Here is a 287337-nt window from a genome sequence, read left to right as displayed (position 1 = left end):
GGAATTTCTGACTGGAACCATTTGATGGAGAGTGGTCCCATTTACTGTGATACTGAGATAAAAAAATTTTTGTTGTTGTTTAGGGGTGGACAGAGTTATGTTCTAGCTAGAGCCATGGCAGTCACTTCTCTCAGTAATAATCACGTGTTTGACAATTATAAATAATGATATTCTCTGATGAGATGGAGCCCTTCCCTTTATTTCTCTTGGATCAAATTGCTGATAGAGGGAGAGGAGACTTATTTGATGCAGTACCAGAGCAAGTGCCTATGGCAAGAATGGTCCACAAGTGCACTGGGACCAGCACAAATGACTGCAGCTATGGGTCATGAGGAATGGCAATGCAGCTCAGTAGTCAAGAACCCAGCTCCAAAGGAACAGCGAAGTCTATTCTGGGTGGGAAAGGGGTAGGTGGGCTCCTCTGCTCTGCCCCTTGACAAGAACTGCATAGGTGAGAGTTGCCAGATTCACTGGTATGTGATGATGGGCTCACTGTCTGTAGGAACCTTCATGTAGTGTGGAGAATGACATGCATAAAGCCAGAGGAGGAATAACTGTCCTCAGCTCAGAAGGAGACTGAGGGTTGCTCCTCTGGCCCAGGATTTAATGAATACCCCAAAAGGGGACAATGCACTATCTGCACTGAGTTTCCAGGCTGAACCAGATACCAAACCCACATGAAGCAGAAACGGGGAGAATTTTCTCACAATTCTGTGCCATCACAATAGTAATGTCTTTTCACCACTCTGTCATTATACACTATAATTATGGCATTGTATTAAACATTTGAGTTTTATTTTTATTTTTTATTGTTTGAGACAGAGATGCCACGGCACCCTGTCGCCCAGGCTAGAGTGAGTGCCGTGGCGTCAGCCTAGCTCACAGCAACCTCAAACTCCTGAGCTTAAGCAATCCTCCTGTCTCAGCCTCCCGAGTAGCTGGGACTACAGGCATGCGCCACCATGCCCGGCTAATTTTTTATATATATATATTTTAGTTGGCCAGATGATTTCTTTCTATTTTTTTAGTAGAGACGGGGTCTCACTCTTGCTCAGGCTGGTCTCGAACTCCTGTGCTCAAGCAATCCACCCACCTCGGCCTCCCGGAGTGCTAGGATTACAGGCATGAGCCACCACGCCTAGCCAACATTTGAGTTTTTGCAGTGAAAAAATTTTACTAAATCAAGATTTACACAATAATTTTAAAGGTAGAAACTAGAAAAGATTTCCATTCACATTTCTAAATGCAATTAATTAGAGAGATATAAGCAAGATAGAGCGAACAGAATGTTTGCTGTTACTCAACTGTCAACAGGCAACCAGAATAAAACTGATGTGTGAAAAACATGACCCAGTCATCAGATGGAGGACGTGGCTGCAATGGCCAGCAGCCAATGTAATCAGTGAAACAGTTGCAAGTTCAATTTTACAATGCTACTTTCACATAATACGCACTGTTTTTTTAAACAAAATCCATGGTTGTTTCATAAGAAATGAAACATGAGCCTAGGAAACTGCCTCATGAAATCCAAAGGTTGATCTCAATCAGTTCTTAGAGTGGGTTATATTGCATCAGCTGGTTAGATAGACACCTTCTCTGGCAGCCAGAGGGACTCTTGCCCTTGTCCACTTACAAGCAGGAGCAGGGGAAGAGAGGGGATGGACCGAGTGCTGGCACATCAGCCCAAACACCTTTGGAGGAATGTGCATTATCTAGCCCAGTGTTTTTGCAAGTGTATGTGGAATGTGGAATGATTTTAGGAGTTGCAAGGGCAAGGCATGAAATTACACTGAATAAGAGACAGAAAAATATTCCATTTTAAAATCACTTTTAATCCTCCTAATTACTGAGAGAAAGCTGTAGTTTACCAATAGCTTATAGTTGATGTTTGCAGATTTCCTTTTTAACCAAAACTGATTTTTGGCTGAGAGGGTCAAGAAACCATATCTAGCTTGAATTTTAGAATACTATTTTCTTTTCATTTTATTTACGTCCACAGTGACATTTTACTTATAGCAAAGATCTTTGTAGCTCACAAGATGGAAGGAACTTAGGAACAGCCAGGCCTCACAAAGGGCAAGGGCCAGCATGTCTCTGGTTATCTCAGAAGTCCTCTCGCAGGGAGCTACCCTTAGATAATATTTGGCTTCAACCTCCTTCTACTTCAAGATTCTAATTCCCAGGAGAGAGAACTTGATCAGCTTAGCCTGATTCTTGAACCTTTCCCCATGGCAAAGGGAGTAGCCTGCGATTGTCAGTCCCACTCAGAAAAACCAAAATGAAAGTGGGAAGAACAGTCCTTGGAAGTAAGGAGAGAGAGTCTCTCTTAACCAAAGGAGCTGAAGTTTACCGTGCAGATAGCAACAGATGTCCATTATAGCCGTTAGCACCTAGGGTATCAGGGGAACTGAATTCTCAAACCTGGTCCAATTCAACAAGACATTTTATAATGCCTTACACTGGTGTGCCATAGCTGGCTCTTACCAGCTTACAAGAGCTAATTGTGAACATTTCTTGCCAACTCTGTATTCTGTGATATCAAGTTGAAATCAGGATTATTTACAACATGGGTATTGGCCAATGCTACAAATCAGTGATTCTCCCCAGCCCCTGCCTTCAAGAGTCAGTTGTTAAATATTTAGCAGTTCACCACTGCTACTAATATATTTTGCCAAGGCAAGGACTCAGTTGCAGGGCAGCAGATGCTATCTGCACCTGAGAGGAGCAGTAGGGTGAGGGCAGTGGTGGAATCAAGTATGTCTCTCTGAGTCTAGTAAGGGGTGTTCATTTACCTTTGCAAGGTCTATCAGCTTGTCAAGGGGAAAACACTGACCTTGTTCCAGGAGAATGCATGATGGCTTCCTATGAATGATCTTTAGGGTTATAAGCTGTTCCGTGTGGTACTGCAGTTGTGTCTATATTTGATTTGATTAGGTAGAGTTCCTACCATGAGTCCAAGTCTGTAGGTAACCTTTTTCTTACCCTTGCCCCCTCCCAGCTGTTCAAATCAACCATTCAGCTATTGGCAGATTGTCCACTCATCCTTTGGGATTATAGGCTGGCAAGAGAGGGCAGTAGGGTGACTCTTATCCTGGGAGTCAGTAGGATTGGATACAGTCTTGGGTTGCTCTTTCTTAACTGCTATAGGGCAGAATCTTCAACACTCCCACCTAGAAGAAAGTCCTGCTGCCTCCCAGACCTCCTGCTGAAAGGTTTCTTAGGAACCATTGGTCACTCTGTCCCTACTTCCCTTTCCTCAACCAATGATGCCAAGGTGGAGAACAGTCTCGCTCCTCAGTAGCTTACTGGAACCTGCTTGGATGCTTTCCCTAGCCAGGCCCATTTTCTGGGGGCTATCTTGCCTGGGGACCTTTTCTTGCCTGTCTGGTTTACAGATGGCTTTCCACAATGACCCTGCTCTGGGCGATACTGCTACCGTCCCTATCCATAAAATGTCCTAAACATCTTACCACAGGGTAGGATTGTCCTTGTAGGTCAGAATTCAGGCTGGCTCAGGGTCTTCTGTGGCAAGGGCACAGGCTTCCCTTAAAATCTCTAGCTACTGTCTTCTTCAGCTCAGAGAATTTCCCAGGCCCCTCCTCCTACATTTTGTGTTACATTGTCATTTTTTTTTTTTTTACATTGTCATGCTTGTATTTGATTTCTCTTCTTCTGCCTGTTGTCTTTAATATTCTCTCTCTCTCTATCTCTCTCTCTCTCTCCATTTTTCCTTTAGATATACTTACATGATGGTGATCTACCTAGCTGTTAACTTGTTACTGTTAAAAATGTTTACTATGGAAAATTTTAAATGTGTATAAATGTTGAAAGAATTATATATGTAGGTTGTATATTAATGTACTCATGATCCAATTTCAAACTTCTTTTTTTTTTCTTTTTTTTTTTAGAGATTGCGGTCTCACTCTGTCACCAAGGCTGGAGTACAGTGAGTGGCACAATCATAGTTCACTGTAACCTCAAATTCCTGGGCTCAAGCAATCCTTCTGCCTCAACCTCCTGAGCAGCTCAAACTACAGGAGCATGCCCAGCTAATTTTTAAAAATTTTTTGTAGAGATGGGTCTTTCTATATTGCCCAGGCTAGCATCAAACTCTTGGCCTCAAGAGATCCTTCAGTCTTGGCCTCCCAAAGTGCTGGGATTACAGCCATGAGCCACCAAGCCTGGCTTCAAACTTATTTTTTCTGTACCCCTATATACATCCCAACAGATCTGATTTTACACAGACAAGAGAGGTCTGAACTAAACTTCTTTTTTCTGGCTTGAGGACAGTGTCATGATATGCAAAGCCATCTCTCCAAACCTCTGCAAACCCCTTGTGTACCACTCCTTAGTAACCAGCCCCACTCTCACCAGGTTGACTCTTCTTCTTAATCCCCCACTATCCAATTGATCATCAGGTCCATCTGGTCTTGCCTCACATACACCACTCCTCTCTATTTCTTCTGCCACCGTCCTAGTCTAGGCCTCAGCATCACCCTCCTGTACCAGCCTCCCTGCACTCCTGAAGACTGGCACTTGAGATATGGACACTTTTGAGATAACCAGGACTAGGAATTTAGTGGGCATATTAGTTACCTATTGCTATGTAACAAATTACCCCAAAAACCTACTGGTTTCAAAGAGCACATAATTATCATCATCTTACAGTTCTTGTGGGTCAAGAAACTAGTCACAGCTGAGCTGGGTCTTCTGTTTCACAGCCTCTCGCAAGGCTGTAATAACAGTGTTGGCCCAAGGTCTGTGGTCTCATCTGAAGGCTCAACTGGGGAATGATCAGCTTCCAAGCTCACTCAGTGGTTGTTGGCAACATTTATTTCATCCTGGGCTATTGGTCTGAGAGCTTCAGTTCCTTGTTGGCTGTTAGCCAAAAACTGACCTCAGTTCCTTGCTATGTGGGCTAATCCTTCATGGCTGCTTACTCTATGAAAACATTCAAGCCCAGAAGGCAATAGAGAGAGTTCTAGGAAGACCAAAGTTATGACCTTTTATAACTTAATCATAGATGTGACATCCCATCATCTAAGCCATAAAATCAAATCACTAGGTCTAGCCCACACCCAAGGGGAGGGAATTATGCCAGAGTGTAAATACCAGAAGTTGGTGACTATTGGGGGCCATCTTAGAAGTCTGCATATCACAGGGAGAGGCAGAAGGGACACTTCTGAGTCGACCAGGACTAGGGATTTGGTGGGCATACTAGTTACCTATTGCTGTGTAACAAATTACCTCAGACAGAAGGGAGGATTTTACAATGGCCAGAGAGCAGAACTGGGAAAAAAAAAAAAAGAGAGAGAGAGAGCTGAGCTATGAGGAAAGCTTTGCAGTTTCCACATGTCTACACAGACTAAAGGCCCAAAGTCTAGCAACATACAAATTCAGAGTAGGACACTAATGAACAAGGGCAAACAGCAGAAAGTTCTGCAGTAAAATACAGTACAAAATATAGTTATGTTTGATATAAGTTTTCTTGTCAGTAGAAATATTGCCTGCCAGCTATATGTATATTGTATTATCATGGGGAAGTAAAGTTGATATATCACTAAAACATAGAAGCAATTCTCAATTTTCTCTTACCTCAATGACCATTGCTTTTGTCTCCTTCAAGGGCCTCATTTTCCTTGGCTACCTCCTAAATGTGGGTGTTGCTTAGGGTTAAGAGCTGTGCTTTTTTTTCCTACTTCTCATTTCTCTTTCTCACATTTCCTCTACACCACTAGCAATGCAGAAAAATGTTCAGATCTACCTCGTTAGTTCTTAATTTTCCAACTGCCTATTCAAAATATCTTGCTGTTTCTTGGAACATTGCCACCAAGGTATATCATCATCATTCTCAGCTTAATGTGTTTCAAGCCAGCGTGGCCATCTTTCCCTTGAAACCGATCCTGTAACACAGAGGAAATCATTAACTAGGATTACTGATTAACTTTGGGGTAAATGATTAGGGCTTTGGAGTGAGGGACAGTCTTACTTTCTGTGTTAATCTTGTCTACACTATTTTTATTTTTGTTACGAGGAGCATGTTTACTATAAACATAAAGTAAATGAAAAGGAAGTCATATTTAAAACTCTGCCATCAAACCATCTCATTCAAAGCTGTAAAAAAAACAAAAACAAAACAAAACAAAAAAAACCACTGCCAGCTCTTTCTCCTGACTTAAGCTTTTACATTTGTTGTCATGGTTCCCCATCTTTGGTCACCCAGACTCTGCCTCCTCTATGATTCTCCCTCTATCAGGGTCTATTCAAGCATCTGAGTTGATGAACAAAGGTGTTACTTCTGATTGCAAGGATAATGAGTATGATCAGAATGCAAACTAGAAAGACTCAAAAGGAAGACTGTAATAAACCTAATCAGGAGGCAACTATGGGCAGGGACATAAGGCAGAAATTCTTCAAGTATTCATTAACAAAAAAAAAAGGAAATAAAATGTATACAAGGTATACAGATTGGCAAGGAAAAAAATCCAATTGTTCCTGTTCCCAGATGACATGATTATCTACATATTAATAGAAAATCCAAAGGAATTGACAAAACAAAAACAAACCTCCTGGAACTAATAAGCAATTATAGCAAGGTTGCAGGGTACAAGGTTAATATACGAAAGTCAATTGCTTTCTTATATGCCAGCAATGAACAAATGGAATTTGAAATTAAAAACACAATATCATTTACATTAACACCAAAAAGAGAGAAATACTTAGGTATCAGTACAACAAAATATGTACAAAATCTATATGAGGAAAACTATAAAACTCTGAGGAAATAAAGAAGAACTAAATAAATGAAAAGCCATTTCATGTTTAGGAAGACTCAACATGTTAGTTCTTCCTAACATGATCTACACAATCCCAATCAAAATTCCCAGCAATTTATTTTGTGGATATTGACAAACTGATTCTATAGTTTATAGGAAGAGAAATATCCAGAATAGCCAACACAATATTGAAAGAGTAGAACAAAGTCAGAGAACTGAGGTTACCGAACTTCAAAACTTCCTATAAATCTACAGTAATCAAGACAGTGTGGTACTGGTGAAAGAATAGACAAATAGGTCAGTGGAACAGAATAGAAAGCCCAGAAAAACATCCACATAAATACAGTCAACTTATCTTCAACAAAGGAGCAAAGGCAATAATGAATCTAGACATAGACTTTATACCCTTTAAAAATTAACTCAAAATGGATGATAGACTTAAATGTAAAACACAAAACTATAAAATTCCTAGATGATAACATGGTAGATGACCTAGGGTATGATGGACATTTTAGATACAACGCCAAAGCTATGATCCATAAAAGAAAGAATTGAACAGCTGGACTTCATTAAAATTAAAAACTTCTGCTCTGGGAAAGATATTGTCAAGAAAATGAGGACGAGCCACAGACTGGGAGAAAATATTTGCAAAGACATATTTAATAAGGGACTGCTATCCAAAATATACAAATAACATTTAAAACTCAACAATAAGAGAACAAACAACCCAATTACAAAATGGGCCAAAAACCTTGAGTGACACCTCACCAAAGAAGATATACATTTGGTAAATACGCATATGAAAAGATGCTCAACAGTTTATGTCATTAGGGAATTACAAATTTAAAAAACATTGAGGTACCACTACATACCTATTAGAATGGCCAAAATCCAAAACACTAACACCACCAAATGCTGTCAAGATCGTGGAGCAAAAAGAACTCTCATTCATTGCTGGTAGGAATGCAGTGGACTACAATTTGGAGTTTCTTATAAAACTAAAGATAGGGCTGGGCATGATAGCTCATGCCTGTAATCCCACACTTCGGGAGGCTGAGGCAGGAGGATCGCTTGAGGCCAGCAGTTGAAGACCAGCCTGGGCAACATAGCAAGACTCCACCTCCACATAAAATAAAAATTAAAAAATTAGGCCGGGCGTGGTGGCTCACACCTGTAATCCTAGCACTCTGGGAGGCTGAGGTGGGCAGATCGTTTGAGCTCAGGAGTTCGAGACCAGCCTGAGCAAGAGTGAGACCCCATCTCTACTAAAAAAATATAGAAAGAAATTAGCTGGACAACTAAAAAAATATATATGGAATAAATTAGCCCGGCATGGTGGTGCATGCCCATAGCCCCAGCTACTCGGGAGGCTGAGGCAGGAGGATTGCTTGAGCCCAGGAGTTTGAGGTTGCTGTGAGCTAGGCTGACGCCACAGCACTCACTCTAGCCTAGGCAACAGAGTGAGACTCTGTCTCAGAAAAAAAATTAAAAAAAAAAATTAGCTGAATGTGGTGGCACACATATATAGTCCTAGCTACTCAGGAGGTTGAGGCAGCAGGATTGCCTCAGCCCAGAAGTTCAAAGCTGCAGTGAGCTATGACCATGACACTGCACTCTAGCCTGGGCAACATAGTAAGACACTGTCTCTAAAAATAAAAAATAAAAATATGATTACCATACAATCCAGCAATTGCACTCCTTGGAACTTACCCAAATGAGTTAAAAAACTCATGTCTACACTAAAACGTGGACACAGATATATATAGCATTTATAGCAGCTTTATCATAATCGCCCAAACTTGGAAGCAACCAAGATATCCTTCAGTGGGTAGATGGTTAAATAAATTGTGGTACATCCAGACAATGGACTGTTATTCAGCATTAAAAATAAATGAGCTATCAAACCATGAAAAGACACGTAGGAACCTTAAATGCATATGTGGAAGATGTCAATCTGAAAAGGCTACGTACTGTATGATTCCAGCTATGTGACATTCTGGAAAAGGCAAAACTATACGGACAGTAAAAGGATCTGTGGTTGCTGGGATTTGGAGACTGGGGGGAGGGATGAATAGGCAGAGCACAGAGAATTTTTAGGGCAGTGAAACTACTCTGTATTTGTCAAAAACCATAGTACATACAACAAACACCAAGAGAGAACCCTAATGTAAACTATGGACTTTAAGTGATAATGACTGTCAATGTAGGTTCATCAATTGCAACAAATGTACCACTCTGGTGCAGAATTTTGATAGAGAGGGAGTCTGTGGCTATGTGGAGGCGGGGTATATATGGGAAATCTCTGTACCTTCTGCTTAATTTTGCTGTGAACCTAAAACTGCTCTAAAAAACAAAGTCTATTTAAATTCTTTTAATGGAAATTGTTTATATCGCAGATTATATTCTCCAGGAAGCAGACTCTGACGTGGAGTTTAGTGTTCAGGATGTTTATTGGGAAGTGCCCTTGGGATAACTCCTGCTGTAGGAAGAGGAAGGAAGCAGGAATCGACAGAGGGAGAAATCGAATTGTGATGCAGGCCCAACAGCAGCCTTGGCTCCCTAAAAGGAAGTTCTGGAGTGAAAATGGCCCTTCAGAGTTTTCCCAGGTTGAGCTGAGGGGCCAAATCTTTATTTCTTACATTTTAGTCATTGGATATGGCCAGCCCCAAAAACTGTGACTTTGAAAGAAGCTAATCTCTACAGATGAGACAGTCCCTGAAGGGGGCTGATGGCTGAGGGCTATTCGCCAATAGCACTTGCAGCAGCTGAGGCAATAATCCTGCATTGAAGGGGATTTGAGTGGCATATCACCATATCCATGACATTCATAAAGGAGAAACTCACCTGAGCTGGATGGCCTAGCTGTCTAGATGCAAGGAGATAGCCTTTGGCATTGCATTTAAGAAAAATAAATCACAGCCGAAGAAACAGTCACGAGAGTAAACAGACAACCTACAGAATGGGAAAAAATTTTCGCATACTACACATCAGATAAAGGACTGATAACGAGAATCTATTTAGAACTCAGGAAAATCAGTAAGAAAAAATCGAACAACCCTATCAAAAAGTGGGCAAATGACATGAATAGAAATTTTTCAAAAGAAGATATAAAAATGGCTAACAAACATATGAAAAAATGTTAACATCTCTAATTATCAGGAAATGCAAATCAAAACTACAATGAGATATCACTTAACTCCAATGAGAATGGCCTTTATCAAAAAGTCCCAAAACAATACATGTTGGCGTGGATGCGGAGAGACAGGAACACTCATACACTGCTGGTGGGACTGTAAACTAGTGCAACCCCTGTGGAAAACAATGTGGAGATACCTTAAACAGATTCAAGTAGACCTACCATTCAATCCAGCAATCCCATCATTGGGCATCTACCCAGAAGAACAAAAGTCATTCTACAAAAAGGACACCTGCACCCGAATGTTTATAGCAGCACAATTCACAATTGCAAAGATGTGGAAACAACCCAAATGCCCATCAATTCATGAATGGATTAGCAAAATGTGGTATATGTATACCATGGAATATTACTCAGCTATTAGAAATAATGGCAATATGGCATCTCTTTGGTTCTCCTGGAGAGAGTTGGAACCCATTCTATTAAGTGAAGTATCCCAAGAATGGAAAAATAAGCACCACATGTACTCACCAGCAAACTGGTTTCCCTGATCATCACCTAAGTGCACATTTGGGAATAACACCAATTGGGTATCGGACAGAGGTCGGGGCTGGGGGGGAAGGGATGGGTGTATACCTACTTGATGAGTGCGATGCACACTGCCTGGGGAATGGACATGCTTGAAGTTCTGACTGGGGGGGGGGATGGGGGTGGGGGAGGGGATGGGTGCATACCTACATGATAAGTGCGATGTGCACTGTCTAGGGAATGGACACGCTTGAAGCTCAGACTGGGGGGGGGATGGGGGGACATGGGCAATATATATAACCTGAACTTTTGTACCCCCATAATGAGCTGAAATTTAAAAAAAAAAAAGAGAGAGACTTAAGATATGAAGCAAAAAAATAAAAAATAAATGTTTGTCGAATACAAAAGAAAAATAAAAATTCAGTTGGAAATCCTAACCTGAAAATTTTTAAGTTCTATTCTAATTTCTAATATATCACTAACTAGTCCCACAAAAATACTGCTAATATTTGGAGAATGTGTCTCAGAAATAACATTTTCAAACTTTAGGTTATGGAGAAGGGAGAGAGAGTCACTCAAAAGTAGCCAGCTGACCAATAGCTTGAAACTTTATCATGTCTTCAAATTTGGATTTTGTAATTTTTTTTTAATTTGTGGTTTCTCTTGCACTCTTGATTCTGGCACTAGCCCTGTCCACTTCCAGGAATTCAATGATTTTTTTTGGTTTTCTTGATAGCAACAAAAGAGTAATGGGCATATGTTTCATATCCTTAATGAGATCTTCTTCTGGCCCCTAGCCTGCTGGCTTCTTAAAATGGAAGAAATACAGAGCCAACAAGGGCCCTGAGCGAGTACAGCGCAGCCTACATTCACAGAATGCAGTTGTACCCTCTGGAGAGGGCTGCTCTCAGCTTGCATGTGGCCAGCAAGCAGAGCTGATGGGTTAACACAGAAGCTGGCTCTCATCCTGTTCCAATTGTGTTTTGAGTAGAACATGTGATCATTCTGAAACTCCGAGGAGAAGTGGCAGAGGGCACAGGACTTGGTGCCTTCCAAAGCTTATGGGAGTCTTGAGGGATATCCCAGATGTGAAAAAAATTTTTTCCCAAGAAAATTGGTGTGTGTGTACGTGTGTTTGTGTGTGTGTGTGTGTATGACTGTTACCAGAAGAAAGAGGATTGAGTGTAGGAATGTGAAATGATAACTGTGCACTACAATGATAAACAAACAAGCAGAATTGGACTTAAAAACCCAAACTTCTTTCCCTCTGCTAAAGGCCAAATTTCTGTCAATGACCAGATGTGTCACGCATTGTGATCCTAAGTGGTGCTTTCACTTAGGTATTTAAAAAACATTCTAGGAAATGTTTTTGTGCTTATTTGTCATCTGGTAAGGAATGGAATTACTTCAAGTAGATAATGAAAATCTGATTTTTTATTTCACATAGGAATTGCAGACAGCAGTAACTAAAATCCTGGAAACAGGTTTTTTGCTGAATCATTCACCCTTGCTCAAGACAAGCTTTCATTCTGTGTTGAATTTTAATGTGAAGTTTCTTCATCTTCCCCCACCTTCTCTTCCATAATCAGCTAGTCAGTAATTTCTCTTTGGCTGGAGTGACACTGCCCTCCCAGAGTGGTCAAACTCTGCTGAGATACTTCCAGAGAACCCCACACCTTTTTACTTCCAAGGATCCATTCATGATCTTTCTCCCAAGGGCTCACAGGTGAGAGACCTCATTGCAACACAAACTATGCATCTAGAAAATAATCCACTTGTTTGCTCAAAATTTATTAATAGTACTAAGCAAGCTGGTACAAACTCAGCCCAAATGAAAGCAGTTTTTTAATAACTTTAGAAAGCACTGCCATGAGTGAAAATGGGATTTCCATCAAGCTTTCTGAAATAATGAAAATGTTGGAAGCCACTGAATAATCTTATTCCAGGAGATATATGTTTACAAAGATGATTCTGGGTTGGATGGGAGCAAAAGCCAAGTCAAGGAGCTCCACCAGAAGGCTGTTTTGGTAATCCAAAGAGAGAGATTTGTTAATAAAGAAAAGCATCAGAAATGCCCTTTGGAGTAAAATTGACCACCTCTGAGTGTCTGGCTTCACTGTGCCAAATAAGGTGGAAACTTGCCTACAGAGACCAAAACCAGCGGGTCTCTCAGAACCGTTGTACTCAGCATCTTGCCCAAACAGTCTCTGTAGCTGTCACCAGATGGCAGGTGGTAAGAATCTGAGTCATAGTGTGTAAACTTCCTGTTTAGGCCTCATAGCCATGAACAAGTGAGAGAAGTGCAGTCCATATGATCTGTAAATATAAAACTTATTGATATTATTGATATGAATTAATCAACTACTCAGGACTAGCAGAGCCAAATTATGATTTTCATGGGCTCTGAGCAATTTTGTTGGCCACTTCCTCCATAAAAAAAATTAAAAATTATATTTTATGGCTGCATTGGTATAAGGATGAATAGAATCCAGGCTGGATTTATTTATTTTTATTGTGGTGAAATATATATAACATAAAACTTACCATTTTAATCACTTTTAAGTATATGGTTCAGTGGCATTAAGTACATTGGATTCATTTTTATATATTTGTTATTATATTTATTTATTTTTATTCTGTTTTTGAAAAAAATTAAAATTAAAACATTTTTGTGGGCCCTTAAAAGTCTCACGGACCCTAGATACTGTGCTTGATGTGCCTAATGGATAAGTTGGCCCTGACTATTAAATGGCAAAAAGGGGCAAGAGAAAACAAAATTGAAATGCACTCAAACTCATTTTACATTTCACATGCACAAAATGACATTTAAACTTGCCTTTCCTTTCTGTAGGAGGATATTAATCCTGGGAAGCAGTGTATCTGACCAGATGGAACACAGGACTCAGAAAGACTTAGATGAAGCCCCATTTTTGCCCCTACCAGGCTATGTGTCACACCCAGGACATCATGGGGTTCAGAAAGGCTCATCTGAGGAGCCTGTGGGGTCAGTGCCAGCAGTCTCAGAAATAGCACCAGCTCCGGGCCAAGAGGGTGGGGCAGACACTCCAGATGAAGCCCAGGAAAGTCCCCAGGGGTCCAATAGGAAGAATCCAGAGTTCAGTAGAGGACACATGTCCCAGTCATAGCCAAGAACTAGAGAATGGAAACAATAAGCAACCGAGGGAACTGAGGTGAGAGGAGCGAATGCTGCTTTGCAAAAGGCAAGCTTGAGTCTCTTGCTCTTGCTGCAAGTGCTACCCATTGCCTGGAACTGTGTGCCCTGGGCACTCCTTCTCGCCAAGCTTCAGTTTCCCCGTCTATGCAATCAGGAGTTGGACTAATGACCCCCAGGTCTGATGAACCTATTTGCCTGTTACCAGCTTCCTAGTAGCTCTACCCTTTTCTCTGCTCTAGCTCTAGATGATTGAGAGCTTAATGATGCTCTGATGATTCAGAGCTTAATGTTCAAGCTTTAGAACAGAGGTTGAAAATTGGTAGCTGAGAGGCCAAATCTGGCCCACAGGCAAACTTTGTTTGGCCTGCTCAATGATTTTAAACTTTGAATTAATTGCCAACATCCAAATATCAGGAGATGGCTCATAAAAATCTGAATTTCTGCCTTCTCTTGAAAAGTTGTCCCCTATCCCTTCCTTGGCTCTGTTTTCCTACTTGACCTTGCCTGGAACTGAGGAGTTGCCCCTTCTAGATGAGGCATGAATGCTGCAGGGTGCCATAGTCTCCCCTAGTCCATTTTACTCTTGCCTTGCCCCTGTAGGCGTTGGATTTGCTACCTGCACAGTGAAAGGTCAAAGCTTTTTCTTACCTGCTGAACCTCATCTCTCCAGTGCCCAGGCACTGTCCATCATGAGGCTGCTCAAAGCTGACTTTCAGGCCTCCGAAACCATCGCCTGGTGGCTCAGTCTGAACAAAGCGTCTGAGCACCGAGTCATCCACAGTACATCTCCCCAGGGTGACCTTGATCCAATGAGCAGTTTTCCCTGTCACTCATCTGCTCCTGACAAATATACTGCAACTGGAGATATGGGGTCTCCTTGACAAGATGTTCTTCTGCCCTTTGGGGGCACTGACTGGATAGTCTACAGGTGCCTGCCTCTAAGGATCTGGTCAACTAGAGGCTGAAATGCTGAAGAGGGGAAGCACCAGCTGGAAGCTCTTGCCAAGAGAGAGAAACCAAGAGAGCATGGGAAGTGGGAACCACAGAGGTAGTACAGGCTAAAGTGCCCACCTGCCACCGCCACAGGAAACTACCTATGAAATCCACCTCCCACGTTTCCTCAAATGAGTTTTCTGTTTCCTCTTCTAGACATCTCAATTACAATTAGGCTAGAACAGAATGAGCTTTTATTTATTTATTTATTCTGAGACAGAGTCTCACTCTGTTGTCCTGGCTAGAGTGCAGTGGGATCATCACAGCTCACTGCCTCCAACTCCTGGGCTCAAGTGATCCTCCTGCTTCAGCCTCCCAAGTAGCTGGGACTACAGGCATGCACCACCACACGTGGCTAATTTTTCTATTTTTTGTAGAGATGGGGTCTCGTTGCTCAGGGTGGTCTCGAACTCCCGGCCTCAATCGATCCGCACACCTTGGCCTTCCAAAGTGCTAGGATTACAGGTGTGAATCACCATGCCCGGTCAGAATGAGCTTTTAAAACAATTCTACAGGGTTTTGCTCGCAGTAGGTTGACACAATTCAGTCAAAATAACATAGAATCATGGCCGGGCGCGGTGGCTCACGCCTGTAATCCTAGCACTCTGGGAGGCCGAGGCGGGTGGATCGCTCGAGGTCAGGAGTTCGAGACCAGCCTGAGCAAGAGCGAGACCCCCGTCTCTACTAAAAATAGAAAGAAATTATATGGACAACTAAAAAAATATATATATATAGAAAAATTAGCCGGGCATGGTGGCACATGCCTGTAGTCCCAGCTACTCGGGAGGCTGAGGCAGGAGGATCGCTTGAGCCCAGGAGTTTGAGGTTGCTGTGAGCTAGGCTGACGCCACGGCACTCACTCTAGCCTGGGCAACAAAGTGAGACTCTGTCTCAAAAAAAAAAAAATAAAAAATAACATAGAATCGGAACAAAGAAATTAAGAGCAGTACCATTTTCTGGATTATTTTTCTGAAGCAGTTCTAACATTATCTACTCTGCAATATCCTCACTCCTTTTGTCATTTCTACCACCTAAACCTCCCTGGGACCCCTGCACTCTATTCCCAGAGCCTCTGCTTTGGCTCAAGCAGCTTGGCCTTCCCTGAGCTCCCTATTGGCTTTGATTAGCTCCTTGTGCCTGTCCAAGTGAAGGTTCTAAACACAACTCAGAGCATCTTTCTTTCCAACTTAAAATCTCCAAGGGCCCCTCACTACCTCCGGGGTAAAAGCTGTTTCTTCTGATACCAGAGCTCTGCTGTCACCTGGCCCTGCTCCCTCTGCAGCCTCATCTTGTGTTACTCTCCAGTCACATAAAATTACCCACAGATCCTCAAAATGTCCCTTATGTTTTCTGCCTCTCAGCTTTGGCTCTTGCTATTTCTCTGTATCTGGAATCCACTTTTCCCTCCTATCAGACTCCCCCCAGAAAACTCCTATTCATCCTTTAAGACCTTATCCAAGTGATTCCAGATCAATGATGCCTCCTTTTCTACTCTGCAAGGGAATAGCATGGGGTAGAATGACTAGATGCCAGTTCCCTGGAGGCTGAGCACCAAAAAGAGACGGGGCTCTGGCCGTGGGTGGGCATGAAAGGAATAGATCAGGAGTTGCAAACTGACAGCTTCCCCAGTCCACATTCTTTCTCCAGAAGTGGGTTTTTGTGGGTTTTTTTCCAATCAGGCAAGAGTTTTTTTTTTTTTTTTAAGCAGCTGTTCCTCAGGTTTCTCTGCTACATTCTTGGTCCCTGAAGGCCTCTGGGTAAATGGGTAAAGGGGTTGTGAGAAGGGACCCATTAAGAGTGCAAGAAGTTTCTCTTCTGTCTACCAGGAGTTGGTCACATGGGGTGGCCTGAGAGTCAGAAACCCTGGCTCCACCTGACCCCATACCTGTGGGAATGGCTGGACATTGAAGTTAAACAGAAGCCTTCCTACCCTTTACCTCTTCTCCCCGCTCCCCACTGTCTATGGGTGGGAATGTACCACCAAAGCCAAAGTAAAGGGATCTTGGCACATGTTCCTAGACTTTCCGAGTGTGCTTATCTAACTAACGGTAAGGCTAAGAGGCAGCCGAGAGTTGATAACATAGACTCTAAAGTCTGGATCAGGTTAAAATATCAGCTTTTTATTGAGTGTAAGTCTTTGAGCAGGTTATATTTTACCTCTCTGTGCCTTAATTTCCTTTTTGATAAAATGTGAATAATAATAGTACCTACCTATAAAGTTATACAGATTAGGTAACTATGTAAGGCTGTTAGAATAGTTTAAGTTTATACATAGGGCTATATAAGTGTTGCTATTCTTTGTTTTTGGACAGTACTATCCTTCCAACCCACAAGAAAGAGTGTAGTGCTGTTGCTGCATGGTGTATGCATAGCCCCAGCCATAGGGCTCCTTACTAGTTCAGCTGGGGGAACCCCAGAGAGAGCCAGTACACACAGAGCTTCCTCAACCAGGTCTGCCCCTTGCTGCCTGGGCATGTAGCTGGAAGGGCCAGGGCTGAGTGCTTACAAGCTGGCCATCAATGGGCACAAGCCTGGCCACCACCATGTCCTGTTCTACCTGTCCTTGTCATCCGTGTGCCAGAAGGTGAAGTTGTTGGGCCATGTTCACGAGGGAGAGAGAGAGAGAGAGAGAGAGAGAAGGCAATTTGATTTGCATCCTGCTGGTAGAGTCCTGCATGTTTTTCTGTATCCAAATAATTCAGAAGCATGGCAGAAGCTTACAAAGAGCTTCCCAGTTTAAACACTCTCATGCTGCTTCCCCCTCCCCCAATTGCTTGGCCCCTCTGTCCTTTGTATGTGCTTCTGTCACAGCACATGGCACACTAGTGTACCAAATTTCTTTAATTCCAGAAAGTTATTTTAAGACATCTTTTAATATATTAATTTAATAATAGATATCTGGGTCAGGGGAACCCGTAACATCAAATCAACTTATCGATTAATGCATTTGATTTTAGAAGCTTTTAAAATGTAAAAAAAAAAAAAGGCATCTTTACATTGAGGAAATAAGTAAGTCAATGATTTTTTACATTCTCTCTTCCACAGACTGTGAACTTGGTGGAGTCAGGGACAGTACGTTTTTGTCCTTCTCCTCCCCAACCCCCCATCCCAGGCCATGCTTGTTGATGTCCTGAATGAATGTTTCATTTGGAAATTTTTCTAGAAGCTCCCTTGGTTACTATGGTAACCCAAAATTGGTTTCACAGCCCTATGTACCAAGGGGAGTCCTGCTGAGGAAGGCTGCCTGCTGACCTGGACTCTGAACCATGCTGCGTATGCTGACCTTCCTTCCTGGGCAAGCACGATGATGGACATAAAACACTTGAGATAAAAACTATAGGATGACATCTTTGCTAATATAAAACAATTTATTTAAAATAATTCTGTTGTCTATTGTTGAACTTTCTTATCAATGTAAAAAAAAAATCTGACCTCTCAAAATCTTTTTTCAGTGAGGGCTAGACAATCTTAACAAAGGACTCTCAGTGGAGAGTTAGGAAATCTATTCTCAAGGTTTAGTAATTTGTTGAGTTTCAGTTGAATCCAGCTATTCTCTGGGAGTTTAGAGATTCCAGCTAAGAAAGAATGACTGTGAATACAATAATAATTTCCATTTCCTCAGCACTTATTCATGCCCCAGGTACTTCACAAGGACTTATTCAACAAGCATTGATGTATCACTTACTACAATATGTGCTAAACTCTTTTCTAAGCACTTCACTTATATTAATTCATTTGACCCTCATAACAAGCCTATGAGGTATCTTCTATCGTTATCCACATTTCACAGATGAGAAAATCGAGGCACAGAGAGGTTGACTGATTTGCCCAAGGTCACATAGCCAGTAAGCTATAGAGACAAAATTCAAACCCAGGCTGCCTGGCTCCAGAATCTGTGCTCCTAACCAAGTTGCTACACTGCTTCTTTTAATCCTTTCGATAACTCAATAACATAGTAACACCTATATGATTGAATTATACAGATTGGCTACTGAGGCTCAATCAGGTAACCATGTCTCTATAGCCATAGTCTCTGCTCTTGACCTGGGAAAATTCTGGAAACTCTCCTAAGGTTTATTAGAATCAATCTTCCATCTCCCACTTCCCCAAACACACATGCATACATTCACAGGAAATTTATAATGTTTCTCTCAAAGTTATTTTTAGGAGACTAGGAGCCCTGAATCCTCATAGACAAATTATTTTGAAGTGATGCTCTAAGGCATACACTGGCAAGAATTGAATATGCAAGCATAATGAGTTCAATTAATTAGGAGAGAGTATTTCTTTTAAGATCACAAAATAACTGCTGTTTGACGTGTGAGCTGGTAATCAGGAATACTGTAACTTAAATGCTTAAAGCATTTGAACTGTATTATCCTAAGAAAGTGCTCTTGGAATATGGAAGAGTATCATCTTCCACAGATCTGTCAGTAGGGAGAAGATATGAATTAATACCCTAAACTGGGGCCACTTCCCCAGGCCAAATTGTGAGTCTCTTGAACATACAATAGTAGGGTGACCAACCATCCTGATTGGCCTGAAACTGTCCTGGTTTTAGCACTGAAAGTTCCTCATACCAAGGAAACCTCTCAGTCCTGGAAAAACTGGGATGCTTGGTCACCTCAAAATAAGAACCAGTTACAAGTGACAATTTCTGGGAGAAATTCCTTGTTGGATGGAGAAGGGGAACTGAGGGTAGTGAGAGGTGAAGGTCATCACAGGCAGAGGGAGCAGCTTGAGCAAAGGCCCAGAGGTATGAAATGTTGCAGCTGTCTGGGGGAGTTGCAAGGCTCCTGCGTGGCTTTAATTTAGAGTTGAGACGAGAGGCAGAGTGAGAAGGGAGGGGAGGGGAGGTGGCTGGCCAGATAGTAAACTGATAGAATGTGAAATGGACAGGTAGAGCTTTATGACCCTGGTTCAATGCTAAAGAGCAGTTACCAGGACCAGGAACTCTTTTTAGGTGATGGTGGTCTTTTGGGGTCTTGGTTAACTTTAAAAAAAGAAAAGAAAACAAAGATGGGCCAGAATCTTAACTCAGTGGTCTTTAAACATTTTCACTCACATATTACCTAAAGTAATTTATTAATATAAATTATGTATCTCCTTGCATATTTTTAAATTGATGTTTAAAATTTTTATCATAAGTTTAGTCATTACAGAGGGTATAGTTTCTGGCACTTTATAAATACTGGCATTTAAAAATAAACAGTTATATCACTCTTTAAATGAACCCATTGGAATATAAATACCAAAGCAATTCAATATCCTCCTCAACCAGCATCCATTTAAAACATACATGAACAACCTATTTTTCTTTTCTTTCTGTCAAGACCCTGGAGCGTAGAGCCGGACATGCAAATGGGCAGAGGACTCTCAACAACCTGTTTTTCAACCAAAAATTTTACATTGGTCGTTTTTGTCCTTGAACTTATATTTCCATTCCACTTCCACAGAATTTTTTTGTGCTTAAAAGTCTTTTATTAATCACAGTATCACACTTCTTTGCAACAGAAATTATGTAAATAAATTGAAATGGAAGTAAAATTTTTTGGAAATAAGTTTATGAATGAGATGGAAGGCTGCTTTTTAAAAATTGGTGCATGAATGTATGGATGAAGATTTTTTATTGCTGAAATGAGATAGCATTCAGAATCAATCATATTTCTTTTTTGTTTGTTTATATATATATGTAAGCCCTGAGAAATCTTTATATAGATAAGATGATGGGAATAGAAGAATGGAAGACATTTTGTTATAAACAAATGTCACTCAAGCTTCAAATTTCTCTTGAGTTATATGCCAAAAAACATATAATGATATATTATAAAAATTATTTTTGTTGAGCTATCAGCTGACAATTTGATTAGATCCTCCTTCAGTTTTGTTGAAATTAAAGAATAGGATACACCTGACTTACAAAAGTTTTGTTATCTGATGATTCACTTTTTCAACACCAACACCAAAATACCAAATCCCCTCCTGATGCAGCACACATGCATGCGCACACACGAGTGCACACACACACACACACACCCCCTTTTTTTGTACAACAGAGTGAGATTCAGGATGGGTGAGGTGTGTTCCTTTCTTTTGTAAAGAGGGAGATGGATAACTATAAAATGGTAGATAGGAAAGGAGAACATGCAGAATACAAACCTGTACCAATCATTTAGAAAAAAGAAATAAGAAAGTTGAGGATCTGAAAATTGATTCTCTTAGAGCCACCTTGGACTGTAACCCCTTGGAAAGTCTTCATGTGCCTCTAGGGCTACACATACCTCAGACTGAAGACACTGTCTTAGAAGATGTTACTGGTGTCCCATGTGGAAGCAAGAATGAGACTGTTTCCCTCCCAAGTCCAGAACAAACTTCCTTAACAAGAATTTTCTAAGAAAAGGAAATCTTCTTCTTGTATCTTGCCATGTTGGCCTTGCCTTAACTTTGAAATGCTTGTCCCACATGTGCTCCTTCCGCACCTTGAGGTTTCTTTCTCTGTGTCATGATCCCCATTCAGTTCTACTTCTTAACTTTGGGGCCTCCCCTGCTGGCTTTCATCACAGAAGGAAAATACTAGGGGCTGTCTTTCCTACCTTTACCCTGAGTCACAGGGCTGACCCCAGAAAAAGATTCCAATGCACTCATTATCTTTGTTGGTAAGTGGTGGGGGAAGAGGTAGACTCTTGTTTTGAACCTACCAAAAAGGATTTGGGGATGGATCCAGAATCTGATATTCTTCAAGCTATGTGCTTGACACAATCTTCCCCAATTCTGACTATCCACATCCCTCTAACCGGTGCCCCCCTCCACTCTCCCAGAAGCCTGGAAATGTTTTAAGCAACAAAGAATCTATTTGGTCTGGGTGCGGAGGATGTATTGAAAGAGTCAAGAAGACTAAAAGCAGTGAGATCACTTAGGAGACCTTTGTAGCCACTTAGAAGAGCTTTATGGTCTGTGCTCAAGATGATGATGGCCTAACCTGAGGCAGGATCAGTGGGGCTGGAAGGAATAGGTGAACTTGGGAGATGTTAAAGAAAAGGGAAGACTTATTCAATTTAGGTCAAAGGAAATTTGTAAACAATGATTGTAAAAGACTGAGCACAGTCTAAAAGTCTAAAACTTCCTCCCTTCCCTACGCCTCCTTCAGGAGCCAGTGAGAAGGATGGAGCCAGAGCCAAGGACCTACCTGCCCAGCCATCCGTTTTTCTTCCCTTAGACTCCAATTCCACCAGCCCACCTTTCCCTACTTACTACCACAATCATCTCACCCTCACCTTTCACTCACACACACACACACACTCTCACATACAGGCTTGAGTTGAGGGCACACATCATGCTGCTTTTCTTGAGAAAAAACATTGTTAATTATGGCTCTGCCCAGGAAATAGGCAAAAATCCCAAGAGCTCACGTTTTGACAGTAGAGAGCTGCACTTCTTTTTGGACAAAGAGTCAGACTAGATTTAGTGACAAATTCTAAATCGGTATGAGACTTTCCCATTTCCTTGAAGCATAATGCTCCATTGATTGCAAGCTGAGTCATACATTGAGTCTGCTTCTCACACTGTCAGCGGGAAGTGTAATTCCTGAATGACTCCCAGCAGACATTTATAGATTTTTCAGTCTGTTGAGTTATAAAAGATAACCAAACTCTTTTTTTTTCCTGAAGACCTTTAAATAAATCTTGATCTCAACAGCTAAGTCATTGAATATAATTATATACAACACACTGGGAGTAATCTGTGTAAAAGCAAGAGTTGAGGTAGTGAGGATGGAAAAAAATCAAGTGAATCTATAAAGAAAAAAAGAACACAGGATCTGAGGACTGGAATTCCACTTTCTAGTTTGCTCCTGTTTAAGAGGCAAAAGAAAGAAAAATAGCTATTCAAGGAGATAGAGTAAAGATGGGAATAAGAACCAGGTTAGGGTACAAGGACAAGAATCAAAGAAAGGGAATATGTCAAGAAAGGGTGGTGGGCAGCAGAAAATATGTTGGGAAGACCAAGAAGGAAGGAGGTGGCATACCCATTTAGTGCCCTTGTCCATATACTCTCAGGTCTTACAGTTTTAGGGCCAGACTCCTAACTCCTACTGTCTTGGGGCTTGTGGCTGCTGGATCCCACTCTGCCCCAACAGAGCCAAGCTGGGGAATTCATGCTTCCACATCCTCACTCCAATGTAGCAATACTTAACCAAGGACTGACTAGAGTTGGTGTATAAATACCCCAGATCCCTCACCCCTTAGGTTAACTTTGAGCCCCTGCACTACATTGACTCCCAGAGCTCCCCAGCAGAATTAAGCTCGAGTTACCCACAATTGTGACTGACTTGATAGGGCACCATTTGCTGGCTTCCTTCCCTTTTCTTTCTCACTTCCATATATTCCTACGGTGCTCCCTTGCGTCACCTCCAAAAGACAGATGAGAAAAAGCCATTGATAAGATAGCCTGAAGATCCCTGAGAGAGCCATAGGGGAGAAAAGGCAGAAGTCACATTACAGGATTCTAAGGGGAGAGTGGAAGATGAGGAATTGGAGACAGAAATGGAAAACAACTCTTTCAAGTTTAGTACGTAGAGGAAGACAAAAATGGAGGAGTCATTAATGGGGCAATGGGATTGGGAAAAGTTTTTTTTTTTTTCTTTCATCTGTCTGGGAGATATCCATGCATATTTTTAGACATTTGATTCTAGAACCATTCATGTCTTCCTGGAAGCTCTCCTCCCTCTCTAGTTTCACCTCCTACCTCTCTTATGTTTTAACCATATCTTTGGTTTCTCTTCCTCACCCAGACTTAAATGTTTGTTTTTCTGAGGATTATGCACTTGAAACTCCTCTCATCTCTTTCTACACCTTCTTTCTGGATACTTTAATCCTCTCCCATGGCTGAGATTTTCCATCTATACAACACTGATTCCTAAATTTGTATCTTTAACCCAGACCTCTTTCCTGAGCTCCAGATCCGTGTATTGAACTGCCTACTTTAAAATTATTACTGTCTGTCCAGTAGTTCTCTCAATTAACCATGCAAAAATTGAACTTGCCATCTTCTCCTCAAATTCATTTTTTTGTATCTGATTGGAGAATGGTATTACCATTTATCTAGTTACTCATATCAGAAAAATAGAACTCATCCTGAACCACACTCTCTCTCATCACCTTCATCCAATCAGTCATTAAGTTGAATAAGTCTTCCCTATAACCTCAAAATCCTGGGCTCAAGTGATCCTCCTGCCTCAGCCTCCTACATGGATACGACTATAGGTGTTTGCCACCATGCCAAGCTAATTTACTCTTTGGAGAGATGTGCTCTCACTATGCTGCCCAGGCTGGTCTCAAACCCAAGTGATCCTCCTGCCTCAGCCTCCCAATATTCAGGGATTACAGGAGTGAGCCACCATGTCTTGCCTACAAACACACCATTTTTTCTCTCTCACTGATTTAATATCCTTCTCTCTGAGGATTTTGGTGATTTAAAAAAGCATTTTCTTCCTGCTGGATAGTCTCTGTTTCCTCAAAGTTATCTTTGTCTGTTTGTTTGATTTGGTCTGAGGTGTCCCTCAGATGTGTGGTGATCTTTGGCTTTTGCTCATATTTAAGAATCAGGCATAGAAAGCTGATTGGAAGCTCTGCTGGGAGCATGAACTGAGGCTTGTCAACTGTGGATTTCTCTGTACAGTGATCTAGCAGAACCAATTGGTTGGAAAATCCTTGTGTCGGAATTATAAAGTCTTTCTCTTGGGCTTGTCAGAATGCTCACAAGAAGGATCCCCTAGTCTCCTGGACAACACAGTCCTGGCTGCCAGTTTTCTGGGAGCTGAGGGGAGAAGAGGGCTGGTGGTTTCAACATTCGGTATATAAACATTCACATAATCCTGCTGTCTACGTGCATTCTCCTGTTCTCTTTTGTGCCTGATGTTCCTCAGTGCAGAGACCCCCAGATTTTTCTTCTCCAGAGAACATTCTTCTTCACTCTGGGAAAAAGAGCCTCCAGTCTCCTACTAGGGTGGGAGAGAGAAGCAAGGAGAGAGAATTCCTTGCTTTGTGGATTGGGGAAGGGCAACTGGGGATCTGACAGCTTCTTTTTGTTTTGTTTTTGGTTTTTGTTTACTTGTGGGTTTTTTTGGGTTTTTTTTTTTTTTTTTTGAGACAGGATCTCACTCTGTCACCTGGGTTAGAGTGCAGTGGCATCATCATAGCTCACTGCAACCTCAGACTCCTGGGACCAAGCCATCCTCCTGCCTCAGACTTCCAAGTAGCTGGGACTACAGGTGTGCACTACCATGCCCAGCTAAGGATTTTTAATTTTTTGTAGAGACGGGTTCTCACTCTTGCCCAGGCTGTCCTGTGAACTTCTGGGTTCAAGTGATGCTCCCGCTTTGGCCTCCCAAAGTGCTTGGATTACAGGTGTGAGCCACTGCCCCTGGCCTCCTGACAGCTTCTTAAAATAACTTTCAGTTGATCCCTTTTATCTCAACCCCTCCCTTTAGCCCCACTTCCAGAGGTGCCAATTCCTGGAGCTATTTGAGTTTTTCAGTGTACATCAGGTTGCTTCTCATCTTTCACCCTCACTGGCTTAGGATTCAGTTTACTAGAGTCTGCTAAGCCAGTTCAGGCATTTTCTAACTTCTAGAATTTAATTGTTACGTCCTCTCCTTTTCTCTTTTTTTCCTGTGGATTTGTCTTAAAACACATTTCTTCCTGATTGTTTTAGTGAGATTTGGAGACAGAGTGAAGATTAATTCATGCTTTCTATTTGTCATCTTTATTTAGGTGTCCTGGGATAAAACCTTGGATGTCCCACCCTGGTTAGGGCCCTCCTCTAGGAAACATAGGAGGGAAGAGGTCTGGGTCCCTGGAGGAACCTTTGAAGAAGGGAATCCTGTGAAACTAGAAAATTCAGCGTTTCCTCAGCCCAAAGAGCATGGGGATTCCTGCATTTCAGTCCACATTGCCTCCTGAGGCTCACTAAAGACTGTAGAGGAGGGTCAGTCCTGCCAAAGATTCTTTGCAATCTCCTGAACCTTCTCTTAGCCCTATTTGTATACTCCCTTGTAAAATCCAATTTTAGCAAAGAACCCCGCTAAATCAGTTTAGCAAGAGCCCCCTACACTTCATATCTGATGACCCTTACTTAATATCTGACCAGGTTCCTCATTCTCTGCCATTCCCCAGGTGATGCCTTAACCCCCTGGCAATCTTTAACAAGAATCCTGTTAGATTGTTTTAGCCAAAATTCCCCTTGCCCCTACTATTTCCTCTTAGTAGTTTTCCATCCACTGACCCCCACCTTGCTCCTTGGTATTAATTCTCACTTGTCCATACTGTATTTGGAATTGAGCCCAGTCTTTCTGCCCCCCTGCAAAATCCCGTTGCAGTGGTCCCTACACCTATTGCGATAGTCCTGAATAAAATCTTCCCTACTCAGCTTTTATTGAGTATCACTGCATCATTTTTCTCTTTAAGAGGTCCCTCCTTAGCATCTTGTCCTTCATGATCCTGATCACTCTGAAGCCCCTTGCCTACATTGCACCTCCTCCTTAACCCCATTCAGCCTGAATGCGTCTCCTGGCCATCTTTCTTGCTCTAGAAAAATAAAAACTCCTTACTGATAACTTCTCATTTATGAACTTTTAAAAACAAAATCAATTTCTTAGAAAATCTTAGAATGCTGGAGATGAAAAGAGCTTAGAGAACATCAAGTTTAATTCTGATATTTTAGATGTGAGTAACTGGTAGGTTCAGAGGGGTTAATTTGTTTGCTCAAGGTCACACAGCTGCAGAGCAGCAGCGGAGCTAACAATAGAACTGAAGGCTTCCATCCCTAGTCAGGAGCCTGTGCCTGACACCACCTGCTGTGTGGGCAGGCTGCCAGTCTGCATGTCTGCATCTCTTAAGGATCAGTAAAGTGGTTCATAAACCACCTTACAGCTAAAGCAGAGTTCACTCTAATTTTTATCACATTGGTTATTATTACATATAATGTTAAATACCCAGCATGAGCAATCACATCTTGAGTTTTAAAATGAAAAACTCTTTGCAGATTAATGGAGAGAGAAGGTACTTTGCACTTAGGAAATTTGGTGGCACCCTGGCTGTTCTTTGTGTTTAGAGAGGCCTGCAGAAGGGTGATAAAGTGAAGGGGCAGAAGGGCAAAGCCAGGAAGCCACAGTGGGCCACCTATTCTCCCAACACCTCTCTTGGGCCTAGCCTGGTAACTCCCTCTTCACAGTAGATGCCCTTCTTCCCCTCCTGCCTTATGTTTGTATTTTCACAGTCAGATCTGAGCAAGAGACCCCCAGGTAGATGGATTTTGGTGTATCAAGTGCGAACTAGGATATTACTTTAAAAAAAAAACTCCTAGAGCAAGGATCAGGAGTCAAAAAGGATCCTGACAGGGAAGATTAAATTGTTTCTGTTTTGCATTTAAAATTTTTTTTTAGTATTTTGTTCAATAAATGCTTGATGAACAGTAAGTCAAATCAGATCTGATAGATATCAGAGGTGGTGGACACATGTTGTTTTTGGCCACCCAACACATATTCCTTCTTTTCTTGGTAATAGTATCTAATATTTATCCCCATATGTTTCAGGGAAACCTGACATTACCCCTCTTCTGCTTTAGAAATGGGAAATTTGACACTTTGAATACATTATCCAAGAAAGCATGCTGGAATTCAACAGAAGTGACAGGGAACAACAAAAGCAGAGGAGGAAAAGAAAGAGAGGCAGCCCAGTTGGCTGGGATCAGCTGGGAGCCAGGGGTGACTTCCCAATGTAGGGAAAGAGTAAGAGACTTTCAGCAGCCCACATCCCCACCATGGAATCATGCAATCCTGGCCATGGGTGAATCCTTCAACCAAACCCTGAAAATAACATAAGAGACCTGCGAGGATACCACGGAATAAAACTGCTCCAGGAAGCTCGTGTGTGGGATCCCACACCCTTTCTGAGACCTAAGTGGCTATATCATGGTGCCATTTTCAAACCTACCCTTTGGCAGACTGCATGCTGTCCTGGGGCCCAGTGGCATCAGGACTGAGGCATTAAGAAAACTCAGCTGTCATTGCTGGGCCTGGGGCACAAGCTGGGAGTACTCATGCAGCCTGGGCTAAGAAGTAAGTGAGACCTGGACTGCAGCTGCCAGTGCCACTGGGAATCTATTGCTGCTGGGACAGAGACTGGGACCAGAGCAGAGTGTAGTTGCCAGTGGGACTTAGTCACTAGCTGGGTGGGGTCTCCTGTAGCCAGGACTGGGGTGCAAGCTAGGCATGGGCTACAACTGCCAGGGATGGGGAACGAATCCCACCAGGATTGGGGCACGAGAGGGACACGCATTCCCCAACCAATGGCCCAGGTTATGGTCACCGAGGCCAGTCCCACCCTCTCTAGTGGCAGGGCTTCAGCACGGCTGCTACCGTCCCTCCCCTGAGTACTCGGTCTACGGCCTAGCATTGTCCTACTCCTACACACTATATCTGATGCCTGCTCTCACCATTGGTGTGGGCGACCTGAGGACAAGCCCACCCAGCCCAGCTTTGCCCTCCTGCGAAGACAGATCACGTAGCCCAGAATCCTGGGTCTCTCCCAATCCAATCTATGACCTTGGGCACTTGAGCACTCCTCTTTGAGCCTGAAGTTGGGCCTAAACTCTTGGCCACTACCACATCAGCTGGCACCTACCTGCAAGAAGTACCTGAGGGCCTAGAGACTGGCCTGCCCAGCCCATCACAGCCACCCCTAACATCAACACACAACACTTGGGAGCCAGAGAATCATCCTGCCTTTGTTACTGTCATCGCCAACATCATGCTGGCTGCCCAGGGGCCCAAGAACCCACCCAGCCACCTGATCCACTGCTGCCACTTCTGGCACCTGAGCAAGTCACCTGGAAGGCCAAGAACTGGCCTGCTGGTAACCACCTACACAGGTGCCAGTGTAGATAGCCCTGGGGCACAAAGTTAAGCATGCTCAGCCCACCGCTGCCACCACTGGGGCCTGAAGACTGGCCCACATGGCATTGTAGTCTCCAGCACAACTTCTCCACAGCCTTCACTAATAACTGCACCCTAAGCCACTGAGGAAATCACAGCTACCATGAACATGGTTTACAGCTAAAGAAATCATATAGAGACTACACTGTTAAATGTACCCAGATTCAAAATCAAAGTGCTCTATGCAACCAACACCATAAATACATCTTGAGGAAAAGACCCTCCCCCATGAAAGGAAATTCAAAAATAAGAAGCAGCAATTGTTACATCAGATGTGCATATATTAACTCAAGGACACAGGAAACATGAGAAAGGAAGAAAATATGACACCTCCAAAGGAACACAATAATTCTCCAGCAATAGATCTAAACCAAGAAGAAACTTTTGAAATCCTAGATAAAGAATTCAAAATATTTATTTTATTTTTCATTTTTGAGACAGGGTCTTGCTCTGTTAACGTGGCTAGAGTACAGTGCCATCATCATAGCTCACTGCACCCTCAAACTCCTGGGCTCAAGGAATCTTCCTGCCTCAGCCTCTCAAGTAACAGGGACTACAGGCATGTGCCACCATACCTGGCTAATTTTTCTATTTTCTTTTCTTTTTTTTTTTTTTTTTGTAGAGATGGAATCTCACTCTTGCTCAGGCTGGTCTTGAACTCCTGACCTCAAGCAATCCTCCCACCTCAGCCTCCCAAAGTGCTAGGATTACAGACTTGAGCCACTGCACCTGCCCAAAATATTGATGTTAAACAAGCTCAGTGAGATACAAGACAAATTCTTAAAAACAACACAAAGAAATCAGAAAAAGAATTTAGGATATGACTGAGAAATTTACCAAAGAGATAGATATTTTGAAAAAGAACCAAGTAGAAATTCTGGACCTGAATAATTCATTGAAGTAAATACAAGGTACATTTGAAAGCTTCAACAATAGACTAGATCAGGCAAAAGAAAGAATCTCAATACTTGAAGACAAGTCTTTTTTAATACTCCAATCATACAAAAACAAAGGAAAAAGAAGAATGAGCAAAGCCTTCGTGACATTTGAGACAGCATAAAGTGACTAAATATTTGAATTATTGATATCCCTGAGGGCAAAGAGATAGATAAAAGATGAGAAAACCTATTAATGAAATAATAGATGAAAACTTCCCAAGTCTGGCAAGGGGTTTAGACATTCAGATACAGAAGGCTCAGTGATCCCCAGGCAGGTATAATGAAAAAAGTTTTTTTCCATGGTACTTCATAATCAGGCTGCCTAAAATCAAAGAAAAAGAATGAATTCTAAATACAGCAAGAGAAAAGCATCTAGTCACCTATAAAGGAAACCGTATCAGACTAACAGTGGATTTCTCAGCAAACAACTTACAGGCAAAAAGAGAATGGGATGATATAGTTAAGGTGCTGAAAGAAAAAAAAAAAAAAACCTGTCAGCCAAGAATATTGCATCCAGTAATATTATTCTTCATAAATGGAGGAGAACTAAAGTCTTTCCCAGACAAGCAAATGCTGAGGGAATTCATTATCACTAGACTGGCCCTGCAAGAAATACTCAAGGGAGTCCTAAACCTGAAAGTGAAAGGAAGATATTGACCATCATAAAAATACACAAAAGTAGAAAACTAACTGATAAAGCAATCACATAAAGGAAGAAGAGAAAGGACTCAAGTGTTACAACTACAGAAATCCACCAAACCACAAGGAGAAACAATGAGAGAAAAAGAAAGAAACAAAGGATACCTAAAACAACCAGAAAACAATTAACAATCTGCCAGGGACAAAGCCTCACATATTAATAATAACCTTGAGTGTAAATGGAGTAAATTTTCCACTTAAAAGATATAAAACTGCTGAATAAAATTTTAAAAACATGATTCAATTATGTGCTGCTTACAAGAAACTAACTTTATTAGTAAAGACACATATAGACTGCAAGTAAAGGGATGGAAAAAGATATTCCATGCAAATGGAAGCCAAAAGTGAGCTAGATAAGATAAAATAGACTTTAAGTTCAGAACAGTAAAAAAAAAAAAAAAAAAAAAAAAAAAAAAAAAAAAAAACCAAACAAAAAGAAAGTCATTATATAATGATAAAGGGATCAACCCAGCAAGAGAATATAATAATTCTAAATACATATGCACCCAACACTGGAGCACCCAGATTCATAAAGCAAATATTACTAGATCTAAAGCAAGAGATATAGATTGCAATACAGTAATAGTGGGGCAACTTCGACACCCCACTCTCAGCATTAGACGGATCATGTAGACAGAAAATTAACAAAGAAACATTGGATTTAAACTGGACTTTAGATCGAATTGACCTAATAGACTTTTACAGAACATTCTATCCAACAACTGCAGAATATATATGCTTTTCATCAGCACATGGAATATTCTCCAGGATAGACATATGGTAGGCCGCAAAACAAGTCTCAACAAATTTTTAAAAATGAATTCAGGCCAGACATGGTGACTCATGCCTGTGATCTCAGCACTTTGGGAGGCCAAGGTAGGAGGATCACTTGAGGCCAGGAGTTCGATACCAGCCTAAACAACATAGCAAGCCCCTGCCTCTGCAAGAAAAAAAAAAAGAAAGAAAGAAAGAAAAAAAATTAGCCAGGCACGGAGGCACAAGTTTGTGGTCCCAGCTACTGAGGAGGCTGAGGCAGAAGGATTGCTTGGGCCCATGGGTTTAAGGTTGCAGTGAGCTATGATGCTGCCACTGCATTCTAGCCTCAACAACAGGGCAAGATCTTATCTCAAAAAAGAAAATTGAAATCATATCAAATATTTTCTCAGATCACAATGGACTAAAACTAGAAATAAATACCAAGAGGAACTTTGGATAATATACAAATACTTGGAAACTAACCAACATGCTCCTGAATGACCATTGAGTCAACAAAGAAGATGGAAATTTAAAAATTTCTTGAAACAAATGAAAATGAAAATACAACATACCAAAACCTGTGAGATATAACAAAAGCAGTGCTAAGAGGGAAGTTTATAGCAATAAATGCCTATATCAGAAAAGTAAAAAGATCACAAATTAACAATCTAACAATGCAGCTAGGTGAACTAGAGAAGTAGGAACAAACCAAACCCCAAATTAGCAAAAGAAAAGAAATAGTAAGGATGCCAACTTTCACCACATCTATCCAACATAGTACTGGAAGTCCTAGCCAGAGCAATCAGCAAGAGAAAGAAATAAAAGGCATCCACATTGGAAAAGAGAAAGTCCCATTGTCCCTCTTTGCTGATGATATGATCTTATATCTAGACAAACTTAAAGTCTATACCAAAAAACTCCTTAGATTTAATAAACGAATTCAGTAAAATTACAGGATACAAAATCAGCATACAAAAGTCAATAGCATTTCTATGCACCAATAATGATCTAGCCAAGAAAGAAATTAAGAAGGCTATCCCGTTTACAATTGTTACCAAAAAAAAAAAAAAAATCTAGGTATAAATTTAACTAAGGAGGTGAAATATCTCTGCAAGGAAAACTATAGAACACTGATGAAAGAAATTGAAGATGACACAAACAAGTGGAAAAACATCCCATGTTCATGGATCAGAAGAGTCAATATTGTTAAAATGATCATATTGGGCTGGGCACAGTGGCTCACACTTGTTGGGAAGCTGAGGTTGGAGCATTGCTTGAGGCCAGGAGTTTGAGACCAGCCTGGGCAATAAAGCAAGGCCTCATCTCTACAGAAAAAAAAAAAAAAAATTAGCAGGGCATGGTGACATGCACCTGTCATCGTAGCTATTCAGGAGGCTGAGGCAGGAGGATTGCTTGAGCTCAGTTCAATGCTGCCGTGAGCTATGATCATGCCATTGCAGTCCAGCCTGGGTAACAGAGTGATACCCTGTCTCAATAAAATTTTTAAAAATGATCCTATTACCCAAAATAATCTACAGATTCAATACAATCCCTATCAAAATACCAACATCATTCTTCACAAAATTAGAAAAAAATCCTAAAATGCATATTTAAAAAAGAGCCCTAATAGCCAAAGTTATCCTGAGCAAAAAGAACAAAGCTGGTGGCATCACATTACCTGACTTCGAAATATATTACAAGGCTACAATAACCCAAACAGCATGATAGTGGTATAAAAAGACACATAGACCAATGGAACAGAATAGAGAATCCAGAAATAAAGCCACATATTTATAGCCAACTGATCTTTGTCAAAGCCAACTAGAACTTACATTGTAGAAAGGACACCCTGTTCAATAAATGGTTCTGGGAAAATTGGATAACCACATGCAGAAGAATGACACTGGGCCCTATCTTACCCTATACAAAAATCAACTCACAAGGGATTAAAGACTTGAAGATAAGACCTGAAACGTGAAAATACTAGAAGAAAACCTAGAGAAAACTCTCCTGGACATTATCCTAGGCAAAGAATTTATGACTAAGACCTCAGAAGCACAGGTAGCAAAATCAAAAAAAGACAAATGGGACTTAATTAAATTAAAAAGCTTCTGCACAGTGAAAGAAATAATCAACAGAATGAAGAGACAATCTTTTAAATGGGAGAAAAGATTTGCAAACTATTCGTCTAATAGGGAACTGATATACAGAATATATAAGGAACTCAAGCAACTCAACAGGAAAAAAAAAAGAAATAATTCCATTAAAAAGAAGGTAAAGGACATGAATAGACATTTCTCAAAATAAGACATTCAAATGGCCAACAGGTATATGAACAAATATTCAACATCAGTAATCATTAGAGAAATATAAATTAAAACCACAATGAGATATCATCTATCCCAGTCAGAATGGCTATTACTAAAAAGACAAAAAATAATAGATGTTGGTGAGGACACAGAGAAAAGGGAACTCTTATTCACTGTTGGTGGCAAAGTAAATGAATACAGCCACTATGGAAAACAGTATAGAGCTATCTCAAAAAACTAAAAATAGAACTACAATTCCATCCAACAATTCTATTACTGAGTATCTACCCAAAGAAAAATAAATCAATATATCAAAGGGATACCTGCACTTGCATGTTTACTGTAGCACTGTTCACAGTAGCAAAGATATGGAATCAAAATAAATGTTCATCAACCAATGAATGGATAAAGAAAATGTGGGGTACATACACACACACGGAATACTACCCACTTATAAAAAAGAATGAAATCATGTCTTTTGCAGCAACATGGCTGGAATTGGAGGCCATTATCTTAAGTGAAATAACTCAGAAACAGCAAATTAAATACAGTATAGGTTTTTCCTATGTATACTTTGAAATTCTTTGATTATTCTATTACAAACTACTAATCAAAGTAAATAAGGAAACACCAGTACAGAATTTTCTTTCACTAAATGTTTGAGGGATTATAATCTTATAATTTAGGTGCTAGCTAAAGGAGTTGGAGAAAGAGCAGGTATTGCTTAGATTTCTGATTGAAACTGCAGTGTAGATGCTTTCATTTTCTTTTTATTAATATAATCAAATTTCTCATACTGGACTACAGTGAACTGATTCTTCTAGTCTCCTTTAAATACCCTTGCTCATGAAAGGAGACACAGAATATTCCATCTCATCATTTGCACTAAAGTTCTGCTTCATCACATCAAAGGAGCTGTGATAGAATATTTTACTCACAATTTCTTCTGGTATCTCTAGAAGATACCAGAAGAAACTTTAACAGTTTCTGAATTCCACACTTTGGGTCCTCTTTCATGTCTTCATATCCTTCGTAAAGGATAAGACAATCTTTCTTCTCCCACCAGCCCTTCATGTGGTCATACCAGGAACCCAAACACACCTTTCCAACCATGAACTTATCCAGGAACACCTCCCAGGTTCCAGGCTCTGGGTGCATTTTTGTCATCTGGTGGAAATAATAATAAGACACAGACACAACTTTGGCATTCTCTGCCATGTAGGTCATAATGCAGTCATTCTTTCAAAATGAAGAGGGGAAAAAATGAACCGGTAGGTATGTTTTCATTAATTGAGGATTCTGCATGTTTTTCAACTGCTTAACACCACTGGTGAGTCCAGGAATTATAAATTTCATGAAAGCCACTCAGTTGTATATTGCATCCAGTTTACATTTCTCTGCATCCCATTGTCATAGATCAAATCCAATATTTCACTGATCCAGGTTGTTCGAGATTTGGGATAGGTGGAGATCAGATGGTATTATAAGTGGAATTGTTTTCTTCATTTACTTTTTGGATTTTTCATTGTTAGTGTATAGAAATGCAACTCATTTTTTTTGTGTGTTGGTTTTGTTTTTGATTTAGACCTGATGTTTATTTTCTGTCAACCCTATTCCATCTTGTTTACGGGTCTGTGGAAGAACAGCTTGAGACTACTCAGTGGTTGTTCCTACCCATTCAGTGGCTTGAGCAGTGGGAGCTATAGACCAGTCTTCCATGGCAGGCTGAGTGCTCCAGTCTTCAGTGGAGAAATGCTGAAGAGGCACAAAGGGCACCTTTACGCCTTCAGACCAGTCTGTAACTTCAGGTTGAGCAGCAGGAGCTGCAGGCGCTGAAGCGGTCCATTCTCCCTGAAATTCCTTCTTGGTCACAGCTTTCTCAGCATCAGCCTCCTCTTCCTTTTCAATCTCTTCCGGACCTCTGTAGATGTAGAGGTCAGGTATGACCTCCCACGGGTGTTTATGGGAGATGGTTCCATGCCTGCGGAGAACTTCCCAGGCCAGCATCCACCACATCAGTCCCACTAAGTGAGCTCCCTTGTTGTTCATGGGATGGTGATGTCCACATAAGGCAGAAGAGAATCTGTGTTGCACAGAGCAATTGTAGACAGGTTCACATAAGACACCTCTGTGAGAGGCTGGTGGTCAGCCCTGGGATCAGTAACCACCAGAAGGCGCAGCTCCCGGAATGCTGCCTGGATCTGGTTAGTAAATGTTCCGTGAGTGAAGCGGCCAGCACTAGGAGTGCCTCCAGCGACAGCAGCAAACTTCAGCACAGCTCGCTGGCCAGTGTTCCTAGAGGTTGTGACACTGGCATCAGCAGGATTTTCAATGGCAACAATGGTACGAACTGCCAACAGAAGCTTCTCCCAGGTCCTCTTCAGATTTATGATGTAGATGCCATCACTTTTCCTTTTGTAGATGGACTGTTCCATTTGGAAGTCGAGGTTGGTGCCACCTAAGTGGGTTCCCGCTGCAAGGAATTTGAGGACATCCTCCCCCTTCATTTGCAGGACATCAAGGGCTCCGGACATTGTGACAGTTTCTCTTTAAGTTACCACAGGTATCCAGACCCTTCTCTGGGTAGTGTAGAAAAAAAAGTGTGAGTTGGTTTTGTATCCTGCAACATTTCTGAGTTCATTCATTAGTTCTAACAGTTTGTGTGTGTGTGTGCATGTGGAGTATTTAGGGTTTTATACATATAAGATCATATTGTCTGTAAACTTAGATAATTTTACTGTTCCTTTCCGATTTGGAGGTTTTAAATTTCTTTTTCTTGCCTAATTTGCTCTGCATAGGGCTTATAGTACAGGTTGAGTAGTTGCTATCTGAAATGCTTGGGACCAGAAGTATTTCAAATTTCACATTTTTTTGGGGGGGGGGATTTTGGAATATTTGCATTATACTTACCAGTTCAGCATCCCTAGTCCAAAAATCTGAAATCCAAAATGCTCCAATGAACATTTCCTTTGAGCGTCATGTCACTACTCAAAAAGTTTCCAATTTTGGAGTATTTTGGTGGATTTTCAGAATAGGGATGCTCAACCTGTACTATGTTGAATAGAAACAGCAAAAGTGGGCATTGTTCTCTTGTTCCTAAGGCAAGGCTGTCAGTCTTTCACCACTGAGTGTGGTGTTAGCTGTGGATTTTTCTTTTTTTTTTTTTTTTTTTTGAGACAGAGTCTCACTCTGTTGCCCAGGCTAGAGTGAGTGCCGTGGCGTCAGCCTAGCTCACAGCAACCTCAAACTCCTGAGCTCAAGCGATCCTCCTGTCTCAGCCTCCTGAGTAGCTGGGACTACAGGCATGCGCCACCATGCCCGGCTAATTTTTTCTATATATATTTTTAGCTGTCCATATAATTTCTTTCTATTTTTAGTAGAGGTGGGGTCTCGCTCTTGCTCAGGCTGGTCTCGAACTCCTGAGCTCAAACGATCCGCCCACCTCGGCCTCCCAGAGTGCTAGGATTACAGGCGTGAGCCACCGCGCCCGGCCTGGATTTTTCATATATGGACTTTATTTTGTTGGGGTAGTTTGCTTCTGTTCCTAGTTTGTTGAGTGGCTTTTTAAATTATGAATACATTTGCCTTTTTAATAATCATAAGTTTTCACATAAAATCCAAGATTTCCATCTCTATTTTAAAAAAGTAAAAGATCTATCAATAGTGTATTCACATTTCCTTGTGGTTTCTGAAGCTGCATTAATAGCTGCTTTCTTTAAAGACAGTACGGTCTTCAGATATGGTCTCCACCTAGACTTTTTCACTCCTTTTACTTATCTAGCCCGTAGAAAGATTTACTTTTTGGCCCCTGAAATCATAAGAGCCTACATCAATTGAGTGCTTTCCAGGTGCCTGGCATTGTCCTAAACCCTTTATATCTATTAATTCATTTAGACCTTATAACAGCCTGTCTAGTAGGTTATTATTAATGTTATCCCCTTTTCAGAGAAGGGATCATTAGTACAGAGCTAGTAAGTGGTGAAACAAGTAAATGTAGCAATAGAATAGTAAGTGGTAATGGAAAAAGAATGGATTGGCAGAAAACAGTTGTGCTTACTGTTGGTGCCTCAGTTTTATACATGAGTTGAAGACTATGGAAAGTGCTTGAATTGAACTTTGTAACAGCAAGTTTCCTCCTTATTTCATGGTTTGTGGTTGTGCACTAGGTATTTGAGGCTAATAAAATCTGAACACTCCTGAAATGAGGTGTTAGTGTGTGCCTTCCCATGTGAGTATACAAACCAATTCTTAGTTGGTTAGCCCAGAGTGCTACCCGTACAGTGGACCCTTGAGCAACATGGGGGTTAGGGCCACTGACGCTTGAACAGGCGAGAATCCACATGTAACTTTTGACTCTCCCAAACTACTTAACTACTAATAGTCTACTGTTGACCAGAAGCCTTACTAATAACAGAAACAGTCGATCAACACATATTTTGTACGTTGTATGTGTTATATACGTATTCTTACAAAAAAGTAAGCTACAGAAAAAAATGTTATTAGGAAAATCAGAAAGAGGAAATACATTTACAGTACTGTACTGTACTTATCAATATCATAAATTTCCATTGTCTGTTTACGAGATGAATTGTCTGTCTGAAAGGGCAGGCAACTATAGCTGCAGACCTCAACCTATGGTACGTAGCAAGCAATTCAACTTTTTCTTGCAATGTTGTGACTGTTCTCTGCTTCTTGGGAGCACTTCCACAGTCACCAGTGACACTTTTTATGGATCCCCTGGTGCTATTTGAGGTTTATGGTATTGCACTAAACAGGAGGAAAATTACTCAAGAACTTCAAGAGATCACTTTTTACTGCCATACGAAATTTACTGGAGAGAGGAACTTACACGGAGATGGCATTTTAAGTGGCTATTCGCAACACATGAGCTCACCACAATAGCATCAGAGGTGGCTATGATATTATTACAGTAGTACAGTATGTAGCACAGTTAATTTTATGCAGTTATGACTTAATACTGCATGATTATGTTTACTTACATTTCTCTTGACTACGAATGTTGCCATGTATGGTCTGTAAGTGTTTGCGTGCATAAGTTTTGATAACTTTTATTTGTTTATTTATTTTTGAGACAGGGTCTTGCTCTCTTGCCCAGGGTAGAGGTCAGTGGCATGATCTTAGTTCATGCCTTGAACTAAGATCTTAGTTCAGCCTTGAACTACGAGGCTCAAGCAATCCTCCCACTTCAGCCTCTCAAGTAGCTGGGACTACATGCATGTGCCACCATACCCAGCTAATTTTTCTTATTTTTTGTTGTAGAGATGGGGATTTTAACTTTTTATAATAGATGTGTGTATATTTTATGGTTGTAAATGATAAAAGAGACTAGTACCTACATATATTTTATGCATTTGTGACATATTTAACTTTTTCTTATTTTTTTCAATATTTCTAGGCTATGTGGTTCATCTGCAATTTTTTTCAAATTGTCATAAATCTCCAAAAATTTTTCCAATATATTTATTGGAAAAAAAAACACATGTATAAGTGAACCCACACAGTACAAACCCATGTTGTTTAAGGGTCAACTGTACTCAGCTTTGTATTTGATCGTGAGAGTGAAGTTGTGGTGCTGATGGAGGAAACAAATATGTCCACAGTGGTAACCAGGAACCCTGGTAACTTACTCAGGGCTTTAAGGATTCTAAGTTGTTTGTTGGGATTAGAAAACGGTCCTTTTAGGCCGGGCGCGGTGGCTCACGCCTGTAATCCTAGCACTCTGGGAGGCCGAGGCGGGTGGATTGCTCAAGGTCAGGAGTTCGAGACCAGCCTGAGCGAGACCCCGTCTCTACTAAAAATGGAAAGACATTATATGGACAACTAAAAATCTATATAGAAAAAATTAGCCGGGCATAGTGGCGCATGCCTGTAGTCCCAGCTACTCGGGAGGCTGAGGCAGTAGGATCGCTTAAGCCTAGGAGTCTGAGGTTGCTGTGAGCTAAGCTGACGCCACGGCACTCACTCTAGCCTGGGTAACAAAGTGAGACTCTGTCTCAACAAAAAAAAAAAAAAAAAAAAAAAAAAGAAAACGGTCCTTTTTACTTGAATAAAGGATATGAGCATATGCAAACTCAGACCAAAATACATTTCTAAAATGTTTTCTGGTTTCTCTTTGTTTAGGAACAGCAAGACATTTCACTCTATTTTTTGAGTTAAAGGAACATTTCAGCTGCCTTGCTGCTAATGTCAACATGATGTCATTTTCACAAGAAACACTAGTCTGGTGTTTTTGTTTTTTTCTTTTCAAAAAAAAATTGAAAAGCAATATAAATCTTAACTGAAGTTCTTTGAGAGGTACCTATAATGAGCATTTCCTTTTTTCACTTACCCATCACTATATGGTTTATTCTGGTAATAGAACCTTGATTTTCTTTTGGAGAATTAGGTCTCCCTATTCTTTTTGTTTGTTTGTTTGTTTTTTAGACAGAGTCTTGCCTGTAGCCCTGGCTAGAGCGCAGTGGCATCATCATAGCTCAATGCAACCTCAAACTCCTGGGCTCCAGTGATCCTCCTGCCTCAGCTTCCCAAGTATTTGGGATCACAGGTGCGCACCACCACACCCGGCTAATTTTTTCTGTTTTTAGTAGAGACAGGGTCTAGCTTTTGCTCAGGCTGGTCTCAAACTCCTGATCCCAAATCATCCTCTTACCTTGGCCTCCTAGAGTGCTAGGATTACAGGCATGAGCTGCCACGCCCCACCTCCCCCATTCTTTGTCTCCAGATTAAGGTATATGATTGGGTATATAATTCGGAATTTGCCAATGAGACATAATTCCAAGATTTCATTGGTACTACTGGGAAATAAATGCTCTGTTTCTCCTGGAATGCTTAGCTATAAGGGTGCTATTGAAACTGCCCTTTATAAAATTAATAAAGGGCTGCAAAGTGGGAACTGTGGTAGGTGCCTGACCTCTGCAAGGGTATAGGCATGGTTTAAAAAAAAAAAAAATATATATATATATATATACACATATAAAACCAACCATTGTTCTCTAGCTTGCTTTCCTATGGTTGCTTACTACTCAGGAATCATATAGCTGATGGTCACAAAGATTCTTAGCTTTCTTCAATGTTCCAATAGATAACATCACTGTTGTGAAACCTAAGGCTGATCTTTGAGGTGTCTTCCAGACTCTGCATTCCCATGGACCAATTGACCCAACCAGACCAGTGGCCCAAGGAACCAACTCCACTGGTCTTGCAACCTGGGAACTAACTCAGCAAAAGAAGACAATTTCTGCTTACTGAGCCTATGAGTTCATCCCCAACCAATCAGCAGACTCAATTCCCTAGGCCTTTGCAAACAAAACTATCTTTAAAGGCCCTTTCTCTCAAATTCTTGGAGAGATGGATTTGGGATTTTCCTCCTGCCTCCTTGCAAGACACCTGCAATATTAAACTCTTTCTTCCCTGTAACCCCTGCTGTCTCAGTGTATTGGTTTCTTCTTGAGCAGCAGGCAATGAACCTGGTTAGGCTGTAACAATATCAGTTGAATGCTGGGGAAAGGTGGGGAGGTGGGAAGAAATCAGTATGTGAGAATAGATTCTCTAAAGTCAACAGAGAGGAAAAGAGAGACCACATCCTGGTCCTGATGACATTGTTTGCACCCCTGAATCCAACCATATCGGGAATTATCTATCAATGGATTTTTCAGTTATTAAGCCAAATACATTCCTTTTCTTAAATCAGTTTTAGTTTGAGTTTTTGACACTTGCAAGGAAAAGCCTTCAATGTTACAGCACAAAATAATTCCACTTATTACACAACAATACGTCTAAAAACCCTCTTTCCTTCCTCTCTGTATCTCAGTATCACTCAGAATGACAGCTATGTTAAATCCCTAGTCTCATGTTTTCAAAACCCCCAGAAACTTTCTCTCCTAAAGTCAGCTCATTCTAGGCTTTTTTTTTTTTTTTAACTCTCACTCCCATCCGCAAAACATTTTGCCTCTGTTGCTCACCCCCACCCCACCCCACTTCCTTCTAGGGAAACATAAAATCTAGCTGCACCTCCGTATGTCACCCTAGCCTTCTGAGGCTCCTTTTGCTTCTGTTCCTCTATTCCTTACCTAGATCAGCAACATGAATGCCTGTCTGAACAGCAAATGATCCTTTCTCTTAGAAAGGGTGAAAGTCGGGAAATACATGTTAAGTGTTCTGTTCTGTCTCATTTGTATTCAGTACACATAATCTGTTTGCTTGGACATTAATTCTGTTTGCAAACAGCTACCAGCTATGCCTGGGGATCCCTTTGGGTAAGTTTTGCCAAGATATTGCCGCCTTGGGTTGTTGGTGTTTGAAGGGGGTGAGGGAGGAATCAAACTAGTCAAACCAGTTTGGTGGTTTTTACAAGACTGAGAACCCGTCAAGTCCTGGATTCAGATCAAGCTGATATGGAGTGCTAGGGGCAATTTAATGATTATTATTCACTCTATGGCCCGTTTTTTCCCCCTCTTTGGGTTTTCTACAGGAACAGCAAGAGGCCCTCAATCTTGACAATTGCCTCATTCAGCAGTTTCTTCTTACGCACATTTGTCAGACTCTGTGCCCAGGACTCTTAAGTGTCCTAAGAATATTGACTCATTCAAAAGCAGCCCAGCTGCAGTTGGCAGGGCACCAGCCCTTGCTCCATAAAAATCTAGACTGTCTCTCTACATCAAGAGGTATCCAAAACTCTATTATGCTGGGCACTCAGATGATCCCCAGCCCTTTTGTGACCACATTGGTTATAAGCAGTTTGAATTCCATTCTTGAGTATACTCAAACTGTTTTTGTGTCACTGTCCTGTCCATGGCTGGACTTTGAAGAGTTTCCCCAGTTCTTGGGCTCCTAGCTTGGAGGAATCACAAGCCTTGGCCTTCGCCAGGGAAAGAGATGATAGACACTCAGCAAGTATGTGTGAAGAATTCATTGTAAGGAAAGTTTAAGGGTGCAAAGCAAAAGTACATTTCCTAAGGGGAAATGGGTCTGTTTACACGAGTGGAAAAGACATTGTCTTCTTCTGTTTTTCCTTTTATATTCTAGTAGTATATATTGATGTAAAAGGTCAGTTATAATTACTTACGACTATATGTTATGGGTTTTGGGGTTTGGATTTTTCCAGGTATGGATATAACTTAAAGGTTATGTTCCAGACTTTCCTTTCTCCTGTATGTGTGATGGGGAAAGTCACTGTTTATGGTGTTTTTCTATTTTCTGATTGGTCCCACTGTTCTACGGTCTAAGTACCCCATTCTTTAAGACTGAAATAACTGTTTTCCCCGGTTATTTTTCTGTAACTATTTCCTTCTCATTGTTTTTCTTTAACTGTTTCCTCCTTCTTGTTTTTCTGCCTCTATCATTTCATTATCTCTTGCTTTTCTGTCCCTAACATTTGGCATCCTTGGGCTAGGGGACTGAGTAGGGAGACCACCTAGCAAGACAGCTGCCTGGAACCCAGGGAACTGTCAAGATGGCTCTAGGAGACATCTCTCCTTTTAAAAGCCCCATATTTCTTTTTCTCATGAATCCTGCCAACCACGATGGACTAAAATCTATTATAGTGTCCTGGAAAGGTAGGAAAAAGATGGGATAGTTGAGGAGAGTTTAATGAAGGAATTATTTAAAAAGGTGTGGACAGGGTTAAAGGAAACCTCTGAAAGCCATTATCAGCCCCAGCCCCGAAGGGTTAAGGGCAGCTAATGGTAAGGAACCAGAAAAAACTGTAGAAGAGGGTCAGAGGACTGGAGTAATGCCTTTCAGATGAAGAACATAGCCACTGTTAACAGGGGGCCTTACTGCGGGTGGAGGGGAAAGCCCCTAATAACATCCTGCCTTCTAATCTCCTGCAGGTGCCTCAGACTTGCCAAACTGAAAGCCAGATTACAATTGATGTAGTCTGTAAAGGTCAGCCGTGAGTCAAAGAGCACAGTGGAGAGTGGATTTGAAGGAACAGAAGAAAAACCAGCAGACACCTCCTGTCTTTTCTCACAGCTAGTACCTTGGTTCAGGCCTCACCCTTTCTTGCCCGGCCTAGGGGCATGGCCTTCCTGCCTGTGCCATTGACCCATCTAATGCATTGCTTTGATGACCAGGTCTATTTCCAAGAGATGACATTCATTCGGCCTGGTATTGGGGTATGTAGACCCAAGTAGAGGAACCAGTTCTGCAGTGTCCAGACCTTTCCCTAAGAGGCCTTAAGAGTAAAATGTCGGGTGGACTCAGGGATATCCGAAGATCTTTCCAGACCACGATTTACGGATGCTGGGAACATTTTTAAATATCAAAGAATCGGCTAACGACTTTTAAACGCAAGCAGTTGGGTGGAAATGGACCCAGACTGCCTCCCTGCTCCCTTCCAGAGGACTACGTTGCCCAGGCTGACAGGCGATTGCTTCCAACCGGCTCCTCCTTGGGCGTGTAGGCTAAAGGGGCCCGGGGCGGGCAGTTTCCCGTGACTAAGACCCTCCCATCGCGCAGGGAGAGGAAGTCCCTCAGCCCAGGCACGAACCCTGGGCGCTCCCCGCGGTCTTCTACTCCCACACCCGCTGGGTTGGCACGGTGGGGCGGGGTGGGAAGCGGGGAGTGGGGAGCGCAGGCGCAGTGTGCGCGCCGGCGGCCCCCTCTCCCTCCCCGCCCCTCTCAGTAACCCGGGTCGCGGTTTTCCAGGCCGTGCGCTCAGCGGCCTCAGCTGGCTCCGAGGCTGCATACCGCAGCCCCAGCTGGAGCACCGGGCGCACCTTCCTCGCCGCGACACGCAGGTAAACGGGCCCCGGGAGTCGGTCGGCGGCGGCGGACTGGGACCTTGATGCTGCCTGCCCGGTCGCCCCACAGGGAAGGAGTGGGAGCGGACCCCGAACCCCACCACCTGTTTTTAGCCATGACACCTAAGGGGCAGAGCCTCTCTTTTCGGGTGGGGGCTGGGCTGGGGGCGAAGCGCCTCGACCCCTTTGCAAACCTTCGGTGGGGCACTGCACGACGCCTGAAAGGCCGCGAAGCCCCGGGTTCTCTGCGCTGCTCTCCTGGAGAACCTGGACGCCAAGATGCTAGGGTCAGCATCAGCTATGGTCCCCGCTTCCCACAGCCTGCCACCGTCGCAGGTATGGGCCCTCCCCCAGCGTCCATGATACAAGCCAGTGGCTATTGCTTTCCTGTCGCCCAGGAGCCACTCAGGCAAGGGTGGGTGAGTTCTTGTGGCGTCATGGGATCAGTTTCAAATACAACTTTTTAAAATGCTGTTTAGTTTTAGACATATGGCCAAGAATTTATATTTCTCATTACTCTCTTAGTCCATGACTCTTGAACGCCAGTCTATGTGGGTTGAGATTTTCGCGGCAAATCGACGGTTTGTAGCTATCTTGGCGCAAGGAGAGACGAGGGCAAGGATTAGTGGAGGAAGGGCTCTGCTGCCCGCGAGTGTGGCGGCGGAGGCTCAGGGCAGGTCCTCTCAGCCTCCGCCAGCCCCGGGGAGGAAAACACGACTCCTTCCTTACAGTGCTCTGGGCGCTGTAGAATTTCCACACCACGTGCGCCCATTTGGCCTCATTTGGGAGGAGAGGAGAGGGAGGAAGGGCTGCGCCGGCTGGCAGGAAGGAGACTCGTGCTGGGGCGGGTGAGAGCGCGGCGCGGACCCGCATCTCGGTCGAGGCTTTCACCGGCTTGGCGGGGAGCGAGACGCAAAGCGCGCATCCGAGGGACAATTGAGGGCTCCGAGAGAGAGTAACGCGGTGAGCGCAGTGGGCTGGGGGCGATCTCCGTGGGCTATTCCTCCTGAAAGGACTTTGATCAGGGTTGCCCGTGTCCGTGGTGCTGAAGTGCGCCCTCGTCGACTGATTCCTGGGCCATGGCCTGCCCTGCCCTGCCCTTCTGTTCTGCACTTTCGCCGGAAATAGGCCATCTCCAAGGCAGGTAGCCAGAGTGGAGCCCTGTGAATACTGAATCCCTTTGCACACGGGTTGATGCTGGCTTCTTGAAGATAACATGAAGGCAAATGTGGCTCGCCTTGGAGGTGCAGATAAAGCATATGGATAACAGGTTTACCTACGTGAAAGTATGCACCTTCAGTATAAACACGAAATCTCATGTATGCTATGTAAAATACAGGTATGTGTATATGTACATAAACATAATGCACATGTAAATACTCTCATCCTGTTTCAAAACTATCATGAACTACGAGTCACACATTTTCCAGAGCTTTTTGTAATCCATCTTTATTTTTTGACACCTCTAGTGTTTCTGAACTCTGTGGAACCATTAATTTTCATAATCATCTGTTCCAAAGGCACAGAGCCTGTGGATTGAAGTGTTCGGTATTTGGCTGAGCAATTAAGCATAATATTTACACTCATTTAAATTACAGAACAAAGCTAATTTAGAAAGGTATAAAATTGATATTCATACAAAAAAGTTCTTAAAGGAAGGTGAAGCAAAAAGCATTAATGTAAATTTTAATACAGAACAATATCTAGATAATTTATAGAAATTTATAATCTGAAGAAAATATGACTAAGTTTTATCATAATGCTGGCAATTTCAAATATATTGGTATATGGTTTGTGAAGTTCTTAAAGATTATATTTGTATTTTTCAGAACATCGATATGCTTTTTTTCCTCAGGAAATGTATGCTCATTGTTAGAAATTTAGATAGTAGAGAAATGCATAAAACCATAGAAAGCTATTGTAACGTCTTTTTAAAAACTATTTTATTGTGGTAAGAACACTTAACATGAGATCTACTCTCTTAAATGTTTAAGTATATAATACATTATTATTGACTATAGGTGCAATGTTGTACAACAGATCTCTAGATCTTATTCATCTTGCCTAACTGAAATTTTATGCCTGTTGATTAGTAACTCCTTATTTCCCCCTGTCCTCCAGCCCTGGTAACCACCATTCCACTCTTTGATTCTATAACTTTGATTATTTTAGATACCTTATATAAGTGGAATCATGCAATGTTTGTCTTTCTATAACTGGCTTACGTCACTTAGCATGTCAAAAGATTCATCCATGTTGTCGCATATTACAGAATTTCCTTCTTTTTAAAGGCTGAATTGTATTTAATTGTATATATATACCACATTTTCTTTATCCATTCATCTGTCAAGAACATTTAGATGTTTCCAATGGAAATAACATTTTTTTTTGAACAAACATTTGTGCACTTATTGATTATATTCTTACAACAAATTCCTAGAAGTAAAATTGATGGTTCAAGAGTGCAAAAGCAAACTGTGCTACTATCATATTATATCACCCCTGGTATCCCATGGCTCAGGATTTTGTGCTTGGGACAAACTGTATATGATGGAAAGTTTCAACACAAAAATAGGTAAAAGCCAGATACAACTACTGGACTTATATATACGTGTGTGTGTGTGTGTGTGTGTGTGTCCATGTTTTGTAAATAAAAAATGATCAGTCTAAATTTCTTAGGTTTAGACTTGTTTTTTTAACATTAGAGTATCACATACTCAAATGGTAGAAAATGACTCCAACTAAATATTCCTGATGTTATAGCGCTTTATCAAGAGGATGAACATAAAAAAAAATCAGTACTTACTAACACTGCTGCATGAATATAATGCTCTGGAATTAACAGAAAGCATGATACAGAAATATAAATTAGTGGAACTTAATCATAATCATGTGCCATATAAGCTTACCTAATAATTATTTTTCTGTTTCTTAACTGATATCTTTCAATAAATAAGACTATAATTTTTTTAAGAAAAAGAAGTTGATGGTTCAAAGGGTAGGTACTTTTTATTTTTCAATACATTAATTTGTTCAGTGGTTTATTTCCTTTCTCCTCCCTTTCTGTCTTATTCTTCATTGTGTTCTCAGCATCTATGACAGTGCCACATATATGGGTATTCAATAAATATTTATTGGAAGAACACTATTTCCATATTGTGCTAAAGAAAATGTGTACTGCATATAGTACTATACACACTGAATTAAACTGTCAGTATGCCTCACACTCTCAGATTAGACTTCATTAATCTTTTAAAAGTATTTTCCTATTGAACAAGCATGACAACATTTTGTCATATATTGGCCATATTTATTTCTCATGTTGTGAATTGCTAGCTTATATCCTTATTTTTCCATTGATGTGCTTATATTCTTTTATTTATTTGTAATAGCTCTTTGTATACTAAGGGTAATGTTACATAAATTGCAATTTTTTCTTGATATTTTTTATTTTTTAACTTTATGGTATTTTATATTGTATAGAAATTTTCAAATTTTATGTAGTCAAATATATCTTTTTTCCTTTATAATTTCTGGCATCTACATTAGTCTTATACCCCTCTATAATAAAAGATAATTTGGCCAGGTACAGTAGCTCATACCTATAATCCTAGCACGTTGGGAGGCCCGAGATGGGAGGATCATTTTGAGACCCTGTCTCAAAAAAAAAAAAAAAAAAAAGAAAAGCTACTATGTTTCATGATTTTATAAAAAAGATTACATTTTAAATTCTAGGTTTATTATATTCCTGTTTTCCTTTTTAGTTACATTTAATTCATTATTAGACATAAAATGCTATTGGAGATTATTTCAGAAGAAATAATTATTTATTTTCAACCCACATATACAGAGGCATATATTCTATGAGGAGTAACATGTTACTCAGTTTGAACCCTTTAGTGTGATGTGTTTAATTTCTAACTCCTTAATGGAAATATTTTACATAAAATGCTAGTATTTTAATATTTATTAGCCTGTAGTATTTTTAAACTATTAGTATGCAATCTTTTTTAAAAGGAGCTATTCTTTAGAGTATTTTTTTTGTAGCTGAAAGAATATATGACAAATGCACTATTCAGCCAAATTAGGAATTTATGTCATTGAGGCTCTGAAAAAGGAGCCACTCACCAATAAGAATGTGTACACATGAAGTTGGTCAAATGCCTTAAAAAAAAAAAAAAACACTATTTTTTGGCATCCGTTATGCATCCAAATATCTTTCTGCCAAACAAAATGGTTATTGGGGTATTGATGAATCATTCTGTATATTATTTTCTTCCAGGGGTTTAAAAACATTTTAGAGTAACCCAATGGGAATGATTTTATTGTTTTTATGGAATATTTTTAAAAATATAGCTGATTAGAAAAAGTAAAAACAACCTCAGAGTAGAAAATAAAAGTCCCCTAGTACACCATTCTCCACCACAGATATTAATTTGGAATAAAAACTTCTAGATTATTAAATGCATCAATAATTATACATTGCATTGAATCTAAGATGCTATCAATTGTAAGATACACTTTAACTTTAGAAATGTGAAAAAATGTTCATCTTAAATTGGATGTATCATAAGCAGGATCATGTTATATATTTTTTCTGTTATTTTTCGCATGGGATGTGAATATCTTCCCATCTGAACTTTATTGTAAATATTGAATTAACCAGTATCCTATTTAAGTACATTAAGATTATTTACAACGTTTGGATAATGAAAACAATGTATTAAACATTCTTTTAACATGTCTCTGTGTAATAGTGTTATTTCCTTAGGATAAATTCTTAAATGAAATTAATGAGTTAGGGCGAATGTATATTTTACATTTTGATGCATATTGACTGCCCTACAAAAATCTTGCAACAATTTGCTCTGCAACCAATATATAGTGCATGATGTTCTACATTCTTTGCTTACTTATGCTAGAGATAATCAGCCTTTTGCATTTTTCTCACCTAAAAGGCAAAACAGATATCTCACTGTTCTTTTAATTCTTGTTTCTGTGACTTTTATAGAAGTTGTATTATACATCTTGCCTTAGGCTTATTGATCATTTGTATTATATTTCTTCTTTTGTGAATTACCTATTTTTAGCCTTAGCTCAATTTTCTTGAGTTTTAAAGAGTCCATTTTGGATGAAAGATGCTGACCCTTTGTTGTTTAGTTTGTCATTAAAAAGTTTTAATAGTTTCTTCTTTTGCACAGAAGAGTTAAGTTTTCATGGAGACAAATCTTCTTTGTGATGTTTGGCCTTGGTGTTGCACTTTGATCTCCCCACCCCAAAATTATAAACTAGTCCCCAGGGAGAAAATGAGCAGAATGAAATTTACTAAAGACTAGAATTTAGGCCGGGCGCGGTGGCTCACGCCTGTAATCCTAGCACTCTGGGAGGCCGAGGTGGGCGGATCGTTTGAGCTCAGCAGTTCGAGACCAGCCTGAGCAAGAGCGAGACCCCATCTCTACTAAAAATAGAAAGAAATTATATGGACAGCTAAAACTATATATAGAGAAAATTAGCCGGGCATGGTGGTGCATGCCTGTAGTCCCAGCTACTCGGGAGGCTGAGACAGGAGGATCGCTTGAGCTCAGGAGTTTGAGGTTGCTGTGAGCTAGGCTGACGCCACGGCACTCACTCTAGCCTGGGCAACAGAGTGAGACTCTGTCTCAAAAAAAAAAAAAAAAAAAAAAAGACTAGAATTTAGAATCATATTGTGTTTAGGTAGTCACCATTTCTGTTTATAAACAGAATCTAATAGGTTTGTCCATTTGTATTGGTAAACCTGTCAATCGGATCTAGTCAGGGAGAGGGTAATTGCAAGCAGAGGGCCCAAACTGAAGAGGCACAGCAATCACACTGGTTTTGTTTAATTAATGTGGCTGACACTTCTGTCTTAGAAGTGGGAGTTAGTGAATTCAGTCACATGAGAAAATAGTATTTGGGGAGTGTCTCAGTCCGTTCAGGTTGCTATAACAGAATGGGTGGCTTATAAACAATAGAAGTTTATTTCTCATAGTTCTGGAGGCTGGGAAGTCCAAGATCAAGGTGCCAGCAGATTAGTTATCTGGTGAACTAGGTTCATAAATGATGGTGTTTTTGCTGTGTCCTCATATGACAGAAGGTGTGAAGGCTCCACCCTCATGACCTAATCATCTCCCAAAGGCCCTAGCTCCAAATACCCTCATGTTGGGGATTTGGCTTCAACATATGTATGAGTTTTGGGGGGACACAAACATGCAGGGAGATTGGCAGATTAATAAATCATAAATTTTTAAATGCTTTTGCATAATTTAGAGTCTTTTCAAAGACAGACTTAATGGAATCAAGAAAATATGTATAGATATAAATGTATCCAATAATCAAATATAATTGCAATTGGAGCTTATACAGTTAATTTTTACAATATTTTAATTCAAACGGATGGCTGAATCTGCCCATACCTTTTAACTTGGATAGCATTGTGATCCACCCGTCAGATCTCCCAGCTGATCTCTGCAGTTGTTGGTGTATCTGGCAATCTAACAGTTTGTGGCTATCATAATGACGATTAGACACTTCCCAGTTACTAGGTACTGGAAGCGTCTTTGTTTCCTGGTGACCTGAATAGAAATGTAATTTTCAGTTTGAGATTGGAATCTGTTGGTGAAGAAAAAAGTGATATTAATCATATTCTAACTGGGCCCTCTTTTTTTTCTCACACTTTTAAACATTTCATTGGTGATTGGAGTCCTGTTTCATTTTCTTTCCTGAGACAGACTTGTACTATGGATGGTATTCTTAAACACTGTGATAAATCGCTATTCCTGGATGTTATAGGGAACTGCTATATCCTCCTTCTAATTTCATGTTCCTCCTACATATTTTGATTATAAAATCAGGCAGTCTTCTCTCCTATCACCACACATGTTTTTTTCTGCCATTAAGCCCTTAGCAACTGATTCCCCCTACAGCCAAAGTGTTATATTAACAGCCGCTATCTGCTGGCTACTGGCTTGGATTTGGGAAGGAGAATGATAATCACTCCAGTGCCTCTCCTTTCTCAGTTTTCATTCATCATCTACCTTCTGGTCTGGACTCAGGAAATACCCTGTACTTGGTAGGGCAATGTCAGAGATAAGCTGAGATCACAAAGCTTTTTTCTTCCTCTGTACCAAAACTTTATTTTGCCCTATCAATGTTAATATACATATATAATTTTTAAATTTTGACACTTACATAATGTTACACATGTTAGATTGTTTCTACTCTAGGTTCTCTTATAATCATTGCTGTAGCAGAATTATATGTGCTCAACAGCCATACATAATTTATGTGCATTTAAAACTATTTCATAGTTATAACTATATATGAACTCAATCCACATACCTGCCTTCTTTCCTAAAGTTTGTTTAATCATTTCCTGACTCTGTAAAATCACTTGCTTTGTATCTCTCTTTCCTTTAAGGCCCCAAAGTATCAGCAATTTCACTGAACCCTTTTATTTTAAGAACTTAATGAAGGAAAGGAGAAATATTAGGTGATCTAATTTCCCATTTATTTTGCCTCTGGTTTCTATGTAACTGTGGCTGAGCCATTGTCCAAATGGGGGTGAAGATCCCAAAGGTGAGTGAAGCTGCTGAGGATGGTGGTAGACAACAGCCAGTTACATTACTTCTTGAATTCCCTTAATTTAAAGTTGGGAGATACAAGATAGGTTGCAGAATTTGGACAACCAAATCTCTGTACCACAATTAAGTAGATCCCGAATTAGAGGTCTCCACTTAAGAGGGTGATTTTTCCAAAGCATGCCAGCTAAGCCAGAGAACTGGTTCATTCTCCCCGCATTTCTTGAATCTGGTACTGAGCTGCTAGGACCTAGGGATACTAAGAAAAAAGGTAAAGACATAATCCCTGTTCTTGGAGCAGTAACACTTTATCAGGGGCTACTGCTACATGCATAACTCACAGTGATACCATATGCCAAGGACTATATCAGAGCTCTTTAGAAAGTGTCCTGGAACCCAAAGGAGGAATACATTGTTCAGTGAGAGGCTTTTCCAGGTAGGTCACCAGGAAGATTGTGGGGATTGTGGGTAGGACTTTGCCAGAGATTGCTTTGTTAGGTAGTAAGTAGTTGATAATCTCAAGTGGTAAATGAATGGCCTGGAAGGTGACAGCCTGAGTTTGAAGCCTGGTTGTACCATTTAGCACTTTTGTAAGCTTGGGCAAGTCACCAAACCTTGCTGAGCTTCACTTAATTTTTTTGAAAAAAGAGGAAATAGTATTAGTACTTGCCTTTTTGGACTTTTTGTGGGATTAAGTGAGACAATACATGTAAAGTGCTTGGGACAAGCCTGGTGAATAGTAGTCTAGTCTATTTTTTGCACCTCTGAAGAGTTGCATGTAAATCACTCTGGACAAATAATTATTGATACCATTGTCAGAGCTCTCAAGAGTGAAAAAACTACATAAATTCTTTTGGTTTTCTGAATCTGTGCGATAATTCTTCTAATCTGGAAATTTCTTTTTTAATGTAGTTTAAATCTCAATCTGCTGCTTTTTACCAATTCTCATGCTACCCCAAAACAAATTAGGTCTAGTCTGACATTGTCATTACTTTTCTTTTGTTCTCCAGTACTCTGATATTAAAGCAAATCTATATTTAATTGTATAATTTCCTTCCTTTAATGTGCATAGCACTTGTGTATGTTTTGTGGCACTTGTTACCATTTATCTTTTCTCCCCCATTAACATGTCAAGTTTCTTAAGAGAAACTTTGTATCTTCTTAGTCTTATCTTTCATAACTTCTTAGCCTGGTGCCTTCCACATCAAAGGAATTCAGTAAATACTGACTGAATGAAGGAATAATCCTGAATGCATGCAGTTGCCAAATAACTGAAATGATCTCAGATTGCCCTCATAGAAATCATCCCCCCAACAGGACAAAGTGCGGAAACTGAGGAGAGTGGTTAAAGTGGTGAGAAGACTGAAAACCATGATTATACATGGACTAATTGAAAACAGAGGGGATGTTCAGTTTGGAGAAGAGACAGCTTACGCTAGGAGAACTGGGATGGGGAGGGTAGAAAACAGTAGTTTCTGTTAAGGAAATGTCACGTGGAAGAGAGAATCAGTTTGTGACCCCAGAAGACACATAGTAACAGCTTCTGGAAATTACATGGAGAAAGATTTTGACTCATTGTCAAAATAACTTTCTAACAATCAGACTGACTTCCAATTGGCTGTCTTGAGAAGAAGTGAGTTTCCTGTCATTTTAAGGTGTTTAATCAGAAACTATACTATTTGTTGGGAAGGCTGTAGGGGACATACTTACTCTCAAAGGAATTGGAGTAGATGACCCCCAGAGTCTTTTTCAGCTCTCATGGTCTTAATTCTGTGTATTTTGTTATATAGTATTGTATATATTTACACTGTATTAAATGTATATATATTTATGTATTATGTATTTTTATTATTACCATATTGCCTAAATTAATGAAGGGTGAAGATGGCTTTTTAAAAACTTTATCTTGGATTATTTAAGAAATATTACTATCATTTCTTGCTTGGGGATACCAGTTTACAGAATGTTATTCTGCATGAACACTGTGCATTTAAACTGCAATAAGTAAGTTTAAATTGTTGTTAGCATCTCAAATGCAAATAAACACTATTTGAGTTTCTTAGTTAAATCTAAAAAGAGGAAAAAAGTAAGTGAGCCAGAGTCAATATGTCCTGATTCAGATGAATTGTGTATTTAAAATTCAGGACTTTATCACCACTACCACCATTGTGTCACCATCACCATCACTGCAAACATTTATTTAGCATTTACTTCTGTGTCTCGCTCTGTTTTAAACACATCACATGTATTAGCTCATGCGCTTCTCTTTAAAACCCAATGAGGAACATGCTGTTATTCCGAATTTTTTTAAAATTTATTTTGAAGTAATCTGAAGCATATAGAAAAGTTGCAAGTATAGTACAATGAACTTCTGGCTAAAGGATAACGCTCTTATATTCTTCACCTAAGTTCTCCAATTGTAAACATTTTACAACAATTGCTTTGTAATTCATCCCCTTTTTACCTAAGTAAGTTGCAGAGGTGGTATCCAGTTACCCCCAAGTACTTGAGTGTTTTCCTCAAAGATAAGGACATTCTCCTGCATAACCACAGTATTATCACCAAAATCATTAATTTAACACTGATATAATTCTACTATCTAATCCACAGACCTCATTAAAAATTTATCATTTGTCCTAACAATTTCCTCTTTGGAAAAATATTTTTTATTTCTGGTCTAGAATCCAATCCAGGACTATGAGTTGTATTTAGTTGTCGTTTCTCTTTAATCTTTAATTTGTGACAGTTCCTCAGTCCTGTTTTATCTTTAGTGACCTTGACATTTTTTAGTTAAGGCCTCTGTGTGTGTGTGTGTGTGTGTGTGTGTATGTGTAGAATGTCCCTCATTTTGAGTTTGTCTGATGTTTCTTTGTAATTACATTCAGGTTACTCATTTTTGGCAGGAATTTCTCCACTGTCAAGTTATTCTCTTTCCCTTTGAATTAACAAGTATTTTGTGGGGAGATACACTGAGACTATGTTAAAAACCTGTACTTCATCAAACTTTCGCTCACTTATTTTATGATGATTTTTTTTTTCAAGAGATGGGGTCTTACTCTGTCACCCAGGCTGGAGTGCAATGGCCCAGTCATAGCTCACTGCAACCTCAAATGGCAAGGCTCAAGTGATCCTTCCACCCCAGCCTCCCCAGTAGCTGGGAGTACAGATGAGTGCCAACCTGCCCAACTAATTTTTTACTATTTTGTAGAGATGGGGTCTTGCTGTGTTGTGAGGCTGGTCTCAAACTCCTGGCCTCAAGCAATGCTCCTATCTCAGCCTCCCAAAGTGCTAGGATTACAGGCAAGAGCCACCACGCCCTGCCAATGATTCTTGCTTGAAAAAAATTATTATTGTGATGATTGCCAAGTGGCAATTTTTCTAATTCCAACATTTTCCATTTACTACTTGGTATTCTGTCGTAAGGAAGTTTTTTCTTCTCCTTTTTCTTTAATTCATTTCTTTTCTCTCCTTTTTTTTTTTTTTTTTTTTTGAGACAGAGTCTCGCTTTGTTGCCAGGGCTAGAGTGAGTGCCGTGGCGTCAGCCTAACTCACAGCAACCTCAAACTCCTGGGCTTAAGCGATCCTACTGCCTCAGCCTCCCGAGTAGCTGGGACTACAGGCATGTGCCACCATGCCCGGCTAGTTTTTTTTTTTTTTTTTTTTTTTGTGTATATATATATATATATTTTAGTTGGCCAGATAATTTCTTTCTATTTTTAGTAGAGATGGGAGTCTCACTCTTGCTCAGGCTGGTCTCGAACTCCTGACCTCGAGAGATCCACCCGCCTCGGCCTCCCAAAGTGCTAGGATTACAGGTGTGAGCCACTGTACCCAGCCTCTCCTTTTTTTATTCATTTATTTTCATCAGTATGGATTTGTGGATTTCTATTTTACTCAATAGATTATAATTCATTACTATCATTATTAATTATGAGGCTGAAATTGTCCCAGTTTTGGCCACTGGGACACCCTTCAAGCTGGTTCCTGTGTCCTATTGACATCTCTATATTATTCTGGGAGTACTTCCTTACATTGTACTGGAAGATGTTTCAGGCTCATCTTGTACTTTTCCTGACCCAACGATTTCAGTCATTTCATCAGCTATTTATCCCAGGATCTCTGGTTCCTTTTATTTGAGAATGCATTTTTAGAACCAAGATCTGGGTGCTAGGCACGGTCATTGTTACTAGGGTTTTACTGTTTTTAAGCCATTTTAGGAGACAGAGCTAGGAAATTCAGCTACATACACACACACATACATCTATATCTCTTTCTGTATTTTTCCATCTATTTATACTAAAACCCATGAGTTTACTCCAATATCTCCAACTCTACTCCGATACCATAGAGCTCATTCTAGTCGTCACCCTTTTTCTGTTTGTAACCTCCTTCCCTGATGGTGAAAGTTCTGGTTCCCATTATCCTCGAGATTGGTTATGTTATCTTTTATATAACCAAACTCCTGACCTCACAGACCACCCCCTTAGCCCCAATTCCTCCTTGGACCCAGTCTTGCTGGCCCCACCAGCCTCCTCTTGGCTTTAAATTAAACAACTAAAAAGTTGTGTAGCAGGAATTCAAACCTCAGAGCTGCTAGTTACTTGACATTGGGGCTCTTTATTGGATCTTCAACCCTAACAAAACCTGTTTGCTCCTGTGAAGATAGATGTTCATGGAAAGGAGGCCCTCAGGCTAATGAGATGAAGATTTAACCAGGCTGAGTGTCAGCCCCCAGGGATTTACCTTCCCTAAGGAACATAAGAGGATCAAGCGAAATGCTGCCACCTGCCACGAACCACAGTGAAAGTATTCTCCAAAACTGATGAGGTTCAGGAACTAGTCAACCAGTACCCCTAATGCCACAAATATCCCGCTATGTTTTCTTATATCAATAACACATTCCATTAAGACATAAACATATTATTGTGCTCTATTTATAAAGATGGAAATCTTGCTTTTATTAGCAGCTTCCTAAATTGAAGTTCTAGGATATGGATGATGGTGTCTTCTGTTTTAGTGCTAACTTCATTTCCTAGTCCAGAAGATCAGAAATATGTTCAGGTTTTAGAGAACAGCATGAGGTCCATCTGTTCAGGTCAGATTTTTCCACATTACCATAAAGATTTGTGGGGTGGTAACTTATATAAGAAAAGCCAATGGTAATTATGTTATATTCTTTGCTGCCAATTGGAATCTACATTATATTTTTGGGTAGTCATGAAAATATAGTAATATACACACACACACACATTGAATTAATTCTTTCAAACACAATGATAAAACATCTTCCTCAGTTTGTGTAGTATTTCACCTCTGTTTTGGTTTACTAGACATCATCCATTCAAATTTTCTCTGTAATGTGATCTGTTTATCCACAGTTTTCCTTCCAACAGAAGGCACAGAAATACAAGAGCTATAGTTGGCTTCCTGGGTGGCTATTCTTGTCTGACTGAAATACAGAGTAATGATTTGTTTTTTCCTCTGATGAAAATAGCTTGATTTCCCCCACAGATTTTAAAGTAAATACATACTTATACAAAAAAATTTAAAAAGTAAAAACAAAATACTGAATAATTGAAATTTCACCATCTGCAAGTATAAACATAAAATGTTTTATATAAATGCAATCACAGTGAATATTCTTTTATACCTTTCTTTTTACTCAGCCATAAGACAGGAAGGTTTTCTTATGTCAATGTATATACATATAAATTATCCTGTTAGATGGCTGCTTAATATGCATTGATGTTTTTATTTAACCAGTACTACATTAATGAGCAGTTAGGTTATTTCCAATTTTTCATTATGTAAAGAAAGCCATGGTGAATATTCTTGCATGCACATCTTTATGTATTTTCCTAGGGATCTCCTTAGGATCTATTCCTGGAAATGGCATTGCCATTTTAAATTTTGATACATGTTGCAGGTAATATTAACTCTTGATGAGATGGATTACACTCTTTGTTCTTCATATACAAGGTCGCCGTCAATGACAGGACTTGGTAAAATCTCTTTTCAACTTTGCAGTAACTATATATACATACAGACACACACACATGTGTGTGTGTGTTCTCCTACAGACATTATAGAAGTGAGTGATTTTTAATAAATCTAGATGTGCTACTTAACCAACCAGGTGTTATCAGATTTCATTCAAAATTTGACTTATATTTTGGTCTGAAACAAGATGGCATCTGGTAACTGTTTCTTAATTGCCTTGTATTACATGATTTTAGTGAAATGTAGTAAATGGGAAGAGGTGACTGAGTTGTAATTTTAGTGGCATCTATAGTGTGAAAATCAGTTATGATTAAACCAAACTTGTAAAATTTTCAACTAATTCATTTGGCATTTTGATAAGTCTTGACCCTAAGAGGGATTTCAGGCTTGGCTTTTTTGTAGATAAACATCAGGAAGAACAGGGTAAATGTGAGCAGGTTGTGTATGTAGTTTTTGAGGGATTTGAGAGTAGATTCTCTTGATCCTGGGTTGTTCCTTTTTGGTTCAGGGACCTATGCATGTCCTGGGGAGTTGGAAGGCTTTGAACTCTGCTGGGCTGCTTGATGCTGTCTCATGAGCGTTAGGTAAATAAATGACAAACAATCAAGAAGTACAACTTTAACAACCATATTGGAACAGCCCAGTAATTTACGTTTAATTAGCATCTAACCTAATTGGCAATTTAACTATTTAGATATGTACAAAAAAGATCACGGAAATAGAAAAGGCTCCTTTTATTCCTGCTCCTCCCCCTGCTAGTGATGCCTCCCTCTCACCCTTCAGAGATTTGCCCAGCACAGCTGAATGAAAGGTGCTGATTCATAGCAAAGTGAGTCTGCTTTTTTTTTTTTTTAAGATATTAGGAAAGTAAGAGGTAGATGATGAATATGTGTTCATCGAGAATCGCATATTTTATGCAAATTGATAAGTCTACTGCTGCAGAGATTAGAAAGGCTCTTTCCTGGAAGGGGAAGTAAGTGTCGATTATAAATGGTGAAAGACTTGCATTCCAGCAAGTTCTTAGCTGCCAGCCGACACATTCATCACAGTGTGCCAGGATGGATTTTAAAACGTCACAACATAAATTGCTCTGTTCCAAATCAGGCACGATCGCCTTCACACAAGCCAAATCAACCTGCTTGTTTGAAAACTGCCACGTAGGCGTTTTTTCAACCTCAGTTAACCTTTTCCTTTCCTGGTATGCACGGTTCATTACAGTCTACTAAGGTCATTCACCACCACTGAGTAGAGAGGGGCCAGGCTTCAACTTTGCTTACACAGCAACTAACAGGCCCAGGAGCTTTCAAGCTGATGACAGGACTAAATGTTTAGCCCAGCTCTAACCAGACTGATAACTCTCATCTCTACCTCTCTCCTTTTCCATACCTTCTGCTCTTATTTAATTCTTTCTTTTTTCTTAGTCTTTTCTCTCCCAGAACCCACTGTGAACTCCTAGCAGCTAATGCATAGTTGATAAGCCCCTAGTTATAGTTTTCCCTTCTCTAAGTCTCTGCTTTAGAACTGTCAGCAGAGTCTCCAGCTCAAACTTGGGCTAGCCCTCCTGTTTGATGCATTCCTTCCCACTTCTCCTTCGAGCTTCCACCTCAATCCCATCAGATCCCTCTCTTTACCTCCCCTCATCTAGAAGCTCCTTAGCTATAAAATTTTCCCCTCATATAACCCAGACTCACACAGCCCAGCAAAATCCTGAGGCCTCTCTCATTCTTCCATAGCCCAGTGTGTTAGTCTGTTTTGCATGACTATAAAGGAATGCCTGAACCTGGGTAATTTATAAAGAAAAGAGGTTTATTTGACTCACAGTTCTGCAGGCTGTACAAGAAACATTGTGCTTCTGGTGAGGGCTTCAGGGAGCTTCTAATCAAGGCAGAAGGTGAAGGGGGAGCAGGTGTGTCACATGGTGAGAGAAGGAGCAAAAAAGGGAGAAGGTGGTGCCAGGCTCTTTTAAACAACCAGCTCTCCAGTGATCTGATAAAGAACTCATTCTCAAGGGGAGGTTACCGAGCCATTCATGAGGGATCTGCCCTCATGACCCAAACACCTCCCACCAGGCCCCACATTCAACACTGGGGATCAAATTTCAACATGAGATTTGGAGTGGCCAAACATCCAAACCATATCATCGCGTTCAGCCCAACACTTCTTAGACCGTTAGACCACATTCCACCTTGCTGCTCCCAGCGTGGCCCACTCTGGAATCCAGTATCCATTACATTTCCCAGTCCAATTAAATAGCCTTCATCTCCAACCCAGCCTGCCACACCCCCAGGTTCGGCTGAACTCAACCTCATTAAAGCAGTCTTGACCCACACCCTCCTGGGAAGCTTCACCTTTTCAGTCCACAGTAAGGATTCACTTGCGCCAGGTAACCCTCTTTTAAGTTGATTTTAGCTAACATACTGAGGAGCTTATCATTCAGCCTGGTGTGCCCTGAATTTTTTCTAGACAGAATGAATAAGCTATCATCCAGGCCTGGCACTCTTGTACATCTGTTAGCACTGCAGGGAATCACCACTGACCTGTCACCAGCAAGGTATGGTGATGAAGATGGATTTGGACAGATTCATCCACATTCCTCCCCTAGTTCTTTTAAGTGAGAAGATGTACTTGCAAGGTGGTTGGCAGGGTCAGGGGTGCAGTCAGTGGCTCTAGAAACAAAAGTTAGCTATTGCTACAGTGATACAGAGCTGCACCCTATCTAAATGATGGACTGTTAAGGTTAGAACACCAAAACCAGATTCCAGAATGCAACAAGCTTGTCATTCCTCAAACTCTGAAAGTAAATTTTTTATCAAGAACAAGGAGGTCAAAGATAGAATGAAAGACTTCACATCCCATTAATTTTTGAGTCAGATATCAGTTTCCTGCTGGCCAATTATGTGAATATAAATACCAGAATTCATCCCCAGAATCTCCTAAATAACATATTTAGCATAATTGTCTAAGAACAACCATCATATAGTTGTGTTCACAAATTGTGTGGGAAAAACCCCAGTTTACAAGCAATTTAAAGTCCAGTCTAAAATTTTATTTTTTTTACTCTGAAAAATCTAAAATGTGGAAGAGAATCACTTCTGACTAGTATAAATAAAAATTACTAAGTAAAATTAAGCAATTAAAAATAATATAGGATTTAATAAATGATCATAATATTTTAGTAAATATTGAGATGACTACTTTTTTTTTGAGACAGGGTCTCACTCTGTTGCCCAGGCTAGAGTGCAGCAGGTCATCATAGCTCACTGCAACCTTGAATTCCTAGGCTTAAGCAATCCTCCTGCCTTAGCCTCCTGAGTAGCTGGAACAACAGGTAGCTGGAACATAGCTACCACATCTGGCTAATTTTTCTATTTTTTTGTAGGGACAAGGTCTCACTATGTTGCTTAGGTTGGTCTCAAACTCCTGGCCTTATGTGATCCTCCTACCTTGGCCTTCCAAAGGCAGGATTACAGGTGTGAGCCACCTCACCTGGCCTCAGAGGACTATTTTGGAGTATTTTGAAATAAAGATACTTTTCTTATTTCATAAAGCTACTTTTAATATATTAACATTTATTGCTCTTAAGTGAGTTCAAAGTATATGTTATTCTAGCCACCAAAACATTTAGAAAATGGAAAAGAATAATAAATAAAATAATGATAAAAACTAAATTTTTTGTCTTCTAGATTCCAAATACTTAATGCTAAAAAACTTAATACCCTTACTCCATCCATTGAATCCAATTTCATTGCCATCTCATTTCTTTCTTTTCAGGATCTGTTTCAAATGACAAAGAGTTGTGAGTATTGGGGCTCAAAGCCTTTCCTATTTTCATATAGAAAGTTCTTCAGTGATGTAGCTCAAAATATAGATGTTCTTTCAGTCCAACAACTTTGCAGAAATGCTGATCCCTCTCCCAGCTGAATCCTGGCCAGGCATTTCTGACAATCCTGGGGTAGCATGGGGCCAGGATAGAGTCTAGGGCAGGCCAAACTGGGCGATGGGTTCCTCTGGGATCTGGAACCAGTGTTCCCAGCGCACAGAGTCAGAACTGCTACTGAGTGACAAAATAACTGTGAGGACAATCTCAAAGGTGGGGCCAGGACAGAAATGGAACAATGAATAGCAGAGTCCGTGATAGCTGATGTAGGATGGCACAAAGCTCAAGAAGCAGTTGAAGAATGCAGTTCAGGACTGACTCTTTATTTTTATTCAATCAACTTTTATTAAATGTGCTCTGTGTGCCAGGAACATAATTATGAATAAGGACTCTCTGGCCTTCATGCAACTCATAGGTCACAAAGGAAATTTTGACTTGGCATGCTCCCTTTATTTATTTTTTAATATTTGTGTAATTTTAAGCGGTATAAGCACAGTTTTGTTACATGGATAGATTGCACAGTGGTTATATCTGGGCCTTTAACGTAGCCATCACCTGAATAATACACATTGTACCCATTAAGTAATTTCCCATCCCTCACTCCCCTTCCACCCTCCCCCCCCCTGAGTCTCCAATGTCTATTATTCGATTCTCCATGTGTACATATTATTTAGCTCCCACTTATAAGTGAGAACATGAGGTATTTGACCTTATGAGTTATTTCACTTAAGATAATGGCCTCCAATTCCATCCATGTTGCTGCAAAAGACATGATTTCATTCTTTTTTATGACTGAGTAGTATTCCATGATATGTATGTGTGTGTGTGTGTGTGTGTGTGTATTTATATATATTTTCTTTATCCAATTGATGGACATTTAGGTGATTCCATACCTTTGCTACTGTGAATGCAGCTGTGATAAACATACAAGTGCAATCTAATGATTTATTTTCCTTTGGGTAGATATCTAGTAGTGGGATTGCTAGATTGAATGGTAGTTCTATTTTTAGTTCTTTGAGAAATCTCCATCCTGTTTTCCACAGAGGTTGTAATAATTTGCATTCCTAGCAACAGTGTATGGTGCTCCCTTTCCTCCACATCCTTTCCAACGTCTGTTATTTTTTTACTTTTTAATAGTAGCCATTCTGACTGGTGTAAGATGGTATCTTATTGTGGTCTTAATTTGCATTTTTCTGATGATTAGTGATATTGAACATTTTTTCATATGCTTATTGGCCATTTGTCCTATTTTTAAAAATGTTCATGTTCTTTGCCCACTTTTAAAAAAAATTTCAGAATATTATGGGAGGTACATATGTTTTGGTACATGGATTGCTTTTGTACAGTTTAAGTCAAAGTTATCAGTGTGACCATCACCCAGATAGTGTGCATTGTACCCATCAGGTGTGAATTTACACATCCCCCCTCTCCCATCCCACCTGCTTGATTTCTGTTGAATTTTACTAACATATGTACAAATGAGTGTTGGTCATTTAGTTCCAATTTAATAGTGAGTACATGTGGTATTTGTTTTTCCATTCTTGTGATACTTCACTTAAGAGGATGGTTTCCAGTTCCATGCAGGTTGTTACAAAAGATATTAGTTCACCATTTTTTTTATGGCTGAGTAAAACTGCATGGTATACATATACCACATTTTATTAATCTACTCATGTATTGATGGGCACTTGGGTTGTTTTCACATCTTTTTGATTGTAAATTGTGCTGCTATAAACATTTGAGTACAAGTGTCGTTTTTAGAAAATGTCTTTTTCTTCCTTTGGGTAAATACCTGGTAGTGGGATTGCTGGATCAAATGGTAGGTCTACTTTTAGTTCTTTGAGGTATCTCCATACTACTTTCCATACTAGTTCCATACTAGTCCCATACTACTCCATACTAGTTCCACAGAGGTGGAACTAGTTTGCAGTCCCACCAACAGTGTATTAGTATTCCTTTTTCACCACATTCACACCAGCATCTGTTGTTTTGGGACTTTTTGATAAAAGCCATTCTCACTTGAGTTAGGTGATATCTCATTGTGGTTTTGATTTGCATTTCCCTGATGATTAGAAACATTGAGCATTTTTTCCTATGTTTATTGGCTATTAGTCTATCTTCATCAAACAACCCCATTAAAAAGGGGGCAAAAGAGATGAACAGAAGCTTTTCAAAACAAGATAGACTAATGGCTTTGGCCCACTTTAAACAGGATTATTTGTTTGTTGTTGTTGTTGCTGTTGTTAAGTTGTTTTAGTTCCTTATAAATTCTGGATATTAGTCCTTTGTCCAGTGCATAGTTTACATATATTTTCTCCCATTCTGCAGGTTGTCCATTCTCTCTGTTGATTATTTCTTTTGCTGTTCAGAAGCTTTTTGGTTTAAGTCCCATTTCTGTAATTTTTTTTGGTTGCATTTGCTTTTGAGGTGTTGGTTATGATTTTTTTTTGCCTAGACCAATGTCCAGAATACTTTTTCTTAGATTTTTTCTAGCATTTTTGTAGTTTTGGGCCTTACATTTAAGTCTTTAATCCATCTTGAGTTGATTTTTGTATATGAGAGATAGGGATCCAGTTTCATTCTTCTGCATATGGCAATCCAGTGTTCCAAGCATAATTTATTGAATTTCCCCAGTGTAGGCTGTTGTCGACTTTGTTGAAGATCAATTGGCTGTAGTTATGTGGCTTTATTTCTGGGTTCTTTATTCTGTTCCATTGACCTATGTGTCTATTTTTATACCAATACCATGTTGTTTTGGTTATTATAGCCTTGTATTCAGGTAATGTGATGCCTCCAGCTTTGTTCTTTTTGCTTAGGTTTGCTTTGGCTATTCAGTTTCTTTTTTGGTTCCACATGAATTTTAGGATTGTTTTTCTAATTCTGTGGAATATTATGTTGGTATTTTGATAGGAATTGCATTGAATCTGTAGATTGCTTTGGCCAGTATGGTTATTTTGATGATATTGATTGATATGGATTCTTCTGATCCATGAACATTGGATGTTTTTCCCTTAGTGTCATCTACAATTTCTTTCATTAGTGTTTTGTAGTTTTCCTTGTAGAGATCCTTTACTACCTTGGTTAAATATATTCCTAGGCATTTTCTTTGATAGCTGTTATAAACAGGATTGACTTCTTGATTTGGTTCTCATCTTGATCATTATTGGTGTATAAAAATGATACTGATTTTTATATATTGATTTTATATCCTGAAACTTTACTGACTTCATTCATCAAATCCAAGAGTTGGTTGGAGGAGTCTGTAGGATTTTGTGAGTATAAGATTATCATCAGTGAAGAGAGATAATTTGACTTTTTCTTTTCCAATTTGGATGCTTTTATTTCTTTCTCTTGCCTGATTGCTCTGGCTAGGACTTCCAGTGCTATGTTGAATAGAAGTGGTGACAGTGGGCATCTTTGTCTTCTTCCAGTTCTTAGGGGGAATGCTTTCAACTTTCTCCCATTCAGTATGATGTTGCCTATTGGTTTGTCATATATGGCTTTTATTATTTTGAGGTATGTTCCTTCTATTCCTAGTTTGCTGAGGCATAGAAGCAACATCCCTTTTTACCATAAAGGGATGCTAAATTTTATCAAATGCTTTTTCTGCATCTATTGAGATGACCATATTGTTTTTATTTTTAATTCAGTTTATGTGGTGAATCACATTTATTGATTTGCTTATGTTGAACCATCTTTGTATCCCTGGAATGAAATCCACTTTATCGTGGTCTATTATCTTTTCCATGTGCTATTGGATTTAGTATGCTAGTATTTTATTTAGGATTTTTACATTTAGAATATGTTCATGAGGGATATGGGTCTGTAGTTTTCTTTTTCTGTTGTGTCCTTGTCTGACTTAAGTATGAGGGTGATACTGGCTTCGTAAATTTTTTAGGAAGAATTCCTTCCTCCTTGATTTTTTGGGAACAGTTTCAGTAGTATGGGTACTAGTTCTTTGTACATTTGGTAGAATTCAGCTGTGAATCCATCTAGTCCTGGGCTTTTTTTATAGAGAGATTTTTTTTATAACTGATTCAATCTCACTACTTGTTATTGGTCTGTTCAAGTTTTCTATTCCTGGTTCAGTTTTGGGAGGTTGTATGTTTCCAGGAATTTATCCATGTCCTCTAGGTTTTCTAGTTTGTGAGCATACAGTTGTTTATGGTAGTCTCTGATGATCTTTTATATTTCTGTGGTGTCACTTGTAATGTCTCCTTTTTCATTTCTGATTGTTTTCATTCGAATCTTCTCTATTATTTTCTTGGCTTGTCTAGCTACAGGTCTATCAACTTTGTTTATCTTTTTAAAGAACCAACTTTTCATTTTGTTGATCCTTTGTTGGTTTTTTTTTTGTCTCAATATCATTTAGTTCTGCTCTGATTTTTATTATTTCTTTTCCTCTGCTAGTGTTGGGTTTGGTTTGTTCTTATTTTCCTAGTTTCATGAGATGTGACACTAGGTTGCGAATTTATGATCTTTCTATTTTTTTGATGTAGATATTTAATGCTCTAAAATTCCTTCTTAGCGCTGGCATGCTCCTGGCATCTAAATGGTGCCTGGATCTGTTGGAGGAGTGAACCTAGCAGATTAGGGAGTCACTCTGTGCTAAGCACAACCCAGAAATCTCTAGATCTGCTGATAAGTCCTGCCTAGCATCATTGTGGGAGGAGATAGAGTCATAGTATGATTGTTTCTGACTTCTCTGTGGTTCTCAGTCTTCTCAGAAGCAGCACTTTAAAAATCAGAATTCTGAGTGAATTTTAATATGTGTCCCTTGGCTCTTACCCTTTGCCCCTAGGCTAGCTTGGCCTAAATAGAGATTTAAGTAGAAGCAGTTGAGAGGTGGACAGGATATGCAAGGGATTAATGAGAAACCAAATTTGTCTTGAGACAGATTTCCAGAGAACAAAGTAATCACATAAAATTGAAAAGGTCCCTAGTGAAAGATTGCTTGAAGGAATTATTCAGAGTCTATCCTAGTTGGTGGTCCTAAATCCTTATTTACCACAGTTGATAAGTGTTCCTTCAGTATGAGCTTGAAGTGTCATCTACACATCTTTAATGAAATCCTGTGTTATTACCTCAGACTATCAATCAACCCTCGTTGATTCTTTCAAAAATCTATTCTAGCTCTCTTGATAAATTGTAGGCTATTTTTCCAAAATAATAACTACACGAGGAACAAAATGTAGGCAAATTGTTTTCTATAATTTACTGTTATACACTATCCCATCTCATTAAGAAAACAGCTTGTAGTAACCTAAGGTTATTAGAAGGGATCAACAGTATTATTTTCTCAGTCTTTGATTCATTGGACCAGCAATAGGTGAGAAAGAATATTCTTTTATAAATTTAAAAATATTAATGCTTTATTGACATCTGTATTAAATTAATATTGTTTAAAGAAGAGTAGGCTTGGTGTAGTGGCTCATACCTGTAATCCCAGCACTTTGGAATGCTAAGGCAGGATGTTTGCTTGAGGCTAAGAGATCAAGACCAGCCTGGGCAACATAATAGGACCCTGTCTCTAAAATTTTTTTTTAAAAAATTAACAAGCAATGTATTCACAAGTTTGGGGAATTAGGATGTAGATATCTTGGTGGGTAGTGGGTATTATTCTGCCTACCATGGGTGGCTACTTTGCAGTGTGGTATAGAAGAGCTTGGGCTTTGAAATAAGATATATGTGGATCTGAGTCTTGGCTCTACCATTAACTGGTTGTGTCACTCATTAACTGGCAAGGAACCAACCTCTCAGAACCTATTTCCTCACCTGTAAAATGGGTATTATAATACCTACTTCATAGAGTTGTTTTGACGTTCAAATGAGAAAATCGAGTTCTTAGTATGTGCCGAGCACAGAGAAGGTGCTAAATAAACATACCTATTATTATAATTAGAGAATCTAGAGCCATATTCAGAGCCAAACTATCTAAAAGAGTATATACATCCCAGGTACCTGGAAGCATTTGCGATTGATATCTCCTGTGGTTTCATTTTTCCTTTAACTGAATGGTTACCTCAAATCATTCTAGGACCAAACAGTCTATTGACCCTAAATAAACACATAAAACATTAATGAAGACACACTATAGTTCATTTTTAGTCTCAGCCAGTTGTTCCTCCACAGATGATGTCTGAATGGAGAACAAAGAAGCAAACATGAATACTCCTAATTTTTCTCTTACTTTTTCACAATCTTCTCTTGGCCATCAAAAACCATGTCTTTGTTTACGAAAAAATTTAAAAATACCACCTGGTTGAGTTTATAAAAATAAAAATAAATATTAAAAAATGCCCTTATTTGCATTCAGTGGGAAAACTTCAAAATTGTTATCTGTTCATTTTCACATATGTGGCTTTTCCTGTGATGGTTATGGATCTAACCTTGCATAAGAGATTGGTGGTAGTTGGTCATCCCATTTGCCTTTCAGCTCTCAGAAGGCTGACATTAATGAGTGATCTACGCCTGTAATCCTAGCACTCTGGGAGGCCGAGGCGGGAGGATTGCTTGAGGTCAGGAGTTCGAGACCAGCCTGAGCAAGAGCGAGACCCCATCTCTACTAAAAATAGAAAGAAATGATCTGGACAGCTAAAAATATACAGAAAAAATTAGCTGGGCATGGTGGCGCATGCCTGTAGTCCCAGCTACTTGGGAGGCTGAGGCAGAAGGATTGCTTGAGCCTAGGAGTTTGAGGTTGCTGTGAGCTAGGCTGACACCACGGTACTCTAGCCTGGGCAATAGAGCGAGACTCTGTCTCAAAAAAAAAAAAAAAATGAGTGATCTATTGTGTTCAAAACCCATTGTTGGATCCATATTAACCATCCATTAAAAAGGGTATTATGGAATATTTAATGACACGGAAAAATGTTTACAATGTATTGTAAAATGGGAAAGTTATAAAATAAGATACAATGTTTGATACAATTTTTGAAAAAAAAAATTTGGAATCGTCGGTATGGTATCTCTGGGTGGTAAGGTTCTAAGTGATTTTTATTTTCTTTGCTTTCCCACATTTCTGAGTTTTCTACAATAAACATATATTGCTTTCATAACAGGAATAAACAAAATGCTGTTTTCTTATTTATAGATTTGATGGTGGTAAATAGCTCCTGAGTCAAAAGCTTGTTCTAGCAAGCCCAAATGTCGAGCCACTGGGAAGTTCCCAATGTGGAACCACTGTGGGTTTGTTGGTGCTCAGACTGACTTAACTGAGCCAAATTGTGGGGTGCGCATGCACTGGGAGGCAGGAAACCAGCAAATGAAATTCAGCCTGGAGATGCTGAAAGACTGTATTTTCAAAACCTTTCATAATTGATTGAGAATGGTTTAATATAGAAAAGCAGATACAAAATACCTGAGGAACAGCTCCAGGAATTTAATATTAAAGGAAATCTGGGAGACCTAGCCGCAGAAATAGTGCCAGAGGTACAGAAGCTATTAATAAATACACAAATTCTCTTAATAGCCAAACTGCACACCCTGATATTTTATTCTTGAAGTATTAAGGACATTAAAGTGTTTTAATGGATAAGGCTCCCTATTTGAGTTGCTAGCCTTATGGAGTTACTGGCCATTTAAATCCATTTATTTATATTACTTATATTTTGTTCTTAACTAAATTTGCTTCATTTAAAAAAAGGGTCATTTGTTAATTCAACAAACACTTACTGACCACCCATCTCATGCTAAGAAATATGGTAGATGTGGTCTCTGTAGTTGACACCTTCACAGGTCTAGTGGAAGAGAAAGCCAAAAACACAGTTGTAACTCAATATGATAAATTATATGACAGAAGATATAATGAAAGCACCATGCTGGGAGCATCTAACTCAGATTGGGGTGGGAGGTAGGCCTAAGGAGGTTTTCTAGAGGTGGTGATATTTAATCTGGGCTTTGAATAATGAGCAGGAATTAACCACGTGAAAAAGCAGGAAAAGAGCATTCCATAAAGAGGGAACAGTGCATGTAAAAACCCAGAGACATGAAAGAGGATGACATGTTCAAAGAATTCCCAGTAGTTTAGAATAGCCAAAACCTTTTTGTGTGTGGGAAACATGCAGGGGATGAGGCTGTGATGGTTACTTTTATGTGTCAGCTTGGCTGGTAAAACATTATTCTGGAAGTTTCTGTGAGAGTATTTTCAGATGAGATTTACATTTCAAAGGGTAGACTTTGAGTAAAGCAGATTGCCCTCCATACTGTGGGTGGGCATCATCCAGTCAGTTAAAGGCCTGAACAGAATAAAAGACTGTTCTCCCCCACGCAAGAGGGAATTATGCAACACAGAGTCTTTGGACCTGAACTCTTCACTGGCTCCTCTCTGGGTCTCTAGCCTGTTACCCATTCTGAAAATTTTAGACTTGCCAGCCTCCATGATTGTCTGAGCCAATTCCTTAGGATAAATCAGTCTCTCTCCCCACCCCCCAATCCCTCCTCACACATGTCCTATTGATTCTGTTTCTCTGGAGAACCCTAACACAGAGGTGAAAGGCAGAGGATAAGGGAGAGTTCTGAACATTTCTGTGGTTTGGATTATCAAGGGAAACTATGTGTTTCTAGTTACCTAGAGACATATGGCTATTCATTGAGCAGTGTTATTAAGAGAGCAGACATGGAGGATGTTGGTACTTTGAGATGGGAGTCTGACAAGCTCCTCATTTGCTGGCAAATTAATAAACTCCTCTTTCCTTCTCAAACTACTTGTCCTCATTCTTCTGATGCAGCTTTGGGGACAAGTGCCAAACTTTTGGTAACAGAATTTGGTATCCCTGGGTGGGCCCATTGGTGACCCAGTAGAACAGCACCCAGCAACTGCTGGAAGAGGCAGGGAGCAGCCCCAGGTCAAAGCTGTGGGTCTGTGTGGGTAGCAACTTCTTTTCAAGGTCAGAGAGCAAAGGATGGCCCCAGAAGCTGCTAGAGCCTGTTTTAGCTCCAAGGAACTCCCATTTCTGTCTCCCCAAAGTACATGCGGCTCCCTACAACCTGAACGTAGTTGAGGAGAAGGAAATGGATTTGGAAACATTCGGACAGCCTTGGCCATTTGTTTGTTGAGTAAGTTCCCTGGGGTGCACCCGGAGACTCTGATTCTACCTGTTGGGGGTGTTTTCAGACCTTCCTGTTGGTTTTATTTGTTTTGAGGTGCCCTTTGTGGTAGAAGTCATGAGGTGGAGTGGAAGTAGGGAATCTGGTTTGAATTTGGAGCTCATTTGTCTTTCCCAGGGAACAGGGGGACTAGGCTACCATTTGGGGAAGGGTTCCCAGGGAATGGGGGGATTAGGCCACCCATTTTGGGAGTATTTTGAACCTTCCAGGTCTGTGGGGTGGTGTTTATCCCCTTTAGATTCCCATTTGTGAACCTTCCAGCCCTATGGCAGGGCACTTGAGGCACTGTCTGAGGTGCCGTTGTGGGTGGCGTTTATCCCCTTTGGATTCCTATTTGTTAGACCCTGGTATTTTGGGTTGAGGGTCCCCTGTATTGTCTATTTGTTATTTGTGAGTTTTGTTGCAACATAAGGAAGCACTTGTAGCTACGAACCTATGTGTAAAGAGAATGGTGTTATTGTAATCCAATGTACGTGCTGGAGTGTGAATAGAAGCGGCCATTAAATGAAAATTCCCACTTGATTGATAGGCCTTGGCATTTTAGATTGTTTGTGTTGGGAATTCCCTATATTGTTTGTGTTTGATTGTTTGTGAGTTTTTGTCTGGTGAGCTTTTGTACCTGTGTCTAAAGATTATTGTGATACCACTTGTCTGGAGTGTGAGGAAAAGTGGTGGTTGATAGCTCATGGTTTATTCTGAGCTGTTGGTTCTTTTAAAAGTCAGAGCTCAAATGGTCGACCTGCCACTATAGAGTTAAAATGTTGAGTCTCAAGCTCTCTGCTTGAGATAAACTCATTGTTCATGGTATACAAAATGATCTGTGTTTGTATGATTTTTGATAAATGAGGTCCTCCCACCCCTCTGGAACCCCCATTAGCCAGCCAGGGTGAGGTGCCAGGTGGGGCCACAGCCTGGGGGTGGGCCCAGCAGGAGGGAGGACCACCTGCTGCCACTGCCATCTTGGCACCATGGGAGAGCGCTGCCTGAACTAACTCTTCAGTCCCAAGCACAGTAAATTATGACTCGGGGTTCAGAATGGTCTCTCCTGGCAGCAAACTCAATTTGGGCCAGAGGGAACCCATAGCCATAGCAGGGCAATTTATGGCAATATCAGATAGAGGGCTTGAATGTGCAAGAACAGCCAGCAGGGTCCTTTTCAACAGTCAAAAGGAAAGGGTGAAAAAGTGGCCCCAGACTGACTTTTGTAAAGAAGAAGGACCTTGAAAGGAACATTGCCCAAATTTGTAAAGAACTCTGGGTAGCAGGAAGCATCCAGGAAAGCAAATAGTATTTTCTTAAGTTCAGAACCCAGATGGCGAAGGAGGGGGCCCAGATCCCCCTGCCTCCAAATATCCCTACAGGAGCCCTGGGCAAAAATGACAGTGAGGATTCGATTGGCACTGGCCACGTGGACAGAAGCAGTCCAGAGGGCTCCTTCCCCCAGCTGCCATCCTGATCCCCGGCACCAGATACCTTATATAAGTGAAATCCTACAATGTTTGTCTTTTTGTGTCTGCCTTATTTCACCTAGCATAACGTCTTCAAGATTCATCCCTGTTGTAGTATGTATCTGAACTTTATTCCTTTTTATGGATGAATAATATTCCATTGCATGTATATACCACATTTTCTTATTCATTCATCTGCTAGGACACTTGGGTCGTTCCTCCAAACCCCCAAATATGCACTAGGGAACTACTACTTTTTAAAACTTAATAAGGTCATACACTTAAAGAGAGTGAAATGACAAAAGGCGTAGAGGTAGGTACCAAGTGGCGCACAGAATAGGCCCAGAGGTGTGAAAATGCTACAGTCTAATTTGGAGTGGCAAGAGGCCCGGTTTTAGGGAGGAAGTCTCAGTGGAAGGGATGGTCAGGTAGCTGAGGTTTTCTCCTACTTTCTGTACAGATATTTTGTCATCACCTGTTTCTTGTCAATGAGCTTATGATTTCAGGAAAATGAAAATAATTTCTTCTACTGTGAAAGCAGAATGTGATTCTGACGTTGATAATACTCTATTGTTTAAGGAAATGAAATAAATATCATTTTTCCTGAGATCATTTATATGAACAGTGGTGGCTACCTCTGGGCTAGAGTGTCAGGGCTGTGTCTGTGGGGTACAGGACTAAAGTTGAGAAGGTCAGGTAGGGAAAGAGGGAAGGGACTGGGAAGAGAAAAGAGTGAGAGAAGAGCAGGGAAGAGACTAATTTTGGGTAGTTTGTGACTAAGTTCTTGACAAAACCTTAAAACAAATTCTCTTCAACAATAGAACCTACTGACCTGTTCCACAGGGCCTACCTAATGCCCTTCACATAGGAATGTTCAATAATATTTGCCAAATTAGTCTCCAAAAGCAAATACCTTCCTCTATCCCCTTTAAGCTCTTTTTGTTTGAAATGAAGTAAGGCCATTAACTTTCCCCATATTTTTAGTTGACCATCTCTCCCCAGTATTCCTCCACCCCAAACCTCCTAAAGTTTCACTTCCTCTCAAAGTTGAATTAACCCATATTTAGTGCTTAGCACAATGTCTGTACAAATGTAAATATCAATATATCTGGCTGTTGATGGTATTATCAACTTCTCCCATCTTTCCTTCTGTTTTCACTGGATTTTAGAGCCATTAGTTTTGCGTTTCTTTATTCTATTTGTTTTGCCATTCTTGCTTTTATCCTAATTCTGGTTGTTTCTATTAGAGTACTAAAAATGTTGTCATGATCTCTGGCTAAATCAAAGTCTTCCTCATCTCCTTGGTCCTTTTCTGATAGCCCATTGCAAGAATGCTTTAATCTTTACAAAGGGAGAAATGATTAATGTGCCTTATTTTTTGTATTTTTTAAGAGAGATATAGATGGACTGTTGTTTGTTAAGCAATAATCTGATGCACTATGAGTGATGTTTTTATTGCAAATTTTGGTATGTCTGTCCTAAGTAATACATTAGAAAGATTCTGGATTCTGGTCAGGCTTTTCTAAAATTTCTTTTTATACTTTTATAGAGATAATATTCAGTTGGTTTCCCATAGCAGGCTACTAGGCTGCATATCTCCTTTTCTTTTTCTCATTCTGTTGAATTTGCCCATGGTGGGTTCCTGTATATCTGAGTATTTGATTTAAGTCTCATACAATTAACTTCTCCTGCATCTCCACTTTTACATCTTCATGAAACTGTTCCTTTTTGTGATTTAGTGATAAACTTAGTTCATTCTGATCATTTGCCACTTATATTCAACATGAGTATTATCACATTGTTTAAGAGGGGCAAATATTTAATTCCTCATGATAAATTCCTTATTTCCTAAGTATATCTCATACAAGAAAGGGCATGTCTTTTACCTTTAACACTATTATTTCTCACTTATTATTATTCTTGTCTCTCAGACCCTACTTTATTAGTTTATCTAAGAACTAATTTTCTAGTTCCAGAGATAGGAGCTTAGGAGCAGATTCTTTTTCCTCTAAAGTAGTGGGCCTTTACACAAAGATACAAATTCAGAAAGTATTAATAGGCCAGACACAGTGCCTTATGCCTGTAATCCTTGCACTTTGGGAGGCCGAGGTAGGAGGATCACTTGAGGCTAGAAGTTGGCAAGAGCAAGACCTCATCTTTACAAAAAAATAGAAAAATTAGCTGGGCATGGTGGTGTATACCTATAGTCCCAGCTGCTAGGAGACTGAGGCAGAAGGATCGCTGTAGCCCAGGAGCTTGAGGCTGTGGTGAGCTATGATGACGCCACTGCACTCTAGCCTGGGTGAGAGAGCAAGACCCTGTCTCCAAAAAAAAAAAAAAAAAAAAAAAGTATTAACAGAGCCAGGCATGGTGGCTCATGTCTGTAATACCAGCAACTTGTGAGGCTGAGGCCTGAGGTTGGAGGATCCTCGCTTGATACCAGGAGTATGAGATTAGCCTGGGCAACACAGCACGAATCCATTTCTAAAAAAGAAAAAAAAAGGATCATACTATTAAAAAAAAGTATCAGTAGGCCAGGCGCGGTGGCTCACGCCTATAATCCTAGCACTCTGGGAGGCTGAGGCAGGTGGATTGTTTGAGCTCAGGATTGTTTGAGCTCAGAGACCAGCCTGAGCAAGAGTGAGACCCCTTCTCTACTAAAAATAGAAAGAAATTATATGGACAACTAAAAATATATATAGAAAAAATTAGCTGGGCATGGTGGCGCATGCCTGTAGTCCCAGCTACTCGAGAGGCTGAGGCAGGAGGATTGCTTGAGCCCAGGAGTTTGAGGTTGCTGTGAGCTAGGCTGATGCCACGGCACTCTAGCCTGGGCAACAGAGTGAGACTATGTCTCAAAAAAAAAAAAAAAGTATTAGTAAAGTATACTGCCTCCAGTCCTCATGAGTTACAATGGAGAAAAAAGAATCCCTATTCAAAGAGGAGTGTTAAGGGCTATGCCTTATCATCATTCTAGACAAGATTTAGCATGAGCATAATAAACATTATGCTGACAGCAAAGGCTCAGAACATGGGGCCTGTTTCATCAGTTTGGAGGGAGGAATGGTTTCTCTCAGCAGGTCTGAGGAAGTCCAACATTTAACAGCATATATCCTATACATGTCTTGAAGTCTTATGATATCCTGGAAAGATGATTGAGTCTTCTCTTTTAGGTGACTAGTTGGGTGTAGTCTTGACTCTTAGAATGGTCCATTTCATTCAGGGGGCAAGGCTGTCTAGGCACATTGAAGGTAACAAAGTATCCCAGGGATGGGCTGCTGAGGTACAAGGTGGTAACCTGTCAGTTCTTTACAAATATTTAGTTAAAGGCCAATCTCATTCACAAGTGTCAAATATCACATTAGTGCCTACATTTAAGCCACTATATTATAATCAAGTTGCACTAGCCAGCTTTATATCTATGGCTTTTTACTGCTTTAGGGGGCAATCTGGTGACTACTAGATTTATTACCAAGTTATTGTTGAAGTTACCAGACTTATTACCAAATGGCATTTGCCTCAGGCACTATATGAGCATTGTCCTAAGGATTCCTACCAAGACAATGGTGATGTCACTGTTAATTTTCTCAACTTTAGGAGTAAGGTGGTCTTGGGCCTCATTTTCTGGGATGTAGCTTAGGAAACAATGCCTTTTTTAAACCGAAATATTGGTTTCAGGCTTGCCACACTTAGTTGTGTTCATTGTTCAAGCAGACACCAAACTATGCATTCTTCTCATCCATTTGTGTCCAGTATTTCAGGTTAATACATTTGTAGCTAGGCAGGTTCAATCTCTAGTCCTATTTTATATTACCTCTACTCAGCTGAGTTGCTTTATACATCTGAAGTGGACATCTGTGCCTTGGAGGGCATTTCTCAATGTGAACCCTTGTCAGAGGAACTGGAGCCATGAGATTGGTTCAGACTGCTTGTCCCTACGAGGAAGGAGAAGAAGAAGTTGAGTTGGCACATTGATTAAAACAACTTTGAGCAGATGGTAGAAAGTTATGGTCACTGAACTGCACAGTGGTCTTGCATGGGAGAGGTATCAAAACACCCAAAGTATGAAATCATTAAAAAGACAAACTGTGAAGATAGTTGAGTCAAAAGATCCCAACAATTACCATCTAAAACTTGTTCTCTTAAAATAGACATAATTATTACTCTAGTTGCTAGAAGAGCCAGAACTTAAAACCAGCATTTCTGACTCATAAATTTCTTATCTCTAAAATAAAATTTCCTAGTTCCTGGGACTAAGTGAATACTGTTGGTACCTGCCTAAGAGAGCTGCCTACCAGGCAAGAGGACCAGACAGCAAAAATCTATGGACTATAAGCCCCAGGGTACAAGGCTCTCCCACATCAGGGATCTGTGCACTGAGGAGGCCCTCCAGAAGTTACCTGAGGTAACCTGCATTTGGATACTTTTAACCTAGAGGATATGAGTGGCCTATCAGAGGTAACAGAGAAACAAAGACAACAAGCAAAGAAAGAATTCCAACATGTATCAGAGTTAGGAGTCAATATGAGACATAGAACCAGTCGGAGATTTATTACAAGGAATTGGCTGATGTTCTTTTGGGGGCTGGATAAGCAAGGCTGAAGTATGCAGTCAGGCAGGCAGGAAGGGAAGATTAAAAGCAGGTTGGAACCCCATGAGCCCAGGCTGAAGCTCATTGTCCACAATCAGTAAGGAAATGAAGATCACAAGCAGGCTGGAACCCCAGGGGCATGAACTGTTTGCTATCTCTGAACTTAAAAAAGGCCTAAACCCCACTTTGAAGGGCTCATCTGATTAAGTTAGGCCCACTCAGAATAGTCTTTCTTTTGATTAACTTGAAGTCAACTAATTAGGGTTTTTTGTCACATCTGAAAAATCTCTTTACAACATCATTTAGATTAGCGTTTGATTAACCGGGAAGTGTTGTTCAGGTTTACACAGCAAATAGTCAACACACAACAGCAGCTAATATATGAGACATGGGTCCCTTTCCTTTTCCTTCCTCCCTGTGCCAATGCACTGGGAGAGCTAGAGCCTGGATGAGGGAGATGCAGGTGTCTGAGAGGCAGACCATATCCCCTTCCATAGTTTCCAAAGGGAGAGAATGGGAGGAGGAGTGAAATAGCATACTATACCCACTCCCTATTCCTGCCCCTGGAGCTACAAATCTGGCCTACAGGCTGGGCGCGGTGGCTCACGCCTGTAATCCTAGCACTCTGGGAGGCCGAGGTGGGCGGATCATTTGAGCTCAGGAGTTCGAGACCAGCCTGAGCAAGAGCGAGACCCCATCTCTACTAAAAATAGAAAGAAATTATATGAACAGCTAAAAATATATATAGAAAAAATTAGCCGGGCATGGTGGCACATGCCTGTAGTCCCAGCTACTCGGGAGGCTGAGACAGGAGGATCGCTTGAGCTCAGAAGTTTGAGGTTGCTGTGAGCTAGGCTGACGCCACGGCACTCACTCTAGCCTGGGCAACAGAGTGAGACTCTGTCTCAAAAAAAAAAAAAAAAACAAAAAAAAAACAAATCTGGCCTACAGAGGGAAGGGGAAATTTTTGAATGGACTTAAGACAAAATTTTAACAATGGACAGCATGGAGGAAGTTAGGAGATCTAATTGAGATGTCATTGAGATAATTGCTGGCCAGCAAGGAAAAGAGATTTGACATAGCAAATTTGGATACAGTGACTGGGAACAAATAACACTCTACTGAGTTGAGACAACTAGATAAAAAAAAGATTCACTCATAAAAATTAGAAGAACTACTGTAGATGTTTGAACAAGGAAGTAAGAAAAAAACCCAAACAAAACAAGTGCTAGAGAGATGAGGGAAGACTTGCTTTTTTTTAAAAGGTAGAATTTGAGCAGTGTTTAGAAAGTTGGAGCAAAGGGGAAACTATTGAGAATAAAGGCTTAGGAAAATGGTAGGGACACATGGGGAGTGAGGACAGGGAGGATGCTGGACTGACTGCTTTGAGCAAACTGTGTGTGTAAAGGCCTAAGTAGTGATAGGGGCTAGATTAGGGAGCGTCTTGAGAGGCAGGCAGAGGAGTTGAAATTTGGTAGAGAGTAAGAAATCACTATAGGTTCTTGAGTGGGAAAAGCTTGAGGGAAGTTTCTGCTTTGGTTTGTTTTTAATCTTTTAAAGATAGATTAATATGACAGTGAGATAATATGGATAAATTTTAGAGGAGAAGGACTGGAATTCAAGAGAATTCATCCTAGTTTGGATACTGTTGCACTATTCTAGGTTATTTGCAATAACCTAAAATGCAATCATAAGGTAAATTGGAAATGGAGGAGAAAGGGAAAATCTGAGAAATATTTCAAAGACAAAAGCAATGAGATTGATGACCAACTGGAAGTATGATGGTAGAAAGAATAATTCAGAGTATTCTTTGGTTTCTAGCTTGGGGAACTGGAAAAATGGTGGTATCACAAACATAAGTGAGGAAGTTAGGAAAGGAAAATGTATTTGGGAGATCAAGACTATTAATTCAGTTTGGGATTAATGAAGCTGAAGCCATGATTTGGAGTGGAAATGTCCCGGTAGAAGTTGGAAATAAAGTACAGTCAGATTAGCCTGATAGTGGTATGCAGAAAGGACTGCAAGTAGGATATCCAGGCTAGGAAACTGAAGGGTTTGGAGACACTGGTGATATTTTTTCATAACTTCTTCCCGCTGAAGGTGGTGCCTTTTAGAAGAGAAGGGAGTAAATAGGAATAGAACAGTTGGCTACCCAGATGGTGTCAAAGAACAAAATGGGATTTGATTTCTGGGCCATGGTTTAAGATACTGAACTGATGAGTTTTTGGCAAGGAACCAGGGAGTAATGAGGACAAAAAAAAAAAGTTTTTTTCTAATTTCAGTATATCTTTATATCTCAAAATGTATGGGAAGCCCAAAATAAATGCTAAAAAATTACTATAATTTGTAATATAAGGTAGATTCTGGTATTATACAAATTTGATTGTACAAAAGACTTTGGACTTATCCATTTATGATTTATAATATAGACAAAGTGACATAATGAGAAGGAAAGCTTTGATCTAAGTTTATTTTTCTGCATTTTTCATGTTGGATGGGTGGAGAGACGGGTAGGAATGAAAAGATGGAAAAATACTAGTTTGTGATGTAAAGATGGGAAATAGAGCCGAATGAGAAAGAAAAAGCAGAATGAGAATTAGGGACAGACTTAAGATGGGAGTGCAAAAAGGGTGAACAATTCCAGTGAGTTCCATACATCTGATAAGACATACTGCCAGATCATCTTTTGCTATTACATTTTTTCTTTTTCTTTGTTTCTTTCTTTTTTTCCTCTGGAGACGGAGGACTCACTACTTTGCTCAGGCTGGCCTCGAACTCGCAGTCTATTTGCATCAGCCTCCCAAGTAGCTGGGATCAGGCATGTACCACTGGCTTACATTTTTTTCTAGAGTTCTGTTATGGCCTCTACTTCTATCATTGAATTGGTGCATATGATTATAATAGAAATTAAAATTTCAATGAAATGAATACATAAACATTTGTCTTTTTTTTAATAGAATTGCTTATCTGAAGAAATGGATACTTCTCCCTCCAAAAAATATCCAGTTAAAAAACGGGTGAAAATACATCCCAACACAGTGATGGTGAAATATACTTCTCATTATCCCCAGCCTGGGGATGATGGATATGAAGAAATCAATGAAGACTATGGAAATTTTATAGAAGAAAATCCAAAGAAAAGTCTGCTGAGTGAAATGAAAAGAAAAGGAAGAACTTTCTTTGGAACTGTGGATACCAGACCTCCACCAACAGAAGATCCAATGACCAATGAGATTAGACAATTCCAGAGCTTTGCAGAAAAAAATATTTTTCAGTCCCGAAAAATGTGGATAGTGTTGTTTGGATCTGCTTTGGCACATGGATGTGTAGCTCTTATTACTAGGCTCATTTCTGATCGTTCTAAAGTTCCGTCTCTAGAACTGATTTTTATCCGTTCTGTTTTACAGGTCTTATCTGTGTTAGTTGTGTGTTACTATCAGGAGGCCCCCTTTGGACCCAGTGGATACAGATTACGACTATTTTTTTATGGTGTATGCAATGTCATTTCTATCACCTGTGCTTATACATCATTTTCAATAGTTCCTCCCAGCAATGGGACAACTATGTGGAGAGCCACAACCACAGTCTTCAGTGCTATTTTGGCTTTTTTACTTGTTGATGAGAAAATGGCTTATGTTGACATGGCTACAGTTGTTTGCAGCATTTTAGGTGTTTGTCTTGTCATGATCCCCAATATTGTTGATGAAGACAATTCTTTGTTAAATGCCTGGAAAGAAGCCTTCGGGTACACCATGACTGTGATGGCTGGACTGACCACGGCTCTTTCTATGATAGTGTATAGATCCATCAAGGAGAAGATCAGCATGTGGACTGCACTGTTTACCTTTGGTTGGACTGGGACAGTCTGGGGAGTATCCACCATGTTTGTTCTTCAAGAACCCATAATCCCATTAGATGGAGAAACCTGGAGTTATCTCATTGCTATATGCGTCTGTTCTACTGTAGCATTCTTAGGAGTTTATTATGCCTTGGACAAATTCCATCCAGCTTTGGTTAGCACAGTACAACATCTGGAGATTGTGGTAGCTATGGTCTTGCAGCTTTTAGTGTTGCACATATTTCCTAGTGTCTATGATGTCTTTGGAGGGGTAATCATCATGATTAGTGTTTTTGTCCTTGCTGGCTATAAACTATACTGGATGAATTTAAAAAGGCAGGATTATCAGGAAATACTAGACTCTCCCATTAAATGAATGAGTGATTATTATTATCTTGTTAATGTTTAGTTATTAATATGTATGCTGCCATTTTAATGTTTATAAATGTATTTTGTGTTGTATAATTGACAGAGTGTTATATAGTTAATATATACAGATGCAGAAAAACTTATTCTATTCTAATATATTCAAATACAAATATTAAATATGTGAAATATGTCATGAACCTGGTGTCTTTACTGGTATTTACTGGAGTTTTTACAGGTTATTTTGGTAGAGGGAGAATGTTAACTTCCATTACTAAAGAACACAATACTCCAAGAAATGACCCCTTTCAGATGGATCTTCTGTGGTCTTAAACTTCAAAAATTAGAAAAATGTTCATGTTCAATGTTCTACAAATGTTCAACAAAAATCTTTCAATATTCAAAAATCTTCATTTGTGAAAAGTACACTATAAGGGGAAATGTTGAACATCAAGCCCTGTTTTGTCATCTAATCACATTAAAACACTACAGGTGATAGGGCTGGGTAAGGGATCTTGAGCTGGGGCAAGGCAGAGCACAAAGGAAAGTAGATTTTTCAATGACAGTGGGTTGTCCACAGTTAGAACAGAAAGTTGGTCTTCTCTTTGCTATGACGACATTAGGAAATACACAGTAAAGGAAGGTAGGGAGAAGACTGGATTCTTGCCAGCCTTACCTAGTCCATGCCATTTTGTACCTTATGGTGGGAGACCTAATGTTGGAGCAGGGTCTATTTATTCTCAGTTATGCAGCTCTCTTCTAAGGCTGCCCTTGTTTATGATTTTGTGGCAAGGTCTATGAGCTGTAGCAAAGGTACTTTTTACTCCTGAAAAAGACACTAGCAGCATCATAGTATAGCAGAAAATTAACATGGTATCCTGAGATGTTTTTCAAAGGGGCCTAAAAGTCTGTAAAAGCATATAAGATGGCATTAACTTGTGTATAATTTGGGCAATTCTTACCAATTTGGCACAAACAAATGTTGATATGATACTGACTATTAAGCTATTTATGATCTCTTAGCTCCAAATTCGCCCTTCTATATTTTATTCTGTGATGCTATGGCTCAAACCCAGCAAATTATATTTTTCCTATGCCAGCTGGTGTCTCACTAGGTTCCACCAATAAGGGGCATTAGAGGGAGACTAGAAGGCAGAAGGGCAGAAGGGATTTCCTCCTTTCTGTTTACTTGCAGTTTCTGTCACTGTTAATTCCAGCAATAAGCAAAAGCTTTTTGCTCCAGCAGCAACAATTGATTTCAGTCTTGAGCTCCTTTTGGCATCCTCCCCAACCCCAACCAGCCTCATCATATCCCTCTCAAAAGTAGAAGGACCAGCTGGAGAGCACCCTTTCAGGGGTCTGAGCTATAACTCAGCTGGGTCATTTGTCTAAGTTTCTGAGACCTGATAGTCCAAACTTGATTCCCCTTTTTCACTAACCCTAGGCAGTTATTCTTGCAGTTATCACCTCTGAGGGCTCCCTTCGTGTTCCCTTTTTGCTTTTTCACCCAATACAAATTCCTGTCTATTGTAATATCTTGTGATTTCTGTTTTCCTATTATGTATCCCAACCTTACTCAAACGAATCCACAGCCATTAGTACGTTACCTGTGCTTTGGGAAAATGGCAACATGTAGATTTTTCAGTGATTACTAGACACTGGCTCTCAATAGAAATTATTCAAATTGAAGCACAGAAAGAAAAAGATTTGAACAAAAACAATGAACAGAGCCTGAACGACCTGTACTCAGTACTAAGAAGTCTAGCAAGAGTTTAACTGTAGTTCCAGAAAAAAAAGAGAGACAGAGAGTGGGGCCATAAAAAATATTTGAAGAAACATTGACCAAAAGTCCTCCAAATTTGATAAAAGGAAAAAAAAAAACCTAGCGGGCCACAGATCAGGAAACTAAGTAAACCCCAAGCAGGATAAATACAAAGAAAACCACACCTAGAAACATCACAGTGTAACTGCTGATAAACAAAGGTAAAGTCTTAAAAGCAGCAAGAGAAAAAGACATGAGACATACAGGAAAACCATGAGAATAACAACAAACTGGGTTCTCAGCAGAAACAACGGAGGCCAGAAAACAAGAGAATGACATCTTTAAAGTGCTGAAAGAAAACCCTTTGATGACTTCTCCTTGCCTACAGGATAAACTCTAAGGTCGTTGACTTCCATAACCTGGCTATCACTTACATTTCTAGCCATCTTCTGCTGCAGCAATATTCTACTGTTGTTTAATGCCTTTTTATTATGCAGGCCCCGCTATGTTGAAAGCCCTTCTCTTCTTTGGCTAGTTAATTGCCTCACTAGCCTGGCCACACAACTCCCCTCCCCTGTGGCTTAATGTCCCCTTTGTGCGTATTTATTTTTGTATTTACTATATTAATAAAAAGTATCTGTTTAAATCTTATTCTCTGACTCTAGATTGAACTCCTTTAAGGTAGGGACTGATTTTTATATCTCCAGTACCTATTGCAATACCTACCACAGAGTAGACTCAATTAATTTTTGCTGAATGATTTCCCATAAAAGCATAACAATACTCAACTCAGAAATGAAATTGATTTTACTAGGGCCCACTATTTTCTATACCTCACAGGTGAGCCTGTGATTAGTTATTTCTTGCTGGTTGGTAGGTAGGACTTTTTTTGTCCTGAACACTCCTGCCTGACAGTGATGCTAAACTAGATCATTTTCTCTAACCATTTTTAACTATGAGCTATCAATAGGTTTCTGGGAAAGGGCTTGAGACATGGAAGGTCATTTTTCCCTTTGTCTTCCCAGATCCTTTCCTTTAGGATGAATAAAGTGAGTCCTCTATATGTTTTTATCCTAGAAAGATTAGCTGCCCATATTCAAAGATCCACCTTTAGTTCATAGGTCATAAGTATTTTTTTTTTATTTTATTTTTCACTTTTTTTTTTTTGGAAACAGGGTCTCACTTTGTTGCCTAGGTTGGAGTCCAGCGGTGCAAGAATAGCTTACTGCAACCTCAAACTCCTGGACTCAAGTGATCCTCCCACTTCAGCCTCCCAAGTAGCTAGGACTACAGGCATGTGCCACCATGTCTGACCAATTTTAAAAATCTTTTGTAGAGACAAGGTCTCACTATGTTGCCCAGGTTGGTCTGGAAGTCCTGGCTTCAAGTTATCCTCTTACCTTGGCCTCCCAAAGTGCTGGGATTATAGGCATGAGCCACCATACCCAGCCCATAGGTCAAAAATTTTCCTTTTTTTAAGTTCCCAAGTCTAGCAAAGAGGTCATAAGTTTTGACCTACATTTTGTCACCTGATTCTGGTTAGTCCCTAGTTCATTCAGCACTAATTAGCAAGGATGATTCCTGTTTTTGGTTTGAGTTCCTCTGAAAGAGAGGAAGCAGCTGCCACATGCAGGAAGTTGGGGAGACAGTGTGTGAAAGGGAGTTTCAGGGACAGCTCCTACCCCATAAGAACATGTACTCCATTCCTTCTGGTGCAATTTCATACATGACTTTCTGCCTGTCTACCCTCCCACTCTATGCTTTCCTTTTTCATTTTTCTTCCTTCGCTCTTTTTCATATATTTTTGGAGGGTTTTTTTTTTTTAGAGTTTCTGGTAAGAATAGGTGATGAGGAAGCTTAAAGAAGGAAATTGAGAGGATAAATCATGTTTATAGGAAACTAAAATCCTTTTATGAAAAAGCAGATTTAAGCCCTCTCCCTTTCTTACAATTGCTTCTTTTATTTCTTAACTAGGTGACAAACAGCAGTCATGAGATCTGGATCAAAATCTTGTGAAGATCACTGGCCCATTCAAAATACAGATTCCCTTACAAAACAAAATCTAAACTTATTACTTAAGCATATCTTTTCTGGGTTAATTTTCCCCACTTAAGGTAGAGGTATTTGCTATGTGAAGGCTAGGATTGTATGTTACATGTTGTATTTGTATTTATACCCTCTGCTCCCATCACATGTTAAACATATAACTGGAATTGAGATTGAGTCAGGTTCTGCTAACAGTTTGCTGTGTGATTTTGGAGAAATAGTTTTAACCTCTAGGCAATGGTTTCTTTAAAAATATAATATCTCAATTCATGAACTTTATAAAATGTATCAACAAATAAGAAAACCATTGTAGTATTAGCTTGGACTCCCATAACCAAATGCCACAGATTGGGAGGCTTAAACAACAGATATTTATTTTATCATAGTTTTGAAGTCTGGGAAGTCCAAGATGTAAGATGCCAGCATGGTCAGCTTTGGGTAATGGCTCTCTTTCTGGCTTATAGATGGCTGTCTTCTTGCTGTGTCCTCACATGGTAGAGAAAGGAAGCTCTCTGGTGCCTATTTTTATACAGACATGAATCCTATCTGATTAGGGCCCCACCCTCATGAGCTCATGTAACCTTAATTACCTCCTAAAGGCCTATCTCCAAATACACATGGTCCCCAACTTAAGATTTTTTGAATTTATGATGGTGTGCAACATAAACTACATATACTTCGAGGGCCAATACAACCATTGTTTTTCACTTTCAGTATTCAAAAAACTACATGAGATATTCAACACTTTATTATAAATAGGCTTTGTGTTGGATGATTTTGCCCAACTGTAGGCTAATGTAAGTGTTCTGAGCACATTTTAGGTAGGCCAGAATAAGCTCTGATGCTCTGTAGGTTGTGTATTGAATATATTTTTGACTTACGAATCATTTTCAACTTACGATGGGTTTATTGAGACATAACACTATTGTAAGTTAAGGAGTATCTAAACTGTCACATTGGGGGTTATGGCTTCAGCATATGAATTTTGGAGGGGGGGTACAATTCAGTCCATAGCAACTATGATATAATATGCAAAGCTATTTAAACCTGTAGAATAAATTCAAAATTCACTTGCATTATTTACTCTGAATGCCAATAATGTAATGTAGACATAGAGTAGCTATTGCCTAGTTTCATGGTCTACTTTTCCCTGCCAACTTGAGGCTAATAAGGGTACAGATAGGTAATTTGTGCTCGACCTTGTGATCCTACCTACATATGGCAGGTCAACCACATGCATCCATTAGCACTCAGGTGAATAATTTTGAACTTAAATGCAGGAAACCATGAACTCTTGAGACTTATAATCAGGACTAAGGTTAAAGGAGAAGGGAAGAGAAAATGTATTAATGGCTTAAACAATATTTACTGACCATATATCATATGCTAGGCACTGGGGAAAAACTGAACATGGTTCATGATTTAATGGAGTTCACAATGCAGGTAGGGATACGAACAAACCATTTCGACAGCTCAGATGGAGAAAATACCTGTGCTCCTAACCCAGCAGGCTTCCCTGAAAAGTGACACCTAAGCTTAGCCACAAAGATGATTAGGAAGGAATGAGGCAGGTTATGGGGGGCAGCAGCCCCAGCATGGGGGTGAACCAACTTACTGATGCCTCAGCAGATGGCCGGGGTTGGGCCCCTAAGAATGGACACTACCTGACTCTCTGGACACTACCGCAGCCAAGACTGGCAGCTGCCCACACACCACGGCAGTCAGAGGGCCCTCAGACTCAGGAGAAAACCGAAAAACTATTTCGGTTTGTGCCTCAAATTAAGCATAAGTCTTACATTTTTCTCCCAGGTCCCCATTTCCAGGTCTTTTTGTTTTTCTTTGTCGGTCCCCGTCCCTCAGAACCTTCATCTGGGAAGACCCTCCTCAAGTGCAGAAACCAGCAGGAGACTCCCAAAGCCGTTGGGGCTGAACTCGGGACGCAGTAAGTTTTGCGGTAGAGTCTTTCCTGCAGCACTGAGGAGGAAGGCTCAAAGTAACCCGCTGGAGAACCAGGGGAGGCAAAAACCAAGACAGTCGCCGGCAGGCCCAGTGCTTCTCACCCTCTGTCTCCTTCCACCGCGCAGCCTCAGCTCACTCCACACCTAGCACAGCGCTTGATCGACATGTGTCCCCGCCCAATCCCGGCGCGGCGCAGACCGCTGTCGCTTCAGGGACTGGGGAGGGGGGCGACTAAGCCTATCAGATTGGGCCGGCAGCGGGTTTCCTGCCCGGGCAGATCCGCCCGTCGCGCGCGCGCGCGCGCGCCCCGCCCCTCTCCCGAGAGCTACGCGGCGGCGGAGCGCAGGCCTCGTGCCGTAACGGCCATCGGTGCGGCCGCGGCGGCGTCCCGGTGCCTTCTTCAGGTGAGCTGCAGTAGCCGGGCTCGGCAAAGGGAAGGTGAGACGGCCTTGCCGGCAGGCAGACACACACAAACAGCGTTTCCGTCCCCCGTCCGTGCACACCGTCCGTTACTCCTTGCTTCGCTTCCTCTTCCCCGGCAAAGTTAGCCCCGGGGGCGCCGTCTGCCTGCTCGGAGCTGAGCCGGAGTGGGCGCGGATGCTGCTCGACCGGGCCTGGGCGTCTGCACCGCGGCTCCACGCGACCTTCGGACCGCTGCCCCGGGGAGCGCGACCTCGCGGCCTCCCTGTCCGCGCGGCCCGGGGGCGTCGGGTCTCGGGGAGAGCCCCGGCGGCAGCCCCTGGGCTGGGAGAGCGAGTGTGTGGCGCGCGCACTTCCCTGGCAGTCTTCCTGAGAAAGTCCTGTTGCCAGTTGTGGCGTAATCCGAGGGTGGGAAGGTAGGGACGGGGCAGAGAAGGAAGGGCTCTCCCGGAGAGGAGGGAAGAGCGTCGTGCCCTGTGCAGCGTGTGGACATCTTCAGACGCGCCCTGTGCCCCTCCCCCCACCCCGCCCCCAGCCGTTTTCCTCGTTCTTGGCTGTTACCTCGGTCGTTTGGACCTGCTTTAGATTCGCACGCGAGTTGCTTGGCTTTGAGCTTTTGACTTGAGTTGTAATGGATCCCGTAAAACAATGATCTGGATAGGTTGGCTTTGTAATCTTTCTTGTATGTTCTCATAGAAGTTAAATTCGCTGTTAGAAACTCGGGAAGCTGGGTTTTGTTCAGGGCTGACTGAGAACCGTAACATAGGCTCTCAGTGTCGACCTGATGGACTGAAGTCACCTGAAAATAATTCTACCCATTAGATTTGGTAAGAAGCATTAGAAGTTAGCAAAGAGTGAGGTTACGGAGAATTTTCTAACCTCATCTTGGGTGGGGAGCAAAGAAGCCCAGTGTTAAATGGCCAGAACCGGTAAGTTCTGCAAGAGGTATTCATTTTTAAAATCTTACTTTGATAGATTTTTGACAAACCAATCATAACGATTTCTTCAGCACTTGGAAATCACTGTGCCTCAAGTCTCAACCTTCAGTGAGATGACAAAGTTAATGGAGAAAGAACTCAAGAAGAAAGTTTTGTTTGTTTGGTAATTGTCGATGATGTTCCGTTCTTAAATAGGCACCCATTCACAACTTGATAGTGACTTGAAAAACATGCATTGGTTGATCAGTGATACTTTCTTTTCATTTTGACTTGGGGATTGTATTTTAAAATGTCTTATTTTTCTAGGCCTTATCTTTTTATCCATATTTTCCCTGTGCTTTCAGGTCCATCTAAATAAAAGTTGAAACCTGCACGTAATGTTTTGTTAGACGTTGAGTGACACTTAATGCCTCTGGGTTTATTTTTCTTTTGGACCTCTGAGAACTTTCCTTCCAAAGCTCAGGGTAGATTTGATGTGGTTATTGTTATAAATCATTTGTCAGGAAGACTTGGCTTAATACAGATGCAGTATGTTTTTTAAAACATAGTTTAATAATTTTATAATTTACTCACCTTTATAATAAGGGAAAATACCACATGTTCTCTACAGACATCAGAAAATTAAATGATTATTTAGTTGATAAGTAAAATTGAAGGGAACTCTTGAAATCACTAAACATTTAACAAGTTCTTCATAAATACTTTGCTGTGCTGTTTTAAGAAGACAACTGACAGGGCCAAATATGACATTTAAAGTTTTCAGGTAACAGTTATGTCTGGATGATCCACACTTTAAACTGTTTCAAAGATAGAACTTACAGTCTTCCCTTCAAAACTGATTCCGTATGCTAAATTTGTTTTGGTGTCATTACCATGCTTTCTATTACTCAGACACAAACCTTGGTTTTATTTCTATGCATGGCCAATTGTTGCCAGTGATTTTTATCTCTAAGTTGCTGGCCAGCCTTTTTGCTGGGTTTTCTGCCTGTTTTTGTTTTCTCCCTACTTAGTATGTTCTGCTTGCGGCCTAAATCTTAATATAATGCTCCAAACACCCCTCACTGTTCAGAAACCAGCCATAGCTCTCTGTTACTACAGAGTATAGATCAGAATTCATAGGCTTCTAACAGTTTGCTCAAAACCTATTTTTTTGATGCCAGTATTATTTCTCTATAGGAGCTGTCCACTCTAGCCTATGCATAGGCTGCCTATTTAAATCAATTTTCCTTCCTTCCTTTTCTTCCTTTCTTTTCTTTATTATAACTTTTTTTGAGACAGAGTCTCTCTCTGTTGCCTGGGCTAGAGTGCCATGGCATCAGCCTAGTTCACAGCAACCTCAAATGCCTGGGCTCAAGCACTCCTCCTACCTTAGCCTCCCATTAGCTGGGACTATTGGCGTACACCGCCATGTCTGGTTAATTTTTTCTGTTTTTAGTAGCAATCGGGTCTCACTCTTGCTGAGGCTGGTCTTGAACTCCTGACCTCAAGCAATCCTCCTGCCTTGGCCGCCCAGAGTGCTAGGATTATAGGCCTGAGCCACCTCCCCTGGTCTGTTTGAAATTCCCCCCCCCCCCCCCCCAAATTACGTAAGTAGCAAATAAGGTAAAATTTTGTTTCGTTTTTGGTCCTTCAGTTCCTTGTGGTGTTGCTTTTCTTTGAACCCATACTCCTTATTGTTTTGCCATTCCCTGGATTGTAATCTTATGTAGACTCATAGTATCGTTGAACATCATTGCAGGAATGTTGGAATCCAACCTTCTGTTTTATAGATAGGAAAACTGAAATACGTACAGAATACCTGCACTAAAATTCACACATTAAGGGGGCAGAGCTGAGACTCAAACCTTGACCTCCTAACTCAAATTCTGTGTATTCTTTATGAAACCATATAACTTCTCATCTCTTAGGTCATTTTGCATGATTTGCTTTACATTATTTTTTGTTTTGTGTGTTTATGCCTTCTCATACAGATTGAAAACTTCTTGAGGACAGGGATACCTTGGTGACTTGCATCATAAGTTATTTTAACAATTAATTAAGATCTATATGGAGTCTTCCTATGCATTTTAAATGTATTACCAGCAGTAACAATAATGTCATCTCTGCAGTTGAGTCCTATGACCTACTAGAAAGTGAACTGGATCCCTTACAGGTTTTACTGCTGGAATTGAGTTTGTCTGTTTCAATCTCTTGATAAAGAGAATGAATTTTTGGGGCCCTTAAACATAGATGAAAAATAGTGTAGTGATTTGGAGGAAATCTCTGGAGGGCTTATCACAGTAACTAAATGTAATGATCTAGCAAAATGTTCTCTTTCTTTTTTTGAGTGTTAGAAGAGTAACACTTCACATCTTGCTACTGTTATCTTATTCATGTGTTAAGAATCAGCAGTGTATCTGCCTGTTGAACAAAATACTTGAAAAATCATTTGTTCTGTTTTGGTGAGTTAGAGAGCTTTAATATATTCTCCATTTTTTCCCCCTTCTTAACTCTAAGGTTTCTGTTAATAGAAGCAGCATAGGGTTGCCTTGCTATTTTTCTTACGTATTTGTAGTATTTTTCTTACATTTTAGTTTAATGCTGTGAGATAGCATGGAAAACTATCAGGGTGAAATCCTTCTGGAGGGAATGAATGCTTACTCTTTTGGTCTGTTTTTCATCTATTTTTTGGTTGTTAATAGTTGCTTGTTTTTATTTGTTTAAACTATCAGCTAAAGTAAACTGTTGAAACACTGAGTCTCTTCTTCCTTGTTCCTGAAATTGTACTTAAGTTTTGCTGAATTGGACATAAATATAGTATGAATGATTTTTGCTTTTGTTTAGGTGATCAACTGAATAAACAAAGCAATGAGAGTATGTGGAAGTTCTGTAGGGAATAGGATGCTTCTCCAAAGGATTTTTTTTTTTTTTTTTAACAATTGGTCTTCCAGAATTTTCAGCATATATTTTCAAATCATGTTGCTGTGTGGATCAACTCAAATAATAGATGTAACCAAAAATTTAATATGCCATGGACTTTTTAAGTATTCCAGCTATATTGTAGAAACATTTTATTAATTTTATAAAGAATTGGAAAATTTTCCTTGGAGATGCTTGATCACTTCTAGGTGCTACATGTTCTTGAATAATATTTTTTTTTTTTTTTTTTGATTGAGACAGAGTCTCACTTTGTTGCCCAGGCTAGAGTGAGTGCCATGGCGTCAGCTTAGCTCACAGCAACCTCAGACTCCTCGGCTTAAGCGATCCTACTGCCTCAGCCTCCCGAGTAGCTGGGACTACAGGCATGTGCCACTATGCCCGGCTAATTTTTTCTATATAGATTTTTAGTTGTCCATATAATGTCTTTCTATTTTTAGTAGAGACGGGGTCTCGCTCAGGCTGGTCTCGAACTCCTGACCTTGAGCGATCCACCCGCCTCGGCCTCCCAGAGTGCTAGGATTACAGGCGTGAGCCACCGCGCCCGGCCTTGAATAATATTTTTTATTTTTAGAAACATTCAGAATATTTAGTGTACAACTCCTCTGCATCTCATCGGTGCCCTGGGAAATCCAGTTACTTTTATTTTTGTTTCTTTTAATTTCTTATCCATGTTCTTAAAAGAGGCCTATAAGGCCTTGTATGATTTGGCTTTTGCCTCTCCTGCTGTTATCCTTTTCCTCTTTAGGCCTTAAATAGCCAACCTCTTTTTTTTTTTTTTTTTGCCTTAGAGCCTGTGAACATATTCTTCCTTCTGGAGTAGATGGCTTCTTTAGGTTGGTTAGTATTAAGTGTGGCTACTAGTAACAGACACCAGATAACAATTTTTCTCTTACACTGGAGAAATAGATCCAGGGTTGGCATGGCATTCATTTATTAAATTTATTTCCAGGGGAGGATGTGTGTGTGTGTGTGTGTGTGTGTGTGCGTGCGCGCGTGTGCAGTTGTAAGTAACTCTGAAATAAAAATCTTTGTGTATAAGGCTTTAAAATTTTTTCCTTTTGATTGAATTCCTGTTGTGGGATCCAGTTGAAAATCTCATTAATTTCTTTTTAAAAAACTTGTTTAGAGAAAGTGTCTTTAAATTGTTTTTATTGCAAAGTGCACAAATTTAAATGTGTTGCCCAGTGGATTTTTGTAATTGTAGACATCTGTATAGTTAGTTGTCACCCAGATCAAGGTATAGAACGTTTCCAGTGCTCTAGAAGTCTCTTGTGTGTCCCCTCACAATCAGTATTCCCTCCTCTCCCCAAAGTAATCACTATTTTAACCTTTATCACCATAAATTATTTTTGCCTGTTCTTAGACTTGATATATAGATGGAGTCATACGCTCCTGCAGATGGCTACTTTTGCTTAACATCGTGTTTGTGAAATTCATCGTGATGTTGGGTGCAACAGTACTTTTTCATTGATGGTAGTATTCCAATTAAAAAATTTTTTATCATTGATGTAAATTTTTATATTTGGTTTGTTTCCACTTTTAAACTATTGTGAATAAAGCTGCTGTGAACATTCATTTGCAAATCTTTTAGTGGACGTGGACACTTACTCCTTGGTTACATATACCTGGGCGTAAAATTATGCTGTCCTTAGCAGTTTTTCAACCTACTTGAACTAGTCCTCTATAGCTGGTACATAGTTTTATGGGATTTGTCCTCTTACCATGAAACTAGTGACTGCCTTTGTCTTTCTCCTGTGTTAAATCTTTTATTTTCTGTGAAAATCGTGTAGTGTTTTTGTTATTATTATTATTATTTTTTTGGTTTAACCTCTCCATTTGATGGAGTATATCTAACACAGGAGAATCTTGTGAAAGGTTGAGATCTTACATTAATGAAAACCTTTTTTTTTTTTTTTTTTTTGGTTTTTCTTCTGGATTTGCTTGGGTACCAGTTCTAGGTTGAAAATAATTTGCCTTCAGAATTCCATTGTTTTCTAGCTTATCCTTTTGAGAAGTCTGAAGACATTCGGATTCTTTATTATAAAAATGCTTTTTGCCTTTGTTGAATTTTGTAGTTCCTATATTCTGAAATTTCTTGAGAATGTGACTTACTGTACATCTGTTTTTAGTTTGTTTTCCTGAATATTCATTATACTTTCTAAATCTGCAAAATTATGTTCATTAGTTATGGGAAATTTTCTTGAATTATTATATTGATGGTTTATATTAGACTGCTAGGGCTGTCATAACAAAATACCACAGAGTGGGTTTCTTAAACAACAGAAATCTATTTTCTCACAGTTCTGGAGCCTAGAGTTCAAGAATAAGGTGCCATTAGGTTAGTTTCTGATGAGTCTTCTCTTCCTCGCTTATAGACAGCTGTCTTTTTGCTGTGTCTTCACATGGGTTTTCCATGGAGAGAGATCTGTCGTCTTTTTGATTAGGGCCCCATCTTTATGGCCTCATTTAATCTTAGTTACCTCCTTAAAGGCCTTATTTCCAAACACAGTTATATTGGGGGTTAAGGCTTCAGCAAAAGAATTGGAAAGGGGGGAGACAGTTCGTAACAGTGGTTTTCTCCTGTTTCTTTTATTTTTCCTTAAACTTCTGTCATTTGTTTGGATCTCTCAGATTAGTTTTCTAATTTTCTTTTTTTTCTCCGTTGTTCATTTCCTAGTCTGTTTGCTTTATTTTATTTGGGAGGTATCTTTTATTTCCTAAGCCTTCTATTGTGTTTTTTATTTTTGCTGTCAAGATTCTGATTTCCCAAGAGCTCTTTTTTGTTTTGTTAAAAATTTCTCTTTGGCCAGACATGGTGGCTCAAACCTGTAATCCTAGCACTTTGGAAGGCTGAGGTGGGAGGATTGCTTGAGCTCAGGAGTTCAAGACCGGCCTGAGCAGCATGACAAAACCTTGTCTCTACAAAAAAACAGAAAAATTAGCCAGGCATAGTGGTGTGCTCCTGTTGTTCCAGCTACTCAGGAGGCTGAAGCAGGAGGATCAATTGAGCCCAGGAGTTTGAGGTTGCAATGAGCTTGCTCGCCTGGGTGACAGAGTGAGACCCTGTCTCAAAAAAGAAAAGAAAGAAAACAAATTTCTTTTATATAGCATTCTGTGCTTTTTTATGGATGCAATAGGTTCTCTAATTTCTGAGGCTATAAAGGACTTTTTAGAAAACCTTTCACCTTTCAGACTGTTTCTTCTAAATTGGTTTTTCTCCATTTGTTTTGGTCTCTTTTATGTCAGAAGCTTACTTAAGCTGTCAAATCCTCGGGTGATCGATAGCTAAATTGATTGGGATTTATAGACTTTGAACATCATTGCATGGTGGTCCAAGTGAGCCATTTTTTGAGAAAACCCTGATGTCTAGGAGGTGCTTCCTCTTGGGTTAGGTTCTTGAGGGAAAACTCAATTTGCCTGAGGGCTGAAGGGTAGCCACTAGTTTTTTGTTTTGGTAAAAGGAAGTGGTCTGCTCATTCCCCCACTTTTGGTAGTGTACATAGATCTTTAATTATCTCTGGTGGACCCCTAGTTGAGGCACTCTTTAAAGCATACAGAGTACTGAAAAAGTAAAAAAATAAAAAAATAAATAAATAAAAATAAAACAACTGTGGGCTGTGGGGAAAAACAAGTAAAAAGAACATGATAAAAAAAATTTAAAAAGCAACCCTTTCAAGAGAATAAACTAACAGACTTCTGTTAAAGTGGAATAAATAGCCAACCACTGGCCAGGTAGATTTGGGAAACTCCCAGGAGTTTAACTACTTCTCAGACAGCATTCGTCCAAGTCTTCTTATTAAATTCCTCTTCTTCCAGTTCTGATAGTACCTGGTGCTGCCAGATCCTGAATCTTTCAAGGATTCCAAGGTATAAATTGGGTTTTTCAATTTCTGGCATAGGCTTCACCTTTTTGGAATTCATTAAATGAGTTAGTTACCAGTTGTCCACCTTGTCTTTTAGCATCTGAAATTTTGTTACTGTTGTTTGCTTTTTTGGATATTTTGCCCTTGTGGGTTAATTTCTTAAAAAAAAAAAAGCTTTATATATTAAATCCACTATTTTAATGAGAAACACTCAGAAACTCTATTTGTATTGCCCCAAGGTAAGAATGGTTTTTACATTTTTAAAGGGTTGGGGGAAAAAAAGACTATATATGAGAGACTCTGTGGCCACAAAGCCTAAAATATTTACTATCTGGTTCTTTACAAAAAAAAAAAAGTTTGCCTATTTTGTCCTTTTTATAAAGCTCCTTTAATAAAGCTGTTTCTAGACTAATTCTACCTTTATTCCTACAAAGAAGCTTCAGTTTACAATCCTGGAACTTCCTGAAGCTATTTAATTTAGTCTAGTGCATATATGGAAGTTATAAGTAATAATTTGTAGGATATACTCCATCATCAGAGATGAGATACTTCTTTAATGTAAAATCTTACAAAGAGTAGGAAAAGTGAAATGTTGAGGAAGAAATAAATCATACAACACCAAATATGTATATGTATGCACCGTTCTTTGTCTTGCCATCTAAGTGCAGAACATAGGAGGCTCATATATTTTGAAGAGCTGGAAAAGAGGCAGTAGTTGGCTTAAAAGAACAGGCTGAAATCATATTTTAAATGAGCCATTTTTATCAGCCCTCTTTATAGTTGGCAAATGATAGCTGGAGGAATAAATTGGCTCTACATAAGAAGCTGTTCAAGACAGTAATGTACATGTATATACACATATATGTATGTATGTGTGTCTGTATTTTTCCCCCTGATATCAATCAGAAATGAGAGGGAGAATTAATGCAGTCCACATGTTATAGTAGAAGAAACAGGGATTACAGTGTTATAGGAAGTAAATTTACTTAAAAGTCCTGGCTTCTGGAAAGCTCAGTTATGTTTAGTTTTTTTTTTTTTTTTTTTTTTTTGAGACAGAGCCTTGCTTTGTTGCCTGGGCTAGAGTGGGTGCCGTGGGGTCAGCCTAGCTCACAGCAACCTCAAACTCCTGGGCTCAAGCGATCCTACTGCCTCAGCCTCCCGAGTAGCTGGGACTACAGGCATGTGCCACCATGCCCGGCTAATTTTTTTTTTTCTATATATATTTTAGTTGGCCAGATAATTTCTTTCTATTTTTAGTAGAGACGGGGTCTCGCTCTTGCTCAGGCTGGTCTCGAACTCCTGACCTCAAGTGATCCACCCGCCTCGGCCTCCCAGAGTGCTAGGATTACAGGCGTGAGCCACCGCGCCCGGCCTGTGTTTAGTTTTAATTGTATGAGCAGTCTCATCCAGGTTTCTTATGTAATCATTTCTTTCTTTCCCCTAAATGATACATCTTTATTATTTATGATTGTTATTTTCTAGACTTGTCTCTATGAATACACAAACTCATGAACAGTTTTTTTTTTTTTTTTTGAGACAGAGTCTCGCCTTGTTGCCTGGGCTAGAGTGAGTGCCGTGGCGTCAGCCTAACTCACAGCAACCTCAAACTCCTGGGTTTAAGCGATCCTACTGCCTCAGCCTCCCGAGTAGCTGGGACTACAGGCATGCGCCACCATGCCCGGCTAATTTTTTCTATATATAGTTTAGTTGGCCAGATAATTTTTTTCTATTTTTAGTAGAGACAGTGGTCTCGCTCTTGCTTAGGCTGGTCTCGAACTCCTGAGCTTGAGCGATCCACCCGCCTCGGCCTCTCAGAGTGCTAGGATTACAGGCGTGAGCCACCGCGCCCGGCCTGAACACTTTAAACATAGGATCAAAGCTACATCTTGTTTTTCAACTTGGCTTCCAGGAACATCTTTCCATGTCTATGTATGTATAAATATAAACATTTAGAGTCAGACAATTTAGGTTCTAGCATAGGGTCCATCACTTACTATTTGTTTGGGCTTAGGTCTCTATAAGCCTCATTTTTTCTCATTTTTAATATGGGGTTAATACCCAATAAAAGGATTATTGTAAGGCTTCAGTGAGAATTCATGAATCAGTGTAAATGCTGAGCAGTATTTGGTGTACATGAAGAGCTTATTTGGATCTCCTCTCTCTCTCTAAGTTCAATTTCTAAATGTTAAATAACTGGGTTCAAAGATATAGATGCTTAAAATGTTGCTAACTGTTGTCTAACTGGTACCCAGAAAAAAAAAATCAGTTTACACTTTTACCATGCTGTTCCTTAACTGTGCGTTATTATTCTTCCTAATCTTTGCCAACCTAGTAGGCAAAAAATTGACAACTAAAAGAATTACACAAATCCATAAGCATACTATGGGATATTTAACTATACCCCGAGTAATTAGTGGAACAATAAGATAAAGTCAAAAGAATATAAACGATTTGAACAACATGATTAACATATGAATCTAATTGACACGCATTGAACATGTCACCCAATACCTGCAGAAAATGCAGATTTTTTTCAAGTGCCTATGGAAATTTTTCCCAGATGGACCCATGCTGGACACTAAAAAAGACTGAAATAATCAATTCTAGAGTATGCTTTCTGACATGTTGGAATTAAGCCAGAAATGAATTACCCCCCACCCCCAAAAAAGAGAGAAAAAATTGTCAGCTGTTTGAAAATTAGACAATATACTCCTGAGTAACTCAAGGATTAGAGAAACAATAACATTAAATAAACTATTTGGAACTAAACAATGAAAATATGGTATAACTTAAGGGATACAGGTAAAACCATGCTTAGAGGAAAGTTTATAGCCTTAAAATCCATGTATTAAAAAGAATAAAGGCTAGAAGTGGCATATTCACTTCAACCCATATTCCGTTGGTCAGAAATCAGTCCTGTGATTCTACCTAACTGCAGGGATGGCTGGGAAATGTATATAGCACTGCGCAAATTATGCAGATATTAGTGAGTACTAGCAGTCTCTGTTATTTATTTATTTATGTATGTATTTGTTTTTTGAGACAAGGGTCTTACCCTGTTGCCCAGGCTGGTCTCTAACTCTTGGGCTCAAGCAATCTTCCCTTCTCACCTTCTCAGTAGCTGGGACTGCAGGTGTGTTTTACTACGTCTGGCTCTCAACCTTTAGTGAGGACTTATTATGTGTAGAATTAAATTGGCTTATGTCTCTTGTTCCAACTTTACATTGTACTATTTTCTCCCTTGTTCCCTGGCCACATTGTGAGGCTTTTTCCCTCCTAGTACCTGTGTGCTTTGCAGTTTCCTTTGCTTGGAGCACTCTACTTAAAATATTTATACGACTGCCTCCTCTTCATCCTTAAAGTGTCAGCTTAAATTCCATTTCTAACTAAAAGCTCTAACTAAAGTAGCATTCCTATTCTCTGTCCTTTATGATAGCACTGTGTTTCTCTCTGTCAGTATCACAATTTATAATTATTTGAAAAAATTTTGTTTCTTCTGCTAGAAAGAGATGTCTATCTTGCTCACTATTGCATCCCTGTAGCATCCATCCGGTGCTTAGGATACAGTAGTCATTCAGTAAATATGTTGTAGTAATGAATGAATATTATATAGAACAGACTGAAATTGAGAGAGTGAATTACAACCAAGGGCGCTTATGATATTAATAATTTCAGTGAGTTGGTGAAGGCTTGGGTTTTAGTGGTGTCAGTGTCAATGGAAGAGAAATGGATGGATGAGAGGTATTTCAAAGGAAAACTAACACAAATTGACATGTGACTTAAGGAAAGGCTGGGTGAATGGGAAGGTAGTGTTTTGTAATGAACAGATTGGTAAAGAGGATAGAAAAGCTGGGTTTTTGGAGATAATGATGAGTTGGGATTGATGCATGTTAAGTTTGAGGTGATAGCAAGACATTCAAGTAGAAATATTGAGGAACAATAACTTGGATTAGAGAACATAATTGGAATTACAGATTTGGGAGTCAGTTAGCCAGAGCTGATAAGATGAAAACATAAAAATGGATGAACTATCTAGAGGGCATATACTGAGAAGAGCAGATGGCTAAAGGGGAGGAAAAAGAGGAGCCAGAAATGGAAACCAGAAGTAGGTAGAGAGCTGGGGAGGAGAACCAATTTAATATAGGATTAAGAAAACCAGTAAAGAGTTTCAGGAAAGAGGAAAGGTTAGCTTGGCTACCTGTAATCTAACTATTTCTTGTGATTATATTTGACAGTTCTGAAATGTTACCTTCCATGAAGTAGTTAGAGGTCAGAGGGTACCTTGGGCTTTCTTCTTTGTATGAGAAAATGTAGCTTAATGAGAATGATAAGAGTATAGCTTTGAGTTCTTTTTTTTGAGACAGTCTCACTCTGTTGCCTGGGCTAGAGTGCTGTGTTGTCAGCCTAGCTCACAGCAACCTCAAACTCCTGGGTTCAAGCAATCCTCCTGCCTCAGCCCCCTGAGTAGCTGGGACTACAGGCATGTGCCACCACGCCCAGCTAATTTTTTTTTTTTTTGGTCCAGCTAATTTCTTTCTATTTTTAGTAGAGACAGGGTCTCACTCTTGCTGAGGCTGGTCTCGAACTCCTGACCTCAAGCTATCCTCCTGCTTTGACCTCCCAGAGTGCTAGGATTATAGCCATGAGCCACCATGCCCGGCCAGCTTTGAGTTCTTGTCTTTTAGAGATATGTACTTAAATGTTTATAGATGAAAATATTTATTTTTTTAGAGATATATAATGAAATATTTACAAACAAGAAGGTTTTGTTTCAAAATAACGCAGTGGGGATGAGTAGGTGAGAGAATATGGGTAGAACAAGTGGCCATGAGTTGATGATTGTAGCAGGGTGTTGGATTTAGGGGGTTTGCTCTCTTCTATAATGTGTGTTTGAAATTTTACATAATAGAAATTATAAAAGGAGGGATTTGGCTTTTTTTTTTTTTGAGACAGAATCTTGCTTTGTCACCTGGGCCAGAGTGCAGTGGCGTCATCATAGCTCACTGCAACCCTCAAACTCCTGTGCTCAAGTGATCCTCCTGCCTGGGCTTCCCAAGTAGCTGGTACTACAGGTGCACACCATGATGCCCAGCTGATTTTTCTATTTTTTTGTAAAGATGAGGTCTCACTACATTGTCTAGGCTGGTCTTGAAATCCTGGCCTCAGGCATTCTTCTCACCTGAGCCTCCCAAAGTGCTGGGATTACAGGCTTGAGCCACTGTGCCCGGCCGAACTTTTGAAGCCTTAGTTTCTTCAGATATAAAATGGTGATATTATTATTTACTTCATAAGGTTGCTGTGGTGATTAATAACATTGTATTATAAGTCCTTAGTATACTTGTTCTGTGTATTAAATGTCCACTAAACATTTCTAAAGTGAAATACGGCAAGACATACATTTAGGCATCAAGGTTGAGAATTTTGTAGAGGAAGAAAAGGCTTCTGGGCTTGTTTTAGTAACTTTTCTTAAGACTTACGTTCTTTTTAGAATGTTACAGTGGGTTAGAATTGATAACTTAAAAAGCTTTCATAGAGCTAACATTAGTTTATTTTGACATATTTTTAGTAGGAATTTTCTGATCTGAAAGTGTACAAAGTCATACCAATACAATGATAGTTCATCTGTTTGTGCTTCTTAACCACATCCTTTTACTGAATCTTATTCCGGAAGCATTTGTAATACAGATGTCCTTTAGAAAGGCATTGCCCTTTAAAGTAGTTTGAGAGTAAATTTTTAATTAACATTAAAATGAAATAAAGGAATATTTAAAATGGAAGCATAGCTTAATCAAATTGTATTACCACCAACTTCTTAGAGCACCTGACAATTTTTTTGGTAGTAAAACTTGGGTGTGGATGGTATACAGTTGTCCCTCGATATCTAGATTACTTATAGTACCTAATAACATTGTAAATGGTATGTAAATAGTTGTTTACAATATAGTTTAGGCTCCGAGAATAATGACAAGAGAAAAAGTCTGTGCATGTTCAGTACAGACACTTTTTTTTTCCTGAATATTTTTGATCCTTGGTTGGTTGGATCCATGAATGTGGAACCCATGGATACAGTGGGCTGACTGTACTGAGATATTCCAGTCATAGATGTCATACGATTTTGTCTCCAGGTAAACAAGAGAGCCAGTAACACAAGGGAAGGAGCTTTCTTGCATATCTTTTCATTTTCGTCTTTCTAAAGTTTGTTCATCTTTTTGTTTAGGGAACTTTGAGTTAGCTGGGCAGAGTTTGGAACTGGCCTGTAGCTTCGCAATCAGTCATTTTTTTCCCTCTATTTTATTTTACATTTTTGGAGATGAGGTCTGACTATGTTGCCTAAGCTGGAGTGCAGGGCGGACAGGCACGATCACAGCTCTCTACAGCCTGGCCTCAAGCAATCCTCCCACCTCAGCCTCCTGGGACTGTGGGGGGCGGGTGCCACTGTGCCTGGCATTTTTGTTTTCTGTCTTAACATAAGATGGAAACAAGTAAGTTATTGTTGCTTTTCTCCTGATCAATAGCAGTCTAAGTAAGAATAGTAGTTTAGAATAGAGGGTAAGATAAAGAAGGCAGGAAGGTGAGGAAGGAAGTGTTTCAAAATGAAGGAAGGGAGGAGACAAGGAAGTTAAGAGATAATTGGTGAGAAGAGCTGTCTAAAGTTTATCTTTCCCTTTGCCTCAGGTATCAACTTGCAATGAGTAATTGAAAATTGCTTTGCCAGTAGCATATAATTGGTGACTTTTAGATTATTTGTTACCTGGAACAGATGTAAATTCTTTAACATAAAATTCTGATACTACTGTCATTGAATTTATATTTCCATACGGTTAGTGGCAGAATTTTTAACATTAGGTGGGAGGATAGGACAGGGAAGGACAACTGTGTAGCAGGCATTGTACTAATAATATGTTTTACATATTATTTATCCTCACAGCAACCCTGTAGGTAGATGTTACCAAAGCACAGAGAGGTTATATAACTTGTTCAATGTCACACAGATAGTAAATGACAGAGCAAGAATTCAAATGGTAGTGTTTCTGTTCTCCTCTAGTTATCTTTTTTTCATCCCTGTGTTTCATTTTATGATTCCATTTGGTCATTAGTCTTGTTTGCTTAAAAAAAAAAAAAACTTTATTGAGATATACTTTACATACCATAGTTTATCTGTTTATATAATTCAGTGGCTTTTAGTATATTAACAGGGTTGTGCAACCTTCACCACAATATTAGAATGTTTTATCACCCCAGAAAGAGACCCCATACTCATTAGTTGTCATCCTCATCCTCCCTCCCCTCAGTCCTAGTCTACCACTAATCTACTTTTTGTCTCTATAGATTTGCTTATTCTGGGCATTTCATATAAAGGGAATCATACAGCATGTGGTCTTTTGTGACCGCTGTCTTACACTTACTTTGCTGTCTTTGAAGGTTCATTTGCGTTATGGCAAATATCAGTACTTCATTCCTTTTTATTGCTGAGTAATATTCAATTGTATGAATATACTACATTTTATCTATCCATTCTTCAATTTATGGGCATTTGGACTGTTTCTCTCTTTGGGCTATTATGAATACTGCTGCTGTTAATATTCATGTATATGGTCTTTTTAAATTATTGTGGTGAGATATATATATAACATAAAACTTACCATTTTAACCTTTTTTTTTGGAGACAGGGTCTTGCTCTGTCACCTAGGCTGGAGTGCAGTGGTGTGATCATAGCTTACTGTAACCTAGAACTCCTGGGCTCAAGCAATTCTCCTGCCTCAGCCTTTCTAGTAGCTGGGACTACAGGCACATGCCAACATGCCCAGCCAATCAAAAAAAATTTTTTTGTAGAGACAGGGTTTTTGCTATGTTGCCCAGGCTTGTCTTGAACTCCTGGCCTCAAAGGATCCTCCCGCCTTGGCCTCCCAGAGTGCTGAGATTACAGCCCATTTTAATTACGTTTAAGTGTACAGTTCAGTATTGGTAAGTACATTTACATTGTTGTGCAACCATTACCATCACCTAGAACTTTTTCATTTTTGCCACTTGAAACTCTGTACCCGTTAAACACCAATTCCCAAGTTTCCCATCTTTCCTGGCCCTGACAGCCACCATTCAACTTTTATCTCTATGAATTTGGCTACTCTAGCAACCTCATATAACTTAAATCATACAGTATTTTGTTCTTTTGTGACTGGCTTGTTTCATTTAGCATGTCTTCAAGGTTTATCCATGTTGTAACATGAAACATGTTTTTTCTTTAAGGCTGATAATATTCCATTGAATCTGTATACCACATTTTGTTTAGCCATTTAACTGATGATGGACACTTCGGTTACTTACACCTTTTGCCTGTTGTGAATAATCCTGTTATCAACATGGGTGTACAAATATCTGTTTGAGGCTCCACTTTTACTTCTTTTGGCTATATACCCAGAAGTGAAATTGCTGGATCATATGGTAGTCGTTTTTAATTTTGTGAGGAACTGCTGTATGTTTTCTACAGTGACTATACCATCTTATGTTCCCACCAGCAAAGCACAAGGTTCTGATTTCTCTACCAACACTTGTTATTTTCTGTTTTTTGTTGATGATGGCCTTCCTACTAGGTGTGAAGTAGTAGTGGTTCATTGTGGTTTTGATTTGCATTTCCCTGAGGGCTAGTGATATTGGAGCATCTTTTCATGTGCTTATTGGCCATTTGTGTTTGTTCTTTGAAGAAATGTCTGTTTAAGTCCTTTGCCCATTTTTTATTGGATTGTTTGGCTTTTGTTGTTGAGTTCTAAGACTTCTTTATATATTTTGAATATCAATCCCTTATCAGATATGAATTCCAAATATTTTCTCCCTTTCTGTGAGTTGCCCTTTCACTCTGTTAATATAGTATCCTTTGAGACACAAAAGATTTTTAAAAGATTTTAATTTTAATTAAGTCCAACTTACCTATTTTTTTGTTGTTGCTTTTGGTAGCTTGGATTATCTGGGTGGGACCAGTCTAATTACAAGTGTCCTTATAAGGAGTAAGGAATGTCAGTCTAAGAAAGAGATTTGATGATGAAAGCAGAAGTCTTGATGTGGCCAGGAGCTAGGTAAGGAATACAAGCAGCTTCTAAGATCTGGAAAAGTCAAGGAAACAGATTCTTCCCTGCAGTCTCCTAAAGGAATGCAGGCTTCGATTGTAGCTCTGTAAGACCTTTTCAGATTGTAAGATCACAGATTTGTGGGTTGTTTTTAAAAATTATTGTAGGTACACAGTACTGGTATGTATAGGATATAGGTGATGTTTTGATACAGGCATACAATGTGAATAATCAAATCAGAGTAATTGGGGTATCCATCGCCTCAGGCATTTAACTTCTCTTTCTGTTAGGAACATTTCAATTCCACTCTTTTAGTTATTTTAAACTATACCCTAACTTACTGTTGATTATAGTCACTTTGTTGTGCTATCAGATATTGCTAATTCTAACTATATTTTTGCACCCATTAACCATCCCTACTTTATCCCCCTTTCCCTGCTACCTTTCCCATCCTTCCCTCCCTCTAGAATGTAACCATCATTCTTCTGTCTCTGTGAGATCAATTGTTTTTAATATTTAGCCCCCACATATGAGTGAGAACACACAAGATTTGTCTTTCTGTGCTTGGCTTACTTAACATAATGTTCTCCAGTTCCACCCATGTTGTTGGAAATGGCAGGATTTCATTCTTTTTTTGTGGCTATACTATATCCCGTTGTGTATATGTACCACAGTTTCTTTATCCATTCATCCATCGATGGACACTTAGGTTGATTTCATATCTTTGCTATTGTGAATAGTGCTGCAGTAAACATGGGAGTGCAGTTATCTTTTTGATATACTGATTTCCTTTCTTTTGTATATATACCTAGCAGTGGAATTGCTGGAACATATAGTAGTTCTATTTTTAGTTTTTTGAGGAAACTCCATACTCTTCTCCATAGTGGTTGCATGAATTTGCAGTCTTACCAACAGTTCTTCTTTCTCCATATCCCCTGCTGGCATTTGTCATTGCCTATGTGTTTTATAAAAGCTATTTTAACTGAGGTGAGATGATATCTCATTGTAGTTTCAATTTGCACTTGTCTGATGACTAGTGATGTTGAGCATTTTTTCATATACCTGTTGACTATTTGTGTGTCTTTTGAGAAATGTCTATTCAGATCCTTTGCTCATTTTTTAATCAGGTTATGTGATTTTTTTTTTCCTATCGAGTTGGAGCTCCTTATATATTCTAGTTATTAATCCCTTCTCAGGTGAGTAGTTTGCAGATATTTTCTCCCATTCTGTGGGTTGTCTCTTCCCTTTTGATTGTTTCCTTTGCTTTGCAGAAGCTTTTTAGCTTTCTGTGATCCCATTTGTCCAATTTTGCTTTAGTTGCCTGTGTTTTGGGAGTATTACGCAAGAAGTCCTTGCCCAGACCAATGTCCTGGAGTGTTTCCCCAATGTTTTCTTTTAGTAGTTTCATAGTTTCTAGTCTTAGATTTAAGTTTTTAATCCATTTGATTTGATTTTTGTGTATGGTGAGAGAGAGGGTCTGGTTTCATATGGATATGGATATCCAGTTTTCCCAGCACTATTTATTGAAGAGACTGTCCTTTCGCCACTGTATGTTCTTGGCATCTTTGTTGAAAATAAGTTCACTAGAGATGTGTGGATTTATTTTTGGGTTCTTTATTCTGTTCTGTTGGTCTGTGTGTCTGTTTTTATGCCAGTACCATGCTATTTTAGTTACTGCAACTCTAGTATAATTTGAAGTCAGGTAATGTGATTCCTCCAATTTTGTTCCTTTTGCTCAGGATGACTTTGGCTATTCTGGGTCTTTTGTGGTTCCATATAAATTTTAGGATTATTTTTTCTATTTCTGTGAAGAATGTCATGGTATTTTGATGGGGATTGCATTGAATTGTAGATTGGTAGTATGGACATTTTATTATAAAAATTTTGATTCTTCCCATGAGCATGGAATATCTTTCTACTTTTTTGTCTCCTTCAACTTCTTTATCAATGTTTTATAGTTTGTATATCTTTTGTAGGTTTTTTGATTTGAGGTTACCATGAAGCTTGCTGAAAACATTTTATAACTAATTATTTGAAACATATGACAACTCTGCTTACAAACGCTGACAAATGAACAAATAAGCAAAGAGAAATCTAACAGAAATTCTACCCTTTAATCCCATCCCCTCTACTTTTTAACTTTGTTGTTTCAATCAATATTTTTTTATAATATCTGTCAAAAAGTTGTTATTTTTGATAGGTTTGTTTTTTAGTTTTCCTACTCAAAATATAAGTGGTTTATACACTGCAAGTACAGCAATAGAATATTCTGTATTTGTGTCCTTACTGTTAACCAATGAGTTGTATACCTTCAGAAGATTTCTTAATTGTTCATTAATTTTGTTTCAGATTAAAGAACTTGTTCTTTTAGCATTTTTTTAGGACAGGTCTGGTGTTGATGAAATTGCTCAGCTTTTGTTTGTCCGGGAAAGTCTTTATTTTTCCTTTATGTTTGAAGGATATTTTTGCAGGATATAATATTCTAGGGTTAAGTTTTTTTCCTTCAGCACTTTGAATATATCATGCCATTCTGTCTTGTCCTGTAAGGTTTCCACTGAGAAGTCTACTGCTAGATGTATCAGAGCTCCTTTATATGTTATGTTTTTTTTTCTTGTTCCCCTTAGGACCTTTTCTTTATCTGTGACCTTTGGGAGCTTGATTATTAAATACCTTGAGGTAGCCTTGTTTGGATTAAGTCTGCTTGGTGTTCTAGAAATAGCCTTCTTGTACCTGAATATTAATATTTTTTCTAGGTGTAGAACGTTCTCTTTTATTATTTTTTTGGATAAACTTTCTACCCCAGTCTCTCTTTCCCTTTTCTTTAAGGCCAATAACTCTTAGATTTGCTCTTCTGAGGCTATTTAAGTCTTATTCTTTCTTATATTTTGGCTGTGTATTTTCAAATAGCCTGTCTTCAAGCTTACTAATTCTCTCTTTGGCTTGGTTAATTCTGCTGTTGAGAAACTCTTAATGCATTTCTCAATTTGTCAGTTGAATACTTAAGCTCTAGAATTTCTGCTTGATTTTTTTAAAAAATTATTTCAATCTCTTTGTTATCTTTCTTTGATAGGCTTCTGAATTCCTTCTCTGTGTTGTTCTGAAGTTCATTAAGCTTCTTCAGGACAGCTATTTTGAATTCTTTGTTTGAAAGGTCACCTATTACTATCACTCTGGGATTGGTCACTGGTACCTTATTTAGTTTGGTGAGGTCATGTCTTCCTGGATGTTCTTCTTACTTGTGGATGTTTGTCGATGTCTGAGCATTGAAGAGTTAGGTGTTTATTTTAATCTTCATGGTCTGGGCTTGTTTGAATCCGTCATTCTTGAGAAGGCTTTCCAGATACTCAAATGGAATTGAGTGTTGTGGTCCAAATCTCTGATCACTGCAGCTATATCAGCACTTGGGGGTGCCCCAAGCCCAGTAACACTATGACTCTTGCAGGCTCATGGTGGTATTTACTTGGTGAGCTTGAGTAAGATACAAGAGAATTCTCTGGATTACTAGGCAAAGCCTCTCACTCTCTTCCCTCACTCTCTGTGCTGGGCTGCTGGAATTCGGGGAGGAGTGACGTGGGCACTCCCTCGTGGGCATCAGTGCCAGGATACCTGAAGCCAGCCCAGTCTCAGCCAAAGCCCGTGTTGACTGTTGCCTGATTACCTCTGATGTTTGTTTATTCAGAGCCCAAGGGCCCTTTACTCGCAGGTGGAGAATCCTGCCAGGACTAGGTCTTTCCCTTCAAGGCAGCATGTTTCCTTCTGGCCCAGGGTGGATCCATAAATGCGGTTCATGAACTAAGGCCTGGACTCAGGGGCCTCAGGAGTCTGCTTGGTGCTTTATTTTACTGTGGGTGAACTGGTACCCAAATTGCAAATTCACTGTCCCTCTCTGGGACGCACAGATTCTCTCTCCTTTTGGTGTGCTGGCGCTGCACAGCCTGGGGGGAATGGGGGAGGGGTGGCATAGCCAGTGCCAGACTGTCTTTTCTGCCCTCTTCAGTGCCTCTTTCCTTGATATGATGTACTGTATCCTGAAAGACCAGCAGGATGATTTCTTATTTGAGTTTTTAATGTGCCACTTTATCATTTTGTTAGTCTGGCCGTTTCTGAGTGATATTATATGTGATAGGACCAGTGGGTGCCATGGCCACATGCTTAATGTTATATCTCCTTCACCATTAAATAAATCTGTTCTTTGGTTTGTTGTGATGGTAAGGTAAATCTCTTATTGGTAAAGCAGAATTTTGAAGCCATTGAGTGTTGAGAGGTACTCTGGGCAAGCAGGGGAAACCCATTTCTAGAATAAGTGTAAATTTTGCTTTCCCCAGAATGCAAAGGTCCATCCCCATCAAGCCACTTGCTCAGCTCTATGTTTAACAAGCTGTGCTTTGCATTCTGCAGTGATACTAATCTTGTTAAAATTTTGTCCCTTATTAGGGTACTTTATTATATTTTTCAAAAATAAGTTGATGTTTCTGATAACGGGGTATCTGATCAACAAAAGTTTTAAATTTTAACATAGTCAACTATATGATTCCATTTACATGGAATTCAAGAAAAGGCAAACTATAGTGATAGAAAGTCCATCAGTACTTGTTAAGGGGGAAGAGGATTGACTGTAAAGGCGCACAAAGGAACTTTTACGGGTGATGAAAGTATTTTAGATCGTGATTGTGGTGTGGGTTACACAATTGTATACATTTGTCAAAACTCAGTAAATTAGTTTTGTATGTGAATTATATCTCAAAGCTGATTTTAAAAAAGGAGTTAATGTACTCATTTATCCGTCTTTTCCATGTTATTTTTTCCTTTGTGTTTTATGCTTTTTGATTTTTAAGTTTGAAAAATTCTTCCCTACCTTAGGATTTTTTTTCCTAATTTTCCATTTCATTAATTTCTGCTCTTTGTTTCCCTTATTGTCTTGAAATAAAGTATAATAAGACACACAGATACTGAAGAGACAGTCATGAAGGAAAACTTTTGAGTCATTGTTACTTAGAAAAAGGAGGCAGGTTATATCATGTCATGCAGGGCCACATGGGGAAGTGGTGTCATCATAGCTCACTGCAACCTCAAACCCCTGGGCTCAAGCAGTCCTCCTGCCTCAGCCTCCCAAGTAGCTGGGACACTGGGTGCATGCCACCAAGCTGAGGTTAATTTTTCTATTTTCTGTAGACATGGCGGTCTCACTGTTGCTCAGGCTGGTCTCGAACTCCTGACCTGAAGTGATCCTCTTCCGTCAGCTTCCCAAAGTGCTAGGATTACAGGTGTGAGCAACCACGCCTGCCCCATTTACATCTATTTTGATTATGATATATATAGATTTATTTTTGTTTTCTTATTTACCTTTACCATACTTTTTCTTTGCTTTTCTTCTCTGTTTTTTTCTCTAATTTTTGATACATATTATTTTACACATTTGTGATATTTTGTTACATGCATAGAATGTATAACGATCAAGTCAGGGTATTTGGAGTATCCATTACCTTGAGTATTTATCATTTCTATGTGTTGGGAAGATTCCAAGTCCTCTCTTCTAGCTACTTTGAAATACGTAGTGCATTGCTGCTAGCTATAGTTACCCTACTTTGCTATTGAACATTAGAACTTAAACTTTCTGTCTAATTATATGTCTGTACCTATTGGCTAAACCCTCTTCACACCCTTCCCAGCCTCTGGTAACTATCATTCTTCTCTCTACCTCCATGAGATCAACTTTTTTGGCTGCCACATACGAGTGAGAGCATGTGATATTTGTCTTTATGTGCCCAGCTTATTTCATTTAACATGATGTTAACCTCTAGTTCCATCCACGTTGCTGCAAATGACATGATTTCATTCTTTTTTAATGGCTGAGTAGTTTCCACGTTTATATAAGCCTTTAATCCATCTTGGGTTGATTTTTGTATATAGTGAGAAGGGTCCAGTTGCATTCTTCTGCATGTGGATATCCAATCTTCCCAACGCCATTTATTAAACAGAATGTCCTTTCCCCAATGTATTTTCTTGGCACCATTGTCAAAAATTAGTTTGTAGTAAATATTAGGTTATTAAATATGAAGTGTCTGATTTCCTTAAGTACTAAGTTTGACAGTTGACATCTCTGACATTTTATTTTACTTTGACATTTCTTATTATGTTTTTATTGTGAAAGCACATCCTCAGTCTTGCAGATGCACATTTTGGCTTGTGATTATCTTTCAAATATTTTTTTTTTTTGGAGCAGTTTTTGTGAAACCATGGATAAGTAAAAAATTTGTGTTATTTTCAAATGTGAGTTCCATTGTGGAACCAGTGCAGTGCAGGCAACTCAAAATACCAGTGAAGTGTGTGGGAGGATGTGGCTAATGAACGCACAGTTCCTTGATGGTTTTAGAAGTTCTGTTCTGGCAGTTGTAATCTTGCAAGTGAGCCATATGGGTGACCTGAGACCAAGACCAAGGTGGATAATGATGAACTGAAAGCTACAGTGGAAGCTTAAGTTTGTTTTTTTTTTTGATGTTACTATTCCAACAGTATTGGTCAATTGGAAACAAATCAGCAAGGTAAAAAGGTAAAGAAGAAATCATCTCGAAGCTTGCCTTTCTTTGCTGTCATGACATAAAGGTGAACCATTTCTACATTGTATTGTTACACTGATGAAAAATGGATTCTTTTTGAGAGTCGCAAGTGTTCGGCACAATGGTTGGATAAAGATGAAGGGCCGAAACACAGTCCAGAACTGAATATTGATCAGAAAAAGCTAATGGTGTCTGTTTGGTGATCCAGCGCTGGTATTATCCACTAAAGTTTCATGAAACCTGGTCAGTCGGTTACAGCGAATGTCTGTTGCAGCCATTTGGATGAAATGATGAGGATGCTTGCGATGAAGCAGCTGAGATTGGTCAATAGAGACAGGCCAATCCTCTTGCCAAGACGACATGTCGCAAAAAACAATGCAGCTCAAACTACAGAAGGTGGATTTGGAAACTCTGTGTCATCCACTGTATTCACCAGACCTTGCACCAACTGACTACCATTTCTTCCAGGCTTTGGACCACTTCTTGTAAGGAAAAATGTTCAATTTTCCACAAGCTGTGGAAAATGCCTGTCGTGATTTCATTGCCATTCGCTCTTCAGGCTTCTTTGCTGTTGGCATAAACAAGCTACTGTTAAGATGACAAAACTGTTGTTGATAGTTCAGGCACATACTTTGATTAATTGTATTGCTTCTTATTTGAGATATAATGAGCTGCACTTTTGATTCAAAATTGGACGTTTCGTATTTGATGATGTAATTTGATTTTGTATCCTGCAACTTTACTGAATTTATCAGATCTAAGAGTTTTGGGTGGAGTCTTTAGGTTTTTATAGATATTAAAGATCATATCATGAGTAAAGAGGGAAAGTTGAAACTTCTCTTTTCCAATTTGGGTGCCTTGCATTTCTTTTTCTTGATTGATTGCACTGGCCAGGACTTCCAGTGCTGTATTGAATAGGAGTGCTGAAAGTGGACATCTTTGTCTTTTTCCGGTTCCTAGAAGAAAGGCTTTCAAATTTTCCCCATTCCATATGATGTTATTTGTGGGTTTGTCCTTTATGGCCTTTACTCTGTTGAGGTATGTTCCTTCTGTGCCTAGTTTGTTGAGAATTTTTATCATGAAGTGATGTTGAATTTTATCAAATGCTTTTTCTACACCTATTGAGATGGTTGTATGGTTTTTGTCCTTCATTCTGTTGATGTGATGTATCATGTTTGTTGATTTGCGTGTATTGAATTATCCTTGCATCCCTGGAATAAGGTCCCCCTTGATTATGGTGTATTATTTTTCTGATGTGCTGTTGGATTTGGTTTGCTAGTATTTTGTTGAGGATTTTTGTGTCTGTATTCATCAGAGATATTGGCCTGTAGTTTTCTTTTTTTGTTGTGCCCTTGTTGGGTTTTGGTATCAGATAATGTGGGCCTCATAGAATGAATTATGGAGAATTCTCTCCTATTCAATTTTTTGGAGTGGTTTGAGGAGAATAGGTGTTAGTTCTTCTTCGAATGTTTGGTATACTTTGGCAGTGAAGTCATCTGGTCCTGGACTTTTCTTTGTTGGGTGACTTTTTATTACTGATTCAGTCTCATTACTCCTTATTGATCTGTTCAGGTTTTCTATTTCTTCATGATTCAATCTTGGTAGGTTGTATGTATCAAGGAATTTATCCATTTCTTCTAGGTTTTCCAGTTTTTGTTACCGTGTAGTTGTTCATAATAGTCTCCGATGCACATTTCAGGTCCTGGCACCTGTAAAAAAAAAAAAAAAGTCTCTCATGATCTTTTTTTTTTTTTTTTTTTTTTTGTTGAGATAGCGTCTCACTTTGTTGCCAAGGCTAGAGTGAGTGCCGTGGCGTCAGCTTAGCTCACAGCAACCTCAGACTCCTCGGCTTAAGCGATCCTACTGCCTCAGCCTCCCGAGTAGCTGGGACTACAGGCATGCGCCACTATGCCCGGCTAATTTTTTCTATATAGATTTTTAGTTGTCCATATAATGTCTTTCTATTTTTAGTAGAGACGGGGTCTCGCTCAGGCTGGTTACGAACTCCTGACCTTGAGCAATCCACCCGCCTCGGCCTCCCAGAGTGCTAGGATTACAGGCGTGAGCCACCACGCCCGGCCAGATCTTTTGAATTCTATGGTATCAGTCGTAGTATTTCCTTTTTCATTTCTAATTTTGTCTATTGGGGTCTTTTCTCTTTTTTTCTTGGTTAGTCTCACAAGTAGTTTGTTGATTTTGTTTGTCTTTTCAAGGAATCATCCTGTTTTGTTGCTCTTGTGTAACTTTTTTGTTTTTTAAGAGATAGGGTCTTTTCTCTTACTCTGACTGGTGTGCACTGGCACCATCATAGCTTACTGCAGCTTCAAACTCCTGAGCTGAAGCAATTCTTCCATCTTAGGCTCCAGAATAGCTAGGACTACAGGTGCACCATCATGGCTAGCTAAGTTTTTAGAAAATTTTTTGCAGAGATGGGGTCTTGCTATGGCCTCAAGTGATCTTCCCACCTCAGCCTCCCAAAGTGCTGAGATTACAGGTGTGAACCAGTGTGCCCAACCCATAATTTATTAAAGTCTATTTCATTTAGTTCTACTCTGATCTTGATTTCTTTTCTTCTGCTAATTTTTGATTTGTATAGCCCTTATTGCTTTCTTTCTTTCACTGTTTATCATGGTGATTTGGTGGTTTTCTGTAGTGGTAACGTTTGATTGTTTGCTCTTGTGTGTATTCTTGCTCTATCAGTGCTCTATTTTTATATTTCTGTCTTTTTACAATGGTATATGTCGTTCTTTTCCTTCTGGTATAGGACTCCCTTAAGCATTTCTTGTAGGGCTGGTCTAGTGGTGGTGATTTTTCTCAGCTTTTGCTTGTCTAGGAAAGACTATTTCTCCTTCATTTATGAAGAATAACTTTAGTGGCTATAGTGTCCTTGGCTACCAGGTTTTTTCTGCCCCCAGCTCTTTGAACGTATCGTCCTATTCTCTTTTGGCGTATAAGGTTTCTGCTGAGAAGTCTGCTGTTAAGTCTGATGGGTGTTCCTTTAAATGACTGGACGATTTTCTCTTGCTGATTTTAGAAATCTCTCTTTGTCTTTTTACGGTTTGACTATAATGTGTTTTGAAGAAGACCTTTTTGAATTGTATTTATCTAGGTATCTCTGAGCCTTCTGTATCTCTATGTCTAAATCTCTTCCTAGACTTGGGAGGTTTTCATCTCTTATTTCCTTCAATAGGTTTTTGAACCCTGTCTCTGGAGCAATGCCTTTGTGTGGTCTCCAGGCAGCCCCATATGGTAATGTCAGGTTCTGTGAGCATCAAGGGGCTCTCCCGTGGCTAGGATTATAGGAGTCTATGGTAGGATTGTGAACTGCTTGTGCTGGGTGTCTGTTTCTTATCCTTCCTCTCATTGGGGAGCCTCTCTAGACCTCCAGCTGTCCTGGCTGAGCAGGCTGCTTTGCTTTCCTCTCCTTTTTTTTTTTTTTTTTTGCTTTTAGTGCTTCCCATCACTTCTCTGTTGAATTCTAGTGTTCTCTCTTATGTCTATTTGAAGTGTGATTATCTCCTTGTTATTTTGGTTCCTCTCCATAGAAGAGGTGAGTACCAGATGCATCTAGCCAGCCATCTTGAAGCCCCACCCTTTCCTTTTTTTTTAATGAATCTATAATTGAATACTGTCTATACCTCAATGTATAACAAAGTAGGAACATGGAATCTTCCCTATTGTACTTATTCCTGCAGGTATTATATCCTTTGTTATGTGGCATCATTCTCACTCCCCAAATCTTTGTGTGCTTAATATGCTGGAAACTGATAATACTGTAATAAATGTGAGAGAGAGAATCCTTAACCAAACATTTTATAATTTATTGTCTTCTGGAATATTGTTTCTATCTCAGTTGTAATGGTGTCCCTGAAAGTCTAGTACTTAAGAGTAGCATTGAAAATGTTTACCATTCAAAAGTACTCCAAATGAAAATATAGTAAAAAAAATTATAGTAGTAATGATAAACGAGTTTCAGAATAGAAAAGCATGTGGCTCTTTATATTAGCAAAACAGTCTGTTTACAAAGGGCACGGATGTCCTACAAAACGTTATGACTTTGTCATATTAACATTCCTTCACCAATATCTGCAGGGATCCACATAGTTTTAATAATTGATTGAATCACCATATATTTTTAAGACTAGTTTTTTAAAAAATGTTAGGATGGATATTGCATGCCTTCTCTAAATGTAACATAGAGTTTTAAAAGATAATGCTTTGCTCATAAATGAACTAAATTTATCTATAGAAATAGTGGACTAGAAGTATAGCTTAGGAGGTGGTGCTCAATAAGAGGTATTTGGGTTGTGGAGGCATTGCCCTTCTGAATGGATTAATGCCATTATTGCACGAGTGGTTTCGTCCCTCCCTAAGTGATGCCTGCTGTCTTGTTATATTGCAGCAAGAAGGCCCTCACCAGATGCTCGTGCCTTGAACTTGGACTTCTCAGCCTCCAGAACTGTGTGGAAGTAAATTTCTTTCCTGTATAAATTACCCTGTCTAAGGTATTGTGTTATAGCACGACACAAAGGACTGACAGAGACAGGCAAAAGTTAGGTAGAATTATAGAGAAAGGAGTGACTAACTTTGCTCAGAGATGTCCAGACGGTGCAGAGAAAACAAATGTTGACTGAGTCTTAAGAAATACGTAGGAGTTTGCTGAGGGAGAGAGGGCATACCAGACTGAGGACTGAAACACTATGAAGAGAGCTGAAAGTCCTACTGTTAATTCTGTAAATGTTAATTACCACATGCATGCTATTCTGTTGATGTGCCAAGGACACAAAATGAAATGAGGCTATTTCCTCTAAGAGCTTGCTATATTACAAATAAAGGAGACAGTTATTTAAACAGCAATTTCAATGTCAGGATGTTGAGTGCTTTAATAAAATAAATGTCCTATGTGAGCTTGAAAAGAATGTGAACTCTGTTGTTGGGGAGAGTGTTCTCTACATGTTAGATCCAGTTGGTTTATGGTGTTAAGTCTTCTGTTTCCTTACTTGTCTTTTGTCTGATTGTTCTATCCATTATTGAGAGTGGGATATTGAAGTTTCTAGTGATTATTGTAGAACAGTCTTATTTTCCCCTTATATTGTTAGTTTTTGCTTTATATATTTTGATAGCCTGTCATTAGGTGTGTAGATGTCTATAATTGTTATAACTTTGTGTTATGTTGAACCTTTCTTTAATAGATAATATCCTTCTTTGTCTCTTGTAACCTTTTTTGGTTTGTAGTCTGTGATGTCTGATGTTAATACAGCCACCTCTATTCTCTTTTGGTTACTGTTTTCATGGACTATCCTATCCTTACACATTCAGCCTATTTGTGTCTTTGGCTCTAAAGTTGAGTCTCTCCAAATAGCATGTATTTGGAACTTTAAAAAAAAAAAATTTATCCTTCTTATCTGTTCTTTTTATTGGAAGGTTTAATCCATTTATATTAGATTATTTAGTGATTAGGAGAGACTTTTGTCATTTTGCTATTTGTTTTCCATATACCTTATATCCTTTTTGTTATTTCCTGTATTACTATCTTTTATGCTTAGTTGGTGTTTTATACTGAAATGTTTTAATTCCATTCTTACTTCCTTTTGTGTATATTCAATAGCTTTTTTGTGGTTACCATAGGGATTACATTTAACATTCTAACATTATGAAACTCTAATTTGAATTCATAGCAGCTTAACTTCATTAACATATAATAACTGTTCCTGTACAGTTCCATCCGCAATCCCTTTCAGTTATTTATTATTAGTTGACAAATCATAACTGCATACATTTCTAGGATACAATGTGATGTTTTGACATATGTCTACAATGAGGAATGAGTACAGCAAGCTAATTAACGTGTCTATTACCTCATTTACCTGTCATTTTTATGGTGAGACATTTGAAATTTACTCTCAGTTATTTTGAAATATACATCGATATTGATTATAGTCATTATGCTATGCAATAGACCTCAAAATTTATTCATCCTTTCTATCTGAAACTTGATATACTTTGACCAACAACCGCCCATCTCACCCCTCACTGCCCCCCGCCTCTGGTAAGCATCATTCTACTCTCTACTTCTATGAGTTCAACTTTTTTTACATTCCACATATATGTGAAATCATGCAGTATTTGTCTTTCTGTGCCTGACATATTTCACTTACTGTAATGTCCTCCAGGTTCATCCATGTTGTTGCAAATGACAGAATTTCTTTCTTTTCTAAAGGCTGAATAGTATTCCATTATGTATATATACCACGTTTATTGATTCATCCATTTATGAACACTTAAATTGATTTCATATCTTGGCTATTATGAATAATGGTGCAATGAACATGTGAGTGCAAATATCCCTTTGGCATACTGATTTCATTTCCTTTGGATATATACCCAGAAGTGGGATTGCTGGATGACATGGTAGTTTTATTTTTTAGTTTTTTGAGGAAACACTATACTGTTTACTATAATAGCTGCACTAATTTACAACCCCCACTGCCACAAAAATACAAGAGTTCCCTTTTGTTTGCATCCTTGCCAACCCTTGTTATGGTTCATCTTTCTGATAGAAGCCATTCTAACAGATGTGAGGTGATATCTCATTGTGGTTTTAATTTGCATTACCCTAATGATTAGTGATACCATTTTCTCATATACCTGCTGGCCGTTGGTATGTCTTTTTTGAGAAATGTCTGTTCAGGTCTTTGGCCCATTTTTTGATCGAGTTATTTGTTTTCTTGCTGTTGAGTTGTTTGAGTTTCTTGTTTTGGATGTTAACCCTTTATGAGATATAGGGTTTGTGAATATTTTCTCCCACTCTGTAGGTTGTCTCTTCACTTTGTTTCTTTTGCTCTGCAGAAGTGTTTTAGTTTGCTCCTTTAGCATTTCTTGCAGGGCAAATCTAGTGGTAATCAATTTCGTCGGCTTTTGTTTGTCTTGGAAAGTGGTAATTTCTTCCTCACTTTTGAAAGTCAGTTTTGCCAGTATAGGATTCTTAGTTGAGAAGTTTTTTTTCCCTTCAGTATTTTGAATATGTTAGCCCACTGCATTCTGGCCTTCAGAGTTGCTGATGAGAATCTGATAATTTTATAGAAGATCCCTTATATGTGACAAGCTGCTTTTCTCTCTCTTACTCCTTTCAGGAGTCTCTCTGTCTTTTGATTGATTATAATGTGTCTTGGTGTGAATCTCTTTGAATTCATTCTACTTGGAGTCCTTTGAACTTAGTGAATTGTATATATTCCTGTCTTTCATCACATTTGAGAAGTTATCAGCCGTTATTTCTTCAAATAATCTCTTTGTCCCTTTTCTCCTTTTGGCACTCCTACAATGCATATGTTGAGTCTCTTGATAGTGTCCCACATGTCCCTTTGCCTTTCACTTTTCACTTTTCTTCAATCTTTTTTTCTGTCATTCTTGATAATTTCAATTGTCCCATTTTCACACTTGCTGATTCTTTCTTCTGCCTGCTCAAATCTTTTGAATCCCTATAATGAATTTTACATTTCCGTTACTGTACTTTTGAGCTTCTGAGTTTCTTTTTAGTTTCTGTTGAGGTTTTCTGTTTACTGATATTCCTACTTTGCTTATGCCTTGATTTTTTTTTTTCTTTTCTCCATTTCTTCCTTTAGTTCTTTGAACATCTTTAAGCTTAGCTCTTTTAAAGTCTTTGTCTAGTAGGTCAATCTTCTGGTCTTTCTCTGGGAGATTTCTGTTGGTTTATTTTTTTCCTTCACATGGGTCATACTTTCCTGTTTCCTTGTATCCCTAGTGTTTTGTTGTTGGAAACTGAACATTTGAATCTAATATTGTGGTAACTCTGTAAATCAGATTCTCCCCATTCCTTGGGATTTGCTAGTTTTTTGTTGCTTGTAGTGTTTATTTTGTTGGCTGTCTCTGTGCTGGGGATCAGCCTGAGGTATAAATTTAGTTTTCTCAGGTCTTTTCTGAGCCTGAACCTTTTTTTGGGCATGCATAGTGACTTTCTAAATTTCCCTGTTTATGCAGTTGCTTTTGACTGTCCTAGTCCTTTGATGTCTGACTTCCCAAGAGGAAAAATGAAAGAAGGAAAAAGAAAAGGCACTGATCCTTTAAATTCCCTTCATCCAGGAGGAGCAGGGCTTAACAACTATTGGGAGAGAAGTGGAACAATAGCTGCCTACCCCTGTGTCTGTATATCAGTGATCAGAAGCAGCAATTAACTATCAGAATGCAGACCTATGGAAGTTGAGGAATGGGTAGTCACTCCTGAGCTAAAAGCTGAAATTGACTTAAATTAACAGCAGTTTATTTCTAAGCCTTCCCCTGGAACTTGCAAGCTTTGGAATAGGCGCCAGAGTTCCAAAATAGTTATACAAGACAAGATTACACTAATACAATTGTTGTCTATGTGGGAAGACAGATTTCCTGTTGTTTCCTACTCTGCCATCTTCCCAGAATCCTCTCATAACTTTTTTTTTTTAAACCAAGTTTCATTACCGTTAGAAAAGTTCTTACCTTTTTCTCTCTTAATTTTGAGGAACTCAAGGATAGTTCATTGTAACTCAAAGCAAATACATTTATACCTTTCATTTAGCTTTCAAGTTCAATTAGCATGCATTTACAGGAGAAATTCATATTTCAAATCTTTATACCCCCTAATATGACAACTAAATGCCTCTAACTATAAAAGAGTGAGACTGGAAATAGCGAGAGCACTTGGTATTGCTTGATAGTTTGTCCCCTCTGTATCTTATGGTGAAGTTTGATAGCCAGTGTTGGAGGTGGTGCTTAATGGTAGGTGTTTGACTACTTATAGGGGAAGATCCCTCATGAATAGAGTAATGCCCTCCCTCTGGGGTGAGTTCTTACTGTATTTAGTTTCCATGAGAGCTGGTTGTTTAAAAAAGCCTGGCACCTCCTCCTTCTCTCTCTTGTTTTCTTTCTTGCCATATGCCATGTGATTTCTACACATGCCAGCTCCCCTCCCTACCCCACCCTTTTGTTTTGAGACACGGTCTCGGTCTGTGTCCTTCTGTGTCCAGGGCTAGAGTGCAGTGGCCTCATCATAGCTCACTGTAGCCTCAAACTGCTGGACTGGGCTCAAGCAGTCCTCCTGCCTCAGCCTCCCAAGTAGGTGGGACTACAGGTGCGTGCCACCACGCCTGGCTGATTTTTTTACTTTTTGGAGAGACATGGTATCTATGTTGCTCAGGCTGGCCTTGGACTCCTGGCCTCAAGCGATCCTTCCACCGTGGCCTCCCAAAGTACTGGGATTACAAGCGTGAGCCACTGCACCTGGCCATCAGCTTCCCCTTCTTTCATGAGTAGTAGCAGCCTGAAGCTCAATCTTGAACTTTACAGCCATCAGAATTGTGATCCAAATAACCTTTTTTCTTTATAAATTACCCAGCCTCAGGTATTCCTTTATTGCAACACAAGATGGACTGAGACACCACTTAAGAACGCTTTATTACTGTTAAGGTAGTGGTGGTGAGAATGAAAACACATGGATTCATTAGAATCCTATAAAGGAGGTAAAAGGAACATGATTTGAGATGTGAGGGTTGACTTAGTTTGGTTCATTAATCCAGCCAACTGGATTTATGGTGGCACTGTTTCCTGAGTTATAGACACATAAGCAGAAAGTCTGTAGGGAAAGGTATATGGAGGTGTGCCTGTGGAGTAGTGCTGTAGAAGTTACAAAGTACTTGAATACCCAGGATTTTTAAGTAATAATGTACTGGTTCCCTGTGACTCCAGTAGGTCTTATGGTATGCATAGGCCAAAATCATAATGGGAGGCATGATAAACTTTAATGGAGCTAAGTGGTAAAGTCCTGAAATTGCTTTATAGTAACAATTACATAGCACATGGAAGGTAAGAGGGCAATTGGAATTAAGTACAGCAATTAATATGAAAAATACTCAAATGTTATGATTAATTGCAAGTTAAATATGTCTAGGATTTCAGGTGACCATAAATTTTATGTATACCAGGATATGGTTGCTAAAAGAAGATGACATATCCTGAGAATGACAGAAAAAAAATAAAAGAGATGACAGTCTAAACCTTATTTTAGTGTAAAGCATGGGAAAATGATAGTCCTGCTGTTGGCTGTGCTACTTGTGTGTGTTCTTTTGGAAAAATGTACAATTTGGAGTAACAGTAAGAGATAATAATTAGATTAGAAAAATAAGGATCAGAATAATGTAGTTTTAATGAAAAACTTTGAATACAAAAATGAGTTTGTCTAGTTCAGAAAATTCAAATAATTTGGCATTCAAAAACAGAGTTTTTGCTATTATCTAGTTCAGTTCCCTTATTTTGTAGATAAGGAAATGCAGGGAGGTTGGTATGACATACCCCGAGTCATAGCTAAATGGCAGAGCAATGGCTGGAACCTAAGTATGTGATTAAAAAGGAAATTGAATATATCATAAACATTTTGTTTAAAGGATATCTTAGTCTGTTTGCATTGCTGTAAAGGAATACCTGTGGCTGGGTAATTTATAAAGAAAAGAGGTTTATTTGGCTCATCGTTCTGCAAGTTGTACAAGAGGCATGGCACCAGCATCTACTTCTGGTAAGGGCCTCAGGAAGCTTCCATTCATGGCAGAAGGGGAAGGGGAGCCCATGTGTGCAAATCACATTGCAAGATAAAAGCAAGAGAGAGAGAGAAGAGGGCTCTTTTTAACAAGGAGTTTTCATGGGAACTAATAGATTGAGACCTTACTCATTATGCATCCACAATGCGAAAGGCACCAAGCCATTCATGACAGATCTGCCCCCCATGACCCAAACACCTCCATTTGGGCTCCACTTCGAACACTGGGGTTTGGATTTCAGCATGAGATTTGGAGAGGACAAATATCCAAACTATACCATGGGGATAGTTAAACAGGGTTGGGACTAGGGTAAGATAAGCAAGTTGCCTAGGGTACAGAGTTGAAGGAGGCACTCACACATTCAGACTCTGTACTTTAAAGACCCTTATTTATCAGATGTATTCATATGTAATACATAAACATAGTATAAAATATCAAATAGTACTGAGAGGTTTAGGGATAGTTTAAATAGAGTGTATAGAAAAGAATTATCTCTTAAGACCTAGTCCTCTGCATGCAGTAATCCCCTCTTTGCAGGCCCTTGTGGAGCATTGCTTCACTTTATGTGAGAACAATGTGGTATGTTCTATGTTCAGCTTCATTGTTCTGATTGAGACATGACTAGATTTGGGGCTCAAAAGATGGAATTTAGTCTCTGTCTACCTCTCAGCTTCATTGTCAGGTTCTACATGGTGACTTCTACTCGTAAGTCTGCTTGCAGTCAGGTTAAGTCCATTGGGAAAAGAGAGGTTATCTTCCAGTAGTCCCTACAGACATCCCAGGAGTCTTTCCGAATGAGCAACTTGGGTTTTAAGTCCATTCTTGAATCAGTCACAAGGACTAAAGGAATTTAACATTCTGAATGACCGTGCATGAATTGCATATTCTATCCCTGAGTTGATGGAAGGTCACCTGAATAATGAGGAAACAGAATTGGGGAGTGGGGTTAGAGAGAATAGTTTCTCAGAAGAAAGTTGAGATACTGTAAAAAAGAAAAAGAATGGATGCTGGTACAGCTTAAGAGTAGCTTAATTTTGATTGATTTAATTTTGATTTTTAAGTAGTCAAGGAGGTTTTCTACATTATTTTTTTATAAGTTATCAAAGTAATATATGAACATAGTTTAAAATGTCAAAAGGTGCTATAGGCTTATAACAAAAATAGCAGTTCTTTGTTCTACTCCATGTTTATTGTCCCCCTTGACTCAAGGGGTAATCGCTTTTAATTTTTAAAGCTGCTTTTTCTGGTATTTTCTTATAAATACTTATCCAAGTAATATGTCCATATTATCTCTTCACTCATTAAATTCATGTTATCTACTGATTTTCTATTAAGATAAATGAGGATATAGTCAGCCCTCCATATCCACAGGTTCCACATCTGCAAATTCAACTGCAGATGGAAAATATTTGAAAAAAATATAAATTTAAAAACTAATACAATATAACAGCTATTCATATAGTATTTACATTGTATTAGATATATTGTAAGTAATCTAGAGATGATTTAAAGTATACAGGGGGTTCTGCATAGGTTATATGCAAGTACTAAGCCATTTTTTGTAAGGGACTTGAGCATCTGTGGATTTTGATATCTACAGGGGGGTCAGGGTTCCTGGAACCAATCCCCCAACTGTATTTACTAAACTTTCTTGGCCCCATTGTCTTGATAAAATTACATATTCATATTCACTATTTTTATTAATGACTATGTAACCAAGTAGGTATTATTTACAGCTGACCCACCTCCTATGACTAAATTTCCTTTCTTGTGTAACTTAATATTTTTGAAATTTATGAAGTTCTTGTTTAAAAAATTTGTTTTGTTTTCTTTTTTTTTTTTTTTGAGACAGAGTCTTGCTCTGTTGCCCCTGTTAGAGTGCAGTGATGTCATCGTAGCTCACAGCAACCTCAAACTCCTGGGCTTAGGTGATCCTCCTGCCTCAGCCTCTGGAGTAGCTGGGACTATAGGGCATGAACTGTGACGCCTGGCTAATTTTTCTGTTTAGTAGAGATGGGGTCTCGCTCTTGCTGAGGCTGGTCTCGAACTCCTGAACTCAAGCAATCCCCTGGCCTCTGCCTTCCAGAGTGCTAGGATTATAGGCGTGAGCCACTGCACCCAGCCAAAAAGTATGTTTTCTTTGAACTTGCAGCTAAGTCTTCCCATATCCTCCAACAATTATATAAAATTCACATTTTATAATTTTTCACACAGTCGTATCTGTCTGACAATCTATCAGATTTTTTCCTTTTTCCCTGGAATCCTACTCCAATTTGGACTATTTCTTCTAGACCTGCTTCAAAAGTAGATTTCATTTTCTTGGCATCCTAGAAATTCTCTTTGCCTTTCTTCATTAGTTCCCCTGTTTCCTAGATCCTGTGTCTTCCTTTTTCTTGCGTTATTCCCTTATTTTGCTGGAGCATGTCCTCTACTTGTTTCCTGAGTAAGGGTACATGGAATTACATTTTTTGAGAATACGTATCTGAAAATGATTTTATTCTTCTCTTATATTTGATTGGTAGTTTGGCCATATTTTGGGGAGTTATTGTTTAATGGTTACAGCGTTTGAGTTTTGCAAGATGAAGATTATTTTGGATGTTTGCACAGTGTGACTGTATTTAATGCCACAGAACTGTACTCTTAAAAATGATTCAGGTGATACTTTTTATGTGTATTGTATTCATTTGCTAGGGCTGTCTTTAACAAAATATCACAGACTGGTGGCTTAAACCAGCAGTGTCCAACCATTTTGGCACCAGGGACCAGTTTCATGGAAGATGATTTTTCATGGATATCAGGGTGGGGGCGGTGTGGTGGCTGGTGGTGGTGATGGTTAGGGGATGATTCAAGCACATTACATTTATTGTGCAGTCAAATCTCTCTGCTAATCATAATCTGTATTTGAAGCTGCTCCCCAGTGCTAGCATCACTGCCTCAGCTCCACCTCAGATCATTAAGCATAGATTCTCATAATGAGCGTGCAACCTAGATCCATCACAAGCACTGCTTATGGTAGGGTTCACGCTCCTATGAGAATCTAATACTGCTGCTGATCTGACAGAAGGCAGAGCCTATGCCGTGATGTGAACTATGGGGAGCAGTTGTAAATACAGATGAAGCTTCGCTTGCTCGCCTGCAGGTCACCTCCTGCAATAGTCCGGTTCCTAAAAGGCTAGTACAGTTTCTGGCCTGGGGGTTAGGGACCGTAGGCTTAAACAACAGAAGTTAGTTTTTGCTCAATTCTGGAGGATAGAAGTCTTGAGATCAAGGTGTCAGCAGGGTTGGTTTCTTCTGAGGGCACCTCTTCTGGGCTTGTTTACGGCTGTCTTCTCCCTGTGTACATCACACAGTCTTCCCTTTGTTCATGTCTGTGTCAAAATGTCGTCTTATAAGGAGGCTAGGCATAGGGGATTAGGACCCACCCTAATGACCTCATTTTATCTCAGTTATCTCTGTAAAGAACCTATATCCAAATATTGTCACATTCTACAGTTTTGCCTTTTCCAGAATGTTATATGTAGCCTTTGAGTATGGCTTTTCCAGTTAGAATTTGATCGTGTGAAATTTTGAGGGGATACAATTCGGTCCATAGCATTTATTTTCTGCAGTTTTTAAAAAATTTAAAAATATGATTACCATCAGTTATGAGCCTCTTTATTGTTTAATTGCCATAGAGCACAATAAGAGTTAGATCAAGTAATGTGCTTACATATTTGTTATGTTAATTATGACATTAAATTCTTCACTGTGTTATACATTTTCATAGTTGTGGTTTATATCATAATTGCTCGTAATTTAGCAAGATAATTTATTGCTTTTAGTTTAGTGGTGACATGATTTCTTTAAGTTTGTTAAGTTTGTTGAAGAAATAGAACTTTGGTTGAGTTTATTTGAGAGCAAAATTTTTGCTTGATATACCTTTCTTTACCCTCATTCCTTGGCTCTGTCTTCTCTTAGTCTGTAATAACTACATTTACTTATTCATTGAACGAGTAAGTAAATGAATTTGTATGCACAGTACATTTGCCTTTGTCATTATTTTGTGCTTTCTCATGTTGGGGATGTTTTAAAAGTGATATTTCCAAAAGTGGATAGAATAAGGTGGCATTTTATTTGACCTATACTTTAACAAAACAAAACCAAACCCTTGATTTTAAGGAGGCTTTATTTCTGACTAGCCTATAATTTTTCTGTTTTCCCAGTGGAGGCATAGGTTTCATTAGTTGTTTCATTAGTAAGAGTGTTTAACAATTAAAATTACTTGACTAGATACTAGAATTTAAAAAATTGAATAGAATAAAATCATCTTATCAGTTGCCTTGTCTTTTATATTGCTTATGGCATTTCCAAGTTAGCTATTTGGGGATTTTTTTCCCCCTTCATTGTTTACTGAGAGATCTGTACCCCAACCAAACTTCCGGACTTAGTCACTTGGGTATTGTTATTTAGCTGATTCTTATCAGAAGCAGGAAATTGTCAAGTTATGTGTTAAAGTATAGCAGAATCTAAAATTACATAAGAGATTTCCCTTTAGAAATTTTTTTTATTGCTAGTTGGTTCTTTACCTTTTCCTCAGAATTTAACAAATGACTTGCCAAAAAAGGTCGTTTTTATCATGACCTATATACATAACAAACAATACCCTTTTTCAGAGTTTACAAATCATACACAATGTGATTAAATGATTTGACAAACTTCGTGTCAGTAATATATAGCTTATACCTAATGAATCCTTAAAAGATTAGGAAAGAACATAGTTTTAGGTGTTTTGTCTGGAATTGTTCACATTTTTAGATTAGCAATTCTGTAAAGGTTCCTAAGGTGTACCTTTTAGGGAGTCTACAAAACCATTTTTATAATACTGGAATGTTAATTTCCTTTTTTACTCTCGTGATTCTAGAGGCTGCATGAAATTTAGATGAAATTGTTTAAGATGTCAACATTTTAAAGATCTTCAACATATAGAGTGGGGCATGGATAAAAACAGACCCATTCAAAGTATAAAATCATTAAATGGTTTTTGCTGTATTTTAACTTATATACAGTTAGATTCACACTTTTTGGTTGTGAATGAGATTTGGTACTTATTTAGTTATGTCGTCACTACCACAATTGAAATACAGAAGTACCATCTCCCTCTCAAGGAAAAAAAAAAAATCCTTCATGCTTTGTAGTCAAACCCTCCCCCCACCATTATCCTATGACAACCACTGATCTATTTTCTCTCCCTATAGTTTTGCCTTTTCCTGAATATTATAAATAGCCTTTGAGTCTGGCTTTTTCAGTTAGCATGATACATGTGATTCACCTGTGTTGTGTGTATCAGTAATTTATTCCTTTTTATTGCTGAGTCCATTGTATGATCAACCCTATTTATCCATTAACCACCTATTAAAGGGCATTTGGGTTGTTTCCAGTTTTTGTTGATAATGCATAGAACAGTTATAAATATTCCAGTACAGGTTTTTATGTGAACATAGGTGTTTGTTTCACTTGAGTAAATGTCTAGGAATTAGATTGCGGGTCGTATGGTAAGTGTATGTTTAACTTTATAAAAAGCTGCCAAACTGTTACCCACAGTGGGTGTCACAGGTGAGTATCCCTTGTCCAAAATGCTTGAGACCAGAAGTGTTTTGGATTTAGGATTTTTTTGGATTTTGTAATATTTGCATTTTACTGAGCAGTTGAGCATCCCTAATCTGAAAATCTGAAATGCTTCAATGAGCATTTCCTTTGGCCATTCTGTCAGTGCTCAAAAAGTTTTGGATTTTGGAACATTTTGGATTTTGAATTTTCGGATTAGGTAGATAATCTGTGTTTTGCATACCTGCCACATCAGTGTTGAGTTCCAGTTGTTCTGCTTCCTCGTGGGCACCTGGTACTGTTAGTTTCTTTTTTCTTTTTATTAATACTTCCTTACCTCTCTAAACCATTTAGTAGCTGGGTAATGGTATCATTTTGTGGTTTTAATTTGCATTTCCGTAATGACTAATGATGTTGAGCATCTTTTCACGTACTTATATGCCATCTATATATCTTCTTTGGAGTATATATTCAAATATTTTGCTTATTTTTATTTTGTTATTTTTTAAATTATTTATTTTTGGAAACAGAATCTTGCTCCAGGCTGGAGTGCACTGTTATGATGGTAGCCCACTGTAACCTTGAACTCCTGGCCTCAAGTGATACTCCTGCCTCAGCCTTCCAAGTAACTAAGGACTATAGGCGAATGCCACCATGCCTGGCTAATTTTTTTTTATTTTTTGTAGAGATGGAGTCTTGCCATGTTGCCCAGGCTGGCCTTGAACTTCTGGCCTCAAGTGATTTTCCTACTTTGGCCTCCCAGAGCACTGGAATTACAGGCATGAGGCACCATCCCTGGACTGTTTTGCTCATTTTTAAATTGGGTTGCTTGTTTTCTTATTATCAAGTTCTTAGAGGTTTTTTTTTTTTTTTTTTTTAAATTCTGGATATAAATCCTTTGCTAGATATTTGGTTTGCAAATATTTTTTCCCAGTCTGTGGCTTATCTTTTCATTCTCTTATCAGTGTCTTTCTCAGGGGAAATTTAAAAATTTTTGGTAAAGTCTAATTTATCAGTTTTTTTCTTTTATGGGCAATGCTTTTCGTGTTATATTTAAGAACTTTCTGTCTAATCCAAGGTCACAAAGGTTTTCTTTTTTGTCTTCTAAAAGTTTTATAGTTTTTCTTTTTACATTTAAGTTTGTGACTGTTTTGAGTTCAATTTTTTAAAAAATGTAAGGTTTATCTTTTTTTTTTTTTTTTGCATGTGTATCCAATTGTTCCAGCACCATTTGTTGAAAGGGCTTTCCTCCATTGAATTGTTATTACACCTTTGTCAAAAATTATCTGGTCATATTTATGTGGGTCTCTTTCTTGACTCTGTTCTTTTCCATCAATCTTGGTATCTAGCCAATCTCCTTGTCTTTAGTGTGATGTAGTCAGTCTTGAGATTAGGTGATGTGAGGTCTTCCAGTATTGTTGTTCTTTTTCAAAATTATTATAGCTACTTATAGTTCCTTTGCCTTTCCATATAAATTTTAAGTTATAGAGTTTAGAGTTAGCTTGTTGATTTCTACAAATATTCGGCTGCGATTTTGTTTGTAATTACATTGAATCTATAGATAATTTGGGGGAGAATTGCCATCTTAACAGTATTGAGTGTTCTTATCCTTAAATAAAATTTACCTATCTCTATTTATGTAGGTCTATTTCATTAGTGTTTTGTAGTTTTCAACATATAAATCCTGCACCTATTGTGTTAAATGTATCCTTAAATATTTCATTTTTCAGTGCTATTACAACTGGTAATTTAATACAGATTTTTTTTTTTTTTTTTTGAGACAGAGTCTCACTCTGTTACCCAGGCTAGAGTGCCGTGGCGTCAGCCTAGCTCACAGCAACCTCAAACTCCCAGGCTCAAGCAATCAGCCTCCCGAGTAGCTGGGACTACAGACATGCGCCACTATGCCTGGCTAATTTATATATATGTATATGTATATTTAGTTGTCCAGATAAATTCTTTCTATTTTTAGTAGAGACGGGGTCTCACTCTTGCTCAGGCTGGTCTTGAACTCCTGACCTCGAGCGATCCTCCCACCTTGGCCTCCCAGAGTGCTAGGATTACAGTCATGAGCCTCTGCGCCCAGCCTAATACAGATTTTTTATCTCTAAATTTTTGTTTATTGCTAGTATGTAGAAATACAATTGATTTTTGTATATTAAACTTCTGTACTCCACCTAAACTCATCTATTAATTTTAAAAGTATTTTTGTAGATCCCCTGGAATTTTCTGCCCAGACAGTCATGTCATCTGTGAATAAAGTAAGTTTAAATTTTTTCCTTTCCAATTTGTTTACTTTTATTTATTTTTCGTTCTTTACTGCATTGATTAGGACTTCCAGTATGAAGTTAAATAGGAGTAGAGAGAGGAGACATTCCTACCTTGTTTTTGACCTTAGTGGAAAAACATTGTAAGATCTTTATGATTGATGTTAGCTGTAAGTTTTTTATACATAACCTTTTATCAGGTTAAGAAATTTCCCTTCTTTGCCTAGTTTGCTGAGAGTTTTTATCATACATAGAATATTTAGGTTATATATTTCATCATAAATAAGGTTTGATATTTTGTGTCATCAAGATATTTTTCTACTTCATGTAAGTTGAATTTCTGAGCACAGAGTTTTTCATAGTATTCTCTTATCTTTTTAATGTCTTTGTATTTGTAATGATATCTTTCATTTCACATATTGGTAATTTGTCACTGTGATCATTCTTGCTAGAGAGTTATTGATTTTCTTGATCTTTTCAAAGCACATCTTTTGGTTTCGTTGATTTTTTTCTATAATGTTCTGTTTTCAGTATCATTGATTTCTGACCTTATCTTTATGATGCCCTTCCTTCTGCTTGCTTTGGGTTTAATGTGCCCTTATTTTTGTCAATTCTTAAAGTGGAAGCCTACATTACTGATTTGGAACCTTTTTTTCTAACATTTTATTTTTATCATTTTAATGCTATAAATTTTCTTTTAAACATTGCTTTAGCTGCATCCAACAAATTTTTGTATGTTATGTTTTCATTTTCACTCAATTCAAAATATTTTCTGATTTCCCTGGAGACTTTTCTTTTTGACCCATGGGTTATTTATAAGTGTGTTCTTCAGTTTTGCAGTAGTTGGAGATTTTTCAGCTGTCTTTCTGTTACTGATGTCTAGTTCAGTTCCATCATGGTAATAGAATATACACTGTGTTAAATTTATTAAGGTTTGGTTGTTTTTGTCCAGAATATGGTCTGTCTTTGTGAATATTTCATGTGCACTTGAAAAGATATGTATTTTTCTATTGTTGAGTATAGCGTTTTATGAAACTCAGAGAGCTGGGCATGGGGTGCATTTGAGCCATGGTGTTTGAGACCAGCCTGGTCTCAACATGGTAAGACCCCTGTCTCTAAAAAAAGAAAAAGTCAGGCCGGGCGTGGTGGCTCACGCCTGTAATCCTAGCACTCTGGGAGGCCGAGGTGGGCGGATCGTTTGAGCTCAGGAGTTCAAGACCAGCCTGAGCAAGAGCGAGACCCCAAAATAGAAAGAAATTATATGGACAGCTAAAAATATATATAGAAAAAATTAGCCGGGCATGGTGGCGCATGCCTGTAGTCCCAGCTACTCGGGAGGCTGAGACAGGAGGATCGCTTGAGCTCAGGAGTTTGAGGTTGCTGTGAGTTAGGCTGACGCCACGGCACTCACTCTAGCCTGGGCAACAGAGTGAGACTCTGTCTCAAAAACAAAAAAGAAAAAGTCAATTAGATTCATTTGGTTGAGAGTATTTTTTAGATCTCTTACATCCTTGCTGCATTTCTGTCTACTTGTTCTATTGATTATTCAGAGTAGTATTGAAGTTTCTAAGAATAATTGTGGATTTGTCTACTTTTTTTCAGTTCTGTCAGTTTTTACTTCATGTATCTTGGAGCTCTGTTGTTAAGTACATACACATTGAGAATTGTTATATCTTGATGAATTGACCGTTTTATTATTATCATCTCATGACTTTCTTTTATCCCTGTAATTTTTCTTGTTCTGAAATCTATTGTCTTAGCCTGTTTTGTGTTGTTATAGCAGAATCCCATAGATTGGGTAACTTATACAGAAAAGAAATTTATTTCTCACAGTTTTGGAGGCTGGGAAGTCCAATATGAAGGTGCTGGCATCTGGTCAGGACTTTTGTGCTATGTCATCCCATGGTAAAAGGAGAAAGGGGCAGGAGAGTGAGAGAGGGCCAGAGGGGGCTCAGCTTGCTTTTATCAGGAACCTGCTCCAGGGATAATGACATTCGTGGTGGCCCATTCATGACTGGAGCCCCCATGGCCTGATTTCTTCTTGATAGTCCCATCTCTTAATGTCATCACAATGGCAATTAAATTTCAACATGAGTTTTAGAGGGGACATTCAAACTTTTCTTTTGATTAGTGTTTGGATGATGCTTTTACTTTTAATCTGTCTATATCATTATGTTTTAAATGGGTTTTTAATAACAATTGTTTTAATCTGATTTGATAATCTGTTTTAAGTATATCTTAATTTGGTGATAGCTCTAGAGATTATAATATACTGTATATGGTTTTAACCATTTATCTAGAGTTTATATTTTATCATTTCAAATAGAATGTAAAGCTTTACAACCATATAAGTCCATTGTCCTTCCCATTTTATAATTGTCATAGGAATTATATCTCCATACATTGAAACCCTCCATGACATTGTTATAATATTTTCTTTCAAGAGCCATGCATGTTTTAAAGAACTTAAGAGATGAAAATAATTATTATATTTACTCAAGTATCTACCATTTTTGGTATGCTTTCATTCCTGAAGTTTCAAGTTTCCTTCAGATAAAATTTTTTCTTTAGTCTGAAGAATTTCCTTTAGCATTTCTTTTAGAGCTAGTCTGCTGGCAGCAGATTAGCTTAGTTTTTCTTCATCTGAGAATGTTGTTATTTCACTTCATTCCTGAAGGATACTTTCACTGAATATAGAATTTTGGGTTGACAGCTGTTTTCTTTTAGCATTTTTAATGTGTGGTGAGTCTATCTTCTGGCCTTCGTGATTCTTGATGAGAAATCCTTAATTATTCAAATTGTCCCCTATATCATGTTTCTCAACCTTAGCATGTTAGGCTGGGTATTTCCTTGTGGGGGCTGTCCTCTTCTTTGTCACAGGATATTTAGTAATATCCCTGGCCTCTACCCACTAGATGCCAGTAGCTTCCTACCATTCCCCCTACTCCCAGTTGTGACAATCAAAAATGACTTCAGATGTCAGCTGTCTCCTTTGTTGCAAAATAAGCCCTGGTTGAGAACCACTGCCCTGTAAGTAATGTGTTATTTTTCTCTGGCTACTTTTAAGATTCTTTTATGTATGTTTAACTTACGTCATTTGCCAATTTTCATAAAATTTCAACCATTACTTCTGCAAGTTTTTTTGTTTTGTTTTGTTTTGTTTTTTTTGGTACTGACCTCTTTCCTTTAGGGACGCCAAAGACATGAATTTCAGCCATTTTAATTTTTTCCCATTAGTCCCTAAAGCTATTTTTTTCCCCCCTCCAAAATGTTTTCTCTGTCTGATCTTTGGATTGGATAATTTTTATTGATTTATCTTCAAGTTCACACAGACTTTCCTCTCTTGTAGTGTGCTGAACAATGGCCTCCAAAAAGATAGGTCCACATCCTAATTGCCAGAACCTGTGAATATTATTAATACATTATATGGCAAAACATGTGATTCAGTTAAGGATTTTGAGAGGTGGGGCTTATTCAGTGGCCCCTAAATCCAATAATAAGTGTCATTATAAGAATGAGGCAGAGGGAGATTTGGCAGAAGAAGAGGAGGAGGAGAAAGCAGTGGGACCATAGAGGCAGAGTTAGAGTGATACAGCCACAGGAATGCTGGCAGCCTTCAGAATCTGGAAGAGGCAAAGTACAGATTCTCCCCTAGAGGCTTCAGAGGTAGTGCAGCCCTTTCAAAAACACCTTGACTCCAGACTCCTTGATTGAAGCCTCTAGATCTGTGAGAGGATAAATTTCTGTTTTTTTAAGCCACCTAGTTTGTGGTAATTTGTTACAATAGCTATAGGAAATTAATATGTCTATCATCTTGATATTGTTATTCAGCCTCTCCTGTGAAGTTTTTATTTCAAATATCGTAGTTTTTAAATCTAAAATTTCTATTTGATTCTATTTAACTTTAACAGCTTCCCTGTCTCGGATGAGATTTATCTTTCCATTTCTTTCAAGAGTATTCACCTTTACTTCATGGAGCATGGTTATGATAGCTGCTTTAAGGTTTTTGATTAATTTCAATATCTGGGTCGTTTCTTAGTTGGCATCTGTTGGTTGTTTTCTTCTTTGAGAATTGGTCAGCTTTTCCTGTTTCTTGGCATGTTAAATAATTTTGGTTGTATCCTGAACATTTGAGTATTAGGCTGTGAGACTTTGCATCCTATGAAAATCCTTTGGGGAATGTTGATTTTGTTGTTTTTAGTATGCCATAAATTTGGTCAGGTTCAAACTAGTTTTTACTTGCTTTTTATGGCACTAGTTCCAATATCAGTTTCATTTTCTAAACCTTTGCTGTGCTGTTTGCATCTGTTTGGTATATGCACCACTCAGGGATGGTCTGGGGGCTTGGGGGGTGTTTATATTGTACTTTGGTTCTTAGTGCCTTTGTAATGCTTCTTTGGATATGCCTGTCCAATTTGGAGGAGCCCAGAACTTATGTTGGTTCAAAACTAGAATTATAGATGTCAAAGATAAAGCTGGACACTTGTTAAAATGGTAAGGATAGATTTTATTCAGTGACTGTTGTAGTAGGGAAGAAAGTCTAGTGTGAACTCACCTCATCTTTGCCAAAACAAAAGGCAGGAGACTTTTTAAAGGTTGGGTGTGCTAGGGAAAAGGCACTGAGTGATTTTAACGGGGGGCGGGGGGGTGGGGGGATTTGGTCTATTTTACTAGGCCATCTGGGTTTGTTAATGAACTTGTCTTTATGACAGGAGGCAGTGATGTAACAACTTAGGCCCACCAAAGTTTAGCCCTTACCTTATCACAGGGACTGAAAGCAAAATGAGTTATTACCTTTATTGTTTGCATTTCAAAAAGATGGCTCTCAGGTCCTTGAGAAGGCAGTTCTTTATGGTAGAAGATTTGTATCTCAAAGGGAGAGAGAAAGGATTTGTAATTGTAAACTGTCTGGAGTAACTCCTCTAAGAGAGGATTCAGGGGACTATCTGCCTATCACTAGGTTTTGGCTGGAATGAACAGTAAATTCTCCTGGCGGTATTGAGCTTTCTCAGGCAAGGAACTTAAGGGATCTAGAGTCGTCATCCTAAGGATGTGGCCTTGAGCTGTTAAAAGAGGGCTCAGAGGAGCACTACTAAAGTTTGGTCAAAGAGAGTCTTTGTTGTAAATTACCTTCTCCGCTCCTTTCTTGTGGTAGTTTTTTTTTATATTCTCTGGCTTCCAGTGACCCCTCTTCCTGGTTCATCTGGTGAGAAAGATTGGGTTCTCTTAGGGTTTCAGTCTCCTATGTTGTTTAGTTCTGGGCCTGACTATACCTACCTCCAGAGTGAAGTGGTGAGAAAAAAGTAGTGGGCACCCTTACTCTCCGTTGCACTACCTGGTTTCCTTTTATCCAGAAGGACAGATTTCTCTTGGGTTCTTAATGTATGTGTCATCTCTACCATTGTGCCAGCAGTGCAGATCTACACCTGAGGCTGACTTTGGGACAGTACTAGGTGAGAGGGGGAAAAAATAAAAAGGGGGGAAAAACCCTCTAGGGGCTTTAACCCACCATCTCTGGCTTTCCAGAGCCTTTTTTCCCTGTCTTTTGGCCAGCCAAATGGGCTTCTTAAGAGTTTTTTTCTGACTGCATCTGCTGTACAATTCTCTATTCTGCTTGCTTTTGGGACAAAGCCAGGAAATAAAATAGAGGGACTGGGAGGAAATCAAAAGGAAATATATTGCTGCTGTATTTTTCAACTTGAAAAAAGACCTCCTCCCCCAATCTACTTGCTGTTAGAGTCCTTAGACAGCTATTCTTTGTATTTTTTTCCCAGACATTTAGTTGTAATCAGTTAGAGGTTGTGATGGGCTTATGCCCACCTTCCCTGGAATTAAAAATACCAATGAATTTTAACATAACAGTATAAAAAGTTCATTGATACTTTTAGATTCCTTATTGGAAACTAATATTTAAGAAACTCTACCACTTGTCAAGTTTTGGTGTAGTACCAAAAAAAGTATACCCATGATAATATGAAAAGACTTTAAGATACTCTTCCTTTTTCCAACTACATATCTGTGTGAGACCAAGTTTTCTTATGTTTGTTTTCTTTCATTGAGATAGGATCTTGCTCTGTCACCCAGGCTGAGTACAGTGGCATAATCATAGCTCACTGCAGCCTCGAACTGGGCTCAGGTGATCCTCTTGCCTAAGCTTCCTGAGTAGTTAGGACTACAGGTGTGTGCCACCATGCCTGGATAATTTTTAATTTTTTTGTAGAGATGGGGTCTTACTATGTTGCCCAGGCTAGTCTTAAACTCCTGGGCTCAAGTGATCCTCCCACCATGGCCTCCTAAAATGCTGGGTTTTCAGGTATGAGCCAACATGCCCAGCCAAGTTTTCTTAATATATTCAGCCAAAATAATATATTGTGCTACATTAAATGCAGAAACAGATAAGAAAACCTACCTGTTTTCTATTAAGTTAGACATTAAAAAGATTTGCAAATATTTATGTTAACGTCATTCTTTTTACTAATGTTTTTGTTTTGGAAAATATAATTGCTTTCATAAAAATGTTAAAATGTGTTGGATTAAATATTTTTAATTGTATTAATAAGTATCCTGAGATTTTCTCAGTTTTAATTTCTAATATGGTAAATATTGACAGATATGACCTATATGAACAAAAGCTCTTTGGGGTCCTCAATTTTTAAGTATGAAGAGATCTTTGAGCCCAAAAAGTTTGAGAATTGCTGATCTAATAAGTTTCCATGTACACTCTTTTTCTGTTTTTTTTTTTGGGGGGGGGTTGTTGTTATTTGACCCCATATCAATAGTGGCAAACTTTTCTGTTCTTTAAGAGGCAGCGTGGTAATTGAAAGTATGTGAACTCTGGAGGAAAGAAAAGTACATACATTTGACTCCCAATTTCCACCAGTTATTTTCCAAGATTAAAGCCATTTAAATTCAGAGCCTTTTAATCATGCAAGGATAATACTTTTTAAAGGATTATTGTGAGGGAAATCCTAGGATAGTACCTGGATTATAGATATTCAGCAAACATTCCTTGTGATAGGGTTACATATTTTTTAGCAATTCCTAACCTTTGTGAGGGGATGCAAACTTCTAATCTAAGCCAGTAGATATTCTTAGCTTAAAATGGTATAATTTATGAAGATCTCTAGAACAGTAAATGCCATGTTGCCCTTATTGACATACTGAAATTATTGAATTCTTTAATTCCCACTTGGGTCCTATTCTTGTGACAAACCAGATAAGAAGAGTCCAGGAGTATGATCAGTGATTGTATATAGATCCAGTTTGGGAGTGAGATTGGAGGTGAATTTGAAAAACAAACTGAGATCAAGAAATAAGTCCAGGAAGAAAAGGCAAGCAGGGTATGAGTGCTATAACCTGGGCCTGATGTCAAATCTGGGATCTATGATGTTTGTATAATTAAAACAGGGCAGGCAGGCAGTGGGAATCAAAATAGGCAGTTCAGATTCTGTATGGGAAATCTAACATTTGATGTCAGGCAGGAATTGGTTGGATACTGGTTGGTGAGGCTCCTGGGTTCAGGTGCCAGGTACATGGAGACATAGACAAAAGGATAGGAAGGAATCCAGTTCCTTAAAGCAAGAGTAGGACCCAGGAACATCTAAGTCCAAATGTCATGAGTGTAGTTGGAAACAAGGATCTAAAGCTTTAGTAGGAAGATACAGAGTATTAATTGAGTACCTTTACAACCAGGGCTTTGGGCTGGGTGAAAAGACAGTGGTCACGTCATATTTAATTTACATAAATTGAACTAAGCATGACTAGAAGAGAGCAGAAAAGAAGTGGTTGTTAAAATAGTGCAAATGTTCTACCCATCATTGTGCTCTTAGTGTCTGCTTCAGAGTGTATATGTAGGACACATCACTTTATTTCCTCAGCCACAATTGCTGTTCTCCTTGTAGTATAAACATCTTATCTCACTGTGATCCTTGACTTTAAAGATACTTATTTCCCCCTACTATCTGGATTCTATATTCAAGTTAGCTCTTTTATCTGGTGCTTAACTGAAGAAATGGTCATCAAAGGAAAGTTAAATTATAAGTGGGATGTTGTTTTTTCTTTTTAAGCTTTATATACTAGGTTTAGGGTCTAGTTGTAATTCTCCTGTAAAGCAAATTTGGTTTTATACCTGCTTTTGTCTCCACCTCCCCCATGTTTTCTCACCCATATTTTGTTTTCTGAATGCCAGTTCTTATTAGCTAGCTTTCATTTCGTTTTCTCTGTTTTTATAGTGCATTTTAGAAAAATTAAGCATTAATAATATGTACCTATTGTGAAATATTCAAATCACACATATCTGTGGGATAGGGAGTGAAAGTCTAACCAGTCTACTACTTGCTAAGGCTACCTACCACTGTTTATAGTTTGATGTATATCCTCCCAGAACTTTTTTAATGCATATAAACATATAATAGGACTTTTTTCAAAGTAGAATTATAATAATCATACTGTTTTGGAACTTGCATTTTTTGCTTAATATTTCTTAGACATTTTATCATACCAGTACTGAAAATTTAGACACTCTTGGTCTGTATTTTGTTCCTAAGTTTTTATAATTAATAGCAGTGCTGCATCAAAGATTCTTATGCACTTGATTTTGGATACTTGCATCATTTTTTCTTGTGGTATAGATCACTGTTTCCAAGAAATGTGCATTTAAAGTTTTGATAGCTATTGCCAAAATTTTCTTTTAAAATTCTGCTTTAAGATGTAGTTTGTTGGCAAGGCTGTGAGGAAATAAAGACAACATATAAACCCAGCATATAAAGCCAAAAAGAAAAATAAACCCAGTTACAATTTAACTTTCCTTGATGACCGTTTCTTCAGCTGAGCACCAGATAAAAGAGCTAACTTGAATTTAGAGTCCAGATAGTAGGGGGAAATATGTATCTTTAAAAAGATAAGTGATAAACTGGAACAAAAATTTTGCAAGTGACATCACAAAGGGCAAAGGGCAAACATTTCTACTTTATAGAGAGCTTAGAAAAATCAAAAAAGAAAAGCCACACCATAGGGAAATGGGCAAAAGATATGAACAAGTAGTCCATACAATAAAGCAAATGTAAATGTCCCTTAAGTATGAGAAAACATGTTCAATTTCAGTGTAGTAAGAGAAATACAAATAAAAAATGCTCTAAAATAAGGCTTCTTGGCAAGGCTGTGAGGAAATAATCACTGATATTGTTGGGAATACAAAAAAAATAGAGTCTATGGAAAGGGAATTTAGCAATATCTCACAAAATTATGTAAACCTTAATTTAAACTCAGCTTTCTTTCTTTTATGACTCTTACCCAAAGGTATACTCACAGAAAAATAAAATGTGTATTGATCCCAGGCAGTGATCATTGATGGCTGATAAAATCATTTGGTAAAGGTTTGATTTACCAAAGGTTTACCCATTTATAATGGGTAAATCAGTTCAATACTAATAAACCTACCGTTCATTAACATCACTGAAAATGGTTCTGCCAGACATAGTGTGCCTCCTAATATATGGCCACAAGAGGTACACAAGAATACTTTTGAGATATTCTTCCAACAATAACCAAAGAACCTAGAAAAGGGAAAAGGCTGTAGAAATAATTACCAGTTTATAGGAGATAGGGGAGATAGAGGAACACGATGAAGATACACATCAGCCAAATCCATGATGTGGAAAATGCTGCAGGACAGATGAAGCCAGTGTTTTTGTTTGTTTGTTTGTTTTTTAATTCATTTAGCACTGATCAGAAAGCATAAAGCCAATTTCCTTAACAAATAAATGACATGGAAAGAGTGGGCAAAAAACAGTGTTATAGAGTAAAAAGACTTAAAACATATTAGCTAAAATGCAATATATGGACTTAAGTTGGATCCTATTTCAAACTATAAAAAGATTTTTTAAAAAATTCACTCAGCAAAAATTGAACATTAATATTCGACAAAATGAAAGAAGTGCTGCAGAGGTTCTTAACCGTAATACACATTTTCAGAAGAACAAGTTTTAAAAAATATATTGGTAACTGAATTTTAATATAGTTGATTTTATTTGCAATATATTTTTATACATTTAAAAACAGGAGTAGGGATTATAGGCTTCACCACATTGCCAAAAGGAGGAGGTGGTTCATGGCAAAAAGAAGGTCAAGACCCCTCGACTTGTTAATTTTTGAGGAGGTGTGGGGTTTTAGCTCTTAGTACTTAAATCATAGGATTCCAGTTCTCCCACCAAAAATTGGGGGGGATAAACTTTTTGTTGTTGTTTTTGTGGTTTTCTTTTTTTTGAGACAGGGTCTTTCTATCACCCTGGCTAGGGAGAGTACACTGGCGTCATCATAGCTCACTGCAGCCTCGAAGTCCTGGGCTCAAATGATCCTCCTGTCTCAGTCTTTTCAGTAGCTGGGACTACAGGCATGTGCCACCACACCCAACTAATTTTTCTATTTTTTGTAGAGTTGGGGGTCTTCTGTTGGTCAGGCTGGTCTCAAACAAACTAACCTCAAGCAATCCTCCCATAGTGCTAGGATTATAGGCATGAGTCACCACATAGGCCTTAATTTTGTTTTTTGATGTCAGTAGTAGGTACAATAATGGCTCCCCGAAAATGTACATATCCTAATCCCCAAAACCTGTGAATGTTCCTCACATAGTTAAAGGGACTGTGTGGATATGATTAAATTAAGACTTTTGAGATGGGGAGATTATATCCAGAATTATCTTTATGGGCCCAATGTAATTATAAGGGATCTTATACGAGGAAGACAGAAGGGTCAAAGTGAGAAAAGGAGATGTGATGACCAAACTAAAGGTCCGAGTGCTGTAGCCACAAGCCAAAGAAAGAGGGAAGTTGAAAAAGGTAAGAAATGGATTCTCCCCTACATCCTCCAGAAGGAATGCAGCTTTGCTGACACTGATTTTAACCTATAACACCCATTTTACACTTCTGACCTCCAGAACTGTGAGATAATAAATTTTTGTTGTTTTAAGTAACTGAGTTTGTGGCAGTAGATACTAATGTCCTTTGCTGTACTGAAGTTAAAATTTTTTTCATTTTATGGTTTCTAACACTGGAATCATAGTAATAAAGGATTCCCTGTATCAAGAATACGAAAATAGGCCAGGCACAGTGGCTCACACCTGTAATCCTAGCGCTTTGGGAAACCAAGGCAGGAGGATCGTTTGAGGCCAGGAGTTAGAGACTAGACTGAGCAAGTCCCTATAAAAAATAGAAAAAATAGCCAGGCATGGTGGTGTGGACCTGTAGTTCCAGCTCCCCAGGAGGCTGAGGCAGGAGGATTGCTAGTGCCCAGGAGTTTAAGGTTGCGTTGAGCTGAGGATCCCACTGCACTCTAACCTGGGCTACAGAGTGAGACCCTGTCTTAAAAAAAATAAAGAATATGAAAATATTATTTCTATATTTTATTTTTTGTTTATCTTTGTCTTTAATGAGTCTATTTTAATTAAACCTTTTATTTTGAGATCATTATAGATCCACATGCAGTTGTAAGAAATCTTAGAACTTACTGAGAGATCCAGTGTGTCCTTTACCCATTTTCCCCCAGTGATAACATCAGTACACTATCTCAACTAGAATATTGATATTGTCAAGGTATAGGACATTTTCACCACTGCAAGAATCCTTCATGTTGCCCTTTTATAGCCACACCCACAGCCTATGTCCTACTGCTCCTTTAACCTCTAACAGCCACTAATCTATTTTATCATTTCTATAATTTTTTCATTTCAAGAATGTTCTATAAATGAAATCATATAGTATATAGCCTTTGAGATTGGATTTTTTTCACTGAGCATAATTTCCTGGAGATTCATCCAGGTTGTTTTGTGTATCAATCATTAGTACTGAACTTTTTTGGTATGGCTGTACCGCAGTTTAACCATTTGCTTGTTGAAGGACATTTGGGTGGTTTCCAGATTTTTGCTGTTACAAATAAAGTTACTATAAACATTCAGTAAAAGTTTTTATGAGACTGCAAGTCTTCATTTCTCTGGGATAAATACCTAGGTGTGCAATTGCTAGGTTGTATGCTAGTTGTGTGTTTAGTTTTAGAAGAAACTACCAAATGATTTTGGAGAGTATCTGTACCATTTTATGTTCTCAACAGCAATGTATGAGTCATCCAGTTTCAACTTTATCCTTGTTAGCATTTAATATCGTCACTCTTTTATTTTAGCCATTCTGATAGGTATGTGTAGTGACCTCGCAATGTAGTTTTAATTTGCATTTTCTTAGTAGCTAATGATGATGAATATCTGTTCACCTGCTTATTTGCCATTTGTACATCTTCAGTGAATGTCTCCATGTCTTTTTGCTTGTTGTCTAATTGGATTTGTTTTTCTACTGTTGAGTTTTTTCTTTTGTAGAACTTATTTGTGGTGTCAAATCTTTGCCTAGCTTTAAATCTTGAAGATTTTCTCAATTTTTCCTGAAATTTTAGAATTTTACTTTTACATATATTTATTTGTTCATATAAAATTTATTTTTCTAGAGACAGGGTCTCGCTCTGTCAGCCAGGCCTAGAGTGCAGTGGTGCAGTCATAGATCACAGTCCTTCAACTCCTGGGCTCAAGTGATCCTCCCGCCTCAGCCTCCCAAGTAGTTAAGGCTACCACCATGCCTGTGTCATTTCAGTGTGATCCATTGAGTTAGTGTTTGGAGAAGGTATGAGATTAGGTCAGGGTACTTTTCCCCCCAGCCTGCTGTCCAATTGCTGTAACATTTGTTGAGAAGGCTAGTTTTCTTCTGTTGAATTACTTTTGTACCTTTGTAAAAATTCAGCTGGACATATTTGTGTGAGTCTATTTCTGGGTTCTCTGTTCTGTCCTATTGATCTGTGTGTCCTTCTCTTTGCCAGTTCCACACAATTTTGACTACCGCAGCTATACCAAGTCTTGAAATTTGGAAAACTGATTCCTCCCATTTTATCCTTCCTTGAAAAAAAAAAATTTTTTTTAGCTATTCTAGTTATTTTGCCTTTACATATAAATTACAGAATAATACTGTGTATATATACAAAAAATTTTTTGCTGTGATTTTTATTAAAAATTACATTAAACCTGTTTATCAATTTAGGGGAAAATTGATGTCTTTACTATGTTGAGTTTTCCAATCCATGAATACTTTTATTTATATGTTCAATTTCTTCATCAGCATTTTGTACTTTTCAACATATAAATCCTCTTGCTGTTTTGTTAGATTTGCACCTCCTTTATTTTTTTTTTCCTTTTGTTTTTGGGTGATTATACATAGTATTGTATTTTTAATTTTGGTGTCTGTGTGTTCATTGCCCGTATATAGAAATACAATTGATTTTTGCAGCTTGATCTTGTATCCTGTGACCTTGCTGAATTCACTTGTTAAATTATTTGTTTGGTTAAAGATTGAGCAGTTGCCTTATTTGGACTATCTCAGTGGGAAGTTCAAGTCTATATAACTAATAATGCCCAGTCTGCTGCTGGTGATTAGGTGGAGCTTACATTTTAATTTTCTTTTAAATACTCAGTTATGTTTGCTTTGTAGAAATCTAGGGTGTTAGAGCCATCTTAATCTAATGGCCTCTATTTATTTTTAACAGTATTAAGAATTCTTTTTGTAGATTCCTTAGAATCTTCTATGTAGTCCTTTGTGTCATCTGCAAACACAGATAGTTTTATTCTTCCTTTCTGATTTATATGCCCCGCCCCGCCCCGCCCCACCCCTCCCCTCCCCTCCCCTCCCCTCCCCTCCTCTCCTTTCTTTTCTTTTTTTTTCTTGCCTTACTGAACTGAATAGAACTTCCAGCAACTATGTTGAATAAGAGTGGTGAGAGTGGACATCCTTGCCTTGTTTCTGGTCTTAGGGGAAAACCATCCAGTCTGTCACCATTAAGTATAATTTTAGCTGTACGTTTTCTGTGCATGCTGTTTGTCAAGTTAAGGAAGTTAAGGAAGTTCTCTTCTATTCTCGTTTTTCTGAAAGCTTTTGTCATGAATGGGTGCTGAATTTTGTGAGATGCTTTTTCTGTATCGATTAATATGCTAATAATTTTCTATATTATCTTGTTAATTTGGTGGATTATGCTGATTAATTTTTTAGTATTGAACCATCCTTGTATCCCTGAAAAAAACCCACTTGGTCGTAGAGTGTTAATTCTTTTTACACACTGCTGATATTATGTAGAATTTGTGTCAATTCTTTAAATATTTGGTAGAATTCTTCAGTAAAACCATTTGGATCTGGAGGTTTCTTTAATGGATAGAGTTTTTTAAATTATGAATTTAATTTTCTGATTAGTTTATAGGGCTACTCTAATTATCTGTTTCATATTGGGTATTGTGGTAATTTGTATTTTTGAAGAATTGCTCAGTTTCCTCTAAATCATCAAATTTGTGTGTATAGAGTTATTTGTAGTATTCCCATATCATCCTTTTTGTCTTTGTTATCTTGCAGAGTCTATAGCGATATCTTCTAATTATTAATAGTTTTTAAATATTATTAATTTTTGTCTTTTCTTTTTCTTGCCCGAAGTTTTTCAATTTTATTGATCTTTTTAAAGAACCAGCTATATATTTCATTGATTTTTGTCTGTTGTTTTTCTGTTTTCAATATCATTGATTTCTACTCTTGATCATTTCCTTCTTCTGCTTGCTTTAAGTTTATTTTGTTGTTTTTTTCCTATAATATGTTCTTGGGTGGTAGGAGCTTAGATGACTGATTTGAGGCTTTTCCTCTTTCTAATTACATGAATTAGTACTATAAATTGTTCTCTCAGCACTACTTTAGCTATGTCCCACAAATTTTGATAGATTCTGTTTTCATTTTTATTCATTTCAGTGTAAACAAGTAGATGGTGTACTTTAAAGCACTGGTGTTATACAAAAATTAAACTACTTTTAAAAGGTCTAAAGTAGAACTCGTAGCTTGTACATTACAGAAGAGGGCTTCTAAAGCTACCTGTGTTCACTGTATGTGTTTCCTGAACCTCAGTCTGTATTCTATTAATCTGTTTATGCACCAGTATTATTTTAAATTATCTTAGCATTTTTAGCACATTTTTCTATCTGATAGAGTTTTGCCTAGAGTGGGAACTTTCAGTTGAAAGAAAACTAAAACTGTCTTATACAATGAAGAGGTTTATTAGGTTAAGGAACAGGAGGTTCAGAGGGCAGGCTTCAGTGCTTATTTTAGCAGTTCTGGCTCTATTTCCTAGCAGCTCTCCTTTAGCTTGCTTGATAGTTTCATCCTCTGATGATAAGATGGCTGCAGTAGGTTCCAGACCTCTCAAATCTATCTGTTCGTGACAAAATCCAGAGATAGTCTCTTACTATGTTTCTCAAGAGCCAATCAGCTCTACCCTGAAATCCCTAGTATACTTTTTCTTGCACTTCATTGGCCTTAATTGGGTTAATGTGGAATAACCTAGCGAGGAAAAGATTATGACTGGTTTATATAGGTTCTCAGTTCTGGCTGTACATTGGAGTCACTTGGGTAGTTCTAAAAAATACCAATTTTCCAAATTTTATTGAAAGTTTTACGTGTTTACTTTTCTAGATAAATTTTAAAATCATTTTTGCATGTTTCAAAATTCTATTTGGACCTAGAATTAAATTTCATTAAGCATATAGATTAATTGGATTGGAGTAGGAGCCACAGGAAGGAATCAGAGTCAATGCCCAGGTATCCCTGAAAAAAATGTCTCTCTGCTTCTAGCCTTCCAGTGTCTCAAAAAATCTATTGCTCAGTCTTGTAATTTTTTTTTACATTATGTACCAGTAATTATTTAGACTTGGTTATAATTCTTTATTTTGAAGTAATTTCAAACAGAAAAATTGTAAGAATGCTAATAATCTCTGCTCATACCATTGTTTCTTGAAGACCACATTGCCCTTTTTCTTTTTTAGCATTAGTTGTTTTGCTGCTGTATATACTTGAGTCATTGTGCCTGAAAAATGTATCTACCTTGTTTATACACTTGAATGCCAGCAAATGTTGAATACTAGATTAAAATGCATTTCCCTGAGAACTTTGAAGAACTTGCTTCATCGTTGAGAAAAAAGACTGCTTACTCAATGTCCAGAATAAAAAGCTGAATTTACTTGCTTGAAAAGCCAGGGATAGCTGTTTTATGTAAAATAATCTCTCTGAAGAAAACAGAGAACTGATCTGGTTGTGACTGGTTTGATCAGGAGTGAGGTTCTGGAGTGAGATTGGCTTATAATTTTCCTTTCTTCTAAAAGAGTTTGTATTAATATAAATTGGAATTACTTGTTACTTGAATTTTAATAGAACTTGCCTGTCATACCTCTGGTACTGATATTTTCATTATGGAAAGATTTCTTTAATGACCGATTCAATTTTATTATTTCAATTTTTCTATAAATTTGTGCATTCACTTGTTTTCAGATTTATTGATAAAATTGTTCATAATGTTGCCATTACTTTTAGATGTCTGCAGCATCTATAATTGTGACTGCTTTTTCATTCCTGGTACTTGGGTGTACTTTTTCTTTTTTTCACTTATCTGTCTTGCCGGAACTATGTCAATTTTATTGGTCTTGACAAACAACTACAAGCATACCTCATTTTATTGTGCTTGGCTTCATTGTGCTTCACAGATACTGGATTTTTGACAAATGAAAGTTTATTACACTTTTTCATTGAGCAAGTCTGTTGGTGCCATTTTTCCAACAGCATGTGCTCATTTCCTGTCTCTCTGTCACAATATGGTAATTCTTGCTGTATTTAAAACTTTTTCATTATGATATCTATTATGGTGATCTTTGATCAGTGATCTCTGGTGTTAACTATTGTAATTGTTTTGGGGCACCATGAACTGTGCCCATATGGGATGGCAAACTTGATCTGTAAATGCTTGTTTTCTGACTGCACTATAAACCGGCCAGTCTCCCTTCTCTCTCCCTCTCCTTGGGCCTCTCTGTTCCCTGAGACACAACAATATTGAAATTAGGCCAGTTAATAACCCTACAATGGCCTTGAAGTGTTCAAGTGAAAGGAAAAATTGCATGTCTCTCACTTTAAATCAAAAGTTAGAAATGATATAGGTTTAGTAAGGAAGGCTTGTCAAATGTCGAGATAGGCCGAAAGCTAGGCCTCTTGCGCCAGACAGGCAAAAAGTTACAAATGCAAAGGAAAAGTTCTTGAAGGAAATTCAAAGCGCTGCTTTGGTGAACACACAAATGATAAGAAAGCAAAACAGCCTTACTGCTGAGATAGAGAAAGTTACAGTGGTCTGAATAGAAAATCAAACCAGCTACAACATTCCCTTAAGCCAAAGCCTAATCCAGAGCAAGGTCCTAATTCTCTTCATTTCTGTGAAGGTTGAGAGAGGTAAGGAAGCTGCAGAAGAATGTTAAATTGGCAAAGGTTGGTTCCTGAGGTTTAAGGAAAGAAGCCATCTCCATAAAAGTGCAAGGTGAAGCGGCAAATGCTGATGTAGATAAGCTGCAGCAAGTTATCCGGAAGATCTAGCTAAGGTAATTGATGAAGGTGCTACACTAAACAATAGATTTTCAATGAAGACAAAACAGCTTTCTATTGAAAGAGATATGGTGGTCTAGGACTTTCATAGCTAGAGAGGAGAAATCAATGCCTGGCTTCAAAGTTTAAAGGACAGGCTGACACTCTTGCTAGGGGCTAGTGCAGTTGATGACTTTAAGTTGAAGCCAGTGCTCATTTATCGTTCCAAAAATCCTAGGACCCTTAAGAATTATGCTTAAATCTACTCTGCCTGTGCTATATAAATGGAACAACAAAGCCTAAATGACAGCACATGTGTTTACAATATTTTTTTTTTTTTTTTTTTTTGAGACAGAGTGTCGCTTTGTTGCCCAGGCTAGAGTGAGTGCCGTGGCGTCAGCCTAGCTCACAGCAACCTCAAACGCCTGGGCTTAAGCAATCCTACTGCCTCAGCCTCCCGAGTAGCTGGGACTACAGGCATGCGCCACCATGCCCGGCTAATTTTTTTTTTTCTATATATATTTTAGTTGGCCAGATAATTTCTTTCTATTTTTAGTAGAGACGAGGTCTCGCTCATTGCTCAGGCTGGTCTCGAACTCCTGACCTTGAGCGATCCACCCGCCTCGGCCTCCCAGAGTGCTAGGATTACAGGCGTGAGCCACCGCGCCCGGCCTTACAATATATTTTAAGCCCACTGTTGAGACCTACTCAGAAAAAAAGATTCTTTTTAAAATATTATTGCTCAATGACAGTGTACCTAGTCACCCAAGAGCTCTGAGAGAGATGTACAAGGTTAATGTTTTCATGCCTGCTAACACAACATCCATTCTGCAGCCCAGGGATCAAGGAATAATTTCGACTTTTAAGTCTCATTTTTTAAGAAATAACATTTCGTAAGGCTATAGCTGCCGTAGATAGTGATTTCTCTGATGGATCTGGTGAAGTAAATTGAAACCCTTCTGGAAAGGAGTCACCATTCTAGATGCCATTAAGAAAAGGTCACAGTATCAATGTTAAGAGGAATTTGGAGGAAGTTGATTCCAACCCTCAATAGATGATTTTGAAAGGGGTTCAAGACTTCAGTGGATGGAGTCACTGCAGATGTGGTGGAAATAGCGAGAGAATTGGAATTAAAAGTGGAGTTTGAAGATGTGACTGAATTGCTGCAATCTCATGATCAAACTTAAACAGATGAGGAGTTGCTTCTTATGCATGAGTAAAGAAAATAATTTTTTAAGATGGAATCTGCTCCAGTGTAGATGCTGTGAACATTGTTGAAATGACAACAAATGATTTAGAATATTACATAAGCTTAGTTGATAAAACAGCGGTGGGGTTTGAGAGGATTGCCTCCAATTTTGAAAAAGAGTTCTCATGTGGTAAAATGCTATCAAATAGCATTGTGTGCTACAGAGAAGTCTTTCATGAAAGGGTCTATGGATACAGCAGATTTCACCGGTGTCTTATTTTTAGAAATTGCTGCAGCTGCCCCAGCCTTTAGCAGCTCCCACCCTGATTAGTCAGCAGCCATCAACATTGAGGCAAGAGGCTCCTCCAGTGAAAAGATTATGACTCTGAAGGCCCAAATGATTATTAGCATCCTTTAGCAATAGAGTATTTTTTAAATACTTTTTTTTTTTTTTTTTTTTCCATAATGCTATTGCACACTTAATAGATGTGAGTATAGCTGGGCACAGTGGCTCACGCCTGTAGTCCCAGCTACTCGAGAGGCTGAGGAGGGAGGATCACTTGAGGCCAGGAGTTAGAGACCAGCCTAAGCAACATTAATGAGACCATGTCTCTAAAAAAATTTTCTAAAAAAGTTAGCCAGGCATGGTGGCTCACACCTATAGTCCCAGTTACTAGGAGAGATGAGACGGGAGGATCATTTGAGGCCAGGAGCTTGAGACCAGCCTGGATGAAATAGTAAGATCCTATCTCTTTAAAAAAAAAAAGAAAAAACAAAAGACGACAGTATACTGTAAATATAAACTTACATACCTACTGGGAAAAAAATCTGTGACTCACTTTTTTATGATATTTTCTTTATTGTGGTAGTCTGGCATTGAACCTGCAATGTCTCCCAGGTATGCCTGCACCTTTTCATTTTATTGACCCTCTCTGATAATATCTTTTCATTAAATTCTTCTATTTGTATTATTTCATTTTTTTTACTTAAAAAAATTCTGCTTTAACTTAACTGCTTTAGATGCTCAGTTCATTAATTTATTTTTACATCTTTTTATTTTCTAATGTAACTACTTAAAACTAGAGATCTCCCTCTATATCCTCCTTTTGCTGCACCCCACAAGGTTAGGTGTATAGTTTTTTAATTATCATTTACTTCTAAGTAATTTCAGAATTCTATACAATTTATTCTTAGACTCATGAGTTTTGAAGTAGTTTCCAAACATACACAGTTCTTAAAAAGCTGTGTTTTGTTATAGCTGTCAGAGAATGTGGTGTAGGATTCCAGTTACATAAAAGTTGTTGAGACATTCTTTATGGCCTAGCATTTGGTCAATTTTTGTACATGTTCATTTGTATTCTTCTGTTTGGAAGCAATATTCTGTATATTTCTATTAAATCAATATTACTGATTGTGTTATCAGTTCTTCTCTAACCTTAGTAATGTTTTTGTCTCTTTGTTTGATTCCTGAGATAAATATATTAAAAATTGTTGTTTATGGTAATGGATTTGTCAATTTCTCCTTGTGTTTCCACCAATCTATTTATTTTAGGGCTATGTTAGTAAGTACATATAAGTTTAGATCTTATATATATTGAGTAGAACCTTCGTCATCATGTAGTGAACTTTATTACTAATAATGGTTTTTGCCTTAGAATTATTTTGTGATATTAATATAGGAACACCTGTTTCTTTAAATTAGTATTTGCCTCATGTATTTTCCCATATTTTTTACTTTTCAATCCTTCAGTGTCCTTAGATTTTTTAGGTTTGTGTGTCTCTTTTGAAAAGCATATAGAATGCTGCTATTTCAGCCTTATATAAAAATATTTTCTATGTGTTTACAGTGCTGAAGCTGCTGAAAGATGGCAGAAGAAGTGGTGGTAGTAGCCAAATTTGATTATGTGGCCCAACAAGAACAAGAGCTAGACATTAAGAAGAATGAAAGATTATGGCTTCTGGATGATTCTAAGTCCTGGTGGCGAGTTCGAAATTCCATGAATAAAACAGGTTTCGTGCCTTCTAACTATGTGGAAAGGAAAAACAGCGCTCGGAAAGCATCTATTGTAAAAAACCTAAAGGATACCTTAGGTAAGATGTTTTTGTATTAAAAGAATAACTTTCTTTTAAATGGATTTTGGAGCTTAGTTCTTTATGTAGCATTCCGGTGGCAGTGTGCAGAATTGACTTGAAAGGGCCAAGACTGGAATTTCAGCTGGGCAAGATAGGTTTGACTCATAGCAGGTGTTCAAGCCAGGAGACCAATGAAGGGTCATAAATAAGTGTTAGCAAGCAGTTTCTGTAAGTCTAGGCCTAAGTTCAAAGGTCAAGCCAGAATGGTGCTAATTAGCCGAACTAATTCTGACTTTCTGGCAGGCACTCTTTGAACCATGACTGCTGGTTGGAGTTTAGACTTACAGGCAGAATTGCCTCCTGGGCATCAAGCAACTTACTTTACATGGCTTATTGCCGAATTTTAACATGTAATGGTTTATATTTTGAACTTCAGTTTAAAAAACAAACCATCGTTTTATTCTTCTATTTGATAAGAGTTGTAAACTATGGATCATTACTGTATGTTTGTGTCTACAGAGCTGATGATCTCTTTCCCGTTTTGTTTCTCTTTTCTCCCCTCCTTTTTTCCTCTAACTATAAAGTTTTAATTTTTTACATTTTTACTGGCCTTCCATTAGGGGCTGAGATAGCTTCATATTGGGCTTGGCTAAGCCAATAGGGAGGAAATATGCATGGGTGAGAACTGGCCTCTTCTTCTTTTTCTTCTTTTTTTTTTTTGATTCTCCTTAGCTGACAGGAAGGAATTGGGAGAGATAGAATTTCATTTTTGGTATTTAAACAAGCCTACTGTTGCTTAATGGTTCTTTTTCTTTATGTAGAAAAAAAGTAAAATTTCTCCTTGCAAAGACAGTTTGGGAGCTATATAGCATGATTGACAAATATGAAATATTATTGACTCACTACTTTACATTAGTTTTTATTTCTTCTTTTCATTTTTTTTTTTTAGAGACAAGGTCTTGCTGTGTTGTCTAGGCTGGACTTGAATTCCTGGCCTCAAGCAATCCTCCCAAGTAGCTGGGACTATAGATGTGTGCCACTGCACCTGGCATAGTTTTCATTTCTTATTCAATGTTATTTTTACTCTAGACTGGAATGATTTTTAATTATCAGCAATAGAAGACAAATATTTAATGTTTTTAACAATTGTAAAACAGCAAAAACTAAAATACAGTACAATTCAAAGTAAGATATAAAGTAATGGTATATCAGTTTCTGAACTAAAAATATTTCCAGTGTTCTAAGGTAATTTAACAGGTGTAGTCACAGTGATATTTTACTGCAGAGGTACCTTTTTTCAGATTTTAAGATTTTGCAAATAATACCATTATTTTAAGTTTTTATTTTATATTATTTTTGAGACAGGGTCTTGCTCTGTTGCCCAGGCTAGAGTACCATGGTACAATCATAACTCACTGCAACAGCCAACTCCTGGGCTCAAGCTATCCTCCTGTCTCAAACTCCCAAGTAGCTAGGACTACTTGGACATGCATATGCCACTATGCCTGGCAATTTTTTTTATTATTTGTAGAAAAGGGGTCTTGCTACATTGCTCGGGCTGGTCTTGAACTTCTGGCCTCAAACAATCCTCCCACCTTAGCCTCCCAAAGTGCTGGGATCGCAGGCATGAGCCACTATGCCTGGCCCTATTTTTAGTTTTTAAATGGAGGGTAAATCAGGATTTTCCCTGAACAGCTGAAGAGACCAGAGCTAGAACCAGAAATACTTCTGGTTTTATAAATACTGGACATTTATTTAAACTATGTTGATTAGAGGTATTGGGGGAAAATTAAGGTAGTTTCTATTAAAGTATGCCTAATAGTTATGAATGCATGGAGCAGACTAGGAATACCTAGATAGACTTTTTTGTTCCTTTTTAAAAGGTTACTGATATCCTGGGACTACAGAAAATGTGGCAGTAATTAACAAATGATAGTTAAAATAATATCATAGAGCAAAGAGGAAAAATATCTCAGTTTTAGATGTTGTTATATATAAATCTAAAACCTCAATTAAATATAATTTTTATTATTTGTTAATACTCCTGGGAAACCTTCCATACTGTTGTCTGATATTATTAAGGCAATTTTATCAAAGTTTTATCTTTATTTAAATCTTAGGAAATCTCTGTTCACTTTATTACAATATTATAGTTATTGCTACCTGTATTCCAGAATGCTTGGAAACATTTTTTTAAGGTAATGATCTGTGGTTAGCCTGTATAATGATGTAAATCCACCATTTGCATTAGACAGCCTTTTCCCTTTTCTCAGAATTTTTGTACCTTTTTGGTAACTTAAATGTCCCATGGCATAAATGGATTTGTTTCACAATGATTTTGCTGGTGGAGACATTGTTTGAAAGTTAAGAAAGAAAAGGAAAAAACAGGAAAGTATGAAAGTGTATATATTTTTAACTATTAAAAACTATATATGCCTTAAAGGCTTCTTTTCAAATAGGTTTGAATAATAAGGTCACATTTTTGGCCATCATGACGTACTCGTTTTATAGGTTCTGTTACAGTTTGGGGGGGAAAAAGTTTTAGAAAGGAAGAAGCCTCAGAAAAACTTTCTATTGCTTGGGTGTGGGCCAGGTCACATGGATTGGGTGTGGGAAGTTTCAGTGTTACAGAACAGACCAGGAAGCTCCCTGAAAATTATCCTGAGCTGTGTTAGCAAACTGACGAAAGAGAGCACGGAATTTTTTTGAAAATGGATTGGTTAAACGTCTTTAAGGATTTTTTCAGTAAGTTAATCAGTTTATTAAACCCATTGTTTTCTTATAGTTTTTGAATTAGGCTTTTCACTTGTGTGCATTGAAAGGAAAATTATATGGAGAGAACTTGGTGGGTTTATATATAGGCTGCCACATTATGTTGTTTATGTAATAGAAGCTAAATGATTAATGATATGTCAAATAATAGTAGTTTTGATTTTGTAAGTAAAATAATTTTAAAGTGTTTTAGTGTGAATGTTTAAATAACAAATAGGGAAAAGGATATACATGGTTTGAGCTTGATGCAATTAGTTCTAATTCAGTAACTTTCACTTAGAACAGGTATTTGAAGTGAATTAAAATATAAACATATTAAAAACATTGGAAAATAGAGGATTAGATGAACAAATTCTTTCAGCCTTGACCTTTGAATTAACATGATACTGTTTTATTTTTTACTTAGATTTTAGAGGAACAGTGTAAAGATAACTTTAATAAAAGTACTAGAAAAAAAAAAGGATGTTTTGATTTAATCAATGCAAGATTGGTAGAGATTGCTGTTTTGATGAATGTGAGATTTGATATTTTGAAATGAGTTCTGAGAGTTGCTATATACAAAGGAAATGAAATAGTGAATTTTGGGGGCTGTTTTTGAGTTCAGGTCATGAAATAATATTAATACTAGTTTACAAGAGCCTAATCTGTGTGTCTGCTGGTGGCCTTTTTATGATCTTATCATAGTCAACTTGATTTGATCTCCTTGAACATTTGCTTGGTGTTTGTAGAAAAATGGACAGAGGAATTATTGTAAAAGTCTCATGCACAACGAGCCTAAGGAAACAAAGAGATTCCAGGGAAAAGGGCAAAACAGAAAAGGAGTAAGCACTTTGTTGAAAAAGAATGTTGTAATTGTAATGTGAAGATCATTTGTTTCTTTGGTGAGCCTTGGTGGCTTAGTGAATCCCTCTGGACTATGTCTTTTAACTTCCGTTTACTTTTTGTGGCGCTATTAAAATTTCAGATCTTTGCATTTTCATTTTTTGGGGTTAGTTTTCCTTTTTGTAGTGGTCCCTAAGCTTTTTGGCTCTAGGGACTGGTTTCATGGAATACAATTGTTCCACAGACCAGGGCAGGGTGGTAGAGCTCAGGTGGTGACACAGCCCCGGGGGTTAGGGACTGCAGTTTTAAAGAACTTACTAATTTATTCATTCGTTTATCAATATATTTTCGTTGAGAGCCTATTGCAAGCCAGGCAAAAATCATAGAGTGAAAAACTAATACTACTTATAGCAGATCCTACATTCTGGTGGGAAGGTAGGCGATGGTTGTTATTTAATAATAATAATGCAGTGGATTTCATGTCTAGGTTTGGTCATAAGCTATGTTGACCATAAATCAACTAGAAATGGTATAAAAAGAGTGTAAAAAGAATATGTTATATCATTGATAGAGTAATTTAATATATATCATCATATATTTCATCAATATAATGATAAAATTACCATTCTCTCTACTGAGTCTTAGGAATTTGATAATGAATCTTAAAATGCATTTGTAGACCAAGGTCAGGATTTGAACTTTGTAACAAAGGTATTCCTTTCCTCAATCCCTGTAGCACCCTAACATTTTTTTTTATTTTGCCAGGCAACTTGTCAGAGTAGAGACGCTCCCTGAATGGCCTTAAAAAGTAGAGGAAACAAGATATGTGCTGCTTGTGTGGTAGCCAGAATTCCATTGAAAACAAAAATTACGCAGTGTTTTAGATAAATCAGAAGATAATAAAAAATAATTTATTTCATGTAGATGAGATGAACAGATGAAAATACAAAAATTTTAATAAAAGTCTGTGATGGAAAGAATACCATATATTTATATTTAGAATTCCTTAGTTCTGCTCCCAGATATATCACTTACTTGCCATGTGGCCTATGATAAATCACTAAACTCTCCTGATTTCCTGTTCCTTATTTGTAAAGGAGTGAGTTGGGCAAGACTTGATGATTCTGGAAAGTCCCTTCTAACTCTCTAAGTCTTAAAGTCTTGGTAAACAACTAAGCAGTCTTGGGTGTGTCATAGGAATGAAGAAATCAATGAAGGAGAAATTGGTTTTGATGAAGTAGGAACATAAGAACAGAATTATAGTTCGCTAAGGAATTAGAAGAAGCAGTAGTACTTTCTTTGACCCCATCCTCTTGAACATTTACTCAGTGATTTATATGAAGGAAAAATGATGTATGTAAAGTAAGGAAGACCTCATGTTGGAAGCAATAGCTAATAAATATATATTGGGTTTGAAATACATTTGGAAACTAAAAATCAAGATAGAAATAAACCAGATGAATGGGAACAGACAATAATGTAAAATCCTGCATTAAGTTTTTAAAAGGAATTGAGGCCGGGCGCGGTGGCTCACGCCTGTAATCCTAGCACTCTGGGAGGCCGAGGCGGGTGGATTGCTCAAGGTCAGGAGTTCGAGACCAGCCTGAGCGAGACCCCGTCTCTACTAAAAATAGAAAGACATTATATGGACAACTAAAAATCTATATAGAAAAAATTAGCCGGGCATAGTGGCGCATGCCTGTAGTCCCAGCTACTCGGGAGGCTGAGGCAGTAGGATCGCTTAAGCCGAGGAGTCTGAGGTTGCTGTGAGCTAAGCTGCGCCACGGCACTCACTCTAGCCTGGGCAACAAAGTGAGACTCTGTCTCAACAAAAAAAAAAAAAAAAAGAAGGAATTGAAAAGATCAGTGATAACCTAGCCTGGTAGCAGTTTACATAAGTTAGAAGACTTAGTAAGAACTGTTGTAGTACCTAAAGTCTCAACACAGCCCGTGATGGCACTGATTCAAGCCTGTGAGGTATTCTGGTGAAATGATGCAATAGCTCCCTTGTGTGTGTGTGTTGGCCAAATAAAACACGATGTAGCTTATCCTCTATGGATATTTTTTAAACAATGGTAATGAGAAACTTGGATGCTTCCAAACACTGGCATCTGGAATATCAAGGATTTGGAAACCAGATTACATAAGGAATAGTTATGGGTACAGAGATTTGCCTCAGGAAGAGAACAGCTACGACACAAGGAAGGAATGTTCACAATGCTTAACTAGGTTCTTAAAAAGTCTTGTATTTATAATGCATTGCTCTAATTAAGAAACAGTGCTATAGGAACAGGGAAGTAAGAACAGTGGGTAGTAATGAGATGATCTGAAGCTATACTAACTCTTTAAACACACACACGCACACACACACACGTGCATGCTCGTGTAATGATAAAAGAAATTGACAGCCTCAGAATTGTGCACCAGCTCAGTGATTAAATCTGAGTATTTCCTTCCCAACTACAGCCAAATCTAGCAATATAATGCAATAAAAAGGTTTAAGTAATTTTGAAACTTTAATACCAGACACACTAGGAGGTAGGAAAGTAATAACTACCATTGATTGAGTGCCTGCTATGTGCTATGCACTATGTACTGTGCTAAATGCTTTACATATACAGTTTTTAAAATTCTTTACAAAAAATTTTATGATGTAGGTAATTACTACACACCACCATTTCACAACCAAGGAAACTAGAGTTTCAAGGAAATTAAATAACTTGACCAAGATTACACAACCAGTAGCAGGACTAAAATTAAAATCTGTATCTCTTTTGTTAAAGTTTTCATAGTGAATCGTTTATGACTAAAGAGTAGAGAAAGAATTAGGTAAGCAATGGATTAGAACAGTTTGGTGCAAAAAGTACTAATTGAGGTTAGGAGGATTGTGGTAAACTAACTGTGTGAGATGGGGAAGTGCTATGGTCTGAATGTTTGTGCCCCCCAAAATTTATAGCTTGAAACCTAATCACCAATATGATGACATTAAGAGGTGAGACCTTTGGGAGGTGACTAGGCCATGAAAGCAGAGTCCTCATGAATGGGATTGGTGCCCTTATATAAGAAGCCCAAGGGAACTTGTTTGCCCCTTCCACCGTGTGAGGACTTAGCCAAGAAGGTGCCATCTATGAGAAATGGGCCCTTACCAGACAGAATCTGCTGACGCCTTGAACTTGGACTTTTCAGTGACCAGAACTGTGAGAAATAAATTTCTCTTGTTTATAAGTTACCCAGTTTATAGTATTTTTGTTATGGTATCCTGAACAGACTAAGGAAGAATTTAGAAAAGCTAAAATATTGATCAGAGAGAAATTTATGAAAGAATATAATTGTTGCTGATTATAACATAATTGAGAAACCCAAAAGTATTAATACTTTATGTTTATATAACTTTGTAAAGTACTTTTCATCTATTCTCATGGATGACAGTAGATTAAAAGGACCATTTTCTAGCAATAGAAACAAAGGACAATAAACAGGCCCTTCGCAAAGAATTGTATTCGGAGTAGAATAGTAAACCTACCGATTATGCATACATTTGTTCAGTCATGCACATGATAAACATTAATGGAATATTTAATATGGGCCTGGCACTGAGGATAGAGATGTGATTAAAAACCTGGTGCTTGATCTCAAGAAAGATGATTTTGGTAAACAGAGGGTTAGGGTTAGCTGTTATAGTAAAGATATTTATGAAGAGTAGTAATGGCACAAAGGAGGAATACATCTACTCTGTTTTAAGGAGAGAAAGAGAAATCTTCAGTGAGCAAATACCTGGCCTAAGTCTTGGAGGATGAGGATAAGAAGTGTTTTAGGCAGAAAAATATCATGTGCAAGGCTCAAAGCCTTGAGAGAACACCGGTTTTTGGTAACTCTGAGGAGCTTGATGATATGGCTATAGCATTAGTTATAGCATCAGTATGTTAAGGGAAAACATGTATGGGGTTGAAGACATGCTAACAAGAGAGATCACAGAGGATTTTCTGTTACATAGAAAACATATTTTAAGCTATTCTATATGTTCTTTTCCTAAAACAGTTCTGGCCTCTAAGATTAAAATACGTTATTCTTGGTGTTTTCTCACTTGGGACTTTAATTATTGGGTCTGTTCCAAAATTCTTCATTTCTTTTTTTTGACAATGTATAATTAGTTTTAGACGTTATCTTTTTCAGAATTTTTAAAAAAATCATTTTGAAATTAATCTTTATTTTCAGGTTTAAATTTTTTTTGTATTTGCTTATATCATTCAATTTTACCCAATTTAACAAATGTTTATTGAGAATCTGCTGTGTGCACAGTTCTGGATGGTGTAGGAAATTCAAAAGATCAATGAGACATAGAATGTTCTTATTTGGAGCTTTTGCTGTAGTAGATGAGCTTAAAAGACAAATACAGGAAGAATTATAATACAGGTACCTCAGAAGTACAAGGTGCTTGGGTTTTTAAGAAGGAGAACGTATACATTATTGGGGGTGGGGTGGGAAATGAAGGATATTGAGAAACCTGAGGCAAGAAGTTTAATAAAATAAAGTTATTGCTTAAAATGATACTTCTTGAATGTGTAGATTTTTGAGTGAAAGGAGTTTTACTAAGGTTTTGGGAAGAAACTAGCAAACAAGATAAACTAAGTCATAAAAGTGGAAACTTTATTCCAGAGATTTTGACTAGCCCATTTTTATAAAGTTTAGAGTAGTTTTGGTTTGGGGCCTTATACTAGGATGCTTTTATTTAGCACTTATTATACATACTATGCTGTTACTTTATTTTATTCAATTCTCAAAAACAATATTATGAGATAAATGCTATTTTCTCCATTTGTAAGATCAGAAAAGTAAGAGTTTGTTCAAAATGCCATAGTTAGTAAGTGGCAGAGCTGGGATTGGAACCCAAAGTCTGATTCAAGCTCTATGCTTTTCTTCAGTAGTCTATATCATAAACCTATAAAGGAAGGCTGTGGACATTCTAGAGAGGACAGTAGATTCTAGACAGAGTATTTCTCTTAATTTGATAGACAATGTAGAGGCAGTATTGGCTTTTGAGCAGGGGTATCATGTGATTACAGCTATATTTATAGAAAGATTAGACTGGTTGATATGGATGATGGATTAAATGAGGGAGAGATTAGATAGTAAGGAAACTAGAGGGTAGTAAAGGCTCAGGTACAACATAATAGGCCTGAACTAGAGCAACCATAGTGGGAATGGAAAGTGTGGGCAATAAGGAGATAAAAAATGATTCCGAGGATTTAAGACTCTTCAAAAAATTTTTTTTGAGGTAAAATTCATATAACGTAGAATTAACCATTTGAAAGTACATAATACAGTGATATTGAGTATATTAACAGTGTTGTACGACCATCACTTCTAATTCCAAAATGTTTTCATCGCCATAAAAAGAAATCCATTAAATAGTCACACCCCATTCTTCACTCCCTTCAGCTCCTGGCAATCACTAATCTGCTTTTTGTCTCTATGGATTCATGTATTCTGGATAGTTCATATAAGTGGAATTATACAATATGTGGCCTTTTGTGTCTGGCTTATTTCATTTAGCATAATATTTCTCAGAGTTTATCCATGTCGTAGCGTATATCAGTACTTCTTCCCTTTTATGGCTGAATACCATTCCATTATATTAGGTTATTAAGTATGAAATGCCCAATTTCCTTAAGTACTAAGTTTGACATTTTATATCTCTGACATTTCACTTTGACACTTCTTGTTTTATGTTTATTGTGAAGGTAAATCCTTAGTCTTTCAAATGCACATTTTGGCTTGTTATTATCTTTCAAGGTTTTTTTAGAGCAATTTTTATGAAACCATGGACAAGTCAACAGTTATTTTTGAATATGAGTTCTGTTGTGGAACCAGTGCAGCGCAGACAGCTTGAAATATCGACAAAGTATTTTAGAAGGATGTGGCTAATGAACGCACAGGATATCCATGGTTTGAGTTCTGTTCTGGTGATTTTAATATTGAAAATGAGCCACATGGGCGACCTGAGACTAAGGTGGATAATGATGAGCTGAAAGCTGTAGTGGAAGCAAATCCATCTAAACGTATGCATGAATTAGCAGCAAGGTTTGACGTTACTATTCCAAGAATATTGGCCCATTGGAAACAAATCAGCAAGGTAAAGAAGCTGGATAGATGGGTTCTGCATGAGTTAAACGAGTATCAGTAGTGAAATCGTCTCAAAGCTTGCCCTTTTTTGCTGTCAAGACATAAAGGTGAGCCATTTCTACACCATATTGTTGTGTGTGATGAAAAATGGATTCTTTTTAATAATCGCAAGCATTCAGCACAATGGTTGGCTAAAGATGAAGTGCCGAAACAGTTGAAAACCAAATATTCATACAAAAAAACTAATGGTGTCTGTTTGGTGGTCCTGCGCTGGTATTATCCACTACAGCTTTGTGAAAACCTGCTCAATCGATTACAGCGATGTCTACTGCAACCAGCTGGACGAAATGAGGAGGATGCTTCTGATTAAGCAGCCAAGATTGGTCAACAGAGAGGCCAATCCTCTTTCAAGACGACACTTGACCATGTGTCACACAAACAATGCTGCTCAAACTACAGAGGCCGGGCTTGGAAGGTCTGTGTCATCCACCGTATTCACCAGACCTTGCACCAACTGATTACCACTTCGTCCAGGCTTTGGACCACTTCTTACAAGGAAAAATATTCAATTCTCCACAAGCTGTGGAAAATGCCTTTTGTGATTTCATCACCACTCACTCTCCAGCCTTCTTTACTGTTGTCATAAACAAGCTACCGTGAAGATGGCAAAACTGTGTCAATGGTTTAGGCACATACTTTGATTAATTGTACTGCTGCTTGTTTGAGATATAGTAAACTACACTTTTGATTTGAAATTGGACATTTCCTATTTAATGACCTAATATTTATATACCACATTTTGTTTACCATTCATCTGTTGATGGATGGACATTCAGGTTGTTTTCACAGTTCAGTTGTTATGAATAGTGTTGCTATGAACATTCATGTATAAATATTTGTTTGAATATCTATTTTCAGTTCTTGTGGGTGTATGCCAACTCCTAGTGGAGTTGCTATATCATATAGTAATTCTGTTTTACCTTTTAGTGAACTGTCAAACTGTTTTCTACATTGGTTGCACTACTTTACATTCCAGCCAGCATTGTAAGAGGGTTCCAATTTCTTCACATTGTGCCAACACTTAATTTTTCCCTTTTTTAAAAGATTTTTTTTTGTTTATAGCCGTCATAGTGGGTGTAAGATAGTATCTCATTGTGGTTTTGATTTGCATTTCTCTAATGACTAATGATGTTGAACATCTTTTCATGTGTCTGTTAGCCATTTGTATATCTTCGTTGGAAAAATGATTTTTATTCGAGTCTTTTGTTCACTTTTGAATTTTGTTTTCTAAGAGTTGTTTATATGTTCTTGACACTAGACCATTATCTGAATTGTGATTTATAAATGTTCTGTTCTAACTCTATAGACTATCTTTTTGCTTTCTTGATAGTGTTCTGTGCACAAATGTTTTTTAGTTTTAATAAAGTACAATTGATTTTTTTTTTTTTTTTTTTGGTTGCTTGTGCTTTTGGTGTCAATATCTATTTGAGAATCCATTGCCAAATCCAAGGTCATGGATGTTTACTCCTGTATTTTCTTCTGAGTCATTCATCCATTTTAAGTTAATTATTATATATGACCTGAATAAGAGTCCCACTTCATTCTTTTGTGTGTGGATATCCATTTATCCCAGTACCATTTGTTGAAGAGAGTGTTCTTTCCTCCCATTGAATGGTCTTGGCATCCTTGATGAAAATCAATTGACTATAGAGGTATCGGTTTATTTTAGGACTCTGAATTCTGTTTCATTGGTCTATGTATCTGTTGATTACTGTATTAAGTTTTGAAATCAGAAAGGATGAGTCCTCCCACTTGGTTTTCCTTTTTCAGGATTGTTTTGGCTACTTGGGGTCCCTTGCACTTCTGTATGAATTTTAGAATCAGCTGCTGAACTTTGATAAGGATTGCATTGAATCTGTGGACTGCTTTGGATAATATTGCCATCTAACACAGAATGTCCTTCCATTTATTTAGGACTTTAATTTTTTCAGCAGTGTTTTATAGTTTAGTATACATGTCTTATACTTCCTTTATTAAATTTATTCCTATGTATTTTGTTCTTTTTAATGCTATTATAAATGGAATTGTTTTCTTAATTTCGTCTTTGAATTGTTCATTGCTAGTATATAATAATGCAGTTGATCTTGTATCTTGCAACTTTGCTAAAATTTATTCTAACGGTTTTGTTTGTGTGTATGTGTGATGTGTGGATTCTTTAGAATTTTCTGTTTGTAAGTCCATGTCATCTGTGAATAAAGATCATTTTACTTCTTCCTTTCCAGTTAGAATACTTTTTTTTTTTTGCTCAGCGCTTCCAGTACAATGTTGAATATAAGTGGTGGAAGAGGGTGGGCATCTTTGCTTTGTCTTTCCCCATTAATTGTGATGTTAGCTGTGGGTTTTTCACAAATGCTCTTTATGTTGAGGAAATTTCCTTTTAATCCTAGTTTGCTCAGTGTTTTTATCATGAATGGCTTTTGGATTTTGTCCAGTGCTTTTTCTGCATCAATTAAGGTGATTATAGTTCCCCTTCATTCTGCTAATGTGGTATGTTACATTGATTTTCAGATGTTGAACCACCTTTGCGTAAATCCCACTTAGTCATGATGTGCAATCCTTTTAATATGCTTGCTGGATTTGGTTTTCTAGTAGAGGTGATCTTTATTTTTCACAGATTTTGTTTTTGTGAATTCACCTACTTGATGAAATTTATTTGTAAGCCCAAAATTGATACTCACAGTGCTTTTGTGTACATGTTCAGTGTGGCAAAAAACTTGAGTTGCCTGATATGCACATTCCCAGTTGAGGTGATGCTCTGCCTTCTTGTTTCACCTCTCGTACTGTAAACAAGTGTCCTTTTCACAGTCTACTTAATGCAGTGTTTTTGCATTTTTGTTCCTTTTATTGATGATTTTGCTGTTTAAGATGGCCACCAGTCATAGCGTTGAAGTGTTGTCTAGCGTTTTTAAATGTAAGAAAGCTGTGATTTGCCTTATGGAAAAATATGTTAGATAAGCTTCATTCAGGCATGAGTTATAATGATTTTAGTTGTAAGTTCAATGTTAATAAATCATAATTTATATTAAATAAAATGTCTTTAAAAAGAAACAGGCATAAAACAAGGTTGTGTAGTGATTGGTTGACAGTAGTGTGAATAGAGGCTAACCCTATACTTCCTCCAGGAGCAGTATTTCAGAATTTGCTAATTCAGTATTTATGGTAATTTTATGGAACGTAACTACTGCAAATAATGAGAATCAACTGAATTTTGTTGAGGATTTTTGCATATATATTTATAAGTGATATTAGTAGTTTTCTTGTTATAGCTTTGGTATTCAGGGTAATGCTGGCTTCATAGAATGAGTTAGTAACTTTTTGGAAAAGTTTGAGAAGCATTGATGTTAGTTCTTTAAATGTTTGGTAGAATTCACCAGTGAAATCATCTGGTCATGGGCTTTTCTTTGTTGAGAGATTTTTGATTACTGATTCGCTCCTTTACTTGTCATATGTCTGTTCAAATTTTCTATTTCTTACTGAGTCAGTTTTGGTTATTTGTTTCTTGGATTGATCTTTTTTCATCCAGGTTAACTAATTTGTTGGCATACAGTTGTTTATAGTATTTCTTTTTCAAAATTTCTGTAAGGTCTGTAGAAGTATTCCCACTTCATTTCTGATTTTTAGTAATTTGAGTCTTCCCTCTCCCCCCTCCCCATCCCTTGTCTTTTTGGTCAGTCTAGCTAAAGATTGTTCAGTTTTGCTGATGTTGTCAAATAACCAAATAAACCAAATAAACCACTTTTATTCTAAAATTCCCATTGTTGTTTTCTGTTCTCTTTTGTGTATATCTGCTGTATTTTTTTTTAAATTTTATGTCAACTCTTATGAGAAATCAAATATCTGCTGTAATTTTTATTATTTTCTTCCTTCTGCTAGCTTTGGGTTTAGTTGTTTCTTTTTCTAGTTCCTTAAATTGTAAATTTAAGTTGTTGATTGGGGTTTTTTTATGTAAGCTTTTAGAACTATAATTTCCCTCTGAGCACTGCTTTTGCTGCATCCTGTAGGTTTTAGAATGTTGTATTTTAATTTTCATTTGTCTCAAAGTATTCTCTAATCTCACCTGAAATTTCTTTGTAATCCACCAGTTGTTTAAGAGTGTATTGATTAATTTTCACATATTTTTGAATTTTTATGGTTCTTTCTGCTGTTGATTTCTAGGTTCATTCCATTATGATCAGAGAAGATACTTTGTATGATTTCAAATTCAGATTTATTTAGGCTTGTTTTGTGACCTAACATATGGTCTGTCCTACAGAATGTTCTATATGCACTTGAGAACAAAGTGTGTCATGTATTCTGCTGTTGTTTGATGGAATATTCTCTCTATACGTACATATATCTGTTAGATCTAGTTGGTTTATTGTATGTTCATGTCCTCTATTTCCTTAATGATCTTTTATTTAGTTCTCTCCATTATTGAAAGTGGGATATTGATGTCTCCAACTATATTATAGAACTGTATTTCTCCCTTTAATTCTGTCAGATTTTGCTTTTTATGTCTTGAGGCTCTGTTTTTAGGTGTATATATATTTGTACTTGTTAACACTTCTTGATAGATTGATCCTTTTATCAATATATAATGTCCTTTTTTGTCTCTTGTAACAACTTTTGTCTTTAAGTCTATGTTGTCAAATATTTACATAGCCACCCCAGCTTTCTTGGTTATCATTTACATGGGATATCTTTTTTCATCCTTTCACTTTCAAACCTATTTGCGTTTTTGTATCCAAAGTGAGTGTTTTGGCTGGGTGCAATAGCTCATGCCTATAATCCAAGCACTTTGGGAGACTGAGACAGGAGGATCACTTGAGGCCAAGGAGTTCAGGACCAGCCTGGGCAACATAGCGAGACCCTCTCTCTACAAAAATTGAGAAAAAAAAAAATATATATATAGGCAGTGGTGGTGCATGCCTATGGTCCCCACTACTTACTTAAGAGGCTGAGGTGGGAGGATTGTTCAAGTGCAGGAGTTGTAGGCTGCAGTGAGCCATGATCATGCCACTGTACTCCAGTCTGAGTGACGAAGCAGGACCCCATCTCTCTAAAAATAATTTTTTTTGAAAAGTGTCTTGTAGATAACAGTTGAATCACATTTTTAATCCATTTACATTTAAAATAATTATTTGATAATGAAGAACTTGTATAGTTCGGCTATTTGTTTTCCATTAGTGTAAGTCTTATACTTTTATTTCTTCTCAGTTCGACTATTACTGCCTTCTTTTGTGATTTATTTTTTCTGATGTAGTATTTTATTTCCCTTCTTATTTCTTTTTCTATATATTTTAAAATTTTCTTTAGTGAATCTCCCCTTAGCATGGGGATTAAAATTAAAATACCATCTAATGTTTTTAACAGTCGAGTTTGCATTAATACCAACTTAGTTTCAGTAGCATACTTAACTCTGCTCCTTTGCAGCTTCATGTTTATACATTTTAGACATTTTATGCCCATTAACCTAGATTTGAAATTTTTGTTTTATACATTTTTATTTTAAATCATTTAGGGGAAAAAAGGATTTTACAATAGATACAATACTACTGGATTTTGTATTTACCTATGTAGCTACCTTTACTATTGTTCTTTATTCATATGACTTCAGATTACTGTCTGGTGTCTTTTCATTTCAGCATTTCTTATAGCACAGGTCCAGTAGTGATGAATTCCTTCAGTTATTGTTTTTCTGGGAATGTCTTAATTTCTCCTTCACTTTTGAAGAACAGTTTTGCTGGTTATAGAATTCTTAGCTGATGTTTTTTCCTTTCAGTATCAGATTCCATCTCTTCCCTGGGGTTTATTTTTGCATCTTGTTATGAGTGTGTCTTAGTCTGTTTTGTGTTGCTATAAAGGAATACCTGAGGCTGGGTAATTTATAAAGAAAAGAGATTGATTTGGCTTATGATTCTGTAGGCTGTATAAGAAGCATGGTGCCAGCATCTGCTTTTGGTGAGGACCTCAGACTGCTTTCACTCGTGGTGGAAGGCAAAGGGGAGCAGGCATCACATGACGAGAGGAAGAAAGCATGCGAAAGAGGGAAGGAGGCTCCAGGCTTGCGCGCTCACACTCTATCTTTTTTTCTTTTGAATTCTTTCTAGACTTCAATAGATTTGGGGGTACAAGTATTTTTTGTTACATGGCTGAATTGCATAATGGAGAAGTCTAGGCTTTTAATATACCTGTCACCTGCACAGTGTACATTGTATCCAATAGGTAATTTTTTATCCTACCTACTCTCCCACCATCCTCCTCCCCCACCATCCTCCTCAAGTCTCCAATATCCATTAAGTTGCTCTGTATAACCAGGCATATCTATTACTTAGCTCCCACTTATATCCTAGAACGTGTGGTATTTGGTTCTTTGTTCCTGGGTTACTTCATTTAGAATAATGGCCTCCAGTTTCATCCAAGTTGCTACAAAAGACATTATTTCACTCTTTTTTGGTGGCTGAGTAGTACTCCATGGTATACATATAACACATTTTCACATTTTTCTTTTTTTCCCAAAAAAATATTGCAGTGGAACAAATGCTTTTGGTTACATGTATCAATTTTGTTATGCTTGAGTCAGGGTTATAAATGTGCTCATCACTGAGATAGTGTTCGTTGTACCAGTTAGGTAGGTTTTCGCCCATCACCTCCTCCTCCCACCCCCTGCTTGATTTCCATTGAGTTTTATTTTCCTCTGTGCACATGTATGCTCATCAGTTCCAAATTAATAGCAAATACATATGGTATTTGTTTTTCTATTCTTGTGATACTTCACTTAGGATAATGGTCTCCAGTTCCATCCAAATTGTTGCAAAAGGCCTTAATTCATACTTCATGGGTGAGTAATATCCCATAGTATACATATGCCACATTTTGTTAAACCACTCATGAATTGATGGGCACTTGGACTGATTCCACATCTTTGCAATTGTGAGTTGTGCTGCAGTGAACATTCAAGTGCAGGTGTCTTTTTTTTTTTTGAGACAGAGTCTCGCTCTGTTGCCCAGGCTAGAGTGAGTGCCGTGGCGTCAGCCTAGCTCACAGCAACCTCAAACTCCTGGGCTTAAGCGATCCTACTGCCTCAGCCTCCCAGGTAGCTGGGACTACAGGCATGCACCACCATGCCTGGCTAATTTTTTCTATATATATTTTAGTTGGCCAGATAATTTCTATTTTTAGTAGAGACAGGGTCTTGCTGTTGCTCAGGCTGGTCTCGAACTCCTGACCTCGAGCGATCCACCCGCTTCGGCCTCCCAGAGTGCTAGGATTACAGGCGTGAGCCACCATGCCTGGCCCAGGTGTCTTTTTGATAGAATGACTTCTTTTCCTTTGGGTAGATACCCAGTAGTGGCATTGCTGAATCAAATGACAGGTCTACTTTTAGTTCTTTGAGGAATCTCCAAACCGTTTTCCATAGAGGTTGCACTAATTTGTAGTCCCACCAACAATGTACAAGTGTTCCTTTCTCTCTGCATTCATGCTAGCATCTGTTATTTTTGAACTTTTTAATAAAAGCCATACTAACTTGGGTAAGGTGATATTTCATTATGGTTTTAATATGCATTTCCCTGATGATTGATAATGTTGAACATTTTTTCATGTTTATTGGCTATTGGTCTATCTTCTTTTGAAAAGCTTCTGTTCATGTCTTTCGTCCACTTTTTAATGGGATTGCTTATTTTTTTCCTTGCTGATTTGCTGGAGTTTTTTGTAGATTATGTTTATTAGCCCTCTATTAGATATATCGCTTGTGAATATTTTCTCCCATTCTGTAGGTTGTCTGTTTGCTCTGTTGATTGTTTCCTTAGCTGTGCAGAAGCTTTTGATTTAATCAGGTCTCATTTATTTATTTTTGTTCTGTGATTGCCATTGGAGTTTTCTTCATAAATTCTTGCCTAGGCTGATATCTAGGAGAGTTTTTCCAACATTTTCTTTTAGAATTCTTAAGATTTCATGCCTTAGGTCTAAGTCTTTTATCCATCTTGAATTAATTTTTGTGAGTGGTGAGAGGTAGGGGTCCTGTTTCATTCTTTTGCATGGGGCTATTCAATTTTTCCAGCACCATTTATTGAATAGGGCTTCTTTTCCCCATTGTACATTGTTGTCTGCTTTGTCAAAGATCAGTTGGCTACACATGGATGGTTTTATATCTGGGTTCTCTGTTCTGTTGGTCTGTGTGTCTATTTTTGTGCCAATACCATTTTGTTTTGGTTACTATAGCCTTGTAGTACAGTTTGAAGTCTGGTAATATGATGCCTCCAGATTTGTTCTTTTTGCTTAAGATTGTGTTGGCTATTTCGGATCTTTTCTGGTTCCAAATGAAGTTTAGAACCATTTTTTTCTAGATCTGTGAAAGATGACATTGATATTTTGATGAGGATTGCATTGAATCTGTAAATCACTTTGGCTGGTGTGGCCATTTTAACAAAGTTGATTCCACTGATCCATGAGCATGATATGTTTTTCCATTTATTTGGAAAAGACTTAGACCTAAGGCTTAACAAAATTGTCTGCAATTTGTTTCCTCAGTGATTTTTAGTTCTCTTTGTAGAGATCTTTTACCTCCTTGGTTAAGTATATTCATAGGTATTTTCTTTGTAGCTGTTGTGAATGGTATCGAGTCTTTGATTTGACTCTCAGCTTGACTATTATTGGTGTATAGGAATGCTACTGATTTGTGTACATTGATTTTGTAACCTTTGAATTTGCTGAATTTATTTATCAATTCCAGGAGTCTCTTGGTGGAGTCTTTGGAGTTTTCTAGATTTAAGATCATATTGTCAGCAAAAAGTGATAGTTTGACCTCCTCTTTCCCGATTTGGATACCTTTATTTCTGTGTCTTGTCCAGGCTCTCTTTAACAGTCAGTTCTTATGGGAACTAATAGAGCAAGAACTTGACAACTCAATCATTACTTCGAGAACGGCACTGAGTCATTTGTGAGGGATCTGCCCCCATGACCCAAACATCTCTCTTAGGCCCCACTTCCAATATTGGGGATCAAATTTCAACATGAGATTTGGAGGGAACAAATATCCAGACTATATCAGGGTGGTTATTGTTTGTTTGTTCTGTGATTTTTCTGTACTATTTTTATAAGGTCTATTTTCTTAGTCATGTGTGGCCACTGAAGTCTGTGTTCCATTTGCTTAGTAGTTAGCTAGTGTTTTGACAGTTTTTTTAAACACCTGGAGCCAAAAGACAAAGAAAAAGTACTCTCCACATCTTTATAGATTGGCTTTGTGTTGGTGTACTCTTTTACTCCTTAGCCAAGCCATTTACAATTCTGCCTTAGCCTTCATTTTTTTTTTTTTTTTTTTGAGACAGAGTCTCACTCTGTTGCCCAGGCTAGAGTGAGTGCCGTGGCGTCAGCCTAGCTCACAGCAACCTCAAACTCCTGAGCTCAAGGGATCCTCCTGTCTCAGCCTCCCAAGTAGCTGGGACTACAGGCATGCACCACCATGCCCGGCTAATTTTTTCTATATATATTTTTAGCTGTCCATATAATTTCTTTCTATTTTTAGTAGAGATGGGGTCTCGCTCTTGCTCAGGCTGGTCTCGAACTCCTGAGCTCAAACGATCCGCCCACCTCGGCCTCCCAGAGTGCTAGGATTACAGGCGTGAGCCACCACGCCCAGCCAGCCTTCATTTTTTGTTTGCTCAGAGGCTGAAGGTCAGCCAGAGGTGAAAGCTTAGGGTCTTCTCAGGACTTTGCTGGGCCTTTCCTGAGCATTGGTTCAGCCCTGGGCGCCATGTGTGTGGCCTTCTTGATTCACTAGTACACACAGGTGCTTTTAAGAGCCCTTATTACCCCGCATATATCCTTTCCCATCCCTTTTCTGCCCAACCTTTTCCATCTCTCTGTTCCTTGTCCCAATGATTGTCCCTTGCCCCAGGCTGCTGCATCAATTAAAGGATTTTGGCAAAAGCCACACAGGAGTATTCCCTAGGCCTGGGAATGCTCCAACTCAGGTGAAGCCAAGCCTTTGCAGCCAGACAACTTGAAACCTGCGATCACAATCCCTTAAGAATAAGGTCTATATTGCTCCCTCTGGCATTAGGAATTGAGGTTGCAGTCCTCACAGCCACCACTGACTTGGAGTGTAGGGGACTGTATGCAGGCAACTTAAGATGCCACAGCACTCTCGTTACTAAAAAGCAACAGCTTCTTCACCAAGCCGTGCCCTAGATTTTGTACGTTTTTTACTAGATTTGAGAGTTCTGCAAAAGTTGACAGTATTTGTGATCTTGTTAATTGCCCTTTTGGCGGAATGAAGCCCTAAATTTCCCTACTCTGACATTTTTGGTGATGTCACCCCTGCTGTAGAGGTTTTTTAGAATGTAGATATCATTAACCAGAAGTAAGAAAATTGGGAGAGAAGAAGTTAATTTATGCATATAGGAGGGATTATTTTTATCTGGACATGGGTTTGAGGTGCTGATGGCACAATCTTTGGGTGTCCGGTGGCAATTGGAATTGTAGTGCTTGATTCCAGAAAGATCTGAGAGCTACAAAGAGATCTGGGAACCTTCTAAACAGAAGTTACAGAAAATGAAAGTATATAATTTTCTTACACTAGAAGGGAAGGTCAAGTATGGCATTTTGGAAAATACTTTCAACTAAGAAATCATTCACTTATTCAGCAAACATTCACTTTGTTCATATTACCAATGTGGGTACTGCTGAGCACTGGAGATATGAGAGAATAAGATCTAGTTTTATTCCCTGAGGAAGTTCACTCTCATACTAAGAAAGACAGGCAAATAAGCAAGTACAATGCAATTTATAACAACAAGGTTTAGAGGAGGCCACAGAGAGGCACACAAGAATATATAAACAAGTCAGGAGGGAACACAGGAGATTCGGGAAACTCAAAGAAGGAAAAAACATAATGGAGAGAGTGATGGTGTGATCCTGTTTGCTGCAAGGAGAATTTGAGAAGGATGAGGACTGAATGGTACTGATTTGGCAGTAAGGAGATGACACAGTTTTCATCAGAATGGTTTTAATTGAGTAGTTTTGGTAGAATGGTAGAGATAGAGAATCAGATTATAAAGTTAGGAGTGTGAATGAGTGATGAAAAAGTTGAGGAAAAAGGGGAAGACAACTTTATAAAAAATGGTACAGTTTAACACATTGACTGCAACACTAGAAAGAAAAATTTTTTTCCTTGGGGCCATGGTGTTTTATTATGAAAATAGAATAAAAACTTCGAAAACAAAATGATCCTTTCTAATTTAATAAAGAATATATTATTTTTTATTGTTTTCTGTGCATGAGTTATATGCAACTTGAAAAATAGTCCTTACGGCTCCCAAGCTGAAGAGATGTGTAAGTTACATATGCTTCACAAGGTCCTGGGGCTCAAAACTAGCCTGAGTTAAATACAACTCTCATGGCAGTTAATGTATTAAAAGGAGTAGCAGAGTTAAAATAACTTTATTTGGGAGAAGAGATTCAAGTATTTTTAGACAATTAAAGGGACAGGGGACAGGATAGGAGGGAAACAAGGATGGCAAAGAGTCTCAGAAGATTAGGGAAGATGATATTAAGAATGCAGGAAGATTAGGATTTGGAAACTTGGGTGAAGAAAGAGTGAAGGTAGTAAGAAAGAGTTTTGAGATTGAGAAGAAATTTGAGAAGTGTTACCTAGGAAAACCTCAGCTTTCTAGGTGAAGCAGAGCACAAAATTACGTGCAAAGAAATGAGCAGCAGTGAAAATGCCTGACTGAAGTTGATGTAGCATGCATTTGTGCTAATAGTACCATTTGTTGATTTTTCTCATTTCTTTCAACAAATATATATTGAGCATTTATTGTGTACTAAGCACTGTACAAGTGAACAAAGTAAATAAAAATCACCATCCTTGTAGAGGTTACATGTGAATGGGGGGTCTGGGGGGTGGGGAGACAAACAAGTAAATTATATATATTTAATATATTGTTTTAAAATAAACATGAGGTAAATAGAGCTACCTGTGTCTGGGAACTAAGAAAGCAAATGGGAAGATTACCTAGATGTAACTACAATTTTATATTGCATATCAAGTTCTAATTAAGTTATTGTCTTATTTCGGTACAGCTAATTGTAGAGTCTAGGTTAATAAACAAAAACAAGAGGAATATGGATTTGGTGGAGCCTTTGCGTATTTTGGTGTAGCTATGAGAAATCTTTATTTATATTTAAGAGAAAATACATTGATTCAGAACAACTTTATGTAGTTACTTCAGTGCCTTTGGCAAGAGAAAAAACAAGAAGATGAACTGTCATATAATAACGGAAATTAAATCTTCATTTGGTATGAAAAGAATTTGTATCTCATTTCCAAAAACATGATTGTACCCCATAGGAATTTGTTGTCTAAGTTTAAAGGCTTAACAAAAACTATACAGAGTCGAAGATGCTTTGTTAATAAATTGGGATTTTTGATAATCATTGTTTTATATTCTCCTCTTATTTACCCCTTTTTATTTAAACAGGTATTGGAAAGGTGAAAAGAAAACCTAGTGTACCAGATTCTGCATCTCCAGCTGATGATAGTTTTGTTGACCCAGGGGAACGTCTCTATGACCTCAACATGCCTGCTTATGTGAAATTTAACTACATGGCTGAGAGGGAGGATGAATTATCATTGATAAAAGGGACGAAGGTGATCGTCATGGAGAAATGCAGTGATGGGTGGTGGCGGGGTAGCTACAATGGACAAGTTGGGTGGTTCCCTTCAAACTATGTAACTGAAGAAGGTGACAGTCCTTTGGGTGACCATGTGGGTTCTCTGTCAGAGAAATTAGCAGCAGTCGTCAATAACCTAAATACTGGGCAAGTGTTGCATGTGGTACAGGCTCTTTACCCATTCAGCTCATCCAATGATGAAGAACTTAATTTTGAGAAAGGAGATGTAATGGATGTTATTGAAAAACCTGAAAATGACCCAGAGTGGTGGAAATGCAGGAAGATCAATGGAATGGTTGGTCTGGTGCCAAAAAACTATGTTACCATTATGCAGAATAATCCATTAACCTCAAGTTTGGAACCGTCACCTCCACTGTGTGATTACATTAGGCCGTCACTCACTGGGAAGTTTGCTGGCAATCCTTGGTATTACGGCAAAGTCACCAGGCATCAAGCTGAAATGGCATTAAATGAAAGAGGGCATGAGGGGGATTTCCTCATTCGTGATAGTGAATCCTCGGTAAGTTGATTTTCAGAGGTAAATGCAAATAGTTCTGGGTATTAAAAAGAAAAACAGAGGATCGGAGAGGTTAAGTGGCTTCCCTAAAGTTCAACCAGGTAATAAGCTGGGACATAAGCATAAACGTTCAGAAGCTAAAGTCAGTGTTCGTTCTAATTGTATCTGTTTTGAATAAAAGCTGTAGCAATAAAACTGCACTAGATTATTTAGTCTTGTCTAGTTCTGTTGTTTTTGCATTCTTGGAATATTTTCTGTTGTGTAAAACTGAAAAATGGAGAAAATTGAACATTGGCTTCTTCATTGAAAGTAGAATAATACAGTAAATTAAACTGGGAAACATTTCTTAAATTGCTGTTGGATGTAGTGTATAAGAAGATAATCACTGTAGTCGTTATCACATAGGAAATCCCTGAATTAATTAATATTAAGTTTCTTCATAAATTAGTTGTTTGGAATTTAGAATACACCTTCATTATGTACCTCAAAAATCTATTTTTAACACTTTCTGTGTTTGAAATGCATTTGCAATAAAAGGTAAATTGTAATATTAGTAAACAAAATGATAAAACCCTAAAAATTAAAGTATAAATATAGTTGTGTGATTTGGGGTACTATTCAGGATATTAGAATTTGGTCACACTTATTTTCTTAAAAGTGGCCTTTCTTTTTCCTTGATAGGATATCGCTACTTCTCCACTTAATCAAATCATGATTAATGTTGACTTTGTGTGAATGTAGTTATACAAAAGTGAATGTGTAATTGTGCAAAAGATTGAAAGAAAGAAGAAAATGTGTGAGAGCAGGAGGAAGAGAGACAGAGACAGAGGAAGATTAATTGAACTTCCTGATGTGAAGTTCAGAAAAATGGGGCCTGTACCTAACTACTCAGAAGAGCAGGTGGTTGATAGTGGGGAAGAGTGGTAGAATCCATCTTCTGTTAGATGCCTAATCTGGCCCACTGTTTGAAACTTTGGGAGTAATTGTATAAAAAGAGGATTTTGGGGTTGATATAGGCTGTTTAGAAGAATGTTAAATTGAAAAAACAAACAATCCCATTCATTGCCCTAGGGGAAAAAACCCACCCAATTAAAAAGAGTAGCTTAAGTGTAGAATAATACGTATTTTCTTGTGCATAATCAAGCATAGATATTAGCCAGAATACAAGGCCAGGTGTGATTGTAATCCCAGCTCTTTGGGAGTCCGAGGTTGGAGGATCACTTTGAGGCCAGAATTCAAGACCAGCCTGGTCAACATAGCAAGACCCTGTCTCTACAAAAAATAACCACAAAAAATTAGCTGGGTGTGATTGTGGGTGCCTGTAGTCCCAGCTATTCTGGAGGCTGAGGCAGAAGGATTGCTGGAGCCCAGGAGATCAAGGTTACAATGAGCTATGATCATGCCACTGTACTCTATCCTGGGCAACAGAACAAGATCCTATCAAAAAACAAACCAAGGCCGGGCGCGGTGGCTCACGCCTGTAATCCTAGCACTCTGGGAGGCCGAGGTGGGCGGATCCTTTGAGCTCAGGAGTTCGAGACCAGCCTGAGCAAGAGCGAGACCCCATCTCTACTAAAAATAGAAAGAAATTATATGGACAGCTAAAAATATATATAGAAAAAATTAGCCGGGCATGGTGGTGCATGCCTGTAGTCCCAGCTACTCGGGAGGCTGAGACAGGAGGATCCCTTGAGCTCAGGAGTTTGAGGTTGCTGTGAGCTGATGCCACGGCACTCACTCTAGCCTGGCAACAAAGTGAGACTCTGTCTCAAAAAAAAAAAAAAAAACAAACCAAAAAAATACAGTATACTATTATTTTTAGCAATATAATTTTTAAGGTAGAAGTCTCAAATAGGCATATTTTGTTTTCCCTTCACACAGTGGTTTTTTAAATATTCAAATTCATTGTCAATATTTAAATATTGGTAGATTTATTATAAAAATTCAGACTTTAGACTTCCCATTTAAAGTTGGAAGACCTGCCAATGTTAAGCCCCTGTTCCTGGAAGGCAACAGTCACAACTGAGAAGTGGCTACTTCGTTTAGATTGGCCCTACACTGTCATTCCCTCTGCCCATCTACCTTTCTACCCTGACACTTGGTTACTTTAATCTTTTGTCCCTTGTAGGCATTTGAGTTTGTGGTCTCTCATTAGAGTTAAGATTACTCCTCATTTAGGTGTACTTCATTTTGGGGAATTCAGAGTGTTAGGGTTAAGATAGCTATTGTTAGCTACAAATTGAAAAGGGGTGACTGTCTTAGATTTTCTCATGTGTTTCTCCAGTAGCTTGACTAGACAGAAGATAGATCTTGTGCTTTAAATATTAAACTAAAGGATTTGTTGTGGGTGTATGGCATGGGAGCCATGGATGTTAAGAGATTTTTGACTACACCGGTTTGAATCCTGGCTCTGTTGTTATCTAGATAGTTGATATTGGGCAACTTAGCTTCTCTGAGCCTCAGTTTTCTCATCTGTAAAAAGGGTTTGTTTTGAAGAGTAAAGGAGATAATCCATGTAAATAATTTAGCATGGTGTCTAGCACTTAGTAAATGCTCAAGTTTTAGCTATTATTATTTTAATATAAAAATGCTCATAGATGGCTTTCAATATGTTTACTATATGTGTTTTTTTTTCTTTTAGCCAAACGATTTCTCAGTATCACTGAAAGCACAAGGGAAAAACAAGCATTTTAAAGTCCAACTAAAAGAGACTGTCTACTGCATTGGGCAGCGTAAATTCAGCACCATGGAAGAACTTGTAGAACATTACAAAAAGGCACCAATTTTTACAAGTGAACAAGGAGAAAAATTATATCTTGTCAAGCATTTGTCCTGATACTGATGACCAGAAGTGACTGCTACCTAGCTTTAATTTGTCATGTAACTGAAGACTGAGAAAATGGTGGTCCAGTCGTGCATGATTGGAAATTGCTATTTCTAACTCTATATGAGAATTGACTGTAATACATAAGTATTTTTATTATAACTCAGCCCATATATATATATATAAATACTATGTATGCAATGCATCTGCATAGAACAATTCTTATCCTTGATCTTCTGTTTTACTGTTTTCTTCTTTGCCATTTTTTTCTTTGCTTCTAATATTAAGGTTTTGTATTTTGAAAAACGAATCAAATAATGCAGATCAGAAGTCTTTTTATGGAAGAATTCCTTTTATTGCCTTTCCTTTATTTCCTTGTAAAGGCACCCTATTACTTCTGTCATGATTTCTCTTCTTATAAAATTATTATATCTATATATGACATATGCTAAAATAAATTTCTTGGAGAGTGTTAATTTTTTCTGTGACTAAATAGCAATAATAAATGGAAAATTAGAAATTATTTTCAGGTATTGTATTTATCACAAGCCATTGTAAATACCAAGTCTGTTGTATCTGCCATTATTTTTTAAAATTCATTCATTGTCTTCAATGTATAGCAAAACAGATGGGACGTAAGTTAGAAAACATCTTGTACAATTTTTTTTATCATGTACAATTTTAATTTACAACTGTTGGAAGCAAAATTACTAAATTCCTAAGAATTTTTTTTGATGCTTCTCATTTGATTATTAAAGAGACCAAAGCAGTGTCAGAGATATTTAGCTTTTCAAACTGTAAATGGATACTCCAATGTTACTTTTTATCCCATAGTATCAGTTTATCAACTCATCTTGTATTAGGATATATTTATTTTATGCCTGTATGAAATAAGTTATGGCCAAGTTTAGGGGAAATAGGGCACTGAGATCCTTGGGGTTTTTTTCCTCCCTAAACATTAGAAATTGTCAGGAATAATATTTCCCATTTTCATTTCCTCATTTCAACTTTTGAGTTTTGTTGACTAGGACACTAAAATTGATGTTTACTTGAGGAGTATGAGGGGATATGGTTAGAGAAAATTATATTATTTTTAAATCATATTTTTTTGTTTACCAAGTAGGACTTTGGGTATGTGGATGGGAGGTTACTGTGAAGTATTGAATCTACTTCTGTAGGCCACGGAAGAATACCGGTTATATTTTTCTCCCTGTCGTTAATTCTGGAAATTTAAGCAAAGTAAGCATCAACACTTGAATTGAAAATACTTACTAAAATCACATAACTTAGTAAACAGTAGGAAGGCATATGATATTTTCAAAAATTTCCATAATGCTGCCTATATGAATCTTTTCATTCTTTGTAGTGTTATAAACATTTAATACAATAGAATTATTGATGGTAAAATTGAAATTGTATAATTTATGAAATTGTTTTACTTTTAATTTTTTTATTATTTAAATTTTAAAATCATTTAAAGACTTATGTTGCCACTTGGTGGCAGCCCTGGCTTCTCCCAATAAGCAACAGAAGTCAGCAGATAAAATTAATACATCATACAAATTTTCATCTTTATTATATCTGCTTTTAAAGCCTTTTTAGTTCATATTCCATTATCTTTCTAACTCAATGCTCCTTTGTTTATTAAAGTAATTATAAGTGGATAAGTTTAATGGAAATAAAAGTCACATGCTTTTTTGCTGTAAAATCACATAAATATAAATTGAGAAAAATAGTTTTAAAGTGGTTGTAGAATGACTAGATGGTAAACATCTTTCCTTAATTTTTAACATACATTTGATAATGTCTTCTTTTTGTGCTCTTCTCTTTGTGGTTTTTTTCCTCCAGTCTTCCATATGAAAAAAATGGATGTTTGTGAAAAAGGAGCAATTGATACTCTGCCATACAGACATGAACTATTTATAGCAGACCCCACTGAGCCAATATAGAGCAGAACTTTGAGAAAGTAGGAATGGACTAGCACTGGAAGCAGAATGCATATTTCTGTGCCATAATTAGATTTATTGTAGTTATAGAGTTCCAATAGTTACAATATTATGTGTGCCAATACTTTAATGTGTGCCAGTAATATCTATTGTGTGCTCTTATGGGATGAAAACCTTGCTGGAAACTATTTTGTACTTTAACATTTTATCAATTCTTAAAAAGTCTTAACCCCATTCTTACACCGATGACTGTTTTTATAAGCATGAATTTTACCTGAAATAATTTGCTTAATAACGGAAACCCTAGAAAACATATATATATAGCTAGGTAGTAGCAATACTTGTAGAAATCAGGTCTCCTTAATCCCTACTTGGGTTCTGTATCTTGACACATTGCCATCTGTAGGTTTATTTTTAAAGTAGGAGGATCCTGGGAAGAGCAGTATTATAGAAGTTTTCTTCCACATGTGAGGAGATACTTAGCTGTCAAACTTAAATGCATATAACAGATAAACCCTGCCTCACCCACTTCTACAAATAACTTCTCCAAAATCTTGGAAGATGGTTTTTTAGAACATTATGTAAGATCAATAACAAAAAGAAAACTATTGCTGCTGTATCCCTTATTTGATCATAAATTCTTAGGATTCAGCTGAATGCATATTCACACATGTCTATTACTCATATTACGTACAGTTAATACATGCACCTTCCATTATTAAAAACTGTTCCACAGATATATCACTAAACAAAATAGGAAGGCTAAGTGCAATCTATTGCCATTTATAGAAAAATGAAATGGCCTAGCAGATGGGCAACTTGGATGTTAGAATAAGGTCAACCTTGTAAATACATGGCATGTAAATTATCTCCAGCTGTAATGTTTATCATCTAATCCGAAGGTTGCTAAGAAGCTGGATTGCCACCATCTATGAGAACTTTTGTGAGAATTAGGAAAAGGCACCTTTTTCTGCAGACAGGCCCAGCCCCTTCTTGTCTAGAAGTCCACATTTCACTCCCACTTCTTGGCTGGGTGCCTTGTTCAGGGTACATCGAAACACAGTGGCCTTATACAGGAATACTTTTCAATCCACACAGTGCTTTATTGCCAACTTTAAAAAATTAAGATTTCTAGTTTCTCTTTAAAAATGAGAAGCTAACAACACGAGTTGAATTCCTACAAGTCAGCAATCAGCTGGGATCTAGTGTGATGGTCCCCTTATTTTCACCAATGCACACGGTGAACAAATTCAGTGTAATGAAGTCTGTCCATTTTATCTGGGAAGGGAGAATTGCAATTTGGGGCATACACGTGGACCGGGTGGTCTTTGGTATGCCTGAAGAACAAAGAGAAGATTGGGAGTTTTATTAGAAAGATACCAGCCTGGGCAACATAGTGAGACCCCGTCTCTACAAAAAATAGAAAAATTAGCTGAGCATAATGGCGTACACCTGTAGTCCCTGCTACTCGGGAGGCTGATGCAGGAGGATCGTTTGAGCCCAAAAGTTTGAGGTTGCAGTGAGCAATGCCCTGTTCCCCCCTCCCCCCCCAATTATGTATGTTTTGAAAGAAAGTGTTTTGGCACTTAGAGAAGCTTCTGGGAGCTGGCAAGCTCCGATGGGTGAGTGACTGTGGTAGGTCATTTTAGCAACTACTAGGTAAAACTGATCTTAGGGTTATGGCAAGCTGCTTTTACTAAAAGAAAAACAGGCAGGGCTTGTGGAAAATTTTATTCTTGGAGTGGGTGCTTTGTTCCTCAAGTGTTTTTCCTCCTAGCCCCTTGAATCTGATTTAGTTGGGTATGACAAGAATGACCTAATTTGTGGCTGGCATCTCCCTTCTCTTTCTTTGGGATGCCATGCCATCTCCCTGCTCTCTTCCCGCTTCCCCTTTCCTCTCTCTCTGCCCCCCCCCCCCCCGCCCCAGCCCCAAGAAGGATAAAATAAACTTTTTTCCTGTCTTAAAAAAATGACCTAATTTGTATAATTGATTTTCGCACTCCCAACCCTTATCTCCCTGGTTTACTGCTGATCCCTGTTTTTCCTGTAACATGGAGAGTTTTTGGCTTCGAATCTGGAAATTCTTATTTTTCAGAAACACTTCAGATACATTGTCCAAATCAATAAATTAGAAGTATACATCACAGAATAGTTTAACTTTCCATTTAAATACTTTGCTAGAAGATAAGAGAGTCTTTTATAATCTCTTTATATAGATTTTCCAAATGGCTTCACAGCTGTGGTCACTTTTTACTTAAAGGATATTTAATATAGGGTAGATGATATTCTCATTTTATGTTCTGAACAGCATCCAGTGAACTTTTAAAAAATGCTAAATTACTGGTTCTGGGGAAAACCATTATTAGAAGCATTGGCTTGCTACTTTCTTCTAAGCTGGTTTTGTTGGTGTTTAGCAAGTTTGTGTGACTCACCTTTGCTGATCTTTTAAACACTTGACAGACCAGCATTATATGCATGCCTCACACCCCAATTTCTTGCTGTCACATGACCTAAACCAAGTGACTGAGGAACTGAAATGTTTATTTCTAGTATACTAATGAAGTGCTCTTTCGATCTGAAAGTATACAGTTTGCTGAGACTTGTTTAATGAATGGAACCTAAATTGGGCTCACTGGTGTTTTGAAAACAGGAGGAGGAGTTTTAGTTACCATTAGCTGTGTTCACAAGGTAAATGTTTTATATCAAAGTGTCTTTGAGAAAGTTTCCCAATAGTTTAAAATAGACATCTAAGGTAGTTAAGGTATTTAATTGCTTTAAATACATTTCTGGACACAGATAATTTATATCTTAGGCTATGGAGAAACTGCAGATAGCCTTTGGGAGATTATGGAGACAAAAAGGTGGATTCCAGAATGAAACTCTCAATGTCTATTTTAGGCTAAGCACAGGAATGATTATTGATGTTTTTTGAGCACTTAATGAAAGAAATTAGTAATCCCTGAATACGCATGGCTTCTTTAGGGCAAGTAATGCCAAACAAACTTGATTTTTTTGTTGGGTTTTTAAAATTTTTTTATTTCATCATATTATGGGGGTACAAATATTTAGGTTACGTATATTGCCCTTGCCCCACCTGAGTCAGAGCTTCAAGTGTGTCCATCCCCCAGACGGTGCGCACCACACCCATTACCTGTGTATATACTCATCCCCTTCTCCTCCCCCTCCCATCTGCCCGACACCTGATGAATGTTACTACTACATGTGCACTTAAGTGTTGATCAGTTAATACCAATTTGATGGTGAGTACATGTGGTGATTGTTTTTCTATTCTTGGGATAACTCACTTAGAATGGGTTCCAGCTCTATCCAGGATAATACAGGAGGTGCTATATCACTATTGTTTTTTGTGGCTGAGTAGAACTCCATGGTATACATATACCACATTTTATTAATCCACTCATGTATTGATAGGCACTTGGGTTGTTTCCACGTCTTTGCAATTGTGAATTGTGCTGCTATAAACATTCTAGTGCAGATGTCTTTTTTATAGAATGTCTTTGGTTCTTTTGGGTAGATGTCCAGTAATGGGATTGCTGGATCAAATGGTAGGTCTACTTGTATCTCTTTTAGGTATCTCCATATTGATTTCCACAGAGGTTATATTAGTTTGCAGTCCTACCAGCAATGTATGAGTGTTCCTATCTCTCCGCATCCACGCCAACATTTATTATTTTGGGACTTTTTGATAAAGGCCATTCTCACTGGGGATAAGTGATATCTCATTGTAGTTTTGATTTGCATTTCCCTGATGACTAGAGATGTTGAGCATTTTTTCATATGTTTCAAACAAACTTGCTTTGATATGTTTTCTAGACTATAGACAAGGGGGATGTTGTGAAGAACTAATACTGATTTCATCAGAGTATATGACAATCTGGTGTCAAGATGAAAAAAATATATGAACTGTTATATCTATTAATATATATATGATTGTGTGTCTGTGTGTTTAGCTTTTGGAGATAATTATTCATTTATCTATCCATCTAGCCAAACCACTTCACATGTTTGATTGCTCAGGCTGTTCTAGTGATACAATAGTGAAGAAATGGACAAAGTTTTCATAAACTTGTATTTTAGTGATGTAATGCCTAATGGAGAAGAGTTCTGAATTAAAAATAGAGCAGTTGAGGTGGTTGGAGAGTAAGGGTGAGGGTGTTAATTTATATAGGATGATCAAAAGAGGCCTTTGATAAAATTGACCTTTGAGCAATATTGTGTGCTCCACTTAGTACAATCATGGATGACTAGGATTAACTAGAGATTAAATGAAATACAGCAACCAAAATCATTTGAAAATTATGTAGATCTTCAATTATGGAGCATTGCTTCTGGTTTTCAAATTTTAAAATTGATTAAAATGTTCTTTGTTTTATTTAAATGTTGAACACTTAACTACAAAGGGCTATTCTGAATAAACCCTGATTCTCCATCTTAGGAGGAGTTGTCTGGGGGATGTCGAAGAGAATAAAATCAGTTATAACTACAGAAGGAGGACAGTTTGGCAGACTTAAGTGTTTTATTGAGGAATTGTTTCCCTAAGAAAACAACTGAGGTCAAGGGAGGTTAAGTTTCTGATGACCAGACAATAAACATTAGAGAGGAAGTTGAAAAACTGAAGTATGTCTAGAGGAGATAAAAAAGGGATGCAGGAGCCCTGAGAATTGGAGCTTGAAAATGTGTAGAAATTACACCTGGAGCAAACGTGGTGGAAGCAGGAGTTATAACAGTCTAAGACAAGAGATATTACACTGTTTTGATTCCCTGTTACTTCTAGAAAGAAAAAAAGTGAGATAGTTACAACTAAATGTCAGATGTGCTAAAAACACAGGACATAGATATTTAGGAATCTTGGTGCAAAGAGAAGGAAGTATTCTGTGCTAAGTAGGACAAGGGAGGGTTACTGGAATGGGGTAATTGACCACGTAGTCCATGCCAGGACACCAGGACCTATTCTGGACTTGCACAACCCTAAGAGTGAGTTCCTCAAATTTTGCATCCTAGCTGCTTCCCTTGCTTCATTCTAGTCTTGGCCCTACAGGGCCAAGCTTATGAGTCTCCTCCGTGGCCATCAAACTTCCCATCCCTCCCCACTACCTCTCTTTACCTCTCATAAAGCCCTTTTATCTGCTTGCTTTTCCTTCCATATTTAAACATCAGAGATTTAAGTGGCAGACAGTGTAATAGGGGGAAAAAAGTCCTATTTCTGAACCGCACCTGTTGATGATAAGAAATGGTAATAGCTCCATTCTTCCAGCAATTCATCTTCAGATATAGATGATCCTCCAACTCTGTGGAAGGCACTGTAAATTAACCTGAGAAGTGCAGGCAACAGGCGAGGGGATAGTTTGGTTTAGGCATGTTGCATAGGCAAGAGATCACAACCATTTGATGGTATAGTATAGAAAAAGTACCTCAGAGTTAGAAGAGAAAGGCAAAGTCAGAGTTGGAGATGTTCAGGCAAGGACAGGGGCTAGCAGGAGAAGCACAGCCCCCCAGAAGTCCTCACCCAATGATATATGACTCAGGCAGAGGCAGATGGTCTGAGTTTCTTGTTGGATCATGACCCAGGCTTGAGAAGAACTGTCATTGAAAAGCTCTGATAGATGACATTCCTCTCAGTGCCCCTTGAGGTGTACTGAGCCGGGACATACTTGCATTGGCTTGAGGTTTGGCAAGGCCCTTCTGCCTCGTCAGAGCATGGCAGTGCTGGGCAGGGTCGTCTTAACAGGGACTCACGCCCAGGTAGAACTAACTATCCACCTTAAGATCCCAAGGCTTGGTGAACAACTCTCCTTCCTCATCCACAGCGTAGGTAAAGGAGTCTTATTCCTTTTTCCATTTTCTCTGTTTACTTACCCTTTCCTTTTCATCCTCTAATTCAGTCTGTATTCCCCTCAACCTTTCCATCCTTGGCCTTGCTCGTGTCATTCTCCCAGTTGGAATGCTGAGCAGTGAATGCATCTCTCCCCCTCCTACCCAAATCTAGATAGGTACATCCTTGGAAGCCCATACTGAGGTCTGCCCGTTCTCTAATGTCTTTGCTAATCTTTTTTTATTTTATTTTATTTTTACGTTACTGAGAACTTTAGGGTCCTTTTGCTAATCTCTTGGCTCACTCCTCTGTGCCCTTCTGACACATTGTGAGCATTCCTTTGGTTCTAACTGGGAGGCACTTAAGGTGAGTGAAAGAACTTGGACTTAGGCAGACCTCAGTTAGAATTCCTGTTTCCGTTCCTGACTAACTCTGTGATCTACAGTAAGTTAATTTCCCTGAATTCTGTGTTCTCATCTGCAAAGTGAAGAATCAAATCTTACCTTGCAAGTCTGCTGTATAGTATATGAAAATGCATATAGTGTGTGGAAAGCCTTTAGGACAATTCCTGGCAGATAGTAGATACCCAATACACATTGGCTCATATTGTTAACTTTTGACATGTTGAAACTGTGAACAGAAATGGATTTAGGACAGAGGAATCAGGAAGCCAATACTGGGAGAACAAAGGGTAGAACTGGGGACAGATGTTGAGGCCATGGATGAAGCATTCCAAATTAGGTCCCTAGAGCTTAAGGAAAGGCTAGGGGAGCCGTGAGAGTGTGTTCAAGCAGCTAGAGGTCAAGGCACAGATTTAGCCACTGGGCTGAGATCAAGGAGTTCATGTACCAAGTGTTCATGACTGTGGTATAGTAACAAGATACCCAGCCAATGTTTACTGTGCACTTACTTTGTGCCAGATCCTGTTCTAAGTGTACCGTCTCATTTAGTCCTCACAATAGCCTTGAGTTAGGTACTATTATAATTGTTCCCAATTTACAGATGAGAACACTAAGGCAGGTAGTTTAAATCACTTGTCTAAAGAAACACAGTAAGTGGCAGAGCCTGAATGTCAACCTAGGCAATCTGGCTCCAGAGCCCATGCTTTTAAACTGCTATTTTCTAGTAGATCAACTGAAAGCCTTTCTTTGTTGGTCCAGGGGCTGAACTGAAAGATGTGCAGTCAGCAAAGGGCCAGCCAGTCAGAAAAAATAAGTCCCTAATTTATTTATTGTTAATATTACAATGTTAATATTACAATTGTTAATGTAACAAATGGTTGATAAACCATTTGTGAATCCCTCCTGCATTCCTGTACTGTGCTAATGTGCTTTGTGTGCATTCTTCATTAATTCCCACAACTATTATGCAAGGCATTATTGTACTTATTTTATAAATGAAAAAAATAAGGCTTATGGAGTTGTTTGCTTCTCCTTTGCATCAGAAGAGCACTACTTTTTCCATCTTCTCTTCAACCTGCAGCTATCTAGCTTCTGCTCCAAGCCTTCCACTGAAGCTCCTCTTGCTGAGTTTACAAATGACCTTCCAGTTGTGAAATCCAGGGGACATTTTTCAATGATTAACTCACTGGACCTCTCTTCTGCACTCCCCCTTAATAATCACTTTATTCTTCATTGTTTCCAGGACCACTTTGCTGACATTTCTTTTTTCCCTCTCTATCTTCCTATTTCTTTTTTCTTGCCCTGCTCTGTAAATGTGGGTCTTCTTCAGGGGCACATCCACAGCCCTCCTGAATCTACACACGCTTCTTGGATGGTCTCACCCAGTGGTCTCAGCTACCACTGAAATGCTGGAGGTAAGGGAGAGGGTACCATACCCTTGACACCCATCACCTTCAAAGATTATTTACATACTGGAGACTCCTCCTGCCCATATAAGCATCCCAAATTCAAACATATCAAGCTGAACACATGCAACCTTTTTCTGCACCACCCCCAGTCCTGATCCCACCCCACCCTCCATTATTTCAGTTGAGGTGCTGCCATCCACCTAATTACCCAAACCCGGAACCTGAAAGTCGTGTTTGGCTCCTCTTCCCGCACCCTCCCAATCCACTCAATATCCAGGAGCTGTCAGTTCTTCCTCCTTTTTTTGAATTTGGTCATTTCGTTATACAGACATGGGAAAGCCAGTGGAGGACAACAACATGTCTCACCTGGATGACTGCCATAGCTCCCTCCTGGTCTTTCTCCCTCCAATCTGGCGCCCTGCACTGCTTTCTCCACCCTAGTCAAAAACTTAAAAAAAAAAAAAAAAAAAAAAAAGCTCAAAGCTCAAATGCAGGGAATGACATGATCAGATTTGAGCTTTTCTACCCTTACTTTGACCTTCATTGCTCTCAGGATAAAGTCCAAGCTCCTCAACAAGGCATTCAAAGCTGCCTGGAATCCTGTTTCTGTCTGCTATTGAGCCCCATTTCTTGCCACTTCAACCTTGCTCTCCAGTTGCACCAAACTTCTTGTGGTTTCCTAAACACACCATGCCTGGCTGATTTTTTTCAGAGTTTAATACTCAAGCCCCAGAAGCACCTCCAGGAAGCCTTCTGTGATCCTACAGGCTGGGATATATATATTCACGTGGTTCATGTTTCTCCTTTGTGCTCCTACATTCCCTTATAAATATTTCTGTCATTTTGTTTTTAATATTGATTTATGATTATTCCCATGTCCATCTTTTCCACTAGATGAGAAGTTCTTGTTGAGGGAATAGACTGTTGAATTCCCAGATCTAGCCCATAGTAGGCCCTCAGTGAATGTTGGTTGAATGAATAAATAAATAACTTTCCCAAGGTTATGTTACAAATAAGTTCTGAAAGTAGAACCAAAATATGTTGTACTCTGAAACTCATGTTCATTCTGCTTACTGTATTAGCATCATATTAGGGTGATTCAGAGTCCTTAAAGAGCTGAATTTTTTTCTTTTTATACATATATGTGCATAAAGAGCTAAATTTTAAGGGGCCAAACCTCCCTATCATAAAATTTTCCTTCCAGTTTTTAAAATTAAACTTTTTAGTAACATATTCACATGGTTCAGTAATCAGTACAAAAAAATTGTCAAAAGTCTTAGTCCTATTCTTCTCTTCCATCTTTCCAATTCTCACTCCCTCTGCCCCAAGATACCCAACCTTGTTTCCTATATCTTCTTTCAGATTTTCTTTTTACAAATTCATGCAGATATAAATATAAATATTCTTTTTCACCTCCTGACTTTTAAAAAGGTATTGAAAAATTTTTTAACTTCTCTACTTTTTCTTAAGTGGGTATATATTAACAAAAAGCTAACCAGTACCCAGCTTGAATGAACTCACAGAAGGAGACTTGGAAGAAGACAGCTATTTAATAAGGCGGGGGGTGGGGGGGGGGTGGGGGCGGGTAGTTAATCCTGCCTGCTCACTGGCCTCCAGGGACATCCGGCCTGCAGGAGAAAGCCTGTGATCCACGTATCTCCGCTAAGCAGATTCTCTAGCTCCCCAGAGTTACCTTTTCTCTGGAGCTCTTCCAGGCCACTCCCCCTGATGCAATATCTAGGTTTGAACAGAAAAGAGGGTGCTGCAGAGCCCGCCCTTTCTGAGCTTTCTGGGCCGGCTCTGGCTTCCAAACAATTCAGGCTTCACTGTGACTCAGATCCCAGCTCCAGCATATGCGTTCTGAAGCAAGGTGGCTGAGATGGGCAGAATGCTTCATTCTGGAAGGAAAGTATGTTCCAGGTCAAACTGAGTCCACCAAACAGAGACCTTCACAATGGTTCTAACAGAAATCTGGACAAGTCTTATCATGTGGTTTTTCTACGCCTTGATTCCATGTTTGCTCACAGGTAAGTATGAATTAGAATACATCCAATAGTTTGGGCCTTGAATATAGGTTAAGAAGGTGAAAAATGCTTTCTCAGAATTTGGGTTGAAATATTTGTATAGAACATCTTATATCTGTTTTATAAAAGGTTTCTCACCTAAACCTTCATCCCCACATCCCAAAGAAAAGAAAAGGCCTGCTTTCTGTTTGGAAATCTTTCTCCTCACCTCCACAGAACAATCTAGAAAGATAAATCATCAAAATAAATAGTCTAAAGGTTAGCAGAACTCCGTGCATTTTGTTATTTAACTCACTATCTAGTTTTAAAGGGTACAGCATAGTTCTGTCAGTCTTTCTGTGTGTACCTCGGAGATGTTAACTGTAAGGACGGATTAAAGTGAAACAAAGATTCTAACAAAGCACATATGAATAAAAAGATATTATAGGGACTTTATGTTGAGTACAAGACTTATAAACAATCGGATTTCTCTCCTGGTTATTGCCGAAAAGGTACTTCATGGCATTTAAAAAAAAAAATATTTGGTTTGGGGCATTTTCCCTGCCAGTAAGATTACAAAATTTTCTCTTCCTCACTCTTGGTTGCATGTACCTACCTGCTTTATCGTTCCAAAATCGCAGCTGCTTAGACTTTGATGTTTGTTCATGTCAAATCACATTTAAGAGAAATTTAAAATTTTAATACTCTGATATTAGGCACTTTGCCTTCTCAGTGTCAATGGGAGCCTTGAGGACTTTCTGGTTTTTTTGTTTTTGTTTACATGGAACTAATTATTTCAGTTTTAATCAGGCAACAAATCAGTGCTGAGTCTATTTGCAAATGTGTAGAACTGGCTTAAACATCAAATATATGATGTTCCTTCCTGGCTCAAAAACCTTCACAGCACCCAACTGCTCAGCACAGGATGTCCAAATTCTGCTGTGTGTTTCTCATGACCCAGCAAATTCAGGCCTCACCCTATTTTGTTTATTCACCCCTATTTCTCACTACTCCTTAAAAACAAATATGGACTGCAGGCAGCTGCTGTCTTCACGCTCGGCATATTATACCTTCATTTCCTTCTCCTGGCCTTTATTGTAATAATTTCCCACCAGAAGCACCATCTCCACTTCCTCTCCCCATTCCAAGCCCATACTCCGATCATCATTCCAAATGGGTCCTTCTTCCTACGCACCCTTCCAAGACCTCTCTGTCCTTTGACCATTGACCCCGTATACTCTAGCTTCAGTGGATTACTTCTTTTTTCAGCACTGGTCTGAGGGCAGGGCCAGGGCATCTTTCCTGATATCTCTACAGCCCCTAGCATAGGCTAAGCACGCTGCTTGTTTGGTTAGTTGTTTGGTTGTTTAGTTGCTGGGACAAAAGAGTTGCCAAGGAAACATTCCTCCAGTAAGCCAAAGGGAGGAGGTAGAAGACCAAATGAGAAGAGGAAAGACCAACGTTTTTTTAACTTGACATTTTCTTCAACGAGTCCAGTCTTTTCAGTCTTTTCTTGAAAACCCCCATTTCAAACAGACTTGAAGGTGAGTGTGCTCTTCTGACACTTATAAACTTTACACAGTAAAAACAAACAAAAAACAGTGGTGAAAATCACTTGGATGTTGGAGCCAGAAAGACCTGTGTGTGAGTTTTTGCTCTATCACTTACCAGCTCAGGGACTAGATCATACAACGTTAGTTTCCTCATCTGTGAAATGGTCATACTAGCCACCTTGAGATAGTGAGGGCTTAAATAAGATGATGCAAACAAAATCACTTTGAAGACATCAACATGCCCCCACCCCCAAATGTTAGTTATTATTAATATTATCTGTTGGTTATACAAACAGATGGTGATGTCAGCAGATAATTGCTTTTGTTGAGGTTGCCTTTATGTGATTTCCTCTGGGATGTGCAGGTGCCTGTGATGAGTTCTGCAAATTCTAAATGAACTTCTATCAGTTACTAGATCAGTGGACAGATGGGTAGACTTGTTGCACTCTTTCATAGAAATCATTTGCCTTGCTCTGTCCCTTCCAAATGTAGCGTGTGATTCAGGAAACTGATTCTTGCTGCCAATAATAATAACAATAATAACAATAACTACAATGACAATCACGTCTACCATTTCTGAGTGCACACTGTGCCCTAGGTTTGCAAATATGTTCTCTTGACTTCTCATGTCAATCCTGCAAGACAGGTGATATTATTCCCATTGTTCACATTAGGAACAGAGACTAAGAGAGATTCAGTTATTTGTCCAAGTATATATTAATACATCTAGTGAAGTGGGGGAATTGGGATTTGACTCCAGTTTGGCGGGCCCCAGAGCCTGTGCCCTTTATACTTCTCTGCAGAAGAAGCTAAGATATTGAAACAGGCCAGGAAAAGGGAGGAGGGACGAAATAAAGGAAATAAAGAAGATGGTGCTGCCTTTCATGACGCATTTGTTTTAAAAGCTGTTGGACGTAAAGGTGGTAGAAGAAGATGTGGGGAGTTGACGTCAGACCCAGTGGGGGTCCTTTTAGGGAAGAGATACAAAGATTTCTGCCTGCAGGTTTACCTGAGGCCTTTGTGGTGGGTAGCGTTCATGCTGCCTCCCTTGTACTGACTCAAGATTTTAGGAACTAGGTGTTCAGCAGCAAAAGGCTCTAATTAAAGATGCATGAGGGATTAGGAAAAAAGAAGTCAGGCCTAGGCTAATTTCTCTAAGGGAGCCAAGACTTGGTTCACTTGTTCAATTTTCATTCATTTAGCATTTCTGAGCACCTTTTATGTACCCGGTTCTGGTCAGGGTGTTGAATAGAGATGGAAAAAAAGGAGTTCCCTTGTCTTCAGGGAATGTAAGAGCCTGCTGAGAAATACATTGAAGTCTTTGGCTTTTGGGAATTTGACATAGTTGTAACTATTCTTTAGACCCTAGAAGTAAGGTCTAAATCAGTGGCTCCTAATCTCAAATGCACACTGGAATCATCTGGGGAACTTTTAAAAACATAAATGCTGGGACTTCAGAGCTTGAGGTTCAGAATTAATCTAAGGTGCTGCCTGATACTGGGATTTTTCAAAACTCCCCCGAATGCGGCTCCTTAGAGAAATGGTTGATTCCAGGGCTGGGCAGGAAAAATGCAAGATGAGACAAGAGCATTTTGTGGTTAAGTAGTAACGAAGTGCTTAAAAAGGGATAGCTGACTAAGTGCAACATAGTATCTTGGATTGGATCCTGAAACGGAAAAAAAAGACCTTAGTGGAAAAACTAGTGAAATCCAAATAAAGTGTGGAATTTAGTTAGCAGTAATGTACTAATGTTGATTTCTTAGTTTTTGGGTATTTTTGGTGGGTTTTTTCTTTTTTTTTTTTTAACTTGTTACTGACTTGAAGCTTAAGTTTCTTTTTTTTTTTTTTTTGTTTTTTTTGTTTTTTTTTTTTTTTTGAGACAGAGTCTCACTCTGTTGCCCAGGCTAGAGTGAGTGCCGTGGCGTCAGCCTAGCTCACAGCAACCTCAAACTCCTGAGCTCAAGGGATCCTCCTGCCTCAGCCTCCCGAGTAGCTGGGACTACAGGCATGCGCCACCATGCCTGGCTAATTTTTTCTATATATATTTTTAGCTGTCCATATAATTTCTTTCTATTTTTAGTAGAGACGGGGTCTCGCTCTTGCTCAGGCTGGTCTCGAACTCCTGAGCTCAAACGATCCGCCCACCTCGGCCTCCCAGAGTGCTAGGATTACAGGCGTGAGCCACCGCGCCTGGCCGAAGCTTAAGTTTCTTACTTTTGAAAAATGTGTTATGGTCATGTAAAATGTTAGCATTAGGAGAAACCGGGTAAAGCGTATACAGAAACTTTATGTACATGTCTTGCAATTTTTCTGTACATCTAAAATTATTCCAAAAATCAAAAATCTATTAATAAAAATAACATGAAAAAGGGGGATGGGAGCAAGTTAAAAGGACATAGGCATCAACTTGAAAGAATTCTCATTGACCAAAGTTGGAACAATTTGAGTAGCGAAATGAGTAACAGTAGTGGTAGACTTTAACCAAGAATAAAATAAATATCCATGAGTCTATCCTGATATAAATAATTGAATAAATAAATAGTAAAGAAGGAATAGCTCTTCCTTACAGAAGAATTCAATTAAGTAAAAAATCACTATTAGAACATCATAGCAATAGTTGTTACGAGAAATATCCACCAATAGATGTTAAAATTGATGGATGAAAGTTTGAAGAGAAGCAGTATATTTGCATAGTCTCAAAATGTCTCCTCCAAGATATTTTGTTAACTATAAAGGTGCAAATGATAGCTTTATTGCGGAGACAGCACCTTAACCAAGTGATCAAGGTGATTAGTATCACCAGTAATAAGACATACTGACATCATTTGCCCCCTGTGAGTACATGGCAAAAACGTATAACCTCAATCAAAAGCGTAGGAAAACATCAGACAAAACCAAACTGAGATACATTCTACAAAACAACTGACCAGGACTATTCAAAAGTGTCAAGGTCATAAAAGACAAAGACAAATTGAGAACAGATTGGAGGAGACAGACTAGATCTGAAAACTAAATGTGGAGTCCTGGATAAAAAAGAGCACTAGGGGAAAACCTGGTGAAATTTGAACAAACACTGAAGCTTAGTTAATGATATTGTATCAATATTAATATCTTAGTTTTCATATTTGTACCCTGGTTTGTAGCTATGAAAGGCCGATGAAGGACATAGACAGTTCTCTGCATTATTTGACAGTGCTCCTATAAGTCTGAAATTATTTCAAAATACAACTAATCTGTTCACCATTTCACTGGACTAACATCAAGATGTGGGCAAGGACTGTGTTCCTTCTGGAAGCTTTAGGGAAGAATCTGTTTTCTTGTCATTCCCAGCTTCCAATGGCCACCTGTGTTCCTTGCTCATGGCCCCCTTCCATGGTATGGATGTACCACAGTTTGTTTAATTTAACCATTCACTTGTTGAAGGACATCTGGGCCTATTCCGGTTTGGCTATGAGCATCCATGTGCAGGTCTTTTGTGACATACATTTTCATTTCTCTGGGACAAATGCTCAAGAATGCAATTGCTAGATAATATAGTAACTACATGTTTTACAAGAAACTGTCAGACTATTTTCCAAAGCTAATGTAACATTTTACATTCCACCAACAAGGTAGGTGAACCCTTTGCCAATACCACACAATCTTAATTACTGAAGGTCTTGGAATTGGGTAGATTGATTCCTCTCACTTTATTCTTTTTTTTTTTTTTTTCAAAATTGTTAGTTATTCTAGTTTCTTTGACTTTTCTTATAACATTTAGAAAAAGTTGATCTATACTATCAAAAAACCTTGCTGGGATTTTGATAGGAATTACCTTAAACCTATATATCAATATGGGGGAGAATTGTCATTTATGCTGAATCTTCCAATCCATGCAAAAGTATGTCTCTCTATTTATTTAGATCTTATTTAATTTCTTTCAACATTATGGAGTTTTCCCCATACAAATCCTGGATATATTTTGTTAGATTTGTACCTGTGTGTTTTTTTAATGATTATAATTTTAATTTCTGTGTATGTGTTTATTGCTAGCATATAGAAATACAGTTATCGTTTATGTTTATATTGTATCCTGTGAACTTGCTGAACTCACTTATTAGTTTTAGAAGTTTTGCTTTTTGTATTAATAGATTCCATGGGATCTTCTACATAGCCTATCATGTCATTGGAATATAGGGGGAGTTTTACTAATCTGTACTTCTTTTACTTCTTTTGCTTACCTTGTTACAGTGACTAGAACTTTCAGTACTGTGTTGAGTGAGAGTGGTGAGTGGATACTCTTGCCTGTTCTTGATCTTAGCGGGGAAGTGTTCAGTCTTTCACCATTAAGTAAGACGTTAGCCATAGGTTTTTTGTAGGTGGTCTTTATTGAGGTAACTCCCTGATGCTCTTAAGTTGAAAAGAGGTTTTTTTTTTAGTTGTTGCTTTTAATAATGAATGAGTGTTGGGTTTTATAAATTCTTTTTCTGCATCAATCGATATGATTTATGATTTTTCTTCTTTAGCTTATAATGGTGGATTACATTAATTGATTTTTGAATGTTGAGCCAACCTTGCATAGCTGGAACAAATCCCACTTGGTCATGGTGCATAATTCTTTTTATACACTATTGGATTTGGATTGCTAATATTTTGCTGAAGATTTTTGTATCGAAGTTCGTAAGATCTATTGGTCTGTAGTTTCTATATTTATAAGATGTGTGTGTGTGTGTGTGTGTGTAGTCTTTGTCTGATTTTGGTATCAGGATATTACTAGCCTCTAAAGTAACTTGGAAAGTGTTCTTTCCTTTTCCATGTTTTGCAAGAGATTGTGTAAAGTTGGTGTTAATTCTTCTTTAAATGTTTGATAGCATTCTCCAGTGAAACAATATGGGCCTGGAGATTTCATTTCTGAGAGCTTTAAAATTATGTAATTAAATTATATTAATTAATTAATGCTATTAATATGTAATTTAATCATATAATTAAACTAACTAGTTACATAAAATCTGGCTTCATATTTGTATAGCTTTATATTCCCCAAATAGCTGACTAGAAAAATGTTTTTTGCTTTACTAGAGGACGGTGTCGGGGGGACCAGTCCCTGCCTTCCTGGACTGCCCCACTCCCAGCTGGCCCTTTTCTTTCTAGCCCTTGCGTGATTCAAGGCTGGGATGGGGAGGTCAGGAAGCCTTCTGTGTGGGTGGCCCAGGTGTTTCCTCACAGTGCAGGCAGTAGATGCTGAGAGGGAGATGGAGGCATGTCACCAGGGTCCTACATTAGAGAAGAGGCAGGGGAATGAGGTGGGGCATCCCCAGCAGCCCCCCAATGGCTGGGGATGGGTGGGTGGTAGGAGCCTGCATGGGCTTGCCATGAAGGAGTGGGAGGGCCAGGTTTATGCAACTTGCTTAAGGTCACATAGTAAGTGGCAGAGTCACAGTCAAGTCCTGGATCTAGGCCAATCTGATATAAGATTCATAAATAAATTTTTTAAAAAAGAGTTGTAAATAATGTGTCTCAGTTTTCTCATATGTACAACAGAGAAACTAATGGTCTTTACCTCCCAGTATGGCCTTGAGGATTAAATGAGATAATCATGTAACAATCTAGGACATAGTCCAGATAGAACATGGTAAGTGCTCAATAAATATTAGTCACTATTAATATTAATATGCCATCTTATCATGAAAGGCACAGTAACAATGATGACAAGTTTAGCAAGTTTAGCATTAACACAGTATGATGAAATTAGAGTTGTTTCTAGTTCATGAAAACACGAGGCCTTTCATTAGACACTAATTTGAAGCTGTGCATTCCCCCACTACAAGGCCACCTGTCAGCCTGTCTATCTGCCTTGATCCCAGGTGGAGTGGCCATTCTACCTGCCCCTCAGAACCTCTCTGTACGTTCAACCAACATGAAGCATCTCTTGATGTGGAGCCCAGTGATCATGCCTGGAGAAACAGTGTACTATTCTGTTGAGTACCAGGGGTGAGTTGTTTTATTTTTTAAGTTTTTCTCCCTTAGACATCAGTTGGTACCTGAAGGCACAGCCCTTCCTCCTCAGCTCAAGGAGGCTTTGTGAGTCCAGGGATAGCTTACCTCCAGGGATCTGCCTCCTCCGTCTGCATGGGCATTGGGAGAGTTGAAGAAACAAGGGAAACTGTCCTGTGGGTTTGACAGTGGACTCTGCGGGAACACGAATGTGTATGTGGACATTGTGGTGGAGCTTCCTTTGTCCACATACACATTGGACAAAGTGTATGTGAGTCACCAACTGTCTAATGAGTTTGACTCAGACTTGAGATGGATAAATGCTTGGAGACTCAGAGCTTTTGGGGGTTGGGAGACCTCAGTGTTCCTGACAAGGAGCTTATACATAAGAGCTAAAACAAACTGTGACCCTAAAGGTCAGCTGGCCTTGGGGCCAAGGAAGCTCTGGTTTTCTACAGGTGTCCAGATGCTTGCAGCTGTTGAGGAGTGACAGGGACACAAAAGCTGCTTAATATATTTCATTAACAATGTATACAAACAACACCCACCTGTGTGGACATTCTTCCAGACTCTGGGATACATTTGACAAGGTTTCTGGATATCAGGACCTTACATCTAGAGTAGAAGACGGACAGTAAATATACTAGGTTTGCATTCTCTAATGTGGTAGCCATTAGCCATACATGGCTATTTTTATTTCAATTAATCAAGTTAAATTAAAATGTCTGTCTCCCAGTCCCACTAGTCACATTTGAGGTGCTCAATAGCCATATGTGGCTAGTGGCTACCATATTGAACACCACCAACCTAGAACATTTTCATCGTCACAGAAAATTTTTTATGGCTCTAGGAAATTTCAAATTGTGCTAGGAGAAAGCTAAAAGGCTGATGCAATAGTGAATTGACTCTGTGGCTCCTTTACATTGGGTGGTCAGGGAAGGCCTCTCTGAGAAGGTGATATTTATACCATATCCGAAGGACAGGAGGAGCCATCAGGACAGAGTATTTGAGACAGTGTGAACAGCTTGCAGAGGTCCTAAGGCAAAAAGAGCTCAGCATTTTGGAGGAATTACCAGTGTGGTGAGAACATCATGCTTAGGAGAGGGTGAGCCATCAGGCTAAGAGTCTTGTAGGCCATGGGGAAGAGTCTGGACTCCATTCTAAGTGCTATAGGAAGCCATTAAGGAGAGAAGCATCATGATCTGCTGAGTGTGGATGGCATGAAGAATGGCAGGTTTGCAGGCTGGGAGACCACAGAAAGGCAAGGGATGATGGTGGCTGAGATTAAGGTGGTGACTGGGGAGATGGAGAGATCTGGACTGTTTGGGGTTTATGCCTCCTCCTCTGGTGAGAAAAGGAGTAAGGGAGAACAGATGGTTGGTGAGGGAGAGAGTGAAGTAACTGGGGTGTGGAGAAAATACTTATTTTGCTGACCAATAAGAAGTGGAAGAATGAAGGCAGTTACCGGCAACCATCACTGAGCCTGGGTCAGAGGGGCTGGCGTGACTCTGTGCCTTTCTCTCCTTGGCCAGGGAGTACGAGAGCCTGTACACGAGCCACATCTGGATCCCCAGCAGCTGGTGCTCGCTCACGGAGGGGCCTGAGTGTGACGTCACTGATGACATCACGGCCACGGTGCCATACAGCCTCCGTGTCAGGGCCACACTGGGCTCACAGAGCTCAGCCTGGAGCACCCTGACACACCCCTTCAATAGAAACTCAAGTAAGGCACTTCTCTCGTTATTCCCCAATAGCCTTCCCTTTAGGAATCATGTTCACCTAGACTTTTGGTATTCTTTTTAGCATCAAAATAGTCTTGCAAAGCCAGAGTATTGTGAACACAAACAATCCTCACTGGTACATTTGAAAAATGGCCAACTGCTTCCCACATGCTGTCTCTCTCATGCCTTTTGACTTGGGAGGCCATTCCTGACTGTCTCTGTTAGGGTCTGCAGGTGGTCGGGATGCTGACCTTGGGGACTTCTAAGGAAAGCTGCTCTGGAAGTAAGATGGCACCAGGCACCCTGATTGTGCCTCCATAAATCTAACACTGTCTCCCATTTGGTACCTCTTTAACCCCGTATTCACTGCCTGTGGGAGCAGCTTCATTGTGCGAAGGGATCTATACATTTGACAGAGCCACCAGAGACAGTTGCCCTTCTATGGGAAATAAATAACTCTTCTATTGCAATGGTACCTGAGAAAAGATTGAGAAAGAAGTAGGAGAAGAATCTAGGTAGGTGGCCAAATATGGCTGAGTGTAAGCAATGGCCAGTGTGTAAAAGGACATGCATTTTGGGGGAACAGCAGAGGCTAGGGCTGGCTGGGCAGGGGCTGGCTGGCAGGGGCTAGGGAAGCAGCTGGTCATGTGGAGAGGGGCTTTGACATGAAGCTTGATCAAATCAGTAGAGGGGAGCCACAGAAGAGGAGAGGATCTAGACCAGGTCCATCTTCCAGAACAATCACTCTGGCTGCTGTGTGGAAAGTGAACTGGAGCAGAGCAAGGGAAGAGTGAGGAGGGGCCGTAACTCTCCTGCTGAGCCAAGGTGGGTTCTGATCCCAGGAATGGGGGAGGGGATGGGGAGGAGAGAATAAACCCAAGGAGACATGGCAGAGTTAGAAAGGGTAGAGCGTGGGGACCAGTTGTTGAGGGATGGAGAGGGGAGAGGTAGTGATGGTGCCCAGCTCCTGACTGGGGTTGGTGAGCATGCCAGCCCAGGCAGAGAAGCCAGGAAGACCAACTGGTCTTGAGGAATGGAGACACCTCTGGCTTTGTGGTCTTTGAGATTGAGGTTTCTGTAAGATATCATGTCACAGATGTCTGACTGGCATCTGGAAACCAGGCCCAGGGCTCAGAGAAGTCAAAGCGAGACACACCACACACAGTTAATAGCTAAAGGCTTGGGAGTGGATGAGATTGTGTAGGGATAAGATATGGGGGACAAAGAGAGGACAGGGTCCTGGGAGACCTCAGAGTTTAAAATGTAGGTGGAGGGAAGGGCACCATGGGGGGCAGCGTCTCCTGTACAGGATGAGTCAAATGTCACTGAGGAGTGTACGATATTCAGTAGAAATCAAGAGGGTTGGAAGATGGGGGAGCCCAAGCTGGAAGAGACTGTGGAAGGTGAAGACAGCTTTGAAGGGAAAGTTGGCTCTGTGGCTCAGACAGATGTGGTTCAAATCCCAGCTCAGCCACTTGACAGCTGGGTCCCTGCCTCCGCATCTGTAAGAGGGGCAGCAGTTTGCCTCACAGGGTAGTTGTGGAGGCTGCATGAGATGCAGTGTGTAAATGCTCAGTGCGGAGCTGCCCTAGCTTAGCACTCAGCTTTTGGTAAGTATTAGTACTGTCGTAGCCCTAGGGATGCCCAGACTTGAGAGCCAGAGTGCAGAGGAGGAAAGAGATGGGCAGGAATAGGACTGTCGGAATGGGATACCCGTAGGAATTTTGGTGCGAATGTGGGTGCCTCTGCTCAGGCCTTCCTTCCCAGGCACCAGAAGGTGATTGAAGTGGCAGTATGGCAGTGCCAGGTGCTGGGGGAGGCTAAGGGGCACAGGGGACACTGCAGCTCTGCCTCTGTCTGCAGTGCCCAGCCAGCTCCTAGCACCACCTGGCCCTGGGAGCACGGGGCTCCAGCCAAGACCGTGGCTGGGGGCTGGTAGCTGTTGTTGGAAGGCAGGCAAACGGGTCAGATGGAGATAAAGGAGTGCCTATAAAACTATGTGGGTGGGGGTGTGCAGTAATAACTCATTCTTAGAAGGCCAGTATAAACAGGAAAAGGGCTTGCTGTGGGGGGAGTGGAGGAACAGGAGTCTCTGTATTCACATCAGAAGGTAGAGAAGCGGCCCTGTGTGATCCCAGCGAATGGGCTGGGACTGCATCGTGATCTCTTAAGGGTATTAAGTCTGTCCTTTTCCATTTGACTTCTCCCCCAGGCATGTGAAAAATATTGTTTTAAGGCTCTCCTGAAAAGGATCTCCTGCTCTTAAAGGGACACCTTGTTGCAAGCAGAGGTTTTTCACCTGGACTACATTCGAGTCCTAGGGCAGCTTTAGAATCACTGGGCCCATGCCCAGAGAGGCTGATTTAAATGATCTGTGTGCATCCTGATCACTGGGAGCTTAAAATTCTCCCCAAGTTATTCTCATGTACAGCCAGGGTTGAGATCCACCACTGTAGAGGCTAAACACCCCACACAGGGGAGGGTAGAAGTGTAGAAAGACATAGGCTCAAATTCTGGCCAATTAACTATTTGACTCTGGGCATGTCACTTAACCTCTCTGTACAAAGGGAATAGTGTTTACCTTTTTAAGCTTCCTGGGTGGATTAGGGTGGATTAAATGAGATAAATATGCAGAGTACACAGGACAGAGGTTCCTGCCCCAATAGGGTCAAACAAGTCTCTGAACTGAAACTTTAGATCGTTTTCTCTGATTCTATTCTTAATAAAGACGGAGATCAGAGGACCCAGTGCTAATCAGGTCTGACTTAAAAGTGGAAGAGTCAAATACCTCTTTTCTCCGGGAGGTGTTTCAGAGGTAGAGCTAGTGCTGCTGTGTGGTCACACGAAGCCTCTGGACTGGGTGTATTTTGCGCAGTTGGCTCTGGCTCCCATGTCCTCCTGTTCCCCACCAGGCAGCTCTCCAATGACTGGTATACACACTTCCCCAAGGAGGCAGGGGAGGGGGAAGTGCTTTGCTCTCGGAAAACTCCCTCCAGGAACTGCTTTTCTTCGGAGAGTCCACTGACCCCATTATGGAGGATTTAGCCCAGAACACGCCCCACCCTACTTCCCAAGCCAAGCCCTTCTGGTCCCGCAGCATCTGGGCCTGAGAGGCAAGTGTGGCTCCGTCACCAGGAGCCCCGGAGCAGAGACTGCCCATGCAGCCCATCTGTTCTTGGCCCGCTGTGGAAAAGTATCTACAGGGCTGAGGGCCTCTCTATTTGGGACCCAGCAATGTGAAAGATGTTTGTGCCCATACTGTAATTTCTAGAATTGATTATCAGAATTTATAAAAAACCTCTGACTTGCCAACATCCCTTTGTCAAGATATGAGATGAAGCATACTTGGGCTGAAAATAGACTGGCCAACCCATTCGCAGGCTGCTGATTTGCTGATGTTTGAAAGTCATCAGAAGCCAGTACACGCCACTGATCTGTGTGAGCCGTAGGGATGCACATGACCCTGACAGGTGTGTTCATTCCTCAGGGGCAAAGACTGGGCCTGGGCTATACTGACTCAGGTCAGTATAGACCTGAGCTCACATAGGTATTTGGCAAGCATTAAGAAACAGCATCTGCTCACTTTGATGAGCCAAAGTGAGGAGCAATTTCTGATGAAAAAGACTGGTAGAAGGGAGGGGCATGGATCATAAACTTTTAAAGGGGAGAGAGATAATGTTTACTTGAGTATTTAATCACTTTCTTATATATATGTGCCTCCTGGAGAAGGAACAGAGGACTTTATTATAGTTAAGGGATTTCTTAAAAAGGGGAATTGTAAGCATTTGTTGTTTGTTTTTTCATTCATTCATTATTCAAAAAGCATTTACTGCACATCTGCTGAGTACAGGAGAGTATTCATGTACATGTTTCCAAGTGCTGTGAAGATATAACTCTCTCCCTGTCCCAGGGGGGCTGGCATATTTCCACCTGTGACACTGTCATTGTGTCCCAGGAAATCAGTCCTATTTGGGGCTGCTTTGACTCTCCCCTTATCTTGCCAACAGCCATCCTCACCCCACCTGGGATGGAGGTCACCAAGGATGGCTTCCACCTGGTTATTGAGCTGGAAGACCTGGGGCCCCAGTTTGAGTTCCGTGTGGCCTACTGGAGGAGGGAGCCTGGCGCTAAGGTGAGACTTCCTGCTTTGGCCTTTGGGTCAGCTTTTGCGGAAGAGGCACAGATCTCTGAGGGTGGGCGAGGGAAGCCGGCCCCTGCAGTGCCCGCCGGGCGGCCTGAGAGTGAGCGGTCCTGGGTGAAGTGTGCAAACAGAGATGAGAGTATGCTGACCATCCCATCAGCCTCTTCTTCAAAGGACTGCGTTGGTCCATCCCAGGCCTTGGCTGGGAGCCTTTTCAGGTTGGATCTGCTGAAGTGTGGGGGCTAAACTCCTTGCCCTAAACTCTAACCTAGTTGGACCCACAATACCTTTTCAATGCATTTTTTTCTCCCTCATCAGCTGGTCTCCTCACCACTTAGGGGCAGCAGGTCAGGGTGTTCCAGATCGACTGGATAATTCCAAAAGCAGATGAGGCTGGTACAAAGCTCTTGAGGGTGTGTGTCTTGGCAGGGTGCAGGAGTGGGGGCAGGGAGCCAGGATCTGGCTCATGAATAAACCTGTCTAATTATGAGTGAACAGGCCATGCAGAATGCCTAGATGGGGTGCTGCCACTGTCTGTGGGAAGACTGCTGCAGTCTGGGGTGGGTGGGAGACCAGTCCTCAGAGGGAAGGGTCGAACAAGGGATGGCAGCAGAAGGGGTGGAGCTCGAGCAGGACCTAGGGGACACTGAGACCTGTGGAGCCCCTGTCCAAGCTGATACAGTGACAGAGCCTAGAGGCCCATTCCAGTCAGCAGAATGAGAAATAGGCTTTATCATAAGGATTAATATGGGGCAATAAGGGGCCGTCACAGAATCTATGCGCTGAGCTGGCACAGGGCCAGGTGCAGCACAGCCTCCCTTACCCTGAGTCCTTGCTTCCCTCCAGCAGGCCCTCCCTGTCACACGCTTTCTGTGGCCTTCTCCCAGCTTACCCCCAGGCCCCAATCCCTCCTCATTCCTTCCTACAGGTGCCTATGATATGGCTCCCCAGCCCCTCCAGGCCTCTGAGGCCTCGTGTCCTCTCTCCTTTGTCCCTACTTCTAGCTCTAGGTACTCAGGTTTCCCAAGACCAAATCCTTAGAAGAGCAATCTGGTGGGTTTCGCTCATCTTATCAGGCCAAGTTTTGGGGTCGCAGGTAGCCACCTGGCCTCTGATTAGACCCTTTTCAGGAGAGGGGCACCCTATGTCCAGCAGAGCACATTTCCTGCCACCCATTCAACAGGGGCTGTGGGTTGAGTAGCTTCCCCTGAAAGGTGGTGTGGGCAGGTGGGGCGGGCAAGAACGCTGGGCCCTAGTACTTATTGCCAGGTAAGGGCCCACTGGTAGGACGTGGCACTGCCAGCCAAGCAGATGGAGGGGTGTGGGGGACAGGTCAGGGCCTGGGCAGGAGGAAGAATGCAGCTCCCTCAGATTCATTGGGATGGAGCCCACTCCCCACCCTTGGTAACTGGCAGGGCCGGTGCTGAGAGAAGAACATGTACCCTGAGTCATCTGGGCTGGGTCCAGACAAGCCTCCACAGGCTCAGAGGCAGAGCACGTGCCTCAGGGAGAGGGTGGAGGTGGAGGGGTGAACAGATGGGTGGACAGATGGGTGGATAGATGGACGAGTGAGGAGAGACCGCCCACCAGCTCCGATGCTCCTTGCACTGACCCCCTGGCAGCCGTGGCCACGCCAAGCCCCGCTCAGATTCCAACTTTCAGGTCTCTGCCCAAATGGCTTTTCTAACCACCCCGTTTAAAATGGTGCCTCCTCCTTACCTCTGCTTCTTTGCTCTGCTTTTTCTTCACGGCCCTTATTACCACTTGCCATGTGTTTATATTATGGTCTGTCTTTCCCCATGTGAGCTCTATGAGAGCAGGGACTTTGTTTTGTTCAATGCTATGTCCCTCTGCCTAGAACACTGTAGTAGGTGCTTAATAAATATGAATAAATGAATGAGTGAGTGAATGAATGTGTGCATAAAAGAGAGGGAAAATTCTATAAGCATCTGGAAAGGAAGTATCTGTAGCTTTCCCTCTCTGGCTCTTCCTGTGCGGCCCTCAGGGAGTAACTGTGTTTTCTGGTCTCCCGAAGGAACATGTCAAAACCGTGAGCAGCGGGGGCATCCCATTGTACCTGGTAACCATGGAGCCGGGGGCTGCGTACTGTGTGAAGGCTCAGACATTTGTGAAGGCCATTGGGAGGCGCAGCGCCTTCAGCCAGGCAGAATGTGTTGAGGTTCAAGGTAAGGACAGCCTCCCCGTCCCCTGGAGCCCTGCACGGGTGATAGCCCTCCTGGCACATGCGCGGATGCCTGCTGGGTACCTTTGGTTCTGAGTTTTCCCTTGGTTTCACTGACCTGCTCCCCAGGCTGGGTGGGCTGTCATGGTGAAAGTGTGCATGTCATTCCAATTCCCTAGAGGCAGGAGTCCATCCCAGGGCTGGGTGGAGTTACTTGAGCAGCTATCTGGAACACTTTCCCCCTTAAAGCTTCCCAGGCCCAGGGCCAGATGTTGCAAGACTGGTTTACCAGATGGTCGCTCCCTGTGAATCAGAGCGGGCTGCAGCAGAGGCGGGCCTTGTAAGGAGGCACCACGCTGTATAAGGCCACAGCTTCTTTTATCTGGAAGGGTCCTTTTGGAAAGTCTGCGGAATCCTCTTGTTCAGCTTAATTTTTTTCCCTGCATATTTTATGGTGTAAAAACCTATAATGTTTAGAACATTTTGAAAAGAAACAAAACCAAACCAATCTCTATATCCCATGATCCTGCCATTCAAACACCACTACATTTTAGTGGTGTGGAACATTTTTGTGTAGAACATTTTAGTCTTTTTAAAAGACTAATTATTATCTTGAATATGTAGTACATTTATATGGTTCTAAAAATATATGATACACATAGAAATTCTCTTTTCACTCCTCTTCCCCATCTATATAATTCCCATACTCTCTCCCACAGGTATTAGCTTTTTGTATAGCCTTCTGAAGACTTTTTAATGCATATACAAGTAAATGAGAATGTATTTATATCTATTGCCCTTTTTATTAGCACAAATTGTAGCATACTCTAGGCACTGTTCTGAATCGTGCGTTTTTCACTTTATATATTTTGTACATTTTTCCATATTGATAAAGACATTCCTTTATCCTTCTTTACAGCTACATAGTATTCCATTGTGTGAATATATAATAACTAATTTAACTAGTCTCATATTGATAGGCATTTTGGTTTTTCCCCCCAAATATTTTGCTATTACAGCCAGTGCATGAATTAATTTCCTTGTACACAGATAATTTTGCTGGTGTGTCTATATCTGAAGGATAAATTCATGGAAGTATTGTTGCTTAGTCAAAGGCATACACATTTGAATTTTGATCACTGTTTCCAAATTGCCCTCCAAGGGGTGTTATCCTTCAGCCATTGCCCATGTGTAGGCACATGCTGTGGTCCTACATATACACTTTGTGCCCACTTTTTCACAAACGTCATATCCATAACATTTTCCATGCAGATTTCCTGATTACCATTGTATACTATTAATACTTTTAAAAATCATATATGTCAAGCATGTTTAACAATCCAGACAACACAAATATATAAAGTAATAGGTAAGTGTGCTCTGTTCTCTCCCACACCATTCAGAAGGTTTTCTTTGGCAAGTTTGGCATTTAATCTTCCAGTCACTGCTTGTGTGATACCAATGCGCACATACACAAATGGGCCTAGACTGTACCTACTGTTCTGTACCTGGCTTGTCTTCACTTAGAAGTGTATTTTGAACATCTTTTCATGTCAGTGCATATGGATCTACCTCGTTTCTTAAAAAGATGCATCGTGAGCCAATATATGGATGTGCCAATACATGTAATCAGTTATGAGGCTGTTGCTCTACTCCAGATGTTGCCAAGAACTGACTTATGCATGTAATTGTTTCTTTCCTTGGAATTATTTTTTGGAATTAAAATCACAGGAGTGAGTGAAAGGGTATGAACATTTGTGTATTGATGTATACTAACAAAATATTTTCCAAAAGCACTGAAACAATGTATAGTGCCCTCAGTCACATGTGTAAGTGCACCAGCTTCTCCACAGCCTCGTTGGCTGAGCGACCCTTCACTTTGCGGGGGAGCTGCCCAGCCCAGAGGCTAAATGAGTTGCTCGAGGTTGCATAGGACAGAGAGATAAGAAAATAACCCATCCCCTCTTCTGCATCTCCAGATGCTCAGATCTGGCCCTTTCTGCTACATTTATTTGGTAAAATAACCATGGTCTTTGGAGCCAGCCCTACCTGTGTGACCTCGGGTAAGTCATGCAACCATTCTGAGCATAGAATCCTTTTCATATTAGTAGAAGCAGGGGATACTCACACTCGTGAAGTTGTGAAAAACAAGTGACTACACGTCCAGCCCCTAGCATAGTGCAGGGTGGAGGCAGCAGCTCTAGCACACATAACATTGGCTTGATATATCATAGTCATTATGTGACTGTTTTCTGAACTTAGTATTTCCTCCATAATATGAATCGATGCAAAGAGCAAATTGTGAAACACTTTGTTTTAGTTACCGCCCAGCACTATTCTGTGCTGTTCTCTTTCAGCACCTCCCCCTCATCCTGCCGGGGGCCTGGCACTCTGCCTTCCTCCTGGCAGTGGTGCCAAGGTACGTGCTAACACAACTAGTGGCTTACCATATGATGCTCCTCCCTGTCCCTTCCCCAGAAAAAGATTTTAATCTTCCCTGGAGCTTTCTGGAAACCATGCCTGAATCTGGATCTAGAAAAATGGTTTTAATGGTGGTATTATGATTTTAGTCACCAGGACAAATATCAAACTCAGGATGTTGGTATCTGCCATCTTGGCCAATGTGCAGAGCCAATTCCAGGAAACTGGAAGAGGCCCAGATTGGAGATTTTGTCTTCACCGCTGTTTCTAAGCCTGTTGTTATCTTTCTGTTTCCAGGAGAGGTCCTTCCCCTGGCGCTGGCCCTGTTTGCATTTGTTGGCTTCATGCTGATCTTCGTGGCTGTGCCACTCTCCGTCTGGAAAATGGGCCAGCTGCTACGGTACTCCTGTTGCCCTGTGGTGGTCATCCCAGACACCCTGGTAAGAGTGTTCTTTTTCCCTTTCAGAATGACACTGACCAGATATAGGTTGGGCCTTAGTTGGGCATGGGCACATGTTTCCTGGGATTAGAGGCATTTGCACAGAAAGAGGAGAAGAGTACTTATAAGACTTGCTATCTAACCAGAGGGACTGGGAGAGACCTCCCTTCTCCAGGGCATGGTGACTTCCCTTAGACAGGCCAGCTCGGCTATCCCCCAGGACCTGGCACAGCCAAGAGAACAGATGTGCTGCCCAGCCCAGGATGCTCGGTGCTTCAGGAGTACACACGGTCCTACCCTTCTGGACTGGCCTGCCTAGCATCCTTGGCCCCTTCCCACAATGGTAACAACAACTATACCCAATAACATGTCCCAACACAACATATTGGATTCACATGCCAAAGCCTCATTGTTCGCAGGGCGAAGAACATGTGTATGAACGTGGGAGGCATGGATTATGTTTTGCCTTTTGTTGGGGTGGGCTGGGGGGAGAGGGCAGCAGTCTGGACCTTCATAGTGACTACCTGGGGTTAGGGGTGCCCACCTGTATTCTCCGATCCTCACAAGCCCAGGATTCCTTTCTTACTCCTGAGGACATTAGACCACAGGTCTGAGTCTCTCTGGTGGGGATGGGCCTGTGTGCCCATGGTGTGGTGGCAGAAAAAGGAAAGCGGCCTCCAGCAGCTCCCCCGATGGCCCATCTAGCTACCACCCCAGATGTCTTCTCCCCGACCCCAACAACTCAACCACACAAAGCAGTGCAACAAAACAAAACAATAACCACAACAAACAAAAACAGAAACAAAGAGCCCCATCCCTGTCATCCCAGGGATTTCTCACCATTCTCTCCTGGGAAGAGGGGGCCACAAGTTACTTCTGGAAAGCAACCAGAGCTGGAACTGCCTGCAACTTATACATGATAAGGAGCCTGTAGTTCCTCATCAGCCTGGGGTCACTCTGGAAGGAGTCACTCTTGTGACATCTGCATGTGCCTTCCCCTGCAAAGGAGGAATAATTCTCCCTGTGATCCAGTCTTCAGGACACCCCTCCACCTTGTTAGCCTAATGCCCACCTTTTCTCTCCAGTACTTCCAGGACCAGGTAGTCATATCAACTGTAGCTGGCACTAGTACAGAGCTGAGTGCCAGGTACTGTTCTAAGGCTTTACATATATTGACTCATTTAATGTTTTTCCTTTTCATAAAGCTTAGCAACGTCTCTCTCATCAGCTCCCCCTCCATCCTACTCTGACTGACTTGCTGCGATACGTAAAGGCAATGTGGTGTATCACATACAGGGGGACAGTGTGGGCTTATTTCCCTTCAGCAAGAGCTTGAGGGGTTCATAGTACCCTGAAGCATAAAAGGATATATATTCTGCAGTAGTTGGCATAGTGTTTTCTAATATCAATTAGGTCAGAATGTTTTATGGCATTGTTCAGATCCTCTTTGTCCTTACTGTTTTTTTTGTGTAGTTGTTCTATTAACTATTGAGAGAAGGATTTCAAAATACCACTATGAGTGTAGAAGCGTCTGTTTCTCCCTTAATGTCAATTTTTTGTTCATGTATTTTGAGGCTCTGTTTTAGGTGCATTCAAATTTTGATCAATATGTCTGCCTGAGTAACTGAGTCTTTTATCATTAGGATATGTTTTTCTTTATCTCTGGTAATATTCCTTATCATGATATCAGTATAGCCCTTTTGTTGCTTACTGTTTGCATGACATATCAGTTTTGGACTAAATACACCAATTAAAAGACAGAGATTGTCAGAATGGATCTATATATTTAAAAAACCCCAGAAAACAAGACCAGCCATATTCTGTCTTCAGGAGATACACTTTAAACGTATCTGTATATTCATATTTAAATTATATCTCTTGTAGACAGCACACAGCACACAACATTTCCATTTGGTATGGCTTCCCTTCAATCTGAAAAACTTCCTGTCATAGGTTTGGTAATGCAGATCTGTTGGTGACAAATGGTCTTAGATTTTTTTTTTTTTATTTGAAAATGCCTGTAGTTTGCCTTCATTCTTGAAGGATATTTTTGCTGGATTTTTGGTTGACAATTTTTTCTTACTACTTTAAAACTGTTGTTTAATTGTCTTTTGGCTTCCATTGTTTCTGATGAGAAAATAACCATAATCTCTAACATTGTTCCCCTATATGAAATGTGTTCTTTTTCTCTTGCTGCTTTTAAATTATCATTGGTTGTCAGCAGTTTATAACATGCCTAGGTGTGGTTTGCTTTATAATTATCTTACTCATAGTTTATTGAACTTCTTTAATTTGTAAATTTATATTTTTCACCATAATTTGGGAAAATTTCAGCCATATTTATTCAGATATTTTTTCCGTTCCATTCTCTTCTTTCCTTTTGCAACTTCAATGTCATATATGTTAGATTTTTAGATGTTGTTCCCACTAATCCTTGAGGCTCCCTTCATTTTTATAAAAACACTCTTTCCTTCTCTATTCTTCAGGTTGGATAATTTTATTAACCTGTCTTCTTGTTCACTGACTCTTCTGTTATCACCAATCTGATTTTAGGCACATCCAGTGAATTTGTTTTTAAATTTCAAATATTGTATTTTTCAATTATGTAATTTTCACTTTGTTCTTTTTTTATAGTAAATATTCTGTGCTGAGATTTTTTTCATTTCCTCATTAAGAGAATATTTTCCTTTGTGTCCTTGAGCATAATTATAATATCTTTGTCTGCTACTTTAAAATCTTTGCTAATTTCACCAGGTGGGTTATCTCAAAGTTGGCATCTACTGATTGTTTTTTTATTTGGTATAGGCCACATTTTTCTGTTTTTTAGATATCTGGTGGTTTTGGATTATATTCTGGATAGTCTCAACAATGTGTTGTAGAGATTTTGGATTCTGTTATGTTCCTCTGAAAACTATTGATTGTTTTGTTTGGTTGTTTTAGTAAGCAGTTAACTTGGAAGAATGCAAATTTCAAACTTTGGTCTCCAATGCAGTAAACAGTTGATATCTATTAGACTTTTTAGTCCATTGGACAGGTTGGAGTTTTTCCCACACCAGTTCAGAGGTCAGTCAGAGATTTGGGGAGAATTTATGTACAGAATTTGTAGCTCCCCCTTTCTGGCTCTCTCCTTTGTAGGATTTCTCCTGTCACTTTCTAACTTCTGTGTTTGCACCAGTCTCTGTTTTTTGGTTCCTTAAGCCAGTAAGACTGCCACTATTCATGGCACGAAGTGGAACCGGCCCTCAGGCAAGGAGTTGTAAAAAAATGGGACACTCACCCAGTGACGTTCCTTTCTTCCAAGTGTCAAGTCTTGGTTGCTCTATGGTGACTTAAAGAATCCGGTTTTATATTTTGGTCACATTTTTAAAAGTTGTTATCTGAGGAGGGTTGATCTGATTGGTGTTCCTCTGCCATAAGTAGAAGTAGAAACCCACAGTAAAAGAGGAATTCCCTGAACGAATCCAAAATGGTGATAATGGTAGGGGAGCATTCCTAGTTGAGGCATATCACTGGCACTCCTTTTCCACATGTGGTGAAAAGTTCAGCCTTCCTCAGCTGGGCACCGCCAATGAGTCACTCGTGGTTTCTCTCTCAATTCTGTTGCCCATGATTGCCCTTTACTCACAGGCCATTACGTTCCTAACACTCCCTCATTTGTCCTCTGCTGGTCCTATATGCAGAGGCCCAGCAGAGTTTTCCCTCCTACCTCAAGATCAGGAGTTTGAGTATCTTCCCAAGCCCCAGAGCCTTGTTAGTGAGGAACAGAGTGAAAAAAATAAGAAAAGAACCATGTAAAGGGTCAATTACTTATAGGATTTCAGGTACACAAGAAGAGTCCTTTTTTTTTTTTTTTTTTTTTTTTGAGACAGAGTCTCACTCTGTTGCCCGGGCTAGAGTGAGTGCCGTGGCGTCAGTCTAGCTCACAGCAACCTCAAACTCCTGGGCTCAAGCGATCCTCCTGTCTCAGCCTCCCGAGTAGCTGGGACTACAGGCATGCGCCACCATGCCCGGCTAATTTTTTGTATATATATATATATATATATATATATATATATATATTTTAGTTGTCCATATAATTTCTTTCTATTTTTAGTAGAGACGGGGTCTCACTCTTGTTCAGGCTGGTCTTGAACTCCTGACCTCGAGCGATCCGCCCGCCTTGGCCTCCCAGAGTGCTAGGATTACAGGCGTGAGCCACCGCGCCCGGCCAAGAGTCCTTAACTGGTACAATCTCCCAGGGATCCTGATGCATTAAGAGCCACACTCTAAAATTAGCTTTTGGAGAAAACCGAATGGCTTAGATGAGATCAGGGACAAGAAGATTCTTTGACAGTGTGACCAATTTCCTCCAGGGCAGATGGATACCACTACTCCTGACTACCTTTTGCTTCTCTGTTCTCCTTTACCATCCTTCCTACATCATTCTGATGTCTGTTCCTATGTGCATTTCTTTCCATATGGCTTTTAACTTTTTTCTGTTTTCACTCCAAGATTTTTGAAGTGGACAAATTCTCTGAGTCTAGGCATTTCCCCACGGTGCTGTGTGAGAAGTAGATCATAGTGTCTGCTAAATCCCAAACACATTCTGGAGCTGTGCATCACTACTGCCACCTCCCCTCTCTCAGCCATGATTTTATTTTATTTTTTAGCAACCAGACATTGAACCGTCAGCCATGATTTTAGCATACCCTAGCTGCATCTCAACATTTGTGTTACTTATAGATAATCCTCCAAACTATTAAAAAGTGATTTCCAGCCATCCTTGCAAAATGCACTCATCTTCCCAACTAAACCATGGAAAATTACCAATCAGAAATCCTTGACAATTCTTCAAAAATCCCTACTGAGTTTGTGTTTAATCCATCTGCATGGATGAGACATTTCATGTCTACATCTAAAATTTTACAGTTGGTGATGGTTGCACTCTGAAATATGCCATTAAAAATTTCTTTCCATTAAAGTTGATATTACCAAGTAACAGTTTAAAGCAAAAATATACATGCAAAGAAAATTATATTAATTCTGCCCAGTGTATATTCTCTATTTTAAAATAGAGTTTATTTTCCTTGTCTTTTATCTATAATTGCTTCATGGGAATGGGGGGGAGGTTGGTACTAAAGGGTCTCCCTTTCCTTTTTGTGACTCACTTTATTCTTTCTCTTCTTGCTGTCATATTCCACCGTAATGTGGGTAGCAAGCATAAAAATGGCCCAAAGTTAGTAATTCTTCAATGGACCATCCCAAGTATGACCTTGTGTGCTTCATACAAAGTGGAGTTTGTGAGCTCAGATGCCTGTGGGGCCACCCAAATATCAGAAGGGAAAAAAAAAGGGTGTGCAGGGCAATGAATGTAACTCAATATGGGGGGGGAGGGGCCACGGCCAGCACTTTCTGTCTGAAGGAGGCAGCTACTTCTCAGCTCTGGCAGGCTCTACCAAGAAGGAATGCGGGCCAGTGCTGTCAGATCTCCCAGTTTTAAATGAGAAACCCAGAAATCCAGATCCTTATGATAAACTTCCTGATTTTTAACTGTTGAGAACTAATTCAAATTTTTAAAAAAATTAGCTGAGCTTTGCTTGAAAATTAGTTCTAACCTGCAGGACCACAATTTTGTACCTTCTGAAATTCTGAAATTATGCTGTTTCTTTTACTTTAATGTTCTAGAAATGCACTGTCCAATATACCTTAGCCCTTAGTCACATCTAACTATTAAGCACTTGAAATGTGGCTAGTCCAAAATGAGATGTGTTGTAAATATATTAATAAAATACATAATGGATTTTGAAGACAGTATAAAACTATATAAGCTATTTCAATAATTTTTTACTACACGTTAAAATGATAATATTTTGGATGTATTTGTTAAATAAAATACATTATTATAATTAATTCCACCTGTTTCTTCTTCTTCTTTTTTGTTTTCTTTGTGGCAAGCTCTCACTCTCTTGTCCAGGCGAGAGTATAGTGGTGTGATCATAGCTCACTGTAGCCTCAAACTCCTGGGTTCACGCAATCCTCCTGCCTCAGGCTCCCGAGTAGCTGGGACTACAGGTGCACACCACCATGCCTGGCTAATCTTTTTACTTTTTAAAATGTGCTACTAGATTTTTAAAATTGCATATGTGGCTCACATTGTATTTTTATCGGACAGTGCTGCTCTAGAATTTAAAAAATAATTGGGTATAACCAGTGCAGATTTAGGCAGCCAGTTTCCTGAGAATCTGACTGGTCCAGAGCAGGGAATTGATGATGGGCTCACACTAACATCCCCACTTGGTGAGCCCTGCTTGCATGTTGTCTTTTCCTGCTGGTGTTTGCCCATGGACACCAAGATAAGCAAGGATCAAGGATGACTGGCTCAATGAAGCGGATGTCTCCTGGAGGTCTGAGGTGGGGGAAACCATTGTGCCTACCTGTCTATGCCCATGTGCCACCCTTGGGAGTGAGGATGGGAAGGGCCATGAGAGGTAACTGTAGAAGAACCTAGAGAATTTGGTGGAGGTGAGCAGGCTGGCAGTAGGTGGGAAAATCCCTCTGAAAAGTTGACATTTGCATGTTTACAACTAGTTATGATTACGAATTGGGGTTGCTGGGAGAAAAGGTCGCAGGTATATGAAAAGTGAGTAGGGAAGGGGTTTATGGGGCACTCGCTTTGGACCAGCCACTGTGCTAGGTGCTGTTTTCATAAAACATCTCAGACCAGGTCATTATTCCCAGAGCTCTCTGGTGGAAGACGCTTAGACTCTTTTTTTTTTTTTGACCATAATTACATTCTGGGCTTTTGTGGGGCAGGGTCCAAGAGCAGGGAGCCCTGACCAAGGAGGGTCCCAAGGGAACTGTAGGACAGTGAACTAGGATATGATCTCAGCAAGTGTTGGAAACCCCTGATCTAGGGGTTGGAATTGTTTTTGAGGTTTTTTGCTGCTTCAAAATTAGTCAGGCTTGACAGCTCATGCCTGTAATCCTAGCACTTCGGGAGGCTGAGGCAGAAGGATTGTTTGAGGCCAGGAGTTTGAGAACAGCCTGAGCAAGAGCGAGACCCTGTCTCTACAAAAGGAAAAGAAAGGAAAGGAAAATCAGCCAGACATAGTGGTGCACACCTGTAGTCCCAGCTGCTTGGGAGGCTGAGGCAGGAGGATCACTTGGAGCCCAGGAGTTTGAGGTTGCAGTGAGCTATGATGATGCCACAACACTCTAGCCTGGGCAACAGAGTGAGACCCTGTCTCAAAAAAAAAAAAAAAAAAAAAAAAGAAAGAAAGAAAGAAAAAGAAAAAACTTAAATAGTTGGGATTTTTATAATATTCTTTACTACTAGCATCTAATGATTATTAACAAAAATTATTTTTCAGAAAGTGACCAATTCACCGCAGAAGTTAATCAGCTGCAGAAAGGAAGAGGTGGATGCCTGTGCCATGACGGCCGTGCTGTCTGAGGAACTCTTCAGGACCTGGACCTAGCGGGCTACGGGAAGGGCCCGGTTGAAGCTGAGCACCTGGTCTGCGTGACACAGGAACCACGAGGGGACAGGCCGTGTTTGTTTGCCTCCAAGGACAAGGGACAGAAGAAGTATAAAGAGCCTGCTGTCTACAGAGGCAGAGTGGTTTGCCTGACAGAGCACTGACTTGGGGTCAGATGTGACCTCTAGACCTGGAGCTGCCGTTTCTCTAGCTGGGTGACCCTGGAGAAAGTGACTTTAGCCCTCTAGTCCTCAGTTTTCTCATCTGTAATGGGGAGATTAACTACATACCTGCTAAACACACACAATCTCTCTCTCTCTAGCCATGCAAGTGCTGGGTGTATATGTATGTGTGTGTGTATATGTGCGTGTATGTATGATACAAAGGAATATATACCCGGCACACACACACACACACACACACACACACCCCACACACACTTGCAGGGCTGTAGAGAGACTGGTGACGTTGAACAGTGTGGCGGGTTCAGCTTTTCCGGACAGCAGGGTATACAGGTTATAAATGTGTGCTAAGAACTATCATGGCCTCTCCACACTGGTTGGCTTGGAAGTCCCATTTTCCCAGAGGAAACCTGGGAGAGGAAGGGAAGGACAGAAGCAATGGTGTTGATTCACCTCAAACCAAATGCCTGTGCAGAAGTAAATCAAGGGCTCAGCAAGCTCTACAATAGGTGACCTGGAGGGAGGTCACAGCACACTGAAAATGGAATGTGCGCAAACACGGTGGATCCACGAAGCACTGTAAAGGTTGAGGGCATGTGCACACTGAGGACAGCAGCTAAACGTACCTGTGCACTGAGATGAGGAATGCAGAAGGATGTCTGTAACAAGTGGGATATTTGCTCTGCTCCTTTGGAGTTGCTAAAGGGCAGAAAGGGGCCACCTGGGTAATATTTTTGGTCCTGCCCAAAAGTGGTCTTTAAAGTTCTAGTGACATTATCAACCTTGAGTCCAGAGAGGTCCCAAAGGACACCTGTGGTCAGGAGGAGTGGGGGCAACCCCAGGTAGAGCCTGGGGCAGAGGTGGAGCAGTCTCAGTCTTCTGCACAGCCCCTGGGAATTCAGGGGCTGCCTGGGATGGGGCAGCCTCTGGCTGCATGAGGACCCCATTAAAGTAGCTGGCAAAAGCCTCACCTGGTCAGGGTGCTCCTGGGCCTTCCCCGAAGGCCCCAACCCACAGGTAGTCCCTTGAGGACCCTCTTTTCCTTGACCGTTCACTCAGGGCATCCTCAAGCGCCTTCCATTTGCTCATCTAGGACCTGCCTCTGGAAGACTCTCTCCACTCTCTCCCCAGCCAGGTGAAGGGCCAACATCTGAGAAGGAACGGACGGAGGAAGTTCCTTGAGGGGTAAAGGGCTTGATGAGCAAGGCTGTGCCTTGCTTTGTAACACCCACTGCACCCTCCTCCCACCAGCTGTGGAGCCTCTGAGTTGGTCTGTCTCCGTCCCCACTTCCTGGGCCCCTTCCAGCCACCGGGGAGTCGGACAGTCTAACTGCTTCAACCAGGTGTTTCCCTCCTGCCAGACAGAGGCTCACAGCCCTATCTCCACCTGGTGGGGTCTCTCCAGGGTATGAGAGAGCCGAAGATCTTTTCACTTGTATCATTTTGTATGCTTCTGTGTTGTTTGACTCTTTTATGAAGAGTGTGTGTTAATTTTATACTTGGCCTAAGCTGGAAACATATTTTCAGTTTGCAAAAATAAAGACCATAGTACTACACTGGTCCTCACCTGCCCTCCTCCCTCTTCCCGGCCCCTTCATCCTGGGGGCACTATCCCTCTGTCACCAGCCCAGGCCCACAACAGAGAAATGACCCTGACCTCCCTCTGCTTGAGTCTCTAACTAGTGCCAGTGCCCATCCATTTCTGATGTCATATATACGTGTGTAGAAATTTCTTGGTTCTGCTGTTGTTTCTCCAGGTCCCCAAGATGCATTTAACTGAGCCAGACCCCAACAGTGGAGGGCTGCCTCCTCCGTAGCTGGCCATTCCCCCTCTCCTGGAGCACTTACATCCTGACTCCCTGGGCCTCCCCTGCTCCCCTCCAGTGCATGGATCCCTGCTTCTGGTCCTGAGAGGGGCGTGATCAGTAATGCAGCAGGACCACAGCTGTAAACTGGGAGTGCTCTGGGCAAACCAGAAGCGTGGTCACCCTGGTCATAAGGCACAGCTCCCTGCCTCACTCTCCTTCTGGAAGCTTAAACCTTCCAGATGCTCAACGTCCAGGGGGCCAAGCTCAGCACTAATGCTCTTTTCACAGCCTATCACTGAGCCCTGCAGAACTGAGGGAAAGCACTGGAGGGGAGTGGGTGTCTGGGAGCAGCCTAGACTGGCTCCTGCCATTTCGGTCAGGGAAGACTCTCTCTTGCAGCCCTGGCAGTGCCCAACCCAGCAGATCCCCCGACCTCCAGAGTCCAGCCCGGCCTTCCTAGTCCTGCCTTCAGGGAACAGCTCCCAGGGTCCAGGGAATCAAACCACTGCTCCATGAGGCTTACATTCCCATGGGGGAAGGGGGAAAACGACTACTACTACAATAATAAAAACACATTATTATTATTGTTAAGTGAATTATCTAGTATATTGGGAGTCTATAAGTCTTAGGGAAAAATGAAAAGGTAGAGCAGAAAATGGGGGCTGGGGCTAGGTTGCAGCCGTCTCAAAATGAAAGTGAATGGAAACAACTGAACCAAAACTCCCTGTCAGGTAAGTCCTTGCGTAGCCACATGGTGTGAGAGATTAACAGTGACTCTAAAAAAAAGTAATTTGGCAACACATCATTAGGCATTTGCAGTCTAAAACAAAAACTGTATTCAGTATTTGAACTGTTTATATTGATAATGTATTTTTTTTAGCTATTCTCTTATCAGACAAAGCATGTAAATAACTGTATATTTTGATAGGAACTTAGATTTCAGGATTAGGGACAAGGAAGGCCAATTGTAGGCCTCACAATCTGAGTAAGAACAGTGTACTGTTAGAACGGAATCAAACATATTAGTATGAAGTCATGCCTTTACAAAACATTTAATTAGAAAAATTTTGGCTTTTTTCCTCCTGAAATGGCCCAGTAGAAAAGTTACTCCCATAATGCACTCTAATGCCCAGATTTTGGTTTCTAATGCTATTTTTCTTCCAAGGATCTAAGGTTTCTTGGTGCAATAGCTGACTCTACGTCAGTCTGGGGCTGGGGGGTACAAGATAAACCTAGAACACCTGCACCTTGCTGGGCCAATAAGCAAAGCTTTAAATAATTGAGTTATTCAGAAGTACATAAGAAACAATCTGAACAATTTTTTTGCTGGCCAAAGCTGGGACAATGTGAGCATCTAAAGGAGAATATTGGCTGGCATTAATTAATACAATATGTTTGAAAAGTCACCAGTCCATAATGATACCCAAGAACAGTAAAAGCTAACATGACGAATTCGCAAAGACGATGAATTGAATAGAATGTATTTCTACTTGTTATTCAGTCGTGTGGGGCTTATTGACTCATTTATCGCATCAGTGACTAATACTAGTAAATGCAAATCCATCAGTCAGAAGGCATTTTTCTCCACCACCACCAACCTCGGCCCAAGCCCACCCTCTCCCACCTGACCGCCTGGGCCTCCTCACTCCCACCCCACTTCCCGTCTCTCCCACTTGCCCACCTCCTGCCCTGTCAAGGGATTCCCTGGCAAAAAATTTTAAGTTCCTTTAACGGAGGGATTGCAGACTCAGTCTGTCCACTGGGCTACCCATCCCTATCTCTTTAAAAAACATGTTTTTTCGTATTTTCTGTGTTCTCTATTTTATCCTTAGGTTAGAGTAACTTTCCGTGGGGGCAGATCTGTTTCCTTGGAGACTGGCCCGACCAGACCCCATCGCCAGCTTCCGGAGCCCACCGGGAGGGGAGGGCCTCATTACGGCTACGGTGTCTGGCGCCACCCTGTGGTGAGTGCTGGGACATTTCCTCTCCTGTTCCCACTCGCAGTGAGGCTCCTTGGGCTTCCTGGATAAAGAAAGGAAAGCTCAAGACTAGTTTCCTAGAATGAGAATGCAGTTACAAAATTTCCACGGGCTTGTCTCCGAGCACGCTGCTATTGTCACTAGCGGGTTCTCCTCGCTGTGTATCTGTACCTGCGCTGTGTATGTGCCGCATCTGCCCGCAGCACAGGGTTAGGGGCTTCACTCTGGGCCCCCGGCTCTCCCTCCCTTGGTCTCTGTCTCACTCTCGGTCTGTTGGTCTTTCCTCTGTGCTGCCGTTCCCAACCTCGTAAAAGAAGACTTTTTTTGATGTATTTTTTTTTTTCTGTGTGTCCTATTTCTAGCTATCCTTGGGCTAGTAGGGGGGGCGCCCCAGTGCTGCTCAGTCTTATTAAACCAGCGTGGTGCCCAGCCTGTGAAATTTGGGACTGGAACTCCAGAGTTGACCCCAGATTACAGTTTTTTTTTTTCCCTCTTCCTGGCACCTGGAACCCTCAGGTCCTTCAGCACCTACCACCACCACCACCTGGAAACACCCATCCTTGCCAGAGGTGAGAGGACGAGGCACACAAAAGGAAGACACAGAACTTCCTTGCCTCCCTCAGTGGGGGAGTCACAAGCCCAGGAGATGTTGTAAAACCCCATTAAGGACCTTGGAGGGAAAGTAAGCAGGAGCCTTCTCAGGTACCTGCAGAAACCCTAGGAGCAAAGTTCAAACCCACATATTTTGGAGGAAGTACATGTTCCTAGACCCGCCATTGGACCATATGGAGGAAATTTTTTAAAACTGCTTTAAAAACCCTGGCTGTTGGAAAACAATGAGTGCCTGAACAAACCTCAGTAACGTTTACATTTTGCTTCTGTACATAAAATCACTCACTACGAAGTGGCCACACACCTCCAAATTTCCTGGAGATGCCAAGCAAGTCTTCTATGAAATTGCCTTAGTATAAGATTAAGCTTACAAAACATCATCTTGGGTATCTAGCCCTAGGAGACTACATCCCAGAAAGCTGGGCCCTCTGATGTCATCCTACATCCTACATCCTACATTAACCATAAGGACAGGCTTTCCCAGGTGAAGCCATGTCATTGAAGTTAACTGTTCCACTGACTCACCTTAACTTTTGAGTCTTGCAATTGGAAATAGATCAAAATGAAATACTCCCCCCACTGCAGATTAAGCCTAGATTATGGAGGGCCAGTGGGGTGGAACAATGACTGTATTTTAAATAAAGAGTTTTAATTTAGCAGATGGCAGCACGTAGATGCTGGAATTTAAATATGAGTAACTTTGAGTAGCTCAGTTTTAATTTATGAGATAATCTCTTTTCAGAAAAAAGGATTTGTCCATTGACAAAAATTTGAAAGGTCCTAAGCATTTTAAATTTATCAAATTAAAAGTGATATTCAGAGACAATAGGGTATCATCTGTTTGGAAAGATGCCCTACCAACAGACTATTAATGGTAAATACAAGTTTGAAATGTGTTGGATTTTTTTTTGTATTTTTATTAAATATGGTTTATTGATTTTTAGCCATATAGACTGGGTGATTATGGATGTCTGTGTGTGGAATTAAAAAGTATATGAATTGCACTGTTTTAAAACCAATAATTCTCTGCCTTTTCTTTTTTTCTCCTCCCCTTCACTCCTCCTCCCTTCCTTTCTTCCTTCCTTCCTTCCCTCCCTGCCCTGTCTCCCTTTCTTTTTTCTTTCTTTACTTTTCCAGCAGACTTTTAAACTCTGAGGAAGTTTAACTTTGTGTTGGAAAAGACAAACCTCAAGTCGAAGAATTGATAAAAAGCTTGGGCCTGACATGTGGTTCTAAATATGTTGCCTTAAAGCAAAAAGCCCAACTTCTAGAGATGTGCGTGGTATTGGTGGTGGTGGGGTGTGTGATCCACTCTTTTCTTTGGCTAATAACTCATTTTAAAAATCATTTTCCACTTAAAACACTTATTCTAAAATTGGAATTTTTGAATTTAATGCCATTTAAAACTTTAAAAAGACAATAAAAATTTGCTAATTGCAACCAGATGATTTATCAATTTACCTTAAATTCAAAGCATATAATTTTATGATGTACTCTGAAGTCATAAATGCAGCTCCTACAGATTGCAAAGGCAGGAATCTGGGGCATAGTGTATTTAATTCCAGGGAAAAATTTGGATTTCTTCACTAACACTAAATAGTTATAGCCTAAATGTGTGCTATGATTATAAACACTAGTATATTTCACAAACTGGTTCTATTATATTAGAACCCACCTAATCTGGAAACTGTATGATTCTGTAAAGTAGTTTTTACTTGAACTTTCTGAGAATGGTTTTAAAGGTGATATAACCTGATACATTTTTCAGTCAATAAAAAATTAATCATGATCTATTTTATATCTCTGCTTATGTATTTTTAATTTTATTGAAGTATATCTGGTTGTATTTTTATGACATTCTTATTTGGCTTTGGGAAGTCTGAATTTTCTATAGAGCTAAGGTAACTGGTAATTGTGTTTTTCAAAGACTTCTGAGAATTTGCAGTTCTACACTCTGTTGATCTGTAATTAAAACAAAGACAGTAATAACATATATGAATTTTGATCCATAAGTCAAAAGAGAGTTCAGGGAAAAGTCTTAAGACACTGCATTTACAGGTACTGTTCTTGGCTAATCATAAAGAATCTGATTCCCCTGTGAGAAAATTAAGCACTGACTAGTCTGAGGTCAAGAAACTACTAACTGGGAGAACCATTTTGATCCCCCACTGCGAATTTTGATGTAACAATATTTAACATGATGTATTAGGTTGGTAAGGGAGTGTTGAATATTAGAAAGGGAGGGCAAGCTTATAGCTCATAGAAAAGCTATAAATTAAAAAGCTTGGAAGATACAAACAGGACTTAAAAAAGAAGAAGAAGAAAACATCAACCAAACCCTGAACCTGTGGAAGTAGTATAGGTTAGATAGATTCAATAACACTGGGCAGAATTAGTTCCTTCAGCCAGAAATCTATGTGCCAATCTGAATATTATACCTATGGATTAAGCCGCTGTGGATGACCCGTGGCCAGGGCAGTTGCACAGGATCCTGAACTCAGGCCACCCCACCCCCAGCCCCCACACACTTGGGTTTAAAGCTCTGTGGTTGCTATTTTGAAATTCTTAATAATTTTATCTTTGAATCTGTGTTTTGTAAATGAAGTCCGATGGGACAATGGAGCTTGTGACAGGGACCTAGAGCTTCAGCTCACACGTGGGCCCGCCTAGTACTGCCTGCCTGGCTTGGGTTCTCAGCCACCCACTCCCCTGCCCCCTGGCTCCGGGGTCAGACGGACCTCCTCTTCCCTGCCTGCACCCCAGGACCATCGCTCTCCACCTCCGCAGGGGCCTGGGTGTGGGCTCAGGAAGAGTTGGCGGCACACACCTTGTGATGTCTTGGGGCATGGCATGGTGGTGGCTGGCTGGCTCCACCCCAGGCTGGCCAGATGTGTTTTAGCGTCTCACCGCCCCCTGCCCAGGTACCAGGTGCACCCCAGCACAGAAGTTTAGAGATCCTCGGGGATCCCCCATCTGCGGTGGGCTGGGACGTGGGTCCGTGGGAAGGGGAGCCGCCTGGCTTGACTTTCCCAGGTCCCACCCCCAGGTGAAGCCGGGTGCACAGGCTGGCGGGTGGGAGATGGAGCCCACAGCCCGGGAGTGCGCGTGCGCTCTGTGGGAGGGCGGGCCCTCGGGTGCCTCAGGCGGGATCGCTGACCCGCTGGCTCCGTGGGTGGGGTGGCCTGGGGTGGGGGTGGGGGAAGAAATCCTCTCTTCCTCCTTCCACACTTCCTGAGTCTGGCTTGTGCATGCCTCTCTGGCCAGCTCGTGGCACCCTCTGGGGACAAGCCATGAAATAAGAATTGTGTAATTTCAATGATTCTGCACACCGGCTAAATGCTCTGGTATTTGCATTTAAAATCGGCACTGCACGATATAATAATGAGCAGTACAATTTGTACTAATTATTTAAAATTTTGATTTTTTTTTTCACTTAGAACACCATTAAATAGCAGATAAAAACACACCATGGCAAGCCTAGAAAGAGATCAAAGAAGAAAAGAGAAAGCTATATACCTTTAATATCACTTTGTCCACGTCTTGAACAAGGGACCCCGCAAATTATGCAGTGGATCCTGCTTGTGGTCAGCATGCACAGCCAATGAAGGAGATGGAGAAGTCCAGGGCCTTGGGGGCAAGGATGATGAGTTTGGGGATGTGTTGGGTTTGGGGTGCTGGATGTCCAGAAGGGAGGAGGAGTGGAGTCCCAGGCACAGATGATTGTCAGCATCTTGTGCTGCACAGAGAGAGGCCTCTGGGCTTGGCAGAGGGACATGGCAACAGGGGGCAACTGAGCACCCCACTAAAAGGAGCTCAGAAGGGCGGGAGCAATGGGGAGTTGGGAGGTGGTGGCAGCCCACTCCTCACAGAAACATGGATAAAAGAGGAAAGAAGCAAGGAGAGAAAATCAAGGACAGCTAGAGTGGTGCATCCCAACATGCCAGAGACGCCTGAGAAGTGTTAAAAGGACAGATGCCTGCGCTCACTCCACATCACTTGAAGGATCTCCTGGAGTGGGTGTGGTAATCTGCCATTCAAAAAGCAAAAATAAAAACAAACAAAAAAAGGAAAGAAGAAAAGGAAAACAGAGCTCTGGGTTATGCAGAAGAGTGACTAGGGTCCAGGAACATTAAGAAGAGGCTCCTCCTGTTCAGAGACGTGTTTTGGTGTAGCAGGTTTCTTACTGAATGACCCTGGACAGGTCACTGCCACTTCTCTCACACTCAGTGAGACAGGACACCCCCAGTCAACAAGGAGCTTGGACCCCACGGTCCTGGAGGGTCCTCCTGCTCTGTTTGTGGGGCTGGGAGTGGGGGGTCTCTTTCTCCCTCCATGCTGCAGGCCTTCCTCTGCTCCTCACTGCTCTGGTAGGCTGTGGCCCATGTGAGGCACAGGCTTGTCTTGTCCTGCTCAGAAAAATGGACACTTCTCCATGGGAGCTGTTGTAGGGTGGACTAGCTCAACATTCTGGAGTGTCACAGTGCCAGAGAAGTGGAGTAGAGGGACCAAGAGTACTGCTTCCAGACTCACATTCCCGGTGTTTGAGTCCTGCATCTGTCACTTAAAAGCTGTGTGACCTTGCACAAATTACTTAACTTCTCTGAGCTTTCATTCTTCCTGTGGAAAATGGAATAAATAACAATATCTCCCATAGTAGGATGGGTAGAGGATTAAATGGGATAATGTACGTAAAGTCCTAAGTGTAGTGGCTGGTGTGCAGTCAGTACTCAGTGATTCCAGTCAGCTGAACGTCTTGCTGATTGGCCAGTTTCTCTGCTTTTGGACAGGGTGAGGAATGGGTACTGAGGCCTTTGGGGATGACTATGTGGTCTGCAAATACAGTTTCTGAGGCTCCCATGTTGCCTCTCTGGGTCTAGATTCCCCACCTGCCCCAGTGAGCAGTGCCCAGGCCCCTCATATCCAAATTGGTTGTTGGAGCTTCCAGGCTTGGGCTGGTCAGCTTCAGCCAGGCTGTGCTGATCGTGTGGCCATAGGAGAGAACAGGAGCTGGTGAGCAGCACCTTTGAGGCTCAGAGCCTTTTGGGGGAGGAGGGAGAGTCTGACCTATGTGGAATCAGCATTTGCGACTAAGATTTTTATTTGAAAGTCCTGAGTCCCCTTTCAGGTTCCTGCTGACAGAAGGAGGGTTTGGGAGGGTTTGGGAGGCCTCTGGGACTGTGGCTTTTCAGGGTATTATATCTTACATCAGCTCTCATGGAGAGATGTCCACTCTGGACAGGACAGGACCAGACAGGGAGGGATTCCTGCCAAAGCCGCTAATAAACAAATTCCTCCCATCACTGAGGGAAAATGTTGCCATATTGGAAATGGGCTTGTCTATGCTGTTGGAAGGCTGAGATGACCTGTGGCTTGGGCACACATCTTGCTTGTCTGGCTCAATAGTGTCTGAGCCATGACTGGAAGACATCTGATCAAGATGGTGGAGTGAGCACCCATCAGACCTCTCTGTAACCTCCAAATCCAGAGGAATGATAGATGAAACACACATGCACATGTACATACACACACACACACACACACACACACACACACACAATCTCTGTGCTAAAAATGAAGAGTAAACCTACAGGGTAAGCTGATGGAGAGTAGCCCGGGGGTAGAAGGAACTGGCTATCCATAGGCTGGCTTCAAAGCTCACACAAGAATGGGGATGAACATGTCCCCTGCTTGGCAGGATATCTGACCCACGCTCACTGCATAAACCTGGGGTTGTGGTGGGTTATCTTGTCTATGCAGTAAACTGGGCTGACAGCACTCCGGAAACATTCTACTTGCCCATGGCACAGGAAGAAAAATGGGAACCGGGCTGATGTTGCACAAGGATGCAGCATGAGGAATTTTTTTGGCTGACAGCAAGCACCCCAAACACTGTAACATAAGACCCGGTCCAGGGTGTGCCAACTAGGAAGAATAACTGAGGCAACTGCAAAAGTACCTACACGGAAGGGCTTGTTCATGGAAAAATCTTCCATGTAGAATGAGCCCTAAAACAAAAATGACAAAGGACATGATGAAATTTATCAGGAGGCATACTTCACAGACTTAATAAGAAACAGAAGAACTAACAAGACAGAGAAATAATAAATAATTTGAAATACTAATATTTGTCTCATGGGAAGTCTCCAATCCTCTCTTAAAATTTACCTGGTGGGGGCAGTTTTTTCCCTGCCAATGGATACCTTTTCTGGTCACTGCTGGATAATAGAAAGCTCGAGAGTCACTTTAAATCACAGTTTCAATTCATAATTAAAATTGTCAATTCCCAGATGGGAAAAAACCTTTGAACTCTTTTTCTTAAAAAGCTTCTGTTGTCTTTGGCAGGTGTGTTTTCTTCCTTCAGAGACGGTGTGGCCAGTTTCTCTCAATTTCTCTTTTACTTCCTCCTCCTTCACCTACTGCCATTGTGGGCCCGTCTGAGATTGGAGCTCAAGAAGGGAAGAGGGAGACTGGGGTTCAGGAAGGTTTTACTTGATTGGAACAATTGGAGGCTGGTTTTGGCTCCCTGGGCCCACTTGAGGTTTAAAGCTGATTCTTTCTCCTGTGGGCACATTTGTGAGTTCTTTGTAGGCATTCTTGCTGAAACTCAGACTGTAAGTTCTATGATGTAGGCATGGAATTTTATTTTTCCAGCTGTAGCTTTCTTCCTTAGCCTTTGGTTTTCCCGGATAGTGCCCTCTATGTGCATTTGTGGCCGTTTGGCCTCCTCTAAGTGAGTCAGGCACCCATCCTCTTTGTTCCCCAATGGCAGGGAACACACACCAAGCTGTCTGCATAGGATCTGAAGCTTGGGGTTAGGAGGTCATCTGCCCCAATTCCACTGTTTCCCTGGGGACAGCGAGACTCAGAGCAGAGCGCTCCAACAGCTTTCCCCAAAGACGTCCTCTTCGCAAGTCCTTGGAAATGGCCAACAGCTCAATCCTTTTTATATCCTTTCAATGAGTGGCAGGTATGATTTTTAAATATTGCTTTTAAGTTTAACATGATGTTACATACTGAAGAGGTAAGGAGGGACTAGCATCCTTGCAATGAGATCAGGAGATTATTAAAAAAGATCAGCCAGTTATGAGAAATATTTTATTGGAAATAAAAATGACTACACTAGGTGGGATAGGCAACAGGCTAAAATAGCCAATGAGAGATAAACAAATGAAAAGATAAAGAGAAAAATTACATATAACACTGCACCAAAAGATGAAGAAATGCAAAATATGAACAAGAAGTTGAAAGCCACGGAAGATAGATTGAGAAATTCCAACACACATCCAAGAGGAGTTCCTGGTTAAGAAAAATAGTGCTAACAGGAGAAAGGAAATGTTTGGAGAGGTAATAGCTGAAAAATGTCCAAAATTGAAATAAAATTCCAGTTCATAAAAGTGCATGATTTTAATGAGGGAAAGTAATAAAGAAAACTAAGCAATCCTTCCTGAACACCACCATACCTCACTGGGAACAGAAAAAGGAGATGCAGCCTCAGTGAGGCTGTGAGCCTATGTCACACCTGATCACATTCCTATCAAAGGACACACCTGGCTCATGAGTGTCTCCTGCTTTCTTTGGGCCCAAAGTAGGAGAATAGAGTATATGTGGCTGGAGTCTCCACAACTTTCTACTACTTCTTTCTTTCTTCATCAAAGAAAGAGATTAAACAGAACTTTTCTTCCATTAAATTAAGAAAAAAAAAGAAAAGAAAAGAAAAGACTTTCTGCTGCTTCTGGTCCACAGGCAGCTTCAGGTGATCACGAGGCACTTATTATTTAGGGCTCAGACACATGACGCAGCACGTGGTAGGGGCTTATTTCTGGAGTTTCCCTGAGTGTTGGAACCTGCCTCTGTGATTGGCACCCCGCTGATGCCAGCCTTCTAGGAGAGGCAATGATGGGGACCAGGTTGGAGTGTGGGAACAGCAGTGCCTTTCTCCTGTGATACACTCTACCTGCCGTTCTGTTGCATAGCCTTCACAGTCTGTGTTTTCAAGAAGAGGAGGGGAAATAACTTAAGGACCTCTAGCCTCTTGACCTCTCATCTTTAGACTAATTAAGTTTATTTCCAAAAGAAATACATGTTTGTTATAAAAAATTTCAAGCAATACAAAAGGATATAAATCAAAAATCTTCTCCCTTCTTTCCCTTCCTCTTACACCCCAAGTGTGAGCTCTGTTAATATTTGGTTTATCTCCTTCCAGATCTTTCTGTCTCCTGTAGATGGGATAATATATGAAGTCTCCACAAGTTATGATTCTCCCATCCCACACTCTCTTTTCTCTGGATCCCCCACCCCCTGCATTTGGGAAGGTAGATGGGAGATACCTATTGCTTTAGGAAAATTGTCATGATGGAATTAGTAAAGAAATATGCCAAATTTCTTGGGTTTTAAGACAAAAAGTTCTAAACCCAGATATAAGATAAAAAAGATTGAGCAGATTATATATTAGCTCAATCCATTTTTTTTCCCTCTTCCCAACCCCAGACTAGATAAAGCTGAGATGAGGGAAGAGGTGAGATAGGAAGGCAGTAGTGGGAAGAACAGTCAGATTCTCCAAGAAGGGAGATCCCCGTGCCCTCCTTTGGGGTTAGATATGAAGAAGCATGGCGGTGGTGTTACAGAATTCTGCAGGTGAAGTCTGGGGACTCAGGAGCAGAGGCGTCAGTGACGAACTTCCACTTGGAGGTCTGAGGAGCAGACACTCTTCCCTGGAACTGTGGTATGAGGTAGATCTCTAAATCTAGGAGCCAGGGTAAGGATAGGAAAATTTATGAATTGACTAAGTTTAAATATAAAATACCTGATTTTACCCAGAAATGACCATGATTAATTTTCTGCCATCAGGAGGAATGGAGACTTCAAATAAAGGTAACGTTGCATAATGGAACAATAACAAAAGGCATATTACGTACACTTTACATTGTTTGAAAAATTTGTCTATCTCTATTTTTTTTGATATTTAAAATACTGCTGCAGTGACTATCTGTGCACACTTGTGTGAGTATATGGAGGGCATATTCCTTAGTCAGGAGATATGTACACAGCAAAGTTGGATTTTACTCATGCTTTTGATTCCATTCCTCTCCATTCCATCCCTGGACTTATCCTGAGATGGACGAAAGGGTTATTATGATTTAAATTTCTCCTTCTCTTTGCCAAGTTAAGATATTCAGACATGATGTGTTTGTCTATCACCAAAGAGCTGGTGAAAAACAAGTTTGTTTCCCACTGTCCTCTTCCCCAATGTCTGTAAATATCAGCACCGGCGGTACTGTTTGGCTTTTCTGAACATGGCTTCCCGAGGAGCCCGCGGGAGCCACCTGTAGTTCCCGGAGGCGCCACTAGGTGTCAATGTAGGTCTTGGTTGGCGCCAGCTCGGGGCTACCGTTGATTTGGTTCGGTCCCGGCGGAGTCTTGGCGTTCTCGCCCGCAAAATAACAAATGTCCGTCGTGCAGGGCACTTTCTTCGGGAAGGACTCCAGGGAGCTCAGGAGTTTGCATACGAAGCCGAGGGAGCGAGGGGCTTTCTGATAATGATATTGCACGTCGAACGGAGTCGCTCATAGGCAGAGCCGGGGTCTCGCCCCGCTTTGATATATGAGATTATTATGAAGAGGTAATGCAGGCCAAGTGATGCTCGCTCGGCAGGCTGTGGTGTGGAGTCCTATGTGCATTGCGAGGCGCAGCGCGGCAGAGATGTCACTGCACGGCGCCAACGAGGGGTGGGGGGGGGGAGGGGAGAGGAGAGACGGGATGGCCGGGACCGAGGATGCCACGGGAGGGCCAGGCGCTCTCAGCAGCAGTGACTGGGCCTGTTCCCCGAGGTGCGTGGGAGGCCAGGAGCGGAGGGCGGACGAACATTTGTCCTCAGTCCTGTCGTGGTGGGCAGTGCGCACCCCCCGGCGGAGTCACTGCCTTGGTGACATGGTCGGAGGGGTTCGTGGTGGTGGCTGCTCCGGACTGCAGAATCTGGACCAGACCAGTATTAAACTGACGTGGAGGGGTCTTCAATCCAGGACTTTATGACGATGACCAAAGAATAAGTGGAGGACTGTGCGGACCCTGGAGTGAGATCTCAGGAGAGGTTCCTCCACAGTCGTCCTCTAAGGACAGTGGGGGCAGCGCTGGTAGACCCACTAGACAGGGTTGCCAGCTGAATAGCCTTTCGTCTCTTCTCCCAGGTTCTGCCAAACCTCTTCCTCTGCGCATCCTGTTTAGACTAGAATGTTGTTTTGTTTTTTGTTTCAGAATTTTTATGTTTGAACCACATCACCAGCTTGGAATTGAAATTCTGTCCCCTTGCTTTAATGTTTCTGCATATCTACTTGAGTCCCCACAGGCTCTTACTACTACGGTCATGAGAATCATCTCCTGAGGCTGTTTCCAGACCACAGAAGGTTGGCCCCTGGGCACCAAGCCGTCCACTGCCGCAGGGCACCCTGCCAGGATCTGGTCCCAGGCAGACACGCAGGCTGGTTCTCTGCTGTGTAAATTCCCACGCAGGCATCAGAATTGGTTCTTCAGTTTAGTCTCACCTGCTGAGCTCCTGCCCTCAGAGCCCAGCCCAGGCCCTGGCCTGGGACCCTGCCAGCTCTAGTTCTTCCCTCACAAACCTTCAAACCCCAGAGCCTGAGTACTCACCCCAGATTGGGCTTCCCTGTCCATAGGCCTGTCCACCCTGATAGCCTTCTTAGCCTCAAGTCTGGATCTTAGACCCTTTACCTCCAGAAGGCCCTGGCTCCTGCTGCAGACTGTCCACCTCTCTTCTGAGCTCCGCAGGTCTAGGCACCTCAGGCAGGGGCGTGCCTCACAGCACCACAAAGTCCTGCCACGCTCCTCCAGGGCTCCAACAATAGGTGCTACACACCTCATATCCCCCAGGGCTCTTAGCATGCTCTGCCACTTTATATATATATATATATAGAGAGAGAGAGAGAGAGAGAGAGAATATGTATAGATTATATAAAAATAAACATAAAGTAAAATATCTTAATTTATATAATTAATAAAGGTCCCCCAAGGGACCAAGATGTCTTGCTGTCCTTATCCAATGGACTGAGAGATAGCCATTGTAATTTGTTTGATTTTGGATTTTGGAATTTATACATTTGGATTTTGGAATTTATACATTAAATTCTTTGTAATGCAGCTACTCAAAGTAAAATCTCTATATATTGACTCTTTTGATTTTTATGGAGAGGCACATAGCAGGCAATCATCTGCTCTTGAATGAGCTAAGGTAGGGCTGCTTCGTCAGTGCCCCGTAGAAGGACAGGTGGGTGGGCTGGTGGGCTGTGCCTCTCACTCTGGTTCTTGCGCTAGCTCTCCTCTCATTTTCTCAGTCTCCCAGTCCCTGGCCTCTCCTCCCTAAACCTGAGCACTCAGCCTGTTTCTGGGGTCTTGATGTTGGGTTCGTTGCCCTGCTTAGTGTTCTCTGCTGCTACAATTGACCAGTGAAAGGGGCATTTAAAACTGTGTTGGGTAGGAGTGTCTTCTTCCTGGGTCTGGGGCAAAACACAAGTGCCAGGGCCCTGTCTGTGTGACACCATTAAATATGACTTCGGGCTCTAGCAGCTGAGGGTAAGGAAGACGACTTGTCTGTGTGTGAGCGTGTGTGGGGGGCGTAGGAGGTAAGGGGTTCCTGATTTAGCCATTTTAAGCTCAATGTCATGTAGAAGGCAGTGTAAATATGGTTCACTGATTGGCAGATTGGCGGGCAGTCAGCTGGGGGACTTGACCAGCAGAAGTGGGGGCATTTAGGAAGCACTGGCAATCCACGAGATGTAGACCAGAGAGAATTCTATTGGTCTGGATCAAGCTCTTGAAAATGTCTAAGACTCTTTCTTAGTGTTCAGCCCTGTCCAGGACTTGTAAACTGACCTCCCTTTGAAGGGACTGAGATCTAGAAGTGGAGCACATGCCGGCCATTAGGGCAAAAGCATAGTCCAACCAGGAGAGGAGTGCACAGAAATGGCAGAGATTCAAGGGTCTCTGGGCCGAGCACGAAGAGTGTCCCCTCCCTTTGTCCTCCCTCAGCCTTTGTGCCTGGGGTTTGATATTGGAGCAGTCAGCATGTGCCCTCTTGGGGCAGATGATGGGATAAAACTGGGCCAGCCTTGACTGAGGACTCATACTCCTTTGGAGGCTTGACTCTCCCTGTGCTCAGACCCACCTTTGGGGGCCTCCTGACGTGGGCCTTTCCCCTAATCTCAGTATCAACTCTGGTCTGGTATCTGGGCTGTTCTCAGGCACCGGAGCTCAGCCAGAGAGCCCTCGGCCAGGGCCTCAGCTGCCCCTGATGAGGAGGGAGCCCTGAAATGTGTTGAGAGGATCCACCAGAGTGATTGCGAAGCCCGTCCACGAGGCATCGTGCACAGAGTGCGGAGGATGTCACTGGCCGGCTAGTCCACTCCAGGCCTCTCACAGATGGGGACACTGAGGCCCAGAAAGATGGATGCTCTCAACTCATCTTGGCTTCTTCAGCCCCGTGGGTGCGAGGGCCTGGCCCTGCCTGCCCCGGGTGACTTCATCACTGGTCATCACTCAGGTTTCTGCATTCCTGGTCCAGAAAAATGGGGAACAATATTGTTGTCTCCCCATGGCCTGAAAACCTCCAAAACAGTTTCCCAAGACTATGAACCCACCAGGGAGCTGAGGGTCTTCAAAGGAGGGACAGGACTGTTCCCCTAGCAATGTAGCTGGCTCGCTCTGCTGCACAGTAGGCGTCCATTGGAACATGCGTTAGGTTGATCTGCCCCAGTTTTCCTAGACGGATCAGTTCCTGGATGCTAAAGAAGGCGTGGCTCAGAGATGAAGGACCCTTTGCCCCCACTTCTCCCTTCCCTCCCCCAGAAGAGCTCATAAACAAATCGCCTCTCATGCTGGGGAAAAAGAACACCTCCACACATTTTAAGACAGTGATGATGAGGCAGAATCGTAGCAGACGGCATTTAAAGAGTTCATTCAGCTCCGGCATCACATCCTGGAAGTGCTGCTGAACCACACCAAACTGTGGAAAACTCCATTCTAAAAAACCCACAAATTTGACTAATGCATATTTGATGTTCCCGTTTTATACATCAGGGATAATATGTGGTATGGGTTGAATCTGTAGCAAATTTTTTTTCTTTTTTAAAAAATAACAAACAGCATCCTGTGGTCTCTTTTCCTGTTTTATTTTTTTGCCACAAGTACAATGCACACCGATAAAAAAGATGTACGTGGCGTGTATCCGTGATAATAGCCATGGCAAAGGCAGTCTGAGGCATATTAACAACAGACTTATCTATGGAGCAGCACCTTATGTAAGATGCATTTTCCTCTAGAGCCGAGCAGCAAAGAATTCACCTACACAAGTAGATAAGTGGCCCCTGGGCCCATGCACAGTCCAGCGCCGGGCCCTGTGGCAGGGGGAGTTTTCCCACCTACATAATTGACACAACAAGGGTAGGATTTCCATTTAGCACAACAGAAGCTAACATGTAAATTGGCACTTGGTGCTCTGCAGTCTGGCTGTGCTAAAGTAACCTATGGAACCCAAGATAATTTCAGTGACATCTTTCTTTTCTCTGGGGGAAAAGTGTGCTTTCTGCCAGTGTCCATCTGACAAGCCTGGATAAACATTTGCATGGCAAGTGGAGACACATATTAAGGGTTCACTCGAGTTTAGCCATTCCAGATGCTTCTTATAAAACCTCTCCCCTCCCCCTCCAAAACCCCCATAGGGTTAAGTAATGACAGAAAACTAGGTTGATGCTGATAGGATGACCTTGAGTCCTCTCCTTCCTGGTGGCCAGGGGCTCATCAGACTATGGGAAGCAAACAGAACATCCAGGAAGGCTTGTTGCTTGCATCTGAGCAGCTCTGTGCCACAGGGACGTGGTGTGGTCAGTAATGTCCATCTCCAGCCTCCCCATCTGATCACAACTTCCTCTTCTTCAGCCCACACCCTTCATCTCACCCAGTGGGCTGGCAGTGTTGTGACTGTAGGCTGGCTGTTCAGTCTTCCATGCCATCTAGTGTTGATGGCGCACCTTACCCAGCCCACTGTTGAGGTTGCCATCTGCCCTACCTCTTCAGTTCTCAGCTGCCCAGCCTGCCTGGCTTCTCTGCCAGCTCAGCCTTTCTGCTCTTGCTCTGCCTAGCAGCTCAGTGTTGCTTACTTTCCAGAGCCTACGTTAAACCATCCTGCCGAGCCTCCAATCCAACCGCCTCCACTGTTTTCCTGCTCTGTTCCTTATCCAGGTCTCTGGGCCTGCTCAGGAAAGCCATGTAGGTCCAGGAAACACCTAACAGGACAGGACACTTTGAGTCATGTTGAACTCCTCTTCCTCTTGGGGCTGCTCCATGGCATTTCTGCCAAGGTGCCTTCAAGCCTGGACACCTCGAGGCTTGGTCCATTTCTGCCTCCCTGTGGCTCAGGGGGTTCTTCACCTCCAGCTTTCAGTGACCCTGTCATTCCTTATCTTCCTTTGGCCTGATGGCCACTGAGACTCAGTCCTTTCCCATCTTCAAGGGCTGGGCTTTCCCAAGGAGTGAGCAGCACTGCTTCCTCCTTTTCTTTCCTACCTGCACGTTCCTGATCGCTTGACATCTAACTTCTGCTCCTTCCACTTTATGAACATTTCTTTTTTTAAGAACACAGATGAGTATAATGCCTAGCCCAGTGGCTTTTCCTCAGACTAGTGGCAGAGTTTGACCTGTGTGACCATCATATCATTCTTGTTGACAGAATGATGACCCTCCAAGGATGACCATGTCCTAATCCACTGGAACCTGTGAATATGTTCCCTTGTGTAACAAAAGAGACTCTGCCAGCTCAGCAGATACAGTTAAGGATCTTGAGCTGGGGAGAATATCCTGGTTACCTGGGTGAGCCTAGCTTAATCACAAGGATCCGTATAAGGGAGACAGACAGGAGAGTCCAATTCAGAGGACAGGCGATGATGGCAGCAGAGGTGGGGGCTATGCAGGGCCACGCACCAAGGAGTGCTGGAAAACGCAAGAAATAGATTTTCCCCTTAGAGACTCTTAAGAGGAACACAGCTCTGCCAACACCTTCTTTTAGCCCCTAAGGCCCATTTCAGACTTCTGACCTTTAGGACTGTAAGAGAGTAAGTTTGCACTACTTTACGCCACTCAATCTGTTATAGCAGCAATAGGAAACTAATACACTTCCCCAAACTCTCTTCCCCCTAGATTGTCATATCTAAAACGAAGGAAACTCCTGCTTCTTCTGCTGGTCCTTTTCATTCTTTTTCTTTCAAATTATAGAGTTTAAGCCTCAACCCTTTTCTCTTGTGTTGCATTATTATTTTCAAAATGAATATTTGTAGAATAAGTCTTTATGTCTGTTTAAGAGTCCCACTGTATTTGGCACATTTGGAGACTCCCGCCTCACCCACACTCCCTCCCTAGAGAATCTTTCTCCACTCACTGCCCCTCCTGGGCAGACAGCAGGCCATCTGAACCCACCCCTAGTCATACGTGGTCAGCGCAGGGGTGAGCACCTCGTCTAAGCAGAGCTCACTGATAAGCTGGGCTGGCTCAGAGAAGATGAATTGGGCTGATCAGATCCCCACTCTGAGGAATCTGTCCTAAGTCATTAAGAAGATTTTCAGTCCATGGTAAGCACCGGAGTGGAGAGTCGATGATAGAGCTGTGTCTGGGGTGGTAATAAGGGCCAGCGACATTAGAGAAGAAGGGAGACTCAGAGATGGCTCACTGGGAGGATGGGAACGGAGTGGAGCTTCTCCTCAGAGAAGCTGAGGAGCCACTCAAGGGTAAGGAGGTGAGAGTCTGTTTCTTGGAGCAGCCTTTCTTGGTTTGCCTTTCCTTGGGCTGAGGGGTTTCTGCATTTCTCTGAGATGGCTTCGTGTCCTCACAAAACTCCTTTTTTTGCTGAAGCCATTGTGCTTCTGCATAGTATTTTTTGTTCTCTGTGACCAAAGGTGCCTAACTAGAATGATCTTTATTTGCCCAGTTGCTCGAGCCAGAAACCTGGGGGTGAGTCAGCTTTGATTGTCCTTGCCTTCTCTGTTGTTCCGGAGCCTGAATATGTGAGGAGGAGGAGAGCCTGGGACAGACCCTGAGGAGAACCAACGTGTAAGGAGGGAAGAAGGATCTTCAAAGGAGAAGGAGAAGCTGGGGGAAAATCAGGAACGCACACGGAAGCAGCCCTGAAGCAACAGGAGGGCGTGGTCACAAGCATTAGGCGTCATCAGATCCTAAACCAAATTGCTTTTGCTTTGATGTCAAGAGTAGTTTGGGGTCATTAGAAAGTAATACCTTTTTGGAAATTCAGTAACTCTAAACTGGGAGCTTGAAGAGCATTTGGGGTGAAGGGACTCATAAGCCATCTCTCAGGGGAAGCTAAGGAGACTCATTTGTCTACACTAACTACAAATACACACAGGTACAAGAAATGAGTGAGCAGGGATGTCAACTAGATCTGACCCAGAGCAGATCCTTCCTCAAGGTCAAGGCATGTGTCTTATTCCCCAGCCCATTTGTAAATCTAGCTTAGTGCCTGGCATTCATTCGTTCATCCTTTCCACAAATCTTCCTTGTACACTTAGGTGCTGGGCACATAGCAGGCATTCAGTATTTCTGTGTTAGACAAATTAAGCATTTACATATACATATCACGTTCTGAAAATTGGGCACCTAAAAAATTCCAGATTTGCCTGCCTGACAATTTTAGCTTCCAGAATGCATTGGAAGAAGAGACAGTTAGAAGTAAAAATATTTTCCACTTGCCAATGAAGGAATCCAGATTTTGAGTAAGTCTTGAATTATATGATAATGAAAATACTTAATAAAAACAATTATTGTTGGATGGATTCATACAACCAAAATTGTTATCTGTGAGCAATTAAAAATTAAATATGGGGGTATCTCTTACTAAAAATTTTAAGGACGAGGGCTCCTCTGGCATTAGGTTGCATGTGTCCCTGACCGAAGGTGATACCAGGAATCTTCCGGGGCACCACTCTGAAGCCACAGTGATCCATGTGGATTCCTTTGTTCTACCAAATGAGATTTAACATGGACCCTAGATCTTTGGCAACGGAAAATAAACTGCCTTCCTCTGTGACTCATTTTGGAGAAAAGAGAAGAGGAACTATATAATAACATTTTCTCTTTTGAAGATTCTGGGTGCAATAGCATAGAAATCTTGCAGGCAGATGCTCGGGTTGGGTTGGAAACACACTGAGTGTTTCTGTGTCCATAGGAAGCCCTCCAGGTTGGCCACAGCCTGGCTTTGTCGGAGCTGATTAGGATGCAGAGCAGTGATGCAGACTTGTTCATGGAGCTTGTCTCACCTTTGTCCCTTCAACTCTGCCTAGGCCCATTCCTAAGTGTGAAAGTTCTGATTGTTATCTTGGTTACAGAATCCCATTCCTTGTCTGTTTTCTTTTGCCCTTATCCTCACATTTCTTTGAATGTCCTTTCATGGGACGCCTTGATCTGCTCCCAAAGAAATGCAATTATCAGAAATCAACCTCTCTCACCCATTTCTGCCCTAAGCAGCTTTTGCCCACTGGTGAATTTCACATTGTACTGAGAAAGTCAGCAACTAATACTAATAACAATAAAATATGTTTGTATTTTTAGATGACTTTTTCCACTGGGGACTCCCTGGTGAGAGCCAGGCGCTGAGCAGAGTGAGGGTGTATATGAGCTGGAAATAGAGAGCGGGAGAGAGACCTGGCCGGTTGAAGCCTTTTCTTGACAGCTAATTTCCATTTTTTGGTATCAAGGGGTCTGTGCCAGTAATTGGCATGCAGATTGTGTCTGATGGGCCTGTTATACAGAATAAAGGAATCTGCTAGTTAGAATAAGCCAACCCCAGGCTGATGGATGGGGCATAAGGAGGTCATTGCAAAAGAGAAATTGTGTGTGTGTGTCCCTGTGCGTGTGTGTGTTTCACAAGAATTCCTACCCCCTCCCTTCTCCCTCTTTATCCAGCAAACTCTAATCTTTCCTATTGCATTGAGACAAATGTTGCTCCATTTCTCTCCCTCTCTCTGTTTTTTCCTTGAAGGGATATTTGATGGAACCCACTCTAGGTTTTAATAAAGTGTGGGGGCAAAGGAGAAATTAAAGCAGTGTCATGGTTTGTTAGCAGCCCAGGATAGTCCAGGATGGGCCCAGGCTACAAATTATACTCTGGAATTAATTGGCAGAAGGTAGTTCTCCTGTCCATCATTCTTAATCCAGCAGCTATGGGATATCAACAGGAAAATGTGTGCTCTTATCCATTCCCCCTTTACTTTGTCTAAGTCATTGGTCTGATTAGTTAGTCATTTTCTTGATCCCTACTCCATGCATTGATTAGGAAGGAGTTGTGCAATTTGCTGTTACTTCTTAAGTTAGCTGTGCAATTCTGGGCGTCCTCCTAAGGAGGGTGCTTCGAGTTTAGGGACCTGCCATGGGTCACGGGGCTAACAGCTAGGCTTCCCATAGCTGTGGGGAGCTGAAAGAGAATTTAGCTTCCTTTTTCAAAGCTCTATTAAAATCAAGACCACTACAGAGTTAACTCTTATTAATACAACATGTTTATCTTAGATAGACTATTTTATTTAGTGTAAGATCTAAAGAAATACAAAAACATAGAAAGAACCAAGTAGCTTCTGCTTACCTCTCCCTGGTTCCTGCTCCCGGGTCGCAGTAGATGATATTAACTCTTTCTTGGATTGTCTGGGATGTGCCAAATGTTGGTCTCAACAGCATTTAGATAGCTGGGGAAGTTCTGTGCTATCAGCCCACACTTAGCTTTCTTGAAGGGCACAGATTCCTGCCTTGCATTAGGGAGAAAATGACTTTATACTCAGTAGTCCGGACTCTGTCTTTACAGGACATATTTCTGTATGGGAAAAATTTCTGTCTGTCTGACCCCAGAAATCCTTAGGGAGGATCTTTCCCAATTAGAAAAGAGTAATCTTCTCTTGTCTAGCTCTTGTCTGTCTGAGTACAAAGCTTGAGTTCATCTCATTTGTTAACATGAATTTTTAAACTCCTATTTCCAGTATTTGTGTCCTCATTACAGTTTTTTGGCTTTGTATCTGATAGGACTTTTGACAATAAGGTGTGTGAAGCTTTTAAAAAGACTTTACTACAAAAACATATCCAAACAGAACATTATAATATTTTAAAAAAGAAACAGATGAGTCTCTCATAGAAAATTCTTTGCTTTTTTTTTCTTTCTTTCTTTTTTTTTTTAGACAGAGTCTTGCTTTGTCACCCCAGCTAGAGTGCAGTGGCTACATCATAGCTCGCTGCAACCTCAGACTCCTGGGCTTAAGTGATCCTTCTGCCTCAGCCTCTGGAGTGTCTGGGACTACAGGCACACACCACAACAACTGTCTAATTTTTTCTATTTTTAGTAGAGATGGGATCTCGTTCTTGCTCAGGCTGGTCTTGAACTCCTGAGCTCAAGTGATCCTCCCACCTTGGCCTCCCAGAGTGCTAGGATTACAGGCGGGCGCCACCATGTGCATGCCCAGCTGCTTTCTTTTTTTCATTAGATAAATTCTGTAGTGTCACTGATGTTCCAAAACTATTTCTTTGTCTTCTGCACTGATCCAGGAGGGTTCCATGGAGCTATCTCTTCAGGCAATGTCTTCCTCCAAGGATGCCTTAATAGGTGGATACAGAAGGAACATCTGAAAGGGTCAAAGTCATTTTTGACTCAGTCTTACTTCTTTGCTTGGTTCTGCGGTTATTTCTTACCTCACTAACTCCCTAAGGGTGGGATCATTGTCTCCCATTTCTTTCTCACCTTCAGCAGAATGCAAAAGAGTGCTCTGCCCACAAGTGGTGCTGCAGAGAGAGAACCAGGAGGGAGGTAGAGGAAGAACAAGGACTTGGAGGCTAAGGAGTGGGAGGTGGAGGCAGGTGGAAATGAAGAGAAAGGGCTGGAGGAAGGTCGAGGAGAGGAGAGAGGAGATTGGATGGCCACCCACACATCCATCCTCCAGGTAGAGGCTGTGGCCTCCCCAGACCTGCCAGGGAGCTCCCACAGTTCCCGGGCATCGCTGCTGCACCACCCCCAGAACTGGACAGCAGGGGCAGTAATTGTTTCTACTGTGATTTCCTTTAACCCTGCTCAGCCCTCCTCTAATGCTCTCTCCTGCTGGGAAGAGACCACCACCTTCTGCCAAGTATACCAGAGGGTCTTTCGTTGGCTGCTGATGTAGACAAGTTCTTTCTATTTCTCTCTCTCAGACCCATCAGCATCTGGGAGTGTCTTCTTTGCAACTGGAAGAGGATAAGGGGGTTTTTGGTGGCAGGAGAAGGGAAAGAAGAAGCGGAGGAGGACAGGTGGGTGGAATGGTGTCTGCTCAAGGTTCAGCTCAGTGGACTGGGCGTGAGGCCCGAGGGGCAGGGACCGGGGTGCTCTGGAAGACACAGAGGTCTCTGCTGGTCTCCAGGTTTCTCCAGGTTGCCTAGGCCTGGGGCAAGGGTGGGGTGCTCTAGGAGTTGATGGGGTCACTTGCTGAGGCTCTGGGTAAAAGTAGAACTGCTTTGGGACCGAGTGATGAGGCAGAGTGGGGAGGAGGCCATTTCCCCCTTTCTGCATGGGGCGCAGCACTGTGGGGACATCTGAGGACGGCGGCTTTGGGGGCACCTGTCAGAGTGTCTGTGGCAGGGGTAGAGGCGTCCCCCTGGGGGGCTGGCAAAGGTGAGGCTCCTGCAGGTGGCTTTGTGGGTAGATATGGACAAATAAGCTGTGAGATAGAGAGGATGGGAGGGCTGATGCCCGGTGGTGACTGTGTAGCCAGCTTGTGAGTGCACGGCAGGCTCCCTGCTGAGGATTCTCGAGTCTGTCCGGGAGTCTAGCGTCCTGCTGTTTTGTAGAAGGTAAACAGTGGATGAGGCGACCTAGAAATTAGCAGGCCAGCCGTCTTTCAGCTGGGAGTCTGCACAAGCCAAGGAAGGGAGCATGGAAAGATGGAAAACCCTTGGTTCCTCCGCGGCATCATTAGGCTGCCAAATGGACTCTAAGATCCCCTTTCTCGTGTCTTCTTGCTACCAAATAAAAAAATGCCTGCATTTGTTTGAATCTGTTACTTAAATTTTCTGTTGTATTATAGCTGAATACATCTGATGCAATATTTAACCAAACCCTAAAGAACCTATTTACATTAATAACTGCATTACAGTAAACAACTGTATTTATATTCAACAGACCTTTTGAGGGCTGAGGTCACAGCCACCTGTAGGCCTGGCCTGTGGGTGCAGATGCTGCCCAGGCCTGCAGGCACGTGGGAGGTGCTGGTCAGTGACCCGGAGCTGAGCTGCGATGAAGCTCACTGGAATTCGGTTCCCGGGTCCGAGCTGGATGCCACGATTGTGAGGCTCATTCAGCAAACCTAGCCTCTGCGCTCCTGCCAGGGGTCCCTGAGGAAGCAGTGGACACAGGGCTTTCTGATTGGCCCACGCAATATAAACCCACAATTATAGTATTTACCCTGCAAGCTCCCCTGAGCCTTACATTCAACAATGCGCTCAAAGATCTCCTCTCCTTTCTCTCGGGTTCTGTGATCTCCGGCAGTGAGTTAATGAAAACAGAGATTCCTTGAGGCAAGGCCTCATTTTCTCTCTTTGCTGATAATTTTCAGCCTGGGGTTGGTGCTGCCTATTTATCACGAAGCTGCCCTATGGTACTTTGCAGATGTGATGGTAACAACATTTGTTAAAAGAATTGTCTTTTGTACCCCCATAATAAGCTGAAATTAAAAAAAAAAAAAGAATTGTTTACAAGTAGGTTCCTTTTGCCCACCTCCTGTGTTCAATTTTGTTTTGCACAAACTAGGCTCGCATACTTCATAAACTGGTAGAGACGGGTCTCACAAAGATTTTGTCTTTTCTTTCACCTTTTGTGTATCGTAAAGCTTTTGATATTTTGTCTTACAACCACTGTGCCACCACTTATAGTTCTTATTAGTACAGGGCACAAATGTTATGAAGTTGATATAATTAATTGTCATCATTATCATCATAGCAGAATGTTTATGGGCCTTACGATATGCCAGGCACTGATTTAAGCATTTTACAAATACTAACTCATTTTAATCCTTATAACAATCCTATCAGTAGTGGTAGGGTTGATTTGTGTCCCTGTCCTAACCCCCCGTACCAGAATGTGACCTTATTTGGAGATGGGATATTTACTGAGGTAATCAAGTTAAAGAGAGGTCACTAGGATGAACTATAATCTGATATGACCGATGTTCTTATAAAAGAGGAAAATGTGGGCGCAGATATGCACACAGGAAGACAATGTGGAGAGACACAGGGAGAGGATGGCCGTCTACAAGCCAAGGAGAGAGACCTGGAACAAATCCTTCCCTCATGGCCCTCAGAAGAAACCAACCCTGCCAACACCTTGGTCTCAGATTCCCAGCCTCGTGAACCGTGAGACAAGAAATATCTGTTGTTTAAGCCACCCAGCTGGTGGTATTTTGTTATGGAAGCCCTAGCAAATTAATAGAGTAAGTACACTGTGATTACCTAATAATCCTGGTGGCCAGGTTTCATTTATCTCGGGATTTCCCTCTTCTTTAAGTCTTTCATTTATGTGTCATTGTGGAAGTGGGTCTGATGCTTGCTCAACTGAGAAATGGGGCCATGTTTATAGTGAAATGTCATTTCATTGTGACCCAGGGCCCAGTGGCTCTTTGGAATGTCAGAGGTTGTGGGCCCTGCTGGCTGTGGAGGTGTTCACTGCTTCAAGTTACCTTTGCTTTAACCCTTAGTAGGGGAGCTAGACATAAGCATGTGTGCGTGTGCACACCCTCCCACCACTTCCTCCGCACACACATATTAGTACCTACCCTCACCTACATCCACATTTGCAAACAGAAACACATACACACATCTGGACACACTTGTGCCCAGAACATGCATATACTCATTCTCAAGCAACATATCTATACACCTACAAACTTACACACCCACACATCTGTTCTCACTCTCCCTTTCATGTGTGCATGCCTGTGTATGTGCACACACACAACTGGGAACTCACACATGGTCAAGTGGGCTCAGAAAAGTGGCCCTTGCTCCCATCAGGGTGTGTGACAAGCTAGTGCTGTGTCTCAGGTCAGGTTGCGCAGAAGCAAATCCTGAGATGAGAGGGTGCATGCCAGAGATTTATCAAGAAAATGCTCCTAGGGGAGACCCGTGAGGGAGAAGGTCAAGCAGGGCAGGGAAGAGGAGGAAGAATGTGACTTTAGGTGAAGTTGCAGCCTCGGCCTTACCGGTTGGGGCGCTCTGGAGTGCAAATTCCCCATCCTTTTGTCTCCCATCAAGGCAAGGGAGCTGGCTTTCATGTCCATGCACCAGCCATACACTGGCTTCAGGCAGCCCTGGGGACATAAATTCCCAGGCACTTTTGTCTTTCCCTATGTCTGGGTAAAGGCTCCGCAGCCCAGGGGTTGTTCTCTGAAGACTGCAAGGTGAGAGCCTTAGAAGCAAAGCACACTTGGGAGAGGAATCTGGGGAATGGCACACAGGACAGGTGAAGGGGGTCTGGGCAGGGTGCAGTGTGTGTGCGTGTGTGTGTGTGTGTGTGTGTGTGTGTTGGGGGGATGTGAGTGTCTGGGCATGGGAGATTTCTTTCAAGGGGCAGAAGAATGATCCAGAGATGTGGGAAGGAGTAGCACCCTGGCCCGAGAAGGCCAACCGAGCAGGGGTTTGAATAGGTAGCTCAGTGACGGTGGCCCATTGGGCAGAGGCTCCAGGGGTCTTCATGCAACCTTGGCCAGGATGTGAGAAAGACCAAGGTCAGCCTTGGTACCAGCTGCAACTCTTTGTACCTGGGAGGAGGGGTGGATCTCAGGGAAGATCTCCCAAATAGTCTGGGGAATCCAGGCACACAGCAATATACCAACCCCCCAACGCCCGCCACATACCCAGGGCAGAGTCCCAGGCCCTCTGCACACTTGTCAGCTTCTAGGGGGTTGCTGCAGAGAACTGGTTCTGCTGTGTATCCATTGGAGGGATGAGCCTGGTTTTCTCTACTGCTCATCAGCCCCTTTGGCCGACTAGAGGTCAGTCTGAATGTATAGGATGCAAAGTCCTCCAATCTAGGGTGGGGGCAGAGGAGGGAACTAACATTTTCTTAGCAGCCCTCTAGTAGCTATTATTTCCTCCATTTTGCGGATGAGGAAACTGAGACCAGAAAGGTAAAGTGAGTTGCCCAAGGTCACACAGGACTACAGTGGTGAAATTGGGGGTCAGACTCACACTTGTTCTCTTAGTGGTTGGATTGTTTTAGGGTCCTGGGGCCACTGGGCTAGAGGCAGCAAAGGCGCAGAGGCAGAGCCTCAGGTGTGGTGTCCCAGCTGGCCAGACCAGGGAGAACCTGCCCAGCCCAGCCCCGGTTCTTTTCCCTCCCTGTGAGAAGATAATCAGGTCTTCTGTTTCACCTGGCGTAGGCTGGTCTGCCAGTCTACTGGGAATAAACACTGGGGAGAGATAAAAAGGAAATATCTCTCATGAACAAGCAATAATTTTCAGGGACTGGACAATTTAAATTCATATTTTAAAATAATTTATTTGCAAGGGCACAGTCCTGCTGAAATATAAACCAAATTTTCATTAGTGAACAGAATATATAACATCTCAGTCTGAAGCTATGACTGGTGCAGGGCTGTTCCCAGAAAAAGGAGTAGGAGATCGCTTTATCTCTGTCTGCATGACTAAAAAGGTCACCATAGTGGCCCTTCAGGAGAAAGGGAAGACTTGCCCAAAAACAAATTCTAGCTCATACTCAAGGATGCAAAATTTGCTTGGTTACCAAAATGACAGTTTCCTTACTTCAAAAATTAAACTTCACCTGTAGCAACAGGAAGGAGCTGCTAGCTTACAAACATTAATTTTCTCTGCTACAAGTTGTTTCCTTGATAGCTGGTACCCCACTGTCAAGCAAGATTGTGGTCCTTAATAAATACTTGGCAATTTGGCTAAAAACTAGCACTTCTAAACCTACCTTTGGACTTAACATTGTATTGCTTGAATGCTGATTCCTCAAATAATGGGAGGTGGAGGATAAAGACTTCACAACCTGATGGCTCTTGCCCTAAGTATCAGGGAATTGATGAAAACAATAGCCATGCTCCAAACTTCTAGACTTTTGTTGAGAGTCAGGTGTAAATTTGGAAATTTGCATATTTAAAGGAAAATATCTTATTAATTTCCATGCATTGAAAAAGTTTACCAATTAAATTTTTTATTTTGAGTTAATTGTAGCTTCACATGCAGTTGTAAGAAGTAATACAGAAAGACATGCATTAAAAATTTTTGTGTATGTGTGCATTTTTTTCATCTCAGGATGCTTATGAATACCTTTCTACTTAGTTTTTCTACTTAGTAAGGAATCGTGCACGCAGTACTGTAGCTCTGTGAACTCCGAGCTGCTCTGCATCAACCTCCTGAGCGCAGAACTGAATGGCTGCAGGTTCTTATTTTCAGTTAATGTCATAAGGGAAAATTTAGCCATGTATTTCAGAAGTCCAGGCAGGAATGAAACTTACCTTAGGTTTGCACCTTACAAATGGCCATGAAACCAACCATAAAAAAAAAAAAATCAAAAGAGGAAATAGTGTATTTATATCTACAATAGCATTTTATATCTAAAATATATTTGTGATATTTAAAGTAATAGAAGACATCATCTGAAACAAGGTGAATCAAATCAATTATACAAGAGTTTTGACTTTTGATGATGAAAAAGGACTAAATGAAATGAAAAAATTAGAAAATTATTTTAATTATTATGAATAAGGTGTACAGTCCAAAATAGATGAAGAATTATGCAATTTGTGGTTAAGACCTGAATTCTACCTGACAATTTATCAAAAGATATGAAGATGTTGTTAACATATAAAGAAAGGCATGTAACATCTTTCATTAGTATCCGCTTTATAATTTATAATGTTGCCATGTCGTAGTAGATAGATTTGTTCTATTGAAATAAATTTTTTTTATAAATAGTAAATAACATGAAAAAATATTCAGCTTGAATAATAAAGAAATACAAATTTGAACATCTATGGTGTGCCAACATTAAATTAGTAAAAATAAATAAGATCGATAAAACCCATTGTATTAGGTTCTGCTTAGAAAACCCACATACATTGCTGGCTACTCCATAAGTTGTTCCTATTTTTCTGAAATGCAAGCTGGCAATTTGTAATAAGAACTATGAAAACATTCATACCCTTTGACTTGGTAATCCCACTTTTGGGAATATACCTTAAAGTAATAATCCAAATTTAAAAAAGCCATTTGTACAAAGATATGTATGGCAGCATGTTCATAATAGGGAAAGATAGAAAGTGGCCAAAATACCCAGTGAGTGCAAAAGGTTAAGTGAATCATAGTGTATCAGAATTCTCTGTGACCACTGAAATTGAAAAGTATGTGAATTGCGTTCATATGTGAAAATGTGCATATATCACAATGCTAAGTGCAAGCAAAGCAGAATGCAGAATAAAATATCCACTCTTACTCCAGCTTCATATAAAAAGTGTGCTTTGATGAGTCTGTAAAAAAATGTAGATAGATGTAAATAGCTGGGAGTTTTAAATTCACAGGATATTTTTCGTATAAAATTATTTAAGTATTTTTCAAACATCTATTTGATGAAAATGAAATGGTGGTTAAAACTTCATTACTTGTGTAATCCATGTGGCAAGTTCTTTTCTTTTTAACACATAGAGTGTTTCTAGCATCCCTTGGAGAGCCGACCTCACTGTTTCTGTAGCTAGGTCATCACCAGGGGTGCTGCAAATATCTATGGATGGCCATGGAAGAGGGAGTCTCCCTCATTTCCCTTTTCCAGATACTGCCTGCTCACTCTTCCCTGATGTTAACAAATCCTCTGAACCTTAAGGAAGACCTAAGTAATGCTCCAGGCCAGGGTTCGGATGGGGGACCTAAAACAACATAAAGTCAGGTCAGTGTTGGGTTGGGCAGGTGAGGATTTCTTATTCTCCTGGTGTAGCAATCTTTTTGCCTTATATGTTCTTTCTAAGGTATTACTCTCAGGTAACTTTCGACTGGAAGTTCCAGGAAATCCTGCCTCAATTGACTCAAAAGACAGGAAGAAATCATGATCTCTCATAACAAGCCCATGGTAGGGCAGCTCCAGAGTGGCTGATTCCATGGCACCAGGTTCTTTTCGTTTTTCCATTCTGCCAGTCCCCGAGTGTCAGCTTGGTCCTTTGCTAGCTCTGATTGTGGTCCCAGCATGGCTGCTGTGGTTCCAGTACACAGGCAAGAGGTATACTATCAGGACTGTCTTTTTTCATTTCCTCTGAAAACCAAAGAAACCTTTAACAAAATCTGACTTCTGTCCCTGCCTCCAGCAGCCTTCCTTTCATTTCTCATTGGTGAGAATTACATTCCATGTTCATGCCTAAGCCAATCACTGTCAGGAGGAGTGAGACCACAGGCGTGGTTTGCTACGGTTATACCTTGCAGGACTTGTCCCTATAGCTGGGGATTGGGTCTCCCTTCCTTGACACTTCTTGGCTCCCAAGCCCCTCTCTTCCTGGTCCTCTGGCCAGAAAGCTGGGGCTTTGGTTTTCCTACTCTGCCACATACTTCCTGCTACTGTGTCTGCACCCGGAGCCATGAGGTGAGTGAATATGTAGAGGAAAGAAAAGCAACGGGGATTCTCTCCATGCTATGGGGACCCCAGTTTTTTTAGTCAGAGGGAAGGGTGCCCCTAGTTTGGAGTTTTAGGTGCCTGCCTGGCTATTGCTCCCACTGTGTAGCATTGCCATGAAATTGCCTGGGGCCTACGGACTGAGAGAAAGGAAAGAACAAACAACCCACCCAGGGGATTTCTCCAACTCTCTCTGATCTGTAGGGATTTTCTTCCCCAAACCTCAGGTCAGAGTAGATGCTTCTCTTTGAGTTCTTCTGTCCTCATCTGGTGCACAGCTCAGGTTTTAGACTACCTTTGAATCTAGGCTCAGAGATACTGAAGGACAAAACCAGGAAACTCATCATTTTTCTGATTTCCTTTCCCAATCTGCCTGCTAGCATTTACTTTTCAGAGTTCCCAAATAGCTGCTCCATGCATTCTGTCCAGAAGTCACCCAAGGTCCTTAGGGATGATAGAATTGCCTCCTAAGCTAGATTTCCAAAGGAAAAATTAATGTTTTCCTGGGCTCATATGGCTGGGAAGTGACAGAAATGGAGTCACCCTTGGTCTGTGGGGCCAAAGCTTGTATTTTTACCATGACTTCACGCTGCCTCTGGGGAGGGAGCATGAGTGAACCAGAGTTCAAGTCAGGCTTGGTTCCTCATCATGGCTGTCTTGGAGGCTCCATCTTTCCTTTCTTTAGGTCTGTGTTGCCATGTGGCACGACTCTAGAAAGATAAGATACTCCTGTTGTGTCCCTCATCACCTCTTCAGGATTTGCCATTGGTTAGATAATAGGTTCTGACACATCCATAGTGGGGAGAGAGCCTCACAGGTTATTAACCGCAGCCCTCTGCATTTAGTCAGGGCTGTCTCAAATAGGGTGTCTATCGAACAAAACCTCAGGATGTAAGCATGACATCCTCTCTCAGAGAACTAAATATACTCTAAGGCAAGTTATGTGAAGTTTTATTTTAGTATTAAAAAAAATAAATATATTATGAGTAGAATGCAAAAATTGCATGAATTTTTAGGTTAAAACATAAAACCGGTCAAACTTGAGGTAAGAAAGGATGCTACCCAGACCATCAAGTTTCCTGACCCCAGACCAGAGTTCCTAACATCAGCAATAATCACTGTTAATGGACTACTCTATTCGTCTGAGGAACGTCTAGTCATGAATCATACAGTGCTGTAGTTTTCAGATGCATCAACTTTACAGAGAGATCAACATTTACTTCAGTGGCTGAGATTTCCACAGGGGACACTTGTAAGCAAGTAGCTCTTCACCTGCACTTACGTCATCTTGGATGTGAGGAAAAAATGATAAGTTGGTCCCTGTTATGGGTTGAATTGTGTCCTTTAAAAAGGACATGTTGAAGTCATAATCCCTAATACTTCAGAATGTGACCTTGTTTGGAAATAGGGTCTTTTACAGAGGTAATCAAGTTAAAATGAGGTCATTATTGTGGGCCCTATTCCAGTATGACTGGTGTTTTTACAAAAATGGGAAATCTGGCCAGTTGAGGTGGCTCACACCTGTAATCCTAGCACTCTGGGAGGCCTGGGTGGGAGGATTGCTTGAACCCAGGTGTTCAAGACCAGCCTGAGCAAGAGTAAGATCTCCTCTCTATAAAAAATAGAAAAATTAGCCAGGCATAGTGGTGCATGCCTGTAGTACCAGCTACTTGGGGGACTGAAGCAGGAGAATCGATTGAGCCCAGAAATTTGAGGTTGCAGTGAGCTATGATGATGTCATCGCACTCTAGCCTGGATGACAGAGAGAGACTCTATCTCAAAACAAAACAAAACAAACAACAAACAAACAAAAAAATGGGAAATGTGAATGTACAAACAGATGTGAACAGAGGGAAGAAAGGTAATGTGAAGAGACAGAGACACAGGGAGAATGCCATGTGAAGATGAAGGCAGAGACTGGAGGGATCTATAAGCCAAAGATTTCCAGAAAACCACCAGGAACTAGGAGAGAAGCATGGAATAGATTCTTCCCTCACAGTCTTCAGAAGGAGCTAACACTGTTGACACCTTGATTTCAGACTTCTAGCCCTTCCAAATGTGAGACAATAAATTTATGTTATTTTATGTCACCCAATTTTTGGTACTTTGCAATACAGTTTCTGAAGGTTCAAGAGAAGGGTGGGCTTAGGCAGATACCGACAATATAGTTTGGAGCATTGAAATGCATTGGAGGACTCCCAGTTAGAGATGGGAGATAGAATGAAAACACATATTTTAACCCCCGCTTTTTCCTGTAACCCTTCAAACAGAAAATAATTTTTTGGAAATTCATGAATTCACAAAGACAAAAACAACAACAACAACAACAACAACAAAAAAAACGGGGAATCAACCAAGTCAACCAAATATCAGAGGTTCAAAAGCAGATGAGCAAGAGGCAATGGCCTTGACAGTTGAAAAGCTAAATCTTAACCTAGCAATGAGGAAATCCAAGAAGCAACTCAATGATCCCACAGAACTCTCACTGTGCAGGTAGGACACAGGCAAAAACTTCTCTGAGGACTCTGATCAGGCTGAAAGGAAAGATTAAAGACACTGACACCAGAAGTCCCCTGACAAATAGCCTGGCCAGATCACCTGACTGTGAAGATGATAGTTAATGAACTCCACCGCCACACTTTGGACTTCCAGTCACCTTTTTAGAGTCACACTCTTAGGAGCAGTCTAGGATCTCTATATTATAAAGAAATATTCTTACACTTAAGAGAGAGTGCTATGGTTTGAATGTTTGTCCCCTCCAAAACTCATGTTGAAACTTAATTCCTAGTGCCTTAATATTGAGAGGTGGGACCTATAAGAGGTGATTGGGTCATGAGGGCTCTGCCCTTATGAACAGATTAATCCATTCATTGTTTAGCAGATTAATGGTTTAATGGGTAAATGGCTTAATGAGTTATCATGGGAGTGGGGCTGTGGCTTTATAAGAAGAGGAAGAGAGACCTGAGCTAACACACTCAACTCCCTCAACATGTGATGCCTTGTGCCACCTTGGGACTCTGCAGAAAGTCTGACTGTACAGTCAGCCCTCTGTATGTGGGGGTTCTGCACCTATGGATTCAAACCACAGATCAAAAATACCAAAACTCCCCAAAATTATACAACAATAAAAATAATACAATTTAAAAAACAATACAGTATAACAACTATTTACATAACATTGTATTACTAGGTATTATAAATCATCTAGAAATGACATAAAGTACAGTCATGTATTGCTTAAAGATGGGGATTCCTTTTGAGAAATGCGTTGTTAGGTGACTTTGTCACTGTGTGAACATGATAGAGTGCACTTACACAAATCTAGATGGTAGAGCCTACTACACATCTAGGTTATATGGTATGGCCTATTGCTCCTAGGCTACAAACCTGTACAGCATGTTACTGCACTGAATACTGTAGGTGATTGTAACACAATGGTAAGTATTTGTGCATACAAACATATCTAAACATAGACAAGGTACAGGAAAAATCTTTTGGGATCTCTGTTGTATAAGTGGTCCGTTTTTGACTGAAACGTCATTATATGGTGCCTGACAGTACACAGGAGTCAGTTATATGAAAATACTACACCATTTTATGTAAGGGTTTTGAGCATCCTTGGATTTTGGTATCTGAGGGGATCCTGGAACCAATCCCCATGGATACTGAGGGATGATTGTATATGCAGAATTATATATAATATATAAAAATAGATTTATTTCAAGGAATTGGCTCATGTGACTGTAGGAGCTGGCAATTCTGAAATCTGTAGGGCAGGATGGAGATGCAGGCAGGCGTTAATGTTGCTGTCTTGAGGAAGAATTTCTTCTTTTTCAGGAAACCTTAAATTTTTCTCTCAAAGCTTTCAGCTGATTGGATGAGGCCCACCTACATTATCAAGGGTAATTTCTTACTTAAAGCCAACTGATTGTAGATCAGTTGCAGATTAAGCACATCAGCAAAATATCTTTACAGCAACATTTAGATTAGTGTTTGATTAAGTAACTGGATACTCTAGTCTAGCCAAGCTGACATGTAAAACTAACCATCACACCAGCCAAACTATCAATTAAGTGTGCCAGTAGAATAAGACATTTTCTAGGAGAGAAAGTCTAAACATTTTATATGCCATGCACCCTCTCATTAAGCTACTGGAGGATGTGTTCCAACAAACCAAGAGATTAAACCAAGCGAAAGGAATATATGTTTCTCAGGTTGGGCTCCCTCGAAGACTTTGAGACGTGAATTCTTGTGCAAGTGATTTATTTATTAAAGAGATGTGAAGGAGTGGAGGAAGAAAGACAAGAGAAGGAGGGGAAGCCAGGTGAGGTGTGATTCCAGGCAGCATTCCATGGAGGGTGACTTTAATCTGTCCTGCAGGAGAATGCTGTAGTATACAGTTATTTCAGAGTTGTCCCCACCTGAAGCAAAGCAGCTGGCTTGTATATTCTCACATTAGTTAATGGTTGAGGGCTGCTCTGGAGGATGGGGGGTGGGGGATGAAAACTTCTAGGCACTTGGGTCTCTGGCTTCAGACAAAGCACCTGCAGTTGCCCAAGGTGGTCCTCTGAAGAGGTGCACCTCTGCAGGTGCTGGCTGTTGGAAGCAAAAGCACACTGAAGCCAGGGAGTAAGTGTGTGCGTACATGCACAAACACAATGGTGAAATGGGATATGGCACTACAAATTGGGATACAGGAAACAGAGAATTCAAAACAGGAAATAAAGGAATCTCCAGGATGCTGGTGAAGGGAAATCTTAGGATCACAGTCTTGCAAACAGTTCAGATTGCTAAAGTGGATCAGAAGACTAGGAGAGAATTATTCAAAAAGATAAAAATAATAAAACGCCTAAAGAACTTGAACATATTGAGAAGAGATTTACATATATGGGGAAGAGTTTATGGTTAAATTAATGATAAGAATATAGAAAACTCAGCAAATGAAAGATCAAAACAATCATAAACTCTGGGGAAAACAAGGTTCATTAGAAAGTAAATGTAATCATAGTTCAAAAAGTTCATGACTAAGTTGTGAATAGCATTTACATGATCATAGTAATGCAAACACAGAATGTATTAAGTTTAACTAAAATTTTGAATCAACTCTATGGGGAGAATGGGAATAAAAGTAGGTGTACGTGGTGGGGTTGGCGAGAGTGGTAAAAAGGTCGCATCTTCCGTAATGGGAAGCCAGAGGGTGGTGCAGCCACAAAAGGAAGTACCAATATTAGCATGTTACTTAAAGACAGGGACGAAAAGATCCAAACATCTTCTAAAAGTTGAAAGTGGTTTCCTACAAGTGGTAAAAAAAGGGAGTAGGATGGGGTAGTGTGTACAACTGCTATTTTTCATACAACTGTTATAAAATGATTTGATCCTTGGAACTGTGTGCATGTGAAAATTTTATTAAAAATAAAAGAGTAAATTAAAAAAGGAAGGAATCCCTGAAGGCAGAGATGACAGAGATGCAGGAAATCAGGAAGAACAGGAGGCTGATTCAGATATATTTCAGCTATATTAGTTTGTGTCCTCTAACCCTCAAGTGGGGCCCCATAGATAACAGTACCAGCAAGGAGTCTTTGATCTTCAGACTTTAGGAAAAAAAGAATCTCAGAACGTTGAAAAGTTAAACTTATAGAACCATAAAAGTTTGGAATCTAACATTCATAGAATCTCATTTTAATTTATCCTTTAAAACTTCACTCAGCTAGTAGTGCACTATGATCGTGCCTATGAATAGTCATTGCACTCCAGCTTGGGCAACATAGCAAGACCCTGTCTCTAATAATAATAAGAAACTCCACTCAAGTGTCCCTTCCTCCAGGAAGCCTTTACTGACCTGTTCTCCACATCCTCAAGATGCCTGGGTTTCTGTGACATCTCACAGTTTCTGTGAGTCAGGAGTCTGGCCACTGCTTAGCTACATCCTTTGCAAGGCTGCAGTCAAGGTGTTGGCCAGGGGCTGAGTTCGCATCTGAGGCTCAGCTAGGGAAAGATCTGCTTCCAAGCTCACGAGGTTATTAACAGCATTCAGTTCCTTGCAGTCTTTTAGACTGGGAGCCTCAGTTTCTTGTTGGCTGTTGGTTGGAGACCACTCAGTTTCTTGACACGTGGGTCCTCTCCACAGACAACTCACAACACGGCAACTGGCTTTTTACAGTCAGCAAGGAAGAGTATCTCTTTGCAAGATGGGCACTCCAATCATATGTGGTGTAGCCACATGCACATAATGATGTACATCTGTCACCTTTGCCATATTCTATTGGTTAGAAGCAAGGGTCCACTCACACTCAAAGGGAGGGAATTATGCAAGGGCATGAATGCCAGGAAGTGGAGATCATGAAGGGATAACTTAGGGTCTGTCTAGCCACTGCAGAGTCTAGTTCCTGGATCTAGAATGACCCCTTGAGGGTACAGGCCCCCTACTTCTGCATTAATCTCTGATTCTCCCTGCACTTCTCTGTCTCCTCCTAGCCTGAGGAGTCTTGGGTGCGGGAACTGACTGACTCTTCCTCAGGCATATCTTCTCAATTGGACTGTTTGCAGAATTCTGGCTTTTTGTACTCAAAAGCCAGAACTTTGAAATTTTAAGCTATTTTCTCTGTCAGATATTCCCAAACTCAAAAGCTAGAGACTCACTGTTTTGCTCTCTATTTTTTATGCCCTTCCTTTCCAATGAAGTAGGCCCAGACTGCCATAGCTGCTGCCTGAGAAGTAGAGAAAGGTCATGGGCAAAAGCAATGACTGCAAATAACATCACTATGTCCTGCTATAACACACAGGGGTCTGCTGGAATTGATGTGGACACAATGTCAGATACCTGGGTGCAAATCCTGGCCCTACCACTTACTAACTTTGTGATCTTGGGCAAGTCACTAATTTCCTATGAGCCTCGGTTTCCTCCCCTATAAAATAGGGATAATGAAACCTACTCTTATAATGTAGTGAGGATTAATTATAGTAAAGTTGGTAAAAACTCTTCTGTAAATGATAAAGTACCAAATACATATGTATTACTATTATAGTTGTCAATTCTCTGATGGGTGATTGAAATTGGCACGAGTGCACAAGGGGCCCCTCTGACAGTGATTGTAGATAACACTAAATTCTGACAAGGCTTCTTTATAGTTCTGAAGTTGGCAGAGAAAGCTAATGCCTTTGATATAGTTTAAATGCGTAATAGCAGTTGCTGACTACAGACTTGTTGCGGTGTCTTGGACAAGCCCCGATTTGACCTGAGAGTCTACCAAATTAGAGTCACTATGCCAGGTGGTAATATTATGTGTGTGTATGCCTCTGGTAAATTATAGAGGTGAAGTGAATGAACATTTGGATTCCTAAACCTCGGCCTACCCAGCCCTAGGAATGTTATTCCAAAATGCCATTTGGACAGCTTATTCATTCTCTGTACAATGTTCTTTCTATCACAACAGCATTACAGCCCATCATGTTCCTGGTCCCAGGCTCTGTGCAGGGGAGAGTTATATTATGCATAGACTTGCAGAAGCATCTTTTTCTCCTTTGACTTACTCAAACAATATTAATTTTAATAAGTATTTATGGCAGCCCTGCTGTCATTGTGTGGTATGGGCAACACAAACAGGCTATAAAATTCCTTTGACTTTCTCCTGAAAATCTCATCTTCTGTTGCCTAGTAGCTCATCTTTTTCTAGGAGGAAGAAATTGATACATCAAGTTGCAGACCCAGCTAAAGGCCCATAAAATGAGGGAAGCAGCCTGTTACATAGGTATGAAATTAGGGCCCTACTGATGGTGGAAAGAACTTCTCGACAGGACTGTCTCATTCTGGCCACAGAGGTTTTGAATTTGTCCTTCTGTAGTCTATCTAAAGGTCTTTGTCTCCTTGTTTGGGCCTTTCCACATCATCTCTTTTTAAACCTAGCTGAATTGACTTGCAATGTCTGAGTAAATGGTATTATTATAGCCAAGTGACTGTGGGTTCCCACTGACAGGAGAAAAAGAAAAAGAGAGGATGGTTTAGTGATCCTAAATGGTGATGCTTTGGGCCAAGTGAGAACTCAGTCTGTTTAGCAAAGGGACAGCATCAATTCACAGGGTCCAGAGAGAGAACCCCAGCTTGCCTGACTCTATAGAGGAGTGATATGGGGCGGGGTGGTGTCTGGGAAGCTTCACGAGCCTGAGGTGACCAGGGGGTTAAGCACTGCTCCTAGGCCTATTTCACATTTTCTTTCTCTAGCCCACAAGTGTTAACTCTGCAAGGCATAGGCAAAGGCAGATGGAGTTACTGACATTTGCTCCAAGCCCAGTGTTAGGGATCTTATAGAAGGAGCCTTATTTAATCACAATAACAATTTTATGAAGCAAGTACAATGACCATGACTTTTATAGAACAATAGCCCATAAGATTCAGATTAGAAGAAATAAAACCTTAAAAATTTCTCAAACATTGAACTCAGTTTGAAAATCCCTATACCTGCTGCTAGAAGAAAATGCAATCTGGTAATATTGTAAGACTTTTTAGCCCAACACATTAAATTTTTGGTCACTTCAGGTTCAAAACAATTATGTCTGGGTCGGTGCCTGTCCTTGCCCCATACTCATGCATTTTTGTGTCTTCAGAACTCATTGGCCTTGGGTTGGAGGGTATCTGGCCTGTGTTGTCTCACTGATGCAGCTTCTGCCACAGATGCTCTTATTTATCTCTTTTCCCATCTCAGTCTGGGCATGGTGCTTATTCTTGGAATAGAGGTATATACCTCTGTTGACTTGGCCCTACTTCTGCCCTTGCATTGCTACTGACACCCTGAGTTCATTTGCAGAGAGTTTCCTCTGATCTGGCTGGGCAGGCCTCACCAGCCTTGGCTCTTAGGTCTGCTTGCCTTGTGCTATGGGCTGCCTCTAGGCTGGCTCATGGGTGTTCATTCTCAGTGAATTTCTGCTCTCCATTCAGGCCCACGAAAACTCTTGGGACTCCTACAGCCAGGCTCTTAACTTCTCACTGTCATCTTGGCATGGCTGCTGGTGACTCTCAGCTCTAGGATAGGTAGGGTACCAGTCCCCTTCACTCTCAGATCCTCTCTGCCCAGCTTGGGCTTGGCCTAGGGATGAGAGGCAGGTAGTTGGGCTCCTATAGAGCATCTCCTTCCTTCTCTCAAAACCCTCTTCCTTCTCCACCAGCTTGTAACTTTTCCATTTGCTGTAGAGTACAAGGACAAACCTCTCTCTATTGGCATCTTCATTTCAAATTTTTCCTATCTCAGACCTATAAAGTGTCCTTTGACCTTCGAAGATAAAGAATGAAGCACATTTGTTCCCAAAGATAACTATTACTACATCAATAGATATCCTCTCCTTTAGTTGCAGAGCCTGGGCAGGACAGCAGCTACACAGCAGTACACCAACTAATGCTATGAAACATTATTTTGTTATGCTAATGTTATTCCCATTTCACACCTGAAGAAATTAAGCTTCAGAGAGGTTATTTGACCAAGTTAGTGTCGAAGCTGGGGCAAAACCCAGAATTGTCTTAAAGCAAATGCTTTATCCCTCAAATCACAGAGGAGGTCAGTGCGAGATTCTGGGTGGGTACAAGAAAGACCTTATAAGACATGATAGGCCTCAAAGTCACACGGGAATTGTTGGTCTTTAAGTACAACAGAGACAAGAGTCATCATTGGAAGACTGGCTCTGCCAGGTGAGGCTGTGAGAACCATGTTTAATGTACAGGTAAAAGGCAGGTTCTGGCAAAGTGGTTCCTGCTGCTTCAGGCAAAACAGGAAGGAGGAGGTGCTGGGTGCATTCCCAAGTATGATGACTGCGCTGTGCATTCAAGGAATCAGAGAAACCAGTAAGAACTCTCACGTAGGTCCTATGCAGTAAGATGGCTGCAGAGACAAAGGAGGAAAAAATAAGGGGACGTTCTTGACTTCTGAGGACTGATTCACCAGCAGGTATAAACACAGTACTGGAGGGCCATAAAACTTCCCAGAAAGAAACATAATCTTTCAGAAATGTAATAGAGAACTTCCAGCTTAAGGTGGTAGACTGAATCCATGCACTTACTTCCGCTCTTTACTCAAATCTAAATGATAGAAGAAATTAAAAAAGTTATAAACCCTCCAGGACAAAGAATATAAGAGAGAATGTACTTTCAGACATGGATATTTGGAGCCCCCACACAAAGGGCTGGGTCACCGCATGATCCCTTGCTGTAAAGCCTACCAGCCAACAAGCCCCTCCCAGGCACACAGAGCTTTTAGGACTTCACCTTTAGATAAAACAAAACAAAACAAACAAACAAACAAACAAAAGCAACACTCCCCCACCCCAAACAGAAAGATCATCAGGTATTTGAAAATAGTCCCTTATGGGAAAGATAGTGATCAAAACAAGCAAATAAGACAAAATATCTCAGAGGAAACACAAATGAGAAAGGGAGAAGAAAACTTAAAACAAAACAAAATAACCTCTATAATTAAATATCCTCAGAGAAATGAGGTAGTGTTAGATGAGGTATCTTTAGGGAGTTAAGAAGTGATATAACATGAAAGTGCTCCTGGGAACTTAAAAATGATATATTTAATAAATGAGTTGAGAGATAGCACTGGAGAAGATAATGTGAAAGGTAATCTCTCAGAAGTAGAATGAAAAGCCACAGTGATGGAAAATAGGAAAGAAAAGATAAGAAAACTGGAGAATCAGTTCAGGATGTCTACATTTGACTAACAGGGATCCCAAAGAGAGAATGCCAAGGAGAGGAAATGATCACAGAAATAACCCAAGAGCAATGTCCAGAACTATACGACAGACATTTCTGGATTTAAAGGCCCAGCATAATGAATTAACAGTTTGACTAACAAGCACATCTTCATGTAATTTCAGAGCAGCAGGAATATAGAGGAGGGTCTCTACAAACTTCTAAGGAGAATAAGCAGGTTACATACAACTTATCAGGAATCAGAACGGCAAGGAACTTATCAATAGAAACCCTGGATGCTGGAAGACAATAAGTCTTTCAGAATTCTAGGAAAAATAAATTTCATGCTAGGATTCCATATTCTGCCAAACCATCAATCATGTGTGAGGGTAGGATGACATGTGTAGGCATAAAAGTCCTTACAAATGTGTCTCCTGTGCATGATGTTCAGAAAGTTGCTGGGTGTGTGCCCCACAGAATGCGATTGCAAAGCAAGAACGAGAATAACGTCAAGTCAATGCAAGGAAAGGCAATACAGGCAAAGGGAATTCCCAGGAGGATGGGAAGAAAAGTTACTGCAGCTGCTTAGTAGATGTGGAGAGCACCAGTTGAGATTTGAGCAGAAGGATGGAAGTTTGCATAGGAATGTCTCTAATGAAACTCCTGGAACTGGTAGATTACCTGATATGTTTTATGGCATTGAGATGGTCCATATCTTCCATAGGAGGAAGTTGACATATGAAGTATACAACAGACAACTTAAGAAATAATAATATATTAGTATTATTTAGAAATAAGCAATCAGAAGAAACAGTTAAAAAAACCCTGAAAATTGTTGGCTTTGAGGAGTGGGATTCAGGGATACAGAGGGGTGATCCCAAGGACTGGTGTTTTCATTTAAGTCTATAGTTCTATTTAAAAGTATGGGTATGTATTATTTTGAAATCTGATGATATTTGACAATTAAATCTTATGAAAATTGTAATTTTACATGGTTCAACATAATAAAATTAAATTAAATAGATATGTGAAAGACTCATTAAGAGTAATGCTATACACAGAAAGACAAATACAGCTTGATCTCACTTATGTGGAATCTTAAAAAGTTAAACTCATTAAAACAGAGAGTAGAATGGTGTTCACCAGAGGCTGAGGTTTGGGGGGGTTGGGAAGATATTGGCCAAGTATACAAAATTTAAGTTAGGAGGAATAAATTCAAGGGATCTATTGTACAACATGGTGACTAGTTAATAATAATGTATTCTTGAAAATTGCTAAGAGAGATTTTAAGTGTAAGCATTTTGGTATAACTCAGTGGATGAGAACACATCAGTCATTCCATCTCTGTCCTTCTAGTGCCCTGTATATTTCTATGTGAAATTTTTTTAATGACAATGTTGCATCTCCCTTCTTTAGCTATCTACAATTTCAGCCATAATTGTGGTTTCTTTCTTGAGGATTTGAAAACAATTCCTTGATGCCCATTCTTCCTATCTAGGTAGTCATCTATCTTTATCTTTTGCATCCCTTTCTTCCAAAACCTTCTCCTTCCTTACTTGGTTCAGATTTCCTGGGAGAGGCTGTACAGAATTCAACACTGTGCTAGGGTTAGGAGAGACACAAGAGTGCACCATATAGCGTTGGTTCAGGACCTTGGACAGCACACAAACACACCCTACCCTGGGAACTGCTCCCCCAGAGCAATTCTGTTTGCACTGTATCCCCTTAGCCACAGCTGACTGGGACAGAGATAATGCCGTATGCAAGCTGGGACAGTCAGAGTCTCTCCTTCAGGATTTGGAATTGAACTTAAGATACAGCTATTTAGTTTCCTTGCGTAGCTGCAACATCATGACTCAGGAACTGTGGGGTTTACAGTCCATTCCGTGGGCTGAGGATAAGGAAATGCCAGTCTGCAGAGACAGGACAGTGAAGCAGATATGCTGAGAGGATCAGAGATGAGAGACGGAATTGAAATCATCATGACTTTCCAGTTCCACTTTCCAGTTCTTTTTTGAGAAAGGCTGCATCCTTCCTCTTGGGTTATGTAAGACAGCTTAGTGGCCTTAAAATAAATAAACTCCCCCCACCGTCCTCTGCTTAAGCTAGATTGAGTGGGTTATAGTTAGTTGCAATCATGAGAATACTAATGGGTACATGTTAATCTCTAGAATTCTACAATTCAATGACACATAGGACTGTTTATGTTTTCAGGGACAGGGAACATAAGAACCAGAAGTCCTGGGCAATAAGGAGGCTTTGGTGGAGGTACTTGCAGGGGTTCTGTGTAGGTGAATTGTACTGAACTTAGTGAATATGATAAAGAATTTCCCTACTTCACAGGTATAGCTGAGAGAGAGAGACTGACTAGACTAGTTAAATATTATTATTATATTAAGTTTTGATGTTAGTATTTTAAGTGTAGCAGATAGTTTAAAAGGCTAAATGAGTCCAGCCGGTATTTAAGTGTGGTAAAGGGCAACGCCTTTTTTGATGAAGATTTTCCTTTCTAGTCTTCAGTGTGTGCAGTGTGGAATCCATTTTAGGAAGCTTCTGTCTGTATTAATTTCTTCTCATTCTTAGCATTTTTCTTCCTTCCTGTGCTCTGTGTGACCTGATATGATGTCATTTGGGCTGTATTAAACATTTTTTTTTTGAAAAAGAGTGAACATTATACATTTCATCCAAAAAATGCTATTTCTGGGTCTACAATTCATCTCTGCCACGGCATTTTCCTGGTTCCTAAAGGACTCTGGTACAGACGTACCCTCTCCCCCTCCTCCCTTTCACCTTGGATTCAGCACTAAAAAATGTAAAAGACGTTAATAAGGCAGGAGGTGCTTTATGCCACAGGGTATAGATGATACTATTGGAAATGAGGAATCTTCTTCCTGAATGTTGTAAATTTGTTACTTTTCTGAGTCTGCTGGTGGCAGCTCAGTATGGGGCCCCGTTATCTCCCGGCCCAAGCAGCTGGCTTTGGGCGCAAGTCTAGACTAGGAGAGATTGCTTCATGGCCCCAGTGGGGCATTTCACAATTTCCTTTTCCTTGAGAAACTTTAAAAAACCATTCAGGCTCCACTACCTGTGTACTTCATTTAGAGCTTCTATCACGTGACTCAGTTCAAGAAATGCAGCAGCCAGACCCCTGCTGTGGAGAGGGTGAAATATGTCACCCTGCTGTGGGCTGGTACCTGGGACCCAGGGTCCAGTGGGTCTAGGAATCAGGCCAGTTTGGCTCAACAAACACTTATTTAACACCTGCTGTGTGTGAGCAATTATGCTAGGTCTGAGGGTACAGAGGTCAATAAAAGGTGGTCTGTGCCATCAAACAGCTCACAGTTTAGTGATGAAGATGGAAAAATCGACAAATAATATTTAAGGGGTAAAGTGTAGGGAGAGAAGAAATACTGGAGCAGGAGAAAGGGTGTCTGGAGCTGGTAGGTGTGGAAGGGTGAGGAATGGATTATGGAGGGGGGTGGCCATCTGATCTGAGTCTCAAAGAATAAGTTGGAGTAGCCAGGAGTAAAAGTAGGGAAAAACCATTTGAGACAGAGGGAACAGCATAAACAAAACACAGAGATGTGAAACCAAGTGCCCATTAGGTAGACAAGTAAATTGTGCGTGTTCGGGGCGGGGGGCGGGGCAGATATAAAAGAGAATCCTGGAGAGGCCAGGTGGTTATGTACCATGTACCAAGGCTTTTCTCCTGTAGGTGCTGGGGAACCATCAAAGCAAGGATATGCCTTATGTAGGCTGAGGAGCTGTACTGCAGCCCTAGTGGTGGAAGCTTGGGCCCAGGAGTCCTGGGAGGGATCTTGTGGTAGAGGCAGAACTGAGGAGGGGAGCAGGGGAGCTGGATGCCTTCAGGTGTTGAGGGTATGAGAAAAACCAGTTTGGCAGGGAACAGCCAGGTGGGCAGAGGGGCAGGGAAGGACCAAGCTGGATACTCAGGCCTTGAAGGCCCTGCATCCGCAGTCTACATTGTGAGGTCAAGTTCAAAGATACTGAGGGTCAGAATAGTCCTAAGTAGGGAAGAATAGGTCAGAAGTTAGAGGCCAAACCAGAAGCTGTCACAGGAAGGACTGATCAGGATTTGCAGCCCCTGCCTCTTCACCACATGTCCCTAACCACACCTCCCCTTAGGCAGTGTTAGGCAATGACAAGTTTCCACTCACAAGTCTCTACCCAATATGCTGGAAGAGACTAGTAAGAACCATACCTGATTATCAGACAGCTTATATAGTTTTGGTCAATAGATACGGTGGTTTGGGCCTAGTGGTGACAATGGAGGTAGAGACAAGTGGACAGATTGTGATGTATTTTGTGGGTTGACACAGACTTGGTTATGGGTTGGATGTGGGGATGATCAAGAAGGTGTCTCAGGACTGACTCACAGATTTCTGGCTTTTAGCTACTAGAGGTTGGTGGAGTAGTACCAATTGTTTATATAGTGTATTAGTTTGCTAGGGCTGCTGTAACATAGTACCACATATTGGGTTGCTTGAACAACAGAAATTAATATTCTCACAGTTCTGGAGGCTAGAAGTCTGAAATCAAGGTGTTGGCAGACTGATTCCTTGAAGAATCTGCTCCATGCCTCTCTCCCTGCCTTGTATATGGCTTCTCCCTGTGTCTTCACATTGCATTCCTTCTGTATGTGTCAGTGTCCTAATTTCTTCTATTTTATAAGGAGACCAGTCATATTGGATTAGGGCCACCCTAATGGCCTCACTTTAACTTAATTACTTCTTTAAAGATCCTATCTCTAAATAAGGCACATTCTGATGTACTGGGAGTTAGGACTTCAACATATGAAGTTTTTAAAAAAATATGGGGTACATATGGAATTTTGTTACATGTATATAGTATGTAGTGATTAAGTCAGGGTATTTAGGGTGTCCATCTCCTGAGTACAATACATTTTTGTTTGACTATAGTCACCTGACTGCTATCAAACACTGAATTTATTCCTTCTATCCAACTGTATGTTTGTTCCCTTTAACGCATTTCTCTTTGTCCACCCCCTTCTACCCCCACTCACCCTTCCCAGTCTCTGTTCTCTATCTTTCCACTCTCTACTTCCACATGATCAGATTTTTTTAGCTCCAATGTGTAAGTGAGAACATGAAATATTTTTTTTTTTTTTGTGCCTGGCTTATTTCATGTATGATAATGATCTCCAGTTCTATCCACATTGCAGCAAATGATGTGATTTCATTCTTCTTTATGACCCAATATTCATATACACAATGGAATCCTTGTGTATGTATACCACATATTTTTTATCCATTCATCTGTTGATGGGCATTTAGGTTGATTCCATTGTGAATAGTGCTGTGATAAACATGCAAGTTCAGGTATTTCTTTGGCATACTGATTTCTTTTCCTTTGGGTAGATACCCAGTAGTGGGATTGCTGGATCAAATGGTAGTTCTATTTGTAGTTTTTTCAGACATCTCTATACTGTTTTTCATAGTGGCCATACTAGTTTACATTCACACTAACAGCGTGTAAGAATTCCCTTTTGTCTGCACCCTCACCAGCATATGTTATGTTTAGTATTTTTAATAATAGCCATTTTGACTGGGGTAGATGATATCTTCTGGTAGTTTTAATTTACATTTCTCTGGTGATTAGTGATGTCGAGCAGTTTTTCATAAACCTATTGGCCATTTGTATGTCTTTTGAGAAATGTCTATTCATATCCTTTATCCACTTTTTAATGAGATTATTTGTTTTTTTCTTATTGAGTTATTTGAGTTCATTGTATATTTTGGATATTAGTTTCCTGTTGGATGACTAGTTTGCAAATCTTTTCTCCCATTCAACAGATTGTCTCTTCATTCTGTCGATTGTTTCTTTTGCCATACAGAAGCTTTTTAGTTTAATTAAGTCCCATCTGTCTATTTTTCTTTTTGTTGCCTATGCTTTTGAGGTCTTGATCATAAATTCTTTCCCTAGACCTACGTCCAGGAGAGTTTTATATCTAGGCTTTCTTCTAGTATTTTTTATAGTTTTGGGTCTTGTGTTTTAGTCTTTAATCCAATTTGATCTGATTTCTGTATATGGTGAGAGATAGGGGTCCAGTTTCATTCATCTGCTTGTGGCTATCCAATTTTTCAAGCACCATTTATTGAGGAGGGTATCCTTTCCCCAATGTAAGTTCTAGTCAGCTTTGTTGAAGATTAGGTGGCTGTCAATATATGGCTTTATTGCTGAGTTCTTTATTCTGTTCCATTGGTCTATGTGTCTATTTTATACCAATACCATGCTGTTTTGGTTACTATAGCCTTGTAATATATTTTGAAGTCAGATAATGTGATGTCTCCAGCTTTGTTCTTTTTCTCTGTGAAGAATGACTTTTTTTTTTTTTTTTTTTTTTTTTTTTTTTTTTTTTTTTGAGACAGGGTCCTGCTCTGTCACCCAGGCTGGAGTGCAATGGTATGGTCATAGCTCACTGTAGCCTTGAATCCCTGGGCTCAAGCTATTGTCCTAACTCAGCCTCCTGAGTAGCTGGAACTACAGACTCATGCCACCACACCAGGCTAATTTTGAAATTTTTTGTAGAGATGGTGTCTTGCTATATTGCCCAGGCTGGTCTTGAACTCCTTGGCCTCCCAAAGTGCTGGGATTACAGGTGTCAGCCACCATACCTGGCTGAAATTGGTATTTTCACAGGAATTGCTCTGAGCAATATGGTCATTTTCATAATATTGATTCTTCTGATCCATGAGCATGAGACGTTTTTCCATTTGTTTGTGTTGCCTTCAATTTCTTTTATCAGTGTTTTGTAGTTTTTCTTGTGGAGATCTTTTACCTCTTTGGTTAAATTTATTCCTACATATTTTTTTTGTAGCTATTGTAAATAGGATTGCCTCCTTGATTTCTGTCTTGGCTAGATCATTATTGGTATATAGAATGCTACTGATTTTTGCATGGTGATTTTGTATCCTGCAACTTTACTGAATTCATTTATTAAATCTAAGAGTTTTTTGGTGAAGTCTTTAGATTTTTCTAGATATAAGATCTTATCATCAGCGGAGAGGGAGAATTTAACTTCCTTATTTTCAATTTGGATGCCTTTTATTTTGTTTTCTTGCCTGATTGTTCTGGCTAGAACTTTTAGTCTATGTCTAATAAGAGTGATGAAAGTGGGCATTCTAAGCTTGTTTCGGTTCTTAAAAGAAAGGTTTTCAGCTTTTCCCCATTCAGTATGATGTTAGCTGTGGGTTTGTTGTACATGGTCTTTATTATTTTGAGGTACGTTCCTTCTATGCCTAGTTTGTTGAGAGTTTTTATCATGAAGGGATGTTGAATTTTATCAAATGCTTTTTCTGTATCTATTGAGATGATCCATCGGTTTTTGTCCTTCATTCTATTGATGTGATTTATCATGTTTATTGATTTGCATATATTAAATCATGTTTGCATCCCTGGTATAAATCCCATTTGATTATGATGTATTATCTTTTTGAGGTGCTGTTGGCTTTAGTTTGCTAGTATTTTTGCACCTAACGTTCATCAGGGATATTACCCTGTAGTGTTCTTTTATTGTTGTATCCTTGTCTGGCTTTGGTATTGGAATGATGCTGGCCTTATAGAATGAATTAGAGAGAATTCCATCCTCTTTGATTTTTTGGAATAATTTTGGGAGGATTAGTATTAGTTCTTCTTTGTATGTTTGGTAGAATTTGGCTGTGAATCCATTCGGTCCTGGATTTTCTTTGTTGATTTTTATTACTGATTCAATCTTGATACTCATCATTAGCCTGTTTAGGTTTTCTGTTTCTTCCTGATTCAGTCTTGGTAGACTGTATGCTTCCAGAACTTTATCCATTTTGTCTAGGTTTTCCAGTTGTTCATAATAGCTTCTGACGACCTATTGTATTTCTGTGGTATAAGTTGTAATGCCTCCTTTTTCATTTCTTTTTTTTTTTTCATCTTATTGTTATGGGGGGATACAGAATTGCAGGTTACATACGTTGCCCATGTACCGCCTTTCCCCCCAAGTCAGAGCTCCAGGCGTCTTTTTTTTTTTTTTTTTTTTTTTGAGACAGAGTCTCATTCTGTTGCCCAGGCTAGAGTGTCATGGCATCAGCCTAACTCACAGCAACCTCAAATTCCTAGGCTCAAGCAATCCTTCTGCCTCAGCCACCTGAGTAGCTGAGACTGCAGGCACATGCTACCATGCCCAGCTAATTTTTTCTATATATATTTTTAGTTGTCCAGCTAATTTCTTTCCAATTTTTTTTTTAGTAGAGATGGGGTCTCGCTCTTGCTCAGGCTGGTCTCGAACTCCTGAGATCAAACAATCCTCCTGTCTTGGCCTCCCAGAGTGCTAGGATTATGGGCATGAGCCACTGTGCCTGGCCCCTGTTTCATTTCTGATTTTGCTTATTTGAGTCTTCTCTTTTCTTTTCTTGATTAGTCTAGCTAGTGGTTTATCAATTTGGTTTATCTTTTCAGAGAATCAACTTTTTGTTTTGTTGTTCCTTTTCTTTCTAGATATAAGTTCTGTTCTGATCTTTATTATTTCTTTTCTTCTGCTAATTTTGGGTTTGGCTTGTTCTTGCTTTTCTAGCTCCTTTTGATGCATTCTTAGATTGTTAATTCATAATCTTTCCTGATCAAAAAGAAATTCACAAAAAATTTGTTCTTCCAATTTTGATGTATGCATTTATTGCTATACATTTCCCTCTTAGCACTGCTTTAGCTGAATCACACAGGTTTTGGTGTGTTGTGTTTCCATTTTCATTTGTTTGTAAAATGTTTTTGATTTCCATCTTAATTTCTTCATTGACTCAGTCATTCAGGAGCATATTGTTTAATTTCCATATATTTGTATAGTTTCTGAAGTTCCTCTTGATATTGATTTCTAGTTGTATTCCATTGTGGTCTGAGAAAATACTTGATCTGATCTTAATTTTTTAAAGTTTGTTTTAACTTGTTTTGTGGTCTAACATGTGGTCTATCTTGGAGAATGTTCCATGTGCTGATGAAAAGAATGTATATATATTTTTTATTTCAGCATATTTTGGGGGTACAAAAGTTTAGATTATATATATTGCCCTTGCCCTCCTGCCATATCAGAGCTTCAAATGTGTCCATCCCCTAGACAGTGAGCATCACACTCATTATGTATGTATACACCATCCCCTCCTCCCACCCACATCTGCCCTACACCCGATTAATGTTATTCCTAAATGTGCTCTTAGGTGATGATCAGTGAAAAAGATGTGGAAAAAACTCAAGTACCCATCAGTACATGAGTGGATTAATAAAATGTGGTATATGTATACCATGGAGTACTACTCAGCTATGAGAAATAATGGTGATGTGGCACCTCTTGTATTTTCCTGGATAGAGCTGGAACCCATTCTACTAAGTGAAGTATCCCAAGAATGGAAAAATAAGCACCACATGTACTCACCATCGAAAAGAATGTATATTCTGCAGTTGTTGGATAGAATGTTCTGTGAATGTCTGTTAGGTCTATTTGGTTTAAAGTCCAGTTTAAATTCAATGTTTCTTTGTTGAATTTTTGTCTTAGTGATCTGTTTAATGCTGAGAATAGGGTGTTGAAGTTCTTCACTATTATTGTTTTGTAGTCTCTCTCTCTTTAGATCCAATATTTGCTTTATAAATCTGAGTGCTCCAGTGTTGGGTGCATATATATTTAGAATTGTTATATTCTTTTGCTGGATTTATCCCTTTATCACTATAAAATGGCTTTCTTTGTCTTTTTTTTTTTCTTTCTATTTTTGACTTAAAGGTCTGTTTTATTTGATGTAAATATAGCCACTCCTGCTAACTTTTGGTTTCCGTTTGTGTGGAAAATCTTTTTCCATCCCTTTTCTTTCAGTCTATATGTGTCTTTATTGGTAAAGTGATTTTCTTGTAAATAGCATATGGTTGGATCAAGTTGTTTTTATCCATTCGGCTATTCCATATCTTTTAAGTGGAGAATTTAGTGCATTTACATTCAAGGTTATTATTGATATGTGAGGCTTTGCTTCTATCATATTGTTATTTGTTTTCTGGTTGTTTTATGTATGCTTTTCCTTTTGTTTTTCTCTTGTTTTCCATTGTGGTTATGTGAATTTCTGAAGTGATACCATTTGAGTCCTTTATCTTCTTTGTGTGATTGCTTTGCCATTGAGCTTTATACTCTTATGTGTGTTTTTATGATGGTAAAGATCATCCTTTCACTTCCAGGTTTAGGACTCCCTTGAGCATTTCTTACAGGGCTCGTCTAGTGGTAATGAATTCCCTCAGCATTTGCTTATTTGGGGAAGACTTTATTTATGGAGGATAATTTTGCTGCATAGAGTATTCTTTGCTGAAAGTTTTTCTTTCAGTTCTTTGAATGTATCATCTCATTCTCCTTTGGCTTGTAAGATTTCTGCTGAGTAGCTAACTGTTAGTCTGATGAGGCTTCCTTTATAGGTGGCTATATGGTTTTCTCTTTTTTTTTTTTTTTTTTTTTTTTTGAGACAGAGTCTCACTCTGTTGCCCAGGCTAGAGTGAGTGCCGTGGCGTTAGCCTAGCTCACAGCAACCTCAAACTCCTGAGCTCAAGCGATCCTCCTGTCTCAGCCTCCCGAGTAGCTGGGACTACAGGCATGCACCACCATGCCCGGCTAATTTTTTCTATATATATATTTTTAGCTGTCCATATAATTTCTTTCTATTTTTAGTAGAGGTGGGGTCTCGCTCTTGCTCAGGCTGGTCTCGAACTCCTGAGCTCAAACGATCTGCCCACCTCGGCCTCCCAGAGTGCTAGGATTACAGGCGTGAGCCACCGCGCCCGGCCTGGTTTTCTCTTGATGTTTTTAAGATTTTCTCTTTCTCTTGGACTTTAGACAATCTTACTAGAAGGTGCTATGGAAAAGACATTTTGCATTGTTTCTGCTTAGGGATTGCTGAGCCTTCTATATCCAAATGTTTAAATCTCTTGCTAGACTTTGGATGTTTTCACCTGTTATTTCATTATATAGGTTTTGTAATCCTTTCTATGTCTCTTGACCCTTGGGGATGTTGGTAATTCTAATATTTGTTCACTTTATGTTGTTCAAAAAGATTTGCTCATTCTATTCTATTCTTATTTCTTTTTTTTTTTTTTTTTTGTTGAGACAGAGTCTCACTTTGTTGCCCAGGCTAGAGTGAGTGCCGTGGCGTCAGCTTAGCTCACAGCAACCTCAAACTCCTGGGCTTAAGCGATCCTACTGCCTCAGCCTCCCGAGTAGCTGGGACTACAGGCATGCGCCACTATGCCCGGCTAATTTTTTCTATATAGATTTTTAGGTGTCCATATAATGTCTTTCTATTTTTAGTAGAGACGGGGTCTCGCTCAGGCTGGTCTCGAACTCCTGACCTTGAGCAATCCACCCGCCTCGGCCTCCCAGAGTGCTAGGATTACAGGCGTGAGCCACCGCGCCCGGCCTTATTTCTTTATTTTTATCTGATTGGATCATTTCAAAAGCCCTGTCTTCAAGTTCTAAGATTCTTCTGCCTACTCTAGTCTACTGTTGAAGCTTTCAAATGTATTTTGTATTTCTCTCAATAAATTCTTCAGTTACAGAATTTCTATTTGTTTTTTTAAGATATCTATCTCTTTGGTAAATTTCTCATTCATATCCTGAATTGTTTTTCTGATTATTTGATTATTTTATTTTATTATTTATTTATTTATTTATTTTTTTTGAGACAGAGTGTCACTTTGTTGCCCTGGCTAGAGTGAGTGCCGTGGCATCAGCCTCGCTCACAGCAACCTCAAACTCCTGGGCTTAAGCGATCCTACTGCCTCAGCCTCCCGAGTAGCTGGGACTACAGGCATGTGCCACCATGCCCGGCTAATTTTTATTTATTTATTTTTTTTAGTTGGCCAAATAATTTCTTTCTATTTTTTTAGTAGAGACGGGGTCTCGCTCTTGCTCAGGCTGGTCTCGAACTCCTGACCTTGAGCGATCCACCCACCTCGGCCTCCCAGAGTGCTAGGATTACAGACGTGAGCCACCGCGCCCGGCCTATTTGATTATTTTATTTTATTTTTTTTTCAGAATTCTCTTGTGTTTCATTGAGCTCCTCTAAGGTCAGTATTTTGAATTCTTCCCCTGGGATTTCATGAATTTCTTTTCGATTGTGATCTGTTGCTGGAGAATTATTGTGCTCCTTTGGTGGTAATATATTTCCTTGCTTTTTCATGTTTCCTGTATCCTTATGTTGATATCTGTATATCTGGTGTAGCAGTCACTTCTTCCAATTTTTTGAAATTACTTTTGTAGGGAAGGATTTTTTTCCCTTAAGATGTATATATGTTGGCCGGGCGCGGTGGCTCACGCCTGTAATCCTAGCACTCTGGGAGGCCGAGGCGGGTGGATTGCTCAAGGTCAGGAGTTCGATACCAGCCTGAGCGAGACCCCGTCTCTACTAAAAATAGAAAGACATTATATGGACAACTAAAAATCTATATAGAAAAAATTAGCCGGGCATGGTGGCGCATGCCTGTAGTCCCAGCTACTCGGGAGGCTGAGGCAGTAGGATTGCTTAAGCCGAGGAGTCTGAGGTTGCTGTGAGCTAAGCTGACGCCACGGCACTCACTCTAGCCTGGGCAACAAAGTGAGACTCTGTCTCAACAAAAAAAAAAAAAAAAAAAAAAAGATGTATATATGTTGTTGGTTGAGTAGAGCACTTTGGCTTTGAATTTGGGTGCCTGAAGTTGTGTGATCTCTGTATGATTTGTTTGGCAGTACACAGCATCGGTAGTATCCGTGATTTCCTTAGTGGCTTAGGATATGGTTATAAGTGGAGGCTGTGGTGAAATTTTGCTGGAAACTAGGATGTCAAGTGGGCCAGTCTTTGGGCCCCAGTGGTGGCAGTGGTAGTGGGCTCATTGTGCCTATGATTGGGCTCTAGAATGGCTTATGCTGGCATCACTGATAGTGGGTCCTGGAGGGCCAATTCTTGGCCCTTCAGGTGGCTTGCTTAGATGTTGGTAGTAACAGCAGTTGGCTAGGCATATGGGCATGTTTTCAGGCCCCTGGGAAGCTGGTGTGATGAGGGTGATGGCAGTAGTGGTGGTGGAGCAACCAACTGGAACCAAAGCACTTCATGCTGGTGATGGTGGTAGCTGTGACAGATTGGGCAAGTCAGTTCACTGGCCTGCTGGTGGCACATGTGGGTGGATGTCAGTTGCACTGGTATCTGTAGGTTGGGTCGGCCTCAGACCCCAGCAGGAATGATCAGGTGCCAGTGGTGGTGGACTAGGGTGGGAAATTTCTGGGAACCTAGATTGTATACTTGAGTACTGGTGTGTGTGCGTGTGTGTGTGTGTGTGTGTGTGTGCATGGAACTGGGCCAGCAGACTTGTCCTCGGGCCTCTTGGTAGTATGTTCAGGTGCTGGTTGTGATAGGCAGAGGCAGGGTTGTTCTTAGGCTGCCAGCAGAATGCTCAGGTGTGGGCTGTGGTAGTTGTGATGCAGGTCTGCCACCAGGGGTGTTGGGGCCCCTCTCAGCTGGAGCAGCATGGGCAGGTAGCTGTGGAGAGTACAGCCTGCTCATACCTTGGTCTCACAGTGGCCCATACCAGGGTGGTGGGATTTGTCCTAGTGTGTGGGAGTGCCCAGTCTCCCCTCTCCCTCTTCATCCTGGTGGTAGCTGCCTGCAGCAGCATCAAATCTAGCCTGGTCTGATGGTGGAACACCGACCTCTGGTGGCTAATCCCTCAGAATGGCTCTGGCTGTGGGCCTGCCACCAGGGAGGGCAGGGCCCATCTCAGGTGGAACAGCGTGGGCAAGTAGTTGTGGGGAGTTCAGTCTGCTTATGCCTGATGTCACAGAAGCCCACAGCAATGTACCGATGAGAGCTGGCCACAAAGGGATGGATTTCCCAAAGCAGTAAGCTCCTCCCATTGAATGACTATGGCAAGCAGGTTGGAGGAGGGACCCTTCACTGCATAGGGTATTAGACCACAAAACCTATTTCCCTTCCATAAGAAAGAAAAGAGGAAGGGGAAAGAACTAATGTTTATTAAGCACCTATTGTGTGCTTGGGATAATGCCTGGTAACTTGTGTATATTACTAATAGTTCACTTTTCCTCACAATCGCCCTAGGAGAAAATGCTATTATTATCTCCATTTTGTTGATGAGGAATCTAAAACTCAGAAAGGTGAAATAACTTTCCCAAGGCCACACAGAAGGTAAATAATAGAGCTGGGCTTTGAATCCACCCTGGGATGGTTCTCAAAGTGCATCCCCAACCAGCAGCATCCTCAACATCACCTGGATAAGAATCACCTTTTTAGGAATGCAGATTCTCAGACCTCATCCTGGATCTCCCAGATAAGAAACTCGGAGTGGTGTCCAGCTGTCTCTATTTTAACAAGTCCTCCAGGTGATTCTGATGCCCACTAAAGTTTGAGAATCACTCTTCTAAAGAACTTTTCATTATATTTGATTATATACATGGGAAAATATTAGAAAAAAAATTCACTTCAAATTTTTGGAGAACTTTGAAAAACCAAACTGCTGTCATTCTATTATGGTATCAACATCAAGACCACTGCTGGGCACTTCATGGTAGCTCTAAGCATCCAGAAGCTCCCAGCAGATTATAATTCTGCAGGGTTAGTTTGGTAATTCAGAACCAAATTTTCCCTGAGAATAGCTTCTTGTAGCTTTTTGTATTGTTTCATATAAGGAACAATATGAATATGGGTAAAGGAAAAACAAAACAAAATGTTAGAGACACAGAACACTCTCCAATTTAAAACACGAAGAAGATGCCACAAATCTCTCCCAATCTCCCTTTTATAGAATGAGGTCCATAAAATCAAGAGAAATTTTGTGTTTTAAAAAGAAGCCAGATAGAACTACTGGTAGTACACTATCATTTATTTTGTTAGTTCAGCAACATTTCGAGTGAGACCCAGACATTATAGCATTAAAAATAATGCAACCTTGCTCCCAGTGCAAGTGGCAAGAGCGAGAGGTCTCCATGGAGCTTTGCTAAAGGAAAAAAAAAAGAAAAAAGAAATTAAAAACCATCCACTAATGTGCCGGCAAGTAATGAAATAAGAATCTGACACTTGGTGCATTGAAATGCAAACAAGATGTCCCTGTGTTACCCTGGCAATTCATCATAAAGGCTGGTGCATTTCTGCTTATTATACATGAGGTGCAGTGAATTATTACCAGGCTGGTTCTTCTAACAAACTTTTCAAACTATGTACACGATAGGGTCAAAAAGAGATTTATATATGTGTTTGTGTGTTCATGCTAGTATGTTCACATAGAAGTGTATGTTTCTCTGCCTGTGAGTACATGGAGTCAAATATACCAGGATTACAAATGAGAAATTCAGGTGATGACCCAGGTATTTGGAAGCATTCTCTCACTCTGTCTCTGTATGTATGTATGCATATATATGTGTATATATAATTTTCTCATGTATAAGCACTGTGCAGATATAATATGAACCCTACTGTCAAAAATCACCAATTCAAACAGGTTTTGGGAAATATGTCACAAGCAGAATTTTGATGGGCTAAGATAATCTTGGAAACTTATTGTTGGAGGTACTACATCATCATACCTAAAGAAAGAGTTGGAAAAGAAATGGATGAAATGAGATATAAAAACAAGAACAAGACAAAAACCAGAGATGTGATTAGCAGCTAGGTACTTAGGCTTTTAGGGAAAATGTTTGGGAAACATGCATATCTATATGAACATGTGCCAATCTATTCCCATCTCCAGTGGAAAGATAGCTTTTTGTTGGAAGGAGGCTGAAGAAAATAGTAAGAGCTTTGACTCTCTTGATAATCGTATATTTTAGTGCACCAAAACCTTGAAGCTTTAACGTTTGTGGTGTGTATATTTGTGAGTGTAAAGTTAGAGTTGGGGTTTGGGTGTGAGTCTGGCAAAACTTGCAGTGAGGCAAGAGTATGTCAATGAGAAGATTCCAGGAGGGAAATTGTTGGTACTATTGTTAGCGTCATGGGAAAATTGAGGCTCAGGGAGATAAAGTGAAAGTACCCAACTAGAAAGTGGTGGAGCTGGGATTTGAACTCAGTGTCTGGCTGTGTCCACAGCCCTTGCAGCTCCCAGGGAGAGAGGAATTAAAAGAGAAACAACATCGTGTGCTGTGAAAAAAATGCAATAATGGCTCCCAGGAAGGTGGATTAGGATTTAAGATGCTCTCTACTACTTCCAGTGGGAGTGAAACAGGAGGAGATGGTGGGTGCTAGGATTTGAATATCCCCACCAAAACTCGTGTTGAAACTTAATTGCCATTGCAACAGTATTAGAAGATGATTTTAGAAGGTGATTCTGTCAGGAGGATTTTGCCCTCACGAATGGATTAAGGCCATTATCATGGGAATGGGTTATAACAAAAGGGGGGAGTTTGGCCTCCTTACCCCTTACTTGCCCTTCATCATGTTATGGTGTGGCACAAGGCTCTTGCCAGGTACTATAGCCATGCTCTTGGACTTCCCAGCCTCCAGAACTGTGAGAGATGAATCTCTTTTCTCTATAAATTACCTAGTCTGTGGTATTCTTTGTAGCAGCAGAAAATGGACTAAGGCTGTGGGGTTGAGGGAAAGAGGAAGAAGGTGGGTGAAGTGGGATGCAGTGATTTCCCAAAGAAAAATTTCGATTCACATCTCCTAAACCAATTTCATTACAGGATGTAGCACAAGATTGGCACATAAATGGAATAAATAAATGGGGATTCAAAGGGAATACACAGAAAAATATCAGGAAGGACATACAATTAACCTCTAGTAATAGTTATTATTGGGGACTGAGATTGTGGAGAGGGAGAAACAGGAGGCTTTACTTATTATTTACATGTCTCAGTTTTATTTTTAAAAACTTTTTGTCATGGAAAGTTTCAAACATATACAAAAACAGAAGAAAATAGTAAAAACAAAGTAGAATACTTAGTCTCAGTTTCCACAATTATCAATTCTTGGCTAATCTTGTTTCATTTTGACAGCCACTTCCCACCCTGACCCCAGCCCACTCCTCAACCTCAGCTTATTTTAAGGTAACTCCCAGACATCATCAGACTTTACTAGTAATGTATTGATTTAAAAAAGAAAAATTATGTTCTAACATAAAATTAAAAAAGGAGAAATTAATTTGGAATCTATAATAATACAAATAGGGTTGGAGTTTCCATTGTTTAATTTTTTTCTAAAGCATTGTTTCTCATACTTGACTGATTGCTGGAACTTCCTGGGAAGATTTTTATGTCATAAAATGGGCTTTAATGTCTCCCTCTTACAACATGATGTTACTGCTTAAAGTGGAGCTGGCACACAGCTCCCAAGGCTGGCTTACTAAGAGGAATGAAGCTGGCATGCCCCCTGTCTGCTGTGCAGCTGTAGCAGCCCAGAGCATTGAGCTCAGTACAAACTCTGGAGTCTAAGTATCCACATCTGCTGCAGTTTACCAACTTTGGAGTTCTGGAACCGGCAGTGTAGATTCTGTGTATGCCAAGTGTACCAGACACTGTTTTGTCTCTTTGTACTAACTGTTCCCTCCCCTTCCCTTCCCTTGCTCCCAATACTGCTGTTCTCAGCTTTGTGAGGCACTAAGGAAGGCTGTCTTTGTAGGGCCTAAATCTCCCATCATTGCTGGTTTGAATCCTTTGTTCTGTTTTGTGTTTGTTTTAAACACCATCATTGCTGGTTTGAATCCTCTGTTCTGTTTTGTGTTTGTTTTAAACATCTTGGAAGTGTGACCCACCCTAACATGATTTGCCCTGTTCTGAGCACTCTTGGAAGTCACATCTTCCATGTCTTTCCCTAACTGATAGCTCCCTACTATGCCCACCACAGGAGGGAAATTCCAAAGAACTGCATTTAGGAGTGAAGACAGGAGTCTATCTTCTTTCTATACCCAGTCAGTCCTTGTCTTGATCGCTTTAACATCCACATCTGCAGGTACACAGAGCTCGGGAAGGATCCTCTTCTCTGAAGACTATGGAAACATTTTCTGATTCATGGAATTATCCCTGTCATTATGTTCAAACTGCAGATTTATCTCTGCCTTCCCAGATGTCTTCCTGTTGCTTGGCTCCAGGAAACTTTTTAAACATGCAGATTCCAGAGATGACCAGGACCCCGGGAATCAGAATCTCTATGGTGGGTCCATGGATCTCTGATTAAAAAATTCCACATGTGATTCTGATGATGAGCTGCATTTGGGAACAGTTGGTCTACTTAAGATAAACTGTTTCAAGCACCTTCCAGCACTTTGGAAAGACTTAATTCCATATAAGTAGTTGATACGCTAATTACAAATTTGCCTTATCTAGTCATTAAATTAGGTTCCCTAAGGACTACTCTGAATCCCTTGGATTAAAGGAGTAGTTGAATCTAGTTAACCTAGTTCTGATTAGTATATAGCTATAAAATAGAAAAGCACATTTCTTAAAATATTCTACAATTCATACTTATTACCAATGTAATGCTAGTCTTTGCTATAATTAGTGAAAAAATATGCTTTATTTTTGCCAGTGGATCCCTAATTTTAACATGAGAAAATGGAATCTCAAAGCAATTAAAAAACTTGCTGAGAATGTGTAGCTGGTTAATGGCTGATCCAGGACAGATGCGAAACCTGTTCTGTGATAGGCACTGGCGGGTTAATGACAAATATAGGGTTCTAATGTTCTAGGAGCTTAGGGCATAGTGAGTGAGTCAGACAGGTATTGTGACCATGATTCAGTCAACAGACTGAGCAAGACACCTGCGGCCTAGAGTGGGTGACAACAGAAGTAGTGGAGTGTTCTTATTACATAATCAGGTGCTCAGAAATGAAATTGTCTTTCAAGAACAGAATTTAATTTCTGTTTTGAGCTCTTATTCTGACAGCAAGGGAATAATTTTAGCCAATATAAGTACTCTTGGTTAGTTCAGGATTTCCAGTGGCTTTTCCCTTTCATGGGGTTGCAGTTGAATTTGAGGGGTGGAGTGGGGGAAAGGCATCAGAATGCCAAGGCATTGGGGATTGGGGAGATCCTAGTGTCATCTTCCACCTGGCATCTGCTGAGCTTCTCATTTCTATCTTGACCCTAAGGGCAGGTCCATGTAGATTGCAACTGTGACTTTTTATCCCCACCACAAGACTTCTTTGGGTCTGGGTCTTCCTTATCTTATTCCTGCTACCCTCTTGACTGTCCCCAGACAGTTGTCTCTTCCACACACTGTGCTAGGAAGCTTGAGGACTCTAGGAAACAGCTTTAGACCTGTCTGCTGGGAACTCTATTTGGCCACTTTCTGCTTTGCTTTTTTTTTTACATGATAATGAGTTTAGGGACATTCCATGAATTTTACCAAGTACTGAGGTCCACATGGGAATTGAGCACAAATACTTCTTACTCTTGGATCCCCAAATCTGTATGAGAATTCTCTTATACATCCTACCTCCAAAAGACTTGGCTTGATGTGTGTGTCGGTGAGGGGAGGTGGGAGAGTAAATGTCATGGATACTCCTCTCAGGGACCCACCAGGGTTCAAATTTCTTCCTTCCCACTTACTGACTGTGATACTGGCTTTTGATGTCCCAATATTCTTGTAAGGTGCACTTATTTTTCAGTAGCATAATGACAGTGGTTTGCCTTTGATCTCCTCTCGCCTTTGCCTCAGTTCCCCAGACTATAGATTATCCAGAATATTATGCAGTTTACTATGGGTGGGGATTGGAATAATATTGTCTTTGAGTAACCACATGCATTCTTTGAATTCTATTTATTTATGGCAGCAGTCCCCGACCTTTTTGGCACCAGGGACTGTTTTCATGGAAGACAATTTTTCCATGGACTGGGAAGTGAGGAGGATGGTTTCGGGGTGATTCGAGCACATTACATTTATTGTGCACCTTATTTCTATTATTATTACATTGTAACATATAATGAAATAATTATACAACTCACCATAGGTTGCGGACCCCTGATTTATGGCATAAACTATAAATAGAAACTGATTCCTTTGGAGTTTAGAATGTCAATGCCTTCCAACTAAGACTGTCAGGAACACACTTGCAGTTGAATAGATTGGGTTTATTATTTGATGCAGTGAGGGAGAGCACATACCATAGAGAATTGGGGTGTTGTTATTAAGAGGGTGTTAGAAAGGACTTATAGGATTTGGGCTTGTGGTAAGAGATTTTGGGAAGGGTTTAGGGAAATAGGGTTGTGCTCTGGATTGAATGCTGCCAGGAAGTAGGGTAATTCTATGATTGGGTATCTTAATACATTCAATCTAGAAGGGGAGACAGAGGCTAAAGCCATAACTGGTAAAGCAGCAGCAGTCACTCATATTAGCTAGGAGAAGGAGATATTGGGTATTTTTGTGGCTTTGATAATGCTCACGCTTTGTCTGTGTTCAGACTTGCTTGTGGAGTGGTTTAATTTTTGTCTTGATCCATCCTGGTCATTTGAGCAGCCTTGTCTGCTGTTGATGTTCTGTGAAATTATTTATGTTTAATGGGAGGACACCCAGGCCCACTTGTGGGTGCTAGGCCAGCTCCTAGCAAAGCCAAGGCCAGGTTAATAGTATTAAGCCCTCTCCCAAACGTCAGGTGCTGCTTTCTTCTTTCCTGGTATATGAAAACCCCCAAATCCAGGTTTATGTTCCCTAAATATATTTTTGGAATAAAAATACCAAGAATAAGTCACTTACATTTTTCTATGTTTCCAAAGTCTACTTCCTCAAAGGGAGGAGAGTTTTGAGGTATCAGGGAATCCTGGAGAAAATCTCACCAATTAAAATATTAAAACATTACCCCTACCCGTACGACGACATTACCAGATGGTTGGTGCTATGACAGAGGTAGCACCATGAAAGGAGGCCCTGACACAGCCTCCTCCTGGAAGAGATGACCTTTCAGAAGGCTTTTTCTGTCAGAGAAAAGGAGAGGGAAGAAAAGGTGTTCTAGGCAGAAAGAAAAGCATGCATTGGCCATGCCAGGCAGAGACAGGCCAGTCAGTGCTTGCCTTGCTCACAGGTCCTAAGTAAAAACAAGAGATCCTAGCCCTGTCCCCAGCTGACTGGTTCAGAAGTGCTTACTGACTCACAGGCAGCCTCTGGGTAGGTCGGTCAGCAACCTGTGTGGTTGCCCTGCACATAAAGAGGAGCTAGGCCAGTCAGACTGTCTCTGTCTCAGGAATGCAGACTAGGAGATGTCAGCAGAAAGAGGCTGTGAGGAGCCGGGGTTGAAGCTGAAGGGCTGTGTGAATAGGAGCCTTGAGGAAGAAGAGGAGTTAAGAGGGCTCGTGGAGAGTCAGACTTAGGAAGAAGCAGGGATTGGAGGCAGAGAGACAGCAGGTTGGAAGCATAAGCAATGGGGTGGCTGAAACAGCCACCTGAAAGCCACCTGACCGTAGCTGAGTCCTATCAGCATGAGCAGTGGGGTGGAAATCATTCACTCCCAGGTCCTGGTTCCTCTTTTCCTGTGGGTGGGGCCTGACTTGACCAGAATATCTGTTCCTGGGCTTCAGGTCCTTTCCTCTTCCTCCCCACTCCACATACGTCCTTACAATGCCTCTGCTCCCCCCAATTTATTTGAGTTCTTTGAAAAGCCCAACTAATGAAAGAGTAGAAGGAAGTAGGAAGCAGACCGAGGTTAGTGCCATCTGCCAAGACCTGGGCTTATGAATGTCCTGTCAGAGCTCATTCAGTTTGAAGTGACAGAAAACCCAATGCAATTTGGTTTAAGATTAAACAGCAATACATTATCTCACATAGCTGAAAAGGCCAGGAGTAGTTAGATTAAGGCATCCTGGATTCAGGGGCTTAGGTGATGTCAGCAGGATTTAGTCTCTCCCTGTGTTTCTGCTCTGTTTTTCTCTGTGCTGTCTTCATTCAGGCAGGCTGTTCTCTAGGTTTATATCTTATGGACAGTGTCTTCTTCTGGTTGCTCTGGCAATAGTCCTGGGAATGAGGATTGGGCCAACTTGAATTAGGGACCTGTCCCTGAACAAATTCCCATGGCTGGCAGGATCTGATGGATTGGTGGAATCAGCCCTGCTCAACATCATGGATAAGATGGAGGGAAGATGCTGTGTGGGCATGTTTAGAAGATGCCCACTACTCTGTCTATGAGTGTGTGTGCACATGTGCATTTGAATGCATTCATTAGTTCCAGCCACCAGGAAATGAGGAGCCTGGAGAAGAAGAAAAAAATATACATAGTTGTTATCTGGACACGAATACATCTTTTAATTTAAACAAAAATTAGTTTGGAAGCCAATACACATTGAATCTATTTTCATTACTTTTTTCATCTTTCAAAATAACTTTGGAATTTCATATAGTTGGTGGCATACAACGATGGGGGGATAATGGGACCGTGAGAAAATGAAGTTCTGTATAAACCTGGCTATAGTAAAAAGTTAGGTCCTGGAGTTAAAAGGGTTGAATCTGGTCATGCCACCTGCTAGCCTGAGTCATTCAACCCCTCTGGGCTTCAGAATCTAATCAAGGATATCTGTCTTGCAGTGCTGTTGGTGAGGTTTACATGCAAGATAAGATGTTTGGCACAAGAGAGGTGCTAACAATGGTAGCTATTGTTATCAGGGGCTTACTTCATGGCTACATGGATCCACACTCCAAGATCTTCATGTCTTCAGGCAACACACACACCATCATTTCAGACCCCCTAGTCGGGCTGCCCTACTAGTCTACACTCAGCTGATCCTATGTAAAGAAAAACCCTGGTTCAAAGCAGTTGACAATGAGCATTTTGAAAACTACAGGTTGAATTCAGCTGATAGCAAGGTAATAACTAGCTGGATACAAAATAGTCTGATTATGATTAGAGAAAATGTATGACAGATAGAATTCAATGTTTTTATTTTCTAAATGAGTTTGCGCATGTGATTATAACCTTCCATTATAAATGGTGTTCTAAAACCTTCTATCTAGGAGTTTGTAAAGCAGTCCCAGAAAGAGCATTTGTGCATGTATGTGTATGCATTTGTATACATATATGTTTTGTATGAGCAAGAGGAACAGTAGCATTGCTGAAGGGGCCATGCATCTGGGAACAGAGGCTGATGAGGCCTCTGGCAGGTACAGGATCCTTACCAAACCTGTGATGGTATCTGGGAATGACTGAGGGGCTTGGGTCTCACTCGAGGCTTTCCTTGCTGTGGCTGTCCACAGTAGAGACTAGGCCCAGAGAAAATGTCTAAATGGGGAATTCACAAGCTGATTTTGAGTAGAACCTTGCAGCAGCCAGTACAACAAGAGACAGTCAGTGGGAACCTGGCTTTGTAGCTCCTGAGCTAAGCACGGGGCTGGAGCTCTGCCGCTGTGTCATCTCCGCAGCAATACATCTCCTGCCTCATTCTTCCAAGCCAGGTGTGGGATCAGCTGGATGAATGGCCTCCAAATCAAAGATGTCCCGCACCGACATCAGGAACTTCTTTCTTTGGCCCTTTCTCTAACTTATCAGAGGGGAATGGCGGAAGTGTCACTTGGCAGTTAGAGTTTTATGAAGGTAAAAATGTCAAACTTTAAGGCTTATAGTTAATGAGTTCTGATAGCTTCCAAGTCCTTTATTTCTGGGCCAGAAACAAGGCACAATGAGAGTTTCATTTATTCATTTGTTCATTTCACTCTGTCTTCCTCTTAAGAGAAACTGATGCATCATTGAATAAAAATAAAAACAATTGAGGGAAAGGAATATGTATGTACTCCCAAGCCTCAGTTGATATTTTAACATAATTGATCATAAAAATATAGTTCTAAGCATCCTGGAAGAAAGGGAAACTTACTGTTTCTGATAAAGGGAGGCATGTCAGTGCATGTGAAGAGAAACTTTTTCTTGTGTTAATTTCCATAAATAAATGCCAAAGAGGATGTAAGTTTCTTTAACTCAGTGGTTCTGCAAGTGTGGTGCCTAGACAAGAGCATCAGCATCATGGGGAACATGTTAGAAATGCAGACTTTCAGGCCCCACCCCAGACCTATGAATCAGATACTCTGAGGGTGAGGCCCAGCAATCTGAACTTCTACAAGCCCACCGGGTATTTTTGATGGATGCTTGAATTTGAGAACCGCTGCTCTAAATGCTGTGCTTAAGTGTTTATTATTATTCTGAAGCCTGCCTGCCTTCTCTAGCATACCCTCAGCAACCTGCAAATGTAGTTGACCCATTTCTTGGCTTTTCCCACGCCTGTGGTCTTTGTATTACAGTGGAATAGGGACTCCAGAGCTGTCTCTCGCCAGCTTTATTCAACCCCACTTGTTTTTAGGAAGACAATGGCTATTTTTGGAGGACACATTCTATTAGAGTTCTTTCACCTTCAGGCTTGTAGTAATGTAACATGAATACTCCTCTGCATTTTCTTCAGTTTCAAATCTTTGTCAGTATTTTCAGGAAAAAAACCCTATAAAATATAACTAGCATAATTTTTTCTTAGTTTCTCCCTTAATATGTGGCTTACCATCTTATTAGAGATAGAAATTTAATTTACATCCAGTAAATCTAATAGAAATTTCTAATTTCCCACAACTCATTTGTATTTGTCTTCTCTCTTGAAATCAGCATACTAATCCACCTGGATATTTGCACAACAACTAGCTTTTCCCTTTCTATAGCATTTCATGCTTTCTAATCTTTTTAAAGCAAACCTGAGCAATTTTATTAAGAGCAAATACAAAATGCAGATAGCTTTCCTTCGGTTTCAAAGACAAATGAGAGGCTCAATGTTTTGATTTTTAGTTAGGTTTATCGTGTTACATAGACTCACCCAATGCATATTACACTGTTGAAACATTTCCAGGGATTCTGCATTTACAGCATTTCAAACTTTTGGCCAATGTCACATAGAATATCATGTGTGTGATCTTTCTTCTTTGGTTCAACTTACCTAGGACAATTCCACTTATGCTCTCTCTGCATAAGACCACACAGTCTTGATTACTGTGTCTACATAATTAGTCTTGAAATAAGGTAGACAGATTCCTCCCACTTTCTCCTTCTTTCCAAATATTTCCAATTATTTTAGTTTCCTTTCTATATAAATTTTAGCAAAATTTCTTACTGAGATTTTGGTAGGAATTACTTTAAACTATATATCAATTTGGGGAAAATTGACATCTTTACCATCATGAGGTTTCCAACCCATGAACATGGTATATTTCTCCATTTATTAAGATCTTTGATTTCTTTCACCAGCATTGTGTAATTTTTGGTATACAAGTCCTGTATGTATTTTGTTAGATTTACACCTAAGGATTTCATGTTTTTGAGAGATTGTAAATGGTATTATATTTTTAAATTAGGCACCCATGTGCTCATTGCTTGGATATAAAAATACAGTTGAAACATTTATGCTTGTCTTATGTCCTATGACCTTGTTGAACTCATTTACTAGTTCTTGGAGGGTTATTTTGTTTTGCTTTTATAGATTCCTTGGGATTTTATATGTAGATAATCATGTCATCTGAAAATAGGGACTCTTTTATTTCTTCCTTTCTGGTACCTATGCATTTTACTCCCTTTTCTTGCCTTATAGTACTGGAGAGAACTTACAGCATTATGCTTACTAAAGTGGTGAGTTTAGTCCACCACTAACCTACAACTAATAGCATACTTAACAGTGAGACACTGAATGCTTTCCTTATGAGATCAGTAAAAACGTCCTCTGTAGTCACAACCCCATCTGTGCTCCTTTTCTGAGCAGAACTTCTTGAGTTGCCTACTCTTTCTGTCTTTATTTTCTTATCTCCCATCTAAGATAGAAATTAAATTATATTATGAAACATTTCAAATAAACTGCAAAGTTTATGCACTCTCCAATCTACTGAATTTTGCCTCCACTCTATAGATAACGTCTCTTCTCAAGATTACTGATGACTGTGTTGCCAAATATAATTTTTATATAAAATATTCATCTTACTTGTTTCTCTGTTGGTTTCTGTGAGACCATTCTCTTCTGGTTTTACTTCTATTTTTCCTGCTTTTCTTTGCGTGCCTTCCCCAGGCCTACTAAGGTAATGCAGGAGACCCCCAGGTTCAGCTCTGCTTTCTTTTCTTTGCATATGTTCTCTCTTCATGAGCTTATCCACTCTTAAGGCTTGGATACCTCCGTATACTGATAACATCCTACTTTATATCTCCATCCCTGACCTCTCCTCCGAGCACTAGGCTCAGCTATTCAGTTGCCTGCTTGACATCTCCACTAGGACATTTAATTGGCCTCCCAGACTTAACAGCTACAACTTATTTAAACTCTGGATTTTTGACACCCCTCCTCATCACCCCTACCTCTATAACCTTCCTTGTTCAGTCTCCTGAATCTCTGTAAATGTTGTCCTCTCAGATGCTTGAGCTCCAAACCTAGGAGTTACCTCAAGTCTCATCTTTCCCTCACCCCCATGCAAACATTAGTGACCCTCTAAAATACATCTGCAGCGTGTTAGCTTGTCTCCATCTTCAGTGCCTCCACCCTAATCCAAGGTACCATCACCCTCTCCTGGACCACTGTCTGCTCTTGTTCCTCTGTGAAACCAGAGTCCTTAGTTTAATATGGAAAAAGAAAGAAACCACAGAAGACTACAGTAATAACAAACTGATACTCGTGTCCCTGAGTGAACAAATGTTAACATTCAAGCATTTTTTAAACTTTGGATTTTATTTTTCTTAAATAAAATAATATTGATTAAGTTAAACTTCTTCTTGTACCCCTCTACCTAATGCCATTCACCCTTTTCCTTTTTTCCTTGATGCAACCACAAAGATGAAAGTGGTATATACCTTTCTCGCCCACATTGTAATACCTTTATTTCCCATATTTGTGTGCAATGTCTATCATTGTTCTGTCTAGTATTATTTCACATATTCAAGAATTTATATTAATATATTGATAGAGATCAAATTCACTTATTTTAATTACTGAATAGAATTGCATTAGCTAGACATACCTCATTTTATTTACTCATCCATCATTAGTTCACTGCCTTTAACCTTTTTTATTACCAATAGTGCTGCTATGTACAGACTTAAACACGTCTTTTTGTGCAATATTCAAGAATTTTTGTGACAGATACCCAGGAATGAATGGAAATTCTGGATCATATGGTATATGCATTTTCAATTTTACCCAAAACTATCAAACTACTCTCCAAAATAGCAGAACATTCCCACCAGCAGTCTGAGTGTTCTTATTTCCTTATATTCTCCAACACCTGATATTGTCTGACTTAAATAATATTTGGCAACCTAAAAGATGTGAAACAAGTGATCTTTGGAATTAAAAATCATTAAAAAGATTATGTAACATCCCACCACTCCTACCCCCAACCCTTCAGTGGGGTCCTTACATTTAGAATAAAATCGACACCTTTTTTTTTTTTTTTGGTAAAAAGCATGGCCTATTAAGGCCATGCATGCCTGAACTCTGCTCAAATCTCAACCGTCCCTTGGTGCCATTCTCTGTTTTACTTCAGGTGCCCAGGCCATATGGGGCCCTTTTCTGTTTCTCAAGCCAGCCAAGTTCTGCCTTGCTTTGAAGGCTTTACATTTGCTGTGCTCTCCACCTGGGTGGTTCTATTTTCAGTTGTTAGCTTGACTGTCAGCTTATCCTTAAGGCATCAGGATGAAGGGTCAAATACTACCTCTTCAGAGAGAACTCCTAGACTATCCTGTCTAAGGTAGCCATTGAGTGCTTCCTCTTCCTCATGGGCTTCCTATCAGATTACACCTTTTCACACCACAATCTGTTTATTTACATGTGCTTGTTTATTGTGTACAGAGGACACAGTGCTACTTGCCTTCCATCTTCCAAATCTCCAGCAAACTGTCTCTCATGTTCCATGCTAGCTCAAGATTATGCAGGGGAGGCGTTTTGGGAACTGTAGCTCCAACTGAGCTAGGTTGATAAAATACAAATATATCATAAATCCAGCATTCTTCTTATGGGTTGGGAAGGGAACTGATATTTCTTAGATGCCTTTTATGGGTCAGGGACCATGCTAGGTGACTTATGCATATTCTCACTTAATCCTCAGAACAGCTTTGTGAAGCAAATGGTATTATTCTCATCTTATAGAAGACCAAAGCTCTAAGAGGTTAAACAGCTTGCCGCCTGACATACAGTTACTAAACATTATCATTGGTATTTAAATCCAAGTCTTTCCATCGCCTAAACTTAATCATTTCAATTACATAGTCCTAGTTTTAAAATTATTGGCTAATATTATTGCTATTTATACCATTTTGGAAGATTGATTTTGTTTTAAAATAGAAAAGCTGTCAGTGATTATTGCTTTCTATCTGTAAAAGTATCCAGGAGGGAGATGATTGATTGGATTGTTCACTTAAGCCAAGATAACTGTATGGGGCCGAGTATGTAAACTATTAACGAGCATAGGAATCAACTTGGGGTTAGAATGCATGTTCCTCACAAGTGTTTCCTAAGCTTGCTTGAGGGTTAGAATCACTTGGGGTATTTGTCAAAAGTACATATTTCCAAGCCGCTCCCCAGGAGATTTGATCATCAGGTTTAGGGAGGGGTTGGGAAACAAGTGCCCCAAGCAATTTGTATCATAGGCAAAACTAGGAAACACTACTTTACAAGAACTTTGGTGGAGTGGAAGCTAATTTGAATTTGAAAAAGAAGGTCCCTGGAGTTTTAGTAAGAATGGCAGGGGTGCAAGGAATGCTTTGCACACGCAACCAACTTTCATGACCAAATGTTATTTATACAATTGAATATGGGCAGGCAAGTGAGAGTACTCCAATAGACAGGTTTGAAAGTGGCAAAAAATAAAACCCTCCAGGCATTTCAATAAAGAATGAAATGAATAGAAACTTTTCAAAAGAAGACAGAATAATGGCCAGCAAACATATAAAAAAGTGTTCAACATCTTTAATCATTAAGGAAATGCAAATCAAAACCACAATGACATATCACCTAACTCCAGTGAGAAAGGCCTTTATCAAAAATTCCCAAAACAACAAATGCTTGCACTGGTGTGGAGAGATTGGAACACTCTTACACTGCTGGTGGGAATGCAAGTGAATACAACCCCTGTGGAAAGTAATTTGGAGATACCTCAAAGAGCTAAAAACAGAAATATCATTTGATCCAGCAATCCCACTACTGGGCATCTACCCAAAGGAAAAAAAAGACATTTTATAATAAAATCATCTGCACTCGAATGTTTATAGCAGCACAATTCACAATTGCAAAGATGTGGAAACCAGCCGGGTGCCCATTAATACATGAGCAGATTAATAAAATGTTGTATATGTATACCATGGAGTACTACTCAACCACAAAAAACAATGTTGAACTAGCACCTATTATATTATCCTGGATAGAGTTTGGGCCCATCCTTCGAAGTGAGGTATCACAAGGATGGAAAAACATGCACCACATGTACTAGACATCAACTTGGTATTAACTGATCAACACTAAGATGTTCACATGGTAGTAATACTCATTGGGTGCCAATCAGGTGGGGGGTGGAAGGAAGGGGGGATGAGGGTGTGTGGGGGGTAAATTCCCACAACTAATGGAAGTGGAAGGCACTGTAAGGGGGAAGAGCACTCCTGTAGCCCTGGCTTGGGCAAGGCAAATGCATTACATGTCACCAAAATGTTTGTACCCCCATAATATCCTGAATTTTTTTTAAAAAGAATATTTATCCAGGTAATTATATAAAAAAGAATAATTATCCAAGTATTGGAAGGGCTGGAAAAACAAATCAAGAGAAGGTGAGGTTACCCAAATAGTTGTAACTCCAGGAAACCACTAGCACCCAGGGATGGAGGAGCAAAAGCGGAAATAGGGTGACCTAGGACTGAGGTTCCTGCTTTGGAGTGGATCCCAAGGTTAGCGATTCCTATGCTTAGCCATTGACGGGAGGATTGCTAAAAGTGGGGGATGGATGGGGAGAGGGGGAGAAAGAGACAGAGGGGAAGAAGAGAGAGAGAGAGAACACGATGGCTTCTGCCCTCCTCCGGCTCTTCAGTCTCCCCAATGCCTCCCATTGGCTGAACCTAACTGGAATTCATCTGGGAGCAGAGAGTGGGAACTGTAGCTTGCAGTTGTCCAGCCTGCTGCGATACAAGGAGAACACAGATGGTGGGCCTGGGGCTGAGAGTCAACATGCAAATCACCAGTCAGAGGGCCCAGTCAAAACAGGGTCATTGCCTGATGCAGTCTGTGGGACTGGTTGACACTTAGGTTTGTAACAATTTTGTCCAGTTTACTTAGAAGTATTGGTTAACACTCTGTATAATATAGTTTATGACTTAAGAAATGAAAAGAAAATCTATTATCGTTGTCTAAGCCAGAAGTTGAAACTAGCAGCCCTTGGGATGAGTCAAGGGCACATCCTTATTTTGAAAAGCTTATGTGTTTTTAAAAAGTTTGAATTGGCTATCAAATGTAAAAATTATATTTCACCTAGAAGTCAAGAATTTCAGGTTCTCTTGAAAAATCAGAATCTTTGGCAGCATTGAAATCTCATTCCAACATGGCAACAATCAGGTGGAAGGGTGTAGTGGCAGCCCTGTGCAGACATGTGTCCTTCATGTGTGTCTTCCTAACACCCTATGCCTGGTCTCCGTGGGCATTTGAGTTTGCCGCCACTGGTCTTTAATATGCCATGGCATTTTTAGTTTGTAAATTTATAAAGTGTTAGTTATAAGCTTATAAAAACTGTGAGAAAATAGGGTTATCTGTGCCTGAAGTAATGTACTAATGTTTGTGAGCCACATTAAGAAGGAATATTGACAATGACAATGACGATAATGATGATGATGAAGAATCTGCTAATCATCAGGTGGCAATATCCAGAGGTGAATACTGATCATCTGGGAAGATAATCAAAATCTCCTCTAGCCCTGCACACTTAGCCTTTTAATGTGACCAAAATGTTCCATTAGTGGGGCTTTTGTTTGTTTCTAAAAAATTTGGGGCCGGGCGCGGTGGCTCACGCCTGTAATCCTAGCACTCTGAGAGGCCGAGGCGCGAGGATTGTTTGAGCTCAGGAGTTCGAGACCAGCCTGAGCAAGAGCGAGACCCCGTCTCTACCAAAAATAGAAAGAAATTATATGGACAGCTAAAAACATATATAGAAAAATTAGCCGGGCATAGTGGCACATGCCTGTAGTCCCAGCTACTCGGGAGGCTGAGGCAGAAGGATTGCTTGAGCCTGGGAGTTTGAGGTTGCTGTGAGCTAGGCTGATGCCATGGCACTCTAGCCCAGGCAACAGAGCGAGACTCTGTCTCAAAAAAAAAAAAATAAATAAAAAAAATAAAAAATTTGGGTCTAATGTTAAACTTTTTCTAGATACTTAATGCTTAAGTCCCTAGCTATCATACCCTTATAGGGAAGAGTAGGATCACAGATATGCATAATCCTCTTTCCTAGTTCCTCAGTAAACAAGTAACTATAGAAATATACTTAGCAAATAGCTTGGTGACCCTCCTGAACTCTAAGAAACTTCAAAAATCATCTTGCAGCGGGACAGGAGCTTTGATTAGGAACTCTTCAAAGATGCTTTCCTTCACATCGACATGAAGTTATTACCTGGTTTTGCTACTAAG

General features: G+C 40.1%; 3 protein-coding genes and 1 pseudogene across 8 annotated transcripts; 3 read left to right on the top strand and 1 right to left on the bottom strand.

Moving 5' to 3' along the window:
* Positions 1–34953: 34953 nt before the first annotated feature.
* LOC138386660 (small ribosomal subunit protein uS2 pseudogene) lies at positions 34954–35852 on the bottom strand (annotated as a pseudogene).
* Positions 35853–44032: 8180 nt separating this feature from the next.
* Positions 44033–81083, top strand: SLC35G2 (solute carrier family 35 member G2). Its single transcript, XM_069473207.1, has 2 exons — positions 44033–44212; positions 79643–81083. The coding sequence occupies exons 1-2, from the start codon at positions 44108–44110 to the stop codon at positions 80897–80899; spliced, it is 1362 nt and encodes a 453-aa protein (XP_069329308.1). The 5' UTR covers positions 44033–44107; the 3' UTR covers positions 80900–81083.
* Positions 81084–86980: 5897 nt separating this feature from the next.
* NCK1 (NCK adaptor protein 1) lies at positions 86981–175485 on the top strand. 5 transcript variants are annotated; one of them, XM_069473204.1, is made up of 5 exons: positions 86981–87060; positions 114818–114884; positions 149332–149575; positions 171796–172508; positions 175147–175485. In XM_069473204.1, exons 3-5 carry the CDS (start codon positions 149350–149352, stop codon positions 175339–175341), a joined length of 1134 nt encoding a protein of 377 aa, XP_069329305.1. In that variant the 5' UTR covers positions 86981–87060; positions 114818–114884; positions 149332–149349; the 3' UTR covers positions 175342–175485. The 5 variants fall into 5 exon arrangements, with proteins under 5 accessions (XP_069329305.1, XP_069329303.1, XP_069329302.1 ...); XM_069473202.1 differs by lacking the exon at positions 114818–114884; XM_069473201.1 differs by lacking the exon at positions 114818–114884 and having other exon boundaries at positions 86981–87094.
* Positions 175486–186724: 11239 nt separating this feature from the next.
* IL20RB (interleukin 20 receptor subunit beta) lies at positions 186725–214530 on the top strand. Of its 2 annotated transcripts, XM_069473199.1 has the most exons (8): positions 186725–186945; positions 194318–194444; positions 195980–196170; positions 200176–200300; positions 202345–202495; positions 204471–204554; positions 205210–205352; positions 212701–214530. In XM_069473199.1, the coding sequence occupies exons 1-8, from the start codon at positions 186873–186875 to the stop codon at positions 212806–212808; spliced, it is 1002 nt and encodes a 333-aa protein (XP_069329300.1). In that variant the 5' UTR covers positions 186725–186872; the 3' UTR covers positions 212809–214530. The 2 variants fall into 2 exon arrangements, with proteins under 2 accessions (XP_069329300.1, XP_069329301.1); XM_069473200.1 differs by lacking the exon at positions 204471–204554.
* The last annotated feature ends 72807 nt before the right edge of the window (positions 214531–287337 follow it).

Source organism: Eulemur rufifrons, chromosome 7, assembly GCF_041146395.1.
Source record: "Eulemur rufifrons isolate Redbay chromosome 7, OSU_ERuf_1, whole genome shotgun sequence".
NCBI lineage: Eukaryota > Metazoa > Chordata > Mammalia > Primates > Lemuridae > Eulemur > Eulemur rufifrons.
The sequence above is the reverse complement of the archived record's forward strand: the minus strand, read 5'-3'. Positions and strand labels throughout refer to the sequence as shown.

Excerpts from the sequence above, each read along its gene's own strand:
- SLC35G2 (XM_069473207.1), top strand. The coding sequence starts at position 44,108 with ATGCTGCCTGCCCGGTCGCCCCACAGGGAAGGAGTGGGAGCGGACCCC. Across the intron at positions 44,213-79,642 it reads GGCAGAGCCTCTCTTTTCGG|AATTGCTTATCTGAAGAAAT; the intron begins GTGGGGGCTGGG and ends TTTTTTTAATAG.
- NCK1 (XM_069473202.1), top strand. The coding sequence starts at position 149,350 with ATGGCAGAAGAAGTGGTGGTAGTAGCCAAATTTGATTATGTGGCCCAA. Across the intron at positions 149,576-171,795 it reads AAACCTAAAGGATACCTTAG|GTATTGGAAAGGTGAAAAGA; the intron begins GTAAGATGTTTT and ends TTATTTAAACAG. Across the intron at positions 172,509-175,146 it reads TTCGTGATAGTGAATCCTCG|CCAAACGATTTCTCAGTATC; the intron begins GTAAGTTGATTT and ends TTTTTCTTTTAG.
- IL20RB (XM_069473199.1), top strand. The coding sequence starts at position 186,873 with ATGGTTCTAACAGAAATCTGGACAAGTCTTATCATGTGGTTTTTCTAC. Across the intron at positions 196,171-200,175 it reads CCCCTTCAATAGAAACTCAA|CCATCCTCACCCCACCTGGG; the intron begins GTAAGGCACTTC and ends TCTTGCCAACAG. Across the intron at positions 200,301-202,344 it reads GGAGGGAGCCTGGCGCTAAG|GAACATGTCAAAACCGTGAG; the intron begins GTGAGACTTCCT and ends GGTCTCCCGAAG.